At 33.2% G+C, this 269,940-nt stretch overlaps 17 protein-coding genes, 2 long non-coding RNA genes and 1 other non-coding gene across 25 annotated transcripts; 10 read left to right on the forward strand and 10 right to left on the reverse strand.

Moving 5' to 3' along the window:
- Positions 1-884: 884 nt before the first annotated feature.
- Positions 885-9,943, forward strand: LOC133180963 (coiled-coil domain-containing protein 39-like). Of its 2 annotated transcripts, none has more exons than XM_061315440.1 (21): positions 885-1,067; positions 1,708-1,827; positions 1,999-2,145; positions 2,386-2,544; positions 2,921-3,142; positions 3,537-3,728; positions 3,926-4,029; positions 4,166-4,403; positions 4,557-4,646; positions 4,882-5,046; positions 5,298-5,435; positions 5,539-5,655; positions 5,869-6,008; positions 7,150-7,225; positions 7,692-7,851; positions 8,155-8,333; positions 8,485-8,553; positions 8,678-8,740; positions 8,875-8,991; positions 9,198-9,345; positions 9,582-9,943. In XM_061315440.1, exons 1-21 carry the CDS (start codon positions 969-971, stop codon positions 9,668-9,670), a joined length of 2,832 nt encoding a protein of 943 aa, XP_061171424.1. In that variant the 5' UTR covers positions 885-968; the 3' UTR covers positions 9,671-9,943. The 2 variants fall into 2 exon arrangements, with proteins under 2 accessions (XP_061171424.1, XP_061171423.1); XM_061315439.1 differs by lacking the exon at positions 5,869-6,008 and adding an exon at positions 6,259-6,398.
- A 7,093-nt stretch (positions 9,944-17,036) lies between these two features.
- Positions 17,037-54,273, forward strand: LOC133180964 (protocadherin Fat 3-like). 4 transcript variants are annotated; one of them, XM_061315443.1, is made up of 19 exons: positions 17,037-17,236; positions 17,531-17,703; positions 42,124-42,218; positions 43,757-43,828; positions 45,163-45,371; positions 45,882-45,971; positions 46,256-46,366; positions 46,478-46,576; positions 47,785-47,916; positions 48,057-48,138; positions 48,280-48,371; positions 49,622-49,798; positions 49,907-49,965; positions 50,127-50,211; positions 50,296-50,418; positions 50,880-50,935; positions 51,764-52,042; positions 52,978-53,425; positions 54,029-54,273. In XM_061315443.1, exons 3-19 carry the CDS (start codon positions 42,152-42,154, stop codon positions 54,086-54,088), a joined length of 2,241 nt encoding a protein of 746 aa, XP_061171427.1. In that variant the 5' UTR covers positions 17,037-17,236; positions 17,531-17,703; positions 42,124-42,151; the 3' UTR covers positions 54,089-54,273. The 4 variants fall into 4 exon arrangements, with proteins under 4 accessions (XP_061171427.1, XP_061171426.1, XP_061171428.1 ...); XM_061315442.1 differs by having other exon boundaries at positions 17,542-17,703; XM_061315444.1 differs by lacking the exon at positions 17,037-17,236 and adding an exon at positions 53,545-53,580 and having other exon boundaries at positions 17,263-17,703; positions 54,029-54,092.
- A 1,103-nt stretch (positions 54,274-55,376) lies between these two features.
- Positions 55,377-61,594, reverse strand: LOC133181163 (serine-rich adhesin for platelets-like). The gene is made up of 9 exons (XM_061315703.1): positions 61,163-61,594; positions 60,409-60,598; positions 60,250-60,276; positions 60,048-60,151; positions 59,836-59,903; positions 56,856-59,701; positions 56,511-56,696; positions 55,806-55,985; positions 55,377-55,699 (listed from the first exon to the last, which is right to left on the reverse strand). Exons 1-9 carry the CDS (start codon positions 61,592-61,594, stop codon positions 55,377-55,379), a joined length of 4,356 nt encoding a protein of 1,451 aa, XP_061171687.1.
- Positions 61,595-79,905: 18,311 nt separating this feature from the next.
- Positions 79,906-85,433, forward strand: LOC133181164 (uncharacterized). Its single transcript, XM_061315704.1, has 8 exons — positions 79,906-80,068; positions 80,511-80,673; positions 82,053-82,937; positions 83,024-83,210; positions 83,287-83,392; positions 83,542-83,679; positions 84,008-84,106; positions 85,315-85,433. Exons 1-8 carry the CDS (start codon positions 79,906-79,908, stop codon positions 85,431-85,433), a joined length of 1,860 nt encoding a protein of 619 aa, XP_061171688.1.
- A 4,398-nt stretch (positions 85,434-89,831) lies between these two features.
- LOC133181165 (uncharacterized) lies at positions 89,832-94,031 on the reverse strand. Its single transcript, XM_061315705.1, has 6 exons — positions 93,973-94,031; positions 93,534-93,656; positions 92,617-92,806; positions 92,165-92,293; positions 91,759-91,987; positions 89,832-91,522 (listed from the first exon to the last, which is right to left on the reverse strand). The coding sequence occupies exons 1-6, from the start codon at positions 94,029-94,031 to the stop codon at positions 89,832-89,834; spliced, it is 2,421 nt and encodes an 806-aa protein (XP_061171689.1).
- A 1,716-nt stretch (positions 94,032-95,747) lies between these two features.
- Positions 95,748-97,218, forward strand: LOC133181293 (uncharacterized). Its single transcript, XM_061315819.1, has 2 exons — positions 95,748-95,908; positions 96,093-97,218. The coding sequence occupies exons 1-2, from the start codon at positions 95,793-95,795 to the stop codon at positions 97,168-97,170; spliced, it is 1,194 nt and encodes a 397-aa protein (XP_061171803.1). The 5' UTR covers positions 95,748-95,792; the 3' UTR covers positions 97,171-97,218.
- Positions 97,219-101,995: 4,777 nt separating this feature from the next.
- Positions 101,996-106,844, reverse strand: LOC133181294 (uncharacterized). The gene is made up of 10 exons (XM_061315820.1): positions 106,682-106,844; positions 106,294-106,456; positions 105,267-106,151; positions 104,939-105,125; positions 104,746-104,851; positions 103,789-103,926; positions 103,597-103,695; positions 103,422-103,513; positions 102,467-102,599; positions 101,996-102,021 (listed from the first exon to the last, which is right to left on the reverse strand). Exons 1-10 carry the CDS (start codon positions 106,842-106,844, stop codon positions 101,996-101,998), a joined length of 1,992 nt encoding a protein of 663 aa, XP_061171804.1.
- Positions 106,845-111,741: 4,897 nt separating this feature from the next.
- On the forward strand, positions 111,742-116,658 carry LOC133181296 (uncharacterized). Its single transcript, XM_061315821.1, has 10 exons — positions 111,742-111,904; positions 112,622-112,784; positions 112,876-113,760; positions 114,261-114,447; positions 114,534-114,639; positions 114,725-114,862; positions 115,819-115,917; positions 116,007-116,098; positions 116,273-116,405; positions 116,633-116,658. Exons 1-10 carry the CDS (start codon positions 111,742-111,744, stop codon positions 116,656-116,658), a joined length of 1,992 nt encoding a protein of 663 aa, XP_061171805.1.
- Positions 116,659-119,598: 2,940 nt separating this feature from the next.
- Positions 119,599-123,789, reverse strand: LOC133181297 (glycoprotein 3-alpha-L-fucosyltransferase A-like). The gene is made up of 2 exons (XM_061315822.1): positions 122,801-123,789; positions 119,599-119,934 (listed from the first exon to the last, which is right to left on the reverse strand). The coding sequence occupies exons 1-2, from the start codon at positions 123,694-123,696 to the stop codon at positions 119,610-119,612; spliced, it is 1,221 nt and encodes a 406-aa protein (XP_061171806.1). The 5' UTR covers positions 123,697-123,789; the 3' UTR covers positions 119,599-119,609.
- Positions 123,790-133,593: 9,804 nt separating this feature from the next.
- On the reverse strand, positions 133,594-138,595 carry LOC133180965 (retinol dehydrogenase 12-like). The gene is made up of 6 exons (XM_061315446.1): positions 138,303-138,595; positions 136,727-136,969; positions 136,455-136,544; positions 135,239-135,424; positions 134,657-134,760; positions 133,594-134,053 (listed from the first exon to the last, which is right to left on the reverse strand). Exons 1-6 carry the CDS (start codon positions 138,445-138,447, stop codon positions 133,850-133,852), a joined length of 972 nt encoding a protein of 323 aa, XP_061171430.1. The 5' UTR covers positions 138,448-138,595; the 3' UTR covers positions 133,594-133,849.
- A 484-nt stretch (positions 138,596-139,079) lies between these two features.
- Positions 139,080-139,607, forward strand: LOC133181167 (uncharacterized). Its single transcript, XM_061315706.1, has one exon. The coding sequence runs from the start codon at positions 139,080-139,082 to the stop codon at positions 139,605-139,607; it is 528 nt and encodes a 175-aa protein (XP_061171690.1).
- Positions 139,608-148,981: 9,374 nt separating this feature from the next.
- On the forward strand, positions 148,982-160,914 carry LOC133180966 (succinate--CoA ligase [ADP/GDP-forming] subunit alpha, mitochondrial-like). 2 transcript variants are annotated; one of them, XM_061315447.1, is made up of 9 exons: positions 148,982-149,062; positions 149,644-149,747; positions 150,185-150,301; positions 150,463-150,675; positions 152,464-152,683; positions 155,784-155,857; positions 156,549-156,737; positions 158,533-158,568; positions 160,551-160,914. In XM_061315447.1, exons 1-8 carry the CDS (start codon positions 149,026-149,028, stop codon positions 158,563-158,565), a joined length of 987 nt encoding a protein of 328 aa, XP_061171431.1. In that variant the 5' UTR covers positions 148,982-149,025; the 3' UTR covers positions 158,566-158,568; positions 160,551-160,914. The 2 variants fall into 2 exon arrangements, with proteins under 2 accessions (XP_061171431.1, XP_061171432.1); XM_061315448.1 differs by lacking the exon at positions 158,533-158,568 and having other exon boundaries at positions 148,988-149,062.
- Positions 160,915-193,811: 32,897 nt separating this feature from the next.
- On the forward strand, positions 193,812-195,334 carry LOC133181299 (G-protein coupled receptor 83-like). The gene has a single exon (XM_061315825.1). It carries the CDS (start codon positions 193,859-193,861, stop codon positions 195,101-195,103), a length of 1,245 nt encoding a protein of 414 aa, XP_061171809.1. The 5' UTR covers positions 193,812-193,858; the 3' UTR covers positions 195,104-195,334.
- A 29,910-nt stretch (positions 195,335-225,244) lies between these two features.
- LOC133181301 (uncharacterized) lies at positions 225,245-230,066 on the reverse strand. The gene is made up of 3 exons (XR_009720453.1): positions 229,975-230,066; positions 225,538-225,642; positions 225,245-225,320 (listed from the first exon to the last, which is right to left on the reverse strand). It is a non-coding gene; the product is annotated as an uncharacterized LOC133181301 (long non-coding RNA).
- A 7,302-nt stretch (positions 230,067-237,368) lies between these two features.
- On the reverse strand, positions 237,369-241,537 carry LOC133181302 (D-beta-hydroxybutyrate dehydrogenase-like). Its single transcript, XM_061315827.1, has 9 exons — positions 241,464-241,537; positions 240,737-240,896; positions 240,204-240,325; positions 239,740-239,862; positions 239,150-239,253; positions 238,849-238,921; positions 238,526-238,587; positions 238,380-238,433; positions 237,369-238,166 (listed from the first exon to the last, which is right to left on the reverse strand). Exons 2-9 carry the CDS (start codon positions 240,892-240,894, stop codon positions 238,074-238,076), a joined length of 789 nt encoding a protein of 262 aa, XP_061171811.1. The 5' UTR covers positions 240,895-240,896; positions 241,464-241,537; the 3' UTR covers positions 237,369-238,073.
- Positions 241,538-246,887: 5,350 nt separating this feature from the next.
- Positions 246,888-251,090, forward strand: LOC133181168 (neuronal acetylcholine receptor subunit alpha-3-like). The gene is made up of 2 exons (XM_061315707.1): positions 246,888-247,166; positions 250,170-251,090. Exons 1-2 carry the CDS (start codon positions 246,888-246,890, stop codon positions 251,088-251,090), a joined length of 1,200 nt encoding a protein of 399 aa, XP_061171691.1.
- Positions 251,091-253,600: 2,510 nt separating this feature from the next.
- On the reverse strand, positions 253,601-254,400 carry LOC133181303 (uncharacterized). The gene is made up of 4 exons (XR_009720454.1): positions 254,316-254,400; positions 254,157-254,211; positions 253,993-254,069; positions 253,601-253,717 (listed from the first exon to the last, which is right to left on the reverse strand). It is a non-coding gene; the product is annotated as an uncharacterized LOC133181303 (long non-coding RNA).
- Positions 254,401-254,489: 89 nt separating this feature from the next.
- On the reverse strand, positions 254,490-257,091 carry LOC133181169 (uncharacterized). The gene is made up of 6 exons (XM_061315709.1): positions 256,967-257,091; positions 256,681-256,738; positions 256,489-256,596; positions 256,067-256,160; positions 254,864-254,995; positions 254,490-254,611 (listed from the first exon to the last, which is right to left on the reverse strand). Exons 1-6 carry the CDS (start codon positions 257,089-257,091, stop codon positions 254,490-254,492), a joined length of 639 nt encoding a protein of 212 aa, XP_061171693.1.
- Positions 257,092-261,654: 4,563 nt separating this feature from the next.
- LOC133181170 (acetylcholine receptor subunit alpha-like) lies at positions 261,655-263,249 on the forward strand. Its single transcript, XM_061315710.1, has 2 exons — positions 261,655-261,960; positions 262,323-263,249. Exons 1-2 carry the CDS (start codon positions 261,655-261,657, stop codon positions 263,247-263,249), a joined length of 1,233 nt encoding a protein of 410 aa, XP_061171694.1.
- Positions 263,250-267,547: 4,298 nt separating this feature from the next.
- Trnat-ugu (transfer RNA threonine (anticodon UGU)) lies at positions 267,548-267,620 on the reverse strand. Its single transcript has one exon. It is a non-coding gene; the product is annotated as a tRNA-Thr (tRNA).
- Positions 267,621-269,940: the final 2,320 nt, after the last annotated feature.

Below are 269,940 nucleotides of genomic sequence, written 5' to 3' on the forward strand. Positions count from 1 at the left end.
ACATAGAGTAAAATGCCCCGCATTATGATTTTTCATTAGTATTTCTGGTATAAATGCATATACCAATAAATGCTACCCAAAATCCTACTGAAAGCCCCCCCCCCTTTTTCTGACATTAGATGTATATAATATAAATGTTTATTCTCTTTAAAAAAAAATATTGAATTAGTTGCCTAAATGCAGAAATATGTTAGAATTAGATGTTTTGAAATACCCCTTCCTCCAATTTATTTCTTCCTCGCCCGGTCACCGTTTAAAAATTCCTGAATCCGCCAATTTTTGCTATTATTGTAATAGTCTTGCTACCAAAGGATTTATTCAATCATGCGTATTAAAGATATTAAGATAACAAAACAGGAAATCTCATACAGTGGCAGTTGGCAGTAAGCAGTGAGCAGTTGGCAGTATATGGGTAATAGATATTAAATACAGCGTTTTACATAGGAATACATAGAAAAAAAACAATACTTTAAAATTCTTCAGCTCAAGAACAGCAAAGCTATGATTAGTAATATATTAATATGGAAACATCCCGAGGTTAGGTTAATTTAAGATCCAACCCCACCCGTTAAACTTTATGATACTGAACTTGTTTCTGCCTTTTCCTAGCCATGTGAACGATGTGGCCAATATGGGTCTCTCTCTCTCTCTCTCTCTCTCTCTCTCTCTCTCTCTCTCTCTCTCTCTCTCTCTCTCTCTCTCTCTCTCTCTCTTTTAATATACATTTTACAAGTTCTCAAGGATATTACAGATGTATGATAAAAAAAACTGCGGATATAAAAAAGTATATATTTTTTATACGGGTCCTCAGTTTGTCTGTCGGCCTGTGTTTTAGAAATCGGGATCGAAATACGTGAATTATTTATTTACATCCGGGCAGTTTGTATCCAAAGCAATACACAACATTCTTCCGGCGACAAGTTTTGGTGCATATTTTTTCAGGGAGTAAACTTGATAACATCCCCAAAATGAGTCGAGGAACAAATAGCATATTAAGTGAAATAGAATGGGATGAAGGTTTAAGTATGCCTGTGGCAAATGCCGAGAACAAGGCGCTCGAAGATCAGGTAATGCATGGATACCCACACCTATTTACAAAAACAAATAAAAAAAATGGTGTTTGTAAAATTGGAAAAGAAAACCTGGAAAAAATTATTTATCTTGAATTTAAAAAATAAAAATGTTATTATTGGTATTTAATTATTTTATTATTTTTGGTTCTTAACTTATTGATTCCTATAACAATGCACATGCATTCACATTTCATGACATGGGGTGCATATATAATGCTTCCTACCTTAATTTTCAAACCAGGAAATTAACTACCAGTCAAATATTCATTATTCTACTGAAATTATACTTTATTTTCTTTTACCGTGTGTAGGATAAAATATCCCAGGATGGTACTATTCATTAAAGCATTGTAAAGAAAAAACAAAATTCAGCATTTCTGTTTGCCAACTATTGGCCTTAAGTTCCATAAATATTTTAAATGGTCTAATTCAAGAAGAGTCACTAAATTTCATAAGTTTGCCATTTTAAAAAAAATCATTTCATCTACACCTTATTTCAAGAAGTTTGAATTTTTGAATAATGACAAAAGACCAATCCTGACACTATAATTTGTAATTGAGAAACATTATTCAGAGTATATTGATTGTATATCTGATCTGCATGTGTTCATATATTTTTTACCTTAACTTGTAGATACAAGATAAGCAAAAGAAGGTAGTAAGTGCTACAAATGAATTGGAAGAGTTTGATGACCGTATACATGCCATGTCTGAACATCTCAAAAATGTTCGACAGGAACTCCAACACACACAGGTTTGTGTCTCATGATATTAATCATTTTATATTTACTTCATACATCATTTAAAACATATGTATATTATGATGTACATACAGATAATTTCATATAATTTTATGATAAGAAAGATGCACTATAATTGTCAATAATTCAGTACATTGTATTTTTCTTTTTCTTTTGAACTACAGGGTCTCACAAGTGCACGTAAAAAAGAAATTGAAACAGAGAATCACATGTTGATGATAGCTGAGCGAGAAGAAGGTCGTTTGAAGCAGGAAGTCAGGAAACTAGAAAAAGAACTAGAAGAATTAAAGGAGAAAAAGAATGTATTTGAGGTACAGTATTTCAATGAAGTTTTATTGAAGTGGTCAACTTAAGAAATCCCCCAACCCACCCAAATACAATAAAAATTTCTTCATGATATCTAGATGTACATAACAATTGTTTTCACTTTGCATTGCATTACTCACATGTAATCTCAGTTTTTTAAATTTTTGTTTTTGTTTTTTTTTGCTTGTTTGTTTTTACATGAAATTGCATACTTGAATCACCATATATTTATCCTTTTCTTCCAGAACAATATTTTCAAGCAAACCCAGAAGTTGGAGGAGATGAAATCACAGATGAACTGGGACCAGCAGGCTCTGGAGGCTTGGTTAGAGGAATCTGCCAGAAAAGACGAGGATTCTATGACCATTCAGAAGTACACACGACAAGATGAAAGCAAAATCAAGGTTAGTATCAATAAATTTGGATTATTAATTTGCTTCCATTGTATTTATATTATTATCACAAGTGGATAACACCCAATAACTTGTGAGGAGGTACAAATAAAGTTGAACTTCAGTATCTCGAACGCCGATATCTCGAATACCATGGATATGTCGAAGTGATTTGGAAGTCCCATCCACTTATTCTTTAAGTATTTTACCCTCGATATCTCGAATCCTTGGATATCTCGAATTTTTTTCTCAGTCTCATCGAGTTCAAGATAACAAGGTTTGACAGTATCTACGTGTTTTATAATTTAATGTTAAGAAGTAATGAACATCTCTGGTATAAATTCATACTTGACATGATTGATGATTTTTGAATTGATGAATCATTTAGGAATTATCCCTAAGAATGGAGAGGCTGACTGATGAATCCAAACAGAAGAAGCATGTCCTTGAACATGAGACTACAGAAACTTTAACAGCTCAGATTGAATTGGACAAAACTGCAGAGGATTTCAGAAAAGCACATCAAGAGCGTCAAAATTTGATTGAGCAGTGGGAACATACCATTGAACAAATGCAGCGTCGTGACAAAGAAATGGATCTCCTTGCAGCGGTTTGTTTAATTCATTTTTGTTTGATGTTATATTCAAGTGATAAAAATATCTAATATTTTTAACTTCTTACAAATGTTGTAGGTTTAAGTCACTGATTAATAGGATTGAAGTCTTACTTTTCTGATACATGTATTAATGTACTTCTACTTTCCACAAATTTAAATATTGCACATGGAGAAAAGAAAATTTCTTGGGTTGCGGTTTGCTGTATATGTGTATCTGTAGCTCACTGATCTAAAAATACTGAGATGGACAACCAAGTCATCCATTCCATTTTTTGCAAGTGAACTTAGACCTGCATCTTGTTTGGACCTTGAAAATTGATAACAGAAGTATGTTTAAATTGTTACCAAAATCTACATTTTTTTTAAATTCACTTTTAAAATTCTGTAGAAATTGGCAAGAGTAAAAGCGGAAGTAAGAAAGAGAGAAGAAAGTATAAAAGAAAAACAGCAGTTCTTAGACAATGAAATAGAGAACAATAAAGAACAAGAGAAGAAGATCTCCCTGGCAGAGAGACTGTCAGCAAAGTTCAGAATCGATTATCAGGAGGCAGAGACTCAGAGGGTTCAGTTCCAGGATGAGGTAATGGTGGTTTTCATGCCCAGTTAAACATTTATTAAAACAAATGATTAAGCTTCCTATCTGATGTAAAAATATAAAGATATTTAGTGTTCACATGAATGTCCATGTCAAAGAAATTTTTTAGAGTATTTGTACTTAAAAATTTAAGAATGATACTTTATTTTTCAATTTAACAAATTTCTTAAATTATATATCAGTTGGATGCACTGAAACGTACTGTTGATCGCACTGCCACTGACCTAGAAGTCACAAGGTCACAAGTCTCTCAGCTGAAAAAGGATGTCCAAGAAAAAACTAACAAGTAATTAGAGATTACATGTATTTTATATCATTTTTAATATTATATATTGTATATACTTTAACGCTTGATTTATATGAATTTAATGTAATTATTTTTGCATTCAGAAATATGCTAAAAATTTTAAAACTTTTTCTAGACTTCAGATGGCAAAAGATTTGAGAGAAACATTAGTAGAAAAGTTAAAAATAGCAACAGAATCCACACTGAGTGCAGAGGAACGAGCAGCTCGCATGGATGAAATGTTGGAGGAAGAAGAAAAAGTTCAGAAAGAGTATGATCAGAAACTGAAGGCACTTAGAGATCTTCAGTTCCGTAAAACCCAGGAACTTCACGAATGTAAAGTATCGGAGAGAAACACAGAAGCTGAAATCCAGGTTAATTAAAGAGTAGTTAGTTAGACTGAGTTTATGTGTACCATCCCTATGAAGTTTTCTCTTACAATTGTTTTGTATTTTCTTTAAAGAACAGAAAGATGATTTTTTTCCCCCAGAAAATTTTCTGTAATAAAAGTTCTTACATAATTTCAGGGAAGTCAAGCTGCTATTCGTAATCTAAACAGCAAAATATCCAAAGTGGACACAGATGCCCTCAAACAGCAGGAAATTATATACAACCAGGTACATTTTTGTTGCAAATGAAGAAACTTTACAAAAGGTTAACATGATTAACAAGTTGTATGAGTAGGATTGTGGTACAGTTCATAAATCACTTGATCTTAATATAAATTGCTGGAAAGTCATGTGTTTTGTTGATATGTGAATTCTTTTTAAAAGAAAAATTATAAACACAAAGTATTTTATAAAGTGTGGCTGAGTTGAAAATTTTTATAACATTTTGCTGCTTTTTTTTCAGGACTTTGCAGTTCAACAGTTGGAAAGAAGGATCAACAGAATGCAAGGAGAAAGAAGCAATGAGGAAAAGGTTGCCCTGGAGGCCAAAATTAAGGACCTGAATGATGATTTAGAACAGAGAAATAACACACACACACTACTGACACTGCAGCTCAAAAGACTCCAGGTTTGTTTATTTGAAAATTTTCATATTCTGCTTTATTACCTAATTAGTATGGTAGAAGCATTAGTATTTTTTTTAATGTCAAAGATTCTTTAGAGTCAGTTGTAATGAAGTATAAGATTTGAAAAATAAATGACTTCAGTACATACAGTATTATAAGTAGTCTTTTCTTAAATTTAATTGTAAATGAACACACTTATATCAAGAAGAGAAAAAAAAACATTGCAGTTAATTCCATGGTCTGATATTTTCAGGATGACATTCGTCGTGTGAAGAGAGATCTGGAGAAGTCTGGAGCTGAGAAATGTGACCTGACGAGTAAGATAGAGGAAATAAATCTGTACAATGACAGCTCTGAGAAAGAACTGAGGAAAATCATCAAAAACAAACAGGTCTGTTCTCAAAGTCCAAAATTTAAAATAAGAAAAGATTTTTGTATTCTAAAATAAGAAGTTCATAGGCAAGAAAGGATTCAAAAATTTTTTTTTCTTGCAGGACATGATGGTAGATCAGAATATCCTTAAACTCGAAATCAAGAGACTAAGAGAAATGCTGAATTCCAAGGCAGATGAAGTTTTTAATCTGGAGAAGAGAAGACTACAACTGGAGACGGTAATATCACTTTATGTTTGAAAACAAAGAGATGATACATTTTCTTGTTAGAATTTTTCTAAATTTTCAAAATATGCTTTCAATAAAATTGTAATGATGAGTATGCACAACCAAATATAATTCAAAGCTGATGGATGGGTTGAATACATTGTATTTTTTAATGGCTGAAGATTTAAGAATCTGAATTGTATGTAATTGAGCTTGTTTCTAAAGGCCATGAAAGAAAGGCGCCAGGAGATAAGTATTCATAAGGAGATGTTGGATGCACAGTACCGCGCAGCTGCAGCCGAAAGGCAGCAGATCAGTGCTGAATTACACGAACGAATCTCAAAGATTGAAAAATTAAGAAGCAGGTCTGTTTTCTATTGTATTTGGAAGAAGGCTGTTTTAAAGCTAGCTTTGCTAGTTAAAAGGGAAACCATAAGTTGATTTTCTTACTTGTAGTCTGGTTTTGCAGAAGAATGTCATTTGGCTATGAATAATAGTTCTCCATCAAATTTAGTCAAAACTACACAAGGTTCCCTTTCTAATGCCCACAGCTAGCATCAGGCAGCCATCTTATTTGATATTTTGGTTAAAATTGTTTATCATAATTTCCATCAGGCTATGAAAGAGAGACGACAAGAAATATTTATCCATAAAGAGATGCTAGAGGCTCAGCATCGTTCTGCGAACACAGAACGTCAACAAATAAGTGCTGAACTGCAAGAAAGAATTGCTAAGATTGATAAATTAAGGAAGAGGTTTGTCAGAGAATGGCTTAAATCCTAGCATAGCTGCATGTGTCAATCTCTCTGAAACTTCACTCAACCTTTAGTAAATCTTCTTGAACCCAAAATTCCACTCTAAACTATAACATACTAGTAAACTGTGTACATCAGCAATTTCAATTTTTTACTAAGCATTTCTCAACTTATTTCTCTCACCCATTCCTCTTTCCTTTTACAAATGGTAGTTGAGATTAAACTTTATACTTCTGTATGGGATTTTGCAAAATAGACTTGCATGACTAAAATCCCTGTATTTTTATAACATGGAAACATCCTGTATTTTGTGTATTGAATTGCATGTCATCTCTGTTGATTCCCTCTCTCTTTCTGTAAATATGTATGTATATCAGACTGCTAACTTATTTCTGTCTTAGTCTAGTAAAACTTATGTGAATGTATTTAGACTTTCAAAATACTTCTTGTACATGCACTAACATCTACAACTTTTAGTTCTGTAATTCTGTTGTTTCAAAAGTTTTAAATTTGGTATCTATTTCAGTAGTTCTTATTTAACTTAATTAGCTTTGTTAAGATTTAAATGAGCTATATATTATCTTCATGATTATTTAAGTTATGTAAGACAATCAACAAAGTCAGGAGATGGAGATGGAGGACAGTATCAGAATTTCGTACATGTACACTTAAGTATTTGGTTTTTATGAAAGACGTACAGATATGCAATAAATAACCTGAGAAATGATCATTCAATGCTTGCCTTATCCAGATATGAAATCCTGATGGTTTCCATGGCACCACCAGAGGGAGAGGAGGAAAGATCTCAAGCCTATTATGTCATCAAGGTAAAGTATTTAGTCTCAAGTGTAGTTTTTGTGGTTTATTCCACAGACACTTTACGTTACATATTTTTCTTATTTAAAAAAATAGAACCCAATTTCTGAAAACTTTGATTTAGGTATGCCTATGAGGTTATATTTCTTTTAAATATGGTAAGAAAAATATGTAATGTCAACTGCCTGTGATTTATTCATTCATAAAGCTCTTGTTGAAATTTTAATTCATTTCTAACAACATGCAGTATATTTGTTAGCAAATTATCATAGTTCATTGTCAATTGGTATTTCTTGATTCTGAATATTTGATTGGGTAGGAAATTGTTTGAATATGGATATTATTGGGATCTGGATATTGAGTGGAAGCATGTTCACATAGATATTGTTAGAATTATTATGTGTATGGATCTGAATATGGTATACATCCAGATACTTTTTTATATGAATATTATATGGATCTGGATGTTGTATTTAGGCTGCCCAAGAGAAGGAAGAGCTGCAGCGACAGGGAGATGATCTGGATGCTAAGATCAGAAAGGCAGAAAAAGAAATCAGAGCCCTGGAAAACACACTTAAACTGATGAACAATCGCAATGAGACTTATAGGAAGAGCTTCAATAAAGTCACTGAATCCAGTAAATAGTTTCTATGTAGTGTAAAATCATGAAGTCTGTTTTATAATGTGTTGGAAAATTTTCACCCTGATGCTTATTTTAAATGTCTATCTTTCTCTATCATTTATTAAGTCATTGTAAAATTTTCTCATCTGTTTTGTTTACATTTGACAGATGTGTAAATTATGCAAATAGGTTTTGTATTTTTCAAATCTTTCAATATAGAAATGTATAATTTCCTTTCAATTACTTAATAATTACATGTAAGATATTGCAGTATTTATACTGTATGAGACATGTGTGATATATTTTTGGATGTTGTAGGTGATGAAATGGAGGAGAAGGCACAGCTGGAGGAACAGATGAGGGCAGTGATGGACAAGTTTAAATACAAGAGACGTCAGATCCGCGAATTACAAGAGGACTTACAGACAATGAGTAACACGCTGGACAACCTCAACAGGGATGAACAGGCATATGAAGAAATGATTGAGGAGAAAGAGGTAAGAAGTAATTCAAAAAATGACCCCTTATTAAAGGAAAAAATGTTTAAATTAAAGAGATACAGTTCAACATAGTATGCATGGCTCAGGAGCATAGAACTTAAGATATTAGAAAAAAAAAATATTAAGTATTTTTTACTTATTTTAACAGAACAAGAGGTTGCAATTGAACAAAGAGCTTGATGACCAGAGATCTAAGCTGGAAAGAGTTGCCAAGCAGGTAAATATTCTAGAATTCTGTTTCTTACACAGGTAGGATGGGAGGTAATTCAAATAGAGTATGTTAGAGCATCTTTGTTTAGACGTGACAGTGAATGATTTTTTGTTTCTATTACACATTTCAGAATTCAAAGTATGCCAGAGAACTAAGATCAGCCAAGAAATCAAAAGGAGAGACAAATGAGGAGGTTTGTGTTTAATTATTCAGCAAAATAGAGTTCTTCTCATTTAAACGAAAAAATTTCTATATTTTCACATGTTAGATCTAAGTTTTGTATTATTGGTTTTGTTTTGAATGTTCTTTCAAAATTTCTTTCTACAGAAAGATTTTGATGTCCGTGAATTGCGAGAATTTAATAGACAGGCAATGCAACAGATAGGAGATGTCATACAAAAGCACCCTGACATAAGTGAAGCAGTCAACATGTATTTCTCCCAGGTTTGATTTTTTGGTCAAACTTATCAAATACAGTACATGTAGAGATCATTTTTGTAGCCATTGCATGGATGTTTAATGAATTACTGGTAAATGCATCATCTTTGACCTAGTTTAGCATGTGATTTGGTATAATGTTCCAGGGGACATAATGACAGAAATTGAAAATCAACGTTAGAAAAATGATTTCTGATTTTTTGTATATATAGGCCAACCTACCTCCCCCGACCCCCAGTGGCCGTCAGCCAGGAAGTGCCCGTAGTAGTCTAGGGTCAGTCCGCAGTAGCTCCAGCATCAAATCTCCACCTAGTGGTAGTGGACGACCTACACCTGTACAGATCGGAGCAGACTTTGGAGGTAGACATGAATTTAGAAATCTTCTACAATAGTTATTGGAGTTCTTTTAGCATTAAAAACTTCATGGGAAAAAAAACAACTTTGAGAATTTCTAGCATCAAGTATGTTATAAAATGGTTTATCATGTTTTTAGGGGGAAAGTAGTGGAATAAAACCTTATTTTCATTTCTGTGCAATGATAGTACATGAGGATTATGAATATGCATCAGTTAGATTTTTTTCTGATTATTTTTTAGCGGTTCGCTCCCCTGCTAGTTCACGCAGTTCCAGTTCCATGGGAAGTGTGAGGAGTTCCGGAAGCCGAGCCGGGACGGGTCGACGATAAAGAACACTGTCGTCCTTATAACAAAAGTCCGTCCTGGAGAGTGACTGTGATATTAATAAACTAAATGGAAATAATTATAAATACTTTATAACTGAATGATTTCACGGATAATGGAAAGAAAACGTATGAAAGTTGGAGAGGTAGAGAGAACAAAAGATTTCCTGTTTTTACTGTATTTTTCTGTCGTAAGTTTGCAGGTAAACTAATTCACAATAAATCTGTACATACATGTTTTTATTTTATATGTTTTACAGAAGTAAATTGTTTCATTTATTACGATTTTCTTAATCAGAATATATTCAGGTTAAATTGAAGAATAATATACGTTTGGAATCCATGCATCAATTAAATAAGCAGAACCTGACGCAAGCTTCAGACGGCCTTGTTAATATTAACCAAGATAAAACTGTGACTCTGATGAGTTTTGGGCAGTTTCTAATAGAAAAAAAAATACTAGACACAAAAATCAATGCTTTTAAATGCCGCCAGACTTTTGTGAGAATAAAACACAAAATCCAATTAGAAAGTGATTAGGGGGACTGACAGTTTTGTGGAATTCATGGACCTTTTTTAACGGAGGGTTTTCAAATGTTGATCCAGATTATGCGATAAAGTCCTAACAAAACCCATCGCCGAGAGCACACTAGCAGGCCAATTTTACACTGGCATGAATGGCGAAAGGTGTTAGACTCGAATTCTGCTGCTCTTATTGACATGTCCTGTTCACATATTTGGAGGAAACATTCAATATAAGTCAGATTATCTCGAAAGAATTCGTTCAAGCATAGATTTAAACCTCTCCTCTATGCATCCAGTATTTATACATGTACTTCTCTGTATGCGTTGCGTGCTGGTGTTTAAATAAAATATTTGATTTTGATGTCTTTATCACTTCACAATGGTTTGGACAAAGAATTTGTAAAGGAATACCTTTCATGAACCCAAGAAACAGAAGCGACCGAACATTAACGGACTAATACTTACAAGTGCTGGGTTTCCTCTTAATTTAGCCAGGTGAGTTTGACATGTTTAAAAGTATTTTTAAATTCTATTAGGCAAGAAGACCAAAATATTTTTCACACCTTATTTTAGTAGCAGAGGAAAGAACACCAACGAAACAAGCGTTGATATATTCATGTTAAAAAGAAGGGTAATGGAGATTAAATTTCCATATCAAGACGGGAAATGCTGAAATAATCAGAAATAACTCCATCGGTATTTGTACAGGCAATGAATTTGAAATATAAAGTGTACCAGACATTATAACTTGTGCACGCACGTGTTGAAGAAGTATTGGCGAAATGAAATAAGTCAATATTGAGTCGAATTTTTAAAGAATTAAAAAAAATAGCTAAAGTAAATTACATGGCGTTTTGTTGAAAATATTTTGTTTGGAGGAGGAAGTTGTACACTAAAATCCTACAGGTACACGTCATATTAGTTAGAAGTGCATGAAAAAAAAATTACATAATTATATGTACGTTAACGTTATGTATGCATTTTCTTTTCATTTACCATTAAGATATTTTTGAGTTCCAAGAAGCAAACATTATTTGCAGTCAATGATAATGTCTGTCATCTATACAATATATTTCTGATAGTCTACAAAGATTGAACATATATTTAAACTCCCAACAAAAATGAATCTGTAAAATGTCTACAGGTGAAGGATAAAAATGAACATATTCTCTCAAAATGAATTTCTTACTTGCAAGCACTGAAAATTCTCGCTACCAAAGTGTTTTCGGTCCACTTCGCTCTCCTCACTGGAGCGAAAACTCTTTCTACAGCCGATTGTCTAATAGAAGAGAGAATCCCCCCTCCCCCTCCCCTCTCCAAAGAAATACATTTGAGTATGTTTTATTTTTTCAAAATATTTTTTGAGTCTGATTTTTTGGAGTGGGTGATAGAACCCCCCACCCCACCCCTTCTCATGAGAAATGGAAAAATTCCTAGACTCACCCTTGATTTTATTCACTCAATTACAGATATGCGTCCTAAATGTATACACGTTGTTATTTACCGAGGCATTGAAAAATATTTCACTGAAATACATGTAAAGACGACAGCAATCTCACAGTCACACATATTGTCATGTGGCTAATTTGGAGCACGGAGCACGTACTGGTCGATGGAATCCATTATTAAATTTTTATTTCAGAAAACCTAACTTTTCTGGAGACCGCTAAATCCCATCTTTCTTTAAAATGTGTTTTTTTTTAATTTAAGAAAATCTAAATTCATTAGTGGATCAAAAACAACCATGGATAATTAAGTAATTGTGCTAATCATTTATTCTATTCGTTAACAAAAGCCCCCCCCCCCCCACCCCACCCCGCGTTGGCGCGTTTTTTGTGTGTCACATTTATCTGTATTTTGTGTTTTTCCATACTGAATACACGGATAACTTATCATGAAATGGAAATGTCTATTTACTTCTTATCATTGTTCTTTATTATAACAATAATTAATTAACCCTATAGGAAAAATAAAGTTTTGATTTGACACTTCAGTTATTAGTTACAGTGTTTATAATATTCAAAGCAAAATACAGTTCTCGAGATCCCGATTTACCGGTATTAAAACACAAAATGTCAAGTCCATAGTATAGATCTCTCTCGATCTCTCTCTCTCTCTCTCTCTCGATCTCTCTCTGCATTCTTATTCACGATATAGTCTTTCTGTCGTTTTTGTTTTCTTTAATAGAACAGGAAGTGCATGTATTCGCATAAAAATGACAATTCCATTTTCTTGCTTAAGGTCAGACGATACGTTCCTTAAAAATATATACATGTAATTTTTCCCAAGAATTCGTCATTGAAGTATTTTTACTTAAAGAAGTTTCCATATACAAAATTGAGGTACCTTACCAGGCATTTGTGCAAGATGTAGGAGTATGATATTTCTTATATAATCCTTATGGGTAATCTTTCGAATTGCTTATGTCACATTTTTGGCGTAGTTATGTTTTCAAACATATCAAAAACAATTTAGAAATCATTAGAAATTAAAAATTATGAATAGTTTTTTTAAATAATACATGTACCTAGAAATATAAAACATATATTGGAGGAAAGTGTCATCTGACCTTAAGTGAACACGATTCAGTTGTGTAAGATAGATGATTCCAACCGTCGTTTTTATATATAACCCAGGTAATGAGGTACATGTATAAACTTAAGTATTTGTTGTTTTGGTTGCGTTTTGTGCAGAATTTATGGAAGATTACAGTCGTGGGATACACTCATGGGAGAAGGATGTAAATTTGATTTCGTGACATACGTACGATCAATGTTGTTTGAAATCGGAACCAAACGCTCTTGTATTGTCATCATTTGGTTTTGCATAAGAAATTCTGTATTTTGTTTGTTCTACGTGTTGATTACAATAACCAAACAACGAAATTGCTCTTTGACATGAACGTAACATGACAAGGTGACAAAGGGTTAAATGGCGACACAATTGAGTGGGTTTTAAAGATGACCGGAATCGATAAAAACGAAATACCATCACCTCTGACGGTAAACTTATCTGACAGAATGAAATATAATATATTCGAAAGATTCGTATCAATATTTGTAATCAAGATGGGTAAACTGTTAGCTCGGAAATTAAACACAATGATTTCTCCCTATTTAGAACTGCAGGTCATTAGCATATTAATTAATTAACACAGTATGGAAACGTTAATAAAGAAATTTCTTCTCTTTTATTTACAATACCAGGTATATGTAAACACTTTATATAGACATGCTCCCAGAATCAGTAAAAGTTAATAAGCAGAGTAATTAACGGTAAATACTACAAAAAATCATGCGCACAAATGCAAACATACATGTAAATGAACTTATTTAATAACATCCTGCAAGGCAACGCAATTGTCAATAGAGACCAAAGCCCATTATCAATAAGGCAGATAAAATAAAACTTATGAAAAATTTAAAGTTAGTGTTCTGATTAAGTTTACCTGCATCCCATCATCGCTATAGTAAGAAGTGAGAAAGTACATGTATATGTGTTGAAATAACTATTTCATAAAAAGAGTTATGAAATATTGCTACTTTATTATTAATTCATAATACATAATATGTCGGAGGATGAAAATGCAATTAAAGGGAGACAACCCAGACAGTGTGAACTTGTCACAGAGAATTGAATATCAATTGTCAGTAATATGGACACCACGGTAACACATATGTACTTTATACTGAAGTACGATTGTTACAAGAACTGACGTTGATTTCTTGATGTGGCCCCTGAGTGGCGATCGACTCTATAAGCTTTCAATTCCTGTGCACGTTTGGGATCTGTTAATGACATCAATGGCTGAAAAGCATTGATCAAAAAAGCTTTCCAGATTTCAGAGTTAGACAGAAATTGATCCTTTAAAGATGTTTAGGCTCTTGTTTGTGTTTTGCCCCTGTCTTTGTGGCAAAAAATGATCAAATATTTACAACTCGTGATTTATCACAACTGTTTGGACGGGATACGCACTCGGGTGTTTTGAAGGATTGTGCACTAATAGGGAGCACTGTATGGGTGGAAATTCTGCGATAGCAGAACTAACAGTGTTCTCATTATGTACATATTTTCGGTTGATACTATCTTTATATATTCCGAAGAGTACTCTCAGCATCAGAAAAAGAAATTGTTCGTTTGTATTGATTCTAAGAGGTAGTGTAATAATTAATTAAATCAAAATAGATATTTCAAAAAATCCTAATTACTTGAAAGTAAGACTACGCCTAAAAAAAAATCTAGGTGGCTTGGATCTTCAAAAGACCCAGATTCATGCTTAAAAAAATCAATTAACTCATTTTCACAGTATCCCAGAAAAGGCAAACATATTTTATTTCATAATTTTTTTTAACTGCATGTTTTTTTTATTTTATTTTATTTTTTTAAATATGAAATCACAGATGTTTATTCTTGTTTACAACTTTATTATATTAGCCCAACTTTTGACCTCCTATTATGATCTGGTACATGTATTGTTATAGACCCTGAACCTGTGTGTTTTCGTATCCCATTTCAACTAACAAGAAAAATACACAGGAGCTTTTATCAAGTGTAGCTGATCTGTTTACATGACTTTAAATTTCTTCATTTTTTTTTCATTTTTAGGGTGTGTGCTTTTTTTAAAAAAATAATTCCTTTTTCGGTATTCTTTACGATAGAGTTGCACGTCATTAACCCACAGAGGGGTTAATCCTCAGCGAGCGTTGATCTTTCGTCATGACTTAACAGAATGTTTGAAGGAATTTGTAGCATTTGTTGTCTTAAATCTGTGTTATAACGCTTACAGAGGCGTCACAGGTAGTAACATTTTTATATACATGTAATGTCATTCTACATGCTCATAAACACTTCGCATCACAGTGGGCCATGTTCTACATCATATTCGAAAAATATGGTTTCTGTGAGTTCGGAAACTACAGTTTGTCCCTCTGTTACTAAACAGTAAAGAATCTTTTCTTTTCAAATCTTCAAACTAATATCTCACTTGATTATTATTAATTCTTAGTTAACTTTATCATGCTTTCTTAAATGGGGCACTACCCTCCACAAGAAGAGACCACCCCGAACCCCCACCCACCCCACCCCCAGTATCAAAACACGTTTGCTGCTGAGGAGAATTTTTTTTAAAAAAAAAAAATGTCACCTGTAAATATACTTCGCATTAGTCGATGAAGGGACAATCCTGGAATGTACTGCTGCCAATCAAAATATTTTAGAGTAAAAATCCATTAACTTAAATACAATTTCAAATTTCACCTTTCATTAAAAGTTTTCTTTAACAACAAAGTAAATGGCCCGGAGTTATTAACCATATAAAGGTCTAATTTCAGGAGTCCTTTATACACTGAAATGGAGAAGACACATCTCCCGTGTTTTGGGAAATCCTCCCCAAGGCCGGTTCAGCTACGTGTACCCGTCCACCCAACTTGGACAATGATTGATGTTCAAGGGAAGGGTTAGAAAGACATGTAATTACGTATAATTAGATATATTCTAGGCATTCCCACATACACGAAGGTTTCCTCCCGTTCACTGGATGGACAATCCAGCATCTTTCTCTAGATCAATTTCTCAGAGGTCACAAATCTAGTAACCTGACAAGCCGTCATTAAGTGGATGCCATGGCATGTTTTGATGATTGTGAGATGTACCCTTATGACCAGGATATAGATCCATCAGCCATATTTAGCAAAGTCACTGGTACTAATTTTACATGAAGTTGTGAAAGGGGCATGAGAATTTTAAACAAGGATAATATCGTGTAAGATTTTCCCCTGGTCATATTTTATTTTTTATGTCTAATGACATTGTGAATAAGGTGGTTTAGGTTACTCAATGTCTCTCCAAATCAGCAGTGCTTTCCTTGCATTTGCTAGGCGTGAATTAATGTAAGGGGTGTACTTGTTATACGTACCAAACTTCAGTCGATTTTGCAGACTTGCAGTCATACGCTGCACTTTGAGCCCATTCAAATACATGCACATCACATAATTTTTTTTTTTTGTAAGGATGTTTAACGTTGATTATTGGTAGATTTAATATCAACCTGATTATAAAAAATATAACGTAGTCATATGAAGCATGACCAAAATATTTTGATTTTGATTAAATTCAATAAAACTAAAGATTTATGGTTAAGGGTTGTCAATATTTGATCAACTCTTTGTCATATTTACCGTAGTTGATTGTCAAAGAGACCGACATATTTATTCAATGATTGACTCCATTTGCTTTAATACAGGTACCTGTGTTAAAGTAATTACAGAAAGAAATTTCACGAAAAATGTACTGCACCTTGAAATTTTGAAATTCAATTTTCAGCTGAACATAAATTAATATTTTTTCATTTTTCCAGTGAATTATTATTTTATTCAGCAAACTAAATCCGGGCTTACTATAAGGTGAGAAAATAGCAAGTAATTTTAGTTTTTAACACTTAGGTATATATAATTACCTGTACCAAAATGTAGAGCTGAATATAACTGAGAATTTAAAGTCTTATCAGATCTTAACGTGTATTTTACGAACTTTTTACAAATAAGAAAAAAAAAACAGGCTTTTAACTTTTCTTAAGGACAAACCACCCAGCTTTCTCGTCTGATTCGAGCATCCATTTAATAGACAACAAACTACTCCTTGTAAGGACGTATATATATTTATTGTACCTGTCTTCTTCAGATTCAATTATCCCTGTCCAAATTTTCATGGTTCAGTAATATTTTTTCCACCTTACCTTTTCTTTCCCGTTTTCATTGTGGCAATCCTGGCCCCTGATTGGCTGTAAATCTATCGTTCAGAAGTCGTCTGCTGGCGCTTGTCATTGCAATGGACTTTATTTAGTTTTCTCTTTCAATAAAACCCCCATCAATGTTTTGCTTATTTCGCTGTTGATTGTTTGTTTACAAGTTTTCGAGTGTTTACTGTGCGAAATGTTCTTCCTTTATCAAAAAAGCCTGTGTTATTTGCAGTCAATCGTTTGGAGTTTTTTAAAATTTTAATAAAGTGCTATCCATCCTCGGAGATAATTAACTATAACGATACACATCGGTAAGCAAAGGAACTTGTGTACTTTGAATATCACTTGTTAAATGTAATCATTTCAAGAAACTTAGTTATGGTTCTTCATTATTCAAATTATCCCTTTTTATTCGTGAAGTCTTACTCGAACGCTGTTATGCTACTTGAGATATAATGTCCTGTACCCCACTTTTGTTTTTGTTTTTTGTTTTTATATTCCCATCCATCGTTGTTGTCACTCGACTCTGTTAATCTGACATTGACATAGATCGAATAATCTACTATAGAAGGCAACACAGCGTGATCCTTTTCTACTTTTACAAGTCTTTCGATAGAACGATCAGAGAAACTTATTGGGCAAGATGACTTAACAAGGAATTATCCGTGGCATACTTTAGCACCCAGCTGACCAGGGACAAAATAAAAAGTCTGATTTGGACATCTCCATAATGAACTGGCTGTTTTATTCATGGACGTGAACGGATAAATTATAACATGTAAGTATTATTGTTCAAATAGTTTTAATATATACTAATTTTCGTTGTTATATAAAGAAAATGAGACGTTTAGATACAATTAAAACAGTAGCGTTATCTAGATTTCAAAGTAAAAGAATTTGTTTAGCATTAAACCGCAGATATAATTACCCTAAATTTGCAGTTTTCTGGGACACAAGTTATTATTCTCGATTCTTTTTTAAATGCATAAACCGGTCTACAATTGTATTCCCACGGTTCTTCTGTGGTTCATAGGAAAATTATAGTTTAAACACCCTGCCGATTGCATAATATATAAAGTAAACTTTCTGTGTAGACTCCTCTTTCACAACTTCGAAGGTTCGAGTGTTTAATTATGCATGAGATCAGTTTTTGATTTTGACAAATAAGAAATTGGAGAGAGAAGTAAAAAAACACCTGAAGGCACAACTTGACACATTCCGGGGATAGTAAATTGATATAGAAGATAGCTATATCGTGTTCTCTAGAACTTTTATTTCACGATTTATTTGTATGCAATTTAATTAACAATTGTACAAAGGATTCTAGCTTGATTGCCTTTTTTTCTTTAAATAATTGCGATTTTGGTTACAATATCAATGCTTGAAGGATAACCATTTTTAGAGGCTGATTAACTATAGTACGATGATTTCTATTGCATATCGCGCAACTATGACATTCTATTCGAACCCTTGCAGAATGTAACAAATTTGAAAGCCGATTTGTTAAATGAAACGTATCTTCTGAATTTTAATGTCGTGTTTGATCTGTATTATTTCTTTTTCTATTGATGAAATGAATTTACATTGTCAGTTGATATGAATTGCAGTGATTGTGGGGTTTAAAACGTACAAGCTACAAGATATTTCCGAATTCTTACACGACCTATTTCATCTAGTCATTTAAATTGTTTTTCTATGGAATTTTGTGCAAATTCAGATAAAATTATTGACAGAGAAAACTTCATATTAAATACCTTACTAATAACCACAATATCTGAAAGAAAATGACAGATTTTCAATACTGATCCACAATTACATTTGTAAAAAGATAAACAAGGATCGAATCTTTCGCAAAATTTTAGAAATAATTTATGTAGATATAAATGTCCACTTTGAGTGCTTTGAGTGGTTTGGATAATCTATAATGGAAGGTCTAGCAAATTGTCCCGAGGTGTTTGTCAAAAGCGACAAGCACAAACCGGTGTAGAAATTGCAACAGAAAACTTAATCTGATAACCTTTACCAGAAGACATATAAAAATTCAAACCAGAATAAATGGCTCATGAATCCTGAATGTATTCAGTTTCTACTTTATGCATGTACCCAAGAAGAGCATAAATTAGCAATTGGTGTGGATATGATTTACACAGCGTGCAATGTTGATCTATTATTCGTATTCAGTATCACTACTTAGGATGTACATGTATAGATCTTTAAATTGTGAGTCGAATGTATAAAATATCAGGAACATGTATACAATAATACTGAATATATCAAATTCTACATAAAAAATATGTACAACACAATACCAATTATATCAAAACTCAACATAAATTATACTAAGGGGATGCATAAAGGATACTAAGCATATCAAATTCTATATTTTACAGGAAAGGTTAGAAGGTCAGACATGTTTAGCTTTCTCTTGTTTTTTCCAATAAGTTCGTGAAACAGGGAAGAGACATTATTAAGTTTTATCAAATACCCAAATAAAGTTCTGAACACTGAGTATTCAGAAGGCTAAGAGTATAGGCATGTGTTTCTCTTGGTTTTCCTATAGATGCCCTGGTTTCTGATACAGAGACATGATAAAATATGAACATTTCTGGAAGATATGATTGAGCAGGGATGACATGCAATCCCTAATGAGTTAATGTCAAACCAGTTCCAATTGATTCTTAAAGCTCTGTCAAAAATAACAAGTTGTCTGTTCGACTCTACTTCCTTCTACCATTTTCAATAAGATTAAGGCAATAAGCACTTTTTGCAGTCGTCATTATTTTCGTTTTGTTACACTGGTGTATATACATGTAGTACATGTATCTATTGCATTGTTCCCTTATCTTACAATGTTTTTTAACATGATGATGACGATATACGTAAGGATTTGGAATGCCAAAGTATCAAGTAGAGTTGTTTTCAAAACAACATCTCTCCAAACGAATAAAATCTATTATAAATTGAATAGCAATAAGAGCGGAGAGTATGCATAGAAACGAACGTTTATTAGAAATCCTGTTTCTACCGCATTAGCCGTTACTATTCTTTATTTGCTGGCTAACTCTCGACTTTCACTTCTACACACAGAAAAACCAGCATCCCAGAGGACCCCTTTGTTATGTACGGTGAAATATCTTTAATTACTCTGTTTAGGAGAACTATATCTCATTCAAGTCACAGTGATCACTTGCTGAGGCCCCTGTTTTGTATAACTTATTCGTTCATTAAAAACATTGCAATACCAATGAATTTGGAGAGGTCGAATAGGGACATCATCACGACAAAATTAATGAATAATCAATCAGGATTGAGAGAAATTGCTCTGTATCTTGCTTTATTGAATCATTGGTATTAGCTTTGGGGGAAAATTACGATCCTATCTCGGCAATTCAACGTACATTGTACAGCAAAGCGCTTTGTTTCTAAAACTTGTCGCCTACATGGCTTAGTTTGCATGCACAGTAATTATAAGACAAATGTCCTAAGCATTAGAACAATTTAGTCGATTCCTCATTTCTATTTTTTTTTTTTTTTTTTTTTTTTGTCAAATTTTGTATTGATGTTAACTTTGTTTTCTAAATTTCAACATCCCTGCTATTTGTACCAGTTCAGTGATCCCTTAAACCAACAAGCATTCTGAGAGTATTGCATTAGCAATACTAGTCCCCTACCGGCAAGTGTAATCTGGTTCCGTTCCCGTTAAGAATTGAAAATGGCATAATTCCGTCAAAAATTAATGAAGCGGGACGAAATGCAAACTTGATCTTTAACTAATCAAGGTAAAGCCACATACCAAAAATCAGCTCAATATCTACAAGCGTTTAGAAGAAAATTGCGGAAAACCCGTAAAAATTGAAAGGCCGTAATTCCGTCAAAAATCAACGAAGCGGAACGAAATGCAAACTTGATCTGTAACTCATCAAGATACACTCACATACCAAAAATCAGCTCAATATCTGCAAGCGTTTAGGAAAAAAGTGCGGAAAACCAAGTGGGACAGACAGACAGAGGGACAGACAGACAGATAGACAGACAGAGGGACAGACAGACGGACAAACGGACGGACAGACTCAGAGGAAACCTATAGTCCCCTCCGGTTTCACCGGTAGGGGACTAATAAGCAATCAAATGTTTCTAAAAGCTTATCAATATTTTTAGATATCTTTACAGTATTAATCAAGTATTCTTAGTGTTAATTGTTAAAGATGTTCGGTTTTTTTTCCTGGAAAGATTACCTAATAAATTCAAATCCCCTTCGTAATTAAAACAAGACTCAGTCAAACGGTAACATTCGATTGGTTTGTCTGGTTTATTTTTCTTACTATTTTTGTATAAATTGCATATGCACTGCCACATTGACAATTTGAGAAGCAAATTCCTTTCATCTCTTGCAATCTCCCCATTGTCCAGTTCTCATACACTCTGGCTTGTTCGTCCATATCAGACAATAGAAATCCAATGCCACTTAAGGGAGGTGTTTGTAGCAGATATCTTTCTTGGGGACACTATCCGTTCAATGATTACTAGTAACCATGGTAACATGAAATTAATAGATTAAATGATTTGGGGATCTCTTATTCTCGAGGAACTCTTGATCAAGATTTATGATAAGAAATTTTTGCAAACACTGTGATATTTATACATCTAAACACAGCTGGGGATTTTTTTTCAGCAGTTAAAAGAAGTTAAGCTGTTTGAAGCATTTGAAAGTTGTTTGATTCTAGTTGAACATTTTAAAAATCTATTTGGAATCTGTTGATGTAAGGTTATTTATAAAATCTGGAATTTCGGAGGAATAAATGCTCCAGATATGTTTTCTCTATAGCTTGATGGTTTATATATATAAATGAATGGCTCAACTCTCCTATGTAAAATGAATGCGTGGCTATTTATTTGTTTGTTTTCATCATTCACTTATTTGGAGACGAAATTATAACTGAAAATTTATATCTACTGAATTTATTTCTTTAAAAAAAAGAGAGAGAGACGACTGTATTGAACTGAGCGGTTACATACTTACACCAATTCCTATAACACGTTGAGAAATTTGTTATATATGTAAAACTGAATCTACAAATACCAAATCCCTGTCATTTTAGCTTCCTTTGCTCATATCACGTAATAATATTTTTTTTTTAATTTACAGTCATTGAAAAAAGTAATCATATAAAATTTGTTTTATGACTTATCTGTATTCCACATGACTTGGTCAGTGCTTAAGAACATTATCAGCTATGCTTTTCTGTTGGCATAATTGTATTTCATTTAACAATAGCTGAGTAAATAGTCGGGTTTGGATGATAGCATTAATAAATAAAAATAATTACTCTTTGTAGTTGCTACAGGAGGATAAAATCACGTTTAATTCACCTTAACAAGGGTAGGGGTTCCGCTTGTCTATTTCCGCCGGTATTGTTTAGCATGGAGATCCTAATGTAAAGGGAATTGGACTTGTAAGTGGCTCTTGATCGATTTCCCAATGACCAGGCGTTTTGGTTAAGTATACATTTTTGAGGAATTTTAACAAAAGAGTTACAAATGATGGGTTTGAGTTTTGTCATCTGACTATCAGAGTGTATTAATTTTACTCTAAGAGTATATGATGGGGGTAACTTCTTCTTTCTGGGTTTCTGCTACAGAAGTTGGGAGAAATATTCATCACACGATTGTGACGTGAGACTTAAAAGGTTTCTCAGCAATTTCTCTCCATCAGTTGACAAACTCTTAATTGTTAATAGCGGTCTCTTAGCATTCCAACTTTCGCTCGAGATTCTCTCCCTCAAATGAATTTGACTATGGTTTATAACTGTCATTTATTTGCCGAACGGTCCTTTGAAATATTCTTTAAGATAATAGAAGAACATAACTGTAAATGTACTAAATCGAGCGACTACAAAGACAGTTTTGAAAATTTATGATAACCTGCTTGATGTGCTTGGCATTCATTTACTAATGAAAGTCACCCACTGTCACGTGTGTCGAAGACAATTTTATGAAATCCTGATAACTGACCACATAGGAAATATGACATGGCCAGATGGTTTGAGTAATGACCAGAAATGTGGACAATGGTGATATCGATTTTCCCCGATATCCTCGTCCTATCTTATCATAATTATAAAGTATTATTAAACAATAAACACTCTTATCGCAGTATTTCTCTTGTATACTTATTCCACATATAGTCATCTTTAGACCGTTCCCTATACCATCATCACTGACCCCAACTTATATCATGCTATATACAGTAAAGAAATTTCTTTTAAAGACAAACGTAGGTTTGTAAGATCCATCAACCTGATTTTATGATACCACACTTAGGAGCTTTTTAATCGGATTTAAAGTACCATAAACACACAACGATACGCGCTTAGACATTGCATCTTTACTTATAATGGCGGGATTATCCTCTCTACGATAGTAAACAACAGATCTATTGAAATGAATTATACCAGGGTATTCTACCATTGATTTTAAGACTTGCAGTAAATGGCCATGGGAAATTTAAAATAAATTATACTGGAGCAGTAAATGTAAAATTTCACTTAGTTCACGCTAGAATATTATTGAGTTTGATAGTAAAGTATTACGTTGTCGAATTTCATCAATACACATTGACAAGTAAATAAAATGTACTGTTTTAGGTCGTTCTCTGTGGAATTCGTCCCTTACACGAAATGCCAGGGCTTGTTTTATATCCCCATGAGACATCGCTTGTGTTCACTTTTAAAGACAAAGTAGGTTAAAAAAAAAATAAGATTTAGGGTGACAAATCTTTGTAGCAATGGGATTTTTGCAAGGAAAGCCCCCCCCCCCCCCTCGAATTTATGAAATTGCTGCAGTAGTGAATTGCTTTTCTCCAGTTGATGAGTTTTTTCTTTGATATGAAGTTTGCTTTACATGTACATGTATGTTGTATTTTTAATCTTAATATAAGGATTGCTTTTTCTTTTTGCCATTTATAAAGTGAATTTTAATGATCAAAGTTCCTTTGTGTTGTTTATATTATTATTTCATAAGGACTAGTCCAGGAATTATTATTCCCCTTTCGAAGAAGGGAGGCGGGCATATTGCTTTGCTGCTGCCTGTAAGTCGATCGGCTGTCTAGCTGTATGTCTGTCGGTCCACCAACACTTTCCGTTCATTTTCTTCGCAGACGTTGCACATTCTGAAATGAAATTTAGTATACAGATTTATTATAAGAATATCTAAGTCAAGATTTGTTTTGGGTGCGATTGAGCAATTTTTGACAGAGTTATGCCCCTTGAACTTAGAAAAATTCCAATTATTTGCAGTTTCTGTTCATTTTCTTTGCAGAGGTTGCACATACTGAAATGAAAATTGGTATACAGATTTATCATAAAAATATCTAGGTCAAGTTGTGTTTTGATTACGATCGAATTATTTTTGACAGATTTATACCCCTTGGACTTAGAAAAATTCCAATTATTTAGGGGGGTGGGAGCATAAGTGTTTCACAAACATCTCTTGTTTAATTAAGTTTTATGTAATGAAAAAAAAAGATACTTGGCATGGGTATGTATTTCAGTTAAAATCTGTTTATATTTACGGTAATGACTGATTTTAACTTACCGCACAAAACCCGAGCTAGGCTTTTAAGAAAATTATTTAACAATAAAAATTGTCCTGGTTTCAGGCCATCAGGACATTGTGACACAGTATCTAACAAGGGAACACTCGGTATATAGAACCTGGTTATTAAAGTGTTTTTGAATTTGAATAAAGCAATGAATCAGATGTTTTTAAAGAATGCGTTTGAAAATGAATAATAGAAGCTCGAATACCCAGTAATTTTCTGTTATGTAATATTTTTTTCCAGCGGCTACTTTTGCAAATTAGGTAGAAATATCCCTGCAGACTTATCAAATATATTTTCAGCGGTGGTTGATTCTGGTTTCTTTCTTTCAGAAACTTAAGGTTTATTTACTTAACCCTATTTCTTTGACATTTATCTTTTCTATCTTTTCAAAACCTGAATTACAAAGAGGCATACTCTTTCTAGAATTGCAAAGCAATAATAGCAAGTCATGTTTCTCTAAAAGGCTAATTGCATATACTGTATATGTTGCAATGTATTCTGATGCACATTAGACTTTTTTCCTCTTTGGGGCAATTTAGGTTTTTTCTTGTTTTGCAATTCCTATAATATGACTCAAGGTTGCTAATTTGTTAAAATGAAATGGGGTTTAACATTTAATTGCAAAATCGTAGTGCCAAAGACAACAGAAATTAAGCTTGTGACAGATTACTAGTATGTTGTCACAAAAAAATGTTCTTATTGATCACAATTGGGTTGTCTGGCAATAACTCACATGCAAATGTTTAACGCCGTATCTTGGCATCTTTTTCCTTGTGCTTTGTCCGATACTTTATTGCCAAAAAATAATTATTAGGAAAATAAATCATAACGGGACATGAAATGTCCAACAGAATTAAAAATATGTTCGAACACGAAACATGTGCCTTTAATCTTTAAAGTCATCACCAATATGAAGATCAATACCCCCTCGCATTTTCTATTTTCTACAAAGTGATATTTTATGAAAGTTGTGAGATGCATGATTGATGTCAGTTTCAATTGGACTGTGCCAAAGGGACTTCCAATTATCTAAATTTAGATCGACTGCAGGACCATAATTATTTCTTCATCAACATGGATTCATATAAGAGAAAAAGTTCACAACGGGCGCTTCATTTCTAACAAATAACTGGACAAACAAAAGAGAAAATGATAATAAACAAAAAAAATCTATACAGTATTTGCACCTTATGGACTCTTTATATGAGGGAAGTTAATCTTTTAGCTTGTATATGTAACATTGGGAAAGAGTCCAGTGGGTTATAACGCTCACCTTAGTCATACTCCTCTCTAATTGAATCTTCAAACGCTGTTCTCACTTTAGATGTTACATGTACACTTAATACAGTTCATCTCAGTTGTGTATTACAATCTTGTTAACTATTAATATATACATTTGTGGTATCTCTCTATTATATAAACATGCAGAGAGCAAATATCTTCATAACTGTATGAAGTTTTTCGAAGGTCATAGGTCATTACGTGACCCAATCACACAGCGCAGTAATATCTACATAAAAAGACTTACTCCACTAAGCAATATAGCATGTTTTTCATACATAAAAATGTACAAAATACTCTAGTAAATTATAATAATCATTTTATTTACAATGTAAACGAGTATTTAATACAGTTTTTGATCGGTTTTACATAGAGAATAGAAAACTACATGTTATAAGTTCCATGTCTGAGCTGCATAGTCTCAACGTTTACCCTTATTTTTCTCGCAGACCTCTGAATGCTATAATTTTTTTTCGTTAAACTTTACTCACAATAAATTTGAAAATCTGTTGAAAAATATCAATGTAATGCAATCACGCCACAAACAGCTGACAAACACTGCACTTTGGAAGTTCGGTAGGCACACCTCCATCATCGAGATCGTTGTGACGTTGTCTTAACAATGTAAGCTGTCGCCAGTGTCTCCATGTCAACATCATAAATTAATATAAATATGCCTTACTGAAATCGTAGATTTTATGGTTTTGATCAAATTTTGTACTTGATTTCAAGTTATCTGGTCCGGACAAGTGTCTCCATCCATCCCTTTCCTACCGAAATTCCTCCAACTTTTTATTATCAAACATCGGACGTGTTTCTTGTGTTTTTTAACATCGAATATGGGTTCTCATGAATACAAAAATTCCCAGACACCAATATGCTCACTATAATTGATCGCAAGTAGCCTTTCACAGAATATTCCCTTCAAAACAGAATCCTTTGCCAGATGAATTTGAAGCGTAACCGCTTTTCAAGCCGATTTACACCTAGCGTAATTTGTCGAAATCTACGACGTGCGGTTAGTGCAATATTTATATTCTATTACATTCAATTGTCCATCTCAAATGTATATATAAGTAATAAATAACAAGTTTAAAAACTTCAATGGGAATTGAAGTGGGTCGGTACGTGATCAAATCTTCTTAGAAGGCCTTCGGCCTTCACAGGATTTGATCACGTGACCGACCCACTTCAATTCCCATTGAAGTTTTTAAACTTGTTATTTATTTCTTAAATGACGTTTATCAGCATGATTCTATTTAGAATTTTGGGACACGATTTGTTGACAATGTTGTAATGTTTGGTAAATACACTGCATAGTGGGCAAAACAATCTATTACAAAGAAAAACACTTCGGTCTTGTTCTTTTCAAAGAGAAGCTTTGTATGCATTCTTACATTTAATTTTGTTTCTCCTGTTTTATCTTATCCTGATCCATGAAATCATGATTTTAACAAACATAATACGAGAACTAATTCCACGAGGATGCTTGCATTTGACAAATAGTAGTCCAACTATTCTTGAGGAAAAAAGTATGTATATTATATACATGTACGTATTTACGTTAGGTATTCATTCATTTCTCTTCACGTATCATTTGAAATAAAATAGCTAGGTTCACATCCTCATGCATTACAAACAATAAGTATCATTAACATCAGATGATGTACGTTAAATAAGTAAAAATAAGGAAATAACCAGAGTTCGTCAATTTCCATGGGTTTGAATGTAATAAATGAATAGGCTGAATGTAAATATCAGTAAATTTCATGCTTTTAGCTCACTTGAACTGAAAACTCAAGTGTGCTTTTCTGATCACATTTTGTCCGGCGTCCGTTGTCGCATAATTTACGTTCCGGGTAACTTAGCGTTCCGGCCGGAACGCTAAATACCTATAATATTGGTTCCGGGCTATAATAAACGTTCCGGCCCGCGTAAGTTTGGTTCCGGCCATAATAAACGTTCCGGGCATCCAAGCACCCTTTTAAAAACTTTATTTATAATTAATATTTACAAATAATTTGGATTTTTTCTTTCTCTTAACGGGTTATACGATGCAGCAGGATTTACACGTATATCGATTTAGAAGAAGTCCCAATATACGGTCTTAATACATGTACCAATACTATAATCCATGGAATTACACGTAATTATGTTGTTTCTTTGTAAACAAAAGAACGCGAAGGTGTGAAACTTGTTTACATTGATATACCCCTTCATGTTGTTTTATGACTCCCTTCTATCGATACAATGTGCATTCATGCGAATCGCTGTATGTCACTTCCGCAATTTTAAATGAGTTTTAGGCAAAGGGCACCCCGATCAGCTGGTAATGCTAATACATGTAGATGAATTATATTTACGATTAAAAAAATTACTGGATAATATTTTGATATCTTTATATATATTTTTTCAAACACCCATTGCGTTTTTGTAAAACCAACTATATAATTAAATCACATTACGTGAATGAACATAATAGGAGATGTGTGGGCGACGGACTTGCAAAGGTGTGAATAAACATAAATTTCAGCGGAAAATTTATAAAGTATTTAATATGAAGAAAAGCAATTTCCTGTAATAATTCAGTAAAAAAATTTGTGGATTTTTTTTCTCGGATAAAATTTATTTTTTAAACAGTCAATGTAATGCCAGCAAAATATGACGAACTTTAAAATTTCTAAGATCCCGATTCTAGCAAAGGTTTCAAGGTCACGGCTAAAAACTATTGAATAAAACTCAGCTCATTTTTATTTATACAGGTAAGTGCAACTTATCAGCATTTGTAATAATAATTCTGAAGAGGAAATGTAATACAGATACAGATTTGTATTTTACAATCCTGAGAAATTAATAGTATTGTTAAGCCTGCGCAAAATCCTACCCCACCCCCCCCACCCCCCCCCCACCCCCCCCCCCAACAGGGGGCAGAAAACTTAGCCCGACTGGCTAACGGAAGAGGCATAGATATAATTATATTTTACTTAACAATTTGTTGAATGTAAGTATGTATTTTAATTTCCGCTTAAATGTCCCATTTTTCGCTAAAACGTCCATTTTTCCCCGCTAAAATGTCGAACGCCGAGATTTATATACCATGTATTCAGAACTCAGTTTTCAAAAGGCATATCTGAATGATATATTATATAAATAAACGAAGTTTCAAAACAATAATTATTTGGGAAGAAGAAGAGATTATTCTGTAATTCTGTTAGAACATGTTTTCCGCTATAGAATGCAGTGGAAAATGGAAAATATCCCCCTCCCCCCGTGAAACTAAAATGCGGCGTGTAATTTTCGTCAGTTTAAAACTGCACAGCTCCATTTAAGTTAGACGAATTAGGCTTTCATCTTGTAATCTTGAAAATGAGACAGGACGTCATAATAAAATACTTAAGGAGAGTGGAATGTGTAGAATGTGTTCAAGTGAACATGCGTGGATCTAAAAATATTTCAGGGGGGGGGGGGGTGTTGAAGATGAAATGAGAGTTGTTATAATGTACGAACGAAAACTTTAACTGGGAGGGGGCAGTGGTGAAGTAGAGGATGAATACCATTTTGTTTTAAATTGCCTGCATTTTTAAAAGCTTCTATAAAAATATGTCGAGAAGTATTACTGACAGAAGACGTCTTTTTTTCAAATTTGTACAATTATTAAGTGCTCACAAGGTCCATGATCTCTGTAATTTTGGGACATATATCCATTATGCCTTTAAGTTGAGAAAAAGTTTTTTTCTTATATGATATGGTAATTCTCCATGATATAATTATATATTACGGTTGAGTCATCTATAAAAACTACCATACAATGCCATTGTGTATTATTACATGTATGCATTGTTTGTTATTGTTGAAATGCAATAAGATATATGTCTAAAGAAATTGATAATAATATTTTTTTAAGGCTAAAATTGAAAGATTATGTGTCAAAGACAGGGTTACATACTCACATTAAATACTGGAATTGTTTTAGATTAATAGTTAAAATCAAAGTACTGAAAGTACTGAAAGCCGGGCTTTAATATGTTCGAGTGTATTGTCTAATCCTAAATTAGTACATATTTGAAAATCTTTCTTTCTGACCATTGATATTTAACAGGTAGAGTTTGTATGATTATAATTAACAATAACCCATCTACCAATAATTAAAATTTACGGTCCAGAACCCAACGTTAAGACCCCAGGATAGGACTTGGTGATATTTTTAATGAAAATACATTTATACCTTTCTAAACATTAAGCTCACAATGGTTATGCACTTTGAGTGGTTTTGCTGATTCATACAGGCACATATATAGTATCGGAGGAGCTAGGGGTGTCACCATTTTTCAAACATAAACTTTTACAATGGACAACGTACATTGAAAGGTTGATTGACTCTTCGCAATCAAATTTAAATTGGAAGTTTCAACTCACTCTTCGTAATATAAACCAGGTATTTATCACGAGCGACGAACAGATTTACTAAAAGCAAAATGGATAGTCTAATTTTAATTAGATTGTACCCATCATTTTATTGTAGCATATTAAAAGTACGGTAATTTGGTAATGAATTAATGAAATTCGAAATGTGAAAGTAAGTTGTAGCCCACCCCTACTCCTTCTCAAACGGAATAGGATTTTCGGGTTTGGAAATTCTCCTTTTTCTGATAATGATACTACATGCCTGTATTAATCAGAAAAGAAATATTCTTTATTTTTGGTCCTCTAGGAAACCAGCTGCACGAAAATTATAATTATCTAATCTTTATGACATGAATTTGAGTCTAGTTCTAGTTCCAGGTTCGGCCATAATGGTCATTGCCTGAGAAAATCATGATGTATTCAGGTCTTTATGGCTCGTACAAAGATGGCTCTTCATTCTGAACAGGAAGTTTTGAAGCAAAGACTAACCAACTTTTTCTGAAAAATTATAATGTGTTGTACTTAGATAAAGACTAATGAACATTTTTATATGTTGTTTTCTTTTAATTATATATTAACATAAACGATTTTTATTTCCCAGCACCCTTGAGAGCTTGCATGTGTTTTAAGACCAATTTTTTTTTTTTTTTTTTTTTTTTGGAATGCGCACGCACGCTCAATATACTGTAAAGCGCTTTGGGAGCACATGCGAGATGAATCCAAGGTGAGAAGTCTCGAACAAAATTTTCACATTCAAAACATACCATTGACTTTTCACTAAAAATTTGATCTGAATTTGTAAGCATAAAAATTTTCGACGCTAAATTGATTGTTAAATGGGTATAAATAATTTATATATTATACATAAACATATTCACATGAAATTTCTATCTTAAAGTTTACATTTTTATTTATTTATATTCCATGCTTCACAGAATATAAATCTATATCCAAGTCATTTAAATTAATACTATTAAATTAAAATATTAACCAAATGGAATCGCATTGTTTATTTCATATTATGAAAGAAAACAAATAGTTTTGAACTTCATTTACATCACCTTTACACAAGATCTTAGTCGCCCGCGTGGCGGAATGGTAAGAGCGTCTGCTCTAGAGTCGCGAAGTAAGGAGTTAATCCTTACGTCGCGGGTTCGAATCCCACTGTGGGACGTGGAGACCGGTCCTTCCGTTGAGACCGTATAAACCGAGGGCCCGTGTCGCAATAGGTGCTTGCACGAAAAAGATCCCTCACTGCTCAATGGCCGTAAGTGCCGAGTATAGGACAAAATTTGGAGCTCTCCACCGGCAAGTGGTAGTGACTCCATATGAGTGAAAAAAATTCTCGAGAGGGACGTTAAACAACATACAAACAAACAAACACAAGATCTTAACCATCATAAGGATTTTTGTTCGAAATTATTTATTAGAAAGGAAAAGTTATTTTAATTGCATTCAGGGTTATCGAAGTAATACCGTATTTTCAAACCCTTTTCTTTAAACGCATTCAAATTTTAACTTTTTTATTTGAGTAGTAATATATTGAAAACATTTCAGCATTACCAGTATTACAACTGTAAGATTAATCTTCATGAATATTTACATACATACATCATTAGGCTAAAAAAAATTGTTTGTTTCCGGTTATACCCGACTGACCTCCTACACATTTTTTTTTCAGAAAATTACGAGTATCCGTAACTGTCTCTTTGTTTTACGAATTCGTAATGGCGGCGCACTTGTTTGCTGCAAGTAGTCGGTGTTCGCTGTTATTTTATGCCGTTAATATAATCATAAAATCATCATCTTTTTGCAATTATTTTGAAAGGAAAAATTTAATAAATTGTCTCCTGTTAAGCCGTTTTCACAAGATCAACCCTGAAAATATCAGCAGGAATTAACACGGTATCGTACCAAATTACATCTGATAAATGACCACCGATGTTTTTAAAATCCATTATTACATTAAATTTCTTGCCATTCAAGACACCTTAATGCTATACTGATCTTAAAAAAAACAATTACAGATATCACGACATTGTCAGTGGGCTTACTGTTTATACATGCATCACGGACGTAAATAAATATAGGTCAGACTAATTATACTATAATATCAGTAAACGAACAAAAAATGTCATACAATTTTTTTTAATTCTACCAATAACATATGGCTAGTGAGGGGAATATATAAGTCATTTGTTTTATTTAATGTCACTAATTTAAACATTTAAGGTCACTAATTTTAACTTTTAAGAAAACAATTAATTTTTTACAAAAAATTTTTGTCTGTCAATTGCCAAACTTTTTTTTAACAGAATGTTAAACCATATGGTTTGCTGATTTTTCTTTAGATAGATTTGAATTAGAATTTAATTAAAAAAAAAAATTCATATTGGTTTAATAATTTATGTAATTCATAGTTAAAGAAATGCACATATTTTTAGAGATATTCTTAAAGTTTCAAACAAACAATACTTTTATCGCCGACTAGATACACCAGATACACCATGTACAATTGTCAGGCGACCTAATTCAGGTATAACGCACAATTCTTTAAACTCCAATTTACTTATCTATTTATTTGCTGAAAGACAAAATAGAGAATATAACCACTCACATAACATCGACGAAAACGATATGAAATATAGCCAACCTGTCGAAAAGCCCGCGCTTATTGAAAATAGTTCGCTTACAATATGCATTCAGTAGCGTATGTGCACAAATTGTTATATCAGGATAATAATAAAGTAAATATCTAATTCCTCTTTCAATTTAATTCTCAAACAAAAATATTGATCAATTAACAATTCCGTAGATTGAGATGTAAAAAAAATATTTGTTTAGTATCGTCTTTCAATGTGACTATTTTGTTTATCGGAAGCGTCTGCTTTGACGCTGTTAGGCTTTTTGTTTACTTTTCTGAACGTGCTATTTATAGTAAGGCAGTCGATCACGATGCCTACAGCCAGGACTTTGCTTTCAGCAAAGCCCGGCTAAAAAAGTTCAAACGCTTTAACGTAAACACATTAGGTATAAAGTGAGTCGTAATAAAAACAAAATGCGTTTGTGAAACACTGATGCTCCCGCACGCCAGTCTTTTGTGAAGGGTAAAGTTTCTGAAGTGCAAGTTAAACTCTAAGCTCAAGGTCAAGAGATCAAAAATGTCGTTTTCCAAAAAAGGAGCTGTATCAATGAAAATACCTGTGAAATATGAAAGCCCAAGAACCAACCGTTCAAAAGTTATATATGGCCAAGGTTATAGTTTTTAAAAAGTGGGTCAAACTCAAAGGGTCAAAATCAATGATACCCAGGGAAAGGACCCGTCACATGAAATATACATGTGAAATATAAAAGCCCTAGCATCAAATGTCAAAAGTTATGGCCAAGGTTAAATTAAAGGGTTTTTTTTAATAGTTCAAACTCCAAGGTCAAGGTCAAAATTGTTGGTATCCTAGAGAAAGTCTTGTCACTAGAAATACACCTGTGAAATTAAAATTACATATACTCTGGCTATTGTAACCTGGAACGTCTATTATAACCGTTAACTTGGTCCCGGGTTATTTTATCTTTGTTATAAAGTGGGAGAAAATGAACAGGTAACAAATAACTTTGAAATTACTCTTATATAAATATTGCATATAGTTGAATGCACCACAAGAAAACCATTGTCAATCGAGGCGCAGCCGAGGTTGACAATGGTTTTCGAAAGGTGAAAATTTTAAATGTTAAACGCAACTACATGCAATATTTATTATATTATACTGAATTTTTATACAAATACATGTACACATAACAGTGTTGCATGTTGCTACGCTGGAATGCGTGGCTTCATCATTCAGCGGGTAATCGTGTTTTTTAAACAAAATAATGTTTCTCGACGAATCAGTTTTAACTAATTTACATGAAAGTATAATATCAGAAATTGTAACCCGGAACATTATTTGTGGTTCCGGGCTAAAGTGGAAAAGAAACAACCTAGTAACAAAAGATATTTGAAAATACTCTCAGCAATTCTAACATAAACGTTAATTATGACCATAATTTTAGTTCCGGGCTACTTTATCTTCCTAATAAAGTGGAAAAGGAACGACCTAGTAACAAAGATATTTGAAAATACTCTCAGCAATTCCAACCCGGAACGTTAATCATGACCATAATTGTAGTTCCGGGCTACTTTATCTTCGTAATAAAGTGGAAAAGAAACAACCTAGTAACAAAGATATTTGAAAATACTCTCAGCAATTCTAACCCGGAACGTTAATTATGACCATAGTTTTGGTTCCGGGCTACTTCATCTTCGTAATAAAGTGGAAAAGAAACAACCTAGTAACAAAGATATTTGAAAATACTCTCAGCAATTCTAACCCGGAACGTTAATTATGACCATAATTTTAGTTCCGGGCTACTTTATCTTTGTAATAAAGTGGAAAAGAAACAACCTTGCAACAAAAATATTTGAAAATACATAGCAATTCTAACCCGGAACGTTAATTATGACCATAATTTTAGTTCCGGGCTACTTTATCTTTGTAATAAAGTGGAAAAGAAACAACCTAGTAACAAAAATATTTGAAAATACATAGCAATTGTAAGCCGGAACGTTAATTATGAACATAATTTTAGTTCCGGGCTACTTTATCTTCCTAATAAAGTGGAGAAGAAACAACCTTGTAACAACGATATTTAAAAATTCTCTCAGCAATTCTAACCCGGAACGTTAATTATGATCATAATTTTAGTTCCGGGCTACTTTATCTTCGTTATAAAGTGGAAAAGAAACAACCTAGTAACAAAGATATTTGAAAATACTCTCAGCAATTCTAACCCGGAAAGTTAATTATGGCCATAATTTTGGTTCTGGGCTAGTTTATCTTCCTAATAAAGTGAAAAAGAAACAGCCTAGTAACAAATATGATTGAAAATATATAGCAATTGTAACCCGGAACGTTAATTATGACCATAATTTTAGTTCCGGGCTACTTTATCTTTGTAATAAAGTGGAAAAGAAACAACCTTGTAACAAAAATATTTGAAAATACATAGCAATTGTAAGCCGGAACGTTAATTATGACCATAATTTTAGTTCCGGGCTACTTTATCTTCGTTATAAAGTGGAAAAGAAACAACCTAGTAACAAAGATATTTGAAAATACTCTCAGCACTTCCAACCCAGAAAGTTAATTATGGCCATAATTTTGGTTCTGGGCTACTTTTTCTTTGTAATAAAGTGGAAAAGAAACAACCTTGTAACAGAAATATTTGAAAATACTCTCAGCAATTCTTACCCGGAACGTTAATTATGATCATAATTTTAGTTCCGGGCTACTTCATCTTCGTTATAAAGTGGAAAAGAAACAACCTAGTACATGTAACAAATATGTTTGAAAATACTCTCCGCAATTGTAACCTGGAACGTTAATTCTGACAATAATTATGGTTCCGGACTTTTTATCTTCGTAATAAAGTGAAACAGAAACAACTTAGTTACAAAAAAGTCTGAATTTATTTTACTATTATCTTTTTATAAGGTGGAATACAATGAACAGGAAACAAAAATGTTTGATATTAGTCTCAGAAATTGTAACCTGGAATGATAATTATTTTTAATTAAAAAAAAAATTAATTTACAATTTTACATTTTTGCAGATGCTATAATTTAAACTCCTCCCTTTTTTTTGGAGGGGGGGGGGCTCAGATAATTAACTAACAATTTTTTTAATAATTTTTATTTTTGGAGCTGTTATAACCTCCTTTTTTTCAAATTTGGGGGAGGGGGCTGAGATTTAAAAAAAATGGAGGGTGTTACATTATTGCCGCTTGCCTTTTGCCTACATGTATAATTATATGTATTTTGAATTTTTTTTCTCCACAAATTTTGATATTCATTAAACATAATGGTATGTATAAAACGATAAAGTTTTAAAGTGTCATGAAAATTGTCATTTTCTTATTGTGTTTTATGTATAAAAAACACCAAGGAATAAAAGTTATTTCCCAAATATCTTAAGGGGTGGGTGGGTAGGATATGCATCGAAGTTACAGAAAAGTCCATTTGAAAGCCTTTAAAACATAAAAAAAAAATCATTTAAAATTTGCTAAAACCTTGATTTTACTAAAATATTTGAGCTAATTCAGTTTACCTCACTGCTATTTTCAAAATCAACATTGCTGGTCTTTACTTTTCATATTTCAACCTTGTTTTTTTTTCTTCCTACGGTCTTTAAAAAACAACAACAACATAATTTTCATTAATTACTTGTGTTTGTTCATTCTAAGGGAATAAACCATATCGTTATGTTTTATGTTTGTTTCATTGCAGAATAAACCACATATTCCTGAAATAGCCATTGTTAATTTATCACAAAAACTATATAACTATCTTCATCAGTGAATTATATTTTTTTATGTTTGTTTATTTCTAATGGAATATAAATCATATTTTCATGCCAAGTGATAATATCTATGAGGATTGGAAGCCATGTATTCGAGGCTCGACATTGTGGAATTTGCAACACTTGTAATATCATTTAAACAGAGAATGCATCTCTATAAATACATATACCATTTTGTATTTAATTCTTTACTTTATCAGATTATAAAATTAAAATTTACTGATCAAATCTATCTTTGACATTATGCTTCTTTTTAGGGTTTTGTAATCTCAGTCTAGTTTATCTTCTATCCTCTTTACCCTGTAAATACCAGGTCTGCGTGCATTCAAGCGAGAAATTCACACCTGACATGCACTAAATAAACAAAGGGACTTAATTTGTATGCATTAGATAAACAAAGCCTTTCTTGCGACCAAATTTTATTCGGTGTATATGTATCAGAAAGCGTATTTCACGATCTTTACTTGGACTATTTAATTCATTTATTTTTAAAAATGGCTGTAAAAAAAGGGCATGACGCCTTATAAAAAGAACATTGCGCCACATGAGAATGGCATGCCGCTGCGCCATGCTTAATACTCAAGGAAAAAACTACTTCTATGATACAGTGTAGAATGAAATCTGGCAGATATTAATTGAGAGATACCGCGATTCGAAGATTGCAGCCATGGCCGGAACCAAACTTACAGCAAAATCCGGAACCAATATTATGATTTTAAGGTTCCGGCCGGAACGCGAAGTATCCGGAACGTAAATTATGCGACACCGTCTGACTCTCTGCCTGTAAACTTAATTTTCACATATTCAACTTATTCTCAAGAATCCCTCGGCCAGTCTCAACCAAACTTGCCACAAAGCATCATTGGGTGGAGGTGATTCAAATTTGTTTGAATAAAGGTTCACACCCTATTTCAAGGGGATATACATGTACTTAAGAATAAGTTAAATTTTGGTGGCTTCTTTTAACCAGAAGTCTCTGATGAGACTGTGGCTCTACTGGTCTGTACGTATAACAAAGGAAAAGTAGCATTTGGATTTGAAACTTTGCAACATGCAGCAATAAATAGAATTAAGTATCTTAATGTAGCGTTTTGAAAGTATTTCACAGAAATTTCTATTTTTAGTAACCATGGCAACACCATTCACTGAAATCAAAAACCGATATACACTTTTATGTATCCTAGTGTAGTCTAACTGTGTGCCAAATAAGATTGAAATCAGACCAAAACTGTAGGAGGAGTAATGTTTTAAAGGAATTTTACAGAAATTTCTATTTTTAGTAACCATGGCAAAACCATTCATCAAAATCAAACACCAATTCATCAGATTATGTATCTTAGTATAGTCTAATTGTGTGCCAAGTTATATTAAAATCAGACCAAAACTGTAGGAGGAGTAACGTTTTAAAGTAATTTCACAGATATTTCTATTTTTAGAAACCATGGCAACACCGTTCATCGAAATCAAAAACCGATGCACTAAATATAATCATCTTAGTGTAGTCTACTTGTGTGCTTAAGTTATACTGAAATCAGACCAAAACTAGGAGGAGTAGCGTTTTAAATGAATTTTATAGAAATTTCTATTTTTAGCAACCATGGCAACACCGTTCATCGAAATCAAAAACCGATGCACTTAATTATATATCTTAGTGTAGTCTATTTATATTGAAATCACACCAAAACTGTTGGAGGAGTAGCGTTTTAAATGAATTTCAAAGAAATTTCTATTTTTGGTAATTATGGCAATACCGTTCATTGAAATCAAAAAACCAATGCACTAAATTATGTATCTTAGTGTAGTCTACTTGTGTGCTAAGTTATATTGAAATCAGACAAAAACTGAAGGAGGAGTAGTGTTTAAAAATTGTTTACAGACAGACGGACAGACAGACATCAGACAGACAGGCGGACACATTACTATTGCATAAGCTCTTCTGGTCTCTGACCAGTAGAGCTAAAAATCTCAAGAACCAGTGGGCCAAAAAAGAAACTTATTTGAAAGCTTCATAGCATAGTGTATATTCAAGTTTGTTCAAATCACGATCCATCGGGAGTTCGTTTGGGCCCCAGTTGGAGATCAATTTTTTTTTTTACATTGAAATATAACCTACATGTAGCATTAGGGGAAAATATTTTAAAAATCTTCTCAAGAAGAGCAAAGTCAGGGCCATTCACACTAATATGGAAATATCCTCAGGTAGTTTACATTCAATTTTGTTAAAATTATGATCAGGGATAGGGTGGGGCCACAATAGGAGATCAAAGTTTAACATAGGATTATATAGGAAAAAATGTTTAAAAATCCTCCTCTATAGAAGAGCAAAAGCCTTATTAGTCATGTTAATATGCAAGCATCATCGGGGTAGTTTGGATTCAAGTTTGTTTAGATCACCCCCCCCCCCCGTTATTAAGCTGAGAATACAAAAGAGGATCAGAGTTATACAAGGGAATATGTAGTAACAAGGCCACATTATCATATTAATAAGCAAAACATTCTAAGATGTATGGATTTTTTTTTTTAAATAATAAACTCTGGAGTAAGGGTTAGGCTAAATTCAGAGGTCCAAATTCTACAACATAAATGATTACTGGAGAAAAAAACCCAGAACAGCAGGGCCATTTTAGTCATATTGATACTGAAGCATCCCAATGATTGATTTTGATTAAATCAGAGCCCACTTAGTGCTAGGTTTTTGTTAACAACAAAAGTCAAAATCTCTTTGGAATAAAAGAGGGAAAATTTTTAAAACAGTCTTACTGACAACGAACAGTGGGGCCATAATGACTCAGGTGAGCGTTGTGGTTCGTAGAATTTTTGGTCAGTGTCAGTTTTAAAAAGCTCATTTCTTAGAAAAATATTTTATTTCATGAAATCTTGAGGGCTTTTGTGATCCATGGGGGATTTTTGAACAGAGTGGAATCTAACTAAATGAGGATGCTAACAAGCCTAGGCTTTAAGTTGCTGTTTCTAAAAGTCATCCCCATATAAAAGTGAAACCAAGACAGGGACCTAATTCTGGACCATATGTATAAATTTAATAAACATAAATGTACATGTAGAGTTGATAAAGTTTCTTTCAAACAGTTTTGACAAATTGCGTCTTTCTTGATTTTTTTTAGATAATTAGGAGTTTTCTCGATTTTATTTTCATATAATCCTAATAATTTTTGTGTACGAACCTACACTGTGGCTCCACAGAGATCCCGGAAATCGTGAAGGAACGGATTTGAATTTACAACCCTAAAGAATTGTTTGATATAAGTTTTCATACGAAGTTATCTTTTATTATGCATCCACCTTATCTCCAATGATCAAAATTTAAAAATAAAGTTTTATTTAAAAATGAACTTAACAAGCAGTGGCCTATCTGTTCTTCTTGAACAGAGGATTTCGAAGAATTTCTACTATTTTATTTTCATATATACAAAACACTGAACCACTGAACACTTAGTGACGCGACAACTTCGTCTCTATAGGGCCTTGGATTAAAAAAAAAATGCTCAAATATTCTATAGAAAATTTCGTCAGAAAAACTGACCGATTTATTCTTTAGATGAAGACTTAAACGGAATCTTATTTTCACTAGTTTTTAATTACCTTCTCAAAAGACCGTTATCCTTCATTGTTCTCACCCACGAGAAAAAATCAGAAATGAAAAAAAAAATGTTAACAGAAGGATATCAGATGGGCAACAAACAATATTAGAAAATAACAAGATGTGTTTGTGAAACACTGATGCCCCCGTATGGCAGCTTATGGCGAAGGTTAAAGTTTCTCAAATGCAAGTCAAAATCCAGGCCAAAAGATAAAAAATGTTGATACCCAAAGAAAGATCTTGTCTCGAGGAATACACCTGTGAAATTTGAAAGACCTAGATACAACTGCTCAAAGGTTATGGCGAAGGTTAAAGTTTTTTAAATAAAAGTCAAGGTCAAGGTCAAAGTGGTTGGTATCCAAAGGAAGGTCTTGTCAGAAGGATTACATATGTGAATTATGAAAGCCCTAGCACCAACCATTCAAAAGTTATGGCCAAGGTTAAAGTTTTTCAAAAGTAGGTCAAACTCCTAGGTCAAGGTCAAAGGGTCAAAGTGGTTGGTATCCAAAGGAAGGTCTTGTCACAAGGATTACATATGTGAATTATGAAAGCCCTAGCACCATCCATTCAAAAGTTATGGCCAAGGTTAAAGTTTTTCAAAAGTAGGTCAAACTCCTAGGTCAAGGTCAAAAGGTCAAAGTGGTTGGTATTCAAAGGAAGGTCTTGTCACAAGGATTACATATGTGAAGTATGAAAGCCTTAGCACCAACCTTTCGAAAGTTATGGCCAAGGTTTAAGTTTTTCAGAAGTAGGTCAAACTACTAGGTCAAGGTCAAAGGGTCAAAGCGGTTGATATCCAGAGGAAGGTCTTGTCACAAGAAATACACATGTGAAGTTTGAAACCCTAAGCACCAACTGTTCAAAAGTTATGGCCAAGGTTAAAGTTTTTCAAAAGTAGGTCAAACTCCTAGGTCAAGGTCAAAAGGTCAAAGTGGTTGGTATCCAAAGGAAGGCCTTGTCACAAAGAATACACATGTGAAGTTTGAAACCCCAAGCACCAACTGTTCAGAAGTTATGGCCAAGGTTAAAGTCTCATAAAATTTTGCAAAAGTGGGTCAAACTCCAAGGTCAAGGTCAAAAGGTCAAATATGATGGTACCCAAAGAAAGATCTTGTCACAAGGAATACACATGTGAAATATGAAAGTAATTGCTCCAACCAATCAAAAGTTATGGGCAAGGTTAAAGTTGACAACAGACAGACAGACAAACAGACAAACGGACAAACAGATAAACAGACAAACAGACAGACAGGACAAAAACAATATACCCCCGGGATCTTTCGATCCGGGGGCATAAAAATACTTGAACTTTCAGGTCAGCTAAGCTTTTAACAAAAAACGGATGTCGTTTTTTCTGCTTTGTGTATTCAATCTGCATTTTCTTGCGGCTATTGCACTTTTTCCGATGATCATACTTGAAGATCTAACAATTTAAAATACTTCTTTGTAAATATGTAAAAGAGGTAAACCAAGGCCGTTATCAATTAAGAGTCCCAAAACACGCAACACACCACCACTGGAAGAAGAATTCCACACCGGATTTTAAACAAATTTCCATTGATTGTAAACTGGCTATGACCCTATAAGGGCATTATATCTGCCTGTTCTCTATTCACACGACGTCAACTGCAAGATTCTAATGCTATTAAGATGTAAAGATAACTATAATATCTTGTTTACAATCGTTGTCCTGTTTTCGAATATTTAATGGTGAATTTTTAAGTTTTGGGGACAACGAACCTAAAAATTACAAATTTTGCATAAGGAAGATTGCATCTAAATTATGGTAATTGCTATGACAGTTTATCTATAGAAAAAGTCTATTCAACATTTTCGAAATTATTACGGCAACAGTATGATTTAGCTAGAATATGAATTTGAATTTGCTTCAAATGTTATTAAAATAAGAAGGTTTTGTTTCAGAGTTGGAATTTTTATGTAAAGAGAAAATATGAAGAATGCCAAGAAGTTTCTGCTTTGTTTGTTGGTTCGGCTAAAGTTTGTTGTCGCAATAGTTGGTAAGTCTCGAATGTTGTTTTTCTTCTAATTATCAAGCAATGATTCTACAACAGTTTGTGAAATACTTAAAAGTGCTCCTTTAAAGAAACATAAAGTTATTGAATCATAAAGGACCATTAACCATCAAACAACGACTCTACGTCTTTAAAGAAACGTGAAGTTACTAAACCAACTTTAATTGGTTGATAGGAGTACATCTTCTCTTATCTGCTTTCCCTGATGTTTAGGGAATCTTGGTAATGCTTTTGATAAAGAAAATGCACTTTCTGTTCGTACATTTACGATTTTGAGTCAAAAGTTAGAATATTTATTTAAAAAAAAAATATGTTTTATAATAAACGGTAGACATCCTCTGCAGATTTGTCAGTGTTTATATAACCTTTAACCCACAAGGCAAAAATCAAAGACGGGAAATCGATCGTCAAAATCAATTATTTATCAAATCAAATCTACACTTTGGACAAATCTGGACTTTACGCAGATTAGATGTCATCCGTCAAAAGATTTTTTCCCTATTGATTCCGATACACAGGGAGGCATGGTTTGGACTTGTTAAGGCTTCATCACGCTAGATTAAGCGGGTCTTTCTGACGACCATAACGTCACATTTGTCTTCATTAGGTCGATCGTCTGCCGCTCTGAAAGAGATCGTCTGGTCATCTATTCATTCGGACCAAAATCAATCGTAAAATTGTTTCTATTAGTTTATATGGCCTTTGAGAACTTATGATTAAGTTTTCGCTAGACTGCTAACCAGTCAAAAATCTAAAGGGAATAGCTACCAGTATATTTGTATTCACTTCCACAAATGAAAATGAAAATATCTCTATTCAATGCAATAATTTTAGCAGGCTAAGATTTTCTAACAAAGATAACGATTAAATTGCACCGTCAAAGTCCCACAAAACATTATCACACACGCTAATATAATTAATTACTTAATCGGCAAAGGTATAAAATATTGCACATAAAAATTGTGACGGTTAATTGTTATGATTATGTTTAATGGTGCCACGGCATCAAAGAAGAAGATAAACGCAGGTTTTACATGTAATTGATGAATGATTCACAAATCAAAAATCCACAAACATTCCGATTTAAAGATACAATCGATTTTTAAACAAAAAAAGTTATGAATGTGTCCTTTCTGACACATTCTATTTTGTCTATTCAAATCTGCAAATAGTTAAACATGAATATCTGCAAATACAGTCAACAGTCATATTGCAGATTTTAATTGACAACATAAGATATGTCAGAAAGGACAAAGTAAACTGTTTCATTTCTTAGAGATTTTGTGAAAATCCATGTATTTGATACATTTTAAGAACAATATACGTGTAATGACAGAAAACTTTTGAAGAAGGAATGCTAAAGTCCCATTTTAATTATGCACTATATCAACTTATGAATTAAAGGATATGTTTTATATACTGATAAATTTTCAATAGCATTTAGATTAAATTCGACACCTTTTGGCAAAACTGTCTATATTTCAGCTCTTAGTTCATGTTTTACAAGTATTTGAACTTTGTAGATCCATGTGCTTTTTCCGGACAATTTGAATACGACTTTTTCATAGCAGGAATACCAGAAAACCAACCAGTGGGTAAGTTAACTGTGTTATTCAAGTGTCATTCCATAAATTTTATTCAAAATTAAATTTTGATAGGCAAGAGGGCGTACAAGACCACTAGGACAATCCCACGCTCTAAGACAATATATTTCTAAATTTTTAGAGTTCATGGAAAAGTTAATTTTTCAAAAATACGGTGTCAGTAAGATCACCTTTCACACATTTGATTCATTTATTTTATTGAATAACTTTTTGATTGATAATTTGTCTTTTGAAGTTGACAGTCAGCATATACAGTAGAAAATGGGAATTTTGGACCCGTAAAAATGAATATGAATGGACCAAATTTTCATTCTACATTAACTTTTAAATGTCGGAAAAATAAATGTGAAATCTATCTTTAAATGAAGTCTGAGTCCATTATATATGAAAATCGAATATTTCTGGGAAATTCAACAATTAAACTCGTTCATTGAAACCACATTGACTTAGTGGTTGACACGTTGAACACTGCAGTTTACCGTGATCTTTGGAGAGAGTTCGAATCATAGGTGAGACTCCACATACCATAGAAATGATAGAAAAATGAATTCCTCGCAGTAAGTATTTCAATGAAATAAAGGAATCAAATACACAAAAGATGATTTTGAAAACACAATTTTTGAAAAATGTAACTTTTCCATGTACATTTATAATAAAGAAATATCTTGTCTCAGAGTAGAGGATTGTCCTCGCCTTATGCGCCTCAATTCTTTGTGGAAAGACACAAGACATTTAGCCTGTGTAAAAAATGTATATGAGGATTTTTCTAGTTGAAAATTAAACCTTAATCGTTGTTTAAGAATTACCAGGGTATTGTTCGTATCTTTCAATTTATTGCATGTCGGCTCGAAATTCAAAACAATGCATGAATAGAACATAATGTACACCAAATATACTCAGGGAACAATACTATTTAAAGAGTCTTCTGCAACTCATAAACGTGATTATCCAACAGTGTCACTAATCATTCCAAGCCTTTAATAAATGTAGACATCAGTTAAATTTACAAAACCGTGTTAAACAGCTGCTTTTAAACAGATATTGTCCATAATTTTATCTTTTTGACAATGGAAGACAAGCTAAATATATGTATGATTGATGTAAATTAAAATTATTTTCTCGAGAAAGTTCTCTCATTTTTTAATGACACACACACGGGGGTATCATGCACTGCACGAGATTGAGAGGTTTTATTTCTTTAAAATTTTGGTAAAGGGGGGAAAGAAGGAAAAAAACCAAAATAGTTAACCTCAATGTTTTCTTGCTCTATTGTGCAAATATGCACAATGCTTCTGTTCTGTATCCAACATTTATATTATTTTCAGGGTCCATAATAGGAATACTGCCTCTTACCGGAGGCCAGGATGAGGTCAGTCTGACCCAGACCTCGAATCCTTACCTTCATCTTGACGTAGATTCCCGAAACATATCTCTCATAAAGGAGCTTGACACGGACAAAGACGATAATGGCGCCAAATTGATGTCCGATGTTATCCTACAAGTCATCTGTGTACCGAAGGGTACCACGAGAAAAGTAAGGGTAAAAGCTCTCTCAGACATGTGAAATTTGTGATTTTCCTTACAGATATTTTTTAAGAAAAAGATACATGAAAAAAAAAACGCCGCACTTCTTAATTTTTATGGCATTTACATGTATCTATAAACGTTATATATATATTGTCTTGTATTTATTTGTCTTCTTGCGCAATGAAATAGCAGAATATTTCACTGTAAGTGCAGACTGTGTACCAATCCACTGATCTGCTCATATACTGTTATTATAATTAAATTGATATATTTTTTCACAAAGAAAAATTATTGGATAATGATACTAGTATCATTTGAATGCTTGAAACCTTAAATATACAGATTAATAGGTATAGAAAATGTATAAAACAAGTGTAAATCTTAACACAAAACGAGCTTAATGCCTAATTAAATGTGAGGTATAACTGAAAAGGAGGGAGGCAAGCACCAGTATACAAATTCTTGTACATATGTCTCCTTTTGTTTTAAAAAAAAAAAATATGAACATATTTTTCAGAGTTCACTTACAGTCAGAGTTCTGATAGAAGACGTCAATGAACACAGACCAACATTTCCCAAAAATCACTACATCATAGATTTACCAGAGGTAAAATTCACAATCATAGATTTACCAGAGGTAAAATTCACAGAGGTAAAATTCACAATCATAGATTTACCAGAGGTAAAATTCACAATCATAGATTTACCAGAGGTAAAACTCACTACATCATAGATTTACCAGATGTATACTTACCTAGCAAACATCTATAGCATAAAGATACAAAATCAAAACACTAACAAGAAATTATGTGCAATAAAGCACGAAAATAATTGAAATTCTGTCATTGCTATTCATTCATTTTGAATTGTTCCCCTTTCTTCCTTACATAGGACACCCCAGTAGAAACTGTTGTGTTTAATCAGGTCAGAGTGACAGATAAGGATGGATCGGGCTCGGGAAATGATCTTATCCATTTCAGCATACTCCCTGGTTCCTATTCGGTATACACCTATTCATCTGTTACCTTTCTTCTGTAAAATCTATACGTAATAGTTAGAGGTTGGGGATACGTCATAAAAACGTTAAATATACAATTATATTTAATTTTACAGGAGTATTTTGATATACATATCTTGAGAACTGAGGTCACGTTGAAAAAACAGCTCGATTATGAGACAGTACATTCCATGACAATAGAAATAGAGGCGAAGGTGAGAAAAAGTCTTGGATGATTATCTTTAGCTTTGTATACCAACCTATCAATACAGATCATCAGTATTGTTAGATCAGTTTGTTCATCAGTAAAATAAATGTACTGAAATTGTTTAACCCACACACGTCCTCAAAAAAAAATACTGGATTAAAAATTCCATTTTGTGTTTTAAAATGATATGCTCTTAATTTTTTGTGTTTATTCCGACAGGATGTACTTGACAAAAATTATGGAGTCATGATTTATAGATTTTCGAGTATTTAGTACATGTAACATTTAAAGGTGCTTGGACACAGATTTGAAGTTAACATTTTCTCAAATTTTCTGTATAATTTCATGACTTATATGTTGCTATAGCATTTCATACTAAAATATAATAAAAATCTTATTTCATCTCGAAGTTATTAAAACTTCGAATTTCTGGACGCGTTGGATTGACACATCCTTGCGCTTTCGCATATTTTAATTTTATTCTTAATACTTAAGAAAAGTGGCAATTTTGTTGTGTATTAATGAAAAATATTAAAACTATTACCCAGAAAATTCAGAGTAGAAATGTTCGAAAGCAAAACCCACTCACAGTATTGTAAGTCCGTGCTCAGTGGTGTGTGCAGAGTTTAACAATTGAACACACCTGGTGAATCGTAAACATTAACAATAACAGAGCTCGTGCCTTGTTTACAAAAACAGTTTACGTTTCACGGGTGTGTTCAATTTGTTAAACTCTGTACACATCACAGAGCACGGACTCACAATACTGGTGAGTTGGTTTTGCTTTCGAACATTTCTACTCTGAATTTTCTGGATTACAGATGTAATATTTTTCATTAATACATAACAAAATCGCTTCTTTTCTTAAATATTAAGGATAAAATTAAAATTTGTGTAAGTGCAAAGATGTGTTAATCAAACGCGTCCCGGAATTCGTAGTTCCAATAATTTCCAGATAAAATAAGTTTTTAATTATATTTTCGTGTGAAATGCTATTGCAATATATAAGTCGTGATATTATACAGAAAATTTGAGAAAATATTAAGTTCAAATCTGTGTCTAAGCACCTTTAAAGCAAATTTTAGAATATTTTCCTACAATTCACACTAATGGCATTTGCACAGAGAAAAGTTAATCCTGTGTTACAGGTTCTTACTTGACAATGTTACTTCTACATGTACATGTACATGATGTGTTTTTTTTTCTACCTGTAAGGATAATCCACAAAAAGGTGAACCTCTCAGCTCTAAAGCCGTCCTCACTTTTAACATACTGGATGTAGATGACCTCAATCCGACCTTCACACATGACACCTATTCTGTTAGAATGGACGCAGACACTCTCCCTGTAAATAAGAATTCCCTTTTATTGTATTCAGATATCACACTATCTACTTAATTAATATCTGGTATATTCGTTTGAAAAAAGTAACAAAAATAAATAAATATTTCATTATGAACACGTATAAATCTTTGTGTTTCTGTTAGGGTAGCTTAGTTCCAGTAATGCCTCCTATTAGAGCCTACGATGGAGACAGTTTGAACGCTTCCTTAAAATATGAACTTGTTGGTAAGTAACGGACATATTAACTTGATTTGGGAAAAGTCAAACTGAACTTACATCAAATCTATAAACAAATCTGTTTGATTAAGAATATCATGTAAATGATTTTTGCTACAAATTATATAAGTATTCCTAATTTCTTTTCAGATCCGCAGAACCGCTTTGTTATAGACACCACGACTGCCGATGTAAGCGTCAATGCTAAACTATCGGACGGGAAATCAACTCTAGTTTTAAAGGTCTATAATTTGACTAAATTGTCTTACCTTTATTTCAAAGTTCTTACAGAGAAATGGGTTGAGACTTGTTTTAAGTGGAGCAATTTCCAATATGCCAACATGAAAATAAAAACATGCTAAAATCATCCGAAAATTAAAAAAGAAATATTTGGAATAGCAAGAGAGTGAAATCAAACTCATAATTTAGGACCAGGCTTTTTGACATCATAGAAAATTAACTGCTTCTTCTATAAAAATGGAACTCGTAAATTTTCATATAGATCTTGTGATTGGTTATCTACAAAAAGTACTTTGTTAAAAATTATTCTGATTCTACACACAAATACTATGAAGATGTTATTAAAAAGATGCTGGAGTTTCTTATTATAATATCTATGTTATGCAGTCTTTGGAGACCAATTATTTTAACAATCTGTCGGAATTTCAATTAGCCCTTTATTGTGCTCCTTTATTAGCTGACTGTTTTCATATTCTTTAAAGCATAATTTGTTAAAAAACAGCTTTTACATGAAAAGAACAGAACTCTCGCTGTGGCTTTCAATTCAACATTTAGATGTATCGACGACATTTTATCAAGTAACAATAGTTGGTTTTATTCATGAATGTCAACTTGATATACAATTGACATGTACATGTATCCTAGTGAACTCGAAATAGAAACCACAGAGCCCCCTTGCCTCTGTTTCATGCTTGAATGTTTTACTGACTCTACAATGGAGAAGATTAACAACTAAATTAAAGACAGCAGGATGAGTTCAGCTTTTCCTATTGAACTTTTCAACTTTCCCTATTGATGTAGTAAAATTCCGCAATTACCTGTATATAGTAATGATTCAGTAAGAAGTTAAGTTTTTAACGATATGTATCTCGTTTAAAATCAGCATTTTGTAAATTTTCTGGTTGTTATATAATGATCTTGCAAACACAACCTATCTTAGTAGTATTGAAACTGACATGTTTCCAACTAATTGTTAGCCCATTGCTTTTATATCAATTTTACAATGGAATACCCCGTTTTCCTGATAAACACAGCGGATTCACGGCGGGTCTGACCAATCAACAGGGGATGCTTAGTTCTCCTAGGCGCACCTGATCTCTGGTGTTTCCAGGAGTCCTTTTTTCTTTTTTCTTTTTTTATAAAAAAGCCTTATTCGTATACTTTTCTGGATATATGAGATTGATCACTGTTCGCTATCTTCACCTTTTACTTTATATAAATGTACGTGTGTATATCAAATTTGCTGTTTTAGGCAACACAAAGAGATAATCCTATAAGACAGGGCATAGCATTGCTACAGCTTACCATCATCGGTCAAGGTAACAGTTTGGGACCTTCTTTTGCCCAGCCTCGTTATCATGCTAGTGTATCTGAAAACGAGGCTGTAGGAACAACTGTAATCACTATCACGGTTACAGACCACAATCAGGTATACGGGAACATCAAAGTCATCAACATTTTTCCTATTGAATTGTAACGTTATTAACCGAGAATAAATTGTCATATAAATGTTATTTTTAAATTTTGTACCTTTTAGTGGACGTCGTTACGTTACTCCATTGGAATACAGGCAACACACTTCACTGTCAATAATAAGTAAGCAACTCTAAAATTAATCTTGATACAACATGAGGTTTACATTAGTATTAAACACAATGATAACTTTAATTGTCTGATTAAATCAAATGCATTAACAAAATTAATATTGTCTTTTAGATAAGCCTGTATTATTCATTTGATCATATATATGTTTGCAGTGGTGATATCATACTTAAAAAGAAAGTTGATTATGAAGAACAAAGCCAGTTTGTCTTCAATTTAACGGCTGCGGATGAGTTCTATGTGAGTAGTTATGTCTCCTAACATCACTGGTGAAAAATATATATCTATAATTCAATTTGTGAAATATTCATATATTTTTGGCAGTCGGCTTGGACAACAATAACAATTACGGTAACCAATGTCAACGATAATGGACCACAAATATCGGAAAGGGAGATAACCGTGAATGCTGAGAGGGTAAAAGGATCTCAGATAACCATTATAAAGGTAACAAATTTGAAGCCATATTCAATATTTATTTTTTTGTGATATTCTTATGTCCGCTTTTCGCTCTGTTTTCCCATAATTTGAAAATGCATGTGCCTCTCTTTAAATTGAAGTACATGCATGTACAAAGCAATTACCTAAGTCCACTTCTCTCAATGTAGCCCTGGTCTTCATTAGGCTACAATTATAATGTATTGTTGAATGTAAATGATAAAAGTCATATCGACTTTAATATTCTTAGAATTACATGTAAAAATATATTAAATTTAATTCACCATTAGAGAAAGTTACACTCTTGAATGTTTACATTGTTTTATTTTTTGCGTGTTCACAAATAAGAGTAGAGGCCTTCCAAATCAATACAATTATGTCCTATCACGAAGAGGTTAAATTATACGGCGATTTTTGTATGTTTGATCAGGGGGTACCTCTTTTGATCCGTAGCTTTGTTCTCATTGTAGGCCGTGGACAAAGATCCAAACACATCACTGACGTTTTCAGTCGTAACCCATAAAAGGTAACATAACTATTTTGATAGTAACTAAGTATATAATTTCATATAAATCATAGTATTATCAAAAAAGAGTTTGTGCTACTATAAAATTTTGTTTTGTATAGTTTTTCTTGCTTTATACTATGAAACTTTCATTTTGATTGTTACATCCACTCAAACTCACCGAGAGAATAACATGACAAAACGACAATTTGATTATCTGTGTTTTTCTAATGTTCTTTTTTCTGCTTCTTTTGTGGTTTTATTGATGTACTGTTCATTTAATTTAAAGAAGAAGAATATAATTAAAGTTTAACAATATTTAACAATATTTTTCTTTCCGTCCAATTTTACATGTACCAAATAACATGAGCATTAATATGTGTTATATAATTTGTAACTTCAGTATTGTTTTGACTTGTGTGTAACTTTTAAAAATGAGAATTTATTGATAAAAGGAGTAAAAATAATTCATTTTATTAAGAATTTGTGTTATAATGTGTTTACACTTCAGGATGAATAAAACCGTGAATGACAAGGAAAGGTCACAAGGAATTCTATTGGTCAGGGTGTTGCAAATTAATTCAGCAACACGCACACCGGTGTTTGCATAATTTGTTCATGATTAAGCTAGATTGATAATACACTCAACCAAATTGAGTTGCCTTTCTTAATGGAGGGTTTTATGAAAACTCTTTTTTTCATGTCAATTTCTTTCTTTCTTTTAAAGAACAATTGACATAAGATAACAATTTGAAAGTCATTGCCTAAAAAATTTTTAGATGGTTTTTAATAAATTATTTTTATACAGAAACTTGCATAGCTTATAAAACTCATGTATTTTTTTTTCAGCCTGTTTGCTGTATCACAGGAAGGGGTCGTTTCACTTACAGGAAGTGAGAATGACTATGTAAGGGATGAATACGTCGTTGTGATAAGTGTCAAAGATAACGGATCTCCCCAGCTTGAATCTGTTGCCGTGGTAACAGTCGCCTTTCCAGCTAGAGTTATAAAGGATACCAGAGCTCTGGACATGGCCTCTAGCAATGATCTCGTTGCGATAATTTTAGGAATTGTAGCAGCCATACTTCTATTTGTCATAATATTTCTTATCATATACATCATCCGCAGGTATTATATTTGACTATTTCATTAAAAAAACATGTTGCATCTCTTCCCATATTAACATTCTATTTAATATCGATTTTAATTTTTTATATATATAATATTTGTGGAAATACATGTATGGGGGTTGATATAGAAGTAATGTGCTACGAAATCGAAAGAAATAGGAAGTGAACAACACAATTTCATATGATAATACCTTAATGTTTTGTGACTAGCAGGTATATATAATACTTTTAAAAATATAATAATAAGCAGAAAGTTTGGTTGCATATTTCGCCACACTACAACAAGGACGTGTTTATGACCTACTTTATGGACTCCATTTAGTAAGTCCATAAAGTTATGAATTCAAAATATTTCACTAGCATTGTCATTTACATCTTTTTCATATTTACTACCAACGTGCGCCTTTTTACTTAATTGTTTTATTAAAATAGCATTTTAACGGTTCCAAAGAGCCTGCTTTGCGCAAGTGTTCTGGTGTAGATGACGTTAAAGGCTGACGGATTCTCCACTCACTTTCTTCTTTGCTTTAATCCATGTATTTTTTGACCTTCTTTAAAATTACAAAGATATTTTTAGTCACTTTTTATATCAATAAATGTGAAAATATATGACGTCATGTTGTGGCGTTTAATCAGGTATCAACCTTTCCCTCTTGTTACCTAATAGGCAAAAGAGCATTAACTTTTTATTATTTTAGATGATTTGATATTGAATTTTAAAGGTCGACTGTACAAATTAAGAAAAGTAAAGTAAATATAAACGCCTGACTTCCTGTTATATTTACATTTAAGAGGTACGACATATTTCTGCATTTAAATAGGCAACGGTCACAATATATTTTTAGCACTAGTGACATTAGTTTTTTTTTTTCAACCCTCATATATGATAAAACCATTGACTTTAAGGCTAAAAAATTGCATAATTGTTTTCAGACGACAGTTTGTAGAGGAACAACTTGACCGAGCAAAAATACGACAAGGCATGGATCCTCGGGGGTTAACATATCAGCGAGGGGATCCATCCCCGGACCCGTCTTCTAAAATAGACATTAATTTTGACGGTGATTTAGAGGAGGCCTCTGATATAGACAGTCATACTACAATACAACAAAATCCTCTAAATTTTAGACTTCCTGCCGCTCGTCAGAACGGCGAAATACAGATAGAGACTGCTGTCATCCCGTATGATGACAATTTTGAATATCAGAATCATATGAGAACTTTCCACGTGGAGGAAATCAGTAGTAACAGTGACACTAGTGATAGCACTGGCGACAGTCATAAGGTGTTAATGGAAAAACACAAAAGGAGTCTGAGAGTAAATGCAAATTCATTATCGTGGGCGGGGTCAAATCCGCCATCTTCAACATTTGGATCAGATGTAAGTACAGTTAACTACTGGTGTTTTAAGCACAAGTCTCTTTATTTAAATATTTGAAACAAATTAAGATACGAAAGAATTAACTAAACACATTGGAATATATTCATGTATTTTTGCAGAAAAAATTAATGATGACCTATTATCGCTGTCAATAGGTAAATGCATGTGAATCGTGAAATTAGACTGCCTCATTTTGATTTAATGCGAGTAATTTTTTTTTAATCTGCTATTTTTGGTTTTTGCATTTTCTATAATTTCAAGGTATTGTTTATATATATATATATATATATATATATATATATATATATATATATATATATATATATATATATATATATATATATATATATATATTACATTTTGTTGATACTTTGCATGATAAATTTTTAATATAACTGTTCGAAGTTTTAAAAATTACTTTTGAAAACAACTAAGTTTTAATTTACATTTTAGTTTGCACAATATATCATTTAACTATATAAACCTTTTTAACACTTTGGAACTGATTAAATGGCTAAATGACGAAACGGCAAATAATGAATATTTTCCACATATATGCAGTATTTAACTAATAAAGACTGTTTTTTGGTTGTCTCTTTTCAGATCATAGTCCCGGAGGAACAGGTCACAAAAGAGAAGCCAGAAATTACTGTTTATTTCTGACACGCCTTGTGCAATATATCATATAATTAACAATTCAGATGGCAATGGCAACATATTGCTGATATTTGCTGGGAACACTGCATCTGATTATCAAATAGTTTTATTATTGAAAATCATGTAATACTTCGTGGAATATTCATAAAATATCAAAAATATGTTAGAAATAAAAAAGAATATACATGAAACTTCTTGAAATTATAACTTAAGCGAGAGAATATCCGCAAGTAACGTACGAGTATAAGCAGAAATTTTAACAAGGATTCAATTTTGTAAGTTTTAGTGAGGGTTTAAGATCGCTTTTATGGAATATATATCGCTAACAATTCATTTCAATGGTTTCCGTTATCTTTCTAGGCATCATAAAATCATCATGAAATTACTTCTCGCTAAAATTTGCTTTGGTTAAAATTTCAACGTGTACAGTATTTAAAATGTTGCGTACTTTACTGTGGAATCAGTTGTTTTAAGACAACATATCTTGTTAAAGAAAGCTTTAATTTGGTAGTTTTTGACTGGGAGGCTGGCCGGTTAAGAGATTACCCTCCCCCTCCCCCCCCCCCCAAAAAAAAAACATTGTTATTGTTGTTTGTTTGATTTTAATGGCGCGTAAAAAGTAGTGCATATTTTTCTTGAAAATAATATATGCAGACAAAACAAGCCTTGAAATTTCGATGTACATGTATCGGTTTGAGTGTAATACAGAGAGAGCATTAACAAACAGAAAAAAAATTCAATGGTAAACATTATTTATGCATAAACAATTTAGAAATTCAAGAATTGGAATAAATAAGACCCGAATACGAGCGAAAGAAAGTTCCTGAATGCAAAGTCTGACTGTGATTAAAAAACAAAAAATGCAAAAAGAGAAGAAAAAATATGACGTAATTTATTGCTCGATTTTAATTTTATTTTTCAAGAGCTGATTGTGTAGCATATCATCATTACAATAACCGAAAAAAAAAAAACAACAACAAAATAAAATAATTCATTTTGTGAAGAGAATGTACATGTAGTTTGCAGTTTATCCAGTTTTCCGTAAAAATATTTTTCTCTACTAATTAAATAAGTACATCTACATGTTAGTATCTTTACCTGTTGGAAAAAAGATCCTCTTTATATATATATATATATATATATATATATATATATATATGTATATATATATATATATATATATATATATATATATATATATATATATATATATATATATGGGGGTGTGGGGGGGGATTCATATATTGAATATGTAAGATTTCAGTTACTTTTAGTGCAATAAAGTATGTTATTATCATGTCACTGTTATAACCTTTTCATCCATGCGCGTGTCTTTCAGGATGATATTGTTTAATACACATTTTATGCTTGCATTTGACATTCCAGTTGGTGCTTCTGGTGCAAGCAGAAATGTCCAATGCAAAAGAACGGAACAATCGTCATATAAACCACCGTATTCAGTTACATTAGGATACGCATACTCTGTATCGCCTTGATGATTTGTTTCAATGCTAACTTCGTAAACATCTCTTCCTGAGCGCGATGTACAATTAATTTGGATTTCATCTCCTTCATTGTAGGATTTCTTGTCGTCTATGGTAACATTGTGCATTGGTGCTAAAAAAGAGAGAATAACTGATTACTTAACAAATCTTATACTATATAATTAAGGACATATACATGTACTCAATTACTTTCATAAATTTGTTTATTACTTGATTACCTTGTATGTTTATTTCACCACCCACTGTCCGTAAACCAGATTCATGTACAAGAGAGCAAGCAAATACTCTACTTGTATAACATAGACTGATATTAATCTTTTCCAAAGATACGTTCAATTTCACTGCCACCATATCCGAATTCTCAAGATGAAAATATGGTACAAAAGGTTGAATAAATTCTGGAAACAATTCAGTTAAATTTTTATGTAATATTCCAACTTTCTTGGAATCAAGGGAAAACTCAAATGTGGACCATGAGACGTTTTGCACAGAGATATTGCAGACAGTAATTCCGATGTACTTTATCCCAGCTAGAAGTATCAGAGTATCACCTTTTTGTGTAGCTAAAAATAAAATTTTATTATTCTTTTTATTTCCATCATCTGCAATGATTTACAATGAATATTTCAATCAATATAAATGTTAAGTTACATTTACAATAAAAAATAAGATAAAGATACTGAAAAAATGGTTTGCTGCTACATTCTTCACAGACTAAACATTAGGTGTTTAAAACAAGAACATCTTTAAATGACACAATTCTAAGATAATTTTAGACAGTTACTTAATTATATAAAAACCATCATGTCGTGAGTTAATATATAATTCCAAATTTAATGTATTTGAATTATGTTAACATAAGGAAAATTGCTACATACAATAGAAAATTTCATTCTATCTTTATTCTAATCTTGCGCACGTACCTTGCTCACTTTGATGAGGCTCTCTGTTACCTGTTTGTAGTGTATTCACTGTCATTGTCGTCATTGTCACATTCTTCTGTACTTGAGCTGTTGGTGTGACCGTATTTGAAGAACCTATATTCTCCACATCTAATGTCTGAGTGACAGTCACTGATGCACTACTTCTTTCTACTGTGCTTGCTTCTACTTTAAATAGAAAATTAATAAAGAGTGTTGACTTTTTAAAAGCAATTGCAAAAAAAAAAAAAAAAAAAAAAAAAAAAAAAAAAAAACTTTTGGGAATGGGAAGCAGATCTATTTTATTTCTGATAGCTTTTCCTGCTCGTGTACCTGAAGAAATTATACCTTTAATATCTGTCGTATCGTTTTGGGAGGATGCAGTATTAATAGATGACATCACGGATTTCAATGTTGACGACATCTCTTTAGATGTAGCCACTGATGATGTTGTTAAATTACCGGTATTTGTAAGTGTGACAGATCCAGTTGAATTTGTAATTTCCATGACGTTAGTTCTGGTTTTTGATGATTCCCCTGAAAAAGTTGTCATTGACGTCGTCGAGTAATTTGTTGATTTGTTTTTATCTACAGTAGATGTTGCTTCTGTACTTGTTGAGATCGTTGCTTCAAATCTCTGCGTCTGTGCTTCAGTGCTTAATTCTGTTGAAGTAATTGTAGACACTGTCGTAACAGATGTTTCACTTGATGAAGGCCTAGTGGATATATCAGTCGATGTTAAATTTGACCCATCGACCGATGAAAAATAAACTGTAGATGTTGTAGTTTCAATATCTTTGTTCGTTGTATTTGGCATATTTGTCATTGACGTTTGCTTCTCTGAACTTGTAATTTCTTCTTCGTTAGATGTTGTTTCTACCATGATAGTTGTTGAGACTGTCGATATATTTGTAGGAGACGATACTGTAGATATTGGTGTTGAATTTGTATCTGACGAATCAGTGTCCCGAAGTGTTACTGTAAATGGAGAAGTTATTGTAGAACTTTCCGAACTCTTTTGTAACTCAGTGCGTGTTGGTTCTGATGTCGACGACTCATCCAATATTTCTGGCGTATTTAATGTTGCGGATGAGTTTTGCGGTGATTGTATAAACACTGTGGTTTGAATGCCCTCTGATGTGGATGTTATTCCTGTAATCGTGTCTGTTGACGTTGATAGTTGAACTTCTGTCGTTGATAACGTTGATGTAAGTGTCTCGGTCATTTCTAGAGTTGTTTGCATAATAGCAGATTTTGTTGTCTCACTTGATGTGGAATCAAAAATCCCTTCAGATAATGAAGTGGTTTTCTCTGTAGAAGGCTTTCTTGTTAGCAACAATGCTGGATTTGATGTTGATGTATGGATTTTTTCTAGAGTAGTAGTTATTCCAGTCATATATGATGTTGAGGTCTCTACTGTTGATGGTTTTTCTGTTGATTCAATGGTTGTTTCCATTACGGAAGTTGCTGTTGTCTCAATAGATGAGGAATTATAGATCTCTGTAGAGGATGATGTTGATATATCTGTCGCAGTCTGTGTTGAAAGTACTGATGTCGGATTAGTTAGAGTATTAGTAGTTTCAAGACTTGTTTCATTAGCGGCTGATGTTGTTGCCGCACTTGGTGTTGAACTTGCAATTCCTGTTGTTGATGGAATGAATTGTTCTGTAGCAGTCTCCGTAGACATTTGCAATGTTTGATTTGTTATCGTGTCTACATATGGTGTTTCTGTGGAAGACCTTTGTGTACTTGACACTAAGGTCCCTGTAGATGATTCAGAAGAACTAAAAACATTTGTTGTAATGTGAGTCAACGGTTCTGTTGGACTTACTGATTGTTCTGTGATTTCTGTGGCATTTATGGTTTCAAAAGTGGCAGATCCAATGGTTGTTGATACATTTGATAATTCCATTGTAAAATTTGATTGATCGGTAGATGTAAAATTTACAGATGTTGATTGTGTAGTTAAAGTTATTGATGTTTCTGTGGAAGAACTTTCTGTACTGGACTCTAAAATAGCTGTGGAAGAATCAGAGGAATTAAAAAAGAACGTTGTACTTCCCGTCAACGCTTTGGTAGCACTTGTTGATTGTTCTATGGATTTAGTGGCATTTAAGGTGATAGATTCCAAGGCAGTTGAGGATGTATTTGATAATTCGACTGTAAAATTTGATTGGTCAGAAGATGTAAAGTTTACAATTGTTGATTGTGTAGTTAAAGTTGTTGATGTTTCTGTAGAACTTTCTGTACTGGACTCTAAAATTCCTGTGGAAGAATCAGAGGAATTAAACGTTGTACTTTGCGTCATGGCTTCGGTAGCACTTGTTGATTGTTCTATGGGTTTAGTGGCATTTAAGGTGGTGGATTCCAAGGCTGTTGTGGATGCATTTGATAATTCGACTGTAAAATTTGATTGGGCAGTAGTTATAAGGTTTACAAATGTTGTGTGTGTAGATGAAGTTTTTGATGTTTCTGTAGAGGAACTTTCTGTACTTGTCCCTAAAAACCCGGTATAGGAGTGGGATGAACTAAAAACATTCGCTGTACTTTGCATCAGTGGTACAGTGGTACTTGTTGATTGTTCTACGGTTTTAGTGTCATTTGTGGTATCAAAAGTCGTAGTTTCCAAGGCTGTTGTGGATGCATTTGAGAATTCGGTTGTAAAAATTGTTTGGTCGGTAGATGTACGATTTACAAATGCTGATTGTGTAGTTAAAGGTATTGATATTTCCGTGGAAGAACGTTCTGTACTTGTCTCTAAATTACCACTGTAGGAATCGGACGAGCTAAAAACATTCGTTGTATTTTGCGTCGGTACAGTTGTACTTGTTGATTGTTCTACGGGTTCGGTAACATTTTTGGATTCAAAAGTGGTAGACTCCAATGCTGTTGTGGATGCATTTGAGAATTCGGTTGTGAAATTGGATTGATCGGCTGTTGTACGGCTTGTAGATGTTGATTGTGTAGTTGAAAGTGTTGATGTTGACTGTGTGGATTGAACATAAGGATAACTCTTTTCATTAAATGTTTTTGTTTCTACATAAGAAACTTTAAAAGAGTTAAGATCAATTTGTATTGCTGAACTACTTTGTTGATAAGAACTTCCATTAACTATGGAATCTTCGATTATTGTGACGGTCAGAATTTTCTCGGCGGTAAAAACCATTTCAAAGAAGACTACAACACTTCCATTTCTGCAAAACAAATAAATTAAATTAAAAAAAAATAATTCAACATGCAGCATCTTTGCAAATAAAATTTAATGTTCATCAAACTACCAGTAATCTGCTGTTATACATGATCGATTCTGGAGATTTTTGGCACTTACTTTAGTTCCTTAACATTGCATTCTCTATACGCCTGCGAGACATTTGTTCCTTGTATTATATTCTTCATCTAAACAATTATACAATATTCGTATTTGAAGAGATAAAATCAGTTGTAAAATAAATCAGATCAAGATAGAAACAAAAAAATGTAACTATTAATTAGTATCTATGTTTAAATCAATATTCATCCAACATGTTTGAATTAACCCACCTCAGAGCAGAATATTGCGCTGAAGTTTTTAAATTCTTTGGAGTTCGGATCTTTAAACTGTTCCACATAGGACTGATTAACGGTCATGGTACTGTCGGCAACATCTGTATAAAAAGAATATGAATTATTCAACATGTATGAAATTAGTACAAGCGATCTATAATATATCTATATGGTCCTTTATTTCTCAACACACACTCACAGTATGTTTTAAACGTTGTTTCTTCATCTGAAATAAAACAAAAATAAATGTTATTCCCTTGCAACATTTTTTTTTTTATCTAATTAAGCCATGATTTTTTTTAAAAAAAATTCTAAATTTTAAAATTGTCAGCAAACAGTAGAATAAAGATTGATTAACCTTGTACAATAATGAACACAATGACGGGAGTAACCACTAGGCATATCAAAGCAATGCCCCCGAGAATATAAAAGACAGTCTTGCGCAGTATGTTTGTTTCTGGGTCGTAGAAACTTGTGGAATCTCGGTCACTCTCCGGTTGAAACTCTCTAGTTTGTAAAGGATACTTTGTATTCAAACGTAGACTTGCCTAGGTAGATGTATAAGTAGAAGAAAGATTTGATAAAATTTAAACACTTCAAGCAATATGTATATATATTTATATATATATAATCCGTTTTAATTAAAGGAGCTATAGCCTGTTTAATATTTCATTTTACATGTTTACTCCTTTGTATCAATGATTGAGACGTCACAGTATATGGTTTTTGCGTTAAAAGTGATGGTCAAATAAAGTAGATTCACATATGAAACAGTAAAACATGTGACTAAAACAATCTCCCATTTGCTTGTGGTTGGATCTGCTTTTTATCCAGCTCGTGGTTGTGTTTTCTATCCCCTCGCCAAGGCTGGGGGATAAAAAAAAAACACCACTTGTCATATTCAACCAATACCATGGGATATCCTGCATATATTACTCATATTACCCATAATCATATACTGTAATATATCATTTTCCATTGCTCTCTTTAATAAACATGTACGACAAATATATTGAAATAAAACAATAATGTTTTACGATTTTTTTTTCATCTTATTTGAAAAGAAGTTTATAAACACTAGTTAATGAACTAGTTACTTCATATGTACTTACTCGGAAGGACTGGCGGTCTAAATAATTTCTCTTGAAGGTACCCCCCAGAATCTTATCCATCCATTCTCCGGATTCTGCAAACGTCTCTCCGTGCCAGCCATTCTGACTTCCAAACTCATCAAAGTGGAACGATCCCCCAGCAGGATCAAAGAACACGCTCTCTCCAATGTCCCTTTTTGATGACTTCCCGAGATAGGTGTCTTTCCCAAAATTAACTTCACTTTCCGATTCAGAGTCATTATTGTTGTCCTGTTCCTTCGGAGATCCGAAACCCCTCCCCTCTCTTGAGATTCGCTCAGAATTCCTAGGTATTGTTTGAGATTCGACAATCGATTCTGGTATTGTCCATATTTTGCTTTTATCGTCTGTCCTACAAACTTCGTAACGGCTACTTTTCGGTATCTTTGAAGGATAAAACCATTCCCGTGACATTGTAATTAGAAAACTGTCAAAATAAAGGAATTAAATATCGAATTTTGACCGGTTCTTTATAACAATCGATATCAAAAAGTTGAATAATAAACAATCGATCATGTACGGAAGTACACTTGTTGTGTTAGCAAAGACTCAAAGATTTAAATGCAATGCAATGGCGATAGTTATGCAATGCATTCAAATAATGAGAACTTTAAATATCTTCTTCTTTTTTTTTTTGAAGATAGTTCCGAATCGTAGGGCAAAATGATTTGATTGCTTGTAAATTCATACATGAAACTTTGAGTCAATAGAAATATAAAGACACAGATTTAAAGACCCCTTTATACATCTGATTTAATACTTGTATTTGATAGAAACTCCTCTATCATAAGAATGGCTAAAAAAATCTATAGCTAATCCGTTGTATTGAATAACTCAAAGACTTCTTTTTTTATTACACAGCAAGAATTCACCCACGACCTTCCGATCACGGAGCAAGCGCTCTACCCGAAATAAAACGCACCACAGAGTCTGTCACATCTGATTCATATTTGGATGTTTTACCGACTGTAGACGATAAGGGTCAACTTGCAATTAAAGTCCATGACAAACGGGATGACTTCAGCTTTTCCACAGTCAATTTTCCTTATTTTTGTAGTAATAGGTATTTCACAACCACCTGCTATTGTCTTTATATATATATATATATATATATATATATATATATATATATATATATATATATATATATATATATATATATATATATATATATATATATATATATATATATATATATATAAAGAAACAAGGGAAAGCGATATAAAGTCCTATAGCTTATCATTGAAACGGTGAAGATAGCGGACAGTGATCGATCTCAAAAATCTATAAATAATTTTGTGAAGAGGGCATAAAAAGGACACCCGAAAAAAAAAACAGAGGTGGTATCGGATGTCTAGGAGGAGTAAGCATGCCGCAGAAGGATAAAACGTACGCTCAACTAGGACCTTAGGTCACCGGCTCAGTTCACAACTATCAAACCTGTTTACTCCGCGACAAAATATAGTGCATTGCAACCGTAAAGTGAAAATAGAATAAATCGCACTACTGTGAAGCCTTTACAGTGTAAAACAACAAACAGAAAATCTATTTTTGTCAAAGGAATAATCATCTGATATGAGGAAAGATACAGGGGGAGCAACATTGACTGCAATATATTATAAAATATAAGTTATACAGCAATGGATTACGTTGGGGACCTGTGGTCTCCCTAATGATATTATTATTCCATGTAAGGCAACAGTATTTATTTAAAACAGTACCTAACCTCTGATCTCCTTATTAATATATCAGGGTAGGCGACCTCCTGTCTCTGCATTCGCAGATCTAACAGGCAGGGGGAGGAGGTACATTGTAGGTCTTGGCCCCCCACCCCGCTCGGACTCTTCACTTTTCTTAAAGAAAATGGAATAATTATTTGGTAATAAATTATATTAGGTGCCCTTTGGTCTCCCTTTTGAGGTCATACCTCAATAGGCGACCTTATTAGTTTAACACTCTAGTAAACCTCTGGTTAATATTAATCTTACAGAGTAGATGTATGCCCAGTCTTGCAAGGATGGGGGGCTGAAGTTCTCCTCCCCTTTCCCTGGAATTTACACTTATCAAATTCATAAACGAATCAAAACTACTAGTATATTTTCCAAAATAATAAACTTAAAAAACATGGACCCATTGTCAATTGCTTGTGGGATACATATACTGTATATGAAGGAAAAGTGTGTCTAATGTCATCCCTCATCCAATTACATAAATTTAGAGAATTAATTTGGAGAAATTGTGAAATTGTTTGCTTGTAAAAAAAAATCAGGGTTTCAATTTTTGTTTGGAGTGAATTTGAAAAATAATTCTTCACATGCCACATTTTTTAAATTGTCTTCTTATAACTTCAAGTGACCTCATTTTCCTAATAATGAACAATGTAAGATTACCTCTGGTCTACTGAATCATATACCACTTCGTCTGACCTCTGATATCCTTATTGATGTACAATATAAGACAAACTCATGTTTCCATATTCTTTATGTAGGGAGCAGAGGAAACATAAAGTTTATATGAATAGGGAGACCATAGGTCCCCTTATATTGTACATCATTAGGAGGACCAAAGATCACATTGTATTGTACATCAAAAGAAAGACAAGAGGTCCCCTTATATCCTACATCTATAGGGAGACCAGAGGACACCTTATATTGTACATAATTAGGGGGACCAGAGGTCACCTTATATCCAACATTAATAGGGAGACCAGAGGTCCCTCATATCCTACATCTTTAGGGAGACAAGAGGAAACCTTGTATTGTACATTAATAGGGAAACCAGGGATCATTTGTACATCAACAGGGAGACCAAAGGTCCCCTTATATCCTACATCAGCAGGGAGACCAGAGGACACTTTATATATTACATCAATAGGGAGACCAGAGGTCCCCTATATCCTACATCAACAGGGAGACCAGAGGTCCCCTTATATCCTACATCCATAGGGAGACCAGAGGACACCTTGTATTGTACATTAATAGGGAAACCAGGGATCATTTGTACATCAACAGGTAGACCAAAGGTCCCCTTTTATCCTACATCAGTAGGGAGATCAGAGGACACTTTATATATTACATCAATAGGGAGACCAGAGATCACCTTATATTGTACATTAGTAGGGAGACCACAGGTCCCCTTATACCCTACATCAGTAGGGAGGCCAGAAGACACCCTATATTGTACATCAATAGGGAAACCAGAGATCACTTATATTGTACATTAATAGGGAGACCAAAGGTCCCCTTATATCATCATTAGTTGGGAGACCAGAGGACACCTTATATTGTAAATCAATATGGAAACCAGAGGACATCTATTTTACATCAAGAGGGAGACCAGAAGTCACCTTATATTGTACATTAGTTGGGAGACCAGAAGTCACATTATATTGTACATGAATACGGAGACCTGGGGTCCCCTTATTTTGTTAATCATTGGGGAGACCATATTTTACATAAAAGTGTTAATGAATACGGAGATTAGAGGTCATCTTATGGTGTACATTATTCAGAGACCAGAGGTCACATAAAGTTGTGTATGATTATGTAGACCAGAGAACATCTTATATTGTTCATTATTTGCAGACCACATAAGGCTGTATATAATATGAATATGGAGACCAGAGGTCCTCATATGGTGTACTTCATTAGGGTGACCAGAGGTCCCCTTATATTGTACATCCTTGGGAGACCAGAAGTCACCTTATATTTTACATAAATAGGGAAATCAAAGGTCACCTAATATTGTACATCAATAGGGAGATCAGGGGTCACCTTATATTGTACATCAATAGGGAGACTAGAGGTCACCTTATATCGTACATAAATACGGAGACCAGAGGACACCTTATAGTGTACATCATAAGGGATTCCAAAGGTCACTTTAAATTATACATCAATAGGGAGACCAGAGGTCACCTAATATTATACATCAATAGGGAGACCAGGGGCCACCCAATATTGTACATAAATACGGAAACCAGAGGACACCCAATACTGTACATAAATACGGAGGCCAGAGGACACCTTATAGTGTACATCATAAGGGATTCCAAAGGTCACTTTAAATTGTACATCAATAGGGAGACCAGAGGTTACCTAATATTATATATCAATAGGGAGACCAGGGGTCACCCAATATTGTACATCAATAGGGAGACCAGAGGTCACCTTATGTTGTATATCAGTAGGCTTATGTTGTACTTCATTGTGGAGACCAAAGGTAACCTTATGTTGATCATTAGAGAGACCAGAGGTCACATAGAGTTTATACAAATGCCAAGACCAGAGGTCCTCTTATATAAAACATAATTAGGGAGACAATGCAGAGGTCACGTAAAGTTGTGAATGAATACGGAGACCAGAGGTCTCCATATATTGTACATTACAGTGTTATAGGGAGACCAGATATCACAAAAAGTTTATATGGATGCAGAGATCAGGCTTCTACGATACTATACTCTGTTTAACTAAAAGACAACTCAAAAACAAAATAAAGGCAATAATTATGGAAATAAGCTTCTGAACATTTAATCATGTGAAGAAAAAATTACTTCTTTCACTATATAATTTCTCATATCTTACATAAACAAAGATTGCAACAGTTCTTTTATATCATAACACAAATAAAGATTATGAAATATGTGGCGATAACGAACAGTATTCGAGCTCAAAAGTCCATTAAACATTACAAAATAGGAGCGGAGCAAACACGGACCTCCTAAATATCAGAGGTGGGATCAGGTGCAATGGAGGAGTGGGCATCCCATGCCGACCGGTCACACCCGCCGTGTGCTCCTTATCATGTTCGGGAAAAACGGAAAAATCCGTGGACAACTCAGTGTGTGAATAATGGGCTAACAATCAGTTTGAAAAAAGTCAGTCAGCATTTGACTTAATTGCCAACAAGGTCATTGTATCGACCATAGAACTTACGAAATGATAACTTTAAACGAGACAGATGATATTCTTGCTTCATCAACTTCTTTGTCAATAACGTACCTCGTCTTAAAAATTGTTCATACGTAGAACATGCTCTTCCGTATTGCATCAACTGAGAGATATCATTATGGAGACCAGAGATCAACTTATAAAGTACATTAATAGGGAAACAAGATGTTCAATATAAAGTAATCTCTGGTCTCCCTATTCATGTACAATATACAATATTAGGTGATCTCTGGTCTCCCTAATTATGTACAAAATAAGGTGTCCACTGGTCTCCCTATTGATGTACAATATAAGGTGACCTCTAGTCCCCCTAATTATGTACAATATAAGGTGACCTCTGGTCTCCCTATCGATGTACAAAGTAAGTTACCTCTGGTCTCCCTAATTCTTTACAATATAAGGTGTCCTCTGGTCTCCGTATTTATGTACAATATAAGGTGACCTCTAGTCTCCCTATTGATGTACAAAATAAGTGATCTCTTGTCTCCCTATTGATGTACAATATAAGGTGAACTCTAGTCTCCCTATTGATGTATATAATAAAGTGACCTCTTGTCTCCCTATTGATGTACAATATACAATATAAGGTGACCTCTTGTCTCCCTATTGATGTACAATATAAAGTGACCTCTGATCTCTCATTATGTACAATATAGGGTGTCCTCTGGTCTCCCTTATTATGTACAATATACGGTGACCTCTCGTCTTCCAATTGATGAACAATATAAGGTAACATTTGGTCTTCCTATTAATTACAATATAAGGTGTCCTATGGTCCATATATTGATGTACAAAATAAGTGATTTCTGGTCACCCTATTGATATACAATATAAGGTGACCTCTGGTCTCCCTATTGATGTTCAATATAAGGTGACCTCTGGTCTCCCTATTGATGCACAATATAAGGTGATCTGTGGTCTCCCTAATTATGTAAAATATAAGGTGACCACTGGTCTCCCTATTGATGTTCAAAATGAGTTACCTCTGGTTTCCCTATTGATGTATAAAATAAGTGATCTCTGGTCTCCCTAATTCTGTACAATATAAAGTGTCCTCTGGTCTCCCTATTGATGTACATAATAAGTGACCTCTGGTCTCCCTATTGATGTATAATATAAAGTGACCTCTGGTCTCCCTATTGATGTACCATATACAATAGTGATCTTTGGTCTCCCTAATTATGTTCAATATAAAGTGACCCCTGGTCTCCCTATTGATATACAATAAATGGTGATCTCTGGTCTCCCTAATAATGTAAACTATTAGTTGAATACTGGTCTCTTGATGAAAAATATAAGGAGTCCTTTGATCTCCGTATTGATGTACATGTTTTAATGTTTAAAGCCATACCTTCACGCCTCTGTTAATCTATATAAAGTTATTAATATAATTGTATTGGAGTAAGACAGAGAAAGCTGTTGTTTTTTTTTAAATAAAATTCAATCAAAATATAGGGTGACCTGAGGTCACCATATTGATACAGATGAATTTATTTTTGTGCCTTTAATGCCTGAAGAGTTCATATAATGTTTTATTACTACGCAAAATGACGAACTATTTGCGGGTGACCCGAGGTCCTAGTTGAGCGTACGTTTTATCCTCCTTGTTGACCGGTGTCGCATAATATTTGGTCCGCCTTGTTTAAAGGTCCGGGGGACCTAATACGATAACATATAAGGTCCGGCCTGCCTCTATAATAAAAGGTCCGCTCTCGGTTTAATATACAGATTTTTCTCCTTTATTGATTCGAAATTAATTTGCTTAATTAATCTTTTAATTAAGTTTAAATTATTTAAGGTATAGTTATTATAATAGTGTCCCTCCCAACAAAATGGAGTTCCAGGGACGTACATGTACATTGTATATATACTAACAGGATCAAGTCTTGCGATATCTCGCTTGTTGCTAATTTCGTTAGTCAATTTTGATTAATTATATTTCTAAAGCTATCAAATATTTCAGTACAAAACCTCAAATTATCTATCAAACAATTATTCAAAATTTGATGTTAGCACTGATTAATTGATAGCTCCTATCTTAGCACATGTACATACCTCCCAGGTAGTGCACAAAACAAAAAATATAAAAATGCAAAAGATCTGTTGATCGAGTTACCTTATGGGAAAATCATGTACGACTTGTGTCTTTTATAGTTTAAGTGATATCAATATTATCATTGCAAAATAAAAAAAAACATATATATAATACGTTTACCTTCACTGGCACATTGTTCAGTATACAGTGTTCGTAAGTCCAACAATGATCATTTCATTACATTCTGTTTCCTAACAACGTTCGACTTCCACTTCCCAAAACGAATTTTCATATCTTTCGAAAGATATTTCGTTATATTATTAATAATAATTATGCATAATTCTTACGATTCATATTGTAGCTAACTATAAAATAATTGGAGGGTCACTGGGACAGGGACTTGTGTTACGATGTACTAGCCTATACCCCGTTGTTAAAACAACATGTCTGTGCATTGAGGGTAGGCCTATTGTCTCACTTGACGAAATGTATTTATTACAGTTATAGTAACACGTGTGTCGATCGAACACGTGTTTGTTTATTGATATTTATACCGGAAACCAATTTTCATTGGTTAGCTATTTTAGAAATAGAACCTGTTAAACAGGTTTATCTATATGACACGCCTTCTCACCAGTTAAACAAGTAAACCCCATTCGAAGGCTCTCTCTTCGTGCAGTTTAGACGTGGCACCCACCCACACTCACAGTTTTTTATATGACTGTATGTTCATTTTATCTTTTTCTCTTTATTACAGAGAATGGACTTTACAGAATTTTGATTTACAGAAGAATATATTTTTTTTGTATGATATTGAGAAATAAACTACACTCTTGAGAGCGCTTCTGTACCTTCACACTGTGTTTATTTATGGTATAAATTATTTATGTTCGGTTGAGTGTGAACGAATTAGAACATAAACTTGAAGTCGCACATCCCCCGTGTTTTTATAACCATCGTTTCTTATCCAGTTAAAGACTAACGATTAAATCATTCTACTTGATCTTACCCCGGGGTTAACACTGGTTAAGGAAGATGTGCATTAATTGGCAAAATCAAACCGAAGTCAATCGAGTTGAACATTTTAAGCAATAACCCCACCCCACCCCCCCCAAAAAAAGAAAAGATTTTAACTGGTCTTGTTGTGTTTTTGGTGGGTGGGGTATAGCAAAATTATGTTGATACATGTCAAATAGTTTTAAAAGTACCGGTGTTGTAGACTTTCCTCCCGCATTAATATTTTTTTCCCGGAAAAACGAACTTGGGTTTAAAGACCCCTCCCCCTTTGGTAAATGAGCCTAGAATAGGATTTTATTTCCGGAATTTTTTTAATATTGTTCATTTCATTTCCTATATTTTGTAGTTTTCATTTCTGACATTTTAAAGTTTTCATCTCTGATATTTATCATAAAGTACTTTTCCCGCAATGAAAACAGAATTTCCCTTATAAAAAAAAATTAAAGAATAAATCAAGAATAATTAATTGATTTCCACATACATGTAATAAGTTCTGCTTATATTTAAAAGAATCTTATGATGATTTTGTCCTTGGACACATGTAATTGTTTTTAATTTTTGTTCATCTTTTCAAATCAAGATAATCAGATTGAATTTGAGATCAGAAAGGTTACTATAGTTGAGGGGATTCTGTTTTTCGGTGCTTTCAAACACATATAATTCAGTGGGCATTAAAATTTGGTGATCAAAAATTACATGTTTTATTATTGAAATTATTTATTGCATTTTATTACTAGACTTTGTATTTTTACTAGACTTAGTGTTGCATGTATTGTAATGTTTTTAATCGGATCGATATTTTCCGGAAAATGGGATTTGACATAAATGTTATATTAAATATTTATATCCTTTTCAAATTCTATTCCCGCCTGCTTGGTTAACATTAAATTGTCAGAAAGGGGCCTTAAAAATTCCGGAAACGTAAAAAAAAATGAATGTCGGAAATGAAAATTAAAAAATGTGAAAAATGAAAACAAAAAATGTCGGAAATGCAATGCAAAATTCCGGAAATGACATGCAGCAACCTTGGAAGAAACCACCCCGGCTTAATTATCCACCATAGGAAATACACTTCAGTACAGAATTTTCTCCTTTTCCACCTTCTTACTAGGGAGAATCTTATCCACCCATACTATTTACGGGGGGGGGGGGGTGTTAACAGAGCAACTTGACATGTAAAATAAAAAGGAAAGTGTCTCTTGAAATCGTGACTGATATAAAAATTTATAAAACACCACCAAGTCGTGTTCTTTTATTAATATTTTTTTATATTTATTTTGATTTTGAGTTTGGTTTAAATTAGATTTGCTACGACTTTTAGCGGCTATTTCTTTTTTATTTATGTGTGTGTGATGGGGGGGGGGGGGTTAATAGTTCTCTTGTTGCACCTCATCAACATTAATAATTAAATAATAATACATATCCTTGGTCCGTTCAGACAGATGTTTCTGGTTGCATATAGATATACAATACAGTAGACACATCTCCTGCAAACGTACATAGAATGGATAATTAATTGTCATTAAAGTTTTGTCTTTTGGTCAGCATAAATGCAAAAAACTACACTACTACATGTAGTATGTGCAATTCTTATGCACAATTGGGCCATTCCAAGACTTTTCTAAGTTAATTTAGCGTCCATCCTGAAATTAAAAAACCTAATTATCTTTTTACCCTGGAAAAACACGCTACCAACAAAGAAAAAAAAAAACAATAGGAACTTGCAGCATTTCCATAATTTTTGTTTTGTAACAGTGAGATACATGTATCTGGGAAAAAAGAAAAACAGAGGGCGGACCTTTTATTATACTGCGTTTTAAGGTCCGCCCTGCCTCTTTCTCTAGTTTTTATGCTACGAAAATAAACCCTGTTCAATTTTCGACTTGTAATAGTAAGATATCTGAAAAACGGAGGGCGAACCTTTTATTATACTGCGTTTTAAGGTCCGCCCTGCCTCTTTCTCTAATTTTTATGCTACGAAAATAAACCCTGTTCAAGATGTTCGCCTTGTAATAGTAAGATATCTGAAAAACGGAGGGTGGACCTTTTATTATACTGCGTTTTAAGGTGCGTCCTGCCTCTTTCTCTAGTTTTTTTGTTCAAAATTTTCGACTTGTAAAAGTAAGATATCTGAAATACAAAGGGCGGACCTTTTATTATACTGCGTTTTAAGGTCCGCCCTGCCTCTTCCTCTAGTTTTTATGCTACGAAAATAAACCCTGTTCAAAATTTTCGACTTGTAAAACTAAGATATCTGAAAAACGGAGGGTGGACCTTTTATTATACTCCGTTTTAAGGTCCGCCCTGTCTCTTTCTCTAGTTTTTATGCTACGAAAATAAACTTTCGCCCTGTACTAGTAAGATATTTGAAAAACGGAGGGTGGACTTTTTATTAACCTGCGTTTTAAGGTCCGCCCTGCCTCTTTCTCTAAGTTTTATGCTACGAAAATAAACCCTGTTCAAGATATTCGCATTGTAATAGTAAGATATCTGAAAAACGGAGGGCGGATCTTTTATTATACTGCGTTTTAAGGTCCGTCCGGCCTCTTTCTCTAGTTTTTATGCTACAAAAATAAACCCTGTTCAAAGTTTTCGCCTTGTAATAGTACGATATCTGAATTACAGAGGGTGGACCTTTTTTTATACCGCGTTTTAAGGTCCGTCCTGTCCCTTTCTCTATTTTTTATGCCACAGAAAAGAACCCTGTCTACAATTTTCGCTTTGTAATAGATAGATCAAAACGGATCAAAACGGGGGATTAAGGTTTTACATAGGAATATTTAAGAAAAAGTCTTCAAAAATCTTCTTCATAAGAACAGCAATGTCATGATTAGTCATATTAATATGGAAGCATCATCAGGTAGTGTAGATGTACGTTTGTTTAAATCATGACCCCCAGGGTAGGGTGGGGTCACAATGGGGGATCAAAGTTTTACATATGATATATATATCGAAAAAACTTCAAAAATCTTCTTCACAAGAACAGCAAAGCCATCTTCCGTCAGATTGATATGGAAACATCTTCAGGCATTGTAGATTCAAATTTGTTCAAACCATGATAACCGGTCATATAAAATTAATTTTCCGCCGAAATATTGCCGACTCGGCGTTAAACCCCAATCAATCAATCAAACCATGACCCCCTAGGGGTAGAATGGGCCACAAGAGTTTAGCATGTGAATGTATATAATGGAAAAAATTCTAAAACCTTTTTTTTCAGGAACAACAAAGCCATGTTTAGTCACATTGATATAGAAGTATCTTGAGGTAGTGTAAATTCAAGTTTGTTTAAATCATGACCCCGAGGGGTAGAGTTGGGCTAGCGCTACATCTGTAAAAATCATGACACCTTGGGTAGGGTGGGATCACAATAGGGATTAATGTTTTACATAGGAAGATATGTTAGAATAAATCTGCTGATGAAAAACAGCAGGGCCATATTGAGTTAGGTGAGCGTTGTGGCCCAGGGGTCTCTTATTTTATATCAAGGTCTTGGAAAATTTTAGGACGATTCTTTTATAAAAGGCAGTGACGAATCTGAATGTATAATGGTAGTACGATGTAAGTTTATCTAGAATATATTCGCCACATACAATCAAAAGATATGAGGTCAGATTTATTATCCATGTATATCACAAAAATGTCATGTAAGAATGATCATTAGCGGCCGATCTACTTGTGATTGTGTTAAAATGTGCACATGGGGAAATGAGACGTTATTTTTTATTGCTTCGTTGGAATAATTCCTTATTGAAAACAAACATAAAAGTTAAGAATAAAAGCCTTTAAAAATTGCTTAAAACTAAGTCTAAATATTTTGATATTATGTTTCAATTCATTTTTCATTTCTCGTCAGATATTTATTAATTTAATGATTAATGTTTTACATCAGTGTACAAAAAGTTGCTTCATAAACTGCTCCCTAGCATTGGCGTGCGTAAGATATAAAAAGAAAACGTATTGAGTTTCCGGATATGAATTACAGTGCCTAAAATAATTAATGAATTGGAATAAGAACTGAATTTTGTTTTGAATTTACACTGCAGTTGCAGATGACACAATGATTTTTTTTTCTGCACTTCACATACATATCTATAACAACACTGATCGGCATTATCACGTGACAAAAATCCAGGGTACCAGCACGTGAAGCTCGTGCCTTTTTTTTTGTCAGCATTAGATATTCATAATCAATTATTTTAGATATTTGTTGCATTTGTCCTTGAATCAAATAATTTGATGATAATACATTCCTATCCTTTATTGCAGTCCAATTTTCATATTAATATGAATTTATTTTTATTTGAATTATAAAATATTTAACAATGGATTACTGAAAACTAGTGTAAAAATGCACAGAAAATTAAAGGATTTTAAGTGTAAAAATGTATCATATACTTTTTCTATTTGGATTTTTTTTTTTTTTTTTTTTTTTTTTTTTTTTGACTCTCTCTTGTGGAAATTCTTCAAAATGAAATAGTGGTATATTTTTGCGGCTGATTTGTTGCTTTGCATCAATTTAGCTTGTTAGTTGTACTGTATCCGTATCTATAGAATTTTGTTCATATAGCATGAAAAAAGGGGGTATTTGTTTCTGTATTCATACAATGTATTGGGAAAATAATCTTAAAAATAAGAAAGGGGGTCATCAACACTACGTACATAATGTATGTGGTAAATGCCTTGAGTGACAAGTAAAAAGAAATCTGTAATACACCAGATTAGATTAATTGAAGTTGGTGTTTATTTACTATGTACTTGATACGCAAGGAGCAGATGGAAATATAAAGAAAGTGTTATTGCCACCCCCTCCCCCTCTTCCTCACCTGAGATGCATTGTATTACCGGGAATTTCTCCAGCCAATACCGAAAATATTCATATAACGCACGCCTGACGTCCCCAGAAACATTCAGTCAGTATATTTCTGGGTGCATTTGGGGGGGGGGGGGGTTATTGCACAAATTAATGTAGAAAATAGAAATTCCTTGATACGCAAAAAAAGGAAGAGGATCAAGTGATGCCCCCCCCTCCCCCTTCCCCCGTTCATACAGACGTGAGATACATAAATGACTTGTATATAGAATTGGACATTCAACTTTGCTCAAAATGCTTCATGTCGGTAATAAAAGAAAATATTTTACAATAATGATCATGCAATACAACCTGCTAGATTATCCCACAGTCTGGCTATAGTCACAGTAAAATGTGTAATTTCTTTTTCTTTCTTTTTTTTCTTTTGGCAAAAAAATTACAAACTTTATTTCATATGTAGTTCATTATGACGAGGAAGAGAGATATTTTCATAAGAAAGGATTAAATCCAAACCATGATTATACTTTAAATCTGATATATATGTTTTCAACATTGAGTTACCTGTTTTAAGCTTTAACATTACATGTATTTTGTTTCTTCAGTAAATATAGATCGAATACTTTAGGCTGTATATTACCCTATCCACAAATAAAGGGACAAAATATGATTACATGTATTAACTGAAAACAAGTTAATTGTTAAAACTAAAGGGAAGCATATACATACTCTTATTTTTTTTATCAGTCTTAGTATTAACTCTTTACTTGGAATAAGAAATTTCTTTAAATATTGTAATAAAAATAGACTATATATAAATATTTAAATCAAAATTTTGATGTCTACGCATGAATATTATAATAGTATTATAATTTGTTCTTTAGCATAATTTATTAAAGTAGAGAATTCATATCTATTGATTTAAAGCAAACATATGACCATTACATTGTCATTGTTATCTGCAGCGGGCTCTACCTGTGGATACCTGTCTTCCCACTTAGCCAAAATTCTGAAATTGTTACAGGTGACTGGTTTTGGCTAGGTGGGAATGGTGTACAGGTAAGGGGAAGGAGAGAACAAAAGAAATTAATTACAGGTGACCTATAGTCTGTTTTATAGATTATCACAGAAAAAGTTTTAAAATATGAAAATTCTAATAATGTGATGAATGGTTATTAAAATAAATATTTTAAATCAATTTGTGTCATTTTTTAAAATCCTTTATTTATTTTATTATCGTTAGTGTTGATTTAATTTTTTTTTTTAATTTGACAAATGTTAAATGATGGTTATCATTTAATTTTCTTATTTGTCTTCCTTTTTAAAAAAGATTATTTAATTTCATTCATTTTCATACTTTTAATGATTTGATAATATTTTAACTTATTAAATATGTTTTAGTACCAGTTCTATTAAACTATGCATCACAAATATTTGAAAATACATGTAAAGTAAAAGTAAGGTACTGATAATAATGCTTTTGAAATCTTTAATCTCTTTCCCCTAATCTAAAATAAATAAATAAATAAAAATTAATTAATTTATTTATTTATTTATTAAAAAATTTATTGATTATAGATGTGCCTCTGATGCTTTGGGGGAATGTTTCCTTTTCTGATGCATAAAGATTATTGACAAGCTTTTCTAAATGAATATGGATATCTTTCTAAAAATCCTAGTTTTTAAGAAGAAGCATATTTTGTAAATTAAGAATTTAAGTTTTTAACACCACTAATGTTTTCCAAGTAGACTATATAAATCAAATTATATCCTGACAATTTTCAAAATTGTTGCATTAACAAAAGATTTTCGAAGTTTTTTCTAATCCTTTTGACTTTTTTGTCAATAAGATATGTCAAATTCTTATCAGACATAAAAATGTATCATAAAAGACTAGATCTAATACATGTGTGGAGAAATTACTTATAAATGCATATACATGTAAATGTTCAGTCACAGCCAATTTCTGTCTTTATATCATGCACTTTTGATAGTTCTTATTACTAGAATTTCTGCAAAAATACATTAAATTCTTTTTATTTTTTTTCTTTTCATCTCTTACTTGTACTTGTAAAGTTATAATCCAAATACATTGTCCAAAAATTATTTATCTCTATGTTAATGAATTAATACTTCACACTCCCCATAGTTTTATTGCCTATACACACCGACAGATTTCACACCTTTAATCGTCCTAATTTACACAAAGCAAATGCTGCAGAAAAACAAACACAAGCCCAATAAAAGGGATATTTAAAAAAAAAAGCATTGCTCTAAACGGCATTGCTAAAAGCCCACTAAACAAGGAGTAGCAATTCCTGCCCTAGAGATACATGTATATTGTATATATATTGTACAAAAAAAAAACAAACAAACAAAAACACAGTAGCTAGGGTACATCCTTCTTTCTTCATATGATGTAAACAAACTCTCTTTAATTTTATGTGTTTAAGTCAAGATTAAAACATTTTGCACCACCCGGACCTTTAAACTAAGGCGGACCTTTTCTTATACGGGCCGGACCTTTTCTCATAAAAGACGGACCTTATATGTTATCGTATTAGGTCCCTTCGGACCTTTAAACAAGGCGAACCAAATATTATGCGACACCGGTCACACCCGCCGAGAGCCCAATGTACTATAGTATTGATCAGTTAGACGGAATATTCCGCAGTCAAATTCAGTATAAAACAAAGGCCTAACAATTGGTGTGAAACAATCAGACAAAATACGACCCAATGATAGGTTATATTTGCTCACAAGGTCAGTATAACGATCAAAAATTTACGAAATGCTGACTTTAAACGAGGTTGTTGAAATTCATGAAACATCAACTCAGGATTCAATAATTTCATAACTTTGGAAGAAGCACTCTTTCTCTTCATAACAATGCACTAAGTTTCTCTGCTGAATACTCAAGAAGAGAAAAGATTTTTAAAGAAGTATAATGCATTTTTGCTATGGCCAAAAGAGCTCCGCTCTAACATTCAGAACCCTTGACCCAGGGGCAATGAATTTCACAGGTCTGGAAGATGTACAAGCACTCTTGCTCATCGTATTTATACACTTAGTTTGCTTAAACCCATGAGCAGAAAGGATTTTCAAAGAACTAATGAATTTTCACTATATTGTCAATGGAGCCCCGCCCTTACTCCATAAAGCCTGACCCAGAGGCAATGAATTTCACAATTTTAGACGAGGCACTAGTACTCTTGCTCATCATATCAATAGATTTTATTTAAAAAAAAACAGTAGCAGAGAAGAAGACTTTCAAAGAATGAAATGATATTTTTTTTTCTATATGATAAAAGGAACAAGCCCAAGCTCAAGAACCCTAGTGGCCATAATTTTGTAGAAGTACTCTTGCTCAGCATATCAATGCACTCAGTTTGTCCCTGCTAAATAACTAGGAGCAGAGAAGACGAATGATTTTCGTAGAATTGATTTTCACTATGTGACTACTCCAGCCCCGCCGTAATATCAGAATACCTCAACCGGGGAAATTGCATTTCACAATTTTTAAAAAGGCATTCTTGATCAATATAATCATGCTTTTAGTCTAAATATCCAGGAGCTATGAAGTACATTTTCAAAGAATAAATGCATTTTTTTCTATATGATCAATAGAGCTCCGCCCTAACTCCAGAATAATCCCTCATCAGAACTTTGCCTAAGTTTGTATTCTAAATACCGAAGAGCATTTTCACTATATGCCCAAATCACCCCCGCCTTAATACCAGAAACCCTATTGTGAATTTTACAATTATGGAAAAGGCACTCATCAAATCTATGCACATGGTTTGTCTGCTAAATGTACAGGGGGTGAGAAAATTTTTAATGTAAACATGGATGTTCACTTTATGATTTATATATCCCCACCATAACACCTGACTCAGGGGTCATGGATTTCTTAATTTTTAGTCAGGGCTCACTGCTGATAACAATCATGCCAATAGCTTAACACATGACAAGAGGTCACCTTAAAATATACCAAAATGGAAGTTCCACACATTTAGAATACTACCCATACATCTTTACCGGTACCTGGAATTGTCTTCTTTTTTCATCAGAATTTCTCATTATTGTAAAACTGATTTCCAAATCAGGCTTATTGGCTATATAAACAGATCGAAATCAGGCTTATTGGCTATATAAACAGATTAAGTCTCTGTGTTACATTAAACTGACTTAGGGTATTGCACTTCCACATGTAGAATCACTAATTCCAGTTAATGATGTAATGATGTGAAGTGATAATTAATTACATTCTATAACTTTTGATTGTGAATAGATCCCCACAAATTAAAATCGATCTGTGATGTCATAGAACTGATAATTTAAAAATTACTCGTTACTATAACAATGTAACTTGGTAGGCAGATCCCCACAAGATTTTTCTCCTTCTAGCATCAACAAAGACTTGCAGCTTCCCGGAAAGGTAAGATGAAACAACATATCTGCCATTATCTTTTAGAAAGGAAAAATAACAAATCTTGCAAAATACTATAAATTATAAGACGAACCACATCCCGTGATAAAAGTCGAGACATACCTGGTATTATCCAAAAAAGGTGGGATGTGATACACAACTAACATCATTTATTAAGGTAGGGGGTATCATCTGTATCTAGCGAGTTAGCATCTAGATAAGGTAGGACGTGACACATACAGGACATCATCTAATAAAGGTAAGTTATTTACCCCAAATCATCTAATTAAGGTAAGACGTATTTTGTAAAAATTATTTTAAAGTTTGAAAAAAAGGATATCGACTCTCGATAATGCCCGTTTCTTTTCGTTATTCGTACATCTGAAGGTATCTGGAAATACTGTAAATCACTTTTTATTAGCCAAAACTTTATTTTCACGGACTTCAAGAGACTGTCTGATTGCGAAAATTTACTCTCGCATATAATTCTACTATTGAAGGATACATTAAGCAATAATTAGAATTCGTGAAAATTTTGTTCCGCTTATAAATGCCAAAACAAAAATATCGCGAAAATAAGGTGTCGTGAAAATTTATTGATCTACGGTAGTTTCTTTGATTGTGTTTAGATGGGAAAATTAACTCACTTCAAACTGTTCTTAAATTTCTTTTTTTTTCCGGAATCTGTTCAGATTGATATCCATTATTGCCGTAAATGAACGTATTTCGGAATTATGAAATTAAGTTGACAAAATGCATGAATGTTTTGGTTGTTATAAATTAATGTAACAGACTTAATTAATGTAACTGAGAATAAATTAATGTAACAGAGAATAAGTTAATAGAAAATTCATATTTCGAGATGAATGGAAAAGAAAAAATTCATTTGGCAATCGTTCTAATAATTTGACCGTAGAAGTATGAAACGACAAATTGACATATATTCAAATATTTGAACTATCTTCAAATGAGTTGAAAATTAGGTGCAACTGAATTAAAGATAGATCTAAATGAATTAAAGATAGGTGTAAATAGTTAAACCTATCTTATAAAAATTGAACCTATGTTGAAATGTATTAATTCCATTACAGATAGGTTCAATTTTATCATACTTCTTATCTATAAATCATTTGAAGATAGGTACAATTGATTTAAAGACAGGTACAATTCAATTAAAGATAGTTACAATTAATACATCTCCACTAAGGATTTGAAGATAGGTATAAATCAATTATATCTAGGTTCAATTTAATTGGACCTGTCTTTAAATCAATTATTCCTATCTTTATTCTCAGTGTTTTTACCTACCATCAATTCAATTTTACCTATCTTCAAAACAACTGTACCTATTTCCAAATGAATTAAAGATAGGTAATACTGAATTAAACCTATCTTTTTTTTGTCGTGTCATGCATCTATAAAATGATGTTTTATTTATGAATGACGAGTCATGCATCTATAAAATGATTTTTATCTTTAGTGATCATGGTGTTCTTCAAGAGGAAATCCCAGATCCAACCTTCGTCAAAGACGAATCTATCCCTGAGTAGCTCAATGGGTTCAATGACACAGTCTCAACTCAACACAATAATCAGCGACATGCTGAGTCTGCCTCAAGCTGGAAACAGTTGCGAGGTCATGTGCAGAGGTATGTCGGTAAAGTCGTGTTTAAAAATTCAAAAGGTCCGGCAGAAATTTATTCAGAAAGGAATATATGACCTTCAACCATCGTAAAGAAAATTTTGGGATTCGCGTCTTTAAAAATCAATGCGTATAAAAATAGATTTACAGGTCAATTTTTACGTTTGTCAATATTCTGTTTATCATAAAAATGTAATGAGTTACAAGTAATATTCTTTTTTATTCTTGGCAAATATTAATTTTACATTTCTTCCATGATTTCGACAGGTAATGAATGGATTTTTGCTTTGATGAAGTTGCCGGTGCATTTATATTTGCTGAATTAGATCAAAATTATCAGTGATTCCGTACATTTTATCAAACTCAAATTAAAAAAAGTAGCAGAAGAGTAATTATCTTTCAATAATTTTTTTGATAGTTGATAGAAATGTTTATACTTTGATCCACAGACAACCCAATCACGAATGCCGGGAAGCGGAAGCAGTTATTAAAGATGCTGATTATTGTCCTTCTGCCAATGGGAATCCTGGTGGGCATGATGGGAAATGTTTTCATTTCAGTTGTCAAGAACTACTACGAGGCTACCGGCATACGGACGTCTCTCTTCTTTTCGTAAGGCTGCCTGAAATTTAATATTTTACAATAAAAAGGATTTCAATTGCTTATAATTAGACATTAAAAAGCTAGGTTCACTTTATACATATAAGGCTCTGAAGATATAACAATTATTGACCAACAACCTATGGCCCATTTCAAACAAAATATAAAGTTAAGACTTTGTACTTTCATTTTCTATAATTTTTTTCCTGAGAGTCCAGTTATTGGAAAACATGCTTCGTTAAATTGCAATGATTTTAAATTTTGCAGAAAAAAGATGTATTTTAGAACATGTATCTTCAGAAAAGAATTAAAATATGAGCAGACCCCTCGATCAAAAATAGAGAAAAAGTTTAATAATCTTCAGAAGCAATTCTGTCATTATATAATTGCATATTTTTACTAAGGGGTTTATTATTGTAAAGCAGTTTAAACTTTTGGCCATTTTTGAAGGAATATTTAGGATATTTAAATAAAGACACAATTCATGACGTCATAATGCATTGACTAGTGCGAAGACTTTGCAGTCACCAAGGGTCCAAGTGCGTCGTCAACTAAAAAAGCAGTTTTTAATTTTTAGAAACTCACAGGGCCAGAAAGGCCCTAAGTGAAGCTTTCTCTTTCGACGGATTTTTCCGTTATTTCCCGATCATGACAAGGAGCACACGGCAGGGGATGCTCACTCCTCCATGGCACCTGATCCCACCTCTAATGTTTTGGAGGTCCGTGTTATCCCATATATTTCTTTAAAAGATTTATTAATAATGAAAGTTCCTTATTATTAATTTTCTATTAGAAATGCCGAAATTAGAAAACACCGGTTGCTCTCCTTTTCGTTAAAGCATCAAGATTTAGACGAAAATATTATGGTCTTGTGGCGTATACGTATTAAGTTGACTGTGTTTCCTTACCATGCGTGGATCTAGAGAGAGGTCGAGGAATATAAATTTTATTACGAAAATTAATAATGTTGATTTCAGTTTGCATGCATAAATTGTATTTTTTTTTAATCAAAAAAGCTTGCAGAAAAGGGCTATGTTAGTAAACTATTTTAAAATCATGCTTATTTTCAAATAAATCAACTATGAGTATGATATATTTGGTTCATAGCTTTAAATAGGGTAGAAATCAGATTGAAAAACTAAAAGACAACGTAATTGTTTTAAAGACCTTGCTGCCAAAACATGATTGATTGAGAATTTATGTTTTATTTATTACTTAAATTATTATGTTAATAAACAGTAAGCCATTGATAATATGTTGATACCCCCCACCCCCCTTTACAAACGACCTTTACAACTTCCTTTTTCATCCCTTGGGATGAGCGTTCTTAGAAATACAGGTAACACACAGTGATCTCAATAAATTAAATACCAATATCTATTGTGTTTCAGTGTGGAACTCGGTCAAATGATGCGCTATCTGCAGCGGGAACGTGACATGAGCGCCCTCTATGTTGGAGCCATTGGTAAGGACACGAAGGATTACTTGTTGCGGAGGTATCCGGACACAGACGCAGCACTGGCTAATATGTCTCAATGGCCGGTCAGACTTGCCAATATACGAACAGAATTTCAATCCAAAGACAAGTTCTTGGTCTACCTCAATCGGCATCGATACCAGCTAGATCAACAAAACCGAACTTCAAAGCAGGAAATGGAGTTTTATACAAGTGTGATAGAGATTTTTATGTCATGGCTGTATGAGATTGTGTCGGAATCCCGAACCGGAGCAGTATGGAAGACGCTGGTGGCATATCAAGAGATCATCGTTGCTAGTGAATACATCGGACGTGAGAGAGGTATGGGTATCACTTACTTTGCTAGAGGGGGATTTGAAACCAAAGAAGATTATCTTCTTTTTCTAGAGGCTCAAATAAATTCAAATATTACCTTCCAATCCTGCAAACGCTACTCAGAATTGGCATATCAGATATATGAGGACCAACTCAAGACTAAAGCTACATTGTTGGCCCCTATCACTAACATGAGGCTTATGATAAGGTCTAACAAGAGTGCCAAGAGAAACCCCTCCCTGGAGACTGCAAACTATTGGTTTGAAAACATGACTTATTATCAGGAGACGGTCAGAGAAACTCAGAAAAAACTGGCGGAGAAAATTGATTCTCAACTGTCACTTCGAGAGGAAGAGGATCTGGAGGTCATCATTTCAATCAGTTGCATCTTTGGCGTTGTCATGGTTATCTGTCCTTTGGTTATCCTAGGAGTATTTAAACTAACTGTGCAGATTCAAAGCTACTCACTTTCAATTGCAAATAGGTACAAATTTATTTTCTGTTATTTAACGATATGAGCATATCAGTAGAAAAAATGATGACTTAATCAGTGGCTTTTATGCATTACAGAACGAAAGCATTGAATAAGGAGAAGAAGAGAACGGACACGCTGCTTTATCAAATGTTACCAAAGTCTGTGGCAGAACGTCTAAAGAATAATGAAATAATAGAGGCTGAACACTATTCCGAAGCCACAATCTTTTTTAGCGACATAGTTGGTTTCACCAAAATAGCTGCATCTAGCTCCCCGTACCAGGTTCTCTCTCTCTCTTTCTCTCTCTCTCCAGATATAGTATAATATTTACTAACATAAATCATTTACAATTGTAAAGGTTGTGGACATGCTGAATAGCCTGTACATGTGTTTTGACCAAAGGATTGAGCTCTATGACGTATACAAGGTGGAAACAATAGGTGACGCCTACATGGTGGTATCCGGTAAGATTTATTCGTCACAGAAATTTTTATTTTGCTTTGTATTAATATTTCTATCAATAAACTAATAAACACATTAAAAATATATCGTTCATCGGTTCAAACTAATATAAATGTTTCATAATAACATATAAATAAGCAAAAATAATTAGGCGTGCCTCGAAAAAACGGTCAGCGCCATGCTGCAGAGATTGGAATAATGGCTCTTGATTTGGTACGAACTGTGAAAGACCTTGAAATACCCCATGTACCTGGCATGACATTCAGCTTAAGAACCGGTTGTCATACAGGTAATATGATGACATTAAGTGATTATTTTATGACATTAAGCGATTACTTTAAGTTTATGCAGATTTGAATTCTTTCTTGACTTTTTCTCATGTTACAAAGATGAAAAAGATGAAATCCTGAAGATTACAAACAGTGATAGATCTCAAAATTTGTTTTCTAATTCGATTTCTATCATTAATTTCTTATCCTTTGTAACTTGCTTTAAATATCTTTCTACGAAAGATGAACAAATAAAGCATGAACAAAAATATATTTACAGTCTATTAAAATCATTTTGGATAAAGTTTCTTAATATACATGTATATCATCTTTGCATACTACAATTAGGTCCTGTCGTTGCCGGTGTAGTGGGGACAAAAATGCCGAGATATTGTTTGTTCGGCGATACCGTCAACACAGCATCTAAGATGGAATCTTTGGGAATGGGTACTTTATTTTATTCATGGTACCTTAGATTAGCTAAGTAACTTAAAGCGTATTTAATTTCACGCAAGATTTTTAAATAAAAAAAACTTCAATATGACTGTTTGTCAAATCTTTCATATTTTGTACTTCGACGAATTACTAGATACTGTGTGTCAAGAATCGAGTATTATGTATTTACATATATGGTGGCAATTTCTGTCCCCTACATGCAAGATAAATTATGTTAACATGCAAGAAAAGTATGTCAACATGCAAGATAATTATGTCAACATACAACATAGTAATGTTGACATGCAAGTTACCAATCTTTTTTTGAGAATCTTATTTTATTGTTGGTAAAATTACTTAATAACACCAGTATACGACATCATAAAAGCAAGCTGAAAAAGAATTATGTTGACATGCGACTTATTTACATTTACATGCAAGATAATTATGTCAACATGCAAGATATTTGAGTCAACATGCGACTTATTTGTAAACATGCAACATAATTATGTAGACATGCAACATAATTATGTAGACATGCGACTTATTTATGTCAACATGCAAGATATTTATGTTAATATGCGACTTATTTATGTTAACATGCGACTTATTTATGTCAACATGCAACTTATTTATGTCATCATGCGATTTATTTATGTCAACATGCGAGTTATATTTTAACATGCAAGGTATTTATGTCAACATGCAAGATAATAAGTTGCATGTTGACATGCATATCTCACATGTTGACATACTTGTTAACATAATTATCTTACATATTGACATAAATCAGTTGCATGTCTACATAATTATCTAGCATGTTAACATAAATAAGTTGCATGTCAACATTTTTCCTGTTGTGTCTTGCTTGAATGATGTCATATAATGGCGTTAATAAGTAAGTTTACCAATATTAAAATTAGATTCGCTAAAGAAATTCGTAACTTGCATGTGAACATAATTATTTTGCATGTTGACATAAATAAGTCGCATGTCTACATAATTATGTTGCATGTGAACATAATTTATCTTGCATGTAGGGGGCAGAAATATGCCACCATATACATATATCAAAACGCTGACTGTTAATATTCTTTTTTTTTTCCTTTTTTTTTAAGAAATTTGTACGTCATACATATAAATTGTTATTTTAGATATATCATTAGATAAGTTATGGGAAAAAAAACTTCTGCAACTTGAGGATATGCTTTATTATTTAGCAAACAAAGTACATATCAGCCAGACAACCCGTGATATCCTCTTCACTATCGATGGATTCATGATTGAAGAGCGCTTTGATGAAGTTGTTCAGGTGAGAGAGAGAGAGAGAGAGGTGTAAAAGTCATCTCTATCTTAAAGTGTTTTGGTAATATTTATAAAAAATAAATTTCATGTCTTTTTTTCAGGGAGACGTCGATTTGAACAATACCTTTAGAGAATGTGTTCAAACCTACTGGCTCCTTGGCTGCAAAGAGATCCCACCAGAACTCGACAATTCAGATGAGTGAGTAACTGTGACATCTTATTTTTTATTTCACGTATGTCAATCAGTGTTAGATGTTTTTGAAGTTCACTAAGATATACTTATTATGAATAATTTTGATTCCCTTATCGATCTTTGTACTTGCAGCCAAACTATGGAATTCTAAAAGATAATCGAATGGCCAGACCAATGATGTGTGACCAGGAACTACTATTTTAGAAGTAAACAATAGAGGGTGAAATTTCATGTAGTACTAAGTTTAGAGATACTCGACTTTCATAGCGATTGCAATTATTTTTATTTAGCAGACTTCCATATCTGTGCGAATATTACTTGTAAGAGTAAGAAAAGTATTCATAATCCTATAAGATATGATTTTTATGTAGAAATTGCATGTTTTTCTCAATAGACCTTTTGAAAATACGAGTATAACTGAAGAAATCGCTTGCTGTTCTTTGACATTTGAATTGTTATAAAAAAAAAAATTACTGTCAATAAATTCAACAATATATGGAGATTCGTCACTCTGATTTTTATTTCCTTACTACATGTACTATGCTTTAAAAATCTATTAGTAGATTTGTGATCTTGACTTTTCGACCTTGACCTTGACCATTCGATAAATTCAATTCTACATCATCTTAACATCAAGCTTTAAAATTTTCAGGTTGCTTGAGTTATCATATTTTGACGTTGCTCTTACATACAATGCATGCATTATAAATGTCATGAATCAAACAATGTGTGTTGCATTAACATATAAGAACTTTTGTTTTAAAGCCATTATAGCTCTTTCTTTGTTAACGTGTAACTTTCATGTATCCTATGTAGATTGCATTGCATAATACACGTATATATTTACATTTCCAATGTCTTTGTCCGAGATAAAATTATAAATTGTAAAAATACTTTATTTCTACATAAATCTACTGGTTCATCAATAGGCGCGGTTAAAAAAATCACGTGCGGGGCGGGACAAATAGAGACAGAAGCGGGGCTATTAGCACGGGAATTTGCAGAATCAGGAGCATGTAAATATAAGGAATAACTGTCAGATTTTTTGGATTCATGACGATGATCAATCGATTGGCTTGCGTGATAATTTTATGCATAAACGCCGAAGGCGTTTATGCAAATTATCACGCAAGCCACTCGATTGATCACATCATGAATCCCAAAAATTAGACAGTTATTCCTTAAGTATTTCTCCCTGGCTACTATTAATACTTTTTACATTTCACTTTATTTCTCATAGATTTATTGAATGAATATTTGTAAGATCATGTATTTTTGTGGTATGTATTGTTGGTATGTTTATTTGAATGAAATTTTTTAATCATATAATTTCCTAACAAATTTAGCTTTTTATGATTATGTATCTTCCAGATAAATTTAATGAATGTAACACCCCCTTTTTCATTAATCCCACAATATCGTGTATTTTTGCATTCATAATAAAATAAAATGAAATCAACAATGCTTTAATATTTGTAACATACATCACAACTTAAAGGTGCTTATTTTATGGCGTAAATATGTAGTATCGGTACTCCTTTTAATATACTATATATGGAAATTTAAAAGTTGATACATTTGCAAATAGTTTGCTTAAATGAACTTATTGAAGAGAAAAATAATATATTTAATTCTGTATGAACTTATTAGGGGGTCCAAGGTCATAGCATACCAAAGCACACGGCGAGATGATATTCTGTCGGTGAAACTGGTTTCGGAACTTCTAACTTGACAGCGATGACGAAGGTAAAATAATTGCAGCCCGGAGGACCGGGCTGCTCTATACATATAAGTTTAAGTGTTGGTATATGGGGATTGAGGTGGGAGAAGTTATTCAGAATTAATGGTTTTCTAAACATTAAAAAGATTGTTAATCAGAATGTTCTTTCCCTTTATAAATTACGAGATACACAATATATTTACTTCCATAAAGTGAATCTGTAAAAATATATATGTTTTTCATATTTAATATATAAAGTTGCTTATCATTTACTATCGAAAAAACGACAGGTCCCTTTTTTTAGAACATCGAATTTTACTTATCGCATAAAAACGTAAAAAGTACTTTACACAGTTCGTGTTTTATATTCTTTAAGTGAAAGACATTTTTGAAAATAGGTGATGCATGTGTCTGGTTTCAAATTATATTTTATGCAGCCACCATTTACTTGAGGAATTGATAAAGTTTAAAAAGGGTATCGTTTTTGTTCGATTTTCATCCGACTATAAGTTTTCAAAATATTCTCGACTATCGTCTCCATCATTTAGACGCATGCCTTTTTCACACATATCGAAGCGGTTTGATGATCAAGACTCATTTCCATTGTTTACTTTATTTATTTCCCGGGCGACAATTGATGGTTACATCAATGTTTTCTTGTTGAAAAATGTGGTTATTTTTTTTTTCAATCAACAGATGTCCGTTAGATCTTCCTTCGTGTGATGAAAGGGTTTGAATAATAAACTAGAACTGTCCAAAAGGGACAAATACCCCCCGCTGGGTTTTTCAGAGAAGGTACCAAATCACTAATGTTTTCTAGATGTGAGAGGTGTTCACAATTTGCTTAAACATTTAGAGCACAGGAGTTCGCATACCTGTCAATTTTACCGAAATTTTTTGCAAATAAAAAAAATACGTAATACCTATAATAATAACACAAGGAGTGCAACGCATTTCAGGTCACCGGGGAACCCCTCTCTTAGTATCGAGGCTGCCGCGCAATCAATTTTCAATCGAAAATAATAAAACACTAACCAATCTTTTCGGAAGGAACCATTCTTTATGTCTGTTAATGCATGTGACTTCAAACGCCTGATTAACAGCAGCAGCAGTGACGTTTCTCCACGACTTCGCTCAAACATTCGTTGTCCGCGACGCCATTACGTGACGTATGACTATCACAGGTTCGTAGTAAATGGATGTACTTGTCAAAGATAATAAAATATTTCTATTTAGAACAAGTTTTGTTTATTTGGTTACTATATTAAATTACAAATATATATATATAGGGTTTATTGTTAAGAAATATTTTTATGTTGAGGAAACTTTAAAACCCAGGGGAAACAACTCTACCCAAAATGTCAACAGTTGAATTTGGCTCGAAATTCAAATCTTATTAAAGATAAATATGTCAACTCATTTAGACATTCTTGCTTGGTAAGTTGGGCTTTTAGAACTAACATTTATAGCATAGAAGTTGCAATTAGATTAGTCCTAAAAATAATTTACATATTATCTTATGTACTGATACCATGTGCATTGAATATATTTTAAAATAAAAGATTAAAACACAAGTCAATGAAAAAAATTGAAAATTACAAAATCAAAAATATTTTACTATATAAAAATATTTATGTTTACCTTTTCAAACATATCTGAATATAAGATGATGTGCAGAAGAAGTGCAGGTCCCCCCCCCCCTTTTTATTTGAAAATTATGTTAAAATAATGATGAGTAATTCTAACTGTTGAAAGTACTGGTATCAATAAATAAAAATCACATGCTAGCATACTTTGAATTGAAAGAGAATAATGATGAAAATCAATACTAAGTAAAACTTCCTGAGGCAGGACTTCATGAATTTATCTCTACTCACTCTGGACCATAAGATTAGCCCACATATCATACATATTTAACATCCACTGAGCCTGCCTCATGCAAAGCAAATGTTCATATGTGAAATTTAATATAATTGCAGTCTTGTAAATGAAAATATAGAGCATCAAAAGTCTGTGTTTTAAATAAAGCCCACTCTTGCTATTTATTTCACATAGAATCTCTCACATATTCACAAAAACATGAGAACCGAATAAAAGACACCAAAATTTAGGTTAATTTTGTTTATTTCAATGATATAATGCAGCAAACATTACATGTCAGCAGAACCTCAGAGAGTTAATGACAAGTTCCCAAAAGTGGTATGCAAGAAGGTTAAAGCAGAACCTGGGCCAAATTCTAAAAGCACAAGGAATTTCAATAACTAGTTCCATGATGAGAAGGATTAAGTATGAATACATTATAAAAACCATGCTTAGAAATTTGAATGTTATTTGCATTAGGGAATGAGAGTTAAATTTTGCATTACAATATTTCTTTGATAAATGTGTGTGATGCACTGGTTTGTTTGATATTTCTAGTATGATTGTAAATGATGTACATTATAATCCTGTTACATTTGCTAATCATAATCCATTTACACTGATATATATTTGTCATTGTGATTCCTTACAATATATAACTAATTTGGCCCAGGTTCTGCTTCAACCCTCTTGCGTTTCTTCGTAATCTGTCCAGATTTTCTCTCCGATAGAGCAGTTACTTTGGATCTGAGAGCCATTTTCTTTTTTCTGGGAACTTGTCGTTTGAACTCTTTAAGAGAGTCAACAAGACTTAATTTTATGAAATGTTCACTTATGTCTTGGAAGAGCTCTATGATGAGTTGTAAAACTATTTCATCCTCTATATCACTATCTGTGGGTATCTTACAAATACTTATCCACTCCTGTATCAATGAATAATTTTCATCAATCTTATTTCTCAGAAACTGATGAATGTTTTCTGTGTGAAAATTAATGTGTTCAATAGTTAGAGATGACTGTATTGCTCTATGAAGACTGATAAAAAATTTAAAGACTGGTTCACTAACTATAGTAAGCCCTCTACTTTCACCTTGTTTGGCTTTAATTTCCAACACAGTTTGGTCATTAGTATTAACATCCTCTTCCTTGATCCTCAGTTTCTGAAGAATTGCCTGTTTCTTGTAATCCAGGTTACAAAGCGCTTTCATCTTTCGACTTGTGCTTCCCAGTCTATGTAGTACGGAGTCTTGAAGCCGTCTTCTGATTTTATAAACACATCTTCCAGCAAGATACCTCACCTTGTTCTTTGCTGCACAACTTATATCACCTTGTGTCTGTTCACCTTGTACATGTTGTAGGTTCAAAGAATCTTCTTGCTCTTCTAAAATGGCACTTGCTTTAGAAGCAAGGATTTGATCTATTATCCACAAAGTTAACTTTGAACTGAACTTGTTTTGTTCTTTTGTTACCTGTTGAACATTGAAAGTTAGTTTAGCATAATTGATATGTTCATCACTTAACAGGAAACTGTTTATACTGTGATAAAATGCTGTAAATTCTGGGGGATTTCTCAGTCTAGATGACATATAATTTTCCACCTTGTGCTGCAAGAAACAGGCATGTTTTCTAATAGTTTGGGAACAAAGGAATTCCAACGAAAATGATTTCAGAAATTGAGCTGATTTATTTTCATCTAAGAAGTCATTTATGTTGTATTTAAAGTCATCAGGAATGTGCTGAAATTCTTGACTATTTTCTTCCTCCTGATGAAAGTCCTCTTTGTACAATTTCTGTTCCTCGGTTTGTTGTGCAGTTTCTGATGGTATTTCGCAAAGTGCACTTGACGAACTATTACAGCACTCCAGATCATCCTCAGGAACAAGAAATGTCTCATTATAAAAGTCAAACACTTTCTGAGGATGTTTCAGAAAAGCAGCATCCTGATTGAAATTCCTAATCCTCAGTCCGTCAATAGTTGTTGCCCTTCCAAGGGCAACCCCTAGCTGCCCAGCACAGAAAAAAGAGTAACAATCTACTTCCACAAATTCCAGGGTTTGTCCCTGGGCCCTATGTACAGTCAGAGCAAATGCAAGACTAAGTGGATATTGTTTTCTACAAGCTAGAGTGACATTTCTATCAGGGTCAAAAATATCAAAGTTAGCTTGTTTCATAGTCACCAATTTTCCTGAAAAGTTTACTACAGGAGGTTTGTCCTTTTCCAAGGAGTGGATAGTCCCTCTCATACCATTGTAAAGGCCAGAAGCAAGGTTTTTTAAAAGAATTACAGGTGCATCCTTCTTCAGTAACAGGTGCTTCTGCACTGGACTTTTCCTCAAGAGCTGAATATTTCCTACGATGATATACATTTATAAATATAAAGTCATAACAGATTTAAATACTTTCAAAATTTGCCTAAGTCACAATCTCCTGCTACCTGCTAAGAAGGACTTGAATCTCACCTGCCCCTAAGATTTACATTAGGTAAAATATTTGTATACCTAACTTGAAAAAATTACATGACTTTTCTTAAAATTTCATAAAGGGACATTCTAATAACACATCTTACATTATAAAATATACAAATACCTTCATCGACAGCTTCAAACTTAATTTCTTCACCCTCCATATCTTCCAACATCACATGGTTAACATATGACACATCAAAATTTGTACCATACAACAATGTAGGTTGAGCATTTGGTGGAAACAGGGGTCTGTCAAGGCTTGAACAAAATGCTAAGGTCTCTGGGGTAGGTGAACCATCACAAAGCTGATGTATGGCATCTACCAGTTCCTTTTCATGTTGGCGTCTCACCTTAAAAATTGAAAACAATTCATTAGTAATCTTAACAGAATAGAAAAGATAATTATAAGACAAACACAAATTATAAAGCTAAGATTAGATCAAGAAATGAAAAAAAAATTCATAAACTAAATCTCCTTTTTTTTAATCAAATTTTTATACAACAAAACAACAAATGTTTTAATTTACCATTTTGAGTTGTATATGGTGAGGTAATGCTAGGTGAAAGCATGGACTTTCAAAAGCATAAAGACCTCCATCTCCATATCTTGGATTTGGCACTGGAGACAACTGTTTAAAATCACCACAGGCTATTATCTGAAACAAATGCAGAAAGTAAATTTGTTGCATTCTAAACCCATGGCAGATGCTCTAATACAAAGTAGATAAAATAGATTAACTATAGAATGTACCAGATTTAGTAACATATACAAACATTACTGCTGTGAAGTATGAAGTACACAGTGTTGTATTTCTTCATTTATTATGATAGGAAAATAAGGCAATGTACACTTAATACATACCTAATTTTATGCACTGAGGGTAAAACTGTATACTTAGTACTTTGAACTTGTTCTGTATTATACACTTCACTCTTGTTATGCACTTTATGATATTGATTTCAAAATGATAATGCTTACTTGCATGCCTCCAAATACATGATTGTTGCCTTTCACAAGACGACAGACATGCTCTACTAAGTCAAAAGTCCTGGCTGATACCATGCTGATCTCATCAATAACAAGAACTGAAGTTTTTTCAATGCGTCTCCTGCTATCAGAATAAGCATCATCATGTAGAAAAAGCTCTCGGTATTTTTCCTTTGAGAACCTATAAAAGTATTATATTCATGAAATCAATTATTTATTTAGAGAAAAACACAAATTTACTTAATCAAATTTACACAAATACATGTACATGTTTATATCTTACTGACATAAAAATCCCAAATCACAGAGATCAAGAAATTAATTTACTGTTATGCTAATCCAGAAAAATTATAACACCTTCAAAACCCCCAAAAGACCTTGCTTAAAATATAATTGCATAATTCATTATCATGTATATGAGCAGCTCAAGGTGTCAAACCCATATAAGGACCTTATTCTCTTATCTTAAATATGGCTGTAAAATACTGGTACTCTGACTTTAATTCAAAGCACTTTAGAGTAGTGAAGAATTTACCAAGAGAAATTTTCAAAAATTTAATTACCTAAACAGTAATTAATCAATGACAAGCAAATTTTTGAAAATGAAAATTTAAATACCAAGAATATCAATAAATGCTGTGGTGAAAAGATGTATTTCATCACAAGGAATAGAAAAGCAGTTAAAAAAAAATTTACCAAATAAATCTTTCTTAGATTTTTATCGGTGTACAACTCTTCAAGGACAGGACTGGGGCATAAATTCGGGCATAACCCACTTCTACACACTGACACTAAAACATGAAAATAATGTCTTAATTTACTGAGTATTCAGCCCATACATATTCTCCTATGCTTAATCTGGGGCTATTAAGGGTCAGATACCTTAACAGAAAAGTTCTTTTAAGTACCTTCCATCCTGTATACCAGCCCAGTGATGAAGGGTTGTTGCGTCAAAACCTAACTGTTGGCTTGCCACTCCTGTTGAAGCTGTGACTGCTACTTTTTTTGTTCCAAGATGAGATATTATGTTTCTGAAAACAAAGTAATTTAATGGTGTAACTAGAGGCAATTCAAAACTCACTTTTTCATAGTGGCTTAATTATAGGGTAATGAACCAAAATAAAAGATATAACATATTTTCATGTACTAAAGTAAATAAAATTGAAAATATCTTAATGGGAGTAATATTCCACAAACAAACATATTCTTAAAAAGTTTGCATATTTTTAAAAACTTAAAATTTTCTAAAACATTACACTGCTGCTTTGTGTTTTAGTCAACTTTGACATTGTCCAAGTATAATTAGATTATGATACATCCTGTGATCATCTGTGATTTTCTGACTACATGACATTCTGAACTACAAATGACCTTGGTTCATGGTCTTCACCAAACACTCTGGTCATGTTCAATCTTTGTATTAAGTTTACCTTCCTTGCATTACAAAGTTATGATCCTGGCAAGTATTTTATTCTTCTGAACCCTCTGAATTGCCCAAATGACCTTTATTCAGCACTAACACTTCCTTCTTTCACATCAGTCTTAGTGTTGATAAGCTTCTATCATATCTGCTTAATAAAGATATGGCCCATACAGCAAATGGGAAGGAAAGAGAGACAAACATAGCAAGTCCTACATATCCATCCAAAATTTTTTGGGGGGAGGGGGTATAATTGATGAAACTGACCTCTTATTCTAATGAAATTTCTAAAGCATTTTGAAGACATATATATTCAAACTTACAGGTTGGCCATTCACTACACCAATGAAAGCCCAACTTCTTACACTTGCCTGACTCAAATAATGAATTGTCTAAACAAGTTCTGCACAGAGAAGGATGTTCAAACTGCAACATCAGATGTTATATCCAAGATCATCTATAAGCTTTTCAGAGTTAAGTCTTCCCGCATATACGAGCAAGGAGAGTTCATTATTGCATTTCAAGGCTTAAAACAACGTGTACAGCATACAAGCAATGAGAAGCTGACTTTTCCAAATTACTGTCAAGTGAAAAATTTTAATAACCACCAATTAATTTTTTTGGTTCCATTTGACCTTACCATAAATGGACAACAACAGTACTGTGAAATTCATATGGAGGCTTTATTCTCAACATTAACCATTCAAGAGCAGACGTACAACTTGAAGTATTGTTTAACTCCAATCCAGCATCACATTGATGGGATATTGCATTTAGTCCATAACTTACAACTATGTGAAGGACAACAAATAGAAAAAGCTTCTAGTGAGTCTATATCCTTGTCCAATACAGTTGGTGGTGAACAACAGAAGCATGTCATAAAGTCCAAATCATGCAAAATTCTGCTGCCACCTCTAGCGGCATCAAATGCATGTTCAGCATGTAAAGACTACAGGCGTAAGAGAGAAAAACGAAAGGCACTCAAGGAGATCAGTAATAAGTTGCCAAGGCACAACTCAGAGACAGTCAGTGATTTAAAAGAAGATACCTGTGTCCTTGATGCACACATCCAATTTTGTGAAGAAGATCACAAAGATTTTGAAATACTCCTGAAAAATGCCCTTAAGGATGCTCCAGAAAAATTTCAGCTGTTACTTCATTCCCAGCTACAAAACTGTAGGAGTGGTATAGATGCTCGCCAGCGTAGGTGGGATCCTCGAGTTATCAATATTTGCTTACAGCTGTTTCTGAGATCTCCACAGGCATATGAAGACCTGAAGAAATCAGGTGTATTAGTCCTCCCATCCAAACGACTACTTCAATACTACAAAAATTCCTGCTCTTCCAATGAGGATAATCTTGCCTGGATGAAAATTGAAGCAGACAGACAAGGAATACCTGAGTTTGGTAGACATGGAGGTCTATTAATAGACGAAATGTCAATTCAGGTAACAGTAATATGTAAATTTCAATCCTGAAGCCTAAAATAAAAAAGATATTTGTTATCCAGTGAAAACCTGAAAAGTTAACCTATATAAAAACTATACCTACCTACACACTCTAAAAATTATGGTTGGCATAAAAATTTTTAAAGCTTGGCCTGACATTTTTATCAGTTAATATTACATCTGTAAATTCATATCGCCAAGTTATAAACATGTTTGTGCAGTTTTTATTTATGTATTGTTTACCTTTACAGGATGATCTTGTAATCACAAAAGTGGGAGATTGTTGGAAGTTAATTGGCATGGTGGACATGGGAACCACAAATGAAAATATTGATATTATCTGCAAAGGAAAAAAGGTTACAAGGCTTGCCTCACAGGCTTTGCAGTTTGTTTTCCATGGCTTTACAGGTTTCAGGTGAATAGTTTAATCAAAAAGACTATATTATGGAGGTGTATTTTCAAAGTTAAAACAGATCTGAAAAGAATTTCAATTCAGGATTGTTGAAAATTAAAACCTTTCTGAATAATAACTAGTAAGGGATTCACTGAAAGTTGTTTGAAAGTTCATCTTATTATACCATAAAATGTTAATCTTGTAGATGGCCCGTCTCCTACTATGGTTCCACAACTGCCACATCACACCAGCTCTACCTGACGTTTTGGAAGAGTGTTGATGTTTTGGAAGAAATGGGTTTTACAGTGGACTACATGATGGCAGATGGGGCAACCACAAACAGATCATTCACTTCTATGTTGTTTAATGGAAACCCAAGGGAGGAATTATTTCTATTCAAAAATGTGTATAATAGAGAGCATGTCATAGTTGCCATACAAGACATCAAACATGTGTTGAAAAGAATTAGAAACAACATAGAATCAAGCAGAAGGGAAAATCAGGGGAACTCTAATGGACGTTACCTTGTTTTGGAAGGGCAGGCAATTCTATGGGACCACTGGGAGGAATGTTTTTTTTTCAATTATCAGGGTGGCTTTGAAATCCACAACAAATTAACTGAAGACCATATCACTCTGACGGCAGCCTCAAAAATGCGCAACCAACTGGCCATTGATGTTCTGAATAAGAACATGCTGTTCCTCATGAAAAGTTACCAACAGACATTGCCAGATCCTGAACGACTTTCATCATCAATAAGACTGCTAGAAGCTACATCAATTATATGTGATATTTTCTGCAGCATTAACCACCCTGTAACATCCATGGAGGATCCAAGGATAGCAGAGATATTTCAAGCTCTTCAATTCTTCAACAGGTGGGAGGCTGACACATTGGATTCTTCCCCTACACTTGCCAAGAAGAATCTGATGACAAAAGAAACAAGAGATGACATCAACTCATCCTTGGTTGGATTCACCTCACTGTGTAGGCAGACAATAGGCAAGGGCAACACCTTAAATCCTGGCTTTCTGAATTCTGACCTCATTGAAAACTTCTTCTGCCAGCAACGAGGAATTCGAAATGGCTTAAATTCTAATCCTACATTGGCACAGTTTGGTAAATCCAGTACAGCAGTTATACTTGGCCAGTGCATAGTGTCAAGGAGGGCCAATGCATCAGAATCTGCCTCAGCTAGTAATTTCCGTGCTAAGTTATCAAGACCTTTAAACTCCACAAGGAAAAGCAAGAAGCAAATTAAAATGAGGAAATTGAGAATATGAGCCCTGAAAAGATTCTCAGTCCACCAAATTAACATCCCAGTAATTAACAGTGAGACAAGGAATAATTTCAATCATATAAAGTTTTTGTGATCAAAGCCCATTAATAAGACTTGGATTTGTCAAGATTTTATGTTTTTCCTGAGTCTGCACTATATTATAAACACCTAACACTAATGTTCGGCAATTCACACTTTGTTATTAATATCATGAATTACTGGGCGTGCTTGATTTAGCTTAATTTGGTGTACACCAGTGTACACTGGTGTGAAAGGTGGTGGTGTATAATCAAGTACATTTTACGAGTTGTAGTGTATATGTTGTAGTATATGTTTTGCATCTCGACAGTGTGTGGCTAAAATTTTTTTGGTTTAAAGTGAAAAAAATTAAAATATATTATGAATTACTTAATTATTTAAAATGGTTAAAAAATAATTTCAATGTAATCACTTACACACAAAAGTAGATATTTACTGGTTACAAATGAACATACTTGAAAGTCGGGACTAATTTCTTGCCATATATGCACAAAAGACAACTTGAATGTGATTTCTTATCCTTTATATTACACAAAATAATTTCTTAAATTTTCAATCGTACCATTCTCCGCCATATTGGATTCAGTGTACGCCTTTCAACACATGCCCTAAATTTGGTGTAAGAAAGTGTACAGTGAGAGTACACCCAAAGTGCACTTATTAATTAAGAAAAGTGTACACGGTGTAAAAGTATTCTCTATTGAGAAGTTGATGGCTCGTTTTAATACTCCCCCTGTTGAGGGGGAGTATTAAAACGAGCCATCAACTTCTCAATAGAGAATAGGTGTAAAAGGTGCAAGTAAATCAAGTTCGCCCACTGTTACATTTTTATATAAACATAGTTTATTGTAAATAAACCCATGTACCTTAGCCAATGTGTCTTTCCAGTACCACACTGGCCTGTAATTAGGAAGCTGTGGCCTTTAACGGCAAGATCTACGAGGTCTGGGGTGCCTCCATCCATTCCCGCGAGAATGTCCGTTTCATAGCCGCCGCCTTTGGTTTTGTATACTAGCCACCGCTATTATTCACTACGAACCTGTGATAGTCATACGTCACGTAATGGCGTCGCGGACAACGAATGTTTGAGCGAAGTCGTGGAGAAACGTCACTGCTGCTGCTGTTAATCAGGCGTTTGAAGTCACATGCATTAACAGACATAAAGAATGGTTCCTTCCGAAAAGATTGGTTAGTGTTTTATTATTTTCGATTGAAAATTGATTGCGCGGCAGCCTCGATACTAAGAGAGGGGTTCCCCGGTGACCTGAAATGCGTTGCACTCCTTGTGTTATTATTATAGGTATTACGTATTTTTTTTATTTGCAAAAAATTTCGGTAAAATTGACAGGTATGCGAACTCCTGTGATTTAGAGTGAAAATTTAATTACTCAGGCCAAATAAAAAAATATGTGTGGTTCCGGTTACCCGACCGTCCCTATTTTATACCCCCCGACTCTAAACTTTTTTTGACAATTTTCATATTTTTTCCGGAATTTTCCCCAATTTCCATCAATGGCTCCGGTTTAAGTTTTAGTTTCAGCAATGACAGCCTCCTTTCACAACATAGTGCAAGTGTTTATTAGTGTTAAATCCAAAGCAAGCTAGCATGTAGGTGTCCCCTACCAATACTGACTAGTATTTTATCACACCACATCTAAATGTCATTTGCAAAGTAGTGATAAGTATTATTTAGAATAATTAAGAAAATCATTTTATTAAAAAAAAAAAAAAAAAAAAAAAAAAAAATCGTAACCTACCTACCCTAATTTTTTTTGGAGGTGTAACCGGAACCACACATATTTTTTTTGTTTGGCCTCATTATATTTTTTTTTAATAAATGAAACTAAGGTGCAGCCTAATAAAACATCAATACTAATAATTACAGTGTTCTTTATTACATTGAAAAAATAGTTTGCAACTATATGTCATCTTTGTGAGACATGACACTCTGCAAATTGATTGTTGAAAAAAAATATCACAATTTAATTATACAAAATCAAATTGATCTTAATACCTTTATATCAAACTCATTTTAAAAATAAAAGGCTGGTTCCAGTGATTATGTATTTTGACAGACATAATTAAATTACATTTAAGAGACTTAGACAACAGAGATCTTTATTTCTTTCTGCCCAATACCCAAGAGATATAGATAAGACCTGCTTGATCAGAGATGCCCTAACAGCTTCCCACACTGAACTCATTAATTAATCTTTAACTGGATGCATGTCCACTCATTACTCCCAAGGGACAAATGGATTTACACTATCTGCTGTGTAATGTAAAAACTGTTTTTAATACTTTGTGAGTTTTTTTTTTAGTTCTAATGAGTAGTTTGAAGCTGTAGTTCACATTTCTGTACAGATGTTCTAGATTCTATGTCTCAAACCTTAGACATGAACCCGAAATGTCTAAGTCAATAAAAATGAAAAATAAAACCACCTGTAAAATGCAGAAAAATGATCAAATAATGTTGAAAATACCAGGTGCATATTTTCATATGGTAAATAATAAGTGTACAAATTTTCATACAAATCTATGCAATAGTCTCTGGGAACAGATCCGGACAAAACCACATAATAAAAATGAAAAAAAAAAAAAAACACCTGTAAAATGCAAAAAAAATATCCAATCACGATGAAAATACCAGGTGCACACCTTCATATGGCAAAGAATAAGTGTACAAATTTTCAGACAAATCCTTGCAACAGTTTCCAAGAAATGGTCCGGACAAAATCTCGTCTACAGACAGACGGACAGACAGACAGACGGACAGACAGACGGACAAGCTGATTCCAATATACCCCCCTAAACTTCGTTTGCGGGGGGTATAATAAGTATTAAAATGACGCTTTCCTATTAACCCGAAATTCCTATGAAGGCCGCAGACCTGTACTCGGCACTTACGGCCTTTGAGCAGTGAAAGATCTTTTTAGTCACATTACACCTACTGCGACAAGGGACCTCGGTTTATACGGTCTCATCCGAAGGACCGGTCTCCACGCCAGTATTCGAATATTCGTCTCAAATGTAAAAGGAAATATAAAATAACAAGGCTAAAATGTTCACTGGGAAATGAACTTGGTTGGTACATGATCAAATCTACTGAGAAGTCCTTTGGGCTCCACAGGATTTGATCACGTGACCAACCAAGTTCATATCCCAGAGAACTTTTTAAGCTTGTTATTCATTTCTTAAATAAATATTTTGTTTTACTGAGACTTGGGCATACGAAAATATTTCTGAAGGCGTCCAGAAAAAACTTAAAAGAACTTGATGTCTTCTAATGCTTACATGTATAGGTAAGCTCACCGCAACTTGTTTTTGCTAAAATTGTTCTACAAGTCAAATAAAACACTTTCATAGAGATGAATAATGTCATTTATTAAATTGATGGTATAAATGTGAACAATTTAAAACACAGACAAATTAATTAAAAGACAATTATAAAAGTTTTGTCAGAATTTAACCCCCCTCCAAAATAAAATCCTTTAACATGATCAAATCTCATTTATATTAATCCTGACTAATGCCAAAGTATCTTTGCTAACCACATGCATCGTTTGGTTAGATTAATTGACTTGAATCTAGAACCCAATTGATATACCAAAATTGCTAGTTGTGCAATGGAAAAATACAAAAAGTACAATAATCTTATAGTTAAAAGGATAACATAATTTGTACAGGCAAGTCATGTATGAAATCAGTCAACTAAAGATTATATACATCCACTGAATACTTTCTCCTTATGAAAACCATTTTTCTTAAACAATTCATTAAGCTCCACTTGTTAGAACCACGAAGCACATACCCAGCAGCAAACAATACAAAATACTACGTACTAAAACGCACGTTTTACGATTATTAATGCTGATATCAATATATACAATAATCCTTGTTAATGCTGGATTAACAGTTGCAACCATTGCAGACAAAAATGACATAATCCTTTGACGCTAAATTATGACACAAATTGAAAAAAAGTTGTTCAGCGAGAATTTGCTAACATACACAGAACATAATACAAAGCTATTTTATTCAATTAGAATTAAACATTCGTATCAATTACTAATCAAACCACAAGACTTGATAAATTTTCAACAAAGTTTTTTTTTTTTTTTTTTTTTTAAATAGATTAGTACAACATTCGATCCAAAAAGTAAATCGTGTCAAAAACTTTACGAACAGTTGTTATAATGTTTGATCGGAAGTTGTGTTCTTTTTGAAAATGCAAGTTTGGAATTCGAAGACCAACAAACATGGAAACTTTGTCATTTATAATGTCATATAAACATTGTGACGTTTAAATGTTTTGACATCAGAGCAATGGTATCTGTGGATCTACATGTAGGAAAGGTTTCCCTGTTATAGGATTACAAAAGTGAAAATAGTCTTTAAAAAAGATATGTATTGATTTTATTAAAGTATTAAACTTGCACAGTTTATTGCTTTACATTTTAGGGATATATACTTTCAGTAAATGCAATATTGCCTTTCCATATCATTAATCGTAATAAAAATAAATGTTAAAAGGGAACAAGAAAATCGGCTAGTACCTAGTTGATTAAAGGAGCACAAGAACAACTAAAAAGCTGTACAATAAATGCACCATCACAGAAAAAAATGTGACAGGAAAATTTAGGGACAGGTGAGCACTACTTACATGATCCAAGGTCTCTCAAAAGAGATCATGTGATTCTTAAATTTGTCACGCCATGCGTTTTATAAAACCATCCTTCTTATACTCGATCTTCTAATTGATTTTAGGGCTAGTCAAATTTCATGTCCACTTAATGCAGCCAGAAACTCTTGGCGCCTATAGAAGTAAAAATAAATAAATAAATACATGTATGTATTAATACATACATTTGTATATTTTGTATTCTGTTAATGCGCATATTACTCCTGATCCACAATAAGATGATAAAAAGGCGTAAGATTTGGAGTGTCAAATAAAATGCAAAGTTTATGTGGTAAAGAAATAGAAAGACATATATAAATATATAAAAGGACTAAATCGAATGGCGAGGGAAAAGTTTAACAACATACTTAATCATATACAACATGAACATACTTAGTTCATGTTGTACTCGAGAAATTAAACGCTTTGTGTTTTCACAATTCTAGTCTGTGTGTGCGTGTGTGTGTGTTTTATATTTTAATCAAGATAATGACTGGTAAAATTTTGAACAGGCCGAGACGTGATAATTTTTAGACCCAGAAGTTTTGAATTATGTTCCCCGAGTCTTCTTTGCTCCGACCTGCATGTCTTTCGTTATGAAGATCGTCGTTATCTGTATGAATAGACTCTGAATCACTCTCCACTCCTTCTACTTCCGTCAGCCAATATGTACGGACGATTCCTTTAAAAGCGTTATTGAGATCTGGGTCGTTCTGTAAAATGGTAGGAAGCTTTCATTATGCGTATGCTTGAAAACAACAACTCTGTAACACTGCAAGCGTTTTTGTCAACCAAAATAAAAAAAAATCCTTTCTTTTCAAAGGTTTTTCACAAAAAAAAGAAAGATAAAATCCATTTTTCTGAACAATCTTTAATCAATTGAATTCTTTGACTTGAAGTAAAATGAAATATGAAGATAACGTATAGTTATCATGCTCAAAAATCCGTTTAAACAATAATAAAAAAAATTGCCTGTGGAGCCAAAACGGACCACTGAAATAGGTGGGGCCAGGTGCCATTGAGGAGTAAGGATCCCATGTTGACTTTTTTGGCATATCCAACTTAAATTCAGTAGCAAATACGTAAAGCGGATATTAATTGAGAATAAAGCATTTTTTTTCAAAACCTATTTCTTATTTTATTAAATTTGCTAACGCTTCGATAAGTTGCAAGAAATCGCTTTCACTTTTTTTTTTAGTTATATCTCTTTAGGGACTGATACAGAAAAGATCATCCCCCTTTCTTCCCAATAATCTAGAATTGAGATTTTTATTCATATTTTCTTTTTCTGATTGGTTGTTTTCCTCTCCTTTTGAAAGACGTTAGAAAATCAAACGGTTCAAAAAGTTTCATGTCATCAAGACAAAATGTTGCTCAGTTTTCATTAAACAATTTAAAATTATAAAATTACATTATCGGAAGTCGTTAACATATCTTTAAAAATACTTGAAATTCAAGTAAAAATGAGAACTTTAGGACTATTTTCATTATCACCTACATGTAAACTAAATCAATTTTTTACGTAAAAGTCTTGCCTGTCCAATGCTATCTTTCCTTTCCTGCATTGTAAATCCGCCAATTGTGGTCAACAGGTCATGAGTTGTCTCGCTCAAGTGAACCTTGTTTGCTGCAGAATTTAATTCAAGAGTAATATTGGAATTATTCTGCAATTTGCAGATAATGTCATTATTGAAAGTCTAAATATTATACCTTTTCCGAGAGATTCCATTTTGGAAGCCACACTCACTGTTTCGCCAAACAGACAGTACCTTGGCATCTTGTTGCCCACCACTCCGGCCACTACAGCACCTGGTTTAATTGGAAAAATAAATCTATGTTTGATATAATCCACTCTAAAGATGAAATGAAATTATAAATATCAAAACGAGAATGGAGATTTACCAGAGTGACAGCCGATACGCAGGCTGAATTTGATGCCCGGAAGGTGAGGTATTTCTAGATGGCGAAGTTTTCTTACAAGGTCAAAAGCCATCTTGGCAATCTCTGATGCGTGCTGTATTCCGTTCTTTCTAGGTACACCTATATTTCATTGCATTAATGGATATGCTGATGTGATAACATTTTATATATAAAACAAGAGCAGATGTCGTCATTTTTTTCTTTTTAATCACCAAAAAAAAAAAAAAAAAAAAAAAAATTCCCTGAGGCATCTTAAAATAGTGTTTGTTTGCCCTCTCCCGACTCGGGGTTAAAAAAAAATAGTTCGGTAGGTAGGTTGAAAAAAAAATTCCCAGAAAATTTCAACATACTTGTTGAGGGGATGAGAAAAAAATCGTTTCCTGGAGGAAAAAAAAATTTGAGTCGGGTATTTTTAGCCAGTCTGTCGGGAGAGGGCAAACAAACAATTTTAAAAGATGGCCTGATCTATTTAAAAAAAAAAAAAAAAAAAAAAAAAACACCATTAGGTTTGCATCGCAGTAACCTAGAATTTTTCTGCAACAGTCAGGTCAACTTATTTTTTCAAACCAGAATTCGGTATTAATAATTCCCTGCTGCAGTATTTTTCCTGTCTTTAAGTTTTTATATTACGGAAAGTGCATCCAAAGGAACACACCCATGTGAAATAAAAGAAATCTGAGAGAAACCTATAGCGCAGGGAAAGGGGGCAAAGAATTATTATCTCCGAGTTTCATGTGAAAAAGTATATGTTACCGACCTAGAAACATCAAAGACGTAAGCAACATGTCTTTAAGTGTTTATGTGGGGAGTTAATTTCTTGTAAAAAAAAAATAATAATAATAATACACATGTACAGTGTAAAATGTAATTTTTTAAATTACAATTAGAAATAGAAAATTGTTATCATATATGAGTATTAATGTAAATTGTTTCGTCTACCTGATACGACCATATAGGCATCTCCTATAGTCTCCACTTTGTAAACATCGTACATTTCTATTCTTTCGTCAAAACAGGTGTAGAGACTGTTCAACATGTCAACAACCTATCAATAAACATTTTTATTATTGCTTTATATACCGTCTTCTTCAAGAGAAAATTATACAACATTTGGTATCAAGAGATTCCAAACCTGTAATGGAGAACTGGAGGAGGAAATTTTGGTGAATCCAACAATGTCACTGAAGAAGATGGTGGCTTGGTCATAGTGCTCAGCATCCACTTGTTCGTTACACTTCAAACGTTCAGCTACAGATTTAGGCAGCATCTGGTAGAGGAGCGTATCTGTTCTCTTCTTTTCCTTGTTCAATGCTTTTGTTCTAAGGAGAAAGAAAGAAATGACCAAAAAAATCTTAAAATCGTTAACATCATTAAAACCATACAAATCTAATAACAATTGACATTCTATTCCGATAAACATTGATGCATTCACGAATGAGATGATGTAAAAGAATTTGTACCTGTTAGCGATGGATATGGAATATTTCTGGATTTCAGATGTTAGGTAATAGACGCCAATAATCACCAAAGGGCACACAATGAAGACAGCGCCGAAGATGCACGCTATCGTTATAATGGTGTACATGTCTTCAGTACTTCTTAAGGTCAACATGTCATCAATTTTACTTGCTAAGGCTTTTTGTGTATCTCTGACGATATCTTGATATAAAGTCATATTATCAAACCATTCATTTGCTTTGTCTAGCGACCCAACTAGACGAAAACTCTTGTTTGATCGAATTTGAAGCCTCATAGATCGTACAGGAGCTAAAATCAAATCATTATTCAAAAGTTGAGTCTCATAAATGCTGTAAGCTAGCTCAGAATATCGTCGACACGACATAAATGTTATATTCGCGATATCTTGAGCCTCCAAAAACATCAGATAATCCTCTTTACTCCTAAAGCCACCGAAGGCAAAATACGTTACTCCCATGCCTCGTTCTCGCCCAATGTATTCGCTTGCAACGATGATTTCTTGATAGGCTACCAAAGTTTTCCAAATGGAGCCAGATCTTGCCTCCGACACAGCGTCATATAGCCAAGTGATGAATATATCAATTACATCTGTGTAGAAAAGCATCTCCTCTTTGACTGTTCGGTTGTACAGATCCAGTTGATACCGATGACGGTTTAGAAACAACAGAAACTTGTCCTTTGATTGGAACTCCTGTCTGTCGTTTTTCTTACTGACGGGCCAGTATGATAAATTTTCCAAAGCTGTGTCAGTATCCGGATATCTTTTGAGTAGAAATTCTTTTGTGTCTGGACCAATAGCACTTATGTAGAGAGCGCTCATGTCTCGTTCTCTTTGCAGGTATCTCATCATTTGACCCAGTTCTATTCTGTAAAGATTTGTCATTTATGTTGATCTTATATCCAAAAATAAAAAAGATTTTGATTTTTAAAATTGAAATTTATTAAAATAATTTACAATATGATTTTCTAATACAATCTTTAAAACCAGAATACAATTGTTAAACTTACGAGAAAAAGAGAGCTTCCCTTGTATCTTTTGCTTCGATGAAGTTTTGTATTGTAGAGACAAAGACATTTCCCGTCATGCCTACCAGTACCGCCATTGGCAGTAGAGCTACAGAGAGCATTTTTATCAACTGCCTCCTCTTCCCACCCTCCGTTATAGGATTTCCTTTCATACAAAAATGTGAATGATAAAACAATTATAAACCCTGACTTTTAGCAATTAATATGGCTTGGAAAACAATACTGCACTGCTTAAATGTGTATTTAAAATGTTTGATATCAGAAGTGTAATTTTAACATATGAAAAATTCTAGAATTTTAGGGACCTTAAACAAACAACTAAAAAACCAACAAACAAATTCCATCAGAGTACCTCGAATTCATCATTTACCTCGACAGACGTAATCACAGCTGCCAGAAGTCTGGTTCAAATTCAGCATTTCCATGATGGCCAGATTTAGTTGAGACTTAGTCATGGAACCAGTTGAACTATTTATGGAATTTCTCGGTTTGGAAGGTTCAATCTGGTTGCCCTTTTTCTTAAACAAGCTCATGCTGTCTTTAGATTTGAATCCTTGACTATATCTATCTTGAAGTACAAAACATTCTAAACTGAGTCAACTGCATTCAAAGTTTATGGCTATTTTTAGAGATGTTTGTACATATCAACATTAAGCTATAAATTCCGTATAGCAGGTTTTCTTGCCGGGTGTAAAATTTGGCGTTATGCTTGCTTAGATGTATGCCATTACTTTTAGCGGAACTTTTTTTGCCGGACACTGAGTACTATTACTTTGTAAAAGAGAGGCAATTCATTTTCTAGATGATTCTATACGATTATTATTCATTTGAATATGGATTTAGGCAATTTGAGTAAAAACCAACACCAAATGAAAGATATATCGTTCAACAACAGACTGACCAAATTATTTTTCTTATATTCTGTACTTATACGCAAGGGTGCAAATTTAGCGATTAAAATTTTAGTGGGCTACTTCAAAACCGCTAAAACAAACTAGTTAGCACCCCCCTAAAAATCCCGCTATACGGTATACAACATTGAGCTACTAGTATACATAATATTTTGTTTAAAACAATTAAATTAAGGATTATGCCTTCTTAATTTTGTTCTCGTCCATTCCATACCCTGAAAGTATGTAAAGTATTTACAGGAAGGATATGCAAGCGGGGCATTGGCACGATTACTGAAAAATGTAATCGATTAATAATCGATCACTTAGAGGAATTTTGTGTAATCAATTATTAATCGATTACATTCATTTTTGTTCTGTAATCGATTGTAATCGATTACTTTGGAAGATGAAATTATCGATTATAATTTAATAATCGATTACTTCCAAGTTTTTATCCCCTCAAATTAAATTATATAAAGTTATATGGAAATGTTAATGATATCCACTAAGTTTGAATGTGTTTCTGCAGATTCAGTGCAGATTCTTGTAAGGTTTTATTCTGGTTTCATTTCATATATTAGACCTAACATTTTCACTAAATGCCAAAATGAGGGATTCTCTACCATGGACAGTGGAGACATGGTTCCTACTATAAAGTATAAGAGGAATGAATTTTTACTTTCGACACTGGATCTGAACCTCCATATTTATTGATTTTGGTTGTAGAAATTATTTAATATTTTATTGTGGAGGATTTGGACTGCCTGCATGTTGGCAGTACACATAAAACATTCCTTTGTCTTCTCGCTAAAAAAATAAGTTTAGAACTCTTATTAACAAATATGTAAATTAAATGTGCCTTTAAGTAAAACTAATAGCACAATTGCATTCTGTGATGAAATATTATAGTGTTTTGAGAGCTATTAATTGTTCTGATAATATTGTTTGTCTTCAATGGAACTATCAATTATAAAGGTTAAACAATAAGTAGGTCAAAGCTCACACCTCATTATCTGCATGTCAAAGATGTCCCAGACAATTAATAGCCAAGATAAACAAACACAGTGAATCCTACCCCCTGTTTTTAAAAATACAGACAGAACCTTTCACTGAAAAAACAAGTAACCTTACAATTTTGAATGAAAACATGAGAATGATTTTAAGATTTTAAAGTTACTTAAACATAACAAAACAGAAATGAATATTAAGTATTTTCATCTTCTTTTTTCCAAATATAATGTAGTTTATTTACCATATTATTTATATTTAATACAGCACTTTAAATCTGTTTTTGCTATTTAATATATATTTTTTATGACAAAACAAAGTTTTTCAACATCAAGAGTCAGCGAGTCAAATGTAAAATGCACACAAAAAATCTGTATATCTTATTAATAAATGGTTGAAATACACTTCTGAATTATTTAATACTAGACCAGCAGGCCTGTAATGCAAATTTTATTGTGAACGTTATCAAACTTTTGATCATCATAATAAAAGTTAGGAAATCAACGCATATCTGTGGGTGATTTTTTAAAAAATATTTTTACGTGTGACTGACTGGAAATAATTCTCCAAAATGACATTCATTTATGTATAAAGTAATGGAAAGTAATCGAAAAGTAATTACATTGAAAATTTTAGCTTTAATCGATTAAATTAAAAGTAATCGAAAATCTCTTCGATTACAGATTACTGTCGAATATTTGAAAAAAGTAATCATTACAATCATTACAATTACTCGATTACGATTACCCCATGCCTGATGCAAGCACACCAAGACTATGACATTGTCATTTTCCAAAATTTTCATTACATTGATTTTGTAAACATTGGCCTCTATTTCGACATATTACATGGAAACAGCATTATAACTTTAATTCTAAAAAATAGATACTTACCTTTATTTAGAACATCAACCTTTTTCGAAAGCAGTCAAATAAATGTTTTTGATTGATTGTTCCACATACCGTTGTCATGATACAGAATTATGTACCCATGCTCTGTAGCATTCTCTTAAGTGATAATTAAACTAAATTTTCAGAAAGTCTTTTTCTTATTTGCTTCAAAAGGGCAATATCTAAAATAATATTTAAGTGTTAATTGACACCTCACACATCTACGACATCTACGACATTTAAGATATTTTTTTACTTAAACACCAGACTAATATTTCAGGATTCTTTATTGTCCAACGTACGGATGACTGACTGTTTATCAGAAAAACCATGCAGCTTTGGATTACATGAAAGCTAATTCTGAAACCTCCCAATTCTTTATGATTTGGTGTCTGAGATGATGAATAACCCTAGGAGCACGTGATAATTTGCATATTTAGCGGAAATAACACATGATTATTAGCATTAACAGGGAATACCCATGCATGAAATATAAAGTATTCCCTTTACATTGGTCTTCAATTACTTAATGTAAAAGGTAAAGACAACGAACAGTGATCGATCTCAAAAAATCCGTAAACAATACAAATGTGTGAACAGGGCATAAAACACGACCCCTGGAAACTCCAGGGGTGGGATCAAATAATGCACACCTAATTCGCACGTTTACGTTTTTGTGTTTTTTCCTTATCCATGACCCCTAGAAAAATCGTGATATTTGGTTGAGTTTATTTGTATTTCAGATTTAACTGAAATCAAACAAATAATAGTAGGAAAAGTGGTGTTTCGAAAAGAAAAATGCAAATTTATTCTAATGTAGTAAATATTTTTACAATATTCATCTAAATGAAAAACCCAAATAACAGAAAATTATTCATCTCAGTTTAGTCCTATTAATATTGTATACGAAATTTATTGAAATTGGATTAAAACCATAAAAGAAGTAGTATTTTTAGAGAAATTTTTAACTCTCATATTTCATGACTAGGTTATAAGTTATTTATATTGTAAAATAAACTTTTCCATATTTACCTTTTATTGCCAAACGTTTTAATTTTAAAAGTCCTGATTTGCAATACTTTTTAACCTTACATTTGTTGCATAGATGAAATAGAAACTACAACAGGCTTTTAATTCACGATTTTCACTTTCAGGCAATTTAAGTTTGCCTAGTAAGATGTAAATTACATTAAAACCTCTTCTTTTTAAAAGTTGTTTGCTAAGCTGACATCTTCAAATCGCTCTGTAACAGAGATACTTGTCACAGCTAATGAAAACATGTTGAATTGCGCATCACACTTGCTAATTTCCAATATTTCAATCCTCCATGTTGTTAATTTTTATTTATATTTACGTTTTGATTGTTTTCCTTCATATATGTACACAAATTATTTCCCCCGTTTGGTGACGTGATTGTTATAAGCACACGATTTAGTCTTTGAATAAATAATGTAAAATTTTGCTACAGATAGATGATCAATTGGCATTAATTTTTTGCTTCTTTTCTAATGCTGTATCATGTGTTTTAATTTTGAAATCTGCATGCAGTAATCTAAATGTGTAATTTATTGTAGTTAATACTGGGTGCGAGTAGGTTAAAAGTTGTGGAGACTCCGTCAAATTTCAATCCGGAATAATGAAAAATCTTACTTCAAAAATTTTACCAAAATAGTCTATATTATTTTTGTTTAAGGGTTGTTTACTTTTAAAGCAGATACTAGTGATGTTCTATTCATCGTCAAAAGATTCAAATATTCAAAGCTTTAAGAAACTTTTATTAAATAATAATCAACTTTATTTTTGAAAACTTTATTTGAAATATCACACAGGAGTGATTGAATGTGTTTTGTTAGTCACACTAATTCCATGCCATTTAAGATTTTATGTGTTTGCTTTTGTAATATAGATTTTTTCCCCCGAGTTATGTTTGCATGAAGTTATTATATTGGTAAACTGGTAAAAATGAATTCTTATTATCACTCTCAGGAAAGTGTTAATGAAGACGTGGGTATGAAATGGAATTTACAAAAAATCATTTCGGCCATCTGCCATTTTAATCTTGATGATAATTAAAGAAATGGCAACGGGTCTAATTTTCAAATTAATTATTTTGAAGTCTGTCAAAATGATAAAATTCGCCCGTAATCATATAAAATCTTTCATCAGTTGACATGTTTTCGGAATAGTTATTAACAAGTTTTAAGTTATTAAATATTTTGCAGAAATGTTAATATTTCAAATTTGAACATCAGAGAGTATATCTAATATGATAAGTAGATAAACAGCACGAAATGTTCTCAAACAAAATCAAATATGGAGTTATCGATATTTTGAGGAAAAATTCATTTGATTATCACTTAAGAAATAAACAGAGCCAACGTGAAGAAACGTAATACGTTGCTATGGCAACCAACATTTGAAGACTGCTTTTCTTGGCATTTTCCTTTCAGAATTTTAAAAAGTTGGATCTTTTACAAAAAGGTAAGATTTTAAGGTAAAGCATACTCCCCAAATACAAAATAACAAACCTTAGAATGACCATTATTTCTTAATTCTTTAAATGCTGTGATTTTTTTATTTGAAAGGTATTGTGTTTAACCCTAACATCTAGAAAATAGTGAGAAAAAACCTCACACATCATGGGGTTGTTCAAGAAAAAGAACAACCAGGTTCAACCTTCAAAGTCCACCCATTCTTTGAACAGTTCAGCCGGATCCATGACCCAGTCTCAACTGAATTTGGCGATAATGGACATGCTGAACTTATCTCAGACAACAAATAGCTGTGATTATGTCTGTCGAGGTAAAACATGATCTTACTTATTAATCTTAATCATTATTAATTGAAGACACAAAAGGAAGTCTATAAGGAAGTGTATGTTTAAGCTCTCTGTAGTTAAGATGTTACTTTTACATGAAATATGGAGTTAACGAACAGTATTCAAGCTCAAAGTCCATTAAAACAATACAAATCGGGAGCAGAGCAAACACGGACTTCTAAAAACATCACCGGCCGTGTGATCCTTGTCATGATCTGGAAATAACAGAAAAATCCGTCGACAATTCAGTGGGTAAATATAGTCTAACAATTAGTATGAAAAACGTCAGTCAGCAATTTATTTAATGATAGATTGTATTTAGTGACAAGGTCATTGTATCGACCATAGAACAACGAAATGATGACTTTAAACGAGACTGTAACGATATTCTTGTTTCATCAACTTGTTTGTCAATAACTTACCTCGTTTTAGAAATTGTTCATATGTATCGAATCAACTGAAAGATGTGAACCCCATATGAAGGTTATTGCTGCATAAGTAAGAGAAGTTGTCGATTGAAAAGTTAAAGGCATCACGTTTGTAATAAAGCTTTGTTGTTAGATTACCATTAACGTGTTTTACTAGTAAAATATCCAAATATGAAACAGATGTGTACATACACAACGTAATAATTTAATAATTTACATGGAAGGAATAAAAGCATATTTAGGTAATTTTATTATTTTTGTACATGTGAAAAGGAAATCCAATCACTGAATCTGGAAAGCGGAAGCAGTTATTGAAAATGCTGTCTGTAGTTCTTCTACCAATGGCAATATTGGTAGGCATGACGGGAAATGTCTTTGTCTACACCATCAAGAACTTCATAGAAGCAAAAGATACAAGAGATGCTCTATTTTTCTCGTGAGTAAAGGACTAAAATTTATCGGCTAAGGTTACTGATTAAGATTTCGAAAGAAAGTTTATAGATTGTTTCCTATTAATAATCTTTCAGCATTGAACTTGGCCAAATGATGAGATACCTACAAAGAGAACGAGATATGAGCGCCCTCTACATAAGCGCCATTGGCCCAGACACAAAAGAAGTTCTCCTCAGAAGATACCCAGATACGGACATGGCCTTGGAAAATTTATCATACTGGCCCGTCAGTAAGAAAAACGACAGGAAGGAGTTCCAATCAAAGGACAAGTTTCTGTTATTTCTAAACCGCCATCGGTATCAACTAGATCTGTACAACCGAACAGTCAAAGAGGAGATGCTTTTCTATACAGATGTTATCGATATATTCATCACTTGGCTTTATGACGCTGTGTCGGAGGCAAGATCTGGCTCCATTTGGAAAACTTTGGTAGCCTATCAAGAAATCATTGTTGCAAGCGAATACATTGGGCGGGAAAGAGGCATGGGTGTAACGTATTTCGCCTTCGGAGGCTTCAGAAGTAAAGAAGACTATCTGCTGTTTTTGGAGGCACAAGATATCGCGAATATAACATTTATGTCGTGTCGGCGATATTCCGAGTTAGCTTACAGCATTTATGAGACTCAACTTTTGAATAATGATTTGATTTTAGCTCCTGTGCGATCAATGAGGCTTCAAATTCGATCGAACAAGAGTTATCAAAGTGAGGGATCACTAGCTAAAGCAAATGAATGGTTCGACAACATGACTGTATACCAGGATATCGTTCGAGAAACACAAAAGGCCCTAGCAACGAAGATAAATGAAATGTTGACGGTGAGAAGCACAGAAGACATGTACACCATTATAACGATTGCTTGTATCTTTGGCGCTGTTTTCATCGTCTGCCCTTTGGTGATCGTCGGTGTATACTTTCTGACGTCGGAAATCCAGAAATATTCCATATCCATTGCCAATAGGTACACATATTCTTAATATAGACTTACTTAAGAGAAGTATAAAGGAGCATCCTCTTCACAAGCGCCATTGTTACAACATAAAAATGGTATACAATTAAAGTATATCATTAAGAGAGTTAGCAAGATTGTAGTTTCCCGAAGCCAGGACTATTTCTCGATGCGAAGCCAAGGGACATTGTCGAGTGGAACTGGAATCTTGTTAACTCCCTCAGTGTTATACTTTTAAATGTTTTATTATACTGATACAAAAAATATCAAGAGAATTCCTGATAACCGATAATTGGCTTTCGAAGCAGGGAATAGCTCACTTGACTAACGCACGGCAGAACGGAAATTAGTCCATTCACTGCGATTTCTAGTAATTGTTCCCATCTCTCGGTCTAATTTCATTAAGGGGAAATCATTATAATAATACTTCATAAATACCATGATATTTGGCATGTTTCTATGTCTATGTAAATGATAAGAAAGATATTTTTTTATCCTTACTTTTTTTTAAGAACAAAGGCGTTGAACAAGGAAAAGAAGAGAACAGACACGCTGCTCTACCAGATGTTGCCTAAATCTGTGGCAGAACGTTTAAAGTGCAATGAACAAGTGGATGCCGAACATTATGATCAAGCCACCATCTTTTTCAGTGACATTGTTGGATTCACAAAAATTTCTTCCTCCAGCTCTCCATTGCAGGTAAGGAAAATGCAGTTACCAAATGTTTTATTAGTCATTCAAAGACAACAATTTATCAAAAATTGATTTTTATGTTTATTAAACAGGTCGTTGACATGTTGAACAGTCTGTACACTTGTTTCGACGAGAGAATAGAAATGTACGATGTTTACAAAGTGGAGACTATAGGAGACGCCTATATGGTTGTATCAGGTAGGAAAAACATTTACATGTGTAACGTCATCAGATATTGTGCATTAAATACAAATAAAGATGACACAAATTTAATTCAAAATAGGTGTACCAAGAAAGAACGGGAAACAGCACGCATCAGAGATTGCCAAGATGGCCTTTGACCTTGTGAGAAAACTTCGCCATCTAGAAATACCTCACCTTCCGGGCATCAAATTCAGTCTGCGTATCGGCTGTCATTCTGGTAAATTGTCGTTTTTGTATTACACATTACTCATACAGTTTTTCCAAACAATGCTGCATCTGGCATTTGTACTTTTTTGAAATGGTGCTGGACTGCATTTATACCTGTTATCTTTTCATATTTTTAGCAAGGTGTTACCACTGTCCAGATCTGATGTTTCAGTAACTCTCGCAAAAGGAAAAACAAAATTTAAGGAAATCCGATCCTCAGAAAGGAAGGATAACTCTTAAAATTATTAATTAATTTAAAAAAGTCTCAAAATTAAGCTTGAAATTGAGAAAATACCATGAGTAAATACACATTACTTTGAGAATTCTCGGACATTTTTGTGAGCACTTTCAATTATTAAACTCCTGATTTTCAATACCTGAGGATCGCACTACCTTAATAGCGAGCGCAGCGAGCGGCGCGAAGCGCCGCTCGTCACTGCGAGCTCTTAAAGCAACGCCTGGGCGAAGAGAAAATTCTGACTTTGCACATTGATCCAAACGAATTTTTTTCCGCAGTTAACTGTGGTCCTATAATGCTTTGCGAATTCCATCTCGCCGCAAACAACGTTCACGCGGTAACAAGAAGTTCCAAGAAAAAAATACACTCACCTTGATTTGATGGATGTATAGTAGATAGATAGAAGATTAAACCTTCTTTATTAAAATTAGCACTGTTCAGACTTCGTTTTGGTAATGCAACTTACAAGCGACGTCATGTGACGTCAGAGTCTAGACGTACTAAATGTCACGTGCGATTTGAAGAGCCCGATCTGAATATAGGTATCTGCGCTCGCCCTAACGGTCGCACCGTCAACATATTATCTCAATAAACAAAAAAAAAATCGATTTTTGGTTCTACGCGTGAATGCTGTGGTCATTGCAGCTTTGAAATACGCATTTTTTTTTTAGTATTATAGTATTCCATGTTAGTGAAAAGCTTTTCAGAGCATTTTGTTGCACACACAGGTGCCGTGGTGGCTGGAGTAGTAGGGAACAAGATGCCAAGGTATTGTTTGTTTGGAGAAACAGTTAGCGTGGCCTCAAAAATGGAATCTCTCGGAAAAGGTAACACAACAGAATATTCCACTAACAACTAACCTCGTTCAAACGTCGAGGATTTTTCAAATTCTTATTTATTTCTATGAATTACATAGCAAACAAAGTTCACCTGAGCGAGACAACATTTGATCTCTTGACCTCTATTGGCGGATTTACAATGCAGGAAAGGAAGGATTCCATTGCAAAGGTTTGAAGTGTTATTAAGCATCATTATGACTTTTTACTTCGAATAGAAATACTTTTAAATATATTAATGGATCTTTTATCTCTGATCGAATTTCTTATGCCTCCTCTTTCTTTTACTTATCAGCTAGCAATGCAAGTAGAGTGAATCAAAATGATATTTTTTTATGATTTACAGAACGATATCGACCTACAGAACGCCTTTAAGGGAATCGTTCGCACGTATTGGCTGGTGGAGGTGGAAGGGGTGGATACTGACTCGGAATCTGTTCATACAGATAACGACGATGTGCCTCACGAGAGGCATGCAGGTGGGACTATTAGGCTACCTAAGTACCATTACCCCCCAATACTTGTAACCCATTAGCACAACAAAAATGTTGAAAAATGATGGTATTTCAAATTTTGAAATAATTTTTGATATCTATGATATAGATACTTTTATAAATTTTATTCATATATGACCAATACATGTACATGTATGTGCCTCTCCTAATTACCTAAGTACCAGATTTGAATTTCAGTTCTCTTTTCACAGGTTCCAAGAGCTTCTGGTTGCATTAAGAGACTAATCTCTAGCATACTGCAGATTCCACAAAATAGGATGAACTTTCTGTATTGTTATGATTTATTATTCATATTTTCAGTGGATACTAGTATGTACATGTAGTTAAAGACGTGTAATCATAGTTAATTCTTCTGGTCCAAAAAATTTTTTCAGTGAAATTTGAAAATATAGGATTCTAAAAATGATCTTTCTTAGGAAACAATTCGTAAAATCTTACAGAAAAAAAATCAAAAATCGGGCGGGACCATGAGATAGTGCAAGGGTTGTCCGGTAAAATTGTGGACATCACAATAATTCACACTGAGTTGAAATTTTCAGGAAATGTTTATCAATCATATTTACGTACATATTTATATTTTAAATAAATTATAGGCAAAAATTGGGATTTTATTATACTGGAATGTGTACAGGGTATGGTCCTACGGCGCAGAACCCAAAAATTAGGATTTTATGAGGAAATATTCGAGTATTATTTCGAAATAAAAGTATTAAATAGATAAGGTTGGGGTAAAAATTATCATATTTTTAATTCCCTATCTATTATGTCGTCATTTGGAAAATTTCAAGGAATTTGCTTAATTTTTATCAGTTTTCCTAGACTTTAAAATAGGGAAAGTGGAAAACGTAACACACGAAAAATGGCGACGCTTGATGACGTTACGTCGCACCGGAAAGCAGTTCAGTTATATGTTGAGTAATGACGCCTTACGAGACTTTAAATGATAACAGAATATAAAAATACATATAAAATATCACTTACACATTAAATTACAAGTGGATTGGGCAATTTTAACGGCGGCTTTTTGATCGAGTCCTCCAGTAGATCGAAACATACATAAAATCAGCTATTGGCAATAACGGAAGACGCTTTCATTGCAAACCGTCGAAAAAACACTGCCAATTTAGTTCAGTGAGAGTACCTTCCATATCTTATTAATGAAAGTTTTCATAACGTCCCATGTGTGTGCGAGATTGGTCACTCGACTATTTAAGGAGGAATAAAGGCGAACTCGAGTGTGTGCGTCGGTAAAATTCCTGAAATTTAAGTGGGGCTCATCCAACTTTTTTAAGCAAAGATGAAATGTGACGTTGCTTTTGACATTTTGACGTTATTATCTGTGCTCCGTAAGACGATATCACTTATAACATAAAATCCCATATTTTGTTTATTTCAGCATATAACTCTTTGAAATTTGCTATGTATATTAATGAAAAATGTACTAATGGGTAGGGAAATTTTAGAATAAAATGTTGATTATTTTTCACTCTAGACTACTTGTTCACGATTTTACCGGACAACCCTCGTACTCAAAATTTCAAGCTAATTAATTTATTAATATATTGTTTTAATGTCTGAAGTTTTGTACTTGTTTTTTTTAATTGGTCAATAAAGATAGCAGGACATCAGTTCGTGACAAATTTTTGTTCATTTATTTTCAATAACATTCTGGTCAAGATATCTTTCAAGGTATTCTTGCTCTTGGAAAATCTTGGAATTTCTATAAATAAATTAAGATTTATCGGTATAATTTGGGCCTATATCAGATCAGCCCTGCTTGGGGTGGAATTCAAAGCAACAGATATGATCTGAATTTCTTCTTTTGAATTTTCAAATTAGCTTTAATTGCAGAGTATTTTCCGCACACGATTAATTGACCGATTGATATATAGGATGCCAGGATTAAGGGGTTTTTTTTTTTGGGGGGGGGGGTATTTATTTATTTTGTTTGGTTGGTTTTTTTTTTTCGAAATTAATCTTCCGCGTAAATTTCCACTTTTTTTTCAAAGATCCATTGTTCCGATGTTCACGTGATCACTATTTTTTTTCCTGAACGTAGCTTTTATAATTGAAAAGGGAGTAGAATCATGTAAATGATATGTCAAAGCCATACCATTCGGTCATGTTATCCTGCGCCGACAAAAATATATATGGAGAAGGATATAAATAATGCTAGTTAAAAAGTATGAAAGCAGTCTCGAGAATCAGTGTGAGTATAAATCTGTTACTGTTTTTTTTTTTTTTTTTTTTTTTTTTTTTTTTTTTTTTTTTTTGTAAAGCAAATATGAATATAATTTCTAATAGAGCTCACAGAATTCAACAAGCATCAATATCATTGTACAAAATACTCGTGTTGCTGTGTTTAAATATATTTTGGTCAAACACTTGTGTGTAAAAAATTACATGAAATTTCTATCATGTGTGTTTTAACTATGAGTTTATATCTGGAATTATTGCAGTATTTTGTAAGGAATGTGCATATTAAAAAGCTTCTGAAGTTGTTGACACCCAAAAAAATCTGATCTGAAATATCGAAGAAAGCATCCGAAAGCACTGAATGCAAATTATTGAAAAAATCAGGAAACGGTGACAGAGTTTGAATAAGAGGGATTTTTTGGCAGTTTGTTCAAATCATGACCCCTGGGGCAGGGCCACAATAGGCAATCAAATTTTTACATAGAAATTATTGGGGGAAAATTCTTCTTAATAACAGCAAAGTCCTGATTATTTATATTTTTGTGCAAGCATCCTAAGGCAGTGTAGCTTCAAGCTTCTCGAACACACAGCTAATGAACAATAACTTCCTTTTTAAACTCATTTAACGGCCGGGGGATGAGAGGGTTGTTCTACATGTAGCGAGGTACGTTTAATAAGACTCGTGCACGCCCCGTTTGGGGCCCTGTGTCCTTTTCTAAAATTTTTAACATTAGAAAGAGAGGGAGAGAAAGAGAGCTTGAAAAGAGTTTTTACAAAATATTTCATGTTGCAGGCGCTTGCAAGAATGTTTTATCATAAATGTTTAAAATTATTGACCCAAAAATAAGTTTTTTTTTCCAGTTTTATTCATAAACACTGACGTATAGGGGGAGCAAAAAATAAATACCGGGTATTTTTTTCAAAAACGGTTTAATTACATAAAAAATAAGTATAAAACTAGATTCAATGATGTTACCTTCGCCATTTTTGGTCTCCTCGTATACAAATTTCCGGTTTTTTCCACCAGGATGCAAGATCTCGTATGACGAGATTTGGTTTATTAATATCATTTAACATTGCACATAATCTACACCAGAATTTAGTGTCTATGAAATCCCCTGTTCCTTTCCATTTGAAATACTCATTATACTTTTCGTCATTAGCGTCTAAAAACTTGAGGTAATCTCCTAAATTTTCAGCAGATTCAAAGTCTTCTACGTGCAGGTAAGAGTTCGGTGGAGCAGATCTTTTGTAGTCATCAGGATGTGCTCCCATGACAACAGGAACCACGTCATTCCTGTAATAGTTAAAAAAAACGGATTGGTCAGCAGCAAGAATGGAAACAAATTCAGAACCAGTATTTAGGGGACAATGGGAAGAGGAGTGATAAAATAAAACTGGTAGTATCACTAATTAAAATGTCAAAAAAAGAAGCGAATTTAAACTTGTTTTACATATGAACAGTAATTTTCATTCTAGAAAACTTTAAATTCCTGAACAATTTAAAAAAAACATTGATAAATTGTGTGCTGAATATCTGGAAGTCTTATACAAGGTAACGTGTAAAATATTCAATCAAAATTGAAGAAGATTGAAGATTCTTCAAACACGATTTTAAAATTAAAATTTAAACATAGTACATGCAGTTGTTTTCAAATCTAGAAAAAGAACTAGGAATGAAGAATTAAACTTTTTCGTCAAAGAGAGCAACACTGAAACAAAGTAAACATCAAAACAGCAAGTGTAACGTATCTTAATCTATTACTTTATATGGAATTGTAATGAACTCTTCGCTCTTCTATCCCACTCTTTTTCAGACTAACAACATTTCTGCACATTATCATCACTTTGTACTAAATTTGTATTGAAATCTTTTGAAAAACATGCATTTTATACATCTGAGAAGTGATGTTAATCAGATGTGCATACGTAAAAACTCCAATGAACTTTTAGAAAATTTGCAAAACATAAACATTTAACCAAAATTATCAAAACAGAATCAAATCGTATATGTATGACTTTTAAACATGCTTGAAATAAAAGATACCACAGAGTCTGACACATCTGTTTCATATTTGGATATTTTTCTAGAAAAAGACGTTAATGGTAATCTAACAATCAAGCTTTATGATAAACTTGATGACTAATTTTCAATCGTCAACTTCCCTTACTTATGCAGCAATATACCCTTATCACCTGCATATGGGGTGTATATCTCTCAGTTGCTTCGATACGCAAGAGCATGCTCTACGAATGAACAATTTTCAAAACGAGGTAAGTTATCGATAAACAAGTTGATGAAAGAAGAATATCAACAGTATCGTTTAAAGTCATCATTTCGTAAGTTTTGTGGTCGATACAATGACCTTGTCAGCAAATACAATCTATCATTAAGTCATATGCTGACCGACGTTTTTCATACTAATTGTTAGGCCATGATTTACACACTGAATTGCCGACGGATTTTTCCGTTATTTCCCGATCATGACAAGGAGCACACGACGAGTGTGACCGTTTGGCAGCGGATGCTCACTCCTCCATGGCACCTGATCCCACCTCTGATGTTTTTTGAGGTCCGTGTTTGCCCTGCTCGCAATATGTATTGTTTTAATGGACTTTGAGCTTGAATACTGTTCTTATCTCCATATTTCATTAAACAGTTCCGCAAGATAAATTAAAGACCAGGCTTTTTGACATCATAGACAGCTGCTTTTTCAATAAATATATACTCAAAAAATTTACATACCATGTCATTGGTCATCAACAAATTTACTTTGTTAAAAACAATATTGTTAAAAACAATATGATTCTACACATAAGTACTTCGAGGCTAATATTCAAAAGATGCTTGAGTTACTGACAATTTCTAAGTAGTCTTTTAACAAACTGATAGAATTTTCTTTGGTAGTACTAATTGTGTCCAGTTTGCAGACATGTGGTTGTATTCAAAAACTCCTAAATGAAAAGAAGAAGTGCCGTGGTCTCCAATTCGACTAGATATATCAAGGACATCTTATCAATCAACAATATTCTTTTTCATTCCTACAGATTTGATACTCCATGGTACGAAAGCCATGAAGGGACATGAGAATTTTCAAAAAAGTGTAAAAGTAAACCGAGATCTCGATTTATATAATCCGTTCTCTCGGAATGACAATCTGTTATAACGAATTACTAATTCGTTCTCACAGATTATCAATTCGTTCCCTCAAATTACACAATCCGTTATCTCGGATTGTAATTCATTCTCTCGAGTTAAAAAATACATTTTCTTGGAATGTTTGTCGTTATCGGGAGGAATATAATTTGTTTTACAGGTTATCCATTTTGATTTCATGCACCATTTGCTGGTCTACCAGCTGGCAGCTGAGTGCACTTATTTATCTGTCCATCTCAGATATAGCAATATTTGTTTAATGAATAGAATATAGAATAGTACACACTCTACATTTCATTACATATCACGGTCCTTACTGAGAAAATTACACGAATATTTTTCTAATCCATTTACTAGTACTAATATTTGTACAAGTAAATTCTTAGATATTTGGTTATTTTAGAATCATGGAAAACACTGATAAAAGTAAACATGGGTCCTCTGTAATTATTTTTTATTAAATAAATTTACATTTACTTAATTTAAAAATACTACGGAACGGCCTGTTGCATAAACAAAATAGAACGCATGCGTTGAGATAAGGGAATGGATTCTTCAAGTCGTAAAACATGTAATTGATGGATTGTCTAAATCAAGAGGCCGAAGTGATAATCAGTGGGAACGGATTATGTAATTCGAGATCTCGAATTATAAACCGAGGGAACGAATTGGTAATCAGTGGGAACGGATTATGTAGTTCGAGATCTCGAATTATAAACCGAGGGAACGAATTGGTAATCAGTGGGAACGGATTATGTTATTCGAGATCTCGAATTATAAACCGAGGGAACGAATTAGTAATCTGTGAGAACGGATTGTGTAATTCGAGATCTCAAATTCATTTTTGCTTTTTTGAGAAATCGACGTGTCCCTTCATGGCTTTCGTACTACTTTCGTATAAACATGATCATTCTTCTTTATCTTCACATTTCATGAAATTAAAATGGATCAATACATTTTGATCACAATCGTTTTAAAATCAGAAACGTGAAGATCATTTACTTACATTAGAGCGTTCCGGAAAAACTTTTCTGTTATATAATCCCTGCAGTTGGAATTTTCGAAAGCCAGATAAAATTTGTAGTCTTTTTTCAACATTTTAAAGCAATCCATTTCGATGGATCTGTCGCACTGTTTATTTCCACAACCACCATACACATCTACAGGTATGTACTTCTGCAACTCTGTAACATACCCCATTCTATTATTACTGGTATCACAGTTTGATACAAAAATTGCTGCTAGCTTTTTCTTTCCAGCTGCATAATTTTTCGGTTCAGTCTTATTCTTTCTCTCTGTGAATGGTAACCATTTTTCATAAGGCGCTACTATTGTTGAATCATGGCGATATGCAACTGTCCAGTTAAAAATATCACCCAACAAGAAATAATCTGGGGTGGCCAATGGACCCTCCAAAATATAAAGAATCCATATTTCATTTGGATCTCTACTAAACATTGATAATTCATTAAAACTTATCATGATATTGAAGAGTTTGGCGTCGGCTTTTCTCTTCTGGTTATCGTCTCTGTGAAGTTCACAATTTTTTATCGGACAGTTGTCCTGAATAAACTTTTCTTGTCCTCTTGGAACGTCAAAATCACCGCTTCCGCTTATCAATATAATCTTATTACGAGACAAATCCACTTCCGGTTTGTAATTCATTTGTTCATATATCCTATCCTTACCTGACGTCGTGTCCCACACTACTGTTAAGTTAGATAACACGTTTTCCTTTACACTTTCTGCACTGGATGCACACTGAGTATTATATCTTACACACGGTAAAGTTTTCACTATTTCCTTCGGAGTGCACCGAAATATGGAAGCAAAATTAATTACACAACTTACAATTACGAACACAATGACAACCAACAAAAAGTCTCGATATAGTCGTTCCATCTTAGAAACCCAATGATCTTTCAATAAAACGTTGAAGCTTTAGATAACAGAGGGTCATTTCACCTGCACGTACTCAAACTTTAGATAACGTTTTATGAATCGACTTGGGAAATTAAGAAAGTACATTTCATATAATCAAAGTCAAGGTAAATCATTAAATTGTAATTATTAATAAAAACATAAACTCAAATTTTAGAGAACAGTCCCATTGGCTGTAACACTAACCTGAAGCATGCTGGGGCACTGACTGGTTGTATTATCCAAATTTATAATAGGTCTATTTGTTTACTGAACATATCACACAGATATCTTTATAGTAATAATTTATAATTATTGACATCTATTAGGTCAAAACACTCAATCATCTCTTGGAAAATGATGACATTCAGCTAAATTGAGTATTTGCGTAAATGATCGCACTGGCCAAATAAAAATTCAATGAATGCTTTGTTCTATGAAGACCATAGCTGAACGGCATTCAATGTTTTATAAAATTGCACTAATGAAGACAACACGACAGCCAGGGGAAAAAAATTTAATTCAGTCGTCGACTCGCAGTATTAGGTCGTTATAAAAGGAATCATGCAAGCAGTAATCAAACAAGGTGTAATAATATCTCTAGAACAAAACAATTCCTTAATGTCCACGAGTAAGTCAAAAAGGTGATGCAAATTTTCATAATATTTGTAGATCAAAACAGTAAAAGCACTCACATGTTCATACTTTATTTTGTTGAACAATTTGCATTAGCCAAACCTTTATAGACATCAAAAAGATTTGAAGGGATATCAAACTTTAACAAATATTGCTTACAACTTCTGATGAATCGACACTGCGTATTAGTTGTACGTAGCTTAAAATTTATGACAAAAGGCGTGCTATGACCTTGATACAATGACCTTGTCAGCAAATACAATCTGTCATTAAGTCATATGCTGACTGACGTTTTTCATACTAATTGTTAGACCATTATCTACATTACATTATTTATCTGAATTTTTCCGTTATTTCCCGATCATGACAGGAGCACACGGCGGGTGTGACCGGTCGGCAGGGGATGCTCACTCCTCCATGGCACTTGATCCCACCTCTGATGTTTTTGGAGGTCCGTTTTTTCTCTGCTCCCGATTTGTATTGTTTTAATGGACTTTGAGCTGTAATACTGTTCGTTATCTCCATATTTCACTTGAATCAATGTCGAACAATGCCAAGGTCCACAAGGATTTGAATTTTCCAGTGCATACAGTGACCTTTTTAATGAAGAGTCGATAGAAATTTGCACGAACGGAGACTTTTATAAAAGCTTGTTATAACCCTGATATTAACGTCATTGTTTTATGTCCAAAGGGTTAAAGCTACACATGTGACACAAAAGTTGCTTGATGTAATGATGGAAGGTGGGTTTTGGCCCTACAAGTTATTGGATGATCACAGTTTGTGTACCAACAACATTTTTGAATAACAATTTTCAAACATACACTGATTTGAGTGCCCATACGCAAGTTTTTGGTTAAGTTGGAAAGTTCAACTTAATGATATACTAGACTATAAGTATTACATATCATCATGTGTGTGTGGGTGGGTGTGTGGGTGTGGTTTTTCCAGCACATCCAAACTAAATAACATCGATATCAAGACGTACATGTAGTGATGCGAGTTTGTTTCTCACATTTAATTGCATTTTTCGTTCACGACTTAATGCCCTGTTTTGTAATGCTACTGGTATCTACATGTAATAAGGCAATGTGCTGTGATCTATAGGTCAACCAAACTTGCATTAATGTTGAAGAAAGTGTTATCGATCACCTCTCGACCACGTTTTAGTCCAGGCACTGCAACCTTCATTACAGAATAATAAATATTTTAGTACACAAATGGTATGAAACCATTGATTTCTGATTGTAGAATAAGTTACTTGACTTATTGAATGCTGTACAGTTAATGGTTGCCAACTGGACGAGCTTGATGTGTACATTTTAACAAGAAACCTATGACACAGCCACTTCCCATTTTATAAAACCTAAAAATGTCCTTTCCATATTTCCTTTCTATGATAAAAGAATGTAGGGATTTTTTTTATCAATGAAGAGAAATGTCCAAAACGTCATGTGCCTGTGACCAATGGGCCTTGACGGTCACCCACGTATCACAAGCTTTTCAAGTTATTACTTCATGTGTAGTTTGGTCCCACCTGGGACTGTTCTGGATTTGACTATGTGACAAAAAATTAACAATTCGGTGAGATTACATTCATGAAGCTCATCTAGATGAAGTTAAAGAAGATAAGGAACCCTGCATAATAAATATCAATACATAAACAATATTTGAGCAACTAAGCTCTACCCTGAGGCCTGATCCCTAGTCGTGGGGACATGAATAAAAAAACTGTAGAAAGCTAGCTTCTCATTATAATCATGCAAATAATGCGCCTGCTCTGTGTCCATGCGTTATGTACACATGTTGATTTTCAAGGATGTTATTTACTTTTAATATATGACCACTTTACCTCTACAAAAAAAAATCTCAACTTTATGTAAAATACAATTTTCTGAATTACAAGATATAATAATTCAGAAGAGAAAAAGGGAATAAGATAGATTACATAATAAATATATAGTGATTCCAGCTGACCAAGCAGGAAATAACGGTGTTTGTTTGTAAGACTCAATATTATACTAGTAATTGTATTTAGAGGATTTTAATTCCACAATTTTGAGGTAATCCAACTTACACTCAAAGTTCCCTTCCTAAGAAGGATTTTTTTTTCAAAATCATAAGTCGGTCTAATTTTTTTTTTATTTCCCAACAATCAAGTTGAATTTTAATCACTATACCTATATTGGATTCCTGAACTACATAAAAATCCTTACAAAGGGACATAGCGGGTTTTAGTAAATGTTCTACCAAGCCTCTTTCTTACTCCTCACCAAAATATTAACAGCAGTGAAGGAGAAACATCAGGGGCACTGTACATCAACGTATTCGAGATGTGGATATTTAAAAACTCCAAGAAACATAATTGCAGTTGGAACTTGTAAATTTGCATACCTTTTCATTGGTCATTTGCAAAATTATGTTAAAAAGCATTATGATTGTTCACACAAGTATTCCGAAGTTGTTACTAACTAGATACTTGGGTTTTTGATTGACAACATCAATGTAGTTTTTGAGGATCAAGTTTTCCAATGATCTGTTGGAATTCCCATGGGTACTAATTGCTCCACGTTATTAGTAGACCTATTTTTGTATTCATATGATGCAATTTTTTTTTCAAAACATCCAAACGAAAATAAGAAGTCTGTTGCTGTGGCCTTCGATTCGAATTTATGATATATAGACGACGTTTTATCAATTAATGGTATTCCTTTTCATTCCAATGTTGATTCGATATACGTATCCCTTTAAACTCAGAATAAATAAATACTAAATAAATAAATAAGGATAAATCTGTTTCATATTTGGATATTTTACTAGAGAAAGACAATAATGGAAAACTAATAGCAAAACTTTATGAAAAAAGTGATGACTTTAATTTTTCTTTCATCAACTTCCTTTACATGTTTTTATGTAGCAATATACCATAATCACCAACATACGGAGTTTATGTCTCCCAGTTGATTCGATAACCATACATGTTCTACTTAACGAAGAATATTTAATACAAGGCAATCTATTCATAAATAAGTCTATACAAGAATATCAACGATCTCATTTAAAGTCAACTTTTCTATGGTGGATACAATGGTCTTGATAGGAAATACATACTGTAAGGCCATTATTTTTACACCGAATTGTCTACATATTTTTTTCTGTTTGCCCGATCATGACAAAGAGCACAAGAAGGGTGTAACCGGTCGACAGGGGGAAACTTACTCCTCCATTGCACCTGAACCCACCTCTGATTTTTTTTAGAGGTTCATGTTTTCTCTACTCACAATTTGAATTGTTCCAATGGACTTTTGAGCTTGATTACAGTCATTGTCTTCATACTTCATAGTAAATAATTTACGTTCTTCTGATTTATCTACCATGGGTGCTACCGGGTATTTTGCGCATTCAATGGGCAGGGCATTTCATCATGAATTTGGTACAACAATTATTTATTTGAAATTTATTTAACCGTCGCTGTCTTAATTCTTAAAGAACCTAGGAAGTTATAAATATGTCACTGTTCGGTGCCATTTATGGTTATTTATATGTGTGTTTTTCAAATTGATGTTCAAATTATTGAGACAGAACCGATCATGGTTGACTATCCCTACAATATTATTTCAACAAGGTAAGTACATAAACATTCAAATATTTATATTAATATAGGGCATACGGGCATGTTTCTGCTAGGTATAAAGGAAACTGCCCAACCACATATGCACCACATTTGCATCCACTTAATTACTAGACATTTACTTGTTATTTTGTAATGTCATTGAAACTCTTATAATATATTGTCTTTCAATAGAATACGCCACTCTCCCGACATTTGTATTTATTAAATACATGTACATCTTGTTCATCAAGAAATATTTTGAACATACGTTTTTTGTGGTTATTTTAAGTACTAGTATGTGAAATAATTCAAAATTAATGATTAGGAGAATTTACGTTTAAAATTCAGGTGTGTACAATTTAAATTCGGAAATCTGATTTTCTTTTCTTTTCTTTTTTTTAATATTCAGGGTTTTGATAGTTACACTATACTTTGTACATTTTTACATATTTTGAAAATAACTTCAAAAGTAAATAACCCTTTTTGCAAATAGAATCTAACATCTGACAAATATGTATATGATCTCTTTTTCAAAATCAAATATGCTCTCTTTTTCAAAATTGATTACAAAGCCAATCGGAGAACTGGCATGATTGCCAATATTTCAACACTTTACACTCTTTAGACTCATAATTTTGCTTAAAAAATCCACTAAACTGTTGCACCTCAAATACAATTTTCACAGCAAAAAAGTGTCTCGGCCAATATATCATCAAGAACAGTTTCATAAAGCTTATTTCAAACAACAAATTCCACTTTATTAAACACAGTGTTACAGTTCAAATTTGTTGTGGTTTGATTAAATTTTTCAATAATAGTTCAAGCTAAACAAAAAGGGATAGGTGTAATTTTTTCAATAGCATCAACTTGTCTTATCATAGTACTTTAAAGATAACTTAATTGTAATACAGGGCAGGGATCGACATTAACAGTTGTCCGATTGCCCGGGACAAGTAAATTCTCAGTTCGGGCAAGTGAAATTGTCGACGTACTTGTCCGATCGGGCAAGTGAATTTTTTTCATACAAATGTACATATTTATTAAGTTTACATTAATTTATAAATAAAATGATAAATTGAACACTTTTTCCCCAACGCACCTGACTGACAATGTTTTTGCATTTGGAATTCCTTGCTAGCGTTTCTGTATTATACCGTTCACTTATAAATTGGGTTCGTTATTTTTTTTTTCATTGTAAATACGCTCTACGTCTAACAAAATTTTGTTAACTTCTTATAGGGATAGGAAATTAGATTATTTATTCGTAGCAACTATCTTCCTTTAGCGTTGCTTCACAGTCATCTCTGAAAATCACGTTTACAAAAGGATCCTACAAAAAAAAATTTAATGAATTTTATTTAAAGGAAACGGAGGGTTATTGCTGCATGGCAATGTGTGCTAACAGGTTAAATTTACAAGTACAGTGGTATACATTTATGTACAAATGCAGCATCGCAGATTTTGGGCAACCAAGTTTTGCATTCGGACAAGTAAAAGTCTGAGATCACTTGCCCTTCGGGCAAGTGAATCTGAAAGTTAATGTCTATCCCTGCAGGGTATCTAGTTTGTACATACATGTAATCATCTTGAGTATCATTTGGTATAATAAAACAACAAAAAAAACTCTTTCAGCAAATAAGAAGTCATGTTATCACATGTAATTTAAAAAAAATTAGGTACATGTACATTAATGAGCTTCAATACTGCACAGTCGATACAATTCCTGTAAAAAAAAAGTTCAGAAATATTTAAGGACAACTATCACACTCATTTGATATACCATATGGATAAACAAACGGAAACAGAACAAGAGGCCCATGGGCCACATCGCTCACCTGAGCACATTGGCAAGGGGGGGGGGGGGGCTTGAATTTTAAACTACCTGATGATGCTTCCATGTCAATATATAATTTGTTTTAACAAATGGCTTTGTTGTACTTGAGAAGATTTTAAAAAAAAATTCCCATATATTCTTCTGTAAAAATTTGATCCCCCATTGTGGCTCCTCCCTATCCCAGGGGTCATCATTTGAACAAACTTGAATCTACACTACCTGAGGATGCTTCCATATCAATATGACTAAACATAGCTTTTCTGTTCTTGAGAAGAAATTTTTTCTATATGTTCCTATGTAAAACTTTTGATCCCCTTATTGGGCCCCACCTACCCTCGGGGGTCATCATTTGAACAAAATTGAATTTACACTACCTGAGGATGCTTCCATATAAATATGACTCATCATGGCTTTGCAGTTCTTCATCAGAACATATCTTCCTACATATTTCTATTTCAGACTTTTATCCTCCATTGTGGCCCCGCCCTACCCCCAGAGGTCATGATTTGAACAAACTTGAATCTACACTACCTGAGGATACTTCCACATAAATATGATCAATCAGGGCTTTGCTGTTCCTGAGAAGAAGATATTTAAAGATTTTTCCTATATATTTCTATGTAAAACTTTGATCCTCCATTGTGGCCCCGCCCTACCCCCGGGGGTCATGATTTGAACAAACTTGAATCTACACTACCTGAGGATGCTTTCATATAAATATGACCAATTAGGGCTTTGCTGTTATTGAGAAGAAGATTTTTAAAGATTTTTCCTATATATTTCTATGTAAAACTTTGATCTTCCATTGTGGCCCCGCCCTACCCCCAGGGGTCATGATTTGGACAAACTTGAATCTACACTACCTGAGGATGCTGCAATATAAATATGACCAATAAGGGCTTTGCTGTTATTGAGAAGAAGATTTTTAAAGGTTTTTCCTATACATTTCTATGTACATGTAAAACTTTGATCCTCCATTGTGGCCCCGCCCTACCCCCGGGGGTCATGATTTGAACAAACTTGAATCTACACTACCTGAGGATGCTTCCATATAAATATGACTCATCATGGCTTTGCTGTTATTGAGAAGAAGATTTTTAAAGATTTTTCCTATATATTTCTATGTAAAACTTTGATCCTCCATTGTGGCCCCGCCCTACCCCCGGGGGTCATGATTTGAACAAACTTGAATCTACACTACCTGAGAATGCTTTCATATAAATATGACTCATCATGGCTTTGTTGTTCTTGAGAAGAAGATTTTTAAAGGTTTTTCCTATATATTTCTATGTAAAACTTTGATCCTCCACTGTGGCCCCGTCCTACCCCCGGGGGTCATGATTTGAACAAACTTGAATCTACACTACCTGAGGATACTTCCACATAAATATATAATCAATCAGGGCTTTGCTGTTCCTGAGAAGAAGATTTTTAAAGATTTTTCCTATATATTTCTATGTAAAACTTTGATCCTCCATTGTGGCCCCGCCCTACCCCCGGGGGTCATGATTTGAACAAACTTGAATCTACACTACCTGAGGATGCTTTCATATAAATATGACCAATTAGGGCTTTGCTGTTATTGAGAAGAAGATTTTTAAAGATTTTTCCTATATATTTCTATGTAAAACTTTGATCTTCCATTGTGGCCCCGCCCTACCCCCAGGGGTCATGATTTGGACAAATTTGAATCTACACTACCTGAGGATGCTGCAATATAAATATGACCAATAAGGGCTTTGCTGTTATTGAGAAGAAGATTTTTAAAGGTTTTTCCTATATATTTCTATGTACATGTAAAACTTTGATCCTCCATTGTGGCCCCGCCCTACCCCCGGGGATCATGATTTGAACAAACTTGAATCTACACTACCTGAGGATGCTTCCATATAAATATGACTCATCATGGCTTTGCTGTTATTGAGAAGAAGATTTTTAAAGGTTTTTCCTATATATTTCTATGTAAAACTTTGATCCTCCATTGTGGCCCCGCCCTACCCCCGGGGATCATGATTTGAACAAACTTGAATCTACACTACCTGAGGATGCATCCATATAAAAATGACTCATCATGGCTTTGCTGTTCTTGAGAAGAAGATTTTTAAAGGTTTTTCCTATATATTTCTATGTAAAACTTTGATCCTCCACTGTGGCCCCGCCCTACCCCCGGGGGTCATGATTTGAACAAACTTGAATCTACACTACCTGAGGATGCTTCCACATAAGTTTCATCTTCCCTGGCTTTGAGGTTCTTGAGAAGAAGATTTTTAAAAGATGCTACTAATTTTTCACCAATTCTTCATTATCTCCCCTTGAATGAGGGTGTGGCCCTTCATTTGAACAAACTTGAATCCCCTTCACCCAAGGATACTTTGTGGCAAGTTTGGTTGAAATTGGCCCAGTGGTTCTTGAGAAGAAGTCGAAAATGTGAAAAGTTTACAGACGGACGGACGGACAGACAGACAGACAGACAGACGGACAGACGGACAGACGGACTACAGACAAAATGTGATCAGAAAAGCTCACTTGAGCCTTCGGCTCAGGTGAGCTAAAAACATAAGCAAAATGTTAACAAAGGAAACATATATACAAACATGACTGAAAACTTGACTAACATACGCAAATGACTGAAAACAAACTTGGAACCCATGACTACAAACCTCACCAAAACAAACAGACACATGTCTGAAAACAAACAAGCACATATGAATAAAAGCCTCTCTCACAAATAAACAGACAAACATGTTCGAAAATAAAAAGGCACACATGAATAAAAACCTCGCCAACAAACAAACAGACACACATCTGAAAACAAAAAAGCACACATGACTAAAAACCAACAAACAGACACACATCTGAAAACAATAAAGCACACATGACTAAAAAGCTCACCAACAAACAAAAAGACAAACATGTCTGAAAACAAAAAAGCACACCTGACTGAAAGCCTCACCAACAAACAAACAGACACATGTCTGAAAACAAAAAAGCACACCTGACTGAAAGCCTCACCAACAAACAAACAGACACATGTCTGAAAACAAAAAAACATACATGACTAAAATCCTCACCAACAAACAAACAGACAAACATGTCTGAAAACAAAAAAACACACCTGACTAAAAACCTCACCAACAAACAAACAGACACATTTCTGAAAACAAAAAAGCACACATGACTAAGACCTCACCAAAAAACAAACAGACACATATCTGAAAACAAAAAAGCACACATGACTAAGACCTCACCAAAAAACAAACAGACACATGTCTGAAAACAAAAAAGCACATATGATTAAAAGCCTCTCTTACACATAAACAGACAAACATGACTGGAAACCCTACCTACAAACAGGTGACTAAAAACCTTACCAAAAAAGATGCAATCATTCAACACTGAAAATCTAACTTTCAAACAAACTGGCAAACATGACTGAAAACTGAAACAACTGACAAACGGTCACAAATGATTGAAAATCTAACAAACAGATAAAAACTGACAGAAAACCTAAAAGACAAAAAAAGATCCACATGACTGAAAAACTTATCAAAAAACATCAGCACACAACTGAAATCCTGAATTACAATCAAACAGGCACATATGACTGAAAACCTAATAATCATTTTTACAAACCGAAAACCTAGCCAACAAACCAACAGATATACTTCAACAAAAGCAAAATCTCTTATCAGTTTAATTTTGTAGACTGAGATAATATTTTCCCTTAGAAAAAGATATCTGTAGAAAAAAAAGCATTTTGCAAGCGTAACTTGAAATTTTTGTTTAAAAAAAAATAAGAATTGTATGCATTCTAGAACTATTTCCTTTGAGTAATTGTAAAAAAAAAAATTACCTGATTAATCAATTATAACTGATGAAGACATCTCAAAACATATTTTCATGTCTTCACTTTCTTAGAGTCTGGATTGACCATAAAATTGCATGTTAGTAACTTGCAATTATTTGATTTCCCCTAAAAATAACTATACTGTACATGTGACAATGAGAGGTATTCGAAAATCAGCTGCAGGTCTGTTTTCTTCCTTTCTCACTCAGTGACTGTCTGAATCAATGGATGCCAGAATAGCCTCAGTAGTTTCCCACAGTTTTTTGCACAATCCTTCATCATAGGCTTCCTTGTTTATCCACCTTGTTCTGTCATACACCTGACTATCACTCAGGTATTCTCCCTTGGCATCCCGCATTTCCTCTGACACAGCAGCATACACAGTTGTTTGTGCACCATCTTTAGCTGTCTGCAAGTGTAGTGAGTAAAAACACATTATACTTTCCTACATACAAGCATTTAAAATTCAAATATTTTTATTCATGTTGAGCATTTAATGTAAATACATTTTCAAATATACACAGATAATAGATTGGACACAAGTTCTTCCAATTTACATATATAGATTATCCACCCCAACTCAAAAGAAACATAAACAAATGAAGACACTTAATATACAAACAAATACAACAATAAATCATAAGATTGGTACAAAAAAGGAAGGGTATGATGGGTTATGCCGTTTCATGTCAACTTTTTACAAGATCTTTTCTAAGACTGTCACTTCAAAGAACCATAACGAGGTGCATGAAATGAAAATTGTTGCATGAAAAGATTTCAATTTCAAGCTTCACTTTTTTTAATAAATTAAACAATAATTTTTCAGAGTTATTGTTCATGGCAAAAGAATGCATTTATGCACAGTTTTAAAAATATACTTTATTTATTTTGGTGGCCTAAGCTGTCACAAAACAGAATTATTTCGAAGTCCAATATTTTAAGTATATTTTCACAATTCTTTAAGTAATCTAACTTTTATTTTTGTCACTATCTCTGATGATTATATACATACCTTAAAAAATAGTCCTAGAAATGCTGTTAAAATACTGCTGCCCCATAAACATCTGAAAATGTCTGTGGCTGCAACTCCTGGATGAACACAGCAAGAAGCTACACCTGTACATTAAAAAACACAATGGCATCTCAATTAATACTTCAAACAACACATAAATACAGATTTATAGCTGTACATTGTAAAGAAAGATTTTTATGACTTCAAATAACTATATCCATGCATTAAAGCAATTCTCGGGCAGATAGCTTTCTGTAAAAAAAAATATAATGAACGTATATTTAATGAAAGGATTTTAAGGAAATTTGTGCCCAAAGACAAAAATAACAGTGATACAATATGGGTGCAAACCAGATAAGTATATAGATAAAGGGATTCTCTTCACCTATCCTTTGAGGTTAATGTTGAATATTTTGACTGTTTCAAATTGGTGACCTTTAAGAGAGACAGAGTGCTTAGTTTGGTTAAAAAGTTTAAGAGAGGCAGAGAGTTTAGTTTGTTAAGAAAAGTTGAAGTGAAGGAGATAGGCCTTTACTGAATTATAATCACCACACCTAATATCTATGTGTTCACTAAACATACCTGTTCCCTCCAATCTTCTAGCAAGCTCTTTCGTAAACAATATGTTCATCAGCTTTGAGTTCTTGTAAGCATCATAAGGATGAAAACCTTTCTTTGCTTGTATGTCATCACAATCAACGTGTGCCAGAATATTCATTACTGACGTCAGATTCACTATCCGGCTGGGAACAGACTTCTTCAGCAAATCTTAAACAAGAGTTCCATGGATTTTTATGCTCTATCATATCACCTGGAATTTCTTTAAACAATTTATAACTGCATAAGGAGGTGGACATTTTCAAGACATCAGTTTTGTTGCACAGACATTGGTAAAGCTGGAATTCAAAAGGAACCAAGATCTGATCCAAATTTATTGCTTAATTTAGTTAAAATATTTGCCTAATTGATGAATTTGTAAGAATACTGTTTCGGAGAAATCAACTCTACCCAATCTAATTACATGTAATTCAGTGTTACTTCGTTTAGAGCAAGAAACTATGTGTCACCTTAGATGTATCATACATGCAAGTTTGGTCACTATAGGGCTTATCGTCACTTGGAAATGATACTTGCTCCAAAAACTTCAAAGCTACATATGGCGTATCTGCAGAGCTAAAAATTAATAATACAAGACTGAGTGTAGATATACATGATATATGTTATTTACGTTCAAATTAAAAAATTTTACTGATTTTGAACTTGAATAACCTCACGTTTCTATAGTTAAATTGCCTTAAAATTGGTCTGTAATTTAAATGTGGAGTCACTAATTAAATCGGCTATTGTTTCAAATGTTTGATATCTTTGAAACATGATTGATTTTAATTGTGTAATTTACAGTAAAGTCCAATCTTTATTCAAAGTAATAAAACAAATAGAAATATCTTTTTAATTTTGGTTATCTGATATTTTATCAAAAATATGCCATATTTGGCTTTAACTGCTCCAAAAACTTTAACCTGCTCCAAAAACATTAACCTGGTCACATTTTAGTTGAAATAACAGCATTTGAAACCTTAATGCCATCAAGTTGATGGTACAATGAAACATTGGAAGCATCGGCCATACATCTCTAATTAGTAAAGAGCATAGACGTACTTGAAAAGAAATATGCTCCAAAGCTTTTAACCTGGGACACCAATTCCAATACTGATACCAAGGGTATTATGTAAGCCCCCCCCCCCCCCCAACTTCGTAGAGGTGAGCTAAAAATTACATTTGCAAAATCTAGTCTTACCTAGAAGAAGATTTGTGAGATGAAATGGTCCAACATAGTTTGTTGCATAAGTAAATTCTAAGCTCTCCTCTGTAATTACTGCAGGTAGACCTATAAATGCAAAAACACACACCATATTTATTGTAAGTGATAAAAAGAACCTATTTCAAATAAAACTCTGTACATTTCAGGATTTGGGGGGGGGGGGGGGGGACTAAATAGATATTGTCTTTGTTTATAAAGTAAAATATTCGTTACACTAAGTAAAATTTCTTAACCATGTTATACTATACCTGAAACTGCAGCATTGTTGATGAGAATATCTAATCTGGATTCCTGTTCATATGTCTCTCTAGCAAACTGCCTCACAGACCTCATAGAACTCAGATCTAAGTGTCTGACGACTACATCACCTCCAACATCTACTTCATCCAGAATTTTTTTCCTGGCTTCTTCTGCTTTTTGCAAGTTTCTACACGCCAGAATGACACGAGCTCCTCTCTTTGCTAAATCAAGAGCTGTCCAAAATCCTAATCCTAAAATCAAATCAATTTCATTTCTAATGCATTCTACAATTAAACATTTTATAGTCAAAATAATTTATTGATTGATTTGATATACATGTATGTTGTTTAATGTTCCATTCAAAAATTTTTCACTCATGTAGGGACCCTAACTGCTTGGGTCACAAGCAGCAACCTATCCATGGGCATGGGCACTGTGACCTATGCACGGGCACTTACAGCCATAGCAAGAGAGTTCTTTTATTTGATGGCAATGCCTATTGCCTTCCATAACATGAGACCTCCATTTTCAAGGTCTCATCCAAAAGACTCATGAATTTCAATTTCAATGCCAGGCACTTGGCAAAGAAACCTGGCAGTCACTATTCATGTTTTATGTCTTAGGTTTGATGAGGCACCAGGAATAAGAACAGAACCCTGGCAGACCTCCCAATCATAAAGCGAGTGGTTATATAACTGCCAGGCTAGCTACCACAACTCTTAATTACCAGTGTAGTAAACTACAGTAAAACACAGTTATAAAGAACTTGCTTATTAGGAAATCTCAATTACAAGCAATTTTTTACAAATCCCATAGAAGATTTTTTTTCACTAAATTTCTTGGATGTTTCCATATTAATATTACTAACGGTTTTGCTGTTCTTAGGAAGAAGATTTTTAAAGATTTTTTTCCAATTTATTCCTATGTTAAACTTTGATCCCCCCACTGTGACCCCATCCTACCCTGGGGGTCTTGATTTGAACAAATTTGAATCTACACTACCTGAGAATGCTTCCATATTTTGACTATAAACAAGGCTTTGCTGATCTTGAGAAGAAGATTTTTGAAGATAATTTTTCCCTCTATATATTCCTACATAAAACTTGATCCCCATTGTGGCACCACCCTACTCCCTATGATCATGATTTGAATAAAATTGAATCCACACTACCTGAGGATGCTTCCATATCAATATGACTAAACATGGCTTTGCTGTTCTTGAGAAGAAGATTTTTGAAGATTTTTTCCTATATATTCCTCTGTAAAACTTTGATACCCCATTATGGCGCCACCCTACCCCCGGAGTCATGATTAGAACAAATTAGGTTTCATATAAGTTTCAACATTTTTGGCCCAGTGGTTCTTGAGACGAAGATTTTTATAAGATACCTGACAAAATTTTTGGCCAAGTGGTTCTTGAGATGAAGTCGACAATTTGAAAGATTTTCAGATGGATGGACGACGGACAAAATGTGATCAGAAAAGCTCAATTGAGCTTTCAGCTCAGGTTAGCTAAAAAATGAAATATTTTTAAAATGCAGTGAATATTGAACAACTATAATAAATATAATTAGTCCAACCTACCAGTATTTGCCCCCGTGATGATGGCAGTCTTTCCATGAAGTTTGACATTGGATATAAAAGCTCTTTTGATGGACACTTGGTAAAGCTTCACTACTGCAAGGAATACCACAGTAAATAGACAAAAGCCAATAATGTAGACTTCCATTTCAGACGATGCTTTATCAGTTGTTTATCATTATGCAAAATGCTTTATTTGTTTCTCTTTGTATTAATGCACTTTTTCTGCTATTATCATTTCAATTTAAAATATATTTTTGTCGTAGAACAATTTCAAACTTTGTCCAATGTCCGTCAAATTATCATCTTATCAAGCCAGGCATTCAGGCTTTTCTGAGTAGACGAACCTCTTATCAAATCGGATATAATGATCAACAACATATTACGAAGGCTTCTTCCGTCCGATTCGTTCATTTCCGAAATAATGTATCTATAGAACGATGAGCCAAAGTGGTTATATTATTATTTTTAACTTAAAAGTACAGGGTGTTGAAATGTGTCGTGTATATATGGTTCACTTTATCAAGTTATCTTACGAGCTAATTTAATGGAATTATAATCTCAATGCATAATATTATTTGCGTATGTGCTTGTAGACAGGACTTTGATAGACACATAAGCGAGAAGGTGAAAAAGGCAAACTCTATTTTTGCAATGTTAAGGCGAACTTTTCAACATTTGGACGAAGAAACTTTCATTCCTCTTTATAAGATACTTGTCAGGACACATTTAGACTATGCGAGTTCGGTCTGGTTCCCTTTCAAATCAAGACACATAGAGATGATTGAAGGAGTGCAGAGAAGAGCTACCAAGCAGATTCCTGGATTGGCAAAATTAAGCTATGAAGAAAGGTTGAAGAAACTAAAACTACCAACGCTGAAGTACAGGCGCCACCGAGGAGATATGATTGAAGTGTACAAAATAACAAGTGGAAAGTATGACCCATTAGCAGCAGACTTTATCAAGTTAAGGAGAGACCACGTTACTAGGGAACAAGGAAGAGGGAATTCCAAGAAGCTGTTTGTACAGAGACCGAGACTCAATATAAGAAAATTCAGCTTCAGTGTTAGAACTGTCAGTCTATGGAATAGCTTACCAGAGGATGTTGTAAGTGCTAAAACTCTGAATACTTTCAAGAATAGACTAGACAACTTCTGGAAGGACCAGGATGTGCTCTATAATTACAAAGTAGATTTTAAAACCGATTACACCGGTAGTCACCCAAGTAGTCACCCAAGTAGTCACAAAGCAAGTTTGGAGTCCGACGAAGAGGACCTTGACAGGACCTGTGTTGGAAAAATACCATAAGTAAGTAAGTAAGTAAGTAAAGGACCCTGCTTTTACGATGCACCCCCCCCCCCCCCCTTGATTTAAAAAAAATTATTTTCTTATATATAATTTTCTTTATTTTTAATATCTTACTACCTCATCTACATGTCCCTGATCAAAAATTCCTTTGAAATTCCCACACATATGCCATCAATATGAGTGAGACCACTAAAAAAATCAGCTGATCACCCAAAAATAAGAAGGAACAAAGAAAAAATAATAATAATAATAAAAACACAGAAAGAGTGAATAATTAATTAATTACAAATCAGGTCTAAGCTAGTCTAGGTACTATTGATAACTTTCGTACATTTGTAAGTAGTCAATCTATATGAAACTGTTTGACAAATAACAAGTCAAGTTAGCTAAACAATTTGACTCGTTATTTTTCAACATAAACAGAATTCATACCAAAAATCATCTAATTATCCAAAAGTGCAGCCAGAAAGTTCAGAGATTTACTGTATATTGAAGGGAATTTGGACGGAAAGGGGTAACTCTATAAATGCTCCGACCATTTCCGGAGGGTGGGGGATAAAAAGGGAGGAAAAGTTTGCTATTAACAACTTTTAGGAGAAGTCTCCCAAAATAAGAAATGACAAGAGACCCATGGGCCACAACGCTCAACTGAGTAACTATGGCCCTGCTGTTCTTCACCTGATTTCCTACATTGTTATACCTTTTGTGGCCCTAACACCCCCCCCCCCGTGATTATATGAACAATTTAGAATCTACACTACCCCCAGAATGCTTCAACATAAGTTTCAGCTTTTCTGGCCCAGTGGTTCTTGAGAAGAAGATTTTTAAAGATTTTTACTACATATTTCAATGTAAAACTTGGATTCCCTATTGTGGCCCCGTCTTACCCCCCGGGGGTCATGATATGAACAATTTAGAATCTACACTAACCAAGGATGCTTCGACATAAGTTTCAGCTTTTCTGGCCCAGTGGTTCTTGAGAAGAAGATTTTTTCCTTTATATTTGTAAAACTTGAGAAGAAGATTTTTACTACATATTTCAATGTAAAACTTGGATTCCCTATTGTGACCCCGTCTTACCCACGGGGGTCATGATATGAACAATTTAGAATCTACACTACCCCAGGATGCTTCCACATACGTTTCAGCTTTTCTGGCCTAGTGGTTCTTGAGAAGAAGATTTTTAAAGATATTTTCTACATATTTCAACGTAAAACTTGGATTCCCTATTGTGGCCCCGCCCTACCCCCGGGGGTCATGATTTGAACAATTTAGAATCTACACTACAACAGGATGCTTCCACGTAAGTTTCAGCTTTTCTGACCCAGTGGTTCTAGAGAAGAAGATTTTTAAAGATTTTTACTACATATTTCAATGTAAAACTTGGATTCCCTATTGTGACCCCGTCTTACCCCCGGGGGTCATGATTTATACAATGTAGAATTTACAATACCCCAGGATACTTCCACATAAGTTTCAGCTTTTCTGGCCCAGTGGTTCTTGAGAAAAAGATTTTTAAAGATATCTTCTACATATTTCAATGTAAAACTTGGATTCCCTATTGTGGCCCCGCCCTACCCCCGGGGGTCATGATTTGAACAATTTAGAATCTACACTACACCAGGATGCTTCAACATAAGTTTCAGCTTTTCTAGCCTAGTGGTTCTAGAGAAGAAGATTTTCAATGTAAAACTTGGATTCCCTATTGTGGCCCCGCCCTACCCCCAGGGGTCATGATTTGAACAATTTAGAATCTACACTACAACAGGATGCTTCCACGTAAGTTTCAGCTTTTCTGACCCAGTGGTTCTAGAGAAGAAGATTTTTAAAGATTTTTCCTATATATTTCAATGTAAAACTTGGATTCCCTATTGTGGCCCCGCCCTACCCCCGGGGGTCATGATTTATACAATGTAGAATTTACAATATCCCAGGATACTTCCACATAAGTTTCAGCTTTTCTGGCCCAGTGGTTCTTGAGAAAAAGATTTTTAAAGATATCTTCTACATATTTCAATGTAAAACTTGGATTCCCTATTGTGGCCCCGCCCTACCCCCGGGGGTCATGATTTGAACAATTTAGAATCTACACTACACCAGGATGCTTCAACATAAGTTTCAGCTTTTCTAGCCTAGTGGTTCTAGAGAAGAAGATTTTCAATGTAAAACTTGGATTCCCTATTGTGACCCCGTCTTACCCACGGGGGTCATGATTTGAACAATTTAGAATCTACACTACCCCAGGATGCTTCGACATAAGTTTCAGCTTTTCTGGCCCAGTGGTACTTGAGAAGAAGATTTTTTAATGACCCCACCCGATTTTTGTCTTTTCTTGATTATCTCCCCTTTGAAGGGGGCCTGGCCCTTCATTTTAAGAATTTAAACTCCCCTTTACCCAAGGATGTTTTGTACCAAGTTTGGTTAAAATTGGCCCAGTGGTTCTTGAGAAGAAGTTGAAAATGTGAAAAGTTTACAGACGGACGGACGACGGACAAGGGGTGATCAGAAAAGCTCACTTGAGCTTTCAGCTCAGGTAAGTTAAAAAGGCGAAAAAGAAAAAATTGTCGGAAATGGGCCTCTATATGTTTCATGTTTCCAGACATTGGAAAATCAAGGGTTGAAGGATATCTGGAAATAGTCCATGAGAAATCAAACATTAATCTATGAACAATATATGACAAATATAAGTAATCCGGAACAAAATTGATATTCCTGTAAATCAAGCAACCAGTATGTTCAATGTATTTTTAGAACCTTGAAGAATTGCTTATTTAATAATTGGTAGCTTTGTCTTTATAGTATAATGAAAAAGGTGAGTCAAATAATGTTGTTCCTCATTTTATTTATACTAAATAAAATTAACACCATTTAGCATTAACAGTATCTTCCATTTGAGACTCTTTAGTTCTGAAAAATTGACCTTTTTCATATTTTTAATGACATAGTAATCAAATCACAAGTACAAGAGTGATGACCTTAAAGTTTCTTCTACAGTCTTTTTTCATGATCTTTAATAACACTTATTTTATACTCATTTATATGAGAATCAGTAATTAAAGCTACTGTTTTACTTAGATTGTCATGAAATTCTTATATCTAATTGCATATTTTGATACCATTAAAATAAAAAGGTTATTCATTTTTGCTTTTGTGTCACTTTTTTTTTCTATTCAACACACGCTAGAGCGGTTACACACACTACATGCAACAGTATTTACGGTCAAAGCAGGAGTGCCACAAGGTTCCGTCCTGGGACCACTTTTTTCATCAATGACCAGTTCGTATTTAGAAAATTGAAGTATTGATCTTTTTTCCAACTGACAATTAATGCAACCCCATATTATCAACACAGTTTTATATCATTTTATCTATTATACAATATTTCCAATTCTCTCAGAACATTTAAATTTCGCCCAAATCTACTGTTAGCTAGCCAAAAATATCCACATGATTGTTGCACCTGCAGTTTCTCCGATACATGTTACATGTAGGATATAAAAAATTGTCTTAAAATGTCAAACTGTCATCATATTATAATATCAAAGTATCAGCATGTCAAATTATAAGTATTAATTTCAAGGTATCAGCATATAAAGACAATTTATCTTTATATATACAAATGTGATGAATAAGAATCAGCATATGATCAAGTTGTCCGATCCTCAGGTTATGAACATCAGTAGACTAGTTAAGAACTCAAAAAGTAATGTGAATATACCCATGTTTTTTCTGCAATGACAGGTCCGTATTGGGGGGGGGGGGGTTATACATGTAATTATATAGGGAAAATTAATTTATTTTACTCAAATATATTTTCAGAAAACGTAAATAAAAGCATCAATTAAACGTTTTCTAATTGAAAATTTATCATGAAGTATATATTAGGATAAAAAATTTATAGGTATCCAGGCATTTGGAAAAATACACGTTTTTTAATATAATTTATATGAATACTTATATGATATTTCATTTCTTCTATCAACTTCAATTGTTACATAATACATACATGTAACTTTAAAAAGCATGCAACATCATTGCAAGCTACCACAGATCACTTCCAAGTATCATTTCATGCTAATAAACATTGCTGTTGAAGGCAAGATTAACGGAAATTCGATTTCTATACAAATGTCAGTTTTCCCCACTTTTAGGGGGGTTGGAAATATTTACTTTTTATAAGTCCATTTCTACAAAATCATAGAACCTTGAACATATATTACATTGCCTGAAATAAAAATTGTTGCACGAAAACATTTCAATTTTAGGTTTCATTTTGAGATATTTAATTAATAATTTTAAGAGTTATTGTTCCTAGCTGAGGAGCGGATATCCTTAAATAATAATGTCAAAGTAACATCATATAATGAAAAAGTTGCAGCATTTAAAGACACCTATAAGATTATAATGAGGAAATACACATATCAGCATATAATGACGTATCAGCATAAAAGGTCAAAGTATCACTATGAGTTTATGATAAAGAATCATGTATCAGCACGGAATGCCAACGTTTTAACAAATAATGAAGTGTCGGCATATAAAGACAAAACACTAGCATCTAACGAAGAAGTACTATCGCAACTTAAATATTATCCACATATAAGGCTTATAAGCAGCTGAAATGTTTCATATAAGCAAAAACTTTTATAAGGCAAGTTTTAAATTATGATAAAAGAAAAAGAAAAAAACATGGTAATCGCAAAGAATCTAGAATGGAATTGTATGAGGTTAAAGTTTTGTCTATTCTAAGTTAGTTTTTAGTGTTACCTTTATTAATTGGTTTAAGGGACACAAGGTAATGTAAAAGTTTTATGTGTTGTGGTGTTTTCTTATATCACGACTCATTATTCCAAAAAAGTGAACAAATACAACAAGTCATTTTCTTCTTCAACGCCCTGAGGTTGTGTCTTACTTCATTCACTCGAAATGCATATACTAGAGGGTTAAAGGCGGAATTGAGATTCGCAATGACACACACGAAATATATTGCATCCTGGCTCACTCCTTCCTCTGATGGAAATGCATGTCTCCAACCCATTAGAAAAGACAAAGCACACAAAGGCGATAAACAGAACAGAAGACAACCTGCTAGAATCAGCAACGTGACAACTGCCTTTCTATGAGAAACAAGTTTTAAAGTTCTCAAAGACAACCGTTTTATGTTGATGTCACATGGTTTGCGTGATGTAAAAGACAGTTCTTCCTTTATCTCTTTTCGCTGACCAGACTGGGGTTGAACGTTGATAACTCGCGGTTTACTGATGGTAAAAACAGGGTTACGTTTGCTTGATGTAGGGGATACCAGAGTTCTCTGAAGATTTAGAACTCGATGTAACATCCATCCACAGGAAGTGATAATGAAAAAGAGGCCGAGGAAGAGAAGGATGGCCCAGGAGCGGAAAATAGCGTGAGCGTCATGATCTGAAAAGAGTTGTGGAATGGTGCACACAGTAATGTTATGGTCCTGTCGCAAAGCTGTGAATGGTATGAATACAATCATAAATGAACAAACCCATGTTGCAATAACAATTATCCAGAATCGACACACCCTTTTGGTCCGCTCTGAAGAGTAATTTTTAGTTAATATCCACCAACGGTCTGCACATATAAAACACAAATGTAGCAAAGAAGCTACAATGCAACATAGGTATATACTTAGGGCAAACCAGCAACGAGCGTACACCAGAGGAGGCCTAGGATCCTTAATTCCATCCGTAATGCGAAGCGCGTTGAACAGAAACACGCTACTAATGCTCACCAAACAATCGGTGATACTGAGGCTCAAGATGTGGACGTTCCGGATTTTTCGCCCCATGCAACGTCCACTGATTAAAATGATAATGACAGGAAAGTTCAGTAAGAAAATAATCAGAGTTGAAGTCACATAAAATGATATGGAGAAAACCCGAAAAGCCATCTTGTTGGACCTCAATATAGAAGATCAATGGACTTTCAATCTCTGGGAAAAAATTTTATCGATATCGATCATTTTCTGTGTTACATTAATTTTGCGTGTACGGTAATGCTACTTTGAAGTTAATTAAGACCATTAATGTCAATGTTTTCCGTTCCATTATGGAACAATTAAAACAACAATTTGATAATTTTTCGTCATACTGTATCAGTCGGCGTAAAGTGCAAGCATATCTTTTAACATCCTGCAAGCTTCTCGAGATAAGCCGCTACCAGAAGAGTTTAAAATAGAAACTCAGAATGAAGTGTTCAATAAATCAAAGGAGAATGGAAAGGTCATGTTTATGATAAAGCATTAATGGTATTTATTTAGTTTCATGAATGTTTGGCAGTGACAGTGTGAATATTAATTTAACAGCAATGTTTTTTGCTTCTTCTTTCTTTCTTTATTTTGTTGAATATTAAAAAAACAACAACAACAAACAAAAAAACTTAAAACTGTCTGAAAAAATAGAAAAAAATCTTTGCTTTGGATCCTGGCTTCAAACTTTGTCACTTAATGAAAAAAAAATTTAAAAATGAGGGATGGCGATTTTTTAAAGTCCTTTGGCCACTGGGGTGTGTTTTAAAAAGTTTTATTTCATGATTAGAAAGTAACTTATCAGAAAACCGCGATCGGCCTCGCCTCTCTAGAAGCGAGACGACCATCGATGGGTTTCTTTGAGAGAGGGGGGGGGGGTATGTGTTCCGAAGATCAAAATGGAAGAAAGAAGGGCGGAGATAACAATCCATCAATATCGTCAAGGAGGCTGAAGAGAAAATGAGTTTAGAGGTTTGCAAACCACATCAGTGTAACCACTAGAGAAAGCAGTAAGACGGAGAAGGGAGAGAGAAGTCTGCTTCCGTCCCCAATCGTCTGTAAGCGGGGGAGTGGGCTGGAAGTAGTCTAGACAGGAAGGTCGAGAGAGACTTTTGTTATCAAAAGACTGCAAACATGGAGACAGATGCACTGATGGTTTATGAGGATGGAGATTATTGATCTACTACAGCGAGCGCCCTTAAGGTAGATCTACTAAAATGAATTTTATCCCTTTGTTAAAATGCATGAAAATTAAGGAAACATACAAACGTTGCCAATTTGTGAAAGTTCCTGGACAAAAGCTTTTAAAAATACGAATGGATTTTTTTTAATGTAAGTGGGAGCTTTCTCATCGAGTCCCCGGATAGAACTAAACATGAGGACGAATAGCTACTGACAATAGCAAAAGACACTAGGTACCACTGCATACCGTCGAAAAAAATATTGCCTTATTGTTCTGCCCATGAATTACTACATGTAATACAAATCTAAGAATTGTGTGTGCGAGATTGGTCCCTCGCCTTCTTAAATTATCTAGAAATAAAGGGAATTCGAGTTTGTGTATTAGTTCAAACATTAGTATGACATCATCTTTTGTTCTTTTAATACTTTCTATTTCTTGAAAGAACCAAGACAGTCCAATAAGTTACCTGTAACTGTCCAATAAGTTTAAAAATCTGTCCATTATTAAAAATATAAGGAATGTTATTTTGTAACTTATTGGACGGCTACAGGTAAGTTGTTGGAATAGGAAAACACAACAAAGACACAAATATTTGTTTAAGCAATGAATCCAACATGCATGCATGTATCACAAAGTTATCAATATGAAATATATATATATTCCAAGACACAGAAACAAAAACTGAAACTTTGTAATTGTTTCAATAAATAATGAAATGTGTATTCCAACTCATAACGAATGTCAAAACTTGAATTTGAAGGAAATATCACCCAATTCTTTGGAATTTCATGGCAGTAGGAAACGGATGGGGGGGGGGGTGCCCCCCCCCCCTCTAATAATTTTGCCGATATATAGATTACTATAGAAAACATAGCTACTATATGCTTGTGCCCCCTCAATAAAAACGTCCTGATGCCCCCTTTTTTTTTTTGCTTTTCAAGGATAGTTGGTAGTTGACAGTGCCCCCACAACTGAAAATGTATGGCTGTGCCCCCTCCCCCCCCCCCCCCCCAACTGAAATTGCTTCCTACGGGTCTGAATGTAACTTGCACCAACAACACGCCCGGGAATATCACTTCTTTTTAATGCCTTCCTGGAAAGAATCAATCGGTCCTTCTTCTTTCTCACTAGTACTCAGATTTATTTTTCTTATTTCTGCAGGAGCACATCGTCTCTTCTGTTATAGGAATGCAAGGGTATTTGGTCAAAAGTTTTCGCCCGACTTGTTTCTGACTTCAGCGTTAAAAAAAGCTTCTTTTTATTTCTTTTTCACCTAACATGGCGATGTCCTTAAGCATGAAAACATCAACATTGGGTACTGTGTAACATTCTCTCTGTCAATTAAAGAACAAAAGTCACTGCCCATTTACATTTCTGCTCCATTTTCTGTGATAAGACTGTTCTAAATCATCTAAATATTGTTGATGTAATTAGGGAAATCTCTACGTTCCCTTTAAAGTCATTGAGAAATATTTGAGAAAACCCCCACTTTGAGTTCAAAGCACATTATCTTGACAATCCTAGCTAAGCTCAAAATCCAAAATGTAACTTGATAATGAATTGATATCTTTATTTCTTTATTATTACTAGATTGGTCATCATATCTCAATTCGTTTCGCATCAGAAATATGCTTTCAACATTTACAATCACAAGAAAATGGTGTTCGTATCTCATGCTTTGTGGTCAATCACATTCTTTAATCAGTTATTTAAATATAGCACTTATCTGTAACTGTTCAATAAGTTAACGATTACAATGAATATATGCAAGTTTCTTTTGATTGTCATCAACATTTACCCGAGACAGTCCAATAAGTAGACAAAGTTTACTTATATAATACAATGATTATATATGAAACAGTTCTAAGACAGTACATTATAAATGTTTTGAGTAGGTTATAGGCTTCATACTGTCCATTCTGTGACAAGAAAGAACTATTGTCGGGCCTAACGTTCCTCCAACAGCTTTCTCTTCTCACAGAATGGACAGTTTTCGGCCTATAACCTTCACAGAAATGCTCGATATTTAAATGTTTATCAAAGATAAACTTGAAACATGATGTAGGTTCACACTTTATTCAATAAATAAATATAGGATCTCTCTTGATTTGTGGTTGGATATGATTCTTATCCAACGAGTTGTCTGGGGTTATTTTATCCCCGAGCCTTGGTTGACTTGGTTGCGAATGCAAGAGTGATGAGAAGTAAAGAGTATGAGCTAGGGCATTCACTGTTTTACGACGACTAAGAACCATGAAGTAAAAGTACATAATTATCGACACCTACAAAGTATGCCCCCAGATAATTGTTAGGAACATCAATGTTTATACGATATGGCAGTTAAGATTGTATAAAAGATTTTTTTATGATTTGTTACAGCGAATTTCTATTGTGCCAACGATTTTACTTTCCGGAAATCTTCATTCTATGCATGCAAAGTTCTACACTTAGTGTTTCCCACGATGGCTGCGGCTGGAAAACTTATTTGTAGAATTTCGAGTAAGATTTTTCAATTAATTTTTTATATTTATGTGTCTTTAAATGAAAACCCGTTTCATTTTACTCAAATGTAGATTTATGCAAATTTAGAATTTGCTTCGATCACCTATTTACCAAGGTGACACTGGCATTTCGAATTTCCTCTATAATCAACGTATGATATGGTGATTAAATTGATGTAGACCTATGTTTTGAATAATTCGTTTGGTTTACGGTGTACATTTCATTTTTTTATAAGGTGTGTGGGCTTAAAAGATTTTTTTCACACATCATTTATTCTTTAACCCATCTTTATCAGTTAATGTTCACAGGATTGGCATTATGTGTGTCACATTTGGCTTTCAGAGTTTTATCGCTCATTGAAATCCCAGGAGCGTAAATTTCAGTTTTTGTATGAAAATGAGTTATTGTGAAAACTTTGAGGGTGACTGGTATTATGATACAAATTTTGGTCCTCATTTATAGTTGAATATATGAGATGAACATATTTTCCATACTGTGATTGCATATTAAAAGGATTAAAAATTATCTATTTAAACATATAGGGGGGCCTAATAATTATATGAATAAACTGTTTGCAGGCATCACAAAATCTGGAGTCAGATCATGTTACACCAATACACGAAAAAATCTGATGATAGACAGAAATACTAAAGTTATCTGCCAGGGATTCACAGGAAAACAGGTATCATTGTATACATATTTGTATATAAGAAGGATAACCAGAATATTGCTGATAAAAGTAACCATATATTAATTATGAAGCAGTAAAGTATTTTATGCAGCAAATCTGAAACAAAAATGGTTAAAGTGACTTCAGTGTTCTAGGGCTGTCACGGTTCAAGCTGCAGGACTGTAGCATTATGGTTTTATATTTTAGTCTTTGACCATATATAATGGTACAGATCCCATAATGCAAATATGGTGCAATTTACAGCACAAGTTTTTCTGTGCACTTGGGGATGTATTTCTCCATTTTTCAGCATTGGACAATCAACTACCTTTCATTCTCAAATTCTAGACATATTCATAGAGACCCTAACATGTTCAAACAGCAATTTCAACCAAATTACAGCTACTCTTAAGTTTTTGTTTGTATAAAACTCATGGTTTTCTTTTTAGGGGACCATACACAGCCAGCAAGCCATTGAGTATGGGACAAAGATGGTTGGAGGTGTCTCCCCTGGAAAAGGGGGTCAAATCCACTTAGGTCTTCCTGTCTTTAATTCAGTTCAGGAGGTAAATGCAATTTCTAATCACTGCTTGTAACATCAAATTACTAAAATGTATGTAAGTTATTTACATATAACATAAGGTTCAAATCTAATACAAATTTCAATGTATTAGAGTCATACATGACAGTCTGACTATTAGAATAAATCCACTGTATCCTGTTACAGGCAAAGGACAAGACAGACTGTGATGCTTCAGTTATTTATGTTCCACCACCATTTGCAGCAGCTGCCATTAATGAAGCAATTGATGCAGAAATCCCCCTAGTTGTTTGCATTACAGAGGGAATTCCCCAGCAGGATATGGTCAAGGTCAAACATAAATTAGTACGCCAGGATAAGACTAGACTTATTGGACCAAACTGTCCAGGCATTATTAAAGTAAGTCAGGGAGACTGATTCAGTTACAGATTAGAAGATATTTTTGGTATAAGAGTTGAAAGGAAAAGTCATTACTTTCTTCCTGAGAAAAATATAGATCCCAAAAAAGTTATTTAAGTTTGAATAAGATTTGTCTCCATATATACTTGTGAATCATTTGGTAGAGTTATCTGTTCTAATGGGGACAAGCAACTGCATCAAGAGATTGTACTGGTAAAGGTACATGTAGTACTGAAATCAGTAAATTTTGTGTTCAATTTTCGTTAGAGGTACATAGAGACCCATGAATTTGTCCACCACAAAATGTCATTTTCACATATATTACTACTCAACAACTCTTCATCCACTAAATCAAATCCCCATGAACCCAAATTTTTTTTTCTAAAACCATGAAAATTTGACCCCACAAAAATATGTGATTTTACAGTATATTGAATTGTAACAGGGTAGTTTCTGCTTTTAATGGAATAACAAAACTCCTTTAAGGGTTCATAATTTATTATTTACCAAATTTGATTGCCCTGACCCTACCGTAACAATATTGAGAATATATCATTAAATAATCATGATAATTAATGCACAATCCAAAACATACGCAATATTGCATAAAGGGAGATAACTCTTACATTCATTTAACATAAATCCAATACTCTCTTTGAAATATACTTTGAACATACAATTAAAAATACTTTCACAACACAGTATATAACATTACTTTTAAGCTTATCATATATGCATATTAGACATTATATACTTTTTGTAAATAAACAATAGGTCATAAAAACAATAAAATTTTATTCTGAAGGAATAGGCAATTTACTTCGTAAATGGCTCGGAGTCCAGATGATAACTATAAATTATCATTGACTACCGTACACATAATTCATTTATCACAAAATATATATGTACATATTTTCTGGACTATAAAATACACTAGCTTTAGTGCTAATAACTTATTAAAAATCTAACTTTCAAAATATCTTTCCTACTGTGCAAATTGATATTGCCAAAATTATAGGTTTCACAATTAATCGAAATATATTATAGATATTTAAAGTAAGTAAATAAATATTGGCTTACCAGGTGATGAAGAAATTGTCACAAATTCAGTTGGTGTAATTTTTCAAATACACAAGTCAACCTCTCTGCAAAAGTTCTGGACAAAGAACAGAATATTTACAAACCAATTAACACAAGAAAACAAAACTCATACCAATGGAAACAAAGAACTTATAAGACATAAGGCAAATTACAGGGTTAGTCAGGGTAGCATGTTACACCTGAATGATCATTTAACTTGTTGAATAATTTGAAATAATATATATATATATATATATATATATATATATATATATATATATATATTAGGCCACCATTTAAAAAGGTTTTGTTTGATGCACTCTGATCCACTTTTTTTTTCAATGTGGGTAAGTAGGTAGGCAATTTTAAATTTTTTCACACATTTATAACCATCATAAAAGTCACAGACTTAAAAATTTATTGATGGTTGCAGTACACAATGTATACACAGGACAACTAAACAGATTAAATATTTATGGCTATAAAAACATGCAGTCTAAAACATCGTAGAAAAATGATAAACACTGACTTTGAAAATGATACGGACAATCTTATTTTATCTTCTGCAAAAAATAATAATATTTTTTTTTTTTTAATTTAAAGTACTGTAAGAAAATGACTGGGCAGGGGCAATTTTGACAGGTCAGTCAGAGTACATCAAACAAATCATTTTTTATTGTTGGCCTTATAAATCTTTTTAACTTACAGCCAGGAGAGTGTAAAATTGGCATAATGCCAGGCCACATTCATCAGAGAGGATGTATAGGAATTGTTTCTCGCTCCGGAACCCTGACCTACGAAGCTGTCCATCAGACCACACAGACGGGACTCGGTCAGACCCTTTGTGTTGGTATTGGGGGAGATCCATTTAATGGAACCAATTTTATCGATTGTTTGGAGGTGTTTTTAGCTGATCCTAAAACAGAAGGTATGAATGTTAAACTGATCATATTCGTGGTTATAGAATTTCAGAAAATTCATTTTTTTTTTAAAGTATATTTTTAGGTCACCTGAGTCACTCAGGTGACCTATTGCTATCTCTTTTCGTCCGTCATCGTCCGTCGTTCGTTGGTCGTAAACTTTTGAACATTTTCAGCTTCTTCTCTGGAACCAGTGAACCAATTTCAACCAATTTTGGCATATAGCATCTATGGGTGAAGGGGAACAAAAATTGTGAAATTTGTGGCCCCTGCCCCCCTGGGGCCTGAGGGGTGGGGCCAAAACCATCAAAATTAATGCAATCTTTAAAAATCTTCTTCTTTACTCCTGGACATCAAGCAGTCAAACTGTTGGCATGATTGTAATAAGCATTTAGCCCTCTACCAAAATTATGAAATTCATGGCCCCAGGGTCAGGGGTTCTGGTGCTAGGGCGGGGCTATATAGATCATATAGTGAAAGTGCATTATTTCTTTGAAAATCTTCTTCTCTACTCCTGGGTATTATTGAAACAAATTGAATACATAGTTATGATGAGCAAGGGTGACTCTACCAAAATTGTGAAATTCATGGCCCCAGCGTCAGGGGTTCTGGTGTTAGGGCGGGGCTATATAGAACATATCGTGAAAGTGCATTATTTCTTTGAAAATCTTCTTCTCTACTCCTGGATATTATTGAAACAAATTGAATACATAGTTATGATAAGCAAGAGTAACTCTACCAAAATTGTGAAATTCATGACCCCTGGGTCAGGGGTTCTGGTGCTAGGGCAGGGCTCTTTTGATTATATAATGAAAATGCATTAATTCTTTGAAAATCTTCTTCTCTACTCCTGGGTATTATTGAAACAAATTGAATACATAGTTATGATAAGCAAGAGTAACTCTACCAAAATTGTGAAATTCATGGCCCCAGGGTCAGGGGTTTTGGTGCTAGGGCGGGGCTATATAGATCATATCGTGAAAGTGCATTATTTCTTTGAAAATCTTCTTATCTACTCCTTGGTATTATTGAAACAAATCGAATACATAGTTATGATGAGCAAGAGTGACTCTACCAAAATTGTGAAATTCATGGCCCCTGGGTCAGGGGTTCTGGTGCTAGGGTGGGGCTATATAGATCATATAGTGAAAGTGCATTATTTCTTTGAAAAGCTTCTTCTCTTCTCCTTGGTATTATTTAAACAAATACATGGTTATGATAAGCAAGGATGCCTTTTCCAAATTTGTGAATTTCATGACCCCTGGATCAGAGGTTCTGATGTTAGGGCGGGACTCTATTTATTATATAGTGAAAATGCATTAATGCTTTAAAAATCTTCTCTGCACCTGGGCATATCAGAGGCAAAAAGGGTAAAAGTTTTAATAAGGAAGGGTATTTTTACCAGATTTTTGAACATCAAGACCATTTGGTCAAGTGTTCTAGTCCAGGCCAGGGCTCTATTAATTTGTATTCTACTGAGAGGAGTTATTCCCCTTTGCCATTTACTTGTGATAATTAATCACTGTAAATAATGTACTTGAAAGGTTAATAGAATAAGAGAATTATGCAAGAATTTTTATTGTATAATACAAAAAGTACTTTCATAGTTTTAATGATCAGGTAGACTTGTCTTATTAAGGTTTTCCATCCCTAATAGGAACTAATTCTCTATCCTTAAATATCAATCACGTATATAATACTCTGATATTAATTAAGAACTTTACAGTAGAAAAGGATTTACCAAGTGAAAGTTTCAGAAACGTAATTAACTAAGCAGTATTTAATTAATAGAAATTGCATTGAAGTCTATGGAGACAAGCGATTTTTTAAAAATAAAAATTCAGATAATAAGAATATCAACAAGCATTCTGAGAGTATTGCATTAGCAATACTAGTCCCCTACCGGCAAGTGTAATCTGGTTCCGTTCCCGTTAAGAATTGAAAATGCCATAATTCCGTCAAAAATTAATGAAGCGGGACGAAGTGCAAACTTGATCTGTAACTAATCAAGGTAAAGCCACATACCAAAAATCAGCTCAATATCTACAAGCGTTTAGAAGAAAATTGCGGAAAACCCGTTAAAATTGAAAAGGCCGTAATTCCGTCAAAAATCAATGAAGCGGAACGAAATGCAAACTTGATCTGTAACTCATCAAGATACACTCACATACCAAAAATCAGCTCAATATCTGCAAGCGTTTAGGAAAAAAGTGCGGAAAACCAAGTGGGACAGACTGACAGACAGACAGAGGGACAGACAGACAGACAGACGGACAGACAGACGGACGGACAGACGGACGGACAGACTCAGAGGAAACCTATAGTCCCCTCCGGTTTCACCGGTAGGGGACTAATAACTACTGTGGTGGAAAGATCCATTAAATCATTAAAAATAGAATGACAATTGAAAACAATTATTTTACCGTATATTTTTTTAAAATTGATTTTTATTACTTAAAAAAAGAGGGAGATAACTCTTCAACAAAGGTCAAGTCATAAATTAGGACACTTCCATTCTTACATGCTAATAGTAATAAATGTAGATTATGTCTAAATATACTGAGTATTCCACCCGTACACATCTGTTATGTATTCAAATTCATTGAATCTGAGGCTATTAGGGATGGAATAACAGTACCTTAAATGTTCATCAAAGACCGAGAGTCTTACTCAGGCCAATGTAAGAGATTTCCACAAGGAATTAAAAGAGTACAGAAGCACTGATAGTTTCTTAATATACTGTCTGGTGAGAGTGATAAATGGGGAACAGATTAGAACCTAATGTATGAACTGTTAATGAATACTAGACTAATTATTTTGTTGATCCTGATCACCCTATTTTTCTTGCTTTTGGGCAACAAAGCTTCACCTTTCAGTTCATTTTATACTCTATGGATCCTCTAAATTGTTGTATTATACTCAGGTGACCGTTAAGGCCCTTGGGCCTCTTGTTTGTTAATTCTATAGATACATGAATGTCTGAATGGAAGTAGTGAGAGATTGTGTTTTATACTTGGAAATGAAGTTATCAATCACAAACCATAAGCAGGATTTTTTTTTTTCATTTAAGATATATTTAAATGCTAGCTTTAATGTTCTTTAACCTAGGAATAATTCTGATTGGTGAGATTGGAGGTGGAGCTGAGGAAAAAGCAGCAGAATACCTCAGAAATAACAACCACGTAAGTCAGACATTAAAAAGCAGAGTATCTATTAAAGAAATAACAACCATGTAACTCAAACATTTCCACAGATTGAATCCAAATACATATGTGGACTTCAAAAATTCTTTAAACATATGTTTAGGGAAAATAAATCTGGCTCAAGGAATTATGTATTCTCTTACCAGACTTTATGTACCATTACTGTATATAGGGAAATTTTCGCCCCCATTTTATGTTCACCCCTTTCGCCCTACTCACAGTTTTGTGAATTATAAACGGGGCGAATTCAAAGAACACAGTATAATTTGTTAAACAGAACCGCGACTGGGCAAATTTTAAATGTGCAAAATTGTTTGCAAGTGTGAAAGGCGAAAATAGCTTGGAGCAAAAATAACCCTGTATACAGTACTGTAATTTATTTATGTTTAATAATTTGGAGAAGTATTAAGCTAAAATTCAGTGTAGCTAGCTTTAATTTGTCTTTGGTGATATCAAGAGCATCTACCAGTCCAGAAAAAGGCAGTTCATTTTTAAACTTAATTCAGAGAAAAAAAATGAATGAAAATGATTGATTTCTTATTTCACAAAAAATTCCAAACCCATTGGTAAAAATGATAAATGGCAAATGAGGACATAACCATTTGTTAAGGCATAAAAAGGCATCAATTCTGTTAATTGATAACTAAGCACATTCAATCAAATTTTGTAGGGTCCAAATGCCAAGCCAGTAGTTTCTTTTATTGCTGGCTTGACTGCACCTCCAGGCAGGAGAATGGGCCATGCAGGAGCCATCATTGCTGGGGGGAAAGGAGGAGCAGATGAAAAAATAGAGACATTAAAAGCAGCAGGTGTCACAGTCACATTATCCCCAGCTGAAATAGGAAAAGAAATGTTAGAGGTATGGTGTTGAGTTGCTCCCCTTTACTAGAACTCTTAAAATTACTAATTATGTCTTACTAATAGTCTCTTGGTTACTGTACAAAAGTGAGTTGAAGTGTGATTTTTAAAAAAAAAAAAATAACCTCAAAGCATTTTGTGATGTTGTGTCAAATATGAATTCTTTTTCTGCTAGACACTCTATCCGAAAGAAGGTATAGATGTTTTGTAAACTGTTGCTTTTCCTTTGTCATATTAATGCTTCCATTCAAAGAGTCAACCTCTCATGCTTGACATGACTCATGAATAAATCATGAAAAGTTGTAAAGTATATCATCTTCATCTATAAATTGTTTATCAAGTATATCATCAATATGTGATTTCTAAATCAATGAATTACAATTTAAAATTTTTTTCTTACCCAAATGTTTGGCAGAAAAGGGAATGCATAGAAAAGAGCAAACACATACAGTAAAACTTGTATATAGAGAAGTTCAGGGCACCTTTGAATTTACTTCACTATATCCGTTATTTGTTGTATCCCTAGATCGAATTCCTTGAAGTATACATAGCGAATTTGCAATATAGATTTTTTTTTTTCAATTAAGTGTGACTACAAAATGTATTTAGGGAAGTATAAAATTCAAAATTTGCCTTGGAGTGAAAAAGTTTTCGGATGAATTGAGTTTCGAATATAAATACGTACAAAATCAATGTCATTTCAATATTTTGAAAATTTGCTATTGAAGATATAAATTACACTATTATTATCTTCTAGGGGACAAAAATTCAGTAAATTCTCTATATCTGAGTTCTTTATATCCATAAAATTTTACAAGGAATTGTTAAAAATTTGGCCTGGGATTGCAGAAACCTTGGCTATACCTGTAAATTCGCTTTATCTATGTTCTTACTAAACAAGTTTTACTGTATTGTTATTTTGAAATAAATACATTTGCATAGTCATTTTCTTCTAAGTACACCAACATTTATTAGCTCACCTAAGCAGAGTCTCAACAGAGTATCTCTGATTGAAGTTTGTCCATCATCTGTTCTGACATCTTAAGAAGTAGACCAATTGAAACTGAGCAAAAAAGAACTCTTAGCTTTTGGGACTTTAAAACCCTTTGTTATCAGTGTATATTCAAACTTGTTCAAACTCAAACTACAGCATATGGTCATGTTATATATCGAAAATCATTATATGGGTATTAGTAGCTTTGACATTCTCATGTTATTCAAGTCATAAATTAGTTTTAAATGCATGTTGCACTTTTTGCAAAAATAGGCTAATGATGGGATTGAATTTACCAAATTTTTCAAAGATCTTTCTTTAAAATAAAACCATATGATGAAATGTTATTATAAAGCATCCCTGGGAAGTAAAAGATTCAGTTTTTCAAATGATATCTCTTGGCTGAATTTAAAGTAGTTCAGGAGAGCATTATAACCCATTTGCCTCATGTTCAGTTTATGCTTAAAAATGTGTCATTTTTGAAGATTCTGCTATTTTCTCATGTTAGATAACCTCTTGTATTTTTATTATGATAAAATGTAGGATATACAAGATTTTTGAAAAACCGTACAATTTTGTTTAACTATTGCCAATTACAGGCACTTTAGATTGTTGATTTCATGCATGACGGTAATGCTTAAAAAATCATGACTTACAAGTGCATGACATTGTACTTTTAGCTTAAACATCTTGTCATAGATTTACATGTAAGTTCTTTGAAAATATACCTGGTAGATACCTGTTCTAATGCAGTACTTAATGAATTATGAGAATTTCTCATCTTATTTGTTTATTAACCTAGTCAATGGAGAAAATGAGATATAGACAGCATTAACAGGTAGGACTCATTTTGGTGATAAATACCTTTCCTGATTTGAATGCTTTGGGCAAGGTAAACCATTCTGCACCTTCCTTTATAATGGCTTGCTTCCTTTGCCTAGTAAAATCGCAGATGTACATTTAAAATTAATGAGTTTCCTTTGTGGGTAATTTGACTGGGTTATGAAACAAAATTAATTTGTGAAAGGAGAACAACTGTCCTTAAGTCTATCTTCCTACATCAGCAATTTTGATTTTTAATGTCTGAAAAGTATTCACCTGTACAATTATACAACATAAGTAAATTCTGAGGAGATGCTTTCAGTATTATGGTAGCTTTTAAAACACTCTGTCAGGTCATTTTCCTATCATTGATCTCCATTAATCCTTGAAATCAGATATAATGTCTGCTGTTCTAGCAAAAAGGCATTTAAGTATGCTGAGATTGATTTCTTAATGAAAGTTCATACCAAAATTGAGTTATACTGGTCAATTAAAATAGAGTCAGGAATAGCCTCAGGAAATCTTAAGGTAATCACTTAATCATAAAATATGTTCTATATACTGCTTCTTCATTGAATTTCATTTAATGAAATTAGCAGTTAGCTTTTTATTTGAACATGTAACATAATTATATATTTTTCATAATGTAAATGTAACATTTTTCAGCAAATTTTTTTATACAGAGCATGTATAATGAGATTATCTGCTGGTGCTCTTTATATTGTTATCTGTGGTTATTATATGATTGATAAAGCATTTATCTTAGTTAAGAAAGACATCCAATTTTCTTAGCTGGTGTTTTTGCTTGCTAGGCATGTGAGATGTTTACTAGTTTGCTGTCCTCCTATTCCTCCAAGTAATCAATTCTTGATTGCATGAAAATAGAATTTTATGACTTTTGATAGTTTAGGCCCAACTACAAATGAAATAATATCTAGTTCATCATGAAAGTATGAAGGGATGAAAAGTTTTTGGAGATTAAAAAAAAATATTCACAAAGAATATTCATTTGTAGTGCATACACTTTTGTTAAACAAATGTACACATTGTACAGAATTTTAATTGCTTTGTTCATATGTATACTTGTATAAAGAAATTAAAATACATACATGTGAACAATGAACATTCAGTGCTTTTTTATTTTGAGTACAAATATTGTATATATATATATATATTTAAGGAATAACTGTCTAATTTTTTGGATTCATGATGTGATCAATCGAGTGGCTTGCGTGATAATTTGCATAAACGCCGAAGGCGTTTATGCATAAAATTATCACGCAAGCCAATCGATTGATCATCGTCATGAATCCAAAAAATCTGACAGTTATTCCTTATATTTACATGCTCCTGATTCTGCAAATTCCCGTGCTAATAGCCCCGCTTCTGTCTCTATTTGTCCCGCCCCGCATGTGATTTTTTTTAACCGCGCCTACCGATGAACCAGTAGATTTATGTAGAAATAAAGTATTTTTACAATCAGTAATTTTATCTCGGACAAAGACATTAGAAATGTAAATATATATATGTATATATAAGATATTTACTTTGTTTTCACTTTTAGGTTAATAACCTCTTGTTATTGATCCAGACATTTAGTCTGTTACTGAATTTCAGAAGACTTGTATTCCCCTTTTCTAGATCTTTGTCTGAGTAAGATAATGTTTTCATGTGTAATGTTATGTGCATGATACATGCAAGTTATTTAAGAACAAACATTGATTGGTTAATTATTAAAACAGTAAAATTCTAGCATAAATGTATATCGAAGTTGGGATGTATTAAGGAACAGTTCCCCAGTTTCTTTAAAGATACCAAATTCATTTAGAAAAAACTTAAAATTATACATGTATCAATTCATAAGCTGGGGGGGGGGGGGGGGTTCAATTTTTCAACAATGAATGATTATGCTCAGACCTTAGAAGTGATTAATTTTTTGACAGTTTTGCATTTTATAAAATTGTACAATGGATTTCATATTAAACTATTTTGTTTCAGAGAATGGAAAAACATAATCATCACCATTGACAAGACGAGAGATTGTAAGGACAACTAAAATTCAGGATGTTGAAATATGTGGGACATTTTAAGATGTGTGATTCATTAAATTATTACCAAATTATTAGAATTTGAGTGTTAGAAATAAATTGTGATGGAATATCATAAATGGTTGATATAAAAAATTGATTTTCACTTACCAGTAAGCCTTATATCCCATAGCAACATGCTTGCAAATAAAAAAAAATAGCAGATATCTGACTATATCCATAAGCAAATATCTACAATGTACCACACATTGAAAAAGTGACTGATTTAATATTTATAATACAGTTATTGATTTAATAAAAGATATATATTCCAATGGGAGGATTTTTTTTTTTTTTGGTTTACCTAAGCATATAAACTTTTTACATTTTCATCTTTGTCTTTGGAACCACTGGGCCAGTTTGAGCCAAATTTGAATATCCTTGAGTGAAGGGGATTAAAATTTGTTGAAATGAAAAACCTTCTTCCAAGGGGAGAAAATAAAAAAAAGGGGGTTATATATAAATATTCATAAGAACCACATGGCCCCAAAACATGAAACTTTTTTGAAATTTTCTTGACATACTGTAAATTTAAGTTTGTTTAAGGCATGGCTCCCAGGGTAGGGTGGGGCCACAATAGGGAGTCATAGTTTTACATGGGAATACATTTGAATTACCGGTATCTATGGGTACAGATTTCAGTTTGTGTTCAAGTCATATATATATATATATATATATATATGAACATTTTCAACTTCTGATGAAATTGGGGAACCAATTTTAACCATATTTGGTATATTGCGTATATAAATGAAGGGTTACAGAAATTCTGAATTTCCTGGTCCTTGCCCCCTTGGGGTTTGAGGGGTGGGGCCAAAACCATAAAAATTTTTGCAATCTTTAAAGCCCTAGTCACACTATCCAAATTTAGCTTAGTGACCACTCACAATTTGACCTAACATACTTCATCAAGGAAGAACGTAAAATGTGCATGGTTATAATAAGCAAGGATGCTTCTTCTAAAAATGTGACATTCATGGCACAGAGGCAGGGTTTCTGGTGAAGGGGGTGGCGGGCTCTATTGATTATATAGTGAAAATGCATAATTTCTTTGAAAATATTCTTTTCTGCTCCTGATAATAAAGAAACTATAATTGTATAGTTATGATGAGCAAGGGTGTTTCTTCCAAAATTATGAGTATCATGGCCCCTGGGTCATAGGTTCTGGTGTTAGGGTGGGGCTGTGTTGAATCCATAGTGAAAGTGCATTATTTCTTTGAAATTTTTCTTTGTTTCTGGGCATCTAGGAGGCAAACAGAGTAAAAGTTGTAATAGGCAAGGGTATTTATATCAGATTTTTGAAATTCTGGACCACTTGGTGAAGTGTTCTGGTGCTAGCCAGGGCTCTGTTAATTTGTATTCTACTGAGAGAAGTTATTCCCCTTTGCTATTCACCTAGAATAATTAATCACTGTAAATAATGTAATTGAAAGTTTAATAGAATATTGTATAATACAAAAAATACTTTCACAGTTTTAATGATTAAGTAGATTTGTTAATAATAGATAAATAAAAAATGAGACAAAAGTAACTTATTTGATACTGGTAATTCTTCTTCAAAGATCAGGAGAGGCCACTGTGAGAAGTGATAAATGCTGAAGTAAATACTATAGTTTTGTTTAGTTTGCATGGCGATAGTGATAAATGGGGGCAAGTAGAACTACTTTATGAGTTGTTACTGAGTACTAGACTATTTCATTGATCCTGATCATCCTATTTCTCTTGCTTTTGGGCAACAAAGCTTCATCTATCAGTTTATTTTGATTTATTTTATACTTCTATGGATCCTTTACATTGTTGTATTATACTCAGATGATCATTAAGGCCCTTGGGCCTCTTTTTTTTTTTAGCTGAAGTGAGCTTTTCTGATCACTCATTGTCTGCCCATCCTTCTGTCTGTCCTTCCATCTGTAAACTTTTCACATTTTCAACTTCTCAAGAATCAATGGGCCAATTTCAACCAAAATTAAAAAAGCATTTTTGGGTGAAGGGGATTCTAAATTGTTCAGATGAAGGGCCAAGTCCTATTCCAAAAGGAAATATTAATCAAGAATAGGCAAGATAGGGTGGGGTCAAAAAAAATCTTCTCAAGAACCACTGGGACAGAGGAGATGAAACTTGAGTGAAAGCTTCCTGAGGTAGTGTAGATTTTAAATTGTTCAAATCATGCCCCCCTCCCCCCTCCCTGGGAAGGATGGGTCGCCAATAGGGGATCAAAGTTAACATTGAAATATATAAGTAAAATGCTTTAAAAATCTTCTCAAGAACCACTGGACTATAAGAGATGAAACATGTGAAAGATTCCCTAGAAAGTGTTGATTCTAAATTATTCAAATCATGCCCCCCCCCCCCCTGGGGGGGGGGGGGGGGGGATGGTGGGACCACAATATGGGTTCCAAGTTTTAAATTAGAGTAAAATATATAGGAAAGAATCTTTATAAATCTTCTCAAGAACCACTGGGCCAGAGGAAAAGAAACTTCAATGAAAGCTTCCTGAGGTGTCGTAGTTTCTAAATTGTTTAAATCATGGGCCACCCGATGGTATAGTTGGGCCACAATAGGGGATTAAAATTTTACATTGGACTTCATTGGAAATAAATTATGAGAATCTTCTCAAGAATCACAATCACAACATTCATATGCAATTATTTCCAAGTTGAGTGGATTCATTTTTTTTTCAAATTACGCATCGTGGGTTAGAGTTTGCTGAAATACGGATCAAATTTTAGATAATATATGTTTGTATACTTGAAAAAAAATCTTCTCCATTACTGCAAGTCCAAGTTAATCATAATGATATTGAAGCATCCCCGTGTTGTGTAGATTAGAGACCCTTAGAGTGGGGTCTTTAATATGGGGTTACAATTTTTCATGGGAATATAAAAATCTTTTTTGAAATCTTAAGAAAAGTTACTCAGGTGAGAATTGTGGCCCATTTGCTTCTTTTTTTTAAAAAAAAGATTATGGATCTGTTGGTTAAGGTGGATAAATTTTACAAACTGGATAATGAACAGGAACAAAACTTCCAGAACAGCAATTAAAACCATATTGGTTCATATTCTTATAGATGCATGCGAATGTTGTGTGGAACAGAATTGAAATTTGGTTAAAACATGACCCCTTTGGGATTAGGGTTACTTACTTACTGCCCGTGATGCCTTTGGCGTATAGGGCAGTAACGAGGGTTCTCCATCCTTGTCTATCACTGGCTAGCTTTTGGAGTGTGCCCCAGCTTCTTTTTTGTTCTTTAAATTCAGCTTCCACTGTCCGCCTTTAAGTGACTTTGGGTCTTCCTCTTTTCCGTTTTCCCTCTGGCGTTTAGAAGAGAGCTGTCTTTATGATGCTGTCCAAGTCCCTTCTAAGTACATGGATAAACCAGTTCCACCGTCTTCTGATGATGATTGTAGCCATATCCTCTTGCTGGCACCTGTTGAGAAGGTCCTGATTTGAGATGGTATTGGGCCAAAATATTCTTAGGATCCTTCTCAGGGACTTTGTATGGAATGTCAACAGCTTGTTCAGGTCGCTCTCTGTCATTCTCCAACACTTTGATCCATACAAAAGGATAGGTATATGATCCATACAAAAGGATAGGTATAATGCAGCTTTTGTATAGTTACAGCTTTGTTCTTGTTGTATACTGACTTGATCTCCAAACAATTTGCAGGTTGATAAATGCTGCTCTTGCCTTGGATAGTCTCTCTTTGATGTCGGTCTTTGCTCCACCATCTGTTGTTACTTTGCTACCCAAGTATGTAAAGGTGTTGGTGCATGGAAGGATGTGATTTTCCACTTTGACCGCTTGTGGGTTGTTTACATTTAGGATCATGACCTCTGTTTTTTGATGCTTATTTTCAGTCCAGTGCTTCCTGCATATTTGTGCAGCCTGCTGGTTTTTCTTGAATGTGCTGGTGGGAGTGGGAGAATAAGGCTATATTAGCAGCAAAGTCCAGGTCTTCTAGTGTTGTAAATGTACCCCATCTGATGCCTCTCGAAATGTCAGATGTTGTATTCTTCATGACCCAGTCAATGGCTATGATGAATAGTGTTGATGACATCACACAAACTTGACGGACTCCTGTTGTAACGTCAAACTCGATGCTGGTGTTTCCAACTCTGCAACTGAAGTTAACATAAAAACTCTTGATTACATCTTTTAGACGTTGTGGGATGCCATTTAACTGCACGGTTTTCCGGAGAGTGCCTCTATGAATGCTGTCGAAGGCTTTTTCAAAATCAGTAAAATTAATATATAACTGTTGTTGCCATTCTGTACACTGTTTAATGATGTTTCTTGGTGTAAATATTTGAACAATACATCCTCGCAATGGCCTAAACCCTGCTTGTTCTTTATGCAGTTTGACATCTACAGCTATGGACATCCTTCTGATGATGATTTTAGCCACGATCTTACTTGGGATGGAAAGAAGTGTTATTCTTCGCCAATTGTTGCAGTCATTCAGGTTGCCTTTCTGTGGTATTTTAATGATGACTCCATGGTTCCATTCATGGTGTTTCTTTCCGATGTCATGGAAAACTGCATGTAAAATTGTGGCTGTAAGAAATGGATCTTTTTTGAACAATTATGCTTTTAAAGTTGTCGTATCCAGGGGCTTTTGCATTTTTTAAGAGTTAATATTGCAGAGACAATCTCTGGAATTTGTGGTGGTTCAATGCTTATGTTTAGGTCAGCTGCTGGATCACTGATGTCATGTTCGTGAGTTGGGGGTGGTCTAAGATTTCCTTAAAATGCTCTGTCCATCGTTCCTCCATCTTTTTTTCTGATGACAGCAACTTTCCTCTTTTGTCCTTGACAGGTAGATTTGGAGATGGTCTATTCCTGCCACTCAGTGCCTTTGTTATTTTGTAAAGGTTTCCCTGCTCTCCTCTAGTGGCTGCCTCTTCTGCTTTTGTTGCTAGGGCATCTATGTGTGCTCTCTTGTCTGCGCGTAGAGCCTTTTTCACTTCTCTATTTCACTGTATTCCCTTTGATGTCTCTCTTTAAGTCTCAGAGATTTGGCCTCATTCACTTTCTTTTTGGCATCTCTTCTTGAGCCAATCAACATCCATGTTCTAGACATATCCAATCTTTATTCCGTCGTTTTTGCCTATAACAAATACATTTCTCTTTAGTTTCAGTGTAGGTGTTGCTAATTTTTCCCCACTTTTTGTCGATTGATGTTACATGTATGTTGTCCCCTGGTTCCAAATTTTGTAATATATCAAACTTATTCCTGAGCATGATGTTGAATTCATGTCGTATCTTGATGTCTTAAGTTTATCCACATCAAATTTCTTTCTTGTCATGTTCTTGCTCTCTGTGCTACGCAGTTTTAGTTTGATAGTTGTTACCAGGTGGTGATCGCTATCAACATCGGCACCTCTCCTCGATCATCCTCACATCCATGAATGATCGTCTCCATTTTCCATTTATCATGATGTGGCCAATTTGAATTTTGTCTCTCATGTTTGGAGAGTGCCAGGTTAACTTATGAATGTTTTGTTGGGGGCATAGTGTTCCTCCAATTACATAGTTGGTGGTACAAAATTCTGCAAGCCTCTTTCCATTTTCATTCATGATTCCACAACTATGTTGTCCCATTGCCCTATTTTCTTCCATCTTCTCGACCAGAATACAGTAGTGTTTCACCTGTTGTTGTACGTATTTTCCCTGAATCAGTCCATCTGCTTTCACTGACTCCCAGCACATGCAGGTTGTATCTTCTCATCTCGGCTGTTACTTGTGCTAATTTACCGGTTGCACACATAGTGCGTACATTCCAAAATCTATTTTGGTCTTGGTCTTGGCCGAGTTGAGGGCCTCCCTATTCATGTTGGTAGTTTCCGCTCAGCTACCTACAGTCATACTGGTTCCAGTGCAGGTCCTAGAGAGGCTCTCGTTCAAAGGTATAGAGATATTCCTCGTTACTGTTTCCGTAACAATACTTTTTTTATGAGTAGGGTTGTTGGCCCTAATCTCAACCCCCTGGACTCGGAGGGCCGGTGGTTTTCTGTCAGGGTATCCTTCCCTTAGCCACGGGTTCCAGTTATTTCAAGGCACCGGACACTCTCCTTTTGCCACTGCCATTTAGCTACTAAAGCATTTCCAGGGTCACCACAAGGATGTGTGGCATGTGACTTGCTGGCAGAACCTATTTAGAGACGGTGGGAATTAACTCAAGGTTTTAAGTGGTGAGACCTAGTGGCATAAATATCACCCCTTGAGACCCGAACCAGCATTTGACCTCTTTCGGATTAAGGTGGGGCAACAAAATCGAGTCAAACTTTTTCATGGCAATAATTTTTTTAAATAAAAAAAAATTGTCTGAAAAACATCGAGGCTAAGTGAGATTTGTTGCCTCCTTTAAGAGAATTTCAGGTAATTTAGCCAAATAAGGATTTTTTGCCTGAGAAAAAAAATCTGTTATTAGCTTAGCAGTTAATTATAGTTGGCATGATGTTCAACTTTAACAGATATACATCAATATCACCACGATATTGTATGGACTAAATAGACCCATGGTTTGAATAGTACATTGTAATACTCGTCACGTTTTTGAATTTCTTCGTGAAGAAAAGCGTGCAAATACTTGTATTATGTGGCACAAATGCTAATCATTATTATTGTGAACAGAATGAGAATTCCGAGAGAACTTCTAATTATTTTTGTACTGTACTGGTAATTTTCATATATAATGCTTTACTTAGTGAAGGTAACCCTGCGAGTAGTTCAACGCACTATTCTTATCATGCATGACACTATTTAGTCCATAGAAACAAATGGTAAAGTTGAACAGCCAGTGTAGATCTATACATGATATATTGTAATATACAAAATAGTAAAGATACAAGGATGATTATCATTTCCCCCCTTTATAAACAGGTAAAAATAGCCTCTGCAATGAAATACGTTTGATGGTACAAATACAGATCCAAAAGAATTTTAGATAGAATTGTTCATTTTTAGTACTTGAATATTTATTCTGAATGAAAATAGCTATAAGAAATTTGTAAAACAAAAAGATTTTATTAGTCATCCGAGTTGTTGGGTTACAATGTAGATTGTCAATATTTATGCTGGCATTGTCGGTCATATGACCAAAAACCGAAAATTGAGGGGAGGAGGCGTAACAGCCCCAGCCCCGAAAAATACATGGGTTTGATTGACCACTAATGTGAAAGAAGCAGCTGGGTGAAATTCGAGGTTTTTTCTTTTGACTATATTTTGAAAATCAAGTTACCTTCCCATATATTCTAAATGAATTCCCTTACCTAATGATATGATCTATTCCAGGGGCACATCCCGTGACTTCAGACAATGTCTATAAATATGCGTACACCCTCTAAAATCATGTTTCTATTTGATGGCGGGTGCGCTTTTCAATGTGTTTATCTTTGAATGAATTTGTAGGTTTCTAAAATGGTTACAGGACATCTAAAAGTTGTGGAGAAAATGATAGATCATTGATTAATTTGTTATATATGTTGAATATTTCTCTAAAAGAAGTATATAACAATATACATTTATTGGCAGGGTTCGAGAAAACATGCGTTTTGTCGGAACCGAGAACCGAACAGTTTGCATGAAGCCGTTAGGCCGAAGGCAAACAGTTTGGTTCTAGGCGTTGACAATGTGCATTTTGCCCGAGAACACAGTCAATAAATGTTTTTTTTTTACACCTTATATATATATATATATATATATATATATATATATATATATATATATATATATATATATATATATATATATATATATATATATATTGTGTGTGTGTTTGTGACATACTTGTATCTAGTGCTGGCTTCCATAATCAAACACCAACGAATACAAAAGACATTTAAGCCGTCATGGTAGCTCAGTCGGTAGAGCGCTCGCTCCGTGATCGGAAGGTCGTGTGTTTGAATCATGGCCGCGACTGACCTAAGTCGATAAAAAAAATAGGTAGCAACTGTTCCTTCGCCAAGAGCTTGGCACTTTGAAGTGAAATGTGCGGGTCTTTCGGATGAGACCTTAAAAACAGAGTCCCCGTGTCACGGTAGGCGTTGGCACGATAAAGAACCCTCATCACTGCACAATGGCCCTGAGTGCCGAGTAAAGGTCTAACTTTGAAGCCCTTCATCGCTATATGGTGACGTCTCTATGAGTGAAAAATTCTCGAACAGGACGTGAAACAGCCTACAATTAATTAATAAATCAATCAACAAATTAAGTACAAGGTCATTCAAAGTTTTTCCGTAGCACTAACTTTGCTGGAGTTATTCCTGAACATAATTCAAGATCCTGTTAATAAGAAAAAAATCGTTTACATAATATACTAGGTACATGCATGAGTACTAAAGTTTTATTTAAAAAAAAAATTAATTTGTCTTATGAGTTGTTTTTCTTTTTAAAGGTTTAGCCTATTTGATTTCATGTCTATTATCCCATTAAAAAAAGTCTACATTACATTTTTCATGTTTTTCCGAAGAAAAATATTTTTAAAGGCAACATAATGTGGTCGTACTTTTTTTTATATAACAACAATGCCCTGTTAAAATTTGTTCGATTATTCATTAAATTTGGTATATCAAGGAAAGCATGTTAATATAGCTTTCCTTTACATGTGGTACTCAGTTGAGAAATAATGTGAAATTATAAATAATTAATGTATATACATACTCATAGAAAAAAATATTAAGTTAATTAAAAGGAAAAGTCTATAAACTTATTTCAAGACATTTTATAATGCTGACTATGATTCCATGCCGATCACTCCCGTAAAAGGAATACTTGTTTTAGTATAGATTTATGTAGGAACCAATTTTTAAAGGTGTTGTCATGTTGTAAATTTTGAATTTACCGGGTACCAGTAAAACAAAATTTACCCTGTAAATTCAAAATTTACAACATGGCAGTGTAAAAAAACAGTTTTTCATATTACATATACTTTCTCACGTGACAGTGATATATATTCTGTAGTTAATTAAAGTATAAGAAACTGTTTCCAAGCACAGTTGTAAAGCAATGTTACAATAAAGACGTGTGTTCAAATCAATCAACCTGTACTTTCAAAGGATACTAGTCATACAAAGTATAATAATTATTCTAGTATTGACATTTATTTTAAAACGTTTCCTTTATTTTCCCAAATATATCATAAATTTCGTATTTTTTTTTTACATGCTTTATTATACCTTCTATTAATGCCTCCAGATTTTTTACATGGAAGTCATAACTTATAATTAGAGGTGATGGACTAAATTTTGTCATAATGTTCTATCATGAAATGCTGTATTTGATGTGGTACAGTTATTGCGATATAAATCAGTTGTAACAGACATTTATATTCTATAAAATCATTTAAGAATCCGTTACGTCATTGTTGTAGCATTTTACCTTACGAAGTTTTTTTGACTAATTTTAACCGCGAGTGCAGGCCTACGAATTGTTTTGCAGAAAAATAATTGTTTTTGGACAATATCATTTACATAATGTCGTGTTTACTTTAACGGCAATGCAGATCTGAACTTTACTTAAAACCCTATTCTCCCAATTGTATTTGTTTGAAAGAAATTATATTGTTTACATAGACATTATATTGATGCTATGATTCTGTGGAACAGGTTTAAAAAAACATTGGTATACTTGATGCTGCCATGACTAAATATAAGATTTTACTTGTATCCATTAGTGTGTCAAAGTGCGTTATGTCTAGCTATAGTTTTTCCCCTTTTTGATTAAAATCTTGCGAAAATGTGGATTTCGCCGAGATTAATAATTGCTTTAATATGTAATTTCAACTGACATTTTGAGTGGAAAAGAATACTATTATCATAACAAGCTTATGTGTCATTTCAAAATGCCTCTCAAACATTATAAAAATGGAAAAGAATACTATTATTATAACAAACATGTATTATTTCAAAACGCCTCTCAAACATTATAAAAATGCATAATTGTGATTATAGATCTGTAAGTAACATTGCTATAATAAAGAGCAGCATAAAATGTGAAGATAACGAACCGTTATAAAGCTTAAGAATCATGCAAATTTGAAGCAGAGCAAACGGATTCTTGGAAACACCAGTGGGAATCAGGTGTCCTGAGGAGTAAACGTTCCCTGTCGATCGGCCACGTCTGCCGTGAACCTTTTGTCTCGATGGGGTAAACAGAGCACTACAGTAGTCCATAGACAATTTATTATGAGGAAAATGGCCTTAATTTTTTTTTTTAAAGAAACGTTAGTCAACATTTGAACTGACATGCTGTATTTGCTAAATAAATAATGTTTTAATTTCCATTACATTTGCAAATTATTGACTTTAAAACACTCAGTTTCTTTTCAAGTAGTCTGTCTTAGTTTAGGAAGAACATGCACTTGTGTATCGAATCAACTGGGAGACACAAAAACCATATGCAGGTGATAATGGTATATTGCTACATAAAAAGGAAAGTTGACAATGCAAAATCTATCACGTTTGTCATAAAGATTCTCGTCTGCCATCAATTTCTACGTTTTGTAAAATATCTGAAGAAGAACTATAGGTGTCAGACTCTGTGGTGACAATCCATAGAGACTTACACCTCTGACAACTCCTTTATTTCGACTTCAGTGAGATTTATCGAATTAACGTATATGCATGAATGAAAATGAATATTGGTAATTGATAAATTCGTCGTCGATATATCTAAATGTCGAATTAAGTCCACAGCGAAAAACGTCGTTCACGTAGAAGTTTTTGTATAAATTCTGCTTCTTTAAAGTACAAAATAGGTCAGCTAATAAAGGGACACAATTATACCCACCCATGGGAATTCCAATAGATAGTTGGAAGAACTGGTCTCCAAAGACAACATAGATGTTGTCAACCAGGAATTCTACCATCTTCGTAATATTAACTTAAGAATACTTGAAAAAGATTCAAAATGTGTTACGGATATCCGATCCTCAGCCAGGAAGGATATCTCTTCAGTTTATTATATTTAAAAAGTCTCAAAAAGAAGCTTGAAATTGAGATCTTATCATGCAACAATTTTTATTTTAAGCATCTCAATATGATTTATGGTTCTTTGAAGTTTTAGAAACGGTCTTGTAAAAAGTTGACATATGTATTTGTACCCAATAAAGGAAAAATAATTAATTCATTTTTAGAGAAATCGAATTTCCTTTAATCTAGCATTAGATACCAATGCTTATTAGCATGATATGAAATTAGACGTGATATTTGATGTCTAGCAAAGATAGCACAAGATTTTTTAACTATGCATCATATAACAATTGAAGTTAAGAGAAGAACTTAAATACTGTATAAGCATAAAAAGATGCATTTTTCTCCAAAAGCCTTGATGCCTATATTTTTTTATTCTAAATTATATTTGTTGATCAATTTTCAATTAGAAAATGCGTAGCTGGTGTTTCTATTCGCATTTCCTGAAAATATATTTGAAATTTGATAATTTTCCCTATATAATATGATTAACTATAATGATGAAGAAATACCATGGGTAAATTCACGTTACTATGTGAAATCAGAGACATTTTTGTGAGCATTTTCAATTACTTAAAAACTGATTTTCGGAACCTGTGGATCGGACTACCAAAATGATTTTTTGGATGCTAATCACAAGATATGTATTTTTTTTCCGAGTGTCATTGTTATTGAAGAAGCAGTTATCTACAGTATCAAATAGTCTCGTTTTCAATTTATTATGCGGAATGATTGTTTAAAGTGTTGAAAAGTTATTTATTTTGATTTAGCTGATTTTGTGGGGAAAAGTTTTGCTATTACTTCGGTAAAAGTTCTTTGGGGGTTTTTTAGTATCCACATTTGATTAATATCACTTCTCTAATACTAGTTTGTTCTTGCACGGTACTTCTGAAGCTTCTCCTTCTATGCTATTGTAATCTTTCGTGTGGAAGAAAAAAGAGGCAAGGTACTGGACCTTACAATGTATTTTCTAATGAATTTGAAGAAGTTTTGGAATCCTTTTCATAAGAGTATAGACGAAAATGATAGTAATAGTGACCGGTCGACCGGGGGTGCTTTCCCTCCATGACACCTGATCCCATCTCTGATGTTTTTGGAGGTCCGTGTTTGATCTGCTCCTGATTTGTATAGTTTGAATAGACTTATGACCTTGAATACTGTTCGTTATCTCCATATTTTATTGTAGTAAATTTGGCTGATTTAAGATAAATCTTGTTTCCTTAATCTTGTTGCACTTATGATATTTGCTAAAAATATGTAAGGCTCTTAATTCAGAAGCAGAGAATCATTTCAACTTTCCAGAGCTCGGTGATATTCTATTGAAAATAAAATACTTTATGTAGCTATTAGAAAATCTAATTTAAAAAATAACATACATGTATTCCATAATTAAGAAATAAGAAGAAATAAAAGGATCAATTTATGCAATGACATTGCATAAAGGGAGTTACTTTTTATACCTTCAAATTTTTAAGACAAAAAGAAGCTTGAAACACTCATTATCAACTTAAAATTATAGATATTACCAATTATATCAATTAAAAAGGTATAAAGTGAAAAAAAAACCCATGTTCCTGTACTGCTAGGAGACAGGTTGAGAGTTTAACCGCGGGTTGGGGCTGGAGTGAGTATTCTTTTAAGTGAATTTCTTCGTGCTTTATATATATATATATATATATATATATATATATATATATATATATATATAAACAGAGTAGAAGAAAGTATATTCTTGCAATGAAAATGACAGAAATTCAAACATTTTTCAAAGACAAGATTGATAAACATGTCTCTAGTTCGTTGTTCAGGGCAGGTAGGTCACATAAAATGTTATTGCACTGATTACCTACACGTGATTACTAGGTTACCTATTAACGTTCATCTGGGAATCAATTGAGGTAGATTGACAGTTTTTCAACGTCATGCTCAGTCATACAATCGGAACTGTGTGTGAATAACAGCATAAGGGAAGCAAGTTCCCTGGGGATGTATTTCACTCAATATTCCGATTGTAAGATAGAATACAGAAATTCAAACCCATTTTATCGTGTGAAAATATTTAGTTTATATCAGTTTAAATATTTTTCTTGTTGATGTGTTTGTAATTTATTTGCTTTTACAGTATTAAAACAAATAAATTGAAACATTGGAATTCAAATAAAGAAAAAAAAAACGTGAAAAATTGAATGGTGGAAGGGCTTTCGAGCTAGAAACAACCAGATTTTTTTTCATTTTCTTATTGTTGCAACTGCACATGATTTCTAGCAACAGTCAGCTCTCAAATTCATATAGAGCTGATTTAATATTGCTATATCAAAAAGGAAATATATTAATTAGGAATGCGCTTTTTTTTTTCTCTCTCTCTCTCAGAAACATGCAAGATCAAGCTTTAAAAGTAAATTTCAAGGCCTATCCCTAATCTATTTGACATCACACACACTTTACTTTACGAAAGAAATAAACAGCGTGTAGGAAAAATCCCCACTTGGATCTTAAATCTCAGTTATAGTTTATTAACGCCTACACTATGTTCTCTGTTTTTAAAAATTCGAATTGTCTCACGTGCTGATGAACGCTGTTTCAAGACACAAGTCATACATTAATAAATAGATGTCGATGTATTGCTACACAGTGAGGTACTGTTACTTAACTTTATTTGGATTGAACCTTGAGGGAAAACATTGCTCTTTTAATATCTACTAGTATTATAATTTACATGTACTATTTTGTCACAGAATAACCCTGAGACGTTTTGTTTTTCGTTTTCTAGGGGACCCCTAAGATACATTACATTACAGAATGGGAGACGACACTTTGTTGATCAATACAAAGTCTTGCTTTAATGTCGGTTTAAGATTAAATAAAATCAGAACTCGGTGAATGCCGAATATATTTGACGAACTACAGAATGCAAAACAGAGAAAAAATGTGCAATAAACATGAGTTACTGTTACTATCTTCATGGTTTCATACAATAGTGAAACTGATAAAATGTGAAAGGTGTATTTTTATGACAGTAGAAAATACTTGATTCAGGAGAAAGATTAAGAGATAAAAGAGGACCCGACTACTTACATTGCCCTTCTTTATAAGGATATGCAGGTGACCATATAGTGTTGAATGCGCATGGTGATAATAAACATCCATTTTTGAATGAAGTTAGAGAAAATTGGGGTGATGTAAAAATTTTCTTCTATATCTGTGCTTACTAATAATGTAGTATGCTTTACTGCGTGATTCAGTATCCATTGACTGTATTATATAGAATTAAACAGGATCATTTTTAAAAGTAAATTTAAGCTTGAAAATTGTTTTTATGTCCCCGTAATCGAAGATTCGGGGGGTATATAGTTTTTGCCCTGTCCGTCCGTCCGTCTGTCTAGCTGTTTGTCTGTTTGTCAGCAAAAACTTTATCATTGCCAAAATGGAGCTATGGCTTTCATATTTCACATGTGAATCCCTTGTGACAAGACCTTCCTTTGGGTACCAACATATTACCTCTTGACCTTGGCCTTAGAGTTTGACCCACTTTTGCAAAAAATTAACCTTGGCTATAACTTTTGAACAGTTGGTGCTAGGGCTTTCATACTTCACATGTGTATTCCTTTTGATAAGACCTCTCCTTGGGTACAATAATTTTTTTACCATTTTCCCTTGACTTTGGAGTTTGACTTACTTTTGAAAAACTTTAACCTTGGCCATAACTTTGTCAAGGGCTTTCATATTTCACATGTATATTCCTTGTGGCAAGACCTGTCTTTGAGTAACAACAATTTTGACATTTGACCTTGGAATTTGACCTATTTTGAAAAAAAAACTTTAACCTTGGCCATAATCTTTAAATGGTTGGTGCTAGGGCTTTCATCTTTCAATGTGTATTCCTTGTGACAAGATCCTTCTTTGGGTACCATCATTTTTGATCTCTTGACCTTTAAGTTTGATTTGCATTTGTCAATGAGAAACTTTAAACCCTCGCCATTGGCTGTCATACAGGAGCATCAGTGTTTCACAAACACATCTTGTTTGCTAATTAGTGAACAAGCTGTGTCCAAAGTGTCAGCTACCGAAAAAAAGGTTTAAGAATAAACCTTCTCTTTGTCCTTAACTGAATTTTTTTCACATAAGTAATATCTTACTTTTAATGTTTGCAACAATAGGAATTGCTTAAATTTTGCAAAATAAGACTGCATTTAACCAAACGGAAAATAAAAAGTATACTTCTGTTAGATGCTCCCCGATGTTCGTTGAAGAATCTCTTTTCTGAGAATAATTTTGTTATAATTTTCTTGTTCTGTTCAGATCATTGTAATGTCAAAACGATTCTATGGAAGGAACTACCATGTCCTGGAACCACGGTAATCCGAGTTGATGAGTTCTTATATACAATATTCCAATACTTACATTGATATTGGTTTTGTCAGGGCAGATTTACAATGTACTCTAATTTGTTTACGTTAAAACTGGGCCATACCCAAAAGTATTTGCGTTTCACAAGCACACCTTATTTTCTGTTGATCGATTTAAGTCACAGATTAAGATAAACCTAATAAATGAATAATGTTTAGGTAGAGAATATGCTGAAGGAATTACAACTAATGAAAAACAACGTATTTATGACGATATGCAAGAATAAAATGTACCGGATAATGTCATATAACCAAATTCTAGTCTTTTTGTTTACTGAAAATGTAATGTTAAACTTGAATAAGTTGCATATGTAAGTAGTATGTCAACAAAAAAATAGTTTGATGATAGTAGAAATATGTTTATCTAACCTTCTTTAAGGAAGATTTCAGATATCGGCATAACTTGTTCTTCTAGGAATCATTTGCATATTTTGTAGAAGTAAACATAAGTTATGTGTATGATACATGAACAGATGTGCATAAACTAGATGTATATTTGATAGATTATTGCCACTGACAATGAGGTAATAATTTTCACACATTTTAGGATATGGCGCTTTATTTATGATTATATAGAGCTTAATATGTACATGTTCATGTCGTTTTGTTTTTTGTTGTTTTTTTTATTTGTTTGTTTGTTTGTTTTTTTTGGGGGGGGGGGGAGGGGGGTTGATTTTTTTGTGTGTTTGTTATATTTTTGTTTGTTGTAGGGTTTTTTGTGTTATGTTTTTGTTTAATTTTTTTTTTTACTTGTTTGATTTTTTTTTTTTGGGGGGGGGGGGGGTCTTGTTCTATTTTGTTTTGTTTTTCAAAATAAAAACTTACGACTTTTCAATTTTAGATATAACTATTCCCCATGATAAATTAAAGTCCCGACTTTCTGACATCGTTGATAGCTGCTTTTTCAATAAAAATGGAACCCGTAAATTTACTTTTCTTGTCATTGGTCATTTGCAAAATTACTTTGTCAAAAAAAAAACAATCTGATTGTACACACAAGTACTCTGAAGTTGATATTAAAAGATGCTCGAGTTTCTGATTGACAATATCTATGTGGTTTTTGGAGACCAGGTCTTCCAACAATCTATTGGAATTACCATGGGTACCAATTGCGCCCCGTTATTAGCAGACCAATTTTTGTATTCATATGAAGCAGAATTTGTTCAAAATCTTTTACGAGAAAAGAAGAAAACACTTGCTGTGGCCTTCAACTCGACATTTAGATATATTGACGACGTATTGTCAATTAACAATGGTTACTGTATTCAGGGTTATTTTCGCCCCGTGTTATTTTCGCCCATTCACACTTACAAGCAATTTTGTCCCATTTTAAATTCGACCAGTCACAGTTTTGTTTAAGAAATTATACCGTGTTCTTTGAATTCGCCCCGTTTTAAATTCGCCCACCTGTGAGTAGAGCGAAAGGGGCGAAAATAAAACGGGGGCGAAATTTTCCCTGTATACAGTATTTCCATTCTTATGTCGACACGATATATCCCGCTGAGCTTGAGATAAAAGATACCACAGTGTCTGACACATCTATTTCATATTTGGATATTTTACTAGAAAAAGACGTTAATGGTAACCTAACAACAAAGCTTTATGATAATCGTGATGACTTCAACTTTTCAATCGTCAACTTCCCTTACTTATGTAGCAATATACCCTTATCACCTACATATGGGTTTATATCTCTCAATTGATTCGATACTCAAGAGCATGCTCTACCTATGAACAATTTCTAAAACGAGACAAGCTATTGACAAAAAAGTTGATGAAACAAGGATATCGACAGTCTCGTTTGAAGTCATCATTTCGCAAATTTTACGGTCGATACAATGACCTTGTCAGCACATACAACCTATCATTGAGTCAAATGCTGACTGACGTTTTTCATACTAACTGTTAGGCCATTATTTATACACTGAACTGTCTACGGATTTTTCCTTTTTTTTTATTGATCATGAAAAGGAGCATGGCGGGTGTGACCGGTGGACAGGAGATACTCACTCTTCCATGGCACCTGATCCCACCTCTGAAGTTTGAAAGGTCCGTGTTTGTTCTGCTCCAAATTTGTATCGTTTCATTGGACATTCGAGATTGAATACTGTTCGTTACATATATCTTCATATTTCATTTAAACATTCTATAGCACGAACTAGATCATCCTAAAATGTTCCTGAAACATCACTGGAAGCAACGTGCATTTACATTTACCTGTGCTCGAATATTTGATTCAAAAACTGTTGTTTGCGTTAATGGTCTCAATATAGTTTACAGACTTCTTCTAACCAGATGGGAACATGCCTTCTAGATTTTAGTCATTAAATCTACATCAAGTCATCAAGACATTAAGTCATTCTGTCTTTACTACAATACAATGTCCTTTTCAGTTTCCTAATTAATATCATTTAACCTCTATTTTTATATTTTCAACTGTTGGTTTCGAAAATGATGACAAGTAATACTACAGAATATCTGACGATCATAAGAATAAAATTGATTCCGTTAACAATGGGATTGGCAGAATACTTTGTGTCAGTGTCATTCAAAAAAGTAATTGCTACTTGAACGGATAACCTCTCCCTCAGATTTTTACATTGATCAATATGAGCACTTTCCTCTTAGCAATAAGAACTTTGAAAAGATCAGTAGCCAATGAAATATTAGAAAGTTGAATGAAATATATAACTTTTAAATGATTAATTTAATGAAATAAAACGAGTATATTACTGACTATGGTTATTATTATTATGCATGTATTAGATTTTATGAATATATTTTTATTAAATATTTATTAAATGTTTTCTATTCATCTTCTTCCATTAATTTATTTTGAAAAATTAGTCCTTTGTGACTGTCGAATAATTATAATGTTAAAATACTCAGAAGTTGAAAATCAGCCCTGACCAACGAATCACCCGACATCGCAATATTGGAGTTTTAATTAATTTGTAAAACCGGAACCGATTTATTTTTATTCGCTTGGGTGCATGATTTCATACCGTGCTAAGTACATCGTATTCTGCTGGCCTGTTACAGATGGATTTGTTATACTGCCAGATGCTCAATTTAAGAAAATAAGAACATATTGCATTAATTAGTAATTTTGTGTTTTATTTATTTCCAGCTATTTTTGGACTTAATAGATATTCACCATATACCTACAATGTACAATGTTGTAATAAGAATAACTCTTATATAAATAAAGCATTCTCCGTCTGATTTTCAAAAACTAGATCACAGCTGTAGCAAATTTTTTTGTCTGTCCATTTTGAGAAAACAATTTTTTATTTGAATTGAGCATCGACACTGAAAAATGCATTTAATATCGACTACCATCAGGTGAATATTTCTTTACAGCATTTTTGAAATCTGAGAAAAGAGCTCATGAACTTTTAAATATGGAAAATCAATGTTTCCATTAAAAACGACTCTATACCAGTCTAGAAAATATATTATCTTGATTCTTAATCATAGTTTTACATGTCATAAATCATAAAGTGATACAGTTCCTCTATCTGGTACGATGGCTCTGTCTCATAAGTGTTGTTAGTAATCTATATCACAGCCTTTTTTTCTAATGATAATAGGAAATAAATAAAAATGTACACGTATACCAAAAGTATGACAATTGATAAAGCTAGCTGAGGATAGTGTTTACATAATGCTATATTAAACGCTTCTTACAAATTCGGAAAATATTTTTTTAAGCTTTGATGAAAAAATGATGTGACCTTGACTTATTATTCTCTTATGTTCTTTATAAAGTTCGTACCGCGCGGTGGCTTTCCGGCAATTATCTGTCACACTGGGTTTGACCCAGTTGACCTTGATTTTGATATCTCGTTCCAAGAGTCGTCATCCTTCCTTGACACCTTTATGACGCGATGGCATTCTCTTCATTCAAATAAAAACGACTTCTTATTCTAACTCAGAATTTAATTATCTATTCAATTATTAAAATAATTGAAAAAGAAGCCCTAAAAGTAGGCTAATCAGAAAGAATTGTCAATGGTTAGAGTAATAAAGATCAGTGTAATATTATTGTTGTTGTGCAGTACATTTACTTTGCATCAAAAAGTTGACAGGAAGTCATTTCACTGCGTATAATCAAAGTATTGTTAAAAAGATGTGCCTGGAGACATTAATCTCGCAAAAAGATGGATTTGAATGCTTCAAACAGTTCTGGAAGTAGGGCACGACATTAAAGATCAAAATAGTAAAGTGGAATCCTGTCCATGAGGTCTAGAAATATATATCTTTTAATGACCTGTCACTTGCTTTGGAAATAGATTACTACAGTCGGGGGCAATATTCTGAATCATTGCCCGTCCTACTGAGCTTTTTTGGAATGATACTCCTTTATGCCAGGATCCGTTGTCCCAAAATGGTATCTAATTTCTGAGTGATTGTATAATGTTAAAAAAATACACTTTTAGGAGATGGGGTGTTTCATTCACAGAGTAGAGGTTTAACACAATAACAAGTATACTACACGTATTCAAGAATGCATGCATCGCTTTCCTATGAAGTATACGAATTATTTATTTCATCGACCCACGCTTCCCGTTCCTGCTTTAGAAGTTAATTCTATGTAGACGTGATCGGATTTACGCTTATCAACACCAAAAACAGCGCAGATAACAAGACTCAACCTCATCTTATTAAAGGTAAATAATAATTAGCATTCACATTATCTTAACATATTTGTATTTAATTTAATTTTCGTAGATTTTACTGCGTTTCTTAAAGATATAACCAATACATCAATATAAAGTTTTCAATTGGAATCATTATATGTAATTTAAAATCATGCAGAATTAAATATATATGCATAGCTGTAAAACATCAAAAGGGGTAGACATTGACTAAATTACTTTTAATTTTGTTATTTAAAAAGATACTGCTTGACTGTGGTAAAAAATATATGCTTTGCTTACACTATTCACCCTGTTATTAAAATGTTACTTATTCGATACTCTAGAGCATGCCCTAAGTACGATCATTTTTTTAAACCAAGGCAGACTGCTGACAGATAAGTTGATGTTGCAGGAATTTCATCACCCTCGTTTAAAATCAGCATTTTGTAAATTCTATGGACGTTATAATGACCCTGTTAACCCATCATTGGGTTGTATTTTGGCTGAAGTGTTTCATACAAATTTTTAGGACTTTGTTTTTATACTAAATTTGACTACGGAATATTTCGTGTACCTGATCAATACAAAGGGCTCACGACGGTCATGACCGGTAGACAAGCGATGCTTACTCCTCTTAGAAACCTGATCCCACCTCTGGAATTTCCGGGGGTCAGTGTTTTATGCCCCGTTCACAGATTTGTTTTATTTGTAGATTTTTTTTAGATTGATCATCACCTTTTCATACTCTTATACTGCTAAATTATTTAATATTTCATATATCATATTTATTTCATAATTCTATTCTAGTCTGCAAGGAAAACAAAACAACTCAGGCTATTTGCAGCACTTTTTGTTTGATATGCTAAAATGAAGAAAAACTACGATTATGTGAAATTGTCGTTAATGAAAACTTACAAATGACCAAAAACCAAATTTTCATGTTACATATTATTACATAACAATTCATGGACTGGGCCTTAATTCTGAAATAAACAAATAATACAAATTGACTAATTAAGGAGTACTTTAAACATACTGACAATTAAAAACATGTCTACTAGTCACATGACACAAATATAATGAATCACATGACACGAGTAGCCAAGCCAATAATACAATTTTTTTTAAATACACTAAGTGCAGCAATAAGGTGATGCATAAAAAGGCATAAAACAAGGAAACGTATATCTTCTGCATTTGAGTCGCTTCACCACATATATAATGAAAGGTGATAATTCCATAATTTCTCATATTTTTTAATGAATATACTTGCATGGAGGATAAAAATATGATGAAAGAATATTGAGAAATAACAAATGTAATATAATTTATCTCGACATGTACATACACATTACAAAAGTATATTCAGAAAAAAAAACTCTCGCTCTCGCGTGGAAGGATCGCCTCTAATGCCAAATCTTATGCAGAACGGACACAAAAATTTGATTCTCTTGTATGTCGTGAGAAACCTTTTTTAAAATCTTTTGATTCAAAAATTTATTATTATGGTAAACGGTGATCTGCTCATGCTTATTCAATGTTTTGTTTCCAATGGTGTCTGAGATTTTCCAATTTTCAGAGTAACCATATGCATACCTATACATAAGCTGGGGAAAAATCAGTGCTCAATTCATACCATGAACCAAAACACTAAATATTGAGAGATTAAATCGCTTGTAATATTTCGTTTTTATAATTTATTTTCTGCGAAGGTTTCCATTGCAGAGCTTATCTACATGTAAATATATCTTCTCTTATTTTGATTATACTGATCGTGTTTTGTATAAATTTCTCTTATACAAGTATAACGTTATTTACGATAAATGAATGTCCTTAATGATAAGAAAATGTACTAGTAATCTTATTTTAGTGTATTATCCTCTGTTATATATTTTTTGTTTGCCTGTTTTGACTAAAAAGGCACAGCATAATTTCAACAATAAAAAATAAATTGAAATAGGTTCAAACATATGGCGATGTCTATAATTGCTCTTTCCATCAATAGTTATTCAGTTTGATATCGAAACATGTTACAGAGAGAACAAATTATTATAATCGCATTTTTGTAGTCCACAAACAAATTAAAGCGAAATCAATGTATAACATACACGTCTATGTATTTTCTTTTTAACATATTGTAAAGATAACATTAAAAATGATCAAGTTCAGAATCTAATCGAGTCATATAAATCGAGACCAAGACAAGAACACGCCATGGAAACACCAGAGGGGAGATTACGTACCTCTGAAGAGTAAAAATCCCTTTCGAACTAGTTACACCCACCGTGAGCCCTTTTCTTGATCAGGGTACCTGAGTAATTCGTGGACAAATTATTGTGCAATGGCCTAAAACTCTGTATGTAATTGGTAGGTCAACATTTGACCAACTTCAGTTTTTAGTTGCTAACAAGGTCATTGAAACAGTCACAGCGTTTGCGAAAATATTGACTTTAAAAGAGATTGTTGAAATTCCTGTAACATCAACTTATTTGTCAGAAGTCTGTCTGGAAATTGAAATTTCCACAGAACTTGCTCTTGTGTATCGAATCAACTTGGAGACATAAACACCACCATACACGGATGATAATGGTGTATTACTTAAATAATTAGGGAAGTTGAGAATAGAAAAATTGAAATCATCTCATTCATCATAAAGGTTTAATTATGAGGTTGCCATCTATGTGAATAGCTTTTAATATATCCAATATAAATCAGATGAGTCAGACTCTTTGGGAATTTTTATTGCGAGTTTATTTGTATAGATCGAATAAGCGTATGAATGAAAATAAATATTTTCAGTTGAAAATTTGTTTTTCGATATATCTAAATATCGAATTAAGGCCACGGCAAGAGACTCGTTCTTTCCATGTGGACATTTTTGAGGAAAAATCTTTTTCATATCAATACAAACACAGGCCTTTTCATACAAGGGACACAATTATTACCCATAGGAATTCCAAAAGATCGTTGAAAGACATGGTCTTTAAGACTACATACATATTATCAGTTCCAGCATCTTAATATCCATTTCAATATACTTGTGGGAAGAAACATAATGTTTTAACAAAATTATATTTCTGTTTGACAAGTCACAAGAGGTGTTTAATTTAGAGTGATGTTTTCTCTAAGAAATACTTATCTATAACATTAGATTTAACATTTCAATTTCAAGATTTAGTATAGGTGAAGGTAAAGTGTAATTTAACAAGGCAAATAACAATATTATTTAAATTAAAGTTCATTCAGAAGTAATAAAAAGACTAGATCGTGAATTTCAACAGTGTGGCTATTTACAGGTATCTACGATGTTTCTAAGATTAATTTTACATACAGTATCAACTTTAGGCGTGTCTTTTAAGTAATAGTCCAACTGAGTTCAGAAAGAATCAATCCTTAAATTTCTAGTTGAGGTAACTGTTTAATTAGACTTCTGTGATCTATTTTTCTTTTACTTCTTCAATCTAATGTTGTGTTGCTACTCAACAATCCTTTCTCCATCCTGTGTCTTCCGCCCATTAGACATTTTATACATGTAAAGACTAAGTGGACAGTTTTTTTAAATATGCAATTTTGTGTTAAATTGTATACTATTGATTCCTTCTTCATTTCGCACTGATCTAAATTTAGTTAGTTAGATAGCATGAAATAATAAAGCAATTGAAATACAAATCAACACCACTTAGAAGAAAGCATGATTAATTAATTTCGATTTGAAACAAATAATGATAATTTCTATCATTTTCCCCTCTCTGGGTTAAAAGGTACGAGTTTCGTTCTGAACATATATTTTAAATACACTATTATATATGTATTCTTTTATTCATGGATGAAGCCAGACATGGAATCTTAGCGTTGTATCCCTTACAAATTCTTATAGACATAGACAACAGCTTCGTGTTAGAGGATTATTTTGAGTAACTTGTTTCAAATTCCAGTTTTAAGGATTCCAACAATTCCAATACAAATGAGTAAAACCTGCTTCGATTATTTATAATCAGGAAAATAATCTCCTCATTGTAGAGATTTCTTGGAAGATAATCATACATCATTCAAGGGATAAATCTTTTACCAGAAAAGAATCCTTTAATAAAACGATTCCTGTAAGAAAAATCATTATATTATTGAATGAAACAAACTGCAGAATGAATTTATATTGTGTTGTGACAAGTATCCAAGGTCACTACAAATATAAGTTCGAGAATGCTAAACAGCTACTTACAGAAAGATGTTCTATTTTTACATTGTTGGTTTTAAATGTTTCTTATTTACTAAATGAATTTGAAAAACTAAGGGTCAAACTGTCGATATACTATAGAACACTATTATCAAAGCCAAATAGCTTAATTTTAATAATGAATACTAATGAACTTCGACTAAAAATGAAAACATTGGTACTTTGATTAACTATTAAAAAAGAACAACTTTAAACTCAGTTTAATTTTGGAAAAAACTGTGATTAAATATTGTGAAAACTATGAAACTTTGATTCGTAAAGGTAAAAATTTTATTAAAGTTTCAGAAACTAGTAAACAACAGTTCACCATACATGTACTTTAGTATAAGGTTAATAAATTAAGCATAATTTATTTTTTAAGACCGCCGATCGAAATAAATAACTAAATCACGAGGAGTAAACATTTTTTTCTCATTGCTAAGAAATAAATTCTTAAAGCTAGCATTTTTGTAACTCAAGGTTCATTTTATTGTTTGACTGGCTATTTCGAGGGCAAACTGGAATAAGAGGCCACCTGTCTTAAGTCAACTGGCCTCCTTCAAAACTTCCCTAAGGTGGCCTCTTAAAACATGTTTGATTTTAATATATATTGGGTAGTAGTCATTCGTCGCCACTAAAATCGAGGGGAACTATTGGTTAACTTTCCGCTACAAAATGATGCCATTATCTTTTGTTCAAGTGAATAAAAATTGTATTAGAAAAAAGGGCTAAGTAAAATCAATAGGGAGTCTATAAGTCATGGAAACTGATTTTCCTTCTGTTTAAAGTACATAAAATAGGAGCGAAGAAAATCTTCTAGTCGTACTAATTGTGCTCAATATCAACAGGCTATTAAGTGCTAAATATTTTAAACAAAACATATATGTCTGTTCATAAAATGTCAATCAGCCTTTTTTTTTTTTTACTTTATCTTCCTTTAAAGTCAGACATAACGTGTTTTAAAGGAATATGATCTAAGGTACTCAAATTACAAAAGAAATAATCTAGAAAAAAATGCATTAAGACCAGAAAAGACCTCTTTTTTTTTTTTTTTTTTTTTCTTTTTTTTTTGCTTTTTTGGAAGGCATTTTCGCCGTCATTAGGTGATTCCTGTAATGAGGTTTTTTTTTAATATATACAAGTACAGTGTATTCTATTTCTGTCATACAATCTTAATTTGGTGTTTTCCGATCTTGCACACATTTGATAATTAGGTATGGAACAATAGGTGTGATATGGTTTTTAAATAGCAATTAAAATCTGCTCTCTGTCTGGGATTTACCATTATTTTATCAATGTATTGTAAAATGAAAAAAAAAATTACATGTATCTAAATGTGTGTTGTAAAAAAAAAAGTGAGAATTTATTTATTTCATAATATTTCATTGAGTATTAATCATTACATTTGAAAAAAAAGAAAAATGAATAAATGATTCTTATTTCCTATTTCATAACACATATTAGATGAATCCTTTAAAAAAAAAAAATAAGGCTGATGATGCATTACATATTAATTTTTTTTTGTCTCAGCTCAATCTGCTTTTCGTTTGATAATTGAATCTATTTATGATTGTTTTGTGTGTGCGTGTCTGTGTCTGTAAATATTTTTTTCTTGTTTTTAAATCATAGAAATAAATCAAAGAGCATGCTCTACGTATGAACAATTTCTAAAACAAGGCAAGCTATTGACAAACAAGTTGATGAAACAAGGATATCAACAGTCTCGTTTGAAGTCATCGTTTTGCAAGTTTTATTGTCGATAATTTGACCTTGTCAGCACATACAACCAATCACTGAGTCAAATGTTGACTGACGTTTTTTTTCATACTAACTGTTAGGCCATTATTTATACACTGAACTGTCAACGAATTTTTCGTTTTTTCCCGATCATGACAAGGAGCACACGGCACGTGTGACAGGTCGGCAGGGGATGGTCACTCCTCCAGAGCACCTGATTCCATCTCTAAATTTTGAGCTCCGTGTTTGCTCTGCTCCAAATTTGTATCGTTTCATTGGACTTCGCGATTAAATAATGTTCGTTATCTTCATATTTCATTTCTTATTTTATTTTCTTAATCTGTTCCAAGACGCAACTTTTATTTTATTTTTTTTCTATACCTGAAATTCAAATGTGTGCAAACCCTTAATTAATACATGTGTTTACAACTCTAGCTATGTAAAGACTTAAAATATGAAAGCACTGGCAAGGCACCTTTTGAAAAAAAAATCTCCTGTGCAAAAGTAGAAATAAATACGATGATACCTGTTTGAGCGTCACGATGGACGTATTTAGATGAACATACATACAGACAAACAAAGTGATCTGATCCAAAAATCTATAGTGTCTTCCTCATATAGTATTAAAGTACTTCTGTAAATTTAAAATTGTTTGGTTTATTGCGTTTATTGTGTCAATTGATAAACATTCAAACATACAGACAAATACACAAGGTAAATGACCCCGTAATTTAAAAGTATCTTCCTCTTATTGTTAAGTAATTCTGTACAAAATTTAAAAATTTATTTGAAAACTGTTTAAGTTATCACTTCACAACAAACTAGTGGTGACGAACAGACGAACGTTGTGATTCCTACAGGGCTCCCGCATTTCATGTCGGATCCTAATATTAAGGCAATGCTCGTAGGCCGCCAGCTTCGCGAACATTAAGTGATTTCCTTATCTAGACAATAACCAATAGCGATTCCGTCAAATTGAAATAAAAAATCTTTTATTTTTTTCTCTAATCGTTTCATTTCCGTTTTGCATTAGAGAAAATGAATGTATTTTGGTCCTCTTTTAATTTATAGAAAAATTATTGATCTGCAACATTGAAATTCCATGTCGGACTATAAATGGAATAACAAAAAATTTAACTATAAGAGAGTAATTTATTGGGGCATTTTAAATGGGGAAACGCCCTTATTTAATTTCTTAAACAAAAATGTATGACCAAAAATTCTATTTCTGTTTTCTAATGAATTGGACAGATAGTCTCGTATTGGCTGGGGAACATGTTTTGGTCGATTAATTATTTATTAAAGTATATTGCAAGGTGCCGAAGAGTTTACACAATGAATAAATTTTATCATGCTATTATTTGAAGGGTCCACAAAAAACTTCACATTGCCGGTGATGGTTCAGATTCTACTTACCTTCACTTTAAAATAGGCCCAGGTTTTAAACTTCCCATAATTCCAGACAACGTGAGACAAGTAAACATACAAAATATTAAAGTTTTATGAAAGTTTTAAAGAAGCTTTTTTTCAATAAAATCATATTTAAACCGCTTTTGTGATTAACAGTGCAGCTGCAGCATAATTATTGTCTTTCCTGACAAGAGAAAATCGAAAGTACAAAGCCATTACTCAAGCCTAATTTTTCAGCACTTTCGAGATTATTCACGACACTAAGAATTATTCATTCCCTTTGCGGCATTACATTAAAGTACACAAAAACACACATGTACATACCATTGAGGTATGTTATAACAGACGCTATTCCTATAAAAGCCCTTTTAATGATTTGAATGAGGAATGAAATTTGAATGAAAAATGCCGAGGTAGCCAGTAACGGATCGAGATTGAATCATCTCAAACCAAGACCACTGATCGCAGTTTATTTATACTTGTCTTGTAGGATGTTATTTGAAGTTTAGTTATATATGTAACTAGTGGGTCATCAGATTCGGACTCGAAAATCGATATTAACACACCAATAATACCTTTTGAAGATCAACTTTTTTTATTTTAAAATTTAGCTTGCAACATCATTTTGTGTTCTTTCTGAAGTTACCCTGTCTGCTTCGATCTATTTCAGCGCTTAGAAAAGTAAGTTTTCCCTTTATATTATAGAGGGAAAACTATTCATCCATACTGCAGTCCTCTGTGTATATTTGTTTGTGTGAGAATGTGTGTGTGTGAGGGTGTGTGTGTGTGTGTGAAAGTCATCAACGATCTAAATTTGTTTTAAGGAACACAACTTCGTGTTTCTTTTCACGATTCATTCATTATTCGGCAAAATTTTCATTTATTGTCGTAAATTTTCTTATTTTGTCATTGGTTATTTGCAAAACTATTCTGATTGTACACACAAGTACTCCAAAGTTGATATTAAAAAGATGCTTGAGTTTCTGATTGACAATATCTTTGTAGTTTTGGAGATGAAGTCTTCCAACAATTTTTCGGAATTCCCATGGTTGTTATTTGCGCCCCGTTATTAGCAGACCTATTTTTGCATTCTTATGAAGCAGAATTTATTCAAAAACTTTTACATGAATACAAGAAGTTTCTTGCTGTGGCGTTCAATTCAAAATTAAGCTTTTACCAAAGGTAAAAATGTCCAAAAAATTATTTTTACAATAGCTCCAAAAGTATGTGAGATATAAAGTTAAAACTTTTATAGTTTATAAATATTACATTGATTAACAGATAGAAAGTATCACTTGAAAACAAATATTTAAAAAAATAAATTTTCTGAGAAAAAAAATTTCAAAAAATTTGCATATTTAAAATAAATGCACCTGCTTAATTCTGTACTTTTAGTGAAACCCATCATTGCAGAAATAATATATGTTTATCAATGAAGGGCAAGTTGGACGTGAATGGTCTCTGAAAGGCTGTTATTGAAAGCATGACATGTACAAAGACAAGACCCCTATAAAATCCGCCATTTGCAATGTACTTTCGGTTTCAGATCTTAACATTTGGACAAAATAAACAGGGAAAACAACTTTCCAGAGGCTATGGAAGTCCAACTTGCCATTCATTGATAAACATATATTGTTTCTGCAATGGTGGCTTTCACTTAAAATACGGAATTAATTAGGTGTATTTTTTAAAAATATATGCATTTTTTAAAGAATTTTTCTCGATAATTTTTTTTTAGGTATTTGAAATATAGAGATGTTCGTTTCCTCCTTTAAAAAAATTTAAGTTGGTTATCCGGTAATAAGAATTACAGTAGTTCAAACTTAACCTTTATTACATCGATGCATGAAAAATAAAAAAAATTATATGAATGTTTAATTAATATTTGATAGACCTTGATGAACTTGGAAATATCAAGGATAATGATGAAAACAGCTGTAATTTGCCTTAAATTTCATGGGAAAAAAAACGATTTGTATGTTTGAAAAAGTCCCCTTTTCAGGAAGAAAATTTAAGGGGATTACTAAAAAATAAATTCAACTTCTCGATTGAATGAAATGTTGACATAAAAATTGCTTAAATAAATTTCATGTGAGAAAAAAAAATACCATGTCAAGGTTAAATTTTACATAATTTCACATTATTGATTTACAGTGTATAGTGCACATCAAATAAGGACAAAGAGGCTTTGCTGTTTAAAGGTTAAATCCGTGAAAGATTATTTCAATTCCAATTTTTAAAAAAAGGTTTTCCATAGTTTTTTGTTGGTTTTTTGTTTTGTTTTGTTTTGTTTGTTTGTTTGTTTGTTGTTGTTTTTTTTTTTTTTTTTTGTTGTTGTTTTTGTTTTGTTTTGGGGGTTTTTGTTTTTGTTTTGTTTTGTTTGTTTGTTTTTTTTTTTTTTTTTTGTTTTGCTTTGTTTTGTTTTTTGGCAAACGAAAAATTAATTTTATGCAAGTTAGGGATAATGCTACATTGTACAACATTCCACAGTGCAATCAAGTCACGTTGAAATATGTGTTGAAGGATGTTGTCGAGGACTGAGACTCCCTGTATGAAGTCATTAGACGATTATTTCGTGCAATACTGGAATTTCAATGAAATACATGTCTCATAATTAGGTATTAAATAAGGTATTCAATGTCTCAGGGGCCAAGGAAAAATGACATTTTAGCTTATTTATTATAAATCCCCTTTAAGAAGGTGGAGTACAATTGGAGAATTCCTGATGGCCATCACATTGATTTGTTCGTCATTTGTCACACAAGTTGATCCTATCAGTAATTAAGTGTTTACGGTCAAATTAATAGGGCATGCAACAAATTTGTTCTTACTCATGTCAGTTTTGTATTATGGTCTTAATTCATGGCTGCACCCTCAAAGGTCAAAAGCATCATAGTCAACAGGTTAAAGATTTCACCAAAACCATACCAGGGAAACAACTAAACAGAATGATTTCAAACATTTAACAATGATTCCTCTTGACAGTTGTGGCAAAGACTTGCTAAAAGTCATATCTTAAAAATTTGGTTATCGTGGTCCTTAAGTTTTAAGTTTTTTAATGACTTGAACTTTTATTTTGAAAATCACAGATTAAAACAATACAATCTATGACAGAGATTCATGATCTACATGTATTTATAAGACTGGTTTCAAAGTTGAACTGAGAAATGGATATCGGTTGAAAAGAAGCAATACTGCTCAGACCCGTTTGAGCAGCTAATGTCTGACTCATCATCAGACATGAAGTAATGACTGATCCATGAACATACATTTAAGTAACAATTAACCAATGAACATACATTTAAGTAATGGCTGACCAATCATCAGACATGAAGCAATGAGTGACCCATGAACGTACATTTAAGTAATGGCTGACCCATCATCAGACATGATGCAATGAGTGACACATGAATATACATTTAAGTAACAACTGACCCATGAACATACATTTAAGTAATGACTGACCCATGAACATACATTGAAGTAAAGGCTGACCCATTATCAAACATTAAGCAATGACTGACCCATGAACATACATTTAAGTCATGGCTGATCCATCATCAGACATTTAAGTAAACATACATTTAAGTAATGGCTCACCCATCATCAGACATTTAAGTAATGAATGACCCACGAACATACATCCAAGTAATGGCTCACCCATCATCTGACATTTAAGTAATAACTGACCCATGAACATACATTTAAGAAATGACTGACCCATCATCAAACATTAAGCAATGACTGACCCATGAACATACATTTAAGTAATGACTGACCCATTATCAGACATTAAGCAATGACTGACCCATGAACAAACATTCAAGTAATAACTGGCCCATGAATATACCTTTAAGTAATGACTGACACATGAACATACAAATAATGACCGACCCATCATCAGACATAAAGACTCTAGACAAGTCAGAGAATGTATGAAATTTTTCCTGTCAATGAATAAAAATGAAGAGATAGTATAGCCCAATCTGGAGTGTAATGAAAAAAGGTGAAGACAACGAACAGTGATCGATCTCAAAATAAAACCTTCCGACGGTACACATTTGTTAACAGGGCTTAATTCACGGACCCCTAGTGGGATCAGGTGCTTAGGAGGAGTAAGCATCCTTGTCGACCAGTCAGACCCGTCGTTATCCCTATGAATTGATCACATAGACGGAATGTTCCGTGGTCAATTTTTATAAAATAACAAAGGCCTAACAAATGTCAGTCAAAATAAAGCTCAGTTCAGGTTATATTTGCTTAGAAGGTCATTATAACGACCATAGAATTTACAAAATTCTGGATTTAAACGAGGTTGCTGAAATCCCTGTAACATCAACTCATCCGTCAGTAGCCTGCCTTGGTTTTAAAATTGATTTTACTCAGAGCATGCCCTTGAGTATCGAAAAGATATTCAACACCATATGTATGCAGGTGAGAGCGGAAAATAACTACATAAATAAGGGAAGTTGACGATGGAAAACATGAAGTCATCTCGTTTGTCATACAGTTTAGTTGTTAGTGACCCTTATTGTCTATTGTAAGTAAGACATCCAAATATGGAATAGATGTACGAAACTCAGTGATGCCTTGTGAAATTTTAATTTCAATGGGAAACGTGCAAATCCTAACCTTCCATAGATTTTACATTGGTTAGACTATAAGACTGCTAGACTAAGTATTTTATGAAATAGTTTCATGTTTCCTTAAAAAATTATGTCGGCATTACTTTTTGATAGATTAAGAAATAAGGGATCTAAAATGATCCATTAGTCTCGACCGAGAAATTATCAAAGGAATCAGAATAACTGATGATATATATGGTATACATTCTGAGGCTGTAGTTCTACAAATCAAGGTTATCTAAATCAATATCATCAGAGACCTCACAGATTCACTTAGAAATGCTAATTTGTCGTATTGTATAAAGCATTGAAAATCAAATATGGATGAGAGAGACCACTAAGATATAGAGGCAAGCCAGGCTTTTCATACTCAGTATCGCTTCTGTAAATATCAGACTGGTTTTTGTATCCTAGCTCTTGTCCTCTTTGGACAGAGAAAAATCATAGTAAAAGTTATTTTTTCGTGAAATTACAAAAAAATCAACTTTTCTTAGAAACTATAAAAATTCATCTGTATACATTGTGTTAAATTACCTGAAAAAATATGAGATGAATTTTACCCTCCGTCTGAATGAGAAATGTCGGTTGACTACCAAATGTGTGAATGAAATTCATACAGTTGATCATGTGCTTATTTATTGAGCAAAGCGAGGAAATTACAGATCAAGAATTGATATTTCCTGCTTCTCGACAAAGGAAATAATGGACTTATTCCCTTATTAGCAATACGAAAGGATGCTTGGATAAAATACGATGTAACGGATACATTGCTGTCAAAGATTAGTAGAAATGAACGCTTGAAGGGGAATTAACATCGCAACAGAAAGGAAGTGCATGCATGACATGTAAAACAAGGATTGTCTATATTTGACAAATTCTTTACCAATTTTACATGATGAAAAATATCGGAGATAATTACTGAGTGGTGATAATTGTTAAAATATCTGTGATATTTTTTTTGTAAATCTAATTGATCGAGTGCATGTATATGTGTGCATGTCTGAACGCATCGGTGATTTGAATTTCAACAAAATATTCAGTAACAGAAACAATTTGAATAGTAGTATTCAAAATCTTAATATACATGTATAAATTACATGTAATATAACAACTATAAACTACAATTGTTTTTATTTCAGATTACCCTTAATGTAAAATGATGCCAGTGGGATAACTCAATCTCATCCTCGTCTGGGAAGTCATATAGCAACGTGATGTCGGTTTTACAATTTAAAATGGATGACATCGAAAAGATTTTTGATTCCATGGACAATGAAACACTGCATGATATATTCCCGGATGATTTTAAAAATTCGACAAAGCTAAACTTTTTTCAAGGCAGACCGGATCCAACAACTCAGACGGTTCTTATATCTGCGTTCGTTCCCTTGGCTGTGGTTACCTTAGTCTGCAATATTGTTGTTTGTTACGTAGTTGGAAAGAACAAGAAAATGCGAACTGTAACCAATGTTTTTATAGTGAATATGTCCGTTTCGGATTTAATTCTGATTTTTCTGAATGTTCCATTAAATATTGCGAGACATGTGTCGCAGGAATGGGCGTTAGGAGACTTCCTGTGCTATATGTTGAATTTCTCTCTGATGTTGTCAACTTATGTGTCTACTTTCACTTTGACCGCCATTGCCCTGGACAGACATCAGGTATTATTGTATCCTTTACAACCTCGAATCACGAAAAGAATCAGCTTCGTTATTATTTTTGCTATATGGTTTCTTTCAATTCTGCTAGCATTACCTTATGGATTTTTTACCAAAGTGGCAGAGACCAATTTCATTTTCGCAAAATTGAGACGATGCACAACCGTTTTCCCTCAACCTGCTGAAAAGTGGGAACAGGCTCTCACGATAAGCACTGCAGTCTTACAGTTCTTTTTACCAGTTGGAGTTATAGCTATAGCGTATATTAGGGTGATTCAGAAACTCTGGTTACGGACACATTTAGGTGTAGTAACAGAGACTCAGAGAAGAATGGAAATTCAGAAAAAAAGGAAAACAATTAAATTATTGGTCGCTGTAGTTATAGTGTTTACAGTGTGCTGGGCACCAATTAATTTTTACCACCTTCTGACTGATCTTCATCCAAATAGGATAGCATTCAAATACAGCAGTGCTGCCTTCTTCGTTTGTCATTGGATTGCCATAGCTAGTTCGTGTATAAATCCTATATTGTATTGTTGGATGAATCAGTCGTTTCGTGCAGAGATCAAAAGACATGTGACATGTTTGAGATGTACGATTAAAAAACGAAATTGCTCCCATGAAGTTGATGACCCATATACAAGAGAGACAAATTCTCGAATCAGACACGAACGAATTCGGAGATCATTGTCAAATCCACTTATTTCCTCCTCATCGTCTGATTCGCGACGATCAGAGAGGGAACTTCCCAAAAAATGCAAATTTACCTGCAGGTGCACGTATAAATTGAGGAACGTTTAACATGAAAGACAAATCCCTCCTTTACGTATTAGACGTGTTACTGTGTTAAAAATACAAATTCCCATGGTACATCTAATGTTACTCGGAAACTTCCAAGGAGTCAATAGACTACAGTTTTATTGTGTATTTTTGTAACAAACCTATTTTTAAAATATACTTGAATCTCAATTCCTGCCTTGGTCTCAGCTGGCCCTGAGGACCATGAGCTGAATAACTTGAATCTACACTTTACATACGTCATTTTATAAAAATGTTGTCATGTGAATTGAACTGTTTTCAAGATCTGTTTGGAATCTCTCAATGGAAGATGCTATGGCTATGTACACTTGTAATGTTTTATTTAAACGTGATCAAACGATCTTAAATAAAAATCAACAAAAGTGATCAAACATATATCTATATAAGGCGGCATACAGAGTGTTTTTTAAAAAGACGCGTATAAACCTCTGGGTAAAGGGAGATCAAATATGAAATGGAAATTTACATAGTTCATTATGCATTATACATTTAGATTCAACGATTTAGATAAAGAAATGATCCCCTAGAGAATAATCCAAATATCAGAAATGCATATTTAAACTTGTATTCATAAAATATTTCCATTTGCTCAAGTGCCTCGTTTAACAAATGCACCCTTTAATCCGTTCAATCAGTGTCAATTTAGAACGATTACGACACAAGTAACAAAACAGGTCAATCATTAGATATAAATGTGTCGTTGATTATATGATTGCTACTTATGGAAAGAATTAAACAGGTTGAAAATCAATGGAATAATCCAGAAACACTTTGAATTTGAGAAAACAAATCAAAATTGTATGCTGATGTCCTGTATACTATACATGTAAGAATCGTGAACAGAGCAAAATTACAGACCCCCTTGAAACACTAGAGGTAAGACCAAGTGCCTACAAGGAGTAAGCATTGCACTGTCGACTGGTCAAACTCACCCAGAGCCCTCTGTGTTGATAAAGTATATAAAGTAATCCTTAATCAAAATTAGTGTAAATCAATGGCCTCACACTTGGTATGAAACATGTCCGTTAAAATACGAAACAACAAAAGGTTGCAAATATGCTGTAGTCATTATATCGACAATAGATTTGCAAAATGTTGACTTCAAGGATATTGTTGAAACCCCTGGAATATCAACTTATTTATGATTAGCCTGCCTCGGTTTAGAGGTTGATAGTACTCAGAATATGTTTTGCGTACCAAATCAGATGGGGGACATAAAAACCACATACAAATGATATTGCTGGATAAAGTTGACGAAAGCTGACGAAGGAAAAAAATAAAGTCATTACGTTTGTCATATAATTTATTGTAAGATACCCTGCTAGCACAAAAATATTATCTTTAAAAAAATTTGAACCAAATTTCCGGGGAAAAAAATTTATTAAAATATCTTGAAAATTCATTTTGTGTATAAATCCAAGATCCGTTGTCTATTAAAACCATCTGGTTTTTTCCTGATATCAAAGCAAACACCTACATATTTTTTCTGCTTTATGTCTCAGTGCCGACTTAAGTTGTCTTAAATTTCAACAAAATAGGAGACCTAATATATTTATTTGTTAAAAAGTACTAGAGCTTCGATAGAAAAATAATGTTACAGGACTTTTCTTTTACAAGATCATTTATTACGCTCACACTAAACAATCTGTGGTTCATGAGGTACAGTATATAAATTCATCATAGTTACATACATATGTTAGAGACATATACAATCATGTGTACAAAATATACCAACAAACACACACACAATGAAGACAGAAATAAAAGAAAAAGAATATTGAGTACCTGGAAGACATACTAAATCATATATTTAAGAAATGAATATACAGATATTTTTCAAAGATTATTTAAAAACTTATGGTTGACATAATTTCACTATAGATAAGTATATTCGTATATTTTTACAAAATCTGGTGCGTAAAAGGTTCTTCCTTAAACTAATCAATGTTTTACATTCGAAAATGAAAAGGAATTCGTCTGCTATTTGACATGAGTTACATTATGTACAAAGTCTTTCATTCAATGGAATATTTGGAATATTTGACTAACTTTGACAAAAGAGACGATCATATGGAAACGAATTGAAATATTACTACATGTACATTCTATTGAAAAAAAAATGAAACGGTAACAAATATCATGTTTTAATTTCTTTAATCAGTTTAAAATGAATTTCAAAGCAGAAATAACAGGTTTATCAAATAGGGCATATATTTCTTACAAGTTCATTATTATTTTTTGTTTTTATTTCTTTAATTTTTTTAATTTTTTTTTACTTATTTAATTTTTTTATTATCATTTTTTTAGGGGGGGGGGGTCTACTTTTTGCCATTTTGGATGCCCCCATAAAACAAATTCACGATTTAAAAAAAACTATTTTAAAAAACAAAAATACAATGTACATTATGGTGGCATATTTCTGCCCCTTGTGTGCAAGTTATTTTTCTATCAAATATGTCGACATGCAAGATAAATATGTTGACATGCAAGATAGTTATGTCAACATGCAACGTAACTATGTTGACATGCAAGAAAATTGCAATCAAATAAATATTATAAAAAAATTTCACAAATCTCAAATATCGCCCACATGTGACATCCAACATGCTAGATGCTACTTATTTATGTCAACATGCATTTTATTTATGTTAACATGCGAGATAAATATGTTGATATTCAAGTTATTTATGTCAACATGCAAGTTGGTTATGTTGACATGCAAGATAAATATATTGATATGCAACTTATTTATGTCGACATGCAACTTATTTATGTTTACATGCATTTTTCAGATACAGTTCTGCTATGACCTTAACCTTAGACCTTGAAACATAGTTCAAGGTCACTACACACCCTTTAAAAGAGACCTCGGACAAACAGATGGACGGACGGACACACTAATTACTATAGGTCGCCCGCAGAGAGGGGCCCTAAAAACGTTTAATAATCTACGGTCACGTTTCTGAATCGCCAGGACATTTTATCCAAGGAAGTTCAATTCATAGTTTGTTGTCCACCTCATATTATAGAAAATAATTTAAACTGCAACATTTGCTTGAATAAATTTTCGATCATTAAAATCAACTTCAATTTTACCAAAAAAAAAAAAAAACAAAAAAACAAAAAAAAAAAAAAAAAAAACAGAACTGTGTCTCATTGCACATGTCTTGGGTAGTAACGAATCTGCACGCTCGCACAAATGTTCAAATTGTGTATCACATAATTTCTTTTGCATTTAAATTTAATCATTTAATTCAAAATCTTATCATTCTGAAAATCGATCATATTTAAAAAAGTATATATCCAAAATGAAATCACAAATCGATCATATTCACTGTAAACTTTTTCGCCATTCCTGGGTCTTCAGACATTTACATCGATTTGTGATTTCATTTTTGGATATTTACTTTTTTAAAATTATATATATATCCGCTACTCAACAAAACTAAGTTGCATGTCAACATAACTAAGTTGCATGTTGACATAAACAAATTGCATGTTGACATAAGTAAGTTGCATGTTGACATAAATAAGTTGCATGTTGACATAAATAAGTAGCATGTTAACATACCTAAGTTGGATGTTGACATAAATAACTTGCATGCCAACATATTTATTTCGCATGTAAGCATAAATAACTTGCATGTCAAAATAAATAAGTAGCATCTATCATATTGGAAGTCACATTTGGGCAATATTGTAGATTTTTTAAAGATTTTTTATAATTCTTATTTGATTGCAATTTTCTTGCAGGTCAACATAGTTATATTGCATGTTGACATAACTATCTTGCATGTCAACATATTTATCTTGCATGTCGACATATTTGACAGAAAAATAACTTGCGCACATGGGGCAGAAATATGCCACCATAGTACATGTATAAATTGTTCCTAACATTGTTTACTCCTACCATTACACTTGATCTCTTGACCACGGGCAAATGTGCTTTTTCCCCCTGGCCACATATATTGTAGAGATTATTAAGACAGATAATAGATTAAATGGTACTCCTATTATTGAAAAAATAATATTGATGGGACAAACGCACACATATTTGGGCCGTATTTTATGAAACTTTGTTGCAAGATGACAATCTCTTGATCAAATGCTATTTGTGCAGCAAACTGTGTAAAATTTTGCATTGGTCTTCATTTGTATCTACTATCGCAATCTCAAAGCAACACATAAATGTCAAGAAATATCAACTCAAACAGTCAGACATTTTAGGTGCATATAGTAGAGTTATCATATATCTACGTATTGTTTATTTTTATGTCATTTGGTATAAACATGGATTCTCTTTTGAGATTGAGAATATTGGTTACAGCCTAGGGACTCCGATATCGATCATGCAATATATATCAGTCAATTTATGTTACAAATTAAATGAAGGTGATAGAACGAAATTAGCCACTGACAAGTTTTTCGGTCAGTGTAAACACTTATTTCATATTTACAGTATATATTCTTCAAATAGCCGGATTTTGTCCCCTTTCTTTTTAAATCAACAAATTTCATTTTTTATATATACATGTGTATAAAAGTTCTACTTATTTTAAATGTGCATATTTTAAACTGGTCTAAATTTCTAAATAAACATTTTAAACTCAACTTTTTTCATCTTTAAAAAATTAGAATAGAACTTTATACAGAACTGATGTTTCTTTATTTTTTCTACAGAGTATGGTGAACATTTGATTCTGAAGTGCAACTTATGAAAACAAACTTGCAGTCGACTGTAAGTGCACCTTGGAGTCATTTTTTATTGTAATATTATGTCGAACAGATCTATCAAACGCTAAGTTTTAAGTAGACAACCTTTAAAAATCAAACTGAGACCCTGCAAACTGAGGAATAACATAAATAAAAGAGCTCAATGTATATTCTTTTTAAGTTGGCAATGAATGAGAATTAAAAATGGTGGCGTTGTTCGCTTTAACATTTTCGCTTGAAAAGTTGAGAGAAAAATTCTGCCTTGATTTATCCGAATAAATACTTCGACAATTTTCAGCTATTCCTTTTACTTTCTAGCTTATAAATGTATATCTCTCTTTGTTATTAAAATTATCGTTTGCATAGAAAGAATGGTTAGTAAGGGAAAAGAGTTGATAAGTGAACAGAAAGAAAGTGTAATAAATCCGAGCATTTGACGAGTACAAATAGTAGAAGTAGAGCTATTAAGAAATTTTATAAACGATGAATAAGAAAGGAATCATAGAAGTGGAAGTAAGAAAAAGACAATGCCCAAATGAAATGTGGAGATAACGAACAGAATTCAAGCTCAAAGTCCATTAAAATAATACAAGTCGGGAGCAGAGCAAACACAGACCTCCAAACATCAGAGGCGGGATCAGGTGTCATAGAGGAGTGAGCATCCCCTGCCGACCGGTCACATCTGCCGTGTGCTCCTTGTCATGATCAGGAAAAAACGGAAAAATCCGTCGACAATTCAGTGTGTAAACAATGGCCTAACAATTTGTATATGACTAAATAATAGACTGTATTTGCTCACAAGGTCATTGTATCGACCTTAGAACTTACGAAATGATGACTTTAAACGAGACTGTTGATATTCTTGTTTCATCACTTTGTTTGTCAATAACTTACCTCGTTTTAGAAATTGTTCATACGTAGAGCATGCTCTTGCGTATCGAATCAACTGAGAGATATAAACCCCGTATGCAGGTGATAACGAAGTTGACGATTGAAAAGTTAAAGCCATCACGTTTATCATACAGTTTTGTTGTTAGTTTACCATTAACGCTTTTCTAGTAAAATATCCAAATATGAAACAGATACGTCAGACTCTGTGGAATCTTTTATTTTAAGTTCACAGGGTTATATCATATCAACATATGAATGGAAATAATTATTGTTAATTGATAATACGTCGTCGATATCTAAATGTCGAGTTGAAGGCCATGGCAAGAATTTTCTTTTCCTCATATATAAGATTTTGAATAAATTCTGCTTCATATTAATACTAAAATAGGTCTGTAACAACGGGGCGCAACTGGTACTCATGTTGTTGTCAATGATGTCAAAAAACCTGGACTTTAATTTATCTCGGGGAACGGTTGTATACAGAGTTGAAAAATCTTGAGTTTTTATGTTATTGATTTTAGTGAAATTTTGAGATTTCAATTTTCAAAAAGTTCCTTGGAATTTTTAAGTATCCACATCTGATTTATACAACTTCTTGAATATATTGTTGCACAGTACTCCTGAAGTTTTTCCTTCATTGCTGTTAATATTTTAGTGATGAGTCAAGAAAGAGGCTTGGTAGAACATTTACTGGAAACCGCTATGTATCTTTGTTTGCAAGGATTTTTATGAAGTTTCGGAATCAAATATAAATATGGTAATTCAAATTCATTTTGGTTTTTGGGAATATTTAAAAATATTCGAAACTGACATATGGTTTTGAAGAATTTCCTCCTTAGAAAGGGGGCTGGTAGAACTGAAAGGCAGACATTTAAAGACTTAACAAATTGACGTAACACTTTAAAACAATGTGTCTGAAAGAACCGTAAGAAGACGACTTTGTGTAGATGACTATAAACTACATGTTTGTTCGTCTGTTTAGACGCCACCACTTGCCGATGGAGGGCTGCAAAATTTAGACCTATACTCGGCACTCAGGGCTATTAAGCAGTAAGGGAGCTTTTCATGCCAGCACCTACTGTGACATGGGATCTCGGATTATACGGTCTCATCCGGAAGACCGGTCTCCAAGTCCCGCAGTGGGATTCGAACCCGCGAGGTAAGGATCAACTCTTTACACCGCGACTCCAAAGCAGACGCGCTTACCATTGAGCCACACCGGCGACTTAACGTTGTTTACACACGAATTGCTATTTCTTATGTAAACCCAGACCAAAATTTGTGACATGGACAGTATGGGATAATTGGTCCATCTTTTTTTATGAAAATATCTGGAAAATCTTGAATATCAACGTACTGAAACGTATTTCTGAAATTTAAAAAGCTGAGGATTGAAATGTGTTGTGCAGGAAATATGGACTATTCTTCTACTTCATTACCTTCGGATCGGAACCGATATGCCAGTATTCCGCAGAGAATTGGGAGTGTAATACGTGCAAGAGAATAAATAACCAAACTCATACTCTTATTGAGAGGATAAAGTTTGTTTACATCGACGATGATGCCATTCTGCAAAGCTTTGTTCATGGCCAACTATTCTGTCCAAACCTGTCAAAGAAATGATTAAATTTCACTAATGCTACCATCAATACTCGCATAGTTATACCGAGAAACTTCAATTTTTATTAGGATAGATCTATAATGAAGGATTTGAAATAAAATAATAATAATTATAATAAAGCAATATGAGCTTCGATTTTCGTTAAAAAAAACTGCCTTAATATTGTAATACACACTTTTAATAACAGAAAAGGAATTGAAGGTTTAATAACTTCTGTTATTTATATTTGCGTTGGAAAAACTATTTACAAGCTCTGATTGAAGTAAAAGGTACATCCTTTACAAAATTCGATGTCTTAAATAATATTGAATACATTCCATAGTCAGAAATCTTTCTTCTGATAAAATTTAACAATCAATAATTATTAATCATAAAGACTTCAGTTACATTCAGATTTATCATGATAACACCTTTTTACGGCCAAAAAATTCTCAAAAGTACAGCTCATATTGTTTTTAACAAAATAAGAATTGTACTTTAAATATATTGATTTTATAAATGCGGATTGAAATGGCAGAAATGCAATGCTTTTAATTCCTTATACTGCGTTTTACTATATTTCTGTGTCTTTTTGTCGATTTCGATGTTTAGGTGTTACCTGCTACACGCCACACTTTAATCCGTTGTTTATTGTCTCAATCGATGGGTGCTACTTTTTCAGTTAATGCTTTCAGTCAAAATTCTAGTGAAAAGACCAGTCACTTTTAATATTGAGGATTTAAGTATGTTCCCTTGATCTACACCCTTCTCCCGGGTCATAATTTAAACTCATAAACAGAACTACATATATGTAAAAAAAAAAAAAAAATGAAAATCTACTTTTTTTCTTCCTTTTAATTGATTTTTTACGGGGAACTTTAGATTAAAAACAAAAGGCCATGACTCATAAATTGAATTTTAACATTAAAGTAAAACTACTATTCCATCCTCCAAGGTCTCGATGTTTAATTAAATCAACGTTTGCTGAACATGCAAACCACGTTAATAACCGGAAATTTACTTATACAACAATCCACATTTGGAAAATACAATGGCAGTTTAATTGAGTAAACCTTGAACGGGGGGTCATTTGTTAAATAACGACTATAAACCTGAACATTTAACAAATCATTTTCCAATTCCACTGCAATGAAGTACATGATTTAATTACTTTATATCAATCATAACAGATAAATCATGTTAGTTCTAAAAGGCATTTGATATGGGTTCATTAATACCCGACACAATGTCTAATCAAATGTATGGCACATATAAATTTTCTCTTGTCAACACTTTGGCCATTTTAAAGAACAGGATATGGTTTCAATACAAATCTGGCATTGTAACTTTTGAATATATGAAATTGTTGTAAGAAATTATACTTATGGATTCTTAATTTTTAGAGTCCATGCAGTAAGATCATGCATATGACCTCCTAAATATCAAATTTTGACGTCATGAACTTGTGCATTCTTTTATCGTGTTTTCTTAAAAAGTTGCGTAGAACACAGCAATTTTCAGTGAACTTTTCTTTGAGACATAATAGACCATATGCATCACCCACAAAGAGTTTAAAAAATTTAATTTCTCAAAGATTACTTTCTTAAAAAAGATACTATCTGAAAATGAGTCATTTTGAGTCCTTTTCTTTTTAAACCTAGAAATTCAAAAAATTTTAAAATGTCACATTTCCAGAACGGTCTTCTTTTATGCCATTTTCTTTTCTGATTAATCACTCTAATTCAACTAATTATATACGAACATTTCAAAACTTTTTGAAAATAATTTTTTAAGGCATAATAAATCCGTAACCGCACCTTCTTTTCCTTTGTTTCCACAAAAACTGTCACTTTCATCTTACTTTGCATATGAAAACTATTAATATGCTATTTCCTTTTTATGACAAGATCCGTCCTCGTCAAATATGAAAATACTGAAGTTACAAAGACAACAATCTAATGGAAAAAGTTTCTAAACCATTCATGTATTTATATAAATATATTCAAATCTCTTTATCACGAACCCAATGGGTCCGAGAAAAAAAAACTTTAAGATATCCAAAGATTCGAGATATCCGGGGTAAAATACTTCAAGAATAAGGGATTGGAACTTCCCAATCAATTCGACACATCCATGGTATTCGAGATTTCAGTGTTCGAGATACCGAAGTTCAACTAGATAGATAGATAGATAGATAGATAGATAGATAGATAGATAGATAGATAGATAGAGAGAGAGAGAGAGAGAGAGATCTATCGATAGATAGATAGATAGATAGATAGATAGATAGATAGATAGATAGATAGATAGATAGATAGATAGAGAGAGAGAGAGAGAGAGAGAGAGAGAGAGAGAGAGATCTATCGATAGATAGATAGATAGATAGATAGATAGATATATTATTATTATTTCATATAAACACACTATCCACATGTTATGTGCCTGTGAGCATCTGTGTCTAACATAGGCATTTGATGTAACTTTTTTATATAAATTTAAGTAAAAGGGTTTTTAAGTTATAAATGCGTCATGTACCAGTGAATTAACCAAAGAAAGACACATGTAACTCTTGCTTAGTCTTGCTAACATCAACCAAAGCGAAGTATGAAATAAAATTTTATTTCCAGTAAATTTTTCGAATATTCGACTATCGTTCGAATAATGCAATCGAATAATCGACTAAGGAAAATAAATATTTTGACATCCCTGAAAAATGACCCCTATCCCAACACAGTGATACAAAAAATTGAAATATGTGATTGATGCAAAGGTTTTTATCTCAATGTGTATTGCCTTTTTCTTACGAACACTGGAAGAACACTCAATTAAATTAAAATCGCACAAAAGATACGTCACTGTAGATATTGGTTACAATCTGTTTCATATTTGGATGTTTTAATAAGTATGGACGTTTATGACCAAGTAACAACTAAACTTAATGAAAAATGGAATGACCTCAGCTTTCCATTTATGGCCAACTAACAACTAAACTATATTAAAAAACTAGAGACCACGGCTTTTCCATTGACAACTTCTCCTCATTTATGTAGTAGTAGTAATACATGTAGACTGGACTTTCACCAGGCAAAATGTATGTATTCTAATCTTTTAATGATCTTTTAAAAAATTGCGAAATTCATGGCTCCCTAGCCCCTGAGCTTAGGATTCAAACTCCATATATATATATATATATATATATATATATATATATATATATATATATATATATATATATATATATATATATATATATATATATATATTAGGGGCTGGTTTTGGTATTTACTACCTTTAAGTGATATAACCAGTTCAATAAGATGTGTTTGTGAAACACTGAAGCCCCTGTGTGGCAGCTTATGGCGAAGGTTAAAGTTTCTCAAATGTGAGTCAAACGCCAAGGTTAAGAGATCAAAAATGTTGTTACCCAAAGAGAGAATTTGTGTAAATGGATATACCTGGAAAATATGAAAGCCCAAGCACCAACCATTCAAAAGTTATGGACAAGGTTAATGTTTTCTAAAAGTGAATCAAACTCCAAGGTCAAATGGTCAAAATTAATAGTACCCAGGGGAAAACCTTGTCATAAGAAATACATATGCAAAACATAAAAGCCCTAGTACCAACTGCTCAAAAGTTATTGCGATGGTTAAAGTTTTTCAAAAGTTAGTCAAACTCTAAGGTCAAAAGGTCAACATTGTTAGTATCGAAAGGAAGGTCTTGTCACAAGGAATATACTTATAAAATTTGAAAGCCCTTGTGCTAACCGTTCAATAGTTATAGCCAAGGTTTAAGTTTTTTTAAAAGTTGACCAAACTCTAAGATCAAGAGGTCAAAAATATTTACACCCATGGAAAGGTCTTGTCACTATTAATACACATGTGAAATATGAAAGCCCTCGCAACAACTGTTCAAAAGTTATGACCAAGGTTAAAGTTGGGTAAATTTTGCAAAAGTGGGTCAAACTCTAAGGTCAAGGTCAAGATGTTAAATATTTTGGTACCCCAAAAAGGTCTTTTCACAAGGAATACACACGTGAAATATGAAAGTCATAGTTCCAACCTATCAAAAGTTATGGGCACGGTTAAAGTTTTTGCAGACAAACAGACAGACCGACAGGACAAAAACTATACCCCTTCTTCGATTACGAGGGCATAAAAATGTAATATCGCATATCCAATTGGTGATATCACCTATCCGAATATGTGATATCTCCTATTTCATTTGAATTGGCAATATCACTTATTCGTGATATCACCTATTCACATTGAATAGGATTTACTGTTAATTTGAATAGGTGATATCACTTTTTCGCAGGAAAGTTTATAGATGGTGTTATAAATTGTCTCAAACTATAACACAGTGGAAAATGGCAGCCTCAATTTCCTTAAGGTCAATCGAAATAGGATTTTTCGTTTGTAAATAATTGTTCTATGGACACTTTTTGGTGAACATATAACATACCAACAGTGTCCATACCCCTTTTTGCCAAAAAAAAAAAAAATAGATCTTACAACGAATCTTCAATTTATTTGATTAATCAATGAAAAAGTAGTATATATAGCGGATGTGGCTCAAATTAAGTTCAGCGAGTCCAGAGAATCCTTTATCAGCTTTTTAAAAAAAACGTTTGTGCAGGGGGGAATGAAATCAGTATCATCATATTTTAATCAATGTAAATAAATAAAAATGTTCTTTGGAAGCCTTTTAAAATTTCACACCATACTTTGCATTGAAGTTAGATTGTCTTAAAAAAAGAGACCATTCATCATTTAAAACCCCTGTTACACCGGGACAGCGTCCTCACGCCGATCGCACGGCGTCCATAAAAAATGCAAAACGCCGAGGTGAGCGCAGTAGAGTCTCCTATAGCGCCGTGACAACGCGGCGAGATCTCCACTGAACGCGGTAGGGTCGCGTAGGGTCTCCTAGAACGCCAGGGGACGGCGCGCACTTTGGGCATGCACAAAGTACGCGCCGTGTGATCGCGGTCTGATAAGAACGCAGTAGAAATGTAGTATGATAGCCGTAGCAGCGCGGTGAGATCTCCAACAACGCAGTGGGAGCTCCGTAGGCACGCCGTGAAGACGCACATAATCGCAGCATGAACGCAGTGATAGTAGACTGCGCTTCCACGGAGACCTCACAGAGTCCTTGGTGATGTCACTGCGTTTCTATCGCGCTTTTACGGCGCTTCTAATGAGATTAATTGTCTTGTGATTTTTTTTACTGCGATTACACACCGAGAACAAAGAGTTGTCACTGCGATCATTGCGCTCCCTTGGTGTTTCTACCGCGTCCGTTGGCGATCACAATGCGCTTTCATGGCGTTGTTAGAACAAGATCAATGGCAAAATAATTGATCAGCAATAATTCTAGCATATTTGTTGCACTCCTGACCAGGAGCATGGGAGAAGAATTGGGGAGTAAAAATTACACCAAAACTTGTTCTGTTGTTTCAGTGGAGTTGCGGTGGAATAACTAAGATTTATAACAACTTTTCAGTGTGTTTATTTTTTACATTCATAATAAAATCAAAGAAAACATAAACACACATCTGAATTGATATAATTGGAAAATTAGCGTTTTAATAATAAAACTATCAATGATTTAATACTAAATTATTCAAAAGGATCAGTTTTAATTAAAGAATATTTCTTGGCATAAGTAGGAGTCTTTTCGTCATGTGACTTGAATTTTAAAAAAATGTGTTACACTCCTTCTGAATATATATATCCATAGTGAACGCATTGGGAACGTATTGTGAACGCAGCAAGCGCAGTGAGAACGCCGTGAACGCGAGGTGACAACTCCTAAAAGCTCCGCGGTAGCGCAGTCAATCGCGAAGAGATCTCCGTGGGAACGCAGTAGCACGCCGCTACAAAGCTGTAGAAATGCGTGGGTCGCCGTAGGGACGCCATGACATCTTCACATTGTGAAAACTTTACAGAAATTTGTTTAATTTCCCTGCGATTCCACTGCGATTTTAAGAATTTAACAACGGCGTAATAACTCGATCCGTGTGGACGCAGCTTGGTGTTACAGGGCCCTAATGCATGTAGTAAGAAATGCAAATAGGTGACATCACTCACTCGAATAAGTGATATTACCAATTCAAAACAAATAGATAATATCCCAGTTTAAATTAGGGATATCATCTCTTCATATAGGTGATATCACCTATTCAATTCGAATAGATGGTATCACCTATTCAAATAGGTGATATTACCTATCTATTTCACCAATCTTATAAGGTCATATCTCATATACAAGTTTATATCATATACGAATAAGTAATATCAACTATTCGAATAGATGATATCATCTTTTCAATTTGAATGTTTGGATAGGTGATATCACTTAATGGAAATAAATACTAAAACTGTTCCTCATAAGAATGGGGTAAATATATAGTTAGTCATATAAAAATATATATTTCATTTTTGAAAATCTTCTTCTCTACTTAAGGTCATTAAGCAAGCAAACCGTTTCCATGATTATAATAAAAAAAAACTTAGCCCAGTATTAAACTTGTAAAAGTTATGGCCCCATACCCATGGGTTTTTTTTTCGATACAAGGGTGTGTCTAGGTTGGTCATATACTGAAAATATATTAGACAGTTGAACATCTTTATTCATGGACATCTAGCTTGCAAACTATTTTGCACGAATACACGATTACAATGAGCACTGGACCTTTTACCATTTTGTTATAAAAAAAAAAATCATGTCCCTGGGTCAAGTGTTCAGGCTCCAAAGTGGGGCTAAGTTGGTTATACATTGAAAATATCTGACACATTTGAAAATATTCCTTAGTCATGAACATTTAGTAAAGTGATCATAATGTGAGAAGCTTATGATACTCAGGTGATCGCTAAATTTGCGTCTCGCTAGCATTTTTATTTATACATGTATGTTCTTTAATCTACAGTCTAAAATTTTAACTTCAACATGCTGACCATTGGCCTTTGACCTTGTCCTTCCAATATGATCTTGAATCTATCATGACATTAAACATCGACACAACATATTCTATGATGTACTTGAATCTTCATCTCCGAGAGGATCATTATGTTTCACATTTTTTGCAGTTACGTGTATATCAAGTACTGGAATCTTATTTAAAATTCAATTCAATTTATTGACATCATCATGTTAGCACACAGTCAAAATAAGAAATCGAATGACAGATAACAGAAAAAAAGAAAAATATTATAACATAATTGCATGCAATTCAATTTTACACAATTCCTTATAGTCTCTGGATCTGTTTCCTCTGCAGAATGTACATGTACCACCTAAATGCTATATATAGCACACACAATTATAACATATTGTTGACAACTTCCATAAAACAAACAATACAAACATAAAATTCAGCAGAAAAATTCAAAATATTATGTAAATGATATAAATTCTTACAATTGTGATGTCAATCCGAATGCTGTGAACGCGTCGCTCAAAATGCAAAAGACAGAGATGTAGATAAGTCTTAACCGAAGAAAATTAATATGGAATGAACACGAAATGTCTGGGTACTTAGAAAAATATTAAATAAGCTACCGTTACCTACCTACATGTGTTTTGGACGTATTTGACGGAATAGTCGAATTAATATACAGTATCTGATAAATGGAATATTTTGACCAATATTAATTTTAAAATGTATTACAATAACCGACCGAAAGATATATAGTTTTCAAACAATTAATTGTTTCAAAATTATCAGAATAGCGCAAATGCTGCCGCAATGGAAATTTGGACTTTTTGACACCAACATCGTACGTGACGTCTATATAGGTACAAACTTCTTTCTTTTTTTCTTTTCTTTCTTTTTAAATAATAAAATTATGGCCGAGCAAAAATCATGTGTTACTAGATTATCTCTCCCCGAGTGATCTTCATTTTCTCAAAATAGCTTAGATTTGTTATCACGTGTTTCCCTGTTAGATCATGAAAATACATACCCACAGGTGTAACAAAATGTGTCTTATCATAACCTACAGTGGTTTCTATGAACATATGATACTCCTTGAGACAACGAAGTAGATTAAAAATTTCATTTAGTAATGTTGTTCGTGTGAAAGAAGATCAAATTTACAGTAGTCATGCTTCTTTCAAAATAGTTTGGGCTTAAAAGCACATTTAAAAATCAATTAAAGATCATGTACAGATATATTCTCTTTCCAAATCGCATCTTTTAGAGCAATATTTAGAAATATCACTTTACCAGGGGCCTGACCTTGTGATATTTAGCAAGTTAATAGACTTTCCACAAAGTATTTTGCTTACAGAATTGTCACCTTGCACATGATTTTTGAAAAACTTTTAATTACAAAATATCAAACTTGTATTCCTCTTTTTTAACCTTAAAAAATTCATACAGAACAATTTTGAATCATTTTAAACTTGTTAAATATGCATTGCTAGATTACCAACATCGGACCATTCATTTATTAGGTACAAAATATGGTCGTTATACATTGAATACCTTAAGTTTTATATTTAGTGTTTTCTTTTCATAAAATATGGTTTTTATTTATCTGTTGATATTGGGTTTGATTTGCTCCAACTTTTCTGTATCTTGTAGCATGTAGTAATAGATCACATTGGTACTAATTGTGTCCCTTTATTATTCGACTCGGCTTTTTTTTTTTTTTTTATTATTATTATTATTATTATTATTATTATTGTTATGAAGCAAAATTTCTTTAAAAAGTTACTTTGGCTTTCAATTAAACATATTTAGATGCATATAAGATAAGATAAGATAAGATAAGATAAGATTTATTGATCCCAATTTGGGGCCCCTCAGGGCATACAAGTAAAGAATTATATACACAAGAAGAAATTCAAAATTGATAGTAACAACATGTCGATATTAAGAGAAAAGAAAAGAAACTAACTAAAGAAGATGATGATGATTATAGCAGATGGGGATTACCAATAATAAATGCTTTAAAAAATATATATATATATATATATATACATATATATAATTAGCAAACGTACAAAGATTTGTAACATGTATATTTGTACTAGAGTATTAATAATTTAATATTATATATATATATATATATATATATATATATAACTCTGATTTAAGGACTAGGGAGACCAGACCATTATATATGGCTTAAGGAGACAATATACAATTTTTTTAAATTTGCTTTTTTCTAAAAAGAAATACCAGATCAAAGATCTATAGAACACCATTTAGTCGACTCTTGCTTTATTTTTTCATAATAAATGCCTCCTAAAAATATATGAAAAAAATGGTCTCCTTAATATTTTATGTTTCTCTCATATGACTTAAGGAGACCAGTGTATATTTTTTATAAATATAACTTGTGGTTTAAGTAGACCATTTTTCTTTCATAGTAGTTTCACTTATTATGCATTAATTAACATATTGTTTCCAACCAGAATAGTTGCGGATGGTCATTAGTCAAGGTCAGCAGAAAGATATTTGTGCTAATGTGACTCAACATGATCAGTACAAAACTTTGAATTAAACTGAAGTCATTGCACAAGTGACTTAAATAGAGAGTAGTTGCCCCAGTGGCGCAGTGGTTAGAGCATCTGCTCTAGAGTAGCGAAGTAAGGAGTTGATCCTTACGTCACAGGTTCAAATCCCACTGTGGGATGGGGAGACCGGTCCTTCAGATGAGACCGTATAAATCGAGGTCCTGTGTCGCAGTAGGTGCTGGCACGAAAAAAATCCCTCGATGCTCAATGGCCGTAAGTGCCGATATAGGACAAAATTTGCAGATCTCCACCGGCATGTGGTGGTGTCTCCATTTGAGTGAAAAAATCTTGAGAGGAATGTTAAACAACATACAATCAATCAATATATAGAGAGTATAAGCCCAGAGTAGCTTGTTCTGATATCCACATTTAACTCTCAATGCTGTCGCCCACGTGGTGCAGTGGAAAGAGCCAATGCTCTAGAGTCGTGGAGTTAGTTGATCCTTTTCTCACATGTTTGAATCCCACTGTGGGACGTAGAGACCGGTCCTTCGTACAAACAGAGGTCCAGTGTCGCAGTAGATGCTGGCATGAAAAAGATCCCTCACTGCCCATTGGCCCTGAGTGCCGAGCATAGCTCATTTGCAGCTCTCCATCGGCAAGTGTTGGCATCTCCATATGAGTGAAAAATTCTCCAGAGGGACGTTAAACAACAAACAAACTCTCAATGCCCAAAACAGTTTAACCTAAAAGTGAATGCAGACATAGATTATTCTTTAGACCAAGTATAGTATACTCCATATTGTTTTGTTGAGGACACAAAGTTCACAGTGTACATCAAGTAGTTTTTCCTGCTATTTATACCAAGCTTCTTTTAAACCATATAGTCACTGAGTGCATTCGCTTTCCAACTAATTGATGAAGTTCTGACCTATGCCTATATTTGTTTAAATTCTTTCTGATTTAAGAATACATTTGACCAGTTGAAACCAAGAGTACATGTACTACATAAAATTTCAAGGTTGTGATTAAGATTCAGTTAAAGTTATGCCCCATCCAGTATAGCAATATGTGGATGCCATGTTCAATATACATATTTGCTATCATTAAACTTGCAGAGACCATGAATCAAAATAATTCAAATCCTTAAAAATCATTTTATTTTTACTGCTAGTCAAAATACAGTCACTCAAGCATATCCTTTGTTAATTTGAAAAAAAAAATGATAGTTTAACATTTATTATTAATACCATACCAAAGCACAAGATAGTGCACTTCTTACATAATCCAATGATTCATGCTGTGATTTTACCTATTTAGATGTTTCTTATTTACAGTTCAGTATACATGATATACCAATACAATGTGACACTGACCTAGTATCAGTTAAATGGATCATTACTATTCTGTTTTTAAGAAGTTTGCAGGGTAAAAAGTATAATAAAATAAAAATGTTGATACATTTATTGATTGCATATGCTAAAAACTTTTATAAAATATCAAACATTGCATCATAACAGCTTTTACAAATGAATTCAATACATTCAAAGGTACAAAAATCAAATTATTTTCATCCACAGTTTTATCATATTCAGTTGAACAACAGCTACATCTATTATATAAAATGTATGGTAGTTGGCACTGATGGTATATATATATCCTGAGCAAAGAAAAAACATACCTAATCAAAGAATACAAAGCTCACTTCTATAAATGTTATCTACTAGTAAGGCAAAGTCTCACTCAACAAACACTCTGGTAATGTATATCACCTGGATCCAAAATCTATGCAAGTTGGTCTGGGTTAGATTTAACTGCTCAATAACCCTGAAAATGTATGTTACATCCAGCATCAGAAGCAGGATACATCATCTATGTTTACTGATCACCAAAGAGTATATTGTTACTTTGAATGAACCTTCTCTAAAAAACTGGTCATTAATCCAGAAAATCTAAGTCAAATCAAGGATTGGTACCCTGAAACATTTACATGTACATACATCATCTTTGCAGGTTTGTTCAACATAGAGTTTATAATTACATGAGAATAGGACTGCTCAAAACACTTAATCTTGTGGAGTCCCCCATGTGGCGCAAAGGATAGAGTTTGTAATCTAGAGTCGCGAGTAAGGATTTAATCCTTAAGTCTCAGGTTCAAATCCACTGGGGATGTGGGGACCAGTCCTTCAGATTAGACCATATAAACTGAGGTCCCGCCTAGCAGTTGATGTGGACACAAAAAAAATCCCTTACTGCTCAAGGCCCTGAGTGCAAAGTATAGGTCAAATTTTGCAGCTCTCCACCAGCAAGTAGTGGCATCTCCATATGGATGAAAAATTCATGAGAGGGATGTTAAACAACAAACAAACAAAAACAAAAAAAAAACACATGAGGAAAATGTAGATCAGGTCAAGCATCTGAAGTAAATCTGTTAATGTGCTTTAATCCATGCAAGTTTGTCCAGGTAGAGCTTAGGAATGAACCTTGCTCCTTAAATTTTAACTGGGATGACAATGCTAGGTATATAATAAGAACTCATCTAGACTGTCCAGAAAAGCTAAAAAATATTTAGCAATTTCTTACTTGCATGATTTAAAAAAATCTGCAATCTAACATTATTTCAAAAAAAAATTCAACACATTTTCTAATTTTCAACAAATTCAATGCACTATGAGACGATTTAACATTTCTTAACCACATACACTGTACTTAAAGTGCAATATACATGCATTATACTGTATGTTAAATCTTTACAGTTTTCTTCAAGTACTCTAATAGTATATGAAATATGAAGATTACCAACAGTGATCAAGCTTTAAAGTCCATTGAAACAATACATAATTAGAGCAGAGCAAACACAGACCTCTAAAAACACCAGGTGCAATGGAGGAGAAAGCATTTCCTGCCATGTGCTCCTTGACATGACTAGGCAAATGGAAAAATCCACAAACAATTCAGTGTAAACAATTTTGATGAAAAACATTAGTCAACATTCAACTTAATGATCAATTGAATTTGCTATAACAATTAATTTACACGTAAGTGTACACACATGTATGCACACTAGATGAATTATTTCACAATATCCAAAATTGGACAATAATAGTTTCTAATCTAGCTAGACAACAGGAAATTTTCATTATTACTTACATTACATGAAACTATTGAAGTCTGTGAGCTACAAATTATATCTAAAAATTATACACATTTTAACAAGTGTTTACAGTTTAGTGTATTTATTATACACAAATGATGACTTAGTAATTATGACATACTAGTAAAGTCCACAGATTGACTTCCAGATTTCAGCTCAAAGGCTTGAAGATTTTTAGTGGCTCTTTCATCATTTTTTTTCACTGAATATTTTCATTTTTATTTTCAAGACGCTGTTTTTGTTGAGGTCTTTTAGCAGTTTGATGCAATCCAAGAACTCCAAGGGCAATTTAAGAACTCCTGAATTTCTTTCTTACCTGGAAAAAATAAAAATTTAAAAGTTTAAAATATATTCAACTTACATGAAGAAAACTAGTAAAACTAGTGATAATGTAATAGACCTTTCAGATGTTCCAAAGCAGCTACATGTATCTAATTAAAAAATATAAAGTTTGAAGTATTTAGAGTCACCTGTACTCTGAACATCGGATATATGTATTTGACAGACAGATGAATTTATAGACTGATCACTATAGAGCACCTTAGTCTTTTTTCAATAATCTTTATATTAGTGAAAATCAAATAGGAACTAGAGTGTTTCAAGGAATGTATATGTCACCTGCTAGGTATCGTCATTAAAGAGGTAAATAAATCTAAGAGTGGTCAGCTATTAATTTAATATTAGCATGGAGGTTCATGCATTTGCCTGCAAGGAAAAAAAGGATCCAAAAGTAAAAGACTGGGATAGAATCTGGCAATCAAAGAAAATATGGTTCCCCAGTCCTCAAATGAATAATTAAATTGAAATTATGAGGAATAACTATTTATCATTTTGTTAATACACATGTAGGTGCTTCCAACAATACTCGGAGGAAAGGAATTTCAGACTGTCTTTACTTTAATTGTCACTTTGTCAGTCAACACGATTCATTGTGGAATACTGATCCCAATGTATTTTCATAGTATTTAAATATAAGTTTGTGTGGTAACTGAATTTCATACAGTTTCAAAGTATAGTATCATGAGCTCAAAAACATATATAAATGCTAATTATCAAAACCCTGCCTCTCAAAATTTTGGAGATATAAGGTGTGACAGACGGACAGACAGACACCAGGTAAAGTGATCTCTAAGTGTCGTTCTGCTCTGCAGTTGACACAAAAGTGAAAGTTAGTCAATTTTTGACCATGTATATCACTTCAGTGATGAAAGGAATACTGAAGTGGTAAGTCTATCCTAATTATTTGAAAATACGGCAACCCCATTGGTCAGAATATAATACATATGCTGTCCAGCCTTAATTTCATTGGCATAAAGCAGCACAAAACATGATTTGATTGGATGGTGCAACTTGTTTTTCTAGGGGGCGCTGTTGCAACCCTGGAAAAGAAAACAGGACTGGGGCTTGCCCCTAGGGGGCACTTATTGACCGGAAGTAAACAAACAACAGAAATAGCAATACACTAGAAATATGTCCATAGGACATGTATGCCTGCCGAGTGTATAATAATGCAACATGAAATTTTGTGTTAGTGTATGAAGTTTGATGAGAATATCTTGAAAAATTTCTTTAAAATTGAAATTGAAATCTAAAAAAAATGGATATAGATGATAAATTCTCACCAAATTATGTATAGATGCATAGCCTTAGATATCAATATTTTAAATGGTTTTAAAACCATGCAAAATGCAAATTGAAGGAAAGTGAGGTCAAGGTCACAGGAAAGGTCAAAAGTTTTTGAAATAGTTGAATAGGTCTTACTAATTATATATGTATCAGCATATTAAGTTTGATAAAAAATATCTTGAATGATTTCTTTAAAACTGAGCTAGTCACAAGCGTGGCGCCATGGTTAGAGCGTCTGCTCTAGAGTCGCGAAGTAAGGAGTTGATCCTTATGTCGCAGGTTTGAATCCCACTGTGGGACATGGAGACCAGTCCTTCGGATGAGACCTTATAAACCAAGGTCCCGTGTCACAGTAGGTGCTGGCATGAAAAAGACCCCTCACTGCTCAATGGCCATGAGTGCAGAGTATAGGACAGAATTTGCAGCTTTCCACTGGCAAGTGGTGGCGTCTCCATATGAGTGTAAAATTCTTGAAAGGGCCTGCAGATTACCTGTAATAATTGCGCAGCTATGTTTAGGCTTCCCGAAGCTTTAAAATGGGCTCAAAACATAATATGTCATTGCGAGGTTGGTTTTAGTTTTAATATAAAAGTATTGAACTTAAGTACTTCCAATTTATATAGAGGATTTCCCTGGCTATGTATTAACATATTTGTTATGATATCACATGACTTTGCTGATCACGTGACGGTCATTTATAATTTTTTGAAGTGTTTCATATAAATCGCTTCGGCGCAGTTGATTTACACAATAATTATTAACATTTTGTTATAAAAATAAGCTCATCGTATCCTTGTGTATCCGAAATGTGCTTGGGAAAAGTCATAGTATTACTTAGATATAAAATATTTCCAGAGAAATTCAACTTACCTACAAATTTGAGGGTATTTTCCACACAATATCGTAATCTGTATTAAAACAAAGCCAACACACATTTTTCCAAGCAAGATTCAGTTAGAGAACAACCTCTTCTTACAGATTTCAACAAAAATTCTCAGATTAATCCTCATTCTTCACCTGCGCCAGACTCTTTTATACACACTAAATAAATTCTACCTCCAACCACGGGTATAAAACAGAGTACATTTCAAAAGTATATTTTTCATAAGCATTTTGAACATGCTGAATTTCAATCAAGGGTAGGTAAGCGGTGTATTTTTAAAATATTCTGACATATATGACTTAAAAAAACCTTTAACGACCCGTGAATTTTGCAATAGCTACCTAGCATTTTACATGCAGTTTCAAATAAAGTGTAAAGTTCATGACACTCTCCCCGTCATAACACCTCAAGATTTCAGTGACTTGACGTCATTTTCCATTATGACGTCATATTTTGGTAGTTCAGAGATGTGAAGGCACAGAGTGCACTGTGATATTCTACGGGAAGCCTAACCTACCTGCGTGACCAAAATCCCTACTAGGCTTTAAACTCTTCATTCTTGACCTGTATTTCGTCAAATAAGATTTTTCCAGTTAATTAAGGTAAAATTACTAATTGTTAAAACTGTAAATGATTTTTTTTTTTTTTTTTTAACCTGAGCCAGATTTTTACTTTTCTAAAAAGTGTCTGTATTTGACTGTTGGTTCCACCTATCTCAAGGAAATGATCTGTAAAAGCTAGTAAATGTTAGAAATCATAATCTGTTCTCTATCTACTATAATCATGAGAAAAGGTGTTGAAAATTAACAGATGGAGATAAAATCAGCAGTCATATTAAAGGCTTTTTTTAATAATCAATTTATTAGTGAAAATCATAAAAGTATTAGGCAAAAAGGAAAAATAAATGTTGTCATTAATTAACCTTGCATATCTCTACAATTTTCTGATAAGAAAATTATACCCGATGGATGCAATATAATCACCCTTTGCCTGCCCCTAAATTAAATTATGAAATTTTGATAGATTTTGATCTAGTAAGCAATTATTTAAAACAAGGTTCTTTTAGAGGTGCCTAGGGTCGAAATTCATAGAAAAAAAACTACAAAAAACGTGAAAACCTATTTCTATCATACTGGTTTATATTTATTACAAATGTCCTCATAGTCAGCATAGCCCAGAACGATAGACCGCAGACTCTCACCATGAACATTTTTAGTGTCCTGGTTCGAAACCATTTGTTGGCACATTTTTATTTTTTCAAACTTTTTACCTGTATAAATACTAAAGAACGAGTGCACTTATGGGCCCCGGTAAAATGTGACAAAATGAAGAATTAAATTAAGCATAATTTTCCATCTCAGATCATTAATTGATCTCTAAACCATAAGATTCAACAAATTTTATCACTGAAATTCATGAATATACAAAGAGCAAAGCCATACAATGTGGTAGGGGTCAGCCGACATTCGTGATTTTTTATAGTAAACCGAGGACGGTCATTCATTTCAAAGCTTTTGTTTACTGTCAGCCTAACATTGTACAAACTTGTGCGATTGACAAAAAATGCATTATACATTTATAAAACTTGTGTGAAAGTAGGAAATTTGTACATGATTAGGCTTGTACTTAAAATATTAAAAATGTATGAAAAGTTCAATGTTTTTCCTATAACAAGCAAGAGCTATTTACCTGTATGACCTATGTTGAACCCACCCGTGGAATAAATTATTTAAAATACTGGTAGTCACGTGAGTTCTACCCAGGTAAACATTCCTCAAAGATGCTCACTGTAAAACATAACCACGTTTTGTATCATTATATCGTAGTCAAGCCGCATAGAGAAGTTTGTATGTATTTGGTTTTAGGAACACGGGATGGTTAGGAGAGTTTAGTGTCGTTAAAATGTCATCATAAATAAAAGTGTCAAACTTTTTTAACATTCATGCAAGACAATGGTACTGGTATTGAAAGCCACCTAAATACACTTTTTTCATTTTAAAATTTAAAGGAACTAATGTTAATAGTTATTGTATTATTTCAAATGCAAGCATGCAAATTTCTTAGTTTGATCACTATGGATACAGGTATCTATACAACTTCATTCGATTTTTTTCTCGGGTAAAATAGCACAAGAAGTATCATTCAGCAAAAGTGGATGCTCTTGTGTATCGAATCAACTGAGAGATATAAACCCCGTATGCAGGTGATGAAGGTATATTGCTGAATAAGTAAGGGAAGTTGACGATTGAAAAGTTAAAGTCATCACGTTTATCATAAAGCTTGGTTGTTAGATTACCATTAATGTAGAACTAAAGCAATACATGAGAAACAAGAAACTACACACATGTGACCTAAAGTCAGTGACCGGAACATATATCGGTAAGCTTTTTCTAAAGACTGAAACCAATATTGGTCCTATAGGTCATCTCATATTTTTAACTAGAAGTGTTCCTTTGATAAACTATATTTTACTTAATTTCTATAGACTTACTATACCCTGAAAAAAAAGGAGGAAAACAGGAACTACCTGTTTAAATGACCCCGACCACCGAGGTTAATCTAAAGTTTGTCCCTGCCTACCTGAAAAACAGACTGCCTCGGGCAGTCAGTAATTTCCAACTCTGGTTATGAGATGCTAAATGTTTAATATTTACAATTAAATGCTTAATATATTTACATTTTTAAATTCATGATAGATTGAGAAAGTCGATAAAATCATTTCTATATTAAGTCTGTATACTGTATAGGGGGAAAATAACTCGCGGTGTTAATATTCGCTATATTCACGGTGTGAATAAATCCGTGAATTCAAGAAACAGTGAATAAGTTTTCAATAACCTACATGTTATATTTGGAAATTTGAGAATAGACTACGATATCATAGGTAAATATACATGCAGTGCATGGTCATTTCAGTAATTATGAATCGTACTTGTCATTCAATTATTTTAATTAAAATGCTTGACATTAATTTAGATCACCCAGCAGATAATAACCTGTGTTTGTTTAAAAAAAAAAAAAAAACTGTTTTAATAGCCAACGCTACATGTTTCATCAATCAAAACACTAGGGTCATGGGTTTTGAATACCCGTACGTAACTATGTTACGACGTGTATTTGTTACCTGCATTATCATGTTTTTATCGACATTTTGGTTTTAAAAAATCATTCAAATAACTATTGAACTTGCTGATGTATATATAAATCTACCCTGTTGTTCATGAAGTGAATACATAACGCTGATTAATGCCTTCTAGCTATGCTATGGATTAAACGGATATAGACATTGAAGGGAGGTACATGTAACCTTAGTTATATACCGATTCTGCGAATTCAACGAACCGCGATCGTGTCAGAGGAGAGAAAAACATGAAAATTACAACCCCTGAAATTAATCCCCTATACAGTACTTCAACCGAGAAATTAGTTGAAACTGGTTCCAGAAAAGAAGCTGAAAATGTTCAATAGTTTACAGACAATACTTGACACATGATGACTGAACAAGAACAGATAGCAATAAGTAATTTAAATGACTCAGGTGAATTATAACCTGTTCAATCTTAGATCCATCTTTTTTCTAATACGAGGGTTGATCCAAAAGTTCATGGAATTTAATTATTTCTAAAATTTTATTGTGATTTGATGAAAGCAAACAATAGGCATATTTATAATGTAGAGACTTTATGCTACAATACTGGAAAATTTCACCACGTTCCAATTACCAATAAGGTCACATGAGCTTTCTGAACACTGATAGTTGTAAAATCCGGGGGAGACTTCGACGTAACGTCAAGTTAAGTATGTCATGTCATGTTATAGGAGCATCTCACCCTCATGTTCAATTCAACTAAGTAATTCTACAGAATATTCTGCCTTTTTCTCTTTTTTTCTCTCAAGAAAAGCCTGGGTATCCACCAATCGACTTATCTTTATATTACACTCATATTTCAAAAATACTCCCCATCTTTCCATATGATGTTCCAATTTCAGTAGCAAAGTCAAGCACAGTACGTCAGTGGTCAACATCCATCAACGCTTAATTTGTCTACGAGAAAAACAGACCCTCCAAAAGCAGCCACACCTTTAATCAACCTCCATGGAAGTTCTTGAATTTCTCACGCCACTGGAAAATCAGTTGCTAAATGCATTTTTCTCCAGCCTGTATCAGTAGTATACCCCTTTAAGTCAGAGTGTTCCCAAGATTTTAACAAAACTTATAACTTGACTGAAATGTGACGTTCTCTAACAATTAAAAGATGAACAAGAAATCATCAACTAATAATCTAAATATCAAGTTAAATCAGTAAAACTCTCACAGACAGGTATATTAGTGGTCAAGCAATCGTAATAATGACAAAATTCTCATTTTATTTGCCACAGGTTTTTTCTTATATCACGTATTAAGAATTAAAATGATAATGAACAAGTAAATGTCTCCCCTGCATTTTAAAACATCCTTTGCTATGGCAACTGCCATAGAGTTACTATCATTAATATTTAAAATATTTTTTTATTAAAAAAATTCAACAAGTGTCTATATTTTTATTTGTAATTTTCGACCACTTTCACTAATAAATAAATAAAATAAGAAGAAATTCCATGAACTTTCGGATCAATCCTCTTACATGTCAGTCATTAAATTTATACAATATACAGTATGCATAAGGGAGACCAAATGTATTATTACTGCATTAAGGAGACCAACCACTATCCATATGTAAATCAGTATTCAACCACTTTCACTAATAAAAAAATAAAATATGAAGAAATTCCATAAGCATTTGGATCAACCCTCGTACATGTCAGACATTAAATTTATATAATATACAGTACGCATAAGGGAGACCAAATGTATTATTACTGCATTAAGGTGACCAACAACTCTCCACATGTAAATCAGTATTCAACCGCTTTCACTAATAAATAAAAAAAAATATGAAGAAATTAGTGATGAGACATCGGTTAATTTTCATAATCAATCATCGGTTGGAATTGGTTACTGCTTCTGATGCGATTTCACCAATTATAATCGGATTTCTTCATAGTTTTGTATACAAAAAGCAGACTATTACAATAATTTCATTTATTTCTTTAACATGAATATATAAAATACATAATATATTATTTTCTTTGTTGTTTTGCTTCTTTTACACTTTCTAGACCTAAAAATATTTACAGTGGACACCCAACATGGCTGCCTAGCGGCAGAAAACGAACTTCAAAAAGTTGTGGGGGGAATTGATCACTCTATATTTAAGGTAAATGTTGACTAAGTTGCATATTTTATATCTCAAATAAAAGATACAATTAATATTTTTTGAATAAAAAGAATCAGCTGATTGATCAAACCAAAGAGCAAACACAGATTTGGCAGAAAAAAATTCACCCGGGGGTAAATTGAATGGGTCGGTCGGGTTATTACAGGAAACAAAAATAATTTTTTTTAGGCCCTATATATGCATCTTCGGTTCTTAATCACCTCTGCTTCATGCTAGTTGGCTAGTATCAGATGCAGATGCCACTTTCTTTCATTAAGAAGAAATAAATTTTAAACCAGAAATGGATAATTCCGGAATGTATTGTATTAGAAGTATGTTTCCGATGATCGATTATGAAAAACTATAATCGATCATCGGAATCAGTAGCATTTTTTTTGTCGACAATCGATGTTTTCTGATTATCGGTACAACACTAGAAGAAATTCCACGAACTTTTGGATCGACGCTCGTACATGTCAGTCATTAAATTTATATAATGTACAGTATGCATAAGGGAGACCAAATGTATTATTACTGCATTAAGGAGACCAACAACTCTCCACATGTAAATCAGTATTCAACCGCTTTCACTAATAAATAAAAAAAAATATGAAGAAATTAGTGATGAGACATCGGTTAATTTTCATAATCAATCATCGGTTGGAATTGGTTACTGCTTCTGATGCGATTTCACCAATTATAATCGGATTTCTTCATAGTTTTGTATACAAAAAGCAGACTATTACAATAATTTCATTTATTTCTTTAACATGAATATATAAAATACATAATATATTATTTTCTTTGTTGTTTTGCTTCTTTTACACTTTCTAGACCTAAAAATATTTACAGTGGACACCCAACATGGCTGCCTAGCGGCAGAAAACGAACTTCAAAAAGTTGTGGGGGGAATTGATCACTCTATATTTAAGGTAAATGTTGACTAAGTTGCATATTTTATATCTCAAATAAAAGATACAATTAATATTTTTTGAATAAAAAGAATCAGCTGATTGATCAAACCAAAGAGCAAACACAGATTTGGCAGAAAAAAATTCACCCGGGGGTAAATTGAATGGGTCGGTCGGGTTATTACAGGAAACAAAAATAATTTTTTTTAGGCCCTATAAATGCATCTTCGGTTCTTAATCACCTCTGCTTCATGCTAGTTGGCTAGTATCAGATGCAGATGCCACTTTCTTTCATTAAGAAGAAATAAATTTTAAACCAGAAATGGATAATTCCGGAATGTATTGTATTAGAAGTATGTTTCCGATGATCGATTATGAAAAACTATAATCGATCATCGGAATCAGTAGCATTTTTTTTGTCGACAATCGATGTTTTCTGATTATCGGTACAACACTAGAAGAAATTCCACGAACTTTTGGATCGACGCTCGTACATGTCAGTCATTAAATTTATATAATGTACAGTATGCATAAGGGAGACCAAATGTATTATTACTGCATTAAGGAGACCAACTACTATCCACATGTAAATCAGTATTCAACAACTTTCACTTATAAATAAATAAAATATGAAGAAATTCCATGAACTTTTGGATCAACCCTCGTACATGTCAGTCATTAAATTTATATAATATACAGTATGCATAAGGGAGACCAAATGTATTATTACTGCATTAAGGAGACCAACTACTCTCCACATGTAAATCAGTATTCAAAACTTGAGATTTTAATACCCTAATAATTTACATGTTTAGTTACATGAACTAAATCTATTTACCTTTGTCATAACGCAAGAAATGTTTTACATTCAGCCAACTTTAACATTACACATGCATACAGTGTATGCCATGCATTAGGAAGACCAGATGCATTACTTCAACATTAAAGAAACCAACTACAATGGAACAATTAGAAGTATTCCAAAAAATTCATTCCAATACCATAGTAATTTCCCTTAATTTGTTTGTATTTAGATGACTTAAATCAATTTATCTCAGCCAGAATTGGAACAAAAAAACTGATCATAAAAGTGGCCAAACACATGAACAGACAGATGGACATGATGATTCCTATGCTTATATACTCCCAAAGTTGCCAAAGTAGAGCAGATGCAGTGGTTAGAGCGTCTACTCTAGAGTTGCGGAGAAAGAAGCTGATCCTTACATCGCAGGTTTGAATCCCACTGTGGGACGTGGAGACCCGTTCTTCAGATGAGACAGAGGTATTAACCGAGGTCCCATGTCACAGTAGGTGCTGGCTCGATAAAGATCCCTCAATGCTCAATGGCCGTAAGTGCTGAGTATAGGACAAAAATTTGCAGCTCTCCACTGACAAGTGGTGGCGTCTCCATATGAGTGAAAAATTCTCAAGAGGGACGTTAAACAACAAACACTCTACACCCAAAACTTTGTTGGCAGAAGATTTTGTGATACATGCTTTACAAGTATACATATTGTTCATAAGGGAATAAAAATGCTATAATATATCATTAAGGAAAGCAACTGAAATTAAATGTGCACTTCTAATTGAACTAAACAAAATTACCCTTTGTCAGAATGTAAACAGGAAGGCTGTTTTTCTTCATTTTTTCCATGTCAGATTCAGACTGTTCTTGAAAAAATTCTGGCATTCACCCTGTAAAAGTGAACAGTGCAGATAATAAAGAGCTTCTAAATAAACTGCATAATATTTAAATGATCCACTTAAAAGGGATAACAAATGCATTTAACTCCATCAAGGAGACCAACTGATATCCATATATATATATATAAATCAGTACATGTATTTTAATTGTGATATTTTAATATCCTAGTAATTTACATGTTTAGTTTCATGAAATAAATCTAGTTACCTTTGTCCAATGACCAATGAGCACAAGCACTGATTTTTCCTCTTTTTTCTTAACGGAATCACCAGGGCCAGTCTGCAGTCCATATGATTCTGGCATATGTACACTCTGTAAAATGCATATTTGTACCATGTACAGGCATATGAACAATATTTCTATACTACATACATGCATCATTAAACTTAATAATCTTTTTTTTTCCAAAATTCATTATTCATAGTGTTCTGCTGTTAGCAAAATTCAACAAAAACTATACCGTATATATATTTGCCTATAAGGTGGTCCACCTATAAGTCAGTTGTATTTTTTGAGGTTATTTTGGAGGGATTTGCTATTGACCCGCTTATAAATTGGTACAACTTTTTGCCAGAATCAATTGACAATTTCAAATCAATGCTCTGATGTTTTAACCTGGTTTCAAAATACTAATCTTTTTATGACTCACCTATAAGCTGGACATAGAATATATACAGTACCTGCATTATACATGCATTAGGAAGACCAAATGCATTATTGCAATATTAAAGAGACCATTGTGGCAAATGAAATCAATGTATGAATTGTATTCAAAACTACGGGTGTACTAATTTGTCTGAAGTACATCATGATATAATGTGATACACAAAGACTTTAACAGGATATGTACATATACCCACATGCCTAAATGTAACAACAGGAATTATCGTTCTACAATAATTTATTGAAATTGCCAATATGAATAAACAAAAGCAAACTTTGTTTCGATTGTATAAACTTTAAGTTTTCTTTTTCCACTACGGTCAGATAATCTAACTATCCCCCCTGGTTGGCTACCGGGTCCTTCGTTAGACTGCCTTATCGGACATGATATTTACTGAAGAATTGATTTTTGGTACTGACTTTTATACTCAAAGTAATGTCTTTAATTGTTTAATTTCTTGAGGTCAATATCACTTTGATGTGTTCAGTGTTTACTTTGATATGTAATGATGTGTATAAGCGTGTATTTTCGATAATTTAAATTTCTAGTACAGTAATCATCCCCAAGCTGCTGTTTCATTATCGTGTCATAGTATCTCTGAGAGTGCATTTTATTAACACCTCCAAATCACCTGGCCTGCGTAATTAAATTTAACTACCAAAAACAACAGCTTGGGACTAATAAGGTGTGATTATCAGCAATGGTCCCATGAAGCCTGTGCTAGACCTATCGGAAACGTCCAACAGACCGTAAAATTAGCATAATGGGATTATTGTGTACTAAGGTGTGAATGCAGTGGAGTGAGAATTTGTTGGACTTCGAGATAACGCATGTGTTTATAGCACTTGGGACCGTAAATCTACTTCGAGATAAGCGAGGTATTCGAGATTTCCGTGTTTGAGATACCGGGGTTTTTTAAAATCATAAACATAATAAAAACGGCTGGGACCGTTGATTCACTTCGAGATATCCGTGGTATTCGACATACCGGTGTTCGAGATACCGAAGTTTACCTGTATATCGATACATATCTAGATTAATGAATATATCGTATCAAAAACAAGAGGCCCATGGGCCACAACGCTCACCTGAGCACATTGGCTAGGAAAAAGCACAAATCACTTCAGTATTGAAAAGTTTAAAGGGGAGGGGGCTTGGATTTTGAACTACCTGAGGATGCTTCCATATCAATTTAACAAATGGCTTTACTGTTCTTGAGCAGAAGATTTTTAAAGATTTTTTTCCTATATATTCCCTTGTTAAAAATTTGATCCCCCATTGTGGACCCTCCCTAACCCCCCCCCCCCCCTTCCATCATTTGAACAAACTTGAATCTACACTACCTGAAGATGCTTCCATATCAAAATGACTAAACATGGCTTTTCTGTTGATGAAAAGATTTTTTCCTATATATTCCTATGTAAAAATTTGATCCCACATTGTGGCCCCACCCTACCCCTGGGGTTTATGATTTGAACAAACTTGAATCTACACTACCTGAAGATGCTTCCATATCAGTATGACAAAACATGACTTTGCTGTTCTTGAGAAGAAGATTTTTGAAGTTTTTTCCTATGTATTCCTATGGAAAACTATGATCCCCCATTGTGGTCCCACCCTACCCCCAGGGGTCATGATTTGAACAAAATTGAATCTACACTACCTGAGGAAGCTTCCATATCAATATGACAAAACATGACTTTGCTGTTCCTGAGAAGAAGATTTTTCAAGTTTTTTTTCCCTATATATTCTTATGTAAAACTATGATCCCCCATTGTGGCCCCACCCTACCCCCAGGGGTCATGATTTGAAAAAACTTGAATCTACACTACCTGAGGAAGCTTCCATATCAGTATGACAAAACATGACTTTGCTGTTCTTGAGAAGAAGATTTTTGAAGTTTTTTCCTATGTATTCCTATGTAAAACTTTGATCCTTAATTGTGGCACCACCCTAACCCTGGGGGTCATGATTTGAACAAAGTTAAATCTACACTATCTGAGAATGCTTCCATATCAATATGACTTAACAAGGCTTTGCTGTTCTTGAGAAGAAGATTTTTCAATTTTTTTTTCTGTGTATTGCTATGTAAAACTTTGATCGCCCCTTGTGGCCCCACCCTACCCCGAGGGGTCATGATTTGATACAAACTTGAATCTTCACTACCTGAGGATGAATCCACATCAATATGACTAATTGTGACTTTGTTGTTCTTGAGAAGAAGATTTTTCAAGATTTTTTTCTACATATTTCTATGTAAAATTTTGATCCCCCACTGTGGTCCCACCCTACCCCTGGGGGTCATGATTTGTACAAAATTTAATCTACACTACCTGAGAATGATTCCATATCAAAATGACTAAATGTGGCTTTGATGTTCTTGAGAGAAAGGTTTTTAAAGATTTTTTTCTATAAATTCCAATGTAAAATTTTGATCCCCCATTGTGCCCCCCCCCCCCCCCCCCCGGCCGGGGGTCATGATTTTGTACAAACTTGAATCTACACTACCTGAGGATGCTTCCATATAAATTATGACTAATTGTGGCTTTGTTGTTTTTAAGAAAAACAATTTCAAGATTTGTCCTACATATTTCTATGTAAAACTTTGATCCCCATTGTGGCCCCACCCTACCCCTGGGGGTCATGATTTGAACAAACTTGAATCTGCACTACCTGAGGATAATTCCATATCAATATGCCTAATTGTGGCTTTGTTGTTCTTGAGAAAAAGATTTTTAAAGATTTTTTCTATATATATCTATGTAAAATTTTGATCCCCCATTGTGGTCCCACCCTACCCCTGGGGGTCATGATTTGTACAAAATTTAATCTACACTACCTGAGAATGATTCCATATCAATATGACTAATCGTGGCTTTGTTGTTCTTGAGGAGAAGATTTTTAAAGATTTATTCCTATATATTCCTATGTAAAATTTTGATCCCCCATTGTGCCCCCCCCCCCCCGCCCAGGGGTCATGATTTTGTACAAACTTGAATCTACACTACCTGAGGATGCTTCCATATAAATTATGACTAATTGTGGCTTTGTTGTTTTTAAGAAAAACAATTTCAAGATTTGTCCTACATATTTCTATGTAAAACTTTGATCCCCCATTGTGGCCCCACCCTACCCCTGGGGGTCATGATTTGAACAAACTTGAATCTGCACTACCTGAGGATAATTCCATATCAATATGCCTAATTGTGGCTTTGTTGTTCTTGAGAAAAAGATTTTTAAAGATTTTTTTCTATATATTCCTATGTAAAACTTTGATCCCCCCTTGTGGCCCCATCCTACCCCTGGGGGTCATGATTTGAACAAACTTGAATCTACACTACCTGAGGATGATTCCATATCAATATGACTAATCGTGGCTTTGTTGTTCTTGAGGAGAAGATTTTTAAAGATTTATTCCTATATATTCCTATGTAAAACTTTGATCCCCCATTGTGGCTCCACCCTACCCCAGGGGGTCATGATTTGAACAAACGAATCTACACTATGTAATGAAGGTCTCACCTAAGTTTCAACTTTTACAGCCCAGTGGTTCTTGAGAAGAAGATTTTTAAAAGATACCACTAAATTTTCACTAATTCTTAATTATCTCCTCTTGAAAGAGGGTGTGGCCCTTCATTTGAACAAATTTGAATCCCCTTTACCCAAGGATACTTTGTGACAAGTTTGGTTGAAATTGGTCCAGTGGTTCTTGAGAAGAAGATGAAAATGTGAAAAGTTTACGACAACGACGACAGACAACGGACAAATTTTGATCAGAAAAGCTCACTTGAGCTTGACACAAATGATATACAACAAGGACTTTGATTGGATTATTAACATTCATTCGATTGATCATAATTATTAACTGTTATTGCACTTTCATTTTCAAAATGTTGTTAGGTACATTGTTTGTTCACTCTTTTGCATTGATATTATAATTTTATAAAAGAGTATTTTAGCAGAAAAAATTATCAATTTACCTTTCTTGGAATAAAGACATGTGGACACTTGAGCTGAGATTTTCTCTCTTTCCATAGATTTGTTACACTGGGGTCCACATGATTCTAGCAGAGACCCTGTAAAAAAAGGACTTAACTATGGAAAAAGCATGAAGAATATATGCCTACTATACATATCTTAAATTCTAATGAAAACAATGTTTTTTAATTAAGATCCATATATTTCTAATGATTGACATAATACAAATTCAAAATAAAATATGCATGTCTATATTATCACTGTACCTTAAGCAGACCAATTGCATTATTACATCCTTCAGGAGACCAACTTAAATCAATGTTTGAGAACTACTTGCGAGAACAATAAATATGTCTACTTTACAGTACTAAATGTACATGGAATCTATAGGATCATGTTACTTTAATTGACCTGCCTTAGTTCAACACAGTAATCTAACAAACAAATTGAGTCAAAACAACATTTTAAGACTTTTTGAACAGTGCATGTTCCTATCATTTCAAAACCATTACCAGTAAAAATGCTAATACATGTATAGGAAAATGATGACAATTAATCAATATTGTACTTTCAGGTATATTAGATGAATTAATCTGATTCGTCAAGAAACATTTGTTAAAAAGCACTATTATCCGCTGAATAATGAAGCCACGCCCAGTGTCGCAACAGTCAACATTGCTTGACGACGGGTGATATTCCAAAAAATAGTGACTGCGCAGATTTATGCGCTCAAGGTTCACTATTATTTGTATTTGTATAAAACATTCAGTATAATATAATAAATATTGCATGTAATTGAGTGTAATATTGAAAATTTTCACCCCTCGAAAACCAAATACGTCGAAAAGGGGATGGGTTTCTTTTCCAACTTCTACATAGTTTCGCCCCTGCAAAAACTGGTATAGACCTTGGAAATGTTTAAACGGGCTAAGAGAAATCAAATGCATCAAGAGTACTTAATTGTTTTTACCCAAGTTACATACCAAAAAAGATTCAGAGAGACGTCACATAAAGTTAACGTTGATTTGAACTGAAGTTAGGGTGTCAAAAGTCATTCACGTCCAAAAGTGACATTGATCATGTGTGGTAGATAATAAACTCCTACGGGCTAAATATGCTGCCATAATCAATTGAGGATCTTTCCCTAATCCTATATATAAATCCATTTAGTACAATATTATATGCACTTAAGCAGCTGTTTATGACATTGTAAAATTATATAATCAAGACCGGTTTATATGATTTATATCAATTTATATAATTAATAATATAATTTATGTAATTTTATCAAGATAAGTGTATGGGGTAGAGGGAGCAGACATTGAGAATCAATGTTGTCGGACCTCATGAAACTAAACTAACAGTCTTCCAAATAACCTGGGAGTCCAATGCCAGGGACCTGTTAAATTTGCAGCCGGGCATGTAAAAATTGCCAAATTACATGTCTGAAGAGGGCATATGTGAATCTTCTTTCATTGTACGATCTTTACTTGCCATTTACTCTGTCCTACCCCCATTATTCGCTTAAACGTTGCTATATGTAATGTCGATGGATTGCCTGTCTACATTCTCGATACGACCTGTCAAATGATTGTCAATCTAATCATTGAAGTGTTTAGTTTAACCTATTTGTTTTCTCAAAGTTGCTTGCTAAATTACGAGATGTTCATCAATGCCACATACTGTGGCACTACAGTCATGATCCCATTTCTGAAATTCAGTTCAGCTAAACCGGCCAACAAATGACCAGCATGCAACTCAAAAGTTATTTATGAACAAAAACGCTTTAGAAAATGGCAATCACAGGCCATGGTTGGTTTACAACGCTGAAAAAATTAATATAAAACCTTTATACCTAATGGGTTTTTTTTGTTGCACAATACTGGTAAATGTAAGAATTTTGAGTAGGACATGTACAAATTTGAATGGGCTGGGTGAAAATGATAGGTCTACATGCCCGAAGGGCATGTGCTGAAAAAGAATTGTTGTGAAGACTGAACTAAAGCGACAGCGCCGGGTGATCATATAAAGTCCCCTCTATTACATAATAATTTGGCAAATTATCAACATATCAAGCTAAAATTTCCAACATATCTTAACGGTGAGAATTTTTATTTTTTAAGTTGAAACCTCGTGACCTGTGAAAAAAATGAAATTTGTATCCCATCTAAAGTCTTAAAATGTATCAAGGTAATTTTCGATACAAATTTGCGGTTGGGGTTATAAATGAAGGATAAAACCAGAGACCTCGGAATGGAATACTCGGAAGTCTCTTGTTTTATTCTACCCCCAACTGGAAGTTGTATCCCATCTTAAGTCTTAAAATGTATCGATTGTAAAATGTAAAACGATTTATTTGACAAGAAAAAAGTCTCTTGAAGCGAACGATGTCATTTTAAAGTAGGTTAATGATTGATAATGATACATGAACAAAATACGAGCTTGAAGCGGGGGTGCCTGAAATTGAGTTAGATACCTTGTGGTAAAAATAAGTAGGGGTGCACCGTATATGAAACAAGTGCCTGTGATTGATAGTCTGAAATTTCTCTTCACCTAAATATCAAAAGCTTGCAGTGATCGCTATAAATCTATACAACAGTCAAGTTACATATGGTAAACTAACATAAAAACAAGATTACAACAGTCATGATTACAGAAGGTATATTTTGAAGACTCTAGGTCAGTAGGTGAATGTAAACAGGTAAACACTGGTAAACACACGTGGGACAGTCACCGCAAATATGAACCACAAAACGACTTATAACATTAAAATGTAAATATTCATCTGCACACAGATTTTTGCATAATAATAATAATTTTTAAAAGTGTAAATTAAAATATAAAATAAACAAACCTCAAACCTTGTAACAAGGCTTGCTTCCCTACAATCTTATTCTGGTTCTCTGTGGTTCACTGAAAATGCAGGGAACCAGGCTGCGTTATTAACTCGTACACAGATTTGTTGATACGAATAAACCTATAAACATATATACGAAATAAAATATTATCATAAAAAATGAAGAATTTCAAATTGCTTGAAAAATTATCTTTATGTAGTTTATAATAAATGGTTGTAATTGTTTATTAATTTCTATCTATCCATTAAAATTTGATACGTATATCAGCTTAATATGTATCCGTCTGAACAATTATTGTTATTACACTCCCTGTCACATCTTCATAGTTAAGCCTGTAAGCATGGTAAGTAGGAATCAATTTCAGTTGAAGGGGACCAAAACCAAACATTTTTCAGTTTCATTTGGTGGGGAGGGGGGGGATATAAACCTCAAATGATTATTTTATCTCTGTCACTGAACTGCTGAAAATAATGAAGGGAACTAGGCTGCGACAATGATTTGTTGACAGAATTAAAATACGAAATAAATTATCATACATACGAAATAAAATAATTTCATGAAAAAATGAAGAATTTCCAATTGCTTAAAAAAAAAGAAGCTTTTCATGTATGTGATTTACAATAAATGGTTGTACTTGTATATTTTCTATATATCCATTAAAATTTCACAGTATCAGTATTTCACTATTTGTAAACATATGATATTAAATAAATGTTACACTCACTGTGGCTTTGACTGAGTTACTGTCACATCTTCATAATTATACGAGAATATTCCCTTCCGTAAATATTGCTATATATATCTGAACTGTTACCAATTCATCTTTCTTTGGTGAAAGAAAACCTCAGGGATGGAGAATAGGCCCGTACGTAATTTAGTTGGAGGGGGGGGGGGGGGTGAGCACAACCAAACAACATTTTTCACTTTCAGGTTGGGGGAGGCTACAAACCAAAAAAATTTTTAATAAGCAAAAGAAAAATACATTATTGCCTGACGCCACGTGCGTCAGGCAGTATAAGGATTAATTTTTTCAAGATCCGAAACTAAGCGATCATTCTTAATGAACTAGATTTTCTGGAAGCTGACTTACACTGGAATTTGTTTCCTGCATTTAAACAAATACAGTTTGCTGAAGAAATAATCGTATTACTGATGCAAAATAATGATGTGTTTAATTCCTTCAGTTTTTTGGCATGCACATGTTTATTCTTTGCGATTCTTTGTACGGGCATGTCCGTGTAATATTTTTTCTGCGTTTCTAAACTACTGGATCAGTCCATTTGCCTTCTACAAAAGGGGTGACACAATCATTTCGCGCCAAATGTCACATGTAAATTATCTTCGCGCCTTTTTCTTGGATTGTTCTATTGAATGGGTGTGATACTTCTATGGAAATAAATAAGGTTTATTCTTTTAACCTGATTCTTCAGCTTCAGATTTTTTATTAAAATTTTATCTCATTTTTAAAAGAACACATTGTATATGGGCAGGCAACACTATAGCAATGGATTTGCTGATTATTCTTACTATTTATCCCTTAAGTAAACTAGTCCAATCATAAGCAAACTCCCTCGACCTAGTAAATGGGACATCCCTTCTTGATTCAGTCTGTTTCCCACCTTTAATTTCAATATTACATTTATTAATAATGTACGTTACAAGGTTAGGTTTTTAAGAAAGCTTAGAAAGTCAGCCAGTAGCATATTATTTCATGCTGTGTGATGAACAAGGATAGTGACAATAGTAGGTCAGTACCCATAGAGGAATGGGCTTAACTCCCGTAAGGTTCTAAGCAAAGAATCGGCAAAATGAAGAAAACATCATGATCTGTACTAGTTTTCATTTCATATAAAAGCACGTTATTATAATTATGAGAAAGGTCCTGAAATCGATTGAAAAGAAAGACTAAACAATAGTAAAACTGCACATAAAGATGTATTTTAAACTCATTTAGAATACATGTACATGTATATGGTAAGACCATCAGCGCGTGAGTTTCGTCCGGGGGGGGGGGGGGTGTTATTAGTATCTTGTTTTGCTCTAGCTGTAAAGTGTACAGTCCATGCATTTACTTTGAGTTCTAGAGCAGCATTGAAGCATTTTTGTCTCAAACACTTCAAGAAAAGGCAGTTAAAACTGTTCATAATTTACTTCGACGTCGAAAACGACGGAAAACAGACCAGTTTATAAAAGGAGGCTGTCTCATCAATCTATCACTGACCAGAGAAGCGCGCCCTCTAGTAAGAGAGTACATGTAATATGAATTTCTTTAGAATCATCTAACTATTTTCCCAAAATTATAATCTACGCTATCGCACTTAAAGTTAGAGTTTCATCCCAACGTAACTTGTCAGCCCGTGGGCTAACTAATAAATGATTGAATAGTGGCATTTCTTAGATATTCGTTAATCCACTGAGAAGTCAATTGTATCTTGTGTCATGAAGTATCGCAACTATGTCGCTCCTTGATGACGGAAACGTTTAGCACCTCTCTTGCTTATACGTTCCATAGATATTGATTGATTAGTCAGGCAAGCTTTTTGAAAAGCTATTACTTGTCAGAGGTTATTATTGAGGGGGCCCAAAAGCAAAAGAAAAATAGATCATCAGAGGTTATTATTGAGGGGGCCCAAGCATAAAGGAGCAATGTTTTCTATAGTATACCTAAATTTCAGCAAAATTACAGGGGGCCTGCCCCCCCCCCCCCCGTTCCTTCAGCCATGTATTGTATCAAATCTGCTTCACCCTGATTCAGATTTTTTTTTTACAGCATATATATTCCATTAGCAGAGGACCACATTATATTAATAAACAATTATTAAATTACAGCTATTTTTTTCTTACAGGGTCTGTTTCATTTATACTATATCATGATGAACATGTCCTGCATGATGTTTACAGAAAGTTTAATTTAAATTTTTAAGCTCGAAATAGCTGCGTCAACTTGCGAGACTATTTTTTCAACGTTCGGCCTAATCTTTAAATATTTAATTTGTTTGTGGACTTGCATAAAAGAATTAAAAAAATATAGGGGCCTATCATTTAACTTTATTTCGAATTTCCTTCAGGATTTTATATACCGAACTATAGTCTAACGATTATTTAAAATCATACTTTTTCTCTTGAAAGCTAAATTACTAGGCAAAAAAAAAAAAAAAACAACAAAAAAAAAAAAAAACAACAACAAAACCAAACGAATGTTTGTCTTGTGTATTCTTAATTACAACTTATTACTGTATCATTTTAGTTACTTACCCAAATTTCTCAACATCCATGGTGTTCAGAGGTCATTTTCTGAAAACTGAAGGGGCATTCCGATGGCATTCGGAACAAATGACGGAAAGCACTTGCTAAGAATTCAAAACATGGTTCATAAATTTACAATATTTTTCCTTTTTAGGTTTTTAACATAAAACATGGAAAACTAAGTTAAAGAAACACTCATTTGAACAAATCAAAAGCGGAAAAAATATATATGCTAGATTTTTTGTTTAATTGCATGTTTTTCATGGTCTCCAAAATGCAGAAAAATTATCCTTTGAAATTATACGTAGGTTATAAATTCTTTTCTTTTTTAGGGAAGATGATAGAAATTAGACAACTTTTGAATGTTAAATAACAGAGTTAAAGATTAATAATATTTAATGGCAGACTGTTTATTTATCTATAAAAAGACATTTGCAATACTGATGAGGTCAAAATAATAGGGAGACCGAAAAAGGTCGCCTTAATCCAGTGGTCTCCCTAAGCCAGAAAATATATCCTCCTTGGTCTCCTAAAGCCATATGTCATATATATATATATATATATATATATATATATATATATATATATATATATATATATATATATATATAGACGACGTTTTTCTCAATTAATAATCTATACTTTCATATAAATTATTTGAATTTGATTCGTCGAGAAACATTTGTTAAAAAACAGTTACCCTCTGAATGATGAAAGGACGCTCTCCAGGGCGATAGAACTTATAGTAATAGTCAACATTGTCTGAGGACAGGTAATATTCAAAAAAAAAAAATGACTGCGCGGAATCTATGTGCCCCCGCTTTACATTTCTTCGTATTTGTATAAAACATTCATAATAAATACTACATGGAATATATGGAGATAACGAACAGTATTCAAGCTCAAAAGTCCATTCAAACAATACAAATCAGGAACAGAGCACACATGGACCTCTAAAACATCAGAGGTGGGATCAGGTGCCATGGAGGAGTAAGTCGGACCGGAAAAAAGAGCACAAAGTTTTGGCACTAAATCAGTCCAGATATCAAAATTATTAACTGAGAACACATTGAAGTCAAATTAATATAAGTATTTGTATAATTGTTATAATTAAACGATTGTTTTATCATGAATTTGCATTCAAATAAATGTACAAACCTGCATTTTTTTTCAAACGCGTACTTGAAAATTGAAGAAAAAAAAAATCCAGATGTTTTTTTTAACTTGTCGTTTCTCAGTTTTCGGTCTTGATATGAGGGGGCCGTTAAATACTAAAGAAAAAGGGGTGAAAATTAAACACCACATATATTCTAATTCTACATTCACTGTCTTAAAGTACAGATAAACAAGGAGAATAGCCTCGTACAATTTCCTCTTAACACCAGGCAGCTTCCGGTGTTTGTACACTTTTATCATTTTGATCCCAAGGCAATACTTAACTTATAATTCATAACACGATGAGGTTTCATTCATTGATGAAAAGTTTATCACATGAGTGAATTTCAGTAGTTTCATTTGCGGGATTATTGGCATATTTTATCCGACATATCTATGTAATCTATATAATTAAATGATCTCTGTGTCTTATTGGCTGGTAAACACTTAGTCCACGATAATCAGAACTGCTTGTATGGCAGTATTTCAAGACCATATATGGCTTTACTAATTTTGCTATCTCTGGTATCATCATACATTTCGCTGTGTAGTTTAGACTTCGGAAAATAGAAGACTCCATTGATTCCAAGATTGATGAGAAGTGAAATACTGGTCACAGAAAATAACGTTTTTGTTTTGATTTGTTTTTTCTTCCAATTTGACACACTCGTCAACTTCCAAAGACAAAACATGTCTAACTATATATGATAGATGAAGGTTCTATAATCAAATTATGGAACTCAACAATGCTTATAATTTTTGTAATTGTAATACAGTTTACAGGTATTTGAGAAGTGAAATAGTTTTAGTGTATCCTTTTTTATTGAGTGTAATTTATTGAATTATTGCACTGTCATTCCTCCGTCCATGGGAATAGATGTCCCTGTCATATTATCAGCGTCCGGAGAACAGAGAAACAGGATCATATTAGCTATCTAAAAAACAAATTAATGTGGACCTTACAAGTCTGCATGAGATCTAACTTATCATTTTAAAAAAAGATTATATTGTTTTGGATTAGAAAATTTGACCCTCTTTCCTGAAATACAAATTAAAAAATTTTCATTTACTAGATTAATATTTTTTAGCAACGTATTTCAAATATACAAATAAAATAAATAAACTGGCGAGTTGTATTACATACGCACCTGGGATGGTCGATTTATTTTACCGGTGGGTGTAGCATTTGTGAACAAATCATGCTGGAGAAAACAAAATCGTAGATAAATGTTTACATTAATTATCAATATTGGATTTTAAGATTTAAACATTAAACAGTTATACCATGATATACCTTAGCCTCCTCCAGTGATTTGCCAGTTTTCTCTGCCAGTATCTTTACCTGAGGTGCTACAACTATAGATAATATTAATTAAGGTCAGCTTTACTGTATTGAAATTCTCCAAATATGTATATTTAATGTTAAAAATTTAAATCTGAGAAAAACTAGTTGAAAGGTAAATATTCAGTTTTATAAAATACCATATATTACTTTGGTTGCAGTACATGATTTATTATGCCTATATTCATAATGGCAGAAAGAAAACAATATACAATTTTTGTATCTTTTTTTTTTTTACTTTATATTGTGTGTTTGTACGTGTGTGTTTAACATACGGGGTGTATCAGTCCATGCCGGACAAATGGCATTGCAGGTGATTCCAAAGGTAGCGGTGTCCATAGCAACACCCTGAAAAGGATTCAAACAATACTATTTACATACTGCCTGTGTGTTTGTCTTTTGTGTGTGTGTCTGTGTGTGGAGCCGTCTATTTAGAAGATCATATTGCTTGGCAGAGGTATGATTAAGGGCCAAATTCTTTATACCGTAGATGGTTATAGAATATTCAATTAGAATAATAAAAATGCTTTGAATAAAAAAAATCAATCTTCTAATTAGTTTAAAATATATCCTTACCCGCGTTAGTCCAACCAGTCCAGTCTTTGAAGATATATAGGGAGTTTTATTGGAGTGGGCCATCATTGCCTGGACGGACGAGATGTTGACAATTCTCCCCCAGCCTATAAATTAAAAAAAAACAAAGAGTACTATTTACTCAGCAAATGATATTATTGAGAATTCTATAAAATAAATATGTTTTGAACCCAAGAAAAGAATAGATAGGCAATATGTTCATTCGTGATTGTGTGTCTGTCTAGTTGTCTTTCTGTCTGCCTATTGTTCTCTGCTTGTCCACAAGCTATCTCAACATGTCTGCATTTCATTTAAAAAAAACATGTGCCCTGAGATTTGAGGAGGATTTTATAGAAAAGAAAATAAGAGGTATTGGTTCTATTAAGATATGGTACATTAAAACAGACAAAGTTTAAGCAATCAAGAAGCTGAAATTGCTCCTTCAATATACTTTTATATATCCTTGGGCCTCTTGTTTGATTAGTGGCTGTATTCGCTCTTCGAACACCCCCTAGCATTCTAATAAATGCTTTATTTATACAGTTATATTGAATACAAAATGTTAAAATATTGATAATTTTATAAGTTTTTACCTTTTTTCTTCATTGATGGTACAACATGTTTGCTAAGCATGAACGGAGTTGTCAGATTTACTTGTATCAAATCGTTCCACTTTTCAAGTGGCATTTCATCGACGGGAGCTACATGCTGTAATCCTGAAATGGATTGGTAGAAAATTACATTTGTATGAAATAAAATGAAAATTACACTTCGCTTAGACTTTATCAAAATATTACAAAAAAGAATAGTTGGACTCCAGAAAGTAAGAAATGTGGGAATAAAGTGATCAAATGACTAGCATGTGATCTCTCTTAATGCATGTATTTTACTTCTGATAAACTTTCTAACTGTCATTAATTGTCATTTATGTAAGCCTGGTCAATCCCATATTCTTTCTTTATCTTACTAGACTGTTATCAGACCATTGGCAGCATTGATAAATGAGACACGTGACCAGTTTTACTAAAGATAACTGAAGATTAATATGTCTACTTACCGGCATTATTCACTAGAATATCGATGCCCTCTGGAATTATCTCATCTGCTCTTTTACATAAATCTTCAACATTTTTAACTTCCCGAAGATCACACTGTATGAAATGCACCTTGCCAACAGCCCTTTCGAACAAAGAAAATTTATCGAAGAACTTGAATGAAAATGCCAGCTGACCTACCTGAAATTTTTTGATTTCAGAAAGCACTCTTGCAAATAATCATTAATTCATAATCGTATATATGCAGTAGATTTAGATAATAATGTCTACAAAATAAATACATTGCCATGCCTCTATGCCATTCGTCTTACAGTATTTTGATACTTTTTCTGAGAGTCACGGCTGTTGAAATAATATTTATTGAGGAAGTTTTGGTTTCTGTTCTTATGGTAAGGTCTTCAGTATCATTGCAATAAGTGGTGATCAGATCATGGTGATAAGATATTATTACATATGTATAATTTTATTGGTAACACTGATAATATGAACGGGGTACTTAAACTTGAATACGCAAGATTTATCAGTGCCGACGCACGTGCTTTGAATATCCTGCAGAGCTTCTCTGGCCTTTTCTTCTGATCTTGACCCCGTTACTATGACTGAGCATCCATTTTCTGCCAGAAGTTTGGCTGTAGCTTGTCCAATCCCGCTGGTGGACCCAGTTATCAAGGCTGCTTTTCCAGACACAAACATATCTGTATTTTGAAAATATTGGAAATGCGTGTTACTAGCAATTTCCGAAATATAGTATCGGTTTACTTACTTCTCCTTTTATCATAAACTAAAGTCACTCGCATTTAAGTCAAATTATATTGTGTTGTGAGCATTTTAATGCCCTATTAGTTATACATGCACATATTTATATATCGTCCTAAATATAATGTATGCATTAACATGGGTAAATCCTCGGGTCAACAGCTAATCAATGCTAGATTTGCTTTAAACATTAATAAACAAATATTTGTACAATAAATTCTTAATTCCATTATTTCTTTCTACTACAGTATAAGAGAGTGTGAGATAATAATTCGATACAGATTAAGATAATCAGGAAGTAGACGGTCGCTTATCTCCGTGTCAGTCCCAGAGACTAATAACTAATAAAATAAGATAGCAAAAATGTTGCCTTGAACTAGTTGTTTTAAAGTTCAGTATCATATTGACAAGGATTCATTATGCTTATCAAAAGTACAGTTTTAACATGTTCTTTTTGCATTCTAATTAAAGTAAATATCAGACCATAAGTCATGCATTTTTCTTACCTTGTGTACAACTTGTCTATGTTATCTCTTTTGAAAACGAAACATGCCGTTTGTTTACACCGGAAGTAGAATCGGCTTTGTTTAATTTCCTGAGTGGAGTGGAATGGAGCGATGTGGGTGAATTAAAATAAAATGACCGAAAACACATATTTATCAACCTGCACTAAAAACACAGACAATTGGAATAAATTTCTATGTCTCAGCATATATCTTTAGTTAGTGGCTCAATACCTGCCAAATATCTCATTGATATCTCAATTCACAAAAACGTTATGCCCAAAAATGACGATAAAAATGTCAGGAGTGCAACACCTTTTTGTGACATTTTGAAAATTCAATATTTTTTTAAAGATCTGTGAAATAGATAATAATGGTTTATGTTGGAAATAAAGAGTTATATTTCCTGATAATAATCAAAGTATTAAGCTTTAAATGAAGACTGTGGCAACTTTTGTTTGGCCAAATCGTGTTCATGGCTGATGTTGAAAAAAATATTAAACCATGTCAGGAGTGCAACAGACAAAATGTAGTGTTGCCAAAAAAACATCGATTTTAAAAATCTGAAAGACAATTAAGTCAAAAAAGAATTTTCAAGGTGTAAAACAATTACTGATATATTATATACATTACAAGCGGCATTAATGAGAGTCAAGTAGCTGTACATACCCAATAATGTCAGGAGGGCAACATTTGATGTTTTGCTCTTCAGCATGAAATTTTTTTTATCATATATGATTCTGTGGTTTTTATTTTGGAAAATAAAGACACAAAGAACATTTTTACCAAATAGATTTATCAATTACATGGTCTGTATGTGTTTCAGATCTATATTTCTATGGTCAGGAGTGCAACACATTTTTTAAAGATGCAAGTTATATGAAGAACTGACTTTTATTCATGCTAAGAAATATTCTTTCATTAATAATGATCTATTTGAATAATTGAGTACTAAATAATTTACAGTTTTATTATTAAAATTCTTTTTTTTCCTCAATTTTATCGATTGAGATGCGTTTTATCTTTTCTTTGAATTTTCTATGAATGTTAAAAATAAACACACTGAAAAATTGTTATAAAAGTCAAGTAATTCCACCTCAACTTCACTGAAACAACAGAATAAGTTCTGGTGTAATTTTCGCTTCACAATTCTACTTTAAAGACTCCCATGCTCTTGGTCAGGAGTGCAACAAATATCTTAGAATTATTGCTGATCAGATATGAATAAATATAAAGAAAAATGATGAGTAGAATGTTTCTGGTTGACCTCAGTTGCTTACAGTGTTTGTCCTGTGAAGGAAAATATACTACAATATATATATTTTATCTTCTAAATATTTTTTAGCTAGTTATTTGACATAAATAGGCAAAAATTCAAGATATAAAGCCAATTTTAATTACTTTCATGTGTTTTAACTATGAAGTACTGGACCATAAATATTGCACAATTTCGTTACCACTTGATGTTGCCAACACATTTTGAATTGTTGTGTTCTATGGTTTTAATCAATGATCTTCATTTATCTTTACTAAAGCATAAATTATGTTTGATGTTCAAAACATTATGTCTATCAACTAATTACAGACATTTTACAGTCAATTCAGAGAATAGTTTTCATCACTTAACACATATTTTTAAATACAATGTATATTTATTTCACATTGCAAATAATCATGTTTTGAAGTCCTGTGGTCATTATTTTATAATTCACCCATGTACAATACTGAAACTATCACGTACCCTGGGCGACTCTGAGAACAGTAGAATCTAGATAAAATGCAATATATGTATTCCTTGTCGGCTTTACATGAATTTTAATATTTCCAAGCCCATAGGAAAATTTTGCCAGTACATCCTATACAATGAAAAGTGAAATAAACGTACGATTTTTGCTGTTCTTTACTAGATTTCCCCCTTGTAATACTTATTGTGACCCCGCCCTACCCCCGGGGGTCATGATTTTTACAATTTTTACAATTTAGCATCTACACTACACCAGGAAGAAGATTTCTAAAGATTTTTCTTACATATTTCAATGTAAAACTTGGATTCCCTATTGTGGCGCCGCCCTACCCACGGGGGTCATGATTTGAACAATTTAAAATCTACCCTATCCCAGGATGTTTCCACATAAGTTTCAGCTTTTCTTGCCCAGTGGTTCTTGAGAAGAAGATTTTTAAAGATTTTTCTTACATATTTCAATGTAAAACTTGGATTCCCTGTTGCGGCCCCGCCCTACCCCCGGGGTCATGATTTTAACAATTTAAAATTTACACTATCCCAGAATGCTTCCACATAAGTTTCAGCTTTTTTGGCCCAGTGGTTCTTGAGAAGAAGTTTTTTAATGACCCCACCCTATTTTTGTCTTTTCTTGATTATCTCCCCTTGTAAGGGGACTTAGCCCTTTAATTTAACAATTTAAACTTCCCTTTTCCCAAGGATACTTTGTACCAAGTTTGGTTAAAATTGGCCCAGTGGTTCTTGAGAAGAAGTTGAAAATGTGAAAAGTTTACAGACGGACGAACGGACGACGGACAACGGGTGATCAGAAAAGCTCACTTGAGCTTTCAGCTCAGGTGAGCTAAAAAAGAAAAAGAATGTTTATTTGACACCTGGTTTTATCCGAGAATAAAAAGAAGATCAAATAAAGAGGTCGATCCCACAAAAAGAAAAACGTCGAGGCTACAATACAGTTCTATCTGAAGGTCTTGTAGCAATTAATTAACGCGTAACATATCAAATACTAATTTTTTACAGTTGAGGTGAATCTAGGGTAATTTTTTTATCTTTCAAAAACAACCAAGACAAGGACAATTTCACGAATACAAGAACTAAAGCCAAGTACTTTACAATGGAAATATAAAATTGATGACAGACATAAATTATTGTGAGCTATTTATATTTTCTGTCAAACTCTTTTAATGCGACAATGCACGTGCAAAAATGATAATTTATTCTGTCCAGGAACATTAATTTTATTCTAAGGAAAACCAATCGATTAGACATATTTTTTGAAAATAGATTATTTGATTAAAAGCTGTATAAGCCTGATTAATCTTTAATTAATGTTGCAGGGGTGGTTTATATTAGATGTAAATAACTCAACTCCTGGCTAAGGGTTCATTACTGTGTTTATTACTGATGTTTATGGTAGTCAATATTATAAACAAAACGGCCCTAAAAAATAAAATAATAACAATGAATATCACATGAGATAACAAATGTATACAATATATATTACTTATTCTGATTGATGTACAATAAATAGATTTAACAGTTAAGAGTTATCTCCCTTACTTTGAATATTTAGCATATACATAAATCACTGTACAAATATTCTTTACACAAATATTTTACTGCCACATTTCAATAAATGTAACAATATATAATTATAACTTAAAATATACAAAAGGTAACATATATTCAAATTACCTCTCTATGGGACAAGGCCCATTCCATAAAACATAGTAAATAGCCTGGATGCTTCATACAGGTCTACATATCTAATAACAAATACTGTACACTATACTATACATACTATAATACTCATAATTCAAATAAATTTATACTCTGAGGTAAAATGCTTTAAATTAAGTTTTTATTCATATTTAAACTTTCACTCTTCTTTCAAACAGTGATATTAGCTAGATAGACATATTATAAAGATATAGAATGTTAAACTTTATACTTACTGTCAGGTCTGATTTTAAAGGTCTCAAAGTCTTTGTCTTTGTCTAGAAAATCTTTAAACTTCAAACACAGCCAACCTGGCCAAAATCTCTGTGTAGTCTATCTGAGAACAACTCAGAACCACCAAAACTTACAACCAATAAAATTACAGAACCCTAATGTCATAACCTTTAAACTCTATCGCTCACCAAGTAAATAAAGGGGTGGATCTGGAATTTGTATTAAATCATAAAATCTAATTTAATTTCATTTATATCAATAATATTTGTTCAAATATTATGTGATATACATTATATACAGTAAAACACACTGCTACATTAAGTATACATGTTTTATTTAGCATAAAGTGTGAAGGTCATATCGACCAAAGAGTTTGAGAAAAGTTAACTTAAAACAAGATTGATGATACCCTTGTATCATGGCCATAGGAACGGGGGGAGGAGGGGGACAATCATTTTTAAAGTACACTATACAAAACAGCAATTTTATGTTTGTGTCCTCTAAATAATAACATAATAAAGTGAAACACTTACAGACACTAGACAACCTTCTATCCCTTAGCTTGTGGCACATCACTGTGGGGAGAAAAACCTACAAACTCAAATTTTGTGCAAGCTCGTATGACACTATTTTCCTGTACCATGTCAAGAAGAACTTAGCAGTTGAATTATTTTAAGTTTTCAGGAAACTATTTTTTCATGTTTTGGTACGTTCATATTTTGAATTTCATTCGAAGTTCAAAATACAAACATTAGGTTGATAAATATATGGATGAGAGGTGGTTAACATTGTAATAATGTGTCTAAAATCACCCAGAAGTAACAATAGCATATATTAAAAAATACTTGATCACTCTTTCCCCATCTCCCTCTCTTTTTTGTATGGCACAAATACACCATTCACAAAGGTTTCAAAATGAAATTACTAATATGGCCACGTCCAAGTAAATTTATCAGATTTTATATCAATACCTGACAATTTAAGGTGTTCGAATAAAATGTCCTAGTAACCTGACACAACCCTTGGTAACAACAGAGAGAGCGAATGTAAGAAGAATCAGGTTTTTTTCTTTTAAATCTTGAGCTCATGATTTTCTATAAATCTCCTTTTGAAACAATTTTATTAATGCAAATACATGTATACAACTACTGTTAAACGAAGAAAAATAGACAAACATGCGCTATGTATTAAGTCGATCGTGATGTTTCTTCCTATGAAAACAGATTCTTGTAGATTAGATGTAGATCATTCCTGCAATGAAAAGAAAAATGCTAGTTCTGAATGTTTATTTTGTCCCAAATTTTGCATATCCTTAGTGCAGTCATCTTTAATTCAAAATCTGTTTACTTTCGGATCCACCCCTCAAAGATACTGCCATTAATTGCCTCGTATCACTCTTTAGAAATATCAATGACTACTGACTAGTGTTAATTGCGCTTTTATTGGCTTCACCTCAAACCTATGCCGGACAGGATGTCCTGGCAAGATTGCTTGTCATTATACTCTCCACTTCATTTAATGCCTAACACCTTTTGGAAAGATCAAACGAAAGTAATAAAATCTCAGGAGATATATAACCTTATTCTTCATTAACAAAATACTGAATTTCTATGTGTCCACTCAAAAAGCATTCACATGGATTTGGGAAGCTGCTAAACATTGCTTCATCTATATCATTCTATAGTTTTCAAAAGACAATTTATTAGAAAATGATTGTAACTGTTGTTTTTCTCATAATGACGGTTTTTGGACTTGCCTTTGGTCAGACCCCTAAACAGGTCCAAAGTCTTATAAGTATTCTTTTCTCGAATTATGATAAAAGAGTTCGCCCAGTTGCAGACCAATCGTTACCGGTGATTCTAGACGTCAGCTTTAATCTCATAAGTATCATCGGAGTTGATGAAGTGAACGAGAAGCTGGAAAGTTCAGGATATTTAACGGTGCAGTGGCATGATGCAATGCTGACTTGGGATCCTGAAACAAACGACGGAATTGAAAGAATATTTGTACCCCAGGTATGTATCACTTTATATAATTATCGAGAAAAATTCCCAATACACAATACAAATTATGAGCAGAGCAATCAAGTATAAAACTCATAGGTCGGATCAGATACCATGGAGGAGTAAGCATCCCCTGTCAATCTATTACACCACTATGTGCCCCTTGTTATGATCTGGTAAACGAAAAATTCCGTACACAATACTGGCCTAACAACTTGTATGAAAGACGTCAGTCAACAGTCGATCTATTGATAGATTGTATTTGGCGACAGAGGGCATTTTATCGACCATAGAATTTGCGAAATGTTCACTTGGGAGGCGTAAACATCTTTTGCAGGTGATAATGGTATATTATGCTACATAAATAGAAGAAATTGACGATAAAATACTTTTTCATCACAATTATCATTAAATTGACGTATTAGTTTGTCATCAATGTCTTTCTCTAGTAATACATCAAAATGTGAAACCGATTTGCGAGATTTTGTGGAATTCAATGTGATATATTGAATCAACGTATGAATGAAATTTAAATGAGTTGAATCTGATTCGTTAAGAAACATTTGTTTAAAAAAACTATTACCTTCTGATGTAACCATGCTCTCCAAAGTATTAGATTGTAGCAGTAAACATTATTTAATGACGAGTGATATTCCAAAAAATATTGTCTGCGAGGAATCTTTAATATCGAATTGAATTACTTAGCAAAAGACTTCTGTTTTTTAGAAGTTTATTTTTAAATAAATTCTTCTTCATAAGAATACAAAATCAGGCTAACAATGAGGCAGAATAATCACCCATCGGAATTCAAAGAGATTGTTGGAAGACCTGGTCTCTCAATAACTACAAAGATATTGCTATTTTGTTTGTTTGTTTAACGTTCCTTTCGAGAATTTTTCACTTTTATTAAGACGCCATCACCTGCTGGTGGTGAGCTCCAAATTTAGACCTGGCACTCATGGCCATTGAGCAGTAAGGGACCTTTTTCGTGCCAGCTCCCACTGCAACACGGGACCTCGGTTTATATAGTCTCATCCGAAGGACAGGTCTATATGTCCCGCAGTGGGTTTCGAACCCGCGACGTAAGGATCAACTCCTTACTCCGCGACTCTAGAGCAAACGCTCTAACCACTGCGCCACCCAGACCACGAGATTGTCATCAATGCGAAACCCAAGTGTCTTTACCATATCAACCACTGAGTACTTGATTTTAGAATCAGAATGGTTTTAAGGCCTAATATCCACCTGTTCTAAATTTCATCCAAAATAAGTAAAAATCTCCAACATTGATTTTCATCTACAATAAACCCCTTAGATTTCAGTGGGAAAAAGTTTAAAGATGAAGCGAGGCTTACTTTCTCAGAAACTAATTTGTCTTATGATGATATGTAGAAAATGTGACACAGCGAAAAAAAAGAGCAATAATTTATTACCCCAGTATAAAATCAAAAATATAGAAATGACATTCAGTATAATACCTAATAAATCTATATCAGAAAACATAATGACGCAATGCTTTTTAAGTCAGAATTCTTTGTTGGCAAAAAAAAATGATAATAAATCTATCAGTAAGTGTTACCTTTCTCTATTTTTTGCTTAATGTAATAAAAATAAAGATTAACAATAAAAATGCTATATATGGTACATGGTAAATTATTCAAGTTTTACATTTTATTTGAAAAGATAAATATGTTATAATTTAGAAACGGCTAAGAAACGAAGAGTGCAACTGTTTTGGATCAAATATTATAAATAATTATCAAAAATATTGGCAAAGGAAAATATAAGTAAATGTTTGTCTCATTAAATTTTCTTCCATCAACAGGTGTGAAATATTGTACATGTAAATGAACAAACTTTTGGGTAAATAAGTCACACCTGAAAAAAATGGATAACATTCTTAAGAAGTTATCTCTCCTATAAGAAAGACGTTAGGCCTTAAGAAAGGAAATTTGTTTGTTTATGTGTTGTTTAACGTCCCTCTCGAGAATTTTTCACTCATATGGAGACGCCACCACTTGCCAGTGGAGAGCTGCAAATTTTGTCCTATGCTCGGCACTTACGGCCATTGAGCAGTGAGGGATCTTTATCGTGCCAGAACCTACTGCGACACGGGACCTCGGTTTATACGGTCTCATCCGAAGGACCGGTCTCACAGTGGAATTCGAACCCGCGACGTAAGGATCAACTCCTTATTTCGCGACTCTAGAGCAAACGCTCTAATCACTGCGCCACGCGGGCAACAAAAGAAAATTTGTAAATAACCTATGAAAAGATATGAAAATTTGTGATCTCAATTTTTTATTGAAAAAGCAGTTGTCTATGATGTCAAGAAGCCTGATCTTTAGTTTTTCGTGGAGAATTGCTGTATATATGTTGAATTGTCTTGATTCTATTGATTTTTGCAAATTTCTGTTAGCTAAATTTTCTTGAAGTTTTTTGGAGTCCTTTACTTTCCACATTTAAGTAACACCACTTCTCGAATATCCTGTTGGACAGTACTAATGGCAATGTTGATATTGTCGTGAGGAGTTAAAGAAAAAAAGGTCGGTAGAACATTTACTAGTTCCCGTCTTGTATCTTTGACAGGTTTTTAGAAGCTTTGGAATCCAGTATATGTACAGATATGGAATTCAAATTTAATTTGGCTTGGAATATTGAAAACATTTGAAAAGTGACATTTGATTTTGAAAAATCTTTTCCTTAAAAAGGGAATAATGAGTATACGTTGGATTACCACTTGTAGACTAAATGCAATTATATAAGCCTTACAACAAAGACTATGGGTTTCACCTGCTTTGTTAGCTGGCACTAGTGCATATTGAACATGCAATCTAGCTTATTCTTTAAAGTGATAAAAATGATTGTCTTTTTCAAAAGTTAGACTATACTAGACCTAAAATTGAAAATTAATTCATTCCGTTACTTCTAAAAGTAACAGTTTTTGTCATCTTTTTAACTTGACTCTATTGTTTTCAGTATTTAATGTCTTCAGTACGTACCTTTGTCTTTCAGAACGATATTTGGAAACCAGACTTGGTACTAGGAAATGGATTTAAAAAGTTTGAGGAGTTTGGAGGAAGCTTTTACTTTGTTGACATTCTGTGTACAGGTTTTGTATTATGGCAGCCTTTCCAGGTCTTTGAAAGTCACTGCACTATCGATACAACTTACTTCCCATACGATAAAGAAGTGTGCGAGATAGTGTTCCGTGTTTGGAGTTACACAGTTTTAGATGTAGAAATTCGTACATCTTCTGATGGGGTTGACCTCCAGGGTTACAAGGAAAGCGGCGTCTGGGAAATAACACACACAAAGGCTGAAGTTAGCAGGGGCTCGGCAGAATCCATGGTCACTTTTTCACTCTATCTGAAGAGGAAGCCTCTGTACTTTGTTCTCAATATCATAGTTCCCATCTTGTTTCTCGGATTGCTCACAATTCTTGTTTTCGTTTTACCGGTTGACAGCGGCGAAAAGATGTCGTATGCAATTACTGTCTTCCTGTCGTTTGCTGTTTTCCTTACCATCATCAATACCCAATTACCGGTTAGTTCAGACAGTACCTCTGTTTTGAGTTTTTATCTTTTACTTCAGATGTCAATGGGCGTATTGATTTTGGTTATCACGGCTTTGCAAATTCGTCTGCACCACAGAGATGCAACTGTTCCAATATCCAGAGTTTTTGAAATAATGGTGAAGTTCAAAATATGCTTGACATGCTCTAAATCTTTTCCATTATCGAAAAATTCTGTTGGATCTCTAACGACCTCAGACAAACAAGCAAGAAATAATCTGGAAACAAGTTGGGAAAAATGGAAAGAGAACAAAACTGAGTGGAAGGATGTTACTGCTGCTATAGATTCCTTTGCTTTCTACTTCTTTCTGATCGTGTACATTATTTTCTCGGTCACTTTATTTCTTTTTATCGCTGTTTAATGATACACGGTGTTCTGTTTCAAAATATTCTAAAGAAAAACTACAATTGGTTTTCAAAAGAAACTTAATTGTTAGTGGGAAAATATGATATACATATACGTTGTTAGGAAAGTCAGCAAAGACATTGAATTAAGGAAAATTTAATGTACTATGTGTACTTTGAAAAAATGAGATATGTCTGATTGAATTCTCATCTTTTGTTTACCGCCGAAATATGGTTGAAAGATTGCCGACTCGGCGTTAAACAATATTTAATCAATCAATCAATCATCTTTTGTTTATTAGCATGTAAAAAAAAATAACGTCCGTTTATTAACGATCCATGGCACCTGATCCCACCTCTGATGTTTGGAGGTCCGTGTTTGGTCTGCTTCTATTTTGTATTGTTTGATGGACTTTTGAGCCTGAATACTGTTCGTTATCTTCAAATATTTCATCATAAATCTTTATGCTCTACGACAGTGCAATTTTTTTAATTTCGAAAAAAAATGTTTACGTAATGTAAACTCCGTGAAACATGTTTTATCTAATTAATATCGCTGTATATTTATTTACAGATCATTGGAAAACACCAAATCTTTGCAATGTTTTTGGAAAATACGTATAGTTTTTATCTGCAGAGTTTACTGGTTTCATGCAAATAGTGCGCTCACAATAGAAATCATTGTCCAAAAAAATCTGGCTTCTGCGTGAAATGTAAGAGGGGTTCTGGGAACCAAGATTTTTTTGTCAAAAAACGTTGTTTTTCGACCCCTGTTTGGCCTCTAAAGTTAGAAAGATAATTCCGAAACCTTATTTGCACATCTACTGGACACCAGCAATCATCTTTGAAAAATTGAGTTGATTACTGCGTCAAATGAAAGAGGAGTTCTGGGAACTAGAGTTTTGTAGAAAAACGTCATTTTCGATCCCCATTTGACCCTCAGGGTAAAAATGAAATATCGAAACATTAATGCACTTCTACAGGACAGATCCCAAAGATGATAAGGGTACTGCCTAAAATATAGAGGAGTTCTTGGAACCAGGTTTTTGTAGAAAAAAACGTCATTATTTGAACTCCTTTTGGCCTACATAGTAATATTGAAAAATTCAAATCCTTATAGCTTATCAACAGGACACCATCTATCATATTCTAAAATATAATGAAAGAAAGAAGAGGTGAATTAATGCTTTTTTCCCGAGGGTATTTCCAGTATTGTTATCTATCAATTAAATTCATCTTTAATCAATCAGTTACCAAATCTCAATTGATTTTGACTTATAATCAAGAATTATTGAAATGTATATGACGGTAACCCCCCCCCCCCAAAAAAAAAAATGAAAATAAAAATTCTCAATATCTCCCATGCGCGTCTATCACAACCTTGATTCTTCTCTGCATGGAGTTCATCAATGCATTTATCTTTCTCATAGTAATATTCATTCAACTCTTCCGATAGGGCAGCCCCAAGTTGGTCGAAATTACAATTCCTCATTATATCCCCCCAATGAAAAATTATGCAATTCTTTTCGCATTATGTACAATTCTGAGCTATCCTTCGTTTTATTCTATCATTTTCGTTCATAGACCATTTAAAGGTTGTTTTCCTACTGCTTTGAAAAAGTTGGCAATAAGCGAGGACATTGCTTTACGCCGATTGGAATGAAGAGCGAAAAGAATCAAGTTATTGAAATGCATGAGTCTTAGTTTGCGACTTAAAACTTTTAAAATAGATTCTGCATCAAAACTTACCATATTTAATAATCACATTTATCACGTGACTGTCAAATCATGTTACCAAACAAAATTCAATATAGAGGAGTGGGATTACTATTTTATTTTTATTAATATCAAAGTCGCCTGATGATTTAATGGATTCACACAACTCTATATATTTAGTTTAAAAAGGTATCTGTTAATACACTTCCACAGAACGTTGATTACTGTATCGTTCGCCTTTACAGTGCTGTGTATTAAAATTTCATTATTTCATTTAGGGGCAGGTCTTCCCTAGGAGACTTACAGGGTAAATATTAAATATTAAACATTGATATTGAAATGTGGCTTTTTTCTAGAAAATTGTTCTCCCCCCTAAGCCATTCTTTTCTTACCCTTTATTGATTCTTTATTGTTTAAAAATAAAAACGAAAACTGAGTATATTGATAATGAATTTTTATAAAAAAAAAAAAAATAAATAAATAAATAAAGAATAATAATAATAATAATAATGTGTAAAAATAAAAACAAAAATATTTTGTTTTCTTTGTAAACTGATTTTTCTACAATGAAATATATGGCGATAAAGAACAAGCCCGTTCCATTTAAAGAATACAAAATAGGAGCTGAGCAAACACGGACCTCTTAAACATCAGAGATGGGATCAGGTGCCATGCAGGAGTGAGCATCCCCTGGCGACCTGTCACACCCGCCGTGTGCTCCTTGTCATGATCGGGAAATAAGGGGGAAATCCGTAGACAATTTACTGTTTAAATAATGACCTAACAAGTAAACATATCAGCAACAAATGTGGACTTTGTTAATAATTTATTGTACTTTAAAAATGTATGAAGAGAAAATGCATAATTTAATTATCAGATCCCCGTCTTCAGATTCTTCATCACACATACTGACCAGGCAATCAGTGACCTAGACAAAAACATAATAAATATTATTTACACCTATGTTGGAAATTGTTGATTTTATGTTAAGTAAACACACCAAGACGAATCCATTTATTAGTTTGGTACTCATGATTTAGATTTTCTTATTTAAACTTTATGATAATGATAGTGTCAGATTAAAGCAAAATATTGAAGGATTTGAGAAAAGAAATCACCGCATTATGATAATTGCATATTTAAAATAGTGCTTGTAAAAATCAACATGCATGTATCATTAATATTTAAATGTTCAGTACTGACTGTGATAAAATCTGTCATGCAACAGGTATAGACACCACACCAGTATAATCAATCCGGTGGTGATCGTAACAATTGCTCTATTTTAGTAAGAAAAAATTACATCATATTAAAAATCAAACTCACAAAACCAAATTTCATATCAGAGTTATTCTGAAATAACTTACACGGTTTTCTTGATGGAGTCATTAGAATAGGACCATCTTTGCCCGTTTCGACTATCTACAAATGTAAATATGGTTTTGATTATTTTATATTTCAAAATCGATGTAAAAAAGAAATCTGCAAGTGTTTCCTCAATTTTAAAAACAACAAACACAACATACCTGGTTGTTTCCTCTGTTTGGTTTCATTTATTTACCTAATCTGCAAATTACAGTAAATATTAGAAAAATACAACCATAAACACGACTTATAGAATTATTTATGTAGTGTTCCTTTTCTTAGCAAAATCTTAGCAAAACCGACATTTTGATAGTAACCTGAGTAAAGGATGATGGTCACGAAAAATTATCATACCTTTTGCAACTGCACGGGTCATGTCCGAAATAGCCTCTGGCAGAATCACATCTACATCTTAGTCTGCAGCCAGACTTAGGAAAAGTTGTTGACATAGTTGCCTCTACATTAACGTTTTAAACTTTACATGAAATACGTTTGATATGGGAAATCAAAAAAGGTTATTTCTCAGAAAAAGTAATTGAGACAGTTGGAACCATACTGATTTCTCGATTAGAATATTTTTCTGTATTGTATAGAAGTATTTTAATTCAAAACTTTTACATTTTTTTGTAAATGTTACGAAAAAAAAATCTACAAAGCTATCTGTTGACAAGTTAAGGTTCTATAACATCAAAGACACACAGAAAATCACCTGGGGGACAATTAGCTTCAATACAAGGAATGGGAAAGGCAGAATTTGTAGAATCCAACAGGTATGTTTTAGGTCCACAAGGTTGACAGGTATCTTCTGTTTTGTTTACTGAACAGGTTTGAACATACGATCCTACGGTAAAAATAACATCATTTCACTAATTCCCGCTCAGAGGAATTGTTGGAGAATAGGTCGATACCCCGTTAGTCAAGAGATTTTGTTGGCAAACAAAAACAGAGCCCGAAGAGTGAGGTTTTATTTGCCAACAAATCTCGAGACTGAGGGGTATATTCTCCAAGAATTCCGACGACAAGGGAATTATTTCTATTCTTCTATGGTGAATATTTCAACTTCTCTATAGAGAAATGCAGAAGCTTGATTTGGACGTCATTATAGAAGTCTCATAACGTCACAGTAGAAAACTACTCCCAATCTCCCTTGCAGAGTTGTCGTTCGTTTCTCTCTCAGACATCTCTGCAATGGGCTTGCTTCAAGATTTTTGACATAACGTTAAAAACATAACATTTCAAGGATTATTTCAAATTAAACTTATAGTTTTAGATCTATTTTGTAAATATCCATCCTTAAAGACTATCATTAGCTCAGATATTTAATTATAATAAATTAAATGAAACGCACTATTTCTCGTGCTTATCACTGTGGTATACGCGAGCCAACGACAGAGGTGAATGTATGAGCCGACACTCTCTACCATCGGCTCATACATTGTCTGAGAGAGGAACGAACGACAACTCTGCAAAGGAGATTGATGAGCCGATGGTAGAGAGTGAACTACTCCTCGTTCATTTGTATCTCAAGCTTTAGAAAAAGTACGATGTATTCCGAACCCAAAGTAATTTTTTTCAACCAGTTTGCGTCATAATACAAAAATTCGTCTCTCCTTTCCCTATAGTGAACACAGTCAAATTTAGAGAAAACCGATTGAAACTTATTGATATTTGTGGACGACATTTGTGATTTATTGGGGAATAATGTCCGCGGCATCTCTTTGATCTTTGCGATAACCGTAGTAGAATTCTTATTTTATTTTCATATCTATATTATCTGTCATTTTTTAAACTAATTGATGCAATGCACATACACAGAAAATTTTCCGAATTTGAACCATTTTGGTTTTATTCTAATGTCTTGATTTGTCTGTTTTTATAATTATTTAATTATTTGATTAAATTTTACCAGTACCTGGAGCACATGTTACACCTTTACAGCACACGGTTGTCCCATTCTGTCCATCATGACGAAATAACTCCTTCGGACAATCAGCAGTGGAGAAAGTCTGAAAGGAAGTATTTCTATAAACCTTAAACTTGTGAGAATTTCAACCAGATGCGAAGGTACATGGTGTTGCTGTGGGTATGTTTGTGTACAAGCTTGTGGGCAAAATTGAAAGGAAACAATGTTTGGTAAAATGGTCTTTTGAAATTCAAAGTTAACTGAATTGAAGGTGTCAAGCGTTAGTGATCGCCAGCTTTAAAATTTGTTTCTTAATATGCAGTGACCCCTTAATAATCCATATTCTGAAAATAGTTCCTATCGCGAGCTGATGATCCGTTTGGTGGTGCTTTTGCTGAATCATTTGGAAAACTCTAAACATAATAACCTACCATAAAAATTGTAGCGATGATTGTAAGTTTCTTAGTTTTATAAGGTTTGAAGACCTTCCGTCGAACGAAGCTGACATTGAGGAACAAACACACCATATCAAACAAAACCTAAAATAAATCAAATAACTGTATGTAACAAATTTGGCAATTCTCAATGAATTATCGAATGTGATTTATTTCTAAATCAAATACCTTGATAACTATGATGGAACAAACAATCTTAGTAAGAGTTCCAGAAGAAAGGAGAGACCTACAAAAAAAAATGCGTCTCATTATAAATGTTTGTAATGATGACCTAGCTATTTATCCCTTCAAGAATGATATATACAGTTCATTTTCTCAATGGAAGTTAATTGCCATCCATTTAATATTGAGAAAGATCAATGTATTAATGAGAGTGCCACAACATTCACACTTCTTTTTTTTTCAACTACATATACAAGACATACGGTACAAGCATGTAAAAGATATTACTCACAAGAATTTGAATCCATTGTTGTGTGTGGCCAAAATCCCTTTAAAAGTAAATAATATGCACAGCAGAGGTGCTACTGTGACTTTTAACCAGGATAAATTCTCCCCAGTATACAGACTGTCATTCATGTTGAATATATTTACTATAACTGAAAATTATGAAAAATAATATGACGTGTATTTGTTTTCATACGTTTCAACTTTCGTTTTAAAAATTGTAACTAAATATAAAGGTATGGATAATATATACAATTACAAAAACTTTTTCATGCAATTATACTGACTTAAGTTTCCCTTTTTTTATCATATATATTCTAATTGAACTGTAGGGATAATATGTTTTTAAACATATTGTCTTAATTTGAATAAACATACCTCTTTGACTGGGTATTCCAAAATGATTTATATATAGAAATAAGTAATGATTGACTACATTATTGAATTTAAAAAGAAAACAGGAAGGAGAAATACGAAATTAGATGACTATTCATTAAATCATGATTATAGCCAATATACACATAATAAGATTTTTTTCTTTTTATTAAATTAGGAGTTTAGCCTAGTGGTAGGGCGCTCGCTTCGTAATCGGAAGGCCCGGGTTCGCCCGGGGAGGACATGACAGTAGTGGTTATCGACCATAATCCAAGATGGACAGATGCTCAGAGAAAAGGCAAGGAAAAGTTCTGGATGCACAGGCTGAAGTCATTCCGCCCTAATGGTACTAACAAACTTAATGACTTCACCAGGATGAACGTGAACTAGACCCAATGCCGGATTGTAACAAACAAGTTCATTCTCTCTATATAGTGTAAACTTTACCGTTAATTCGCATTAGCAATTCTGGAACAACCTACCCAAACATTTACAGCTTACGTTTTTGTTTATTTCTTTTATCCGATTACCAAATTTTTAATATATCCAAATTCATATTTTAAAATTTCCCTTCCATATTATCTTTCTTTAATTTCTTTTTATCATGTACGGCTATTTTGAGAGAATAAGACAATGTACGATTTACTGCTTGGTCGTAATTAATTAGCGATAATTAATTCGTTTGATTATGTAAATTGCACTTCACCAGAGTACACCCGATAGACCGGACGCAATTCATAGCGCTCAGGATTTCTTTGTTCACAACTGTTTATAAACTTCAAATTAAACATGTAACACTGTAAATATTTATGTTTGGTAGTTTAGTAGTAGTGCTTGTTGTTTTTGTTTCTCTATTTCATTTGTTTTCATGACTTCTTAACTTTATTCTTTGTCCTGAGGAAGGGACAGGTCGTCCCGTAAATTTGACAATTATTATTGTTCGTGTCGTTGGTCATTTTTAGTGCTTTATATATATATATATATATATATATATATATATATATATATATATATATATATATATATATATATATATATATATATATATATATATAAAGCAGAATAAAATATTGCATAATTGTCACGCAAAGAAATTATTATTTTCAAATAATTAATCTGAGTAAACTTGTCAGGAGCTTGCTTATTATCATGAAAGAGTCACAAGCATGGGACAGTGGTTAGAGCGTTTGCTTTAGAGTCGCAGAGTAAGGAGCTGATCCTTATACGTCGCGGGTTCGAATACCACTGCGGGATGTGGAGACGGGTCCTTCGCATGAGACAGATAAATCGAGTTTGGAGTGGCATGAAAAAGATCCCTCACAGCTCAACGGCCATAATTCTGACTTTATGTCTTAATATGCAGCCCTCCAGCAGCAAGTGGTGGCGTCTCAGATTGAGTGAAAAATTCTCAATGGGAAGTTATACAATCAACAAAACAAATTATCATGATATAAATGAAAAGCATGTTTTCTCATTCGCAGCTAGAAAATAAATTCCAAGATTTATTCAATTCTTTAGATTATGAGTAGAACTGAAGGACACATTTTTTTATTAGTTTTAAAAATCTCCTAAATTTGATTGATGTTTTTATAAAATATGTTTTCTCCATTTAACTTAAGCATTATAAATGATTTTTCTGGAAATTCGTTATGTGCGCAACAAATTAATTCATAAATCTTTCAATAAATTGAGAAATATTCAATTATTCGAGTTTATGTTTATTTGACGCCCTATTGACATTAAGATAAAGGACTGGCTTTGGAATGTACCTACAGATATCTGAGGACATTGGATCCCTCACCCTCCTAGAAAATAAATATCTTCGAGCCTTTATGATTTTCTTTCATATATTATCTTCTTATGATATATTTGTGATCTAATCGATACCATCAATTCAAAAAATATTACCTAAAGCAATTTTTTTAAATATTCTATCCCACTCTATATATAGCAAAAAGGCTCCCAACTTCGCTGAGAGGCATTGTCGATAAATTTTGACTCGCTTTTCAAACTTTCGTTGTTTTAGTCACATGAACATGAATGTTAAAGTTGAAGATAACGATTAGTAATCATCCTCTAAAATCCAATGAAACAATACAAATTGTGAGCAGAGAAAACACATACCTTTAAAAACATCAGAGAACCCTAAAATGAGAAATCCATAGTTAATTCAGTATGAAAATAGTGGACTAACATTTTTTATGAAAGACGTCAGTAAACATTCGACCTAATGACTGATTGTATTTGCAAACAAGATCATTATCCTAACACATATTAACTATAGTTAACTAAAGTTAACTATAGTTAATACCTTGATACTTTGATTTACTATGAGCCTTTACTCTAGAACTTTTTGGGGAATTTCAGTGCTTAAAGTCACTTAAATGCGATAATAAATGCGATGTAAAATTACGAAATATATGTAATATGTGAATATACAAGTAATATTTCCATTTGATAAGAAAAATGTGCAGGTATGATTTGGACAACATAGATATAGCAATCTGAAATCCCTAGTAAAATAACTTTGATTTTCAATAGTAAAAACTGATTTGCTATAGTTTAACTTTATACCTTAGTAAACCAAAGCTAACAATGGTAAACTATACTTAACAGCTGTACCTTTTGTTGGGGTATATCTGCAATAAAATTTGTGAAATTTTGACTGTTATCAAGGTTGTAGATACCCTTTTATCATCAACTAATTTGTCAGTGGTCTGCCTTGGTTTAGAAATTGTTCATATGAAGAATATGTTCTTTTGTTTAATCAAATGGGGCACATTTGCAGGTGATAATGGTTTATTGTTTATTTATAATGAAGGTAGACGATAGAAAGGTTGAAGTCATCACGTTTATCATAAAGTTTAATTGTTAGTTTGCCATTAAATACATGTGATTTAAAAGAATATCTTTCCTGCTGAAAGGGAAATATAGTAATAGTTGTGTCCCGTACGTATTGATCATGCAATCTAGCTAATTATTTAATAATTTCTGAATTACTCAATACAGAGGGGTAACAATCTTCATTATTAACTATATTTACATCACTAGTAAATAGGTTCCCAGCAGGACAACAGTTGTGGGGAAAAGATGGACATGAACACGTAGGGGAATTTTGCTACATGATTATTAAATAGTACATACAAGTATAATAATTATTTACAAATGTGATAGTAGTAAATATGAGTTAGGATTGTAGGGTTTTTGGTTTGGTTTTTTTTTTTTTTTGGGGGGGGGGGGGTAATCAAAAAGTTTGGTAGTAAAAGTCGAAGAACATTTATAAGAAATAAAAGGTTATAGATTTACCTTCTATTATGATGGAAAACTGTAATGTTTAGTTTTGACTTCACAGCAGAAAAAAATCAAAACTATTTCCACAATGACGTATAATTATCTGAACTTCTCAAAACAAAAAAATATATATATTTCAGATTTTCCTCCTCAGAAATGTACCAGGACTACGAGGGGAAGGGGGTGCGTAGAAATATATCATACATATTTCAAAATAGGATGGGAATTTATTTCAAATTTGCATCTACGCAAGGCTAAAAGAAAATAGTTTCACTTCTATTTTGACAGAAAGCCCTAATGATTTATGTTCATTGATTTTTGAGTATGCAAGTACACCAATGAGTGAAAGTTCCATCAGATAATTGGACTATAAACACACCACAAATTAAGTCATTTATAAAGAGATGCATAGATCAGTTAACTTATTTAAGAACAAGAATAATACTTATAGCCTTATGCATGTATATAATCGTTTTAGAGTGCACCCCCCCCCCCCCACACACACACACACACACCGATGTTTCATTGATTGTGACATTTACTGATTGAAGCATTGACTGATTGAAACATTGATTGTTTGATATCTAAATTGATTAATTAACTTTTTGATTGTGAATGTTGATATTGTGACACTAAAATAGTCAGAAAAAGCTATGAAAGAGAGTACGAATACTTTGTTTTTATATTCCTATCGATATAATTGTTTTCAATACTGTACGTTTCTCAAGAGCCTAAATCATAGGTTTAGTTTATTTCAGATTTAATTTCCCAATTCCACATTAAGCTGCTAGTCCTGTAAGCTCCCCACTTAACTTAATGTCGATAACCTTATAGGAGAGTTCAATCTTGATCAAAGTATTTAATCATGAGGTATATAACATTTATTTTCCCATCAACGGACAAACCTGAACATTGCTATTTCCACTTAAAAAGCATTCACATGACCTGTCCTGCTAGTTAAAAGCGCTACATAATTTTTGGGAAAAATTAACAGTTTTTAAAGAAGATTTAGATAGCGAATTTAACAGAATGATTATAACTGTGCTTTATCTCATCCTGACGGTTCTTGGACTGGCCTCTGGTCAGACTCCTCAACAGGTCAAAAGTCTTATCAGCAATCTTTTTTCGAGTTATGACAAAAGAATCCGTCCAGTTCAAGATCAGTCGTTACCTGTGATTCTGGACGTCAGTTTTAATCTCATTAGTATCATAGGAGTTGACGAAGTGAATGAGAAGCTGGAAACTTCTGGATATTTAACGGTGCAGTGGGATGATTCCATGCTTACTTGGGATCCTGCAACTAATAATGGAATTCAAAGAATATTTTTACCTCAGGTTAGAGTATCATTTTACATTATTACATGTATGATTAAAAAATATTATCACTTTAAAAAATTCAAATTTTCTCTGGATTCCAAACTTACTCGTAAGATTTCTTGCTTGTTCCAGAATTTCTACATTTTCTTCATGGGATAGAAACAATACATGTTTCTAAAACAAAGAAGCAGGGAAAATTACATTTTTCATATCAAAGCTTTCAAATTGCTTTTTTCAAAAGTAAGAATATAGTATCTGATCATTAAAACTCTGGATCAAATGACAATTTATTTTGTTACTTTTTTAAAATCAAAAAACATTTGATCTTTGTTTTTATCAGGCTCCTTATTATTAAAAATCTTTCAAATTTGGTTTTCCAGAATGACATTTGGAAACCAGATCTTGTACTAGGTAATGGATTTAAAAAGTTTGAGGAGTTTGGAGGAAGCTTTTACTTTGTTGACATTCTGAGTACAGGCACCGTATTGTGGCAGCCTTTCCAGGTCTTTGAAAGTCACTGCACTATCGATACAACTTATTTTCCATACGATAAAGAAGTCTGCGATATTGTGTTTCTTGTTTGGAGTTACACAGTTTTTGATGTAGAAATTCGTAAATCTGCTGAAGGGGTCGATCTTTATGGTTACAAGGAAAGTGGCGTCTGGGAAATAACACACACAGAAGCTAAAGTTAGCAAGGATTCGGCAGAATCCAAAGTCACGTTTTCAATCCATCTTAAGAGGAAGCCTCTGTACTTTGTACTCAATATCATTGCCCCCATCTTGTTTCTCGGATTGCTCACAATTCTTGTTTTCGTTTTACCGGTTGACAGCGGCGAAAAGATGTCGTATGCCATGACTGTCTTCCTGTCTTTTGCCGTTTTTCTCTCCATCATCAATACCCAACTACCTGTCAGTTCAGACAGTACCTCTGTTTTGAGTTTTTATCTTTTACTTCAGATGTCAATGGGTGTATTGATTTTGGTTATCACAGCTTTGCAAATTCGCCTGCACCACAGAGATTCAACTGTTCCAATATCCAGAGTGTTCAAAATTATTGTTAACCTTGAGAGATGCTTAAAGTGTTCTAAATCTTGTCGACCGTCGAATGTTTCTACATCGTCTTCAGAGTCAGACAAGGACAACCAAATTAACAATTCTCTAAAATTGCCTGGGGAAAATTTACAGGAAGCCAGTAACTGTGAATGGAAGGACGTGGCGTCGGCCATAGACTCCTTAGCTTTCTGGTTCTTTCTGATATTGTACCTTTGTCTTACGGCATATTTATTCCTTTCTATCGCGACATAAAGTCAGTAATTAAAAAAAACTTTAATTAACAAAAAGGAAATATTTTTAACTACGTATACAATCATTCTCAATTTTAATTTCCTAATTATCGTCAGTATGAAAATTGTACTGATGTTTCATTGTTGTTTATTCTTTTACATATTTAAGTCTTCCACTGATTTTAATAGCAATCAAAGTATTCAGCATCAGAATCATGCTGTTTTAAGGTGAATGAAATAGCAACGTTCTTTATTTTATTATTTTTTATCCAGATCAGCAAATAGATTGAAAGAGAAAATTGATAAAAGAAATAAAAACCCTTTCTTTATTTTTATTGGAGAAATGGGGGTGTTTTCTTTTTATTCTGTAATTTAATTTTTATAGCTTTTGTACCAATCTTTTAAAAAATCTCACTGACTTACTGAATCTTTTATGTACAATTACTTTTACAGTGAATACATCATTTTTTTTCTTTGGCATCATAGAATCTCGGAATTAGTTACAATATTTTAATCAGAACTGCTGGATGTTGTTATTGATATTTCTCTAACCTTCAAATATACTGTCCATATTTTATTTTACTACATTAAAAAAGAAACTCTGTCCCCACGTGTTACAAATGGACAAAATATCTCCATTTCTTTAATGTGTATCACATAGATAATATATTTATTTCAGAAAGATGTTAATAATTTTGGAGATCGTGTATCAGAAATTAAATGTAGTTTTTGCAACAAACAAAGCGTTTAAAAGGATTGTTCTGTAGGTAAACACTACTGTGTTCAGTAGCGCATGGCAGGTAAATGCTCTCCAAGTGCGAACTCTTCACCTCCTCTGTTACCTACTAACAAAATTTTAACATACAAGTACATTTACAGAGTAAATAGAATCATAAAAATTTAATAGGGATATGTCGATATTGATATTTTTAAATCATCTGTATTTTGAGAAGTGCATTTATTTTAAATATATACACTTAACAAAACTTCTAAGTGTTCACTCCAATAAATGCATTTATTTAAAAACTACATGATGGAATATTATGATATTTTCAAATTATTATAACCAATGAGTCTTCCAACAATTGTCGAAAGAAAACCGCTTATCACCGATGAAAACCAATGTCCCTTGACGAAGCTTAAAAACAATAAATCTGTACTTTGCGACACGTGCTTTGTGTAATCAGCTTCTTTTGTGATCATTACCATTTTTTAACAACTGGTTTAACTAAAAAACACAAAACATGGGCAAAATGACCATTGAGGAAGGAGGGAGAGCCGTTGGAATGTTGATATCTGGATCATCCTTATGACACGTTTTATTAACTTTTATTTTACTGTTTATTTGTCCTTGATATTACTTTTAAAAATTAACAACCAGTATAAAAATCCATTTAAACACATTTTTCTATAGGTTATGTCTCATTTTTATCGCCAACTTATCCCCGTTTGAAAGCTTTGGACAAAATTTAACCAAACCGGAAGTGATCTGGATCTTCGTCTGAGGCCAAGGCTTCGCGTCACAACCAGGTTAAAAGATTGTTACATGGTCCTGAACCACTTTAGAAACATTTGAAGCAGCAACTTCAATGGTAAGAAATTGGCAACAAATTGGTGTTCATGGAAGTCCAATATCATCTCAAACAGTCTGAATCATCCTTAAAGAGGTACACTTACTTGCGTAACGCCCAAAGAGGGTCTAAGTGTTGACAAAAAGGCATCTGTGTGATGCACTGGCCTGCCAAATACCCGGATCTAAATCCCATTGAACATATTTGGGACTTTCAAAAGGAATGTCCAAGCCCCCCTCCCCCTCCACACAATTTCAACGGTTTAGAAAGATCCATGCAGTAGGTGTGGCAGCAGATAGGTCAACCTCCTATTCAAGGGTACATGGTATCCATAAGAAAAGGGTGTCTTGCAATAATTTGACCGAGTGGTGGTCTTACTCCATAGAGATTATTTTATGTGAATTTTCATTTTGAGGGTACATCATGTCCTTGACACTTTGCTTTAAAGATACTTACATGAAATTTGCGCAACATCGAACTGAAATATGCATCATCAACCATGATTTAAAGAAATTATTTATTGTATGCATTTGTTCTTTTTAACTTAAAAAATGTTAGTAGGTGAACACTTAAAAGTTTGGTTCAATAGATGTATATATATATATATATATATATATATATATATATATATATATATATATATATATATATATATATATATATATATATATATATATATATATATTAGGATTGTCAAATCGGTCAATATTTGATAACCGGTTACACGGACGATTTTCCGATCGAGTACCCGGGTACTCGGAAAAAGCGGTATACATGAAAAGTTTGTTGATTTTATTGAGACCTGTTTACACCATCGATGTTTTCTTTCGTTTATAATGCATGTACATAAACATCGAGCCCAACGAAAACGATTTTTTGGTACTTAATTTATGTATCAAACAAACACAAAAGACATGATCAATTATTACACCAACAATTACAAATGATTTACAGTTCTTTTTTAGGAAGACAATTTGATCAACGGAAGAGAAGGACGCAACTTTGTAATGATTAGACTAGCGAAAGAGAATCACGTCTTTGGGAATGGACGTTGTCGTGATCGCGAGTCGTACATGTATATTATTTACATTTCCGAGTTTTCTCTTGATAACTCTGAAAGTTAATTATGTTGATTTCTCGATATTTACAACTTCACCCGTTATGCATAAATTATCCCACATTTCCAACTGCCGTTGATGTTCTAGCATACCCAACAAACTAGACAGCGGTTCCTTAAATATATGGTTGTTTCACCCCGTATACGCTGATATTTCTATGTATGTCCGATTTCGCTACCGTATGCTAATTAATTATTATAAGGATAATTAATAGATCATAATTAAAAAATGTTCATTGAAAACAAATAATTAAAGCCTTTCAAAAATTAGGGTCACAAGAGGTGAGAACACCTGTGTACGATGTCCAGTAATTGGTCACGGTAATTAATGTATACACATGTAAGCAGCCAAAGGCGATAATGGGTATTAACTGGTGTAGGTGACGCTAATTTCTGTATGGGCATGGACAATAGATATTTAAATCACATTTCTTGATAAGTTTTTAATAAAAATATGCACTTTGAAATATGAAAAAAAAATATACACCCGAGTAACCGAGTACCGATTTTAGTATTCGATACTCGGACGTTCGATCGAGTACCCGGTTAACCGGCTTCAGCTTCAGTAGTACATGTATGTACAGTTACAATGAATGCAATTTTGCAGTTTTACTTAGTTGTTTATATTCAGAATGTTTCTGTAAATATGAAATATTCATATTGATGAAAAACGCACCATAAGAAATGTTCAACTCTATATTATCTTTAAAATAAGAAATGCAATATTTGTTATATGTATATTATAATAATTTACATTATGTTATTATTCGACCAAGTCTCAAACGAACATTAAATATTTACTACCTTGGTTCAAATTCATAAAAACACAATTTATTGGTAATGGCCCAAAACTTGCGCATTTATTCTTACAAAATACATTGAACACGCGATTATCTGCTTTGCTGCTTTGAAAAAGAAACTGCATCAGTTATCAACTTCATAACACATCTAAAACGATTCATTGTAATTTATAACGTTTAGCAATGAAAAACTTTATATCTATGTGAATACAGAGAGAAGGTGAGTGGTTATAAAGCGTATGAAAAGCGCAAAGTCTTGAGCTCGAATGGCTTAGACATAGAACATTCATGCTCTACATAACCGGTCATACAGGTGTCACTAGCTTACTTCAACAAACTACAAATAGAAACCAATACAAGTGTTCGATTGATTGATTGTATGTTGTTTTACGTCCCATTCAAGAATTTTTCACTCATATAGAGACGTCACCATATACCGGTAAAGGGCTTCAAATTTTGACCTTTACTCGGCACTCAGGGCATTGAGCAGTGAGAGATCTTTATCGTGCCAACGCCTGCCGCGACACCGCGGGGCCTCGGTTTTTAAAGTCTCATCCGAAGGACCCGCAATTTTCACTTCAAAGTGCCGAGCGCATGGCGAAGGAACAGTTGCTTCCCATTTTATATCGACTTAGATCAATCGCGGCCGAGATTTAAACTCCCGACCTCCCTACCACGGAGCGAGCGGTCTACCGACTGAGCTACCGGGGCGGCTAAATATATCGAAAACTTTTATATAATTATATTGCTTTCTACAATCAGTGAAAAAGCAATCCTGGAGAAAACTCGTTACATTATAAATACATGTATATGTATCTATTCAAATAAAAAAAGCCCCCAGTGAGGATCGAACTCACGACCCCTGGTTTACAAGACCAGTGGTCTAACCACTGAGCTATGGAGGCCTGTACGTATTTGTTTGAAGAACCACATAGCAAATCCAGCTTAGCTTAGATTTGTTTCAATCGATCAGAGAACAGCTGTTTGTTCATTCATGTTTAATATTGACTAAAGAACTATAATATTTCATACTTTAAGTATTTCTAAGTAAATGATCTCGAGTAAAAATGACTTTGAACAAATTTTTCCTAAAGTAAACATTTATGCTTGAAATTTCCTGTTCCTCGGGGCATATTGCGAATGAAAAATGCAATTAAGTTTTTTAATACATGTATAAATTCAAAGATGTATTTGAAACAAAAAGAAAAAAAAAAACATTTTTTTATAAATACTGACAGATCCAAAATTTTAAGATAAATTATTTAAATTTGGCATTTTAAATGATAACTAAATAATCATGTGTTTTCTGCTAGTATAAAAGCTAATCCTTAAAGTTTTTACGTTATAATATTGATAGACCTGAGAATATCTATACGGGATCGAGAAAAAAAGGGAAAAGATAGATAGATAGATAGATAGATATAATCGGTTAGCTAGTTACTAGTTAGCTGTTCAATTCAACCCTTATCCTGAATATATGTTTCATAGAGTTCATAGAGTTGAGTAACAAATCTTATTTGACAGTTTTATCTGATCAGTACAGAGCGTGTAAGAGTCCAGTCAATGTTTCATAAATAGTCAAACTAATTGCAACACAATTTCTTTTGTTATAAATAAACACTAGAATGCACAAAATAAATTAATTTCAAAAATATAACAAGATCGGATGTGGGGCAAGCATTTTATGGGGTTCATTATTTTTCTATTACTATACGAAAGGGGCATAACTCTTGTCAATTCAGTAAATTTTGGTTAAAATTTTTGTTCATAATTTTATATGAAAATTTATTTAGAAAAGAGCATAATTCTTGTCAATTTAGTGAATGTTGGTAAAAATTTTGGTATACTTTTTTTCAAACTTGAAGAGTAAATGAACCTAACTGTGTATAATGATATTTAAAACCTTTTATACCCAAGAAAAAATGTTAACAGATGACTTCCGATCGAGTGTATGTTGCATTTCTTTGCCTCATAAAAGTAACATTTTAGGGCAGAGGTTATCAAAACATGGTTCAAATTTTGTCTCTAAACCTTTATGGTTATGTTTTCATATTATATGTACTAAATGAAATGATCCATGCATAGTAAATCTTAGTCTAAAGAAAATTTACACATTTATTTTTATTCTTTTTAAAACTCTGTATTCCTTATCTCTTTAAATAAAATGCAGATATTTTCAAATTAACCATGATAATCAATTCAAAATATCCGATTCAGATTTACACTATCCAAGTAAAAATAGTCATTTCTTTAACTGTATCAGAAAAGTTTTTATCAGTTTACACTTTCGTGAAAAACTGGGATTTTAGCAAAACATTAGATTGATTGGCAGAGTTATGCCTCTTTTCTAAAGTAATTTCCATAGCTAATTAAATCATACCAAAATTATATTTTCCGCTCTTTAGATTTTTTCAGATTTCTAATGCAAATATTTCGTACCAGTTAGATTTTATTTATGACAAAATAATTGTTGCAATTAGTCTGACGTGGTAAATTGACTGGACTATAACAGTAAGCTTCTGACAAGAGTGCAGCTTGTACATCTAAACACAGATGTGTTCAGGGAAATGTAAAAGTCTTAGCCAGTAATTAAGGTATACATATTCCTGACATATAACTAACATGTCAATAAGAGAAATCATAATAATTTATACCTATTTCTATGTTTTTCTCTTTAAGTAATCAACAAATATTAAACAGACATCCTATCATCTTTCCTGTAGGTAGAAGACTGTAGTTCTTTATCTAAAAGTATATGAGCTTGGAAATAACATTAATGTATTTGGTGTCTCCATTATCTATTTCTTCCACTTTGGACAAAATCAGCGCCGATAATTGGACATGGAACAGAGGTCGTGATTTCAACATTTTCCATTCATCAAAATCGCCTGCTTTTACTACATTGACCCACAAGAGAACATGAAATTGTTCCAAAAAAGTTAATCATATGAAAGCATCTGGAAACTAAAGTGTTCATTCAAATCCGCATCTTTTGTTGGAGAAAGATCGGTAACTCGCTCGAGTACGGGAACCTAGCTACATATACCTTTGTATGTCCCTCTCTTTTAAACAGTCAGCAAATACCAAAACATTCCTTTAGCCTTTCCTTTAGGCAGGTCACAATTCTTCATGTTAAGCGTATGAATGCATTTAGTTTCTTCAATATATGATTCTTCCACATCTTAATAAAACCAGTAGCGATAATTGGACATAAAACAGAAAAGC

The sequence above is a fragment of the Saccostrea echinata genome, unplaced genomic scaffold, assembly GCF_033153115.1.
Source record: "Saccostrea echinata isolate AGI-Se365-2 ecotype Australia unplaced genomic scaffold, CSIRO_AGI_Sech_v1 ptg000008l, whole genome shotgun sequence".
Lineage (NCBI taxonomy): Eukaryota > Metazoa > Mollusca > Bivalvia > Ostreida > Ostreidae > Saccostrea > Saccostrea echinata.

What these genes read in the sequence shown, in the direction of transcription:
- LOC133181299 (XM_061315825.1), top strand. Translation starts at nt 193,859, where the DNA reads ATGTCGGTTTTACAATTTAAAATGGATGACATCGAAAAGATTTTTGAT.
- LOC133180965 (XM_061315446.1), bottom strand. Translation starts at nt 138,447, where the DNA reads ATGGAAGTCTACATTATTGGCTTTTGTCTATTTACTGTGGTATTCCTT. An exon ending in CATCACGGGGGCAAATACTG is followed by an intron (nt 136,970 to 138,302) that starts GTAGGTTGGACT and finishes ATTTGATTTTAG; the next exon opens with GATTAGGATTTTGGACAGCT. An exon ending in TCTCACAAATCTTCTTCTAG is followed by an intron (nt 135,425 to 136,454) that starts GTAAGACTAGAT and finishes CTCTTGTTTAAG; the next exon opens with ATTTGCTGAAGAAGTCTGTT.
- LOC133181297 (XM_061315822.1), bottom strand. Translation starts at nt 123,696, where the DNA reads ATGGAACGACTATATCGAGACTTTTTGTTGGTTGTCATTGTGTTCGTA. An exon ending in TTTTTCCGGAACGCTCTAAT is followed by an intron (nt 119,935 to 122,800) that starts GTAAGTAAATGA and finishes TAACTATTACAG; the next exon opens with GAATGACGTGGTTCCTGTTG.
- LOC133180966 (XM_061315447.1), top strand. Translation starts at nt 149,026, where the DNA reads ATGGCTGCGGCTGGAAAACTTATTTGTAGAATTTCGA. An exon ending in ACTGTCCAGGCATTATTAAA is followed by an intron (nt 150,676 to 152,463) that starts GTAAGTCAGGGA and finishes TTTAACTTACAG; the next exon opens with CCAGGAGAGTGTAAAATTGG. An exon ending in AGCTGATCCTAAAACAGAAG is followed by an intron (nt 152,684 to 155,783) that starts GTATGAATGTTA and finishes TCTTTAACCTAG; the next exon opens with GAATAATTCTGATTGGTGAG.
- LOC133181302 (XM_061315827.1), bottom strand. Translation starts at nt 240,894, where the DNA reads ATGTTTGTGTCTGGAAAAGCAGCCTTGATAACTGGGTCCACCAGCGGG. An exon ending in ACCATCAATGAAGAAAAAAG is followed by an intron (nt 239,254 to 239,739) that starts GTAAAAACTTAT and finishes TTTAATTTATAG; the next exon opens with GCTGGGGGAGAATTGTCAAC. An exon ending in GACTGGTTGGACTAACGCGG is followed by an intron (nt 238,922 to 239,149) that starts GTAAGGATATAT and finishes AATCCTTTTCAG; the next exon opens with GGTGTTGCTATGGACACCGC.
- LOC133181170 (XM_061315710.1), top strand. Translation starts at nt 261,655, where the DNA reads ATGATTATAACTGTGCTTTATCTCATCCTGACGGTTCTTGGACTGGCC. An exon ending in AAAGAATATTTTTACCTCAG is followed by an intron (nt 261,961 to 262,322) that starts GTTAGAGTATCA and finishes TTGGTTTTCCAG; the next exon opens with AATGACATTTGGAAACCAGA.
- LOC133181293 (XM_061315819.1), top strand. Translation starts at nt 95,793, where the DNA reads ATGGTGGACATGGGAACCACAAATGAAAATATTGATATTATCTGCAAA. An exon ending in CATGGCTTTACAGGTTTCAG is followed by an intron (nt 95,909 to 96,092) that starts GTGAATAGTTTA and finishes TTAATCTTGTAG; the next exon opens with ATGGCCCGTCTCCTACTATG.
- LOC133181165 (XM_061315705.1), bottom strand. Translation starts at nt 94,031, where the DNA reads ATGACCAGAGTGTTTGGTGAAGACCATGAACCAAGGTCATTTGTAGTT. An exon ending in GCTGGTATACAGGATGGAAG is followed by an intron (nt 92,807 to 93,533) that starts GTACTTAAAAGA and finishes ATACTTTTATAG; the next exon opens with GTTCTCAAAGGAAAAATACC. An exon ending in GTTTGAAGCTGTCGATGAAG is followed by an intron (nt 91,523 to 91,758) that starts GTATTTGTATAT and finishes ATATCATCGTAG; the next exon opens with GAAATATTCAGCTCTTGAGG.
- LOC133181296 (XM_061315821.1), top strand. Translation starts at nt 111,742, where the DNA reads ATGGGGTTGTTCAAGAAAAAGAACAACCAGGTTCAACCTTCAAAGTCC. An exon ending in GCGTATCGGCTGTCATTCTG is followed by an intron (nt 114,863 to 115,818) that starts GTAAATTGTCGT and finishes TTGCACACACAG; the next exon opens with GTGCCGTGGTGGCTGGAGTA. An exon ending in GGAAGGATTCCATTGCAAAG is followed by an intron (nt 116,099 to 116,272) that starts GTTTGAAGTGTT and finishes TATGATTTACAG; the next exon opens with AACGATATCGACCTACAGAA.
- LOC133180964 (XM_061315443.1), top strand. Translation starts at nt 42,152, where the DNA reads ATGAAGAATGCCAAGAAGTTTCTGCTTTGTTTGTTGGTTCGGCTAAAG. An exon ending in CGGTTACAGACCACAATCAG is followed by an intron (nt 49,799 to 49,906) that starts GTATACGGGAAC and finishes TGTACCTTTTAG; the next exon opens with TGGACGTCGTTACGTTACTC. An exon ending in TCAGTCGTAACCCATAAAAG is followed by an intron (nt 50,936 to 51,763) that starts GTAACATAACTA and finishes TTTTTTTTTCAG; the next exon opens with CCTGTTTGCTGTATCACAGG.
- LOC133181294 (XM_061315820.1), bottom strand. Translation starts at nt 106,844, where the DNA reads ATGAGCTTGTTTAAGAAAAAGGGCAACCAGATTGAACCTTCCAAACCG. An exon ending in CTGTGATTACGTCTGTCGAG is followed by an intron (nt 106,457 to 106,681) that starts GTAAATGATGAA and finishes TTTGTATGAAAG; the next exon opens with GAAATCCTATAACGGAGGGT. An exon ending in CCTCCAGTTCTCCATTACAG is followed by an intron (nt 104,852 to 104,938) that starts GTTTGGAATCTC and finishes GTTTATTGATAG; the next exon opens with GTTGTTGACATGTTGAACAG.
- LOC133181167 (XM_061315706.1), top strand. Translation starts at nt 139,080, where the DNA reads ATGATTGAAGGAGTGCAGAGAAGAGCTACCAAGCAGATTCCTGGATTG.
- LOC133180963 (XM_061315440.1), top strand. Translation starts at nt 969, where the DNA reads ATGAGTCGAGGAACAAATAGCATATTAAGTGAAATAGAATGGGATGAA. An exon ending in AAGATGAAAGCAAAATCAAG is followed by an intron (nt 2,545 to 2,920) that starts GTTAGTATCAAT and finishes TGAATCATTTAG; the next exon opens with GAATTATCCCTAAGAATGGA. An exon ending in CAATAAAGTCACTGAATCCA is followed by an intron (nt 7,852 to 8,154) that starts GTAAATAGTTTC and finishes TGGATGTTGTAG; the next exon opens with GTGATGAAATGGAGGAGAAG.
- LOC133181168 (XM_061315707.1), top strand. Translation starts at nt 246,888, where the DNA reads ATGACGGTTTTTGGACTTGCCTTTGGTCAGACCCCTAAACAGGTCCAA. An exon ending in AAAGAATATTTGTACCCCAG is followed by an intron (nt 247,167 to 250,169) that starts GTATGTATCACT and finishes TTTGTCTTTCAG; the next exon opens with AACGATATTTGGAAACCAGA.
- LOC133181169 (XM_061315709.1), bottom strand. Translation starts at nt 257,091, where the DNA reads ATGAATGACAGTCTGTATACTGGGGAGAATTTATCCTGGTTAAAAGTC. An exon ending in AACAATGGATTCAAATTCTT is followed by an intron (nt 256,739 to 256,966) that starts GTGAGTAATATC and finishes TTTTTTTTGTAG; the next exon opens with GTCTCTCCTTTCTTCTGGAA. An exon ending in GTTCCATCATAGTTATCAAG is followed by an intron (nt 256,597 to 256,680) that starts GTATTTGATTTA and finishes GATTTATTTTAG; the next exon opens with GTTTTGTTTGATATGGTGTG.
- LOC133181164 (XM_061315704.1), top strand. Translation starts at nt 79,906, where the DNA reads ATGGTGTTCTTCAAGAGGAAATCCCAGATCCAACCTTCGTCAAAGACG. An exon ending in CGGACGTCTCTCTTCTTTTC is followed by an intron (nt 80,674 to 82,052) that starts GTAAGGCTGCCT and finishes ATTGTGTTTCAG; the next exon opens with TGTGGAACTCGGTCAAATGA. An exon ending in CGCCTACATGGTGGTATCCG is followed by an intron (nt 83,393 to 83,541) that starts GTAAGATTTATT and finishes AAAAATAATTAG; the next exon opens with GCGTGCCTCGAAAAAACGGT.
- LOC133181163 (XM_061315703.1), bottom strand. Translation starts at nt 61,594, where the DNA reads ATGTCACGGGAATGGTTTTATCCTTCAAAGATACCGAAAAGTAGCCGT. An exon ending in AACAACGTTTAAAACATACT is followed by an intron (nt 60,152 to 60,249) that starts GTGAGTGTGTGT and finishes CTTTTTATACAG; the next exon opens with ATGTTGCCGACAGTACCATG. An exon ending in TGCAATGTTAAGGAACTAAA is followed by an intron (nt 59,702 to 59,835) that starts GTAAGTGCCAAA and finishes TTTGTTTTGCAG; the next exon opens with AAATGGAAGTGTTGTAGTCT.